General features: G+C 38.8%; 1 protein-coding gene and 1 pseudogene across 5 annotated transcripts; both read left to right on the plus strand.

The window, feature by feature from the left end:
- Positions 1–42101: 42101 nt before the first annotated feature.
- On the plus strand, positions 42102–213894 carry LOC149164329 (transcription factor TGA2.2-like). 5 transcript variants are annotated; one of them, XM_089432049.1, is made up of 10 exons: positions 42148–42299; positions 42718–42942; positions 60229–60422; positions 60537–60611; positions 113579–113638; positions 113764–113841; positions 113927–113990; positions 184802–185073; positions 209389–209625; positions 213251–213894. In XM_089432049.1, the coding sequence occupies exons 3-10, from the start codon at positions 60267–60269 to the stop codon at positions 213401–213403; spliced, it is 1095 nt and encodes a 364-aa protein (XP_089288175.1). In that variant the 5' UTR covers positions 42148–42299; positions 42718–42942; positions 60229–60266; the 3' UTR covers positions 213404–213894. The 5 variants fall into 5 exon arrangements, with proteins under 5 accessions (XP_089288177.1, XP_089288173.1, XP_089288174.1 ...); XM_089432050.1 differs by having other exon boundaries at positions 60234–60422; XM_089432047.1 differs by lacking the exon at positions 42718–42942 and having other exon boundaries at positions 42141–42299.
- LOC149164330 (putative ubiquitin conjugation factor E4) lies at positions 119322–175677 on the plus strand (annotated as a pseudogene).
- Positions 213895–288358: the final 74464 nt, after the last annotated feature.

A 288358-nucleotide genomic window follows, 5' to 3' on the forward strand; every position in this document is an offset into this window, starting at 1 on the left:
GAGGAAAGCGGGGAAAGAATATTTTCATGGAAGAAACAGAGACAACTGAAAGCAGGAGCGGAGGAGAATATAGGTTTAGGAAGGATTTAGAGGAGAATAGAAGCAGCAAGAGGTTAAGAGAATGTAAGGAAATCGAATGAAAGGAAGGTGAAAAGACTGTTGCGCGTTGCTTTCTCGGTACAAACCAGCCACCAAACTTGAATTTAACCTTTAAACACTGAAGCTGTAGCAAAGCTAACACTGGCTCCTTCTAGGGATGAGATCCTCCCTGTGAGGTCTCAAGAACCTACAGACCAATGCCTTCATGCAAAACCAGCTTTAAAAATTGTGCCTAGTATCCATTGGGCATGGAGTCAAGCTAAGCCTATACTAAAACTTTAAAAGAAATTGCTTACAATCATTAAGGCCAGAGGACCTTAGACAACATAATCATTCAAAAATTGGCCAACTGATGGGCCACCAAAACAGTTTCTTCTCCTCTTGACCGGTTCATCATAGAGCAGCAAAACTGGATTTATTTGATCCTTTACCTCAAAAAGTTTAGGACATTTGTGCTCTCCTCCTTGGATGTTCTTCATGGGAGCCTTTGTACACCTGCTGAATAGTCATGGTTGTTGTGTACTTTTCTATGTCATCCGTAGTCTGCATAACTAATGTGAATGATGAACCATCAATTTCTTGTGCAGGGGCCACACAGACATCAACTGCTCCTGCATCTTTCTTAGAACAGTCCTCATCCAAGGAGGGATTCCAATACTGTGCACCCTCTTCCTCTGTCATTTGAAAAGCTGCCTTTTCAATCTGAGTGGAGGCCACCTGAGCAGGTTTCAGAATATCAAGACTGAGATGATCAGTTTCAGCCTTGAGCATTGAATTTTGTTTTGCCTCAGTGTTCAAGTGGCAACTTTGAGGGACTGTCTTTTGAGCAGGTAGAGGAGCAAAAGATGATGGGGAGCATTCCTCTCCCTTTTTAATCACTGGACTGGGGATGATAGCAAGTTGGCTAATTTGCAAATCTGCATAGCCATGCGAAGATGGGCTGGCTTTGGGCACAAATTCTTGGAGGCTGGTAGGACCTGCTGCTGACTACTGCTGCTGATAAGCTTGTTGTTCTGCAGCTACAACAAACTCACAAGCAGTGCCTCTGGATATTGCTTTCTCATAAGCAGCCCTTGTTAGGAAAGGAGCGCCTTCCAAAACATGGACCTCCTCCTCATGCTGCACTTCTTCCATGACTATATTTTGGCAAAGGGTCTTCACCCTTTGATCTTTGCTTGCATCTCTGTTTCTTTGCAAAATCTGCAATTGCTCCTGTGTTTCTTTACATGGATATGGAGTTGGAAAAGAAAAGGAGCAATGAGCTCCTGCTTCATCAAAATGTTGCTCAGCCTTTAGCTTAGAAACTTCAGAGGCCAAAAACTCAATCATCCTAGCTAATTCATCTATCTCAGGCTTAGAGGATGATGAGGATTCACCTCCCTGTCTTCTCCATTCAACATCACCTTCGAGTCTTTCTACAGCAATGATGTTTGCTTCTGCTTCAAAGGCTGCATCTTGCATATCAGCCAAAGAAGCACATCTTCTTTCTCTTAACAACAGGAAGAACTGAGAGTCGAAGGCATTAGCATAAGTTATCATGGCAGAAGCAGGGGTTGGTCTTACTTCAGCTGGCATTCTGTTGTACATGTGATTGAATCTGATGTTGAAATCAGACAGCAGCTCACCATCTTCTCTCTGCAAGTTCCCAAATTCATCATGATAAAAGAGTAGATCATTATTATTTCCCCAGTGTTTTAGGAACACATCATCTAAGGCCTCAATGTATGCAATAGACCTAGGGGGTAATTCTCTAAACCATTTTCTAGCTTCCCCATCTAGGCTTTGGACAAAAACCCTCATCCAAACATCCTCTTCATTGATATCCAGGTTATGAGCATAGCTATAAAAGGTCTCTAAATGCTCTTCAGCTGTTACTACTTCTGCACCAGTAAACTTAGGCATAAATTCTTGATAATCTCCTGCAGGCATGGCATTCAAAGGGGTAGGTAAGACCAGGGGTCCATACCTAGCAACAACTATTCTTTCTATCTTTGTGACGGCTTGCAGGCTTGCCATGACTGAAGTATATGAAAAGATACTGGTGGATTGAGGGGTATCAATCAATGAAAAGAATGACAGAGACGGAGGAATATGATGGACAGCATGGATGCTTCTTTCAACTGAGGTCTGAAAGGGAAATGAATGACTAAGGAGCTAAATGAACCTCTGAAGGTGACCTTCACTAACAGAGATACATGGAGTTTTTAAGGCTTACCTGGTCCTAATGCTCCTTACTGCAATATTTTCTTCTGCTGAACGTTCTTCTCAGGATCAGGCACTGGTTCAACTGATGGTTTCTGAAGATATATCTGAACATACCTCACAAACTGAGCCAGAACTTCAATGTGGAGTCGCCAAAGGTTGGTCTTCCTCTAGTGGAGTCGCCAGATAGATGATTACAACCAAAATATGTGCCCAGACCTTGTCTATCATCAAAATCTGGAACTGTGTCGTTTTCCCAGGGAAGCTGAGCTTCAATTCTCCTCTCCCTAGCAACGGCGCCAATTAATGTTATCACCCCAAGAAACTCTCCTAGGTTGTATATCAGAGATGCCCGGGAACATTACAAACTCAACAAAAAGGTTGGAAAATGGTGGATGAATGAAAGAAATGCTGCATATTCAAGCCAGATAACCACTTCTATTATGCTTGACCCCAAACATGGGTGAACACCCCCAGACTACAAGGCTTTAGACCACCAATTACTCACAGTTTAAGGAAAATGTGATGATGGAGAATACTGATCACACCATCAGATGCACAAGACCCTGTGATGGCCAGCTGCAACTAGTTAAAAGGTCTGTAAATCTGTTTCCTAATACACAGAGAGGATGACAACTCTCTAGCATTAAAACAACAGAAACCTGCATACACAGTCAATAATACTAACTAGATTCTAACACAGAGGTGGAATGACAACCCCTCTAATGCTAAACATCAAGAGCAAATGAAAAATGCATAACAGGCATAGCCTGGAACAAAGAAGAAGTGGAAAGTGAGCAATTAACAGCAAAATAAGCTTATATTAGCTGAAAATGAAGACCAGACGCTGCAGGTATCACAATAGTTACTGTCTCCAGAAGTTGAACCTTACAACAAAATAACATTCATCAACCCTATTACATTCTGTCTTCTAGATATATATAGAAGTTGATTACAAAAACACTCTGCTATGTTATACGAGGAAGGATAATAATGGGCCAACAACCATATTAACTCTTTGGAATGGTCCTCTTCCATGATCTGCTAATTTAATGGACAAATCGACCTTTCTCTGGTGTTCTGTAGTCCTTCTATGAGCGGGTGGAGTGAACAATGGATGAAATTCCATGCCTGATAAATGCTCATCATTGCTTGAGGTCGTCATGTTTCCTTCTCAACCACGCTACTGGTTAATTGCGGTTGTTGAAGCTATATTGCGCAGGGTGCAGGTAGCTGGTGGCTTCGTCCTTTGGGAGCTCAAGATAAGGTATGAACAGAGACAGCATGGCGCAGGCATGACTGTGATGGGGACAAGGCTCGGCTGTTGGATCGCGTAGAGCAACGGCAAGGATTTGTCGAAGGGGAAAATCAGGTAGAACCAGGTCAAACAGGTGTGAGCCGTGAGATCCTGAAATTGAATGGCTTAGATTGCATCGGAGGAAGCTATCGTGAGGTGAAGTGGATGGAGAAACAAGGGTCGTCGGATCTGGATGCGACAAATCCGATGGTGATCGAGAGTGGAAGTCGCGCAGAGGTTAACGGCCGGAGGACAGGTGGTTTCGGGGTAGGCGGGCATCGCCTATTGGAGGCAGGCGATTTCCGTATATGGCTGCGCAATCCAGTCAAAATACAATGCGTGGCGGATGAAAACCACCGTCCTCGTAGGTTAACGAGTGGTCAAGTCACGGGCGCAGGACGAGCGATCACCGTCGAATCGTGCAACGGACGGTCGGATGGAGGGGAACATGCACGAGATTTAATCATGCGGTAGAAACGGTGGAGACCGTCGGATCAGGATGCGATCAACGGTGGAGATCAAGGTGGATGGTTAATTACAGAGGTTTCCCATTGTTATGACAGGGAAAAGGTTAACTCGAGGATTGAATGAAGGCACGAGGATTCGAAGAGATTTTTAAAAGGATGGAGGAAAGCGGGGAAAGAAGATTTTCATGGAAGAAACATAGACAGCTGAAAGCGGGAGCGGAGGAGAATATAGGTTTAGGAAGGATTTAGAGGAGAATAGAAGCAATAAGAGGTTAAGAGAATGTAAGGAAACCGAATGAGAGGAAGGTGAAAAGACTGCCGCGCGCTGCTTTCTCGGCACAAACCAGCCACCAAACCTGAATTTAACCTTTAAACACTGAAGTTGTAGCAGAGCTAACACACACCACAAACCATGGCCCTCTCCCAACAACTTATGCTTGGTATCCCTTGAAACAAACTCCAAAGTGAAGAAATCTTTGGCATTTTGGTGGATAACATTGTATCCTTTAGGAATGACCCCTGAGTTTGCTCTATACATGTTTATAGCATCTTCATCGACAACCATTGACCATTATACCTACAAATTCAGTCATGTGCCACAAAATACTCCACCTCTACATTGACCCACTTTAGATTAGAACTTAAAACTAGCATTATTGTTGAGTTTTATAGATGAATGGATTGATAAGGACCTTCTCAAGCACCTAGGAAGAGTTGCATGGAGTTGAAATGGGAATAAAATTATTATTGTTTTGATATTTTCTCAGTTGAGGAGGGTATATTTCAACAAGGATAATAAGCTTATGATAACCCCTTTACATTGAAATTATTTGATCGTCAAATGAGGAACCTGACTCTTTTTCCCTAGAACCTCATGGGAAATGAAGCATTGGCTAGTTGCCTCCCTCAAAGTGCTATAATAATCTTACCTGTAACATTTTTATAATTATTTATAGATGAAAAGTAGTTTTTATTGGATTTCATAAACTTCCTCTGTGATCTAAATCTCCTCCTTAAAAATGATAATAAAATTTAAATTCTCCACTCACAAGGTGGGAATTTTGTTGATCAAGGACTTCATAAAGATTCATAAATATTCCTTCTAATAAGAAATGACTTTCTAGAATATTTCCAAATAGTTTGTTGACAACCTTATGAAGTGAATCATTAATCTTGTTGAGTAAAAACCGTCATTTTTTTGGCTTCCCACAATGTTGTCCTAAATTTTGCCTTTAGCATTTGGATTTAGTGCTTGAAACCTCTCGCATAGACCAGGAAATCTTTCGTGGTGACAATAAGAATCTTGGCCTTAGAAGACAACAATGAGGACTTTGGAAGTTCTGTAAAGTTTGATGAAATATGTAGGGAGGGTCGAACCAACTTAGTGCCATGAAAGAAAGACAATGGCATAAGGAAACCAGCGTCCATCAAGGTAACATACTTGGTACTCCCCATAATTCTACTTTACAAGTAACAAAACACAACCATGTTCTTTACATCACACTCTCTCTTACTTGATTACATAATTACCCACTAAATGTTAAAGTTCAAGAAAGCAAATCAACCCAATAAATCTTCAAATACAACCTTATTCATATTTTGATATACCATTACCTTCAAGGCACACCATTCTCCACATTTATATATTTAAAATAAAAATGTGATTTGCACCTATAATTATAAATTCACACCCATTTTTTACCTCAATTTCAATAACTTAAAAATAACAATAATATTAATGTAAATAGGGCATGATTGGGTAGCATATTAAGCTAGGTTTATGTAACACCTCCTCCCACATTTACCAAATCTAACCGATCCACCGAGGTAAACATGTAACGAAGAGTTAATATGATATGATTAAACTCCCCAAGTACAGTTAAGGTAGTGGAATCGACAAACCAAAACCAAACTAACCTTCCTCAGAAGCTACAGGACCCCCAAGGGCTAACCAACCACTCCAGGTGCCAAACCCCTGAGTTAACCTACTTTCTGAGTGAACTAGACCCCCAATAACACCCATGACAAGCCCTCCGTGTGACTCGGGCCCTCCAGTCGCTCCCACAATAAGGCATCCATGCGACTGTGGCCTTTTTCAGGCATTTTTGTGTCATTGACCCTTAATTCTGAGCCACTTTTTCAGGGCTAGGACTCACGCTGCTGTCTAGAACGTCATGAAAATTCGAGAAATGATACATAACATTGAGACAAGGCTACTAACACAAAATCATGAACAAGGGCTTGACCTGACCCCTAACAACCAAGACAGGCATTTCGTCAAACACATCATGAACATGTAATCTACATGTCATAACAACAAATTTGAACATAGGGACCTCATACTTATCTAAGATTCGTCAAGAAGGTCTGATTCCCTCTCACAATAGTTGCATTATCATCTATTAGGTCATAGATTCATAAAAAAATCATTTATAAATCAAAACATGATGAGAGCCACAACTAAAGTCTGTCATAAACCATGCTTATAACCAACTGAATAACAATGATAGAACAACCATTAAAGCCATATAATAACAAGTACATTTATACATAAAACATAAAGTAAAAGAGATTTTATTGACATATGAAAAAGCCAAACAAGTTAGGGACTTCCACCTACCACCCGACCATAGATTGGGCTTAACCAAATCTCTCTTTCAACCAATCACCCTTGTGCCATATTCCAAGCATGAATGTGGGGCTCACAAAAAAACTGACAAGGGCTTCCTCATGCTTTATCATTGATCTGGATTGGATCATTATATTGTTTATCATCCATCTCGATGCATTTGGAGTGGAAAAAGTGGATGAATCATCTCACGGGACCGCTTTTACCAACGGGACCCAGTTTAGCGAAACAAGGTCTGAAACCCTTCAGGAGCATTTTGAGGCATCAAATGACGTTTCTTACCGGGTAAAACTTTGCCACTTTAGTGTAGCACCATTTCACATTTTTCTCCAAATAAATATCTTTCCAACGACACAAGAAGCGCGCCAATCAGAGTCGGTATGCAAAAGTTATGCCACTCAGAAGTTGACCTTCCTGTTTTCATACCTATAGTTCGGGAGGATTCGCATCAGCCCCCATATTTCATGGAAAGGAGGTTAGCCACATGATTATGATGTAAAATAATCTAGAGATTCTATGTTATAACCCTAGTTAAGAGTTGATGTAATCAAAATTAACCACTAGTAGGCTATCGGGTTGTGTTATAACTGGGCCACTAGGAGGAAGAGGTATTCCATTCTTTCAAGAGCATTTTATTCCATAGTTGAGCAAAGATAGCTAGGAGAGATATGAGGTAGAGCACACACAGAGGATATTTGCATTGTAGCAGCCCACGGCCCACATGCATTACTTCTTTGTACCTGCAGCCATATTTTTCCAGAAAAAGAAAGAGAGCGAAGCAGCCCCACCTTCGAGCTGGGTTTTCTCCTGAAAGGGTTTCCCATAGAGAATATCTTGTGTCTTATGTGTGTGTGTGAGCTTATTTTTTCATTCTTTACTTTTCTGCATAATTTCTATTTGCATGCATGCACTAATTGCAGTTAAGTTTACAGATTGTAAAGTTTAATAAAATTGTAATAGTGTAGAAATTCATAATTTTAATATATTATTATCATATATGTTGTGACAAATTGTCTCGTGGAATATCCATGACAATTTACAGACCATTTGGTATCAGAGCAAGTTTCTTTGGGTATTTGCAGATATTTGTAGGGTATCTAGGTCGGCGGGATCAAAAATCGTAAAACCCTAATGATGCCCAACGAATCTGTAAATGGACCTCATGATCCTGCAGAGGTGAGGTTTTCACATCTCGAACAACAAGTCGCAAATATAAACCGTAATGTAAACCTCCTCATACTATCCCTAAGAAATAAGCTGGGGATATTTGGAGAAGATGGGGGTTCAAATGTAGAGGAAAAACCATAAAGGGGATCGAGATATTAGGAAGACACATAGAACCAGCCGAAGAAAGAACCCAAAAAATATCAAACTAGTTCAAGTGTTGTGAATCAATCCCTATTTAAAATGGAATCAAAAGTCAATATCAAGCCATACCACAGTGATATTGACGCTCTGAAGCTGAACCACTGGCTACAACAGCTGGAAGTTTTTCTCAATGTCCATCATATCGAAGAAGGGCAAAATATCTCATTCAAACGATTGAAATTAGAGGGCCATGCATTGACTTGATGGGAGAGCCACACTGATACCCTGAGGTTGGAGGGAGAACCTCCAGTAACTAAATGGGAAGATTTCAAAACCCTCATTAAGTCACAAATTTATCCCATTGGGTATGTGGAGGGCCAATGGATCTAGTGGCATTACTTCAGGCAAAAGTTGGGCCAAAGCGTGCAGTAATACACCCAAAAATTCAGAAATATGGCTATAATGTTGGGTATCTCTCCAAAGAACCCAGATGTACTCCTCAAGTATTTGGAGGGTCTTCACCACCATCTACGTGAGCAAGTGATGTTGTTCAAGCCCAAATCGGTGGATGAGGCTTGTGTGCAAGCACAATACCTTGAAAACATAGGCCTGAAAAGAGTGCAATCAAGTGGATCGAAGCAAAAGGAGCAACAAGATGCTTCTAAGGAGGGGAAGAAGAAGAAAAAAGGGGGGAAAGATAAAAAGACGATGGCCACAACACACCAGCGCAAAGATCCTAGCAACAACTGCAACTAATGCAACATTGATGGCCATACAGAGGAGAAGTGTTGGAAGTTGCATCTAGAGTTAAACCCGAAGAAGAAGAAGAAATATAACAAGAAGAAGAATCTCATGGCCACGGATTCGAGCAATCGAGTTGAAATCGGCTCGGACGTGGATGAGAAGATCGTATGTACGTCAGTGCAAAAGGAGGTGAATCTGAGTAGCGTTCAACAACAGGAAGAGAAAGAAATTACCAAACTCTTCCATATAAAGATATAGGTCAAGAAGACAAAGATTGATGCTTCGTTCGACTCTGGATCGTAGGTGAATCTCATTTCATCAAAGTTGGTCAAGAAGTTGGGACTGGAAGTTTGTGATCATCCAAACCCATATCGATTGGGATGGGCAAATAAGGATGCAGAGCTAAAGGTAACTAAACAATGCAAAATTAGATTTGCTATCAGTGTTGATTTTATTGATAAAGTAGATCTAGATGTGGTTCCCCTTGATGTATGTGGAGTCGTGTATTGGAGTCCATACATGTACATGAGAGATGCAATATTCATGAGGAGAGCCAACCAATACCGGCTCATCAAGGATGAAAAATTGTTCATCATCAATGCGCATAAATTCAAGTAAAAAATTTCACTGATAAGTGCCAACCAAGCCAAGAAATTGATCAGTTCCAACAAGAAGTATGTTTTATTATTTTTAAGAGAAAGTCAGCCTACAGAGGAGTCAATAAGACGCAAGGCATCCCTCAAGGGGTGTACTAAGAAACATAAACAACAATTGTAGGAGTTGTTACAGACATACAAGGATATGTTACAAGAGCCTAAAGGGTTACCACCTAAGAGAGAAGTGGAGCGCGAGATCCAACTATTGCAAGACTCCCCATTGTGGAATATTCGGTTGTACAAGCAATCTGTTATAGAAGCAAGTGAGGTGAAGAAACAGTTGCAACAACTACTGGAATAAGGTGTCATTCGATCGAGTACATCACCATGTGGGTTATCCATCATCGTTGTGTCAAAGAACGATGGGACTTGGCGGATGTGTATAGATTACTGGGTGTGGAACAAAATCACACTCAAGAACAGATACCCCCTGCCCAGGATAGATGGTATGTTGGATCAATTGCAGCAAGCAAAATACTTCATCAAGCTGGACTTGAATTCTGGATATCACTAGGTTCAAGTCAAAGAATAAGATACCTAGAAGACCTCCTTCAAAACTAGGCAAGGTTTGTATGAGTGGTTAGTCATGCCATTTGGCCTATGTAATGCAATAGCTACATTTACAAGATTAATGAATGATGTATTGTGCCCTTTTATAGATTCAAATTTTATTTTCTATTTGGATGATATACTCGTATATAGTGCTACCAGGGAGGAGCATATTTCACATTTGACGCAGGTGTTGGAAACATTGAAGAAGCACCAACTGCTAGAAAATCTCAAGAAGTGCGAGTTTCCACAACAATCCTTGTTGTATCTAGGGTATGTAATTGGTGGAGGAGAAGTGAAGATAGATCCTTCCAAGATGGAGGCCATCATGAAATAATTGGTGCCTACTAATGTTTCTGAGGTCATGAGTTTACTTGGGGTAGCACAATACCTGAGTAAATTCATAGCCTCATTTTCAACGGTAGCAATACTAAAATAGAGGGTGGTAAGAGTTTCTAATGGGGAAAAGGTCAGCAGAGGGCTTTCAAGGAGTTAAAGAAGAAGATCAATCAAGCACCAATTCTGGAATTACCAAACTTGCAACAACCCTTTGAAGTGGAGATAGATGTGAGTGGGTATGTTATGGGAGTTGTCTTGATGCAGAGAGGAAGGCCTATATGCTACCATTCTAAAGTATTTCATGGGGCATTCCTTAACTACCCTACCTATGATAAGGAGCTCTACACCATGGTGAAAGTTGTGAAGAAGTAGAAGCACTATCTGATGGGAAAGGAGACAATAATCCACATAGATCACCAGTCGTTGCAATACTTACAGACCCAAAGCAAGCTACAACAAGCCAAGAATTACAAATGGATGGGTTTTAACAACAGCTTCATTTGGTGATCAAGTATAAGAAGGGAAGCACCAACAAGTTGGTTGACACGCTTTCAAGGCCACCCACATCAAATATTATAGCTTTGTGGACTCTTATGCACGTGGATCCATTCACCCATGATGCATACAGAGAAGGATATTCAAAGGATGAGGACTTCAAGGAGGTGTATCAACAGTGGCAGGGTTAGAGTCAACTGCATGACAGCGGCAACAAAGTAGACTACCATCTCTAGGATGGGTTACTTTATAGGTTGGATAAGTTATGTGTTCCTAAAGGTGAGTAACTGTTGCTGATCAAAGAGGCTCACACCTCCAAGGTTGCGGGGCACTTTAGTGTAGGGCAGACCGTGGCTAACTTGCAAAGGTATATGTATTGGTCCAAGATGTAAGAGCATGTAGCTGGGTTCATAAGATGATGCATGCTTTGTTGTACCAGCAAGCCTAGCAACAAGAAACAAGTTCTATATCATCCCTTACCTATACTTACTCGTCCTTGGGAAAGCATTTCCATGGACTTTGTGGGAGGTTTACCGACAACTAGGAACAGACATGATTACACATTCGTGGTAGTTGACAGGTTCAACAAGATGTGTGTCCTAATGCCCTATAAAAGGACCGTCAATGGTCAAGAAGCAACAAACTTATTCTTTGGACAGGTCTGGGTGCACTTTGGGATACCAAGGAGCATCATTTCAGACAAGGATACAAGATTTCTTAGTGCATCTGGACTACATTATGGGAGAAGATGGACACAAAGTTGAAGAGATTGACATCATTCCATCCACAAACAGATGGGCAGACAGAAGTAGTCAACGATACTTTGGTGCAACTTCTGAGGGGATACAACCAGAAGCATATGAAGACTTGGGATGAAAATCTGGTATATATACAACATTCTTACAACAGAGCAGTCCACACTTCTACAGGAAAGTCCCCATTTGAGACTTGTTTTTTATTTTTTCCACCTTCACCTTTGGATATTGCATATGGGCAACAAGGAGGAGTGAGGGAAGATCTTACATGAGATGCTTTGAGAGCTACAAAATTTATAGATAAGATCGGGCAAATCCATCTACAGGTACAAGAAACACTGCATAAGTCACAAGAGAAGTATAAGGCCAGGCATGATCAACATAGAATAGAGAATCATTCAATATGGGAGACAAAATATGGTTACAGTTGACCAAGGAGAGGTTGCAGGGGCTTGATAAGGCCTACTTGAGGTACTCAAAAAGGTGGGTAATAATTCCTATCGACTTAGTCTACCACCATATATGCACATTTACTCAGTTGTGAATGTGGAGAATTTGAAACTCTATGAGCCTTCCATGCTAGATCGGGAAAAGGAACAAGTCCTACATTCTGTGGAGGATTTGGCAACAGATGCTCAGGCAGAGTTGATAGAAGATACAGTTTTGCAAAAGAGGTCCAGAATTGCAAGACAGGGGCAACATGACCTTTGACAGATTGGGTTGTAGGGACAACTTCTAGGCATATCTAAATGGTACACTAGAAAGAAGGTGGAGGAAAAATTTCATCACCTCATTAAATATAAGATTTTGGGGGCCAAAAGCCTCCCAAAATTGGGAGGTGCGATCTGGATTGGATTAGTATATTGTTTTTCATCCATATCCATGCATTTGGAGTGGAGAAAAAGGAGAAATCAACTCATGGAACTGCTTTTACCGATGAGACCCAGTTTGGTAAAATGAGGTCATAAACCTTCCAAGAGAATTTTGAGGCATCAAACAACATTTTTTGGGGGGTAAAACTTTGTCTCTTTAGTGTAGCCCCATTTCACTTTGCTCTACCCAAAGATATTTCCAACGGTGCAAGAAGCGCGCCAATTGGAGTCTGTATGCAAAAGTTATGCCACTCATAAGTTGACCTTCCTATTTTCACACCTATAGTTCGAGAGGATGTCGCATCAGCCCCCATATTTCATGGAAAAGGGGTTAGCCATGTGATTATGATATAAAAGACTCTATAAGAGTCTATATTGTAACTCTAGTTAAAAGTTGATGTAGTCATTATAACCACTAGTAGGCTATTGGGTTGTTTATAACCGGACCACTAGGAGGAAGAGGCATTCCATTCTTTCGAGAGCATTTTGTTCTATATTTGAGCAAAGATAGCCAGGAGATATAGGAGGTAGAGTGCACAAAGAGGATTTGTGCACTGTAGTTGGCCACGGGCCGCATGCATTCCTTCTTTGTACCTGCAACCATATTTTTCCATACAGAGAAAGAGAGTGAAGCGACCTCACCTTCCAGCTGGGTTTTCTCCTGAAAGGGTTTCCCAGAGAGCATATCCTGTGTCTTATGTGTGTGTGAGAGGTTATTTTGTCATTCTCTACTTTTTTGCATAATTTATACTCACATGCATGCACTAATTATTGTTAAGTTTACAAATCTTGGAGTTTAATAAAATTATAACAGTGTAGAAATTCATAATTTTAATATATTATTATCAGATCTGTTGTTACGAACTGTCTAGTGGAATATCCACGAAAGTTTACAGATCAACTGTATATTTCGCCAATACCGATCAATGATTCTTAGGCCTAAAACCCTCATCTATACAACCAGGTTTTACCACAATCTCACTAAGAGATTCCTAGGCCCAAACAAGAAACATACACTACCAAGGTTTACCGAAATCCCACCATATACCGGTCTAGGAATCACTAGGCATATACAAGCATGGATGCCTCTGGATCTTTCCACCTAAATCGTGAGGAATTTGTTCGTCTCCACCCTCTAGGATTTACCGTATATCCCGCCATTTACCGGTCGAGGATTCTTAGGCCCAGCGAGGGTATAGACAATCAGGCTTTACCACAATCCCACCTTCACCAAACTAGGGATTCCTAAGCCTTATGTTTCTCCCTGAGACCACCCCACTTAGTTTAGAAACCATCTTGCAATCCAGCTCAGCCGAATAAAATAAATCCCATAACACCATGGCTATCTGGAAATGGCAAGGCAAGGCTAAAAACCACTGTCACACCTCGCAAAACCCGTGCCAATGAAAACAAGAAAACCAAATACACACATGCATGCCAAAATTAGCAAGTAAATCACACATGCAACTTGATACTTGCAAGCTTGCAAGTAATCCTGATGTAGTTGCTTGATCCAATTCTTCCTTGCTTGATCTTTACTTCTGGTTGCTTTCTTGTCCCTCCTTTGCATTCCTTCCTTCAATACTAAAGTGCTCCAAGAATACTCTAAGTGTATGAGAGTATGAGAGAGTAGAGAGAATAAAGAGAGAGATCCAAAACTAAACTGGAAAAAGGTTGTGAACTGATCCTCATAAGTTTTTTTTTTAATCAATGAGGCCTCTATTTTCTTCATTTTCCATTATTTTTCCTTCATTTTCCACCTCACATGCAACCTGTGACCTTTCACCTTCCTTTTATCCTAATTTCCATTATTTTCATAAATAAACTGCTAATTAATGCCGCTTACCTTTTCAAAACCTTTGTCATTGCCTTTGCCAATTTCCCCTTAGCCATATTAAACCAAATGAACACCCACTAAGATGTTTTGCCCAACATTCAGCTTGGAATACGTGTCCCATGACCTTGGTCATATTTTTCCTTTATTAATTTTATTACATAGATTTTTAACCTAGGGTTGTTACAAACCCCTCCCCCTTAGCGAAAGATCATCCTCGATGTTCAATGACACCTACAACTAGCAAGAATGTTGAAAAGCAAAACATACTGCCCAAGAAGCTTTATAACTTAGCTCGATGAAATGTTTACAATGATCAACCTGCTGAAAACCAAACCAACATGACAACATAAGAACATGACACCCATGTCGCTTATTGGAGCCTTATAACACAACTCATATGGTATTTACATCCATATACATATATACATATACCAAAACTGCTTTTCCTCAAACGACAAACAAGGAAGGATACATAGCCCGCATCTTATAAGGCATCTCCCATGTAGCTTCATTAGGCCCAAAGTGCTTCCACTCCACTTTAACCTGCTCGATTGCTCGGTTCCAGAGCATGAGCATCCTTCTCGGAAAAATACAATGAGGTTCTGACTGGAATTTTCCTTCTGGCTCTGCCTGCAATATAGACTAATCAATAACATGATAATAATCCTTTACATATCTTTTAAGCAATGAAACATGGAAAACATCATGGCATTTCACTGTCAGAGGTAGTGTAAGTTTGTAGGCCACTGGTATACTCCTCTCAAGGATCTCGAAAGGCCCACGATACCGAGGTGCTAACTTTTCACATGACCCAATCTTCAAGGAGTTGTTCTTGGGCTTGATGTGCAAGTACACATGTTCCCCAACCTAGAACTCCTTAAACAACTTGTGTTGATCTGCATAACTTTTTTGTTTTTCCTGTGTTGCCTTTAGATTCTTTTTAATAACCTGCATTTCCTGTTCCATCTCTGCCAACATGTCTGGTCCTATAAACACCTTATTCATTGGATCATTCCAACCAATGGTAGTATTACAGTTCTGCCCATAAAGTGCCTCAAACAGACTCATCCTCAGTGACTCCTAATACCCATTGTTCTAAGGAAACTCTACAGGTGGAATATACTCTTCCCACTTTCGTTGTTGATGCATGACATACATTCTCAACATGTCCTCCAAAATCTTGTTGACCCTCTCCATCTGTCCATCTGTTTGTGGATGATAAGATGTGCTAAAGGCCAACTCTGTAACCAAACCTGCAAATAACTCTTTCCATAATCTGGAAGTGAATTTAGCATCTTTGTCCTACACGATCTTCTTTAGAACACCTTGTAGCCTCACTATCTCCCTAATGAAGACTTGTGCTACATCACTAGCTGAATACGTAGACTTCACTAGAATGAATTGTGCTACCTTCTTCAACCTATGCACCACAACCATGATGGAATCATGTTGTCCAGATGTCCTCGGCAAACCTGATGAAATCCATAGCAATGACCTCCCATTTCCACCTTGGAATCAAACTCAACTGTATTAAACCACCTAGATGCTTACACTTTGCTTTTACCTATTGACAATCCAAGCATCTAGCCACAAACTTTGCAACTTCCTTCTTCAGATTCGGCCAATAATAGAACCTCTTCACCACTGTCAATATCTTCTGATATCTTGGGTGACCTAAATACAATTTAGCATGAAATTCCCTCGAGATAAGATTCTTGAGCTCATTTTTTTATGGCACGTAAATCATGTCCCTAAATCTAATCAAACCATATATTATAAGACGATAGTCCACATTCTGCTCACCTGTACCCTGTTGTAACATGTGCCCGAGCTCCATGTACCTGTCATCCTGTCGTCCTGCCTGTAAGATTTGATCCTGTAGATTTGTCTCGTATGAACTCATAGTTGCAATGTGATTTACCTGCACTCTTCTTCTAAAAGCATCTGCAACCCTGTTTTCCTTTCCCTTAATGTACCTAATCTCGGAATCGAACTCACTGATCGTGGCCAACAATCTAGCTTGCCTGACATTCAGATTCGGTGGGTTAAACAAGTATCTCAATCCACTGTGAGCACTCATCAGTACAAACCTCCTGCCAATAAGATAATGCCTCTACATCTTGAAAGCATGGATGGTCGTTGCCAACTCAAGATCATGTGTAACATAATTTTTCTCATGCTCATTCAGTTTCCTTGATTCATAACATACCAGCTGTCCCTCTTGCATCAAGACTCCACCAAGTCCTCTCTTGCAGGCATCTATACACACCACAAACTCTTTATCCAGATTTGCAATCTTGAGAACTGGAGCATTTGTCAACAGTTGCTTCAACTACTCAAAACTTGTTGCACATTCCTTTGTCCATTCAAATTTCTTACCTTTTCTTTGCAATGATGTAATAGGATATGCAATGCATGAGAAGTTCCTGATGAACCTCCTATAGTAACCTGCTAACCCCATGAATGACCTTACCTCATCCACATTCCTAGGAGCTTCCCATTCCATGATAGCTCTTATCTTTTCCAAATCCACTGTTATGCCTTCCTTGGAAACAACATGCCCTAAGTAATGTACCTCTGTTTGAAAGAAACTGCATTTGCTAAGCTTGGCATACAACTAATGCTCTCTTAGCAATCTCAACACTACTGCTAAGTGTTCGACATGCTCTTCCTCATTCTTATAATATATCAATATATCATCAATGAACACAATAACAAACTTATCCAGATAAGAACGCAATACTCTATTCATCAAGCACATAAAAATAAATGGAGCATTAGTCAAACCAAATGGAGCTACAACAAACTCATGATATCCATACTTGGTCCAGAAAAGCAGTCTCGTAAATATTCTCTTCTTTTATGCATACCTGATGGTATCCTTATCTCAGATCAATCTTCAAGAACACTGCTTCTCCCTTCAACCGATCAAACTAGTCATCAATCATCAGCAACGGAAGCATGTCTTGATGGTTACCTTGTCCAACTGCCTATAGTTAATGCATAACTTGAGAGTACCATCCTTCTTATTCATAAACAACATTGGTGCACCCCAAGGCGACACGCTTGACCTGTTGTATCCCTTGTCAAACATTTCTTTCAACTGCAACTTCAACTCTACTAACTATGGTGTGCTCATCCTATATGGTTCCTTTGATGTTAGTGTTGCCCCTAGTACCAACTCAATGGAAAAGTCCACTTCCTTGTGAGGTGACAAATCTGAAATCTCTACAGGAAATACATCCTAAAACTGTTGTAAAACTAGGTACCTACTCAATACCTCTGCATCCTACACATCCTTATCTTTATCACTAGAAATATGTATTGCAAATAACACACACTCTTTCCTGCGATTGTGCTTTTCCTGCATATTTGTAACCATCCTAATTGATGTTGCCTTCTTCTTACCCTGCAAAATCCTTTGTTCTCCATTGTCATCCAAGCATTCAATAGTCTTGTCACAACAATCCACTTTGGTCCTATGAAGATACAACCAGTCTATACCCAACAACATACTGTATGATCCCATGGAAGCACACTCAAATGCGCTGATGTAGGCATACCATTCAACTTAAATGCACAAGATCTTACCCAATGATGAACTCTTTTTTTGTACCTGTAGCCAACTGCACTAACCAAGATTCTGCATGCACTTCTTTATTCAAACCACACTTAGCCACCAGGTCAGGATTAACATAACTATAATTAGATTCAGGGTCAATCAAAATAGAACAACTTGATCACAAAGATTACCTTCCATCTCGATAATAGATGCCTAGTGATCCACCTCCTTGTTATCCAATGTTGCATAGATCCGTGGAATGCTTTTCCCAACATCCCCAACTATATGAGATTCCCATGCACTGTAGATTTGAGGCCTACCACCCTGATTCTGTGGACAATCCCTCTTGATATGCTCCTTACCACATGTCCAACACTGCAACTTCCCCTTACCATCACTTTTATTCTACTTCCCTGCAGGTTGAGGTCCATTAAACTTCTTGTAAGGTGCAACATTTTCTTTCTCACCTGCATCCTGGGGTCTTGTTCTTTTTGGCTACCATTTACCCTTAGCTTTGTCTTTCCCTTTCCAACCTTGTTGAGATTCTATCTTACGCTTTGATTGCTCATAAAAATTCTTCAACTTCCTAATGACTTCTTCAAGTGACCGAGTTTCATCATACTCAAATTCTAATGGTAATCCACTGACAAATCTCTAAACTTTGGCTTTCTCATCCTTAAGATACGATACATACCTCAAAAAATCCAAGAACTTAGTTGTATACTCTGCAACCGTCATCAATCCCATCCTTATCTCATAGAATTATTTGGCTTTGTTGTCATATTACCTCTCTGACAAATATTTCTTCCTTAAAAGTCTCTTGAATTCATTCCAAATCAACTCTTTTGTCATGATGTCTCTAACCCGCTTCACATCTTTCCACTAGATGTTTCCTTTCCTTTTGAGGCTGAAGATAACTATTTTTGCCTTCATGTTCTTTGTGTAATCATGCAACTCAAAGAACTTTTTCATCCTAACTAACCATGCCTTTGCATCTTCCGGTTTCTTAAAATCCCCATCAAAGGTAGGTGGCTTTGCTTTCTTGAACTCATCTGAAAAATATCCCCTATCATTCCTCCTGTAAGGATGATAACAATGATGACGATGGTACCTGTTGGAACCAAAACTATAATAGAACTTGTCCATCACCTCTTCTATTAGATGTATCCAAGAACCTACCATCTCTGATTGTGTCATCTCTATCTGACCTATGCCCACCATGAGATGAACTGCCATATGCCCTGTTAGTCCTATCCTCCTACCCATGAATGATCCTAAGTGGTCCCCGTTTCTGCAAGTCTAACAAACTCTGAAAGATAACTACATTAACCTTTGCTTGTTTCTCTTGTGTCTGAATGATTATGTCATTATCTGCTTTGCAACTTCTTATTTCTACCTTCAAACTTCTCAATGTGTTTGTTATGTCAGGAGAGTGCCCATCACCATGATGTTCATCTGATATATAGAGAGAATCTCGTTAACTGTAGTCTACCATCTTGCTAGTCATCTTTGATCTTATTCCTGCAAGTATACCATTTCATCTAAACCAAAATATAAACATAATCAACACACCTCAGTGTAGTTTAGGGGAGGATATATCATCTGCAAAATCAACTAGATTAGCACAATACATGTATAAACATAATCATAGAACTATATAAACATCATCTCAATCATCATCCAGTTACCATGCATGACCATACCAACCGCATACCATGACCACATGGATGATAACTATAACCATGATAATGCATGCATACATCCACACAGAGTATTGTCACACATAACAAATGCATATTCGACCGACATGCATTTACAACAACACATCCCAATAAAAACACCTTCAACTTCTACATGACAACACAACTGCAAAAATGACCATCACCATGCTCACACATCCAACACAAGCAGAACCTACATGCATGCGTGACAACCATATTCTGCCCATCCAGTCCAAGGGGTGAACCATGCTCTGATACCACTCTGATACACCCTTCTCCCACATTTACCCAAGCTAATCGGTCCACTAGGGTAAACATGTGACGAAGAGTTACTATGATATGACTCAATTCCCCAAGTACAGTTAAGGAAATGGAATCGATAAACCAAAACCAAACTAACCTTTCTCAGAAGCTACAAGACCCCAGGGGCTAACCAACCACTCCAGGTGCCAAACCCCTAAGATAACTTTCTTTCTTAGAGAATTAGACCCCCAGTCCTGCCCATGACAAACCCTCCATGCGACTGAGGCCATCCAGTCTCTCCCAGAGAAAAGCATCCATGTGACTGTGGCCTTTTTCAGGAAATTTTTTGCGAGCAACCTCAGATTCTAAGCCACTTTTTCGGGGCTAGGACTCAGGCCTCTGCCCAAAACTTCATGAAACTTCCAGAAATGATCAAAAAGATTGAGACAGGGCTACTAACACAAAAAAATGAATAAGGGCTTGACTTGACGCCTAATAGCCATGACATGCATTCCGTCAAATACATCATGAACATGTAATCTACATGTCATCACAATAGATTTGAACATAGGGACCTCATACTTATCTAAGATTCATCAAGATAATAGTTTCATTATCATCTATTAGGTCATACATTCATTAACATTTCATTTACTAAATAAAACATGATGAGAGCCACAACCAAAGTTTGTTATAAACCATGCTTATAACCATCATATAACCAATAGAATAAAAATTATAGAACAACCATTAAAGCCATATAATAACAAGTACATGTACACATAAACATAAGAGGAAAAGAGATCTTATTAACATATGCAAAATCCAACCAAGTAAAGGACTTCCACGTACCACCTGACCATAGATTGGGTTGAACCAAATCTTTCTTTCAGCTAATCACCCTCATGCCATATTCCAAGCATGAATGTGGGACTCACAACAAAACCAACCAGGGCTTCCTCAAGCTTTACTGTATATCCCACCAATACCAGTCAAGGATTCCTAGGCCCAAAACCCTCATGTATAAAACTAGGCTTTACCGCAATCCCGCCACAGTATTCCTCGGACCAAATAAGAAACATACACTACCAGGCTTTACCCTAAGCCCACCATATACCGGTACAGGGATCACTAGGCCTATACAAGCATGGATGCCTCTGGATCTCTCCACCTAAACTGTGAGGAATTTGTTTGTCTCCACCCTCTAGGATTTACCATATATCCTGCCATTTACCGGTCGAGGATTCCTAGGCCCAACAAGGGTATACACAACCAGGATTTACCCCAATCCCACCTTCACTGATCTAGGAATTCCTAGGCCTTGTGTTTCTCCCGGAGACTACCTCACTCAGTTTCGAAACCATCTAGAAATCCAACTCAATCGAATAAGAGAAATACCATCACACCATGGTTATCTGGAAATGGAAAGGAAAGGTTGAAAACCACTGTCACACCTGGAAAAACCAATGTCGATGACATCAAGAGAACCAAATACACACATGCATGTACCATGCATGCCAAAATTAGCAAGGAAATCACACATGCAACTCGATACCTACAAGTAATCTCGTTGTAGCTGCTTGATCCAACTCTTCCTTGCTTGATCTTTGCTTCTCGTTACTTTCTTGTCCTTCCTTTGCCTTCCTTTGCCTTCCTTCCTTCAATTCTAGAGTGCTCCAAGAATACTCCAAGTGTATGAGAGTATGAGAGAGTAGAGAGAATAAAGAGAGATCTCCAAAACTAAACAGACAAAAGCTTGTGAACTGATCCCCAAAAGCATTTGTATCAATGAGGCCTCTATTTTCTTCATTTTCCATTATTTTTCCTTCATTTTCCTCCTCACATGCAACCTGTGTCCTTTCACCTTCCTTTCCTCCTAATTTCCATTATCTTCATAAATAAAATGCTAATTAATGTATCTTCCCTTTTCAAAGCCTTTTCCATTGCCTTTGCTAATTTCCCCTTAGCCATTTTAAACCAAATGAACACCCACTATGATGTTTTTCCCTACATTCAGCTTGGAATACATGTCCCATGACCTTGGTCTTATTTTTCCTTTATTAACTTTATTACATGGATTTTTACTCGAGGTTGTTACAGTTTCAATCTCGGGAATGTAATTATAAACTGCAATTAATGGTAGTATTTGGTCACATATATGGGACTACGGATAAACATTATTAAAATGTATATGACCCACTAGAGGTAGCCTTAGGAATGGTAATAGGGGACATTGAATTTCTTGTAGATGCTCCGGAGTAAAACTATTTTTGTACCTGGACTATGACCTAAAATTGCTTTTGATTGGCTAAGAGCCTATCTTCCTTGGACACGAGGAAATAAGGTAATGACCCAAGACCTAGAGGCATTTGGCAAGAATGGAAGTCTGCCACCTTATGGACCACTAGTGAGTTATTTTAGGTGGCCAAGTTTTCTCTACACATGATGATTTAATTGAGCATAAGGTTGTTGAGACTGTATCAATAGAGACTAGTTTGGTAGGCTTAAGTATTGAAGGCATTTTTTTGCTTTGGGAAAAAAAACCATGTTCTATCTACACTCAACGATGCAACTACATGTCAAAGTCTTCAGATTGCATCAATAAAGACTAGTTGCTAGCCTTTAGTATTGTAAATTTTTTCGCGCTTTGAAGAAAACAAATGTCAAGCTACCCGTGATACTCAATTCTTCTGAATATACATTATGTGAGTGGTATTTATCATGCATGTTTTCTCACCTAAAGCTAGTCTTTTAAAGGTGGAAAAACTTATCATAACTAAATTGTCAATTGACAATTGAGATAATCATCATTGGCTGCGATCTATGAATGTGAGTTGACTTATCACCGTCATTCAAGGAAAATGACTCCACCTTAAATGACCCAATACTGAACCATAAGGTGGAAATTTTCCACTCCAACCAAATACCTTTGGGTCTCTGGGCACTAAACTGTTTCCTTACATTTGAGGAAGACTGTTGGAAATACTGAGAAGGGGGGTGAACCAATATTTCTTAACAATTAGCACTTTATCAATCTTTTTTCAGAGCATTAGTTAATCTTTAGTTATTATTATATTCAATAATAGCAGTAAAAAACAACGCAAAATATAGAGATAGTAGGCACAATATTTTTAGGTGGAAAACCCCCTTTGGGTCAAAAACCACTGAACGTTATTCTAATAAAATCTTTAATATTCAACCCCAACTTAAATGAAAGTTACAACTTCCTAGAATTATAGAAAATCATTCTTTTCCAACTCCCACTGGAAGGATGCCCCAATGCCTTAATTCTATCATCAGTCAACTGAAAGGATGCCCCAACACCCTAGTGAGCCACAACTCGCCCTAGCACCACTCTACCTCCCTGATGTGTTTATAGGCCCCAACTTGAAGGTGAATTCATTCACCTGTCTAGAACCACCCTGCCACCCTATAAAGACAAAATAAATAAAAGTTGTGGACTTTCATACCAGGGACAGCGATCTGTGTTATAATGATTTTCAATAAATGACATACAACACTAGGACCATACCCTTATCCCAATAGACATTGACAATAGAACTAACTCTCCCCAAAAATTCCTTTTACAACTCTTAGGCAACTTGACTCTTTACAATATGATCTCTCGTACCATGGATAATGGTCTGGTTACAATGATGTGACAAGGAGGAGTGCTCTGTCTTCAAGAAATGTCCTTGTTTCATCGAAGTGGCTCCAGAAATAGAAGTGGCCTTGAAAAAGATCAAAACGAAAAGTCATCATATTGAAGTGAAACTAGAACCATATCGTATTTTTCATCGTCCTTATTCCAACGATGCAAACCACACTCAAATTTGAGTTCATATGCTCAAGATATAGCCAGTCAAAGTTCTAGTCAAACTAGGTCAAGTGACAGTCACGAATAAGGCAACAATTTGGAGAAGGGATGACGCACATAAAATGACGGTCAAAAAGGACGAATTTGTTGCCTCTTTAATTTGCCCAGTGACCATTAAAAACCGCCACCAAATTTTTGTTATATATATATATATATATATATATGGTGGGCCGACCCCAAATACAAACCATTGTCATTATTTGAATCACCGTCGAACTTTATGCCATTTAGAAAAAAGGAATTCGAACCTTTAATTGGCGCACAACAGGTTTTGAACCTGACATTCCCTCACCATAGTTTCCTCTGCCTCTATCGAGCCAACGACTCATACGCTGGTAACTCCGCCATAAATTAATATAAAAACCCAATGTTTCATTCGACCAGAGGGAGGCATGGTGGAAAGTCGAGCAACAATGGGGTCATTTTGAAGGTGGAACCAAGAGCGCCCAGGCCAGAACCGTGCCCATGCAGGCACAAAAACCAAGAAAGATTTTGAAGGAATCTTGGGAGAATATTCTTGCAAGGAACCTTCGGAAAATATTCTTATAGGGAATCTTGGGGGAATCTAAAGATTCCTTGGGGCTCCAGAGGTCACTTGCTCATAATATGGTCAAGTTTATAGTCGTTTGACATAATTTCACGCCACGAATCCAATGGTGATGTTTGTTTCTACATTTGTGCTTTGCATTTTTCGTCTATGATAGAAAATGGAGGTATAAGGGTCATTTATGTAAAGTTGATTGTAATTCATTTTTGCCACCATTTAATGAAAGAGGCCTCCCCACTTTGAGCAGGGCCCAAAGACATAGCCCACATTGGGTGAACTTCATAATCAAATCATTTGTGTGCCTTTGATCTCATGGTTTCTTTATGATTTCCGCTTCTTTTTTCATGTGTCTAAGTTACTTGGTTACATGCTCTTTTATATGCAATTTTGTATGCGTCCTTGAAGTTAAAAGATCTGGATCAAGTTTGGTATCAAAGCAAGTCTTCTTGATGTGAGTTGCATGAGTAAATGCTAACCAGGAACAAGCTCCAAAGAGGAGAAGGAAGAATCAAATCCTTTGATCCCGAAGTGGGGTGTGCACCATGAAGACGGAACATGGAAGATGAGGAAGCTCGAATGGAGAAAGAGCGAAATTATCGCAATATCTTCTTCACCATGGCAAAGAAAGTTGACAAGTTATTTGCACAATATGAGAAGACAGTCAAGCCTAAAAAGAAAGAACCTGATGACCATGCATCGGTCAATCACGAAGGTGGAAGAGGAGATCCTCTTGAATCACCCTCTTCATCCTCTAGTGAAAATTCTTCTTCTTCTTCTTCTCATCACTCTAACAAGCATCATAGGAATACATCTAAGAAGCCATTTTTAAATTTAGATGCAAAGTTTTATTTGTCCACATATAGTGGAGAATGTAATGCAAAGAAACTAAACAATTGAATTAGACATATTTAGGTTTATTGTTGGATTCAGTAGATCAAGGAAGATGAGGCCAAGATCTAATTAGCATCTCTTCAGCTGAGTGGCACCGCTCTTGTCTGGTGGAAGAGAAACTTGCATAAAGGCAACAAAAAAATGGGTAATTTCCTTTCTTCTTGGTCCAACTTTGTTTTTGCATTAAAAGAGTAGTTTTATCCTTTGGGTTATCGACAAAAGGCTTTAATGGAATGGCAATATTTAAGACAAGGAAAGGGTCAAAATGTACAAAGCTTCACAAAAGAGTTTAGAAAACAAGCATTCAATTTGGGCATTTCACTTGATTCATTCGAAACTGTAACAAAGTATATTGGTGCTTTACATAGCTATACAAGGAATTCTTTGTTATTATTTGAGCCTACTACTATTGACATACCCAGTGTGAAGGCCATTCACCTTGAAAGCAGGGACATGAATGATAAATAAGAGAAACCAAAGAAATCATCTTTCAAAACTCATAATGGCAAGTTCAGAGGAAAAGGCAAGGGAAAGGACAAGAAGGCAACTACAAACAAGAAGAAGGAGCACAGCCATCTTGCACACATTGTGAGAAGGAAGGGCATGATGATGAACACTTTGGAAGTTGCATCCGGAGTTGAAAACAAAGAGATTTGGTGGGAAGAACAAGCAAAATACAGTGGCAACCATACAATAGGACCTTGGATCCGATTCCGGTGATGGGACATTGATCATAACAGTGGGCATACAAGGTACTCTTTCTCTTTAGGCTATTGAAAATTCTAAATTTCATGCAAGTACAAGTTTTTCAAATGAGTCTCTTGTTCATGAATGAAAGAGGATTGAATTGTTCCACATTAGGGTCGTAATGAAACATACTAAAGTGGGAACCTTTTTTGATCCGGGCTCACAAGCAAATTTGATTTCAAAATCCTTGGTTAAGAAGTTAGGATTAGAGACCAAGCCTCATCTGAAACCCTACCTTCTTGGTTGGGTGTGCGATAAAGTCAAATTAAGTGTAACCAAGCAGTGTATAGCTAGATTTGTGATTGCATCCAAACTAGTAGATGAGGTTGATCTTGATGTTGTACCCTTGGATATATGTGGTATTGTATTGGGGAGTCCATATTTGTATGACAAGAAAGTAGTTTTATTTCGCCTTGAAAACAAATATCATCTCACGAAAGATGAGGTGGAATACATTGTTAGAGCTCATCATGCCAAAATCAGTGCCAGACTTGTAAGTGCAGGTTAGATGAAGATATTGATCAATTCTAGCAAAGGGTGCATGCTCATGGTTGTGAGAGAAAAATATGTAGACACATCTGAAGATTTCCAAGGTTGTGATCCCACTCATAAAAAGGAATTGTATGAAATTCTTTCTGACTATAATGGGTTTCTTTAGGAACTAAGTGGGTTGCCTCCAAAGCATGAGATCCAACATGAGATTCACTTGCAGCAGGATTCTCCTTTACCCAACATTGGTATGTACAGGCTATCGACCATTGACATGGAGGAGATAAAGAAGAAGGTGCATGAATGGTTGAACCAAGGGGTCATAAGGCCAAGTTCTTCTCCATGTGGCTCACCCATTGTTTTGGTGCCAAAGAAGGATGGCACATGGAGGATGTTCATGGACTACAAAGCACTCAACAAAATAACGATGAAGAATCGATACCCTCTCATTCACATTAATGATTTATTAGATCAATTGAAAAATGTTGTCTATTTCACAAAATTGGAATTGCACAGTGGCTATCATCAGGTCAGAATTGCAGAACAGGATGTATCGAAGACTGCATTCAAGACAAAATAGGGGTTGTTTGAATGGTCAGTGATGCCATTAGGACTATGAAATGATTCGACCACATTCATGAGGGTGATGAATGATATTTTTAGACCTTTTCTTGGTGATTTTGCACTTGTGTATCTTGATGACATTCTTGTTTTCAGTAGGACATGCGAAGATCATGTGAGTCATATTAAAAAGGTGGTTGATGTTTTGCAAAAAGAAAAATTGTATGTCAAATGTCTAAGTGTGAATTTGGTAAGACCTCTTTCGTTTACTTGGTTCACATTGTCGGAGGTGGATAATTAAAAATAGATCTTTTTAAAATTGATGTTATTGTAAAGTGGCTTAAACCCACCAATGTTACAGAGGTTCGTAGCTTTTTGAGTGCAGTACAATACTGGAGAAGGTTCATTGCCAACTTCTCCGTCATTGCATCCCCCTTACATGAATTGACGAGTGTGAAGCAAACCTTTCAGTGGGGAGGAAAGCAATAAAAAACCTTTGATACACTTAAAGAGAAGATCAGTACCACACCAATTTTGGCCTTACCTGATCTCCAACAATCTTTTGAGACTAATACAGGTGCCAGTGGATATGCCATGGGAGTAGTGTTGATGCAGCAAAGAAACTTGTATGTTACTATTTAGAGACATTCTCCCAAGATGTTGTGAACTATCCCACATATGACAAGGAGTTGTATTCCTTGGTTCAAAGCATGAAGAAGTGGAAGCACTCTTTGATTTGCAAGGAGACCATCATTCACACACATCACTAGCCCTTGCAGTACCTCTAGTCATAGACCAAGCTTCAACAAGCATGTCATTTTAGGTGGATAGGATTCCTCTAATAATTTCACTTGGTAATAAGATACAATAAGGGCTCCAACAACAAAGTGGCAAATATGCTTTCTTGCCCTCCTATTTATGCATTTATAGTTTTGCAAAATGCTTCTTTATCTTTTGAAAGTTATGTTGAACAATATGTTGATGATGATGATTTTAAAGAGATTTCAGCAAAGCTAACTCACGGATCACAGGTGGACAATTACCATTTGCATGGAAAGTTGTTGTACCACCTTGGCAGACTTTGTATCCACACAAATGAAATAATACATGTAATCAGAGAGGCACATACTTCTCTTGTGTTAGGTTATTTTGGTGTAGGGAAAACTTTGCGTCATTTGCATAGGTTGTGTTATTGGCCTCACATAAAAAAATATTGTGACTCGATATGTAAAGGGATGTGTGTTGTGTTCAGTTAGTAAGCCCACTAATAGAAGATTGGGGCTCTACACACCACTCCCAGTTCTGAGTCGTCCATGGTAAAGTGTGTCAATGGATTTTGTAGGCGGTATGACTATTTGTATGTCGTTGTGGATTGATTTAGAAAATTGCGTGTCTTAATGCCTTGTAAAAAGAAGGTCACTACAAAGCAGACTGCTCATCTCTTCTTCCAATTTATATGGGTCCACTATGGGCTGGCCACATCCATTGTGTCTGATCGAGACTCTCACTTTCTTGGAGAGTTTTGGATCAGTTTGTGGAGAATCATGGACACCAAGTTGAATAGGAGCACGACATTTCATTTGCAGACCGACGAACAAACAAAGGTTGTCAACCGCACAATGATACACTTACTCCGAGGCTATTATGGCAAGCATCCCAAGTTGTGGGATGAGAAGCTTCCCTATGTACAACATGCATACAACCGGGCAGTGCATTCATCCACTCAGAGCTCACCGTTCAATACATGCTTTGGATATTTTCCAAAGGATCCCTTAGACATGGTCTTTGGGAGAGATGAAGATTCCAGTGGGCAAGATGACATGGACAAAGCGTGGAAGTTCATTCAGCGAATTCAGATGATTCACCAGGTAGTGCAGGAGCAGTTGGAGAAAAGTCAAGCTCAATACAAAGGCCGACATGACAAGCACTGAGTCAATCACCAATTCCAGGTTGGAGACAAAGTGTGGCTCCACATCAGCAAATACAAAATGAAAGGGGAAGGAAAGAAGTTGAGACCAATCTGATATGGCCCATTCACCATATTAGAGAAGATTGGAGACAATGCTTTTCGTCTCAATTTGCTAGCATACATGCAAATGTTTTAGTGGTGAACATTGAAAACTTGAAGCTTTATGAGCTTCGTCAATCATGGACACTGAAGAGGATAGAAAAGTTCCCACAATGGACAGTTTTTCACCTGAATACTTGGACAAGCTACCAGAGGATATCATCCTTGACAGGAAGACCATGACTTCATGACGGGGAGACGTGGAGTACCTTCATATTGGTTTCAATGGATGCATTCGAGTAAGGCCCGGTGGATTGAAAATGAGAAAGTGAGGGAGCAATTCCCTCACTTGCCAATTGACTGATAAAATTTGTGGTGGCCCATAACCTCATTAGTGGGGAGGAATGATATAGGTGGCTCTAGAAATATAAGTGGCATTTAAAAAGCTAAAAAAAAATAAAGTCATCATATTGAAGTGAAATGAGGACCAAATCGTAGTTCTCGTCGTCCTAATTCCAATGGTGTGAACAACACTCAAATCTGAGTTAGTATGCTCAAGATATAGTTGATCAAAGTTCTCGTCAAACTAGGCCAAGTGGCAGTCACTAACGAGGCAACAATTTGGTGAAGGGACAGCGTACAGAAAACGATGGTTGGAAAGGGTGAATTTATCGCCTCTTTGATTTTCCTAATGACCCTTAAAATCTGCCACTGATTTTTTGTCTATTTATATCATAAGAAAAAAAAAGTAAAAAAAATGAGGTGGCAGGCCGCCACCCCCCAACGACTAACAATATATGTTTAAAATAATGTGGTAGGCGAGCCACCCCTGGTAGACTTGCCTGACCCACTACACAACACAATGAAGCCACGTGTTAGGAGGCCGACAGGGTTCGAACCTACCCGCCCCATGTGGGCCTACCCACCAACGTGGAACCCTAAATACAAACCATTGTCATTATTTGAATCACTATCGTATGTTATGTCGTTTAGAAAAAAAAGAAAAAGAAAATTGAACCTTTAATTGGGGCGCGACGGGTTTTGAACCTGACCCGCCCCCGTCATAGTCGCCTCTGCCTCTAACGAACCAACAACTTGTACATTGGAAACTCCGCCACGAATGAATATAAAAACCCAATGTTTCATTCAACTAGAGGGAGGCGTGGCAAAACCGAGCAGCAGCAAGGATCATTTTGCAGGTGGAACCAAGAGCACCCAGTGTAGTAATTCTCACTGTAGATTAACCTGATTATGCAATGTACTGAAGCAAAATACTTAATCTACTTATACTATCAAACTTGCGAAAGCTTAATCGATTTGAGCAAGATCAAACAGAACACATATAACAGAGAAGAAGAATCAATCACACATGAAACACAAAAGAATACTCTGGGGAAAGCCTCAGCTAAAAACCCTGCTATTTGTATTATCATACAAGTGGAAATATCTCAGGATTACACAAAGCTTTAGCTCTCACAGCTATCCATCTCTCAGTACAATCCCTCACTGTTGCTCATAGACATAATAGACAACACATATGCCTTCTCCTCTGTCCTCCAAGTCTCCTATTTCCTTGTGCTGTTCCTCTAGGATGATTCACCTTCAACCAAGTGGAACACTGCTCTTCCACACTCTAAAACTGTGCAATCCTCAAGGAATGAATTCCTTCTGCATGCAAGAGATTTTCTCATCGGAATATTCTTTCAATTGATAGTACATTATCCCTGCCTTTAATCTCAATTGGGTCTTTGTCTAAACTGACATGCATGAGTTGTTTATGAGAGAATATTAAGTTATATGGAGAACACTAGTTGCATGCATGCATGCATTAATTGACTGAACTCACAATTAGTTCCACAAACTGTTTGGAACTAATTTAACTGGACTTAACTCAGTGAACTGAGCTAACTAATTACAACTCAAATACTACTCATCCTTATCTCCTTAATTAAGGGATAATTGTTGCATGACTTCACAAAGACTTCTAGCTTGAATTTATCCACCTAATTAACTCAAGATGAATTAATTAATTATTTTTCAAACAGCTGGTGAGACTAAATTTTAATTTTAATTCTCAATTTTATTCAAGGACAAATTAAAATTGGAATATATCCTGAAATGCTATCTTTAGCAATGCTATTTTTAGCATTTATTGTTGCTATTTTCAACACTCCCTCTCAACAAGAAAGGGATTATCTGCCACCTCGATCCTGTCTCTATGGAACTCGAATTTACACTTTGACAATGCCTTAGTCAAAATGTCAACATCTTGCTCCTCGGTCGAAATATACTGCAACAACATGATCCTCCTCGCCACACAGTCTCTAAGATGATGATACCGAATGTCGATATGCTTGGACCTGTCATGAAATACTGCATTCTTAGAGAGTTTGATACAACTCTGATTATCACAATAGATCACAGTTGGATCCATCCTCTGATCAAACAAACCAACTAGAATTTTTTGCATTCAAATGGCCTCACATGCTGCCTGACTTGCAGCCATGTATTCAGCCTCTGCTGAGCAACTGACCTCTGTTTCCTGTTATACCAAGAAACTGCAGCTGAACCAAGGTTGAAAATTCCTCTTGATGTGCTATTCCGATAAGATGGACTCCCTGCCCAATCTGCATCTGTGAAGCCTTGTAGTTTCACTCCCTTTGACCGTCTGTACCATAATCCATACTGAGATGTGCTTATGAGGTATCTCAAAACATGCTTAGTCGCCTTCCAAAACAGCTTGGTAGGCTGAACCATAGCTTGACTCAGTTGGTTCATTGCATAACACAAATCTGGTCGTGTGTTCACTAAGTACATCAGTGAACCCATAAGTTGCCGATACACAGTAGCTTCTACTACTTCTCCTGAAGTAGCATCTTCCTTCCTCCAGTTACCTGCTAGAGGAGTTTGCATGGGCTTGCACTTCTCCATGTGGAATCTCCTGAGTATCTCATTGGCATACTTGCCTTGAGCCATAAACAACTCCCCATCCTTTTGCCACACTTCCATGCCTATAAAGTAGTGCATGAGACCCATGTCTTTCATCTTGAACTCTCTTGTAAGGTCCTCCTTGCAAGACATGATCAACTGATCATCACCTATCAATATCAGATCATCAACATAAAGAACAATGATCAACTTCTTACCTTCCACCATGATGTGGTACAAGTTCGCATTCGCTTCACTCTTTGCGAAGCCCAACCCGGTGAAGTAGTTTTCGATCCTGGTGTACCAAGCGCGAGGTGATTGCTTCAGCCCGTACAAAGCTCTCTTCAGTCGGCACACATGCGACTCACAATCGAAGGTCTCAAAACCTTCTGGCTGCTCTATGTACACCTCTTCCTCAGTCTTGCCATTGAGGAATGTAGTCTTCACATCCATCTGATGGATCTTCCAACCCATCTGTGGTGATAGTGTCAACATCGATCTGATAGATGAGTACCTTGCTACAGGAGCAAAAGTCTCATCATAGTCGATCCCCTCGACTTATGAGAAACTGCGGGCAACAAATCTTGCCTTATGTTTCTCCACACTACCATCAATAGCTTGCTTTACCTTGTAAAGCCACTGGGAACTCACAACTGACTTGTTCTCTGGTCTTGGAACAACATCCCAAACACTGTTCCGAACTATGGAGTCAAACTCCTCCACCATAGCATCAACCCAAATCAGCTGTTGCACTGCTTCCTCAAAGGAAGATGGCTCGGTCTCAACACATTCCCCAACAAGGGCCATGTATCCAGTGTACCTATCAGGTGACCTCCTATGTCTGCGCTGAGAAGATGGTTCTCCCACATTCTATCTTGTATCTGACAACAATCTGTCAGCTTCTCTTGTGCGCTTCTGCCCATCTCTGGAAGACTCTGCTTGAGTGGATGTCTCCACTTCTGGAACCTTTGCATGCAGCTACTCCGCATCAGTCTGAGGCTCCTCCTCCTTAGGAACCAAAAGTTCCTCCATAGCCTGTAGTTGGAGCTCCCTCTCAAGGGAAACTCGCATGGCCTTCTGCTCATCAAACTTGTGAACCATTGTCTTCCGACTGGTAGGCAAATACACCCGATAGTTGTGGGGTGTATCAGTGTACCCCACAAGTATCCCCAATTCTGTTGTCGGCTCAAGTTTCTTCCAAGCATCCTTGGTCACATGGCAATAAACCGATGAGCCAAAGATCCTGAAGTGACCCACATCTGGTCTCTTCCCGGAGAAATCTTCCTTTGGTGTCTTCATCCCAAAAATGTGATGCAGGCTTCTATTATGCAAATAGACCGTTGTGTTGCATGCCTCAGCCCATAAATGAAGTGGTAGGCCTTGGTCATGCAACATCGCCTGAGCTGCCCCCACAATCGTTCGGTTCTTCCTCTCGGCCACCCCATTCTGTTGTGGGTTATGAGGTGCTGTCAACTCCCGTTTAATTCCTTCCACTGCATAAAATTCCTTAAACTCTTGAGAGACATACTCTCCACCACTATCGCTTCTCAAGGCCCTGATCTTCTTCCATGATTATTTCTCAACCAAAGCTTTGAACTCACAAAACTTTGAGAAGGTTTGATCCTTCTTCTGCATGAAATAGATCCAACATTTACGAGAAAAATCATCAATGAAAATCACATAGTACCTTTGTTTCGCGGTGGAGGCTGTCAATTATGGTCCACACACATCTGTATGAACTCACTCCAAGATTGCTTCAGCTCGACTGTCTCGATCATGAAAGGAAGATTTGGCGTACTTTCCCAAGGTACAACCTTTGCATGTGTACACTTTCTCAAGTTTACCTTTGGGAAGTCCGGTAGAAATCCGTTGCATTATCTTTAAGGCCCCATGATGCAAGTGGCCCAACCGTCTATGCCATAACTCACCAATATCTTGGCTTTGCACCAATTCTGCTTTGGAACTCAATGCAGCACAGTCATCTACCTCCAGCTTGTAGAGATTCTTCACTCGAATCCCAATCCTCTTGGTTTGACCTGTGGCTATGTGTCTTAGGAACGCCTTTCCTTTACTGAAGACTACATCATAGCCTTTGTCTTCCAACATCGCAACCGATACCAAGTTCTTCTTCAGTCCAGGCACATACTTTACATCAGTCAGGGTGAGAGGAGCTCCATGCTCCCTCTGAAAAACAACCGTACCTTCACCTAAAACACGGTACTTTCCATCATCGCCCATCTCTATGCGCATCTTGAGGTCTTTCTCCTCCAAGGTACTGAATAAACTCTTATCGCCGGTCATGTGGAATGAGGCTCCACTGTCTAGGTACCAAACACAACCCACCATCGATGAAACCATGCATGCGATGAGGGTAAAATCCAATTCGAACTGAGAGGCTAGTGCCTCACCTTCTGATCCTTTCGAGGATCCCTTCTTGGATTTCTTCAATGGACAATTAGTTGCATAATGGCCCACCTCATGACAATTAAAGCATCTCACTTTAGATTTTTCAATCTTCTTCCCACCATGGGAAGAACTCGATTTGGAATGGGAAGCCTTCCCTTTCCCTTTCCTTGCCTTACTTGCTAAGGCTAGATTTTCTTCATCATCATGCTTAGATGAAGAACCATCTCTGGTGCTCCTCCTGATCTCCTCCTGCATCAGATCCGACCACAGTCATTCCCAATCCAACAGTTTCTCTCTTCCATTCACTGAGTCCTAGTAGCTATTCCAGCTCTTTGGAAGACCGAGGAGAGTAAGGCTTACCATATCATCATTGGTTGTTGTTATTCCTGCACTTCCAAGCTCATATTTGTAGGTGGTGAGCTTGTTCAGATATGTAGAAATTGTGTCGTCCTTTTTACACTTGATTTTCTGAAGCTTGTCCTTCAATGCCAGTTTCCTCTGGTCGCTACTGTTTTGATATAGGTCCTTCATTGTCTTCCACATTGAGAACAGAGTTTCCTTCCCATGGAGACTCGAGACAATATGGTCTTGAACTCCCTCCATAAGAATCCTCCTCGCCTTCGCCACACATTTCTTCCATTCCGCCAATTCTTGGGCATTAGATGCTGCTGGCTTGGGGATTTCTTGATCAATGAAATCATTCAAACCATTGTCTTCTAATACCGCTTCCATGCTATGTAATTCGAGCTGCCATCTAGGGCATACTCGAGTCTCAAGCCATTGAATGCCATTGGTGAACTTTGAGATGTGATAAGAAATCGATTTTGTACCTGCAATCAAGAACATCAAACTTCGAACTTTTCCCTTCTCAATATGTTGTTCACATCTTTGATCACCTTTGCTCTGATACCATGTAGAAATTCTCACTGTAGATTAATATGATTATGCAATGTACTAAAGCAAAATACTTAATCTACTTCTACTATCAAACTTGCGGAAGCTTAATCGATTTGAGCAAGATCAAACAGAACACATATAACAGAGAAGAAGAATCAATCACACATGAAACATAGAAGAATACTCTAGGGAAAGCCTCAGCTAAAAACCCTGTTATCTGTATTATCATACAAGTGGAAATTTCTCAGGATTACACAAATCTTTAGCTCTCACAGCTATCCAGCTCTTAGTACAATCCCTCTGCTACTCATAGACATAATAGACAACACATATGCCTTCTCCTCTATCCTCCAAGCCTCCTATTTCCTTGCGCTGTTCCTCTGGGATGATTCACCTTCAACCAAGTGGAACACTGCTCTTCCACACTGTAAAACTGCGCAATCCTCAAGGAATGAATTCCTTTTGCATGCAAGAGATTTTCTCATAGGAATATTCTTGCAACTGATAGTACACTGTCCCTGCCTTTAATCTCAACTGGGTCTTTGTCTGAACTGACATGCATGAATTATTTATGAGAGAATATTCAATTATCTGGAGAACGTTAGTTGCATGCATGCATGCATTAATTGACTGAACTCACAATTAGTTCCACAAACTGTTTGGAACTAATTAACTGGACTTAACTCAGTGAACTGAGCTAACTAATTACAACTCAAATACAACTCATCCTTATCTCCTTAATTAAGGGATAACTGTTGCATGACTTCACAAAGACTTCTAGCTTGAATTTCTCCACCTAATTAACTCAAGCTGAATTAATTAATTATTTTCCAAACAGCTGGTGAGACTAAATTTGAATTTGAATTCTCAATTTTAATTCAAGGACAAATTAAAATTGGAATATATCTTGAAATGCTATCTTTAGCAATGCTATTTTTAGCATTTCTTATTGCTATTTTCAACACCCAGGGCGGGCACGGAAACAAAGAAAGACTATGAAGGAATCTTGGGAGAATATTCTTGCAGGAAATATTTAGAGAATATTCTTGCAAGGAATCTTGAGGGAATCTAAAGATTCCTTGGAGCTCTTGAGGTGACTTGCTCAAAATATGGTCAAGTTTATAGTCGTTTGACACGATTTGTGCCACGGATCCAATGGTGATGTCCGTTTCTGCATCTGAGCTTTGCATTTTTCATCCATGACAAAAAAATGCAGGTATAAGGGTCATTTATGTAAAGTCGATTGTAATTCATTTTTGTTGCCATTTAATGAAAGAGGCCTCCCCACTTTGAGCAGGGCTGAGAGACATAGCCCACACTGGGTAAACTCTGTAATCAAATCGTTTGTGTGCCTTTGATCTCATGGTTGCTTTATGATTTCCGCTTCTTTTTCATGTGTTTAAGTTACTTGGTTACATGCTTTTTTATATGCAATTTTGTATGCATCCTTGAAGTTGAAAGAACTGGATCATTATTGTAAGGATGCCTTCAAGAGATGATGATGAATGCTTATTGATTCACTTCAAGTTATTACATGCCCTTGAGTCTTCTTCCACCTACACACAAAGATTCCCAAGACGAGACCCAATCCAAAAGATAGAACAAAAATGACACTTACCTCTACCTGCAATACACTTGTTAGTATAACAAAACCATTCAAGCATTTGTAATAAATATGGAAGACATATTAATTAACAACAATGAAACATACCTGTAGTAGCTTGTGCCTTTTATGCTCTCCTTACACACTCTAGAAATTTATTCAAGGTTCCACATAAAGATGCTTGACTTGTTTACAACCTAGAACTAGACCATGCAAACTTCTTGACAGTCCTAATAATAGACTTAAAACAAGGTGTGTGACAGAACTTTAATGCAGGATATGTGACAAACTTTTAATGCATTTGGCTTATATTGACAGACCTACAAGACACCTTACTATCTAGACTAGAACTCCAAAACAAAACCACTAAAACTTTACAACAAGGGATTGATTGTGACAAACTTTATGTAGACCTTACACTAGTTAGTTATGAGCTACAAAATGCAAACAAATGTTGGTACACAATAGTCTTGGACTGACTATAATACATCAGTGTTCTAATATACTTGAAACATATTCACTCTGTATGTGCACTATTGTCCGCAAAGTCAATGATTGGGTTACTACCTTTAATTCTTGAAGTTGTTCAACTTACACACAATGAGATTGCGGCTTGAATCATTGTCATATATTGATAATCGTAGGATCACAAGATTCTCTATACATCCCTACAAAGGAACTTTAATAACAGACTTTAGTATACAACCTTGACAAGGCCACTTTACTTGCTCGCCTATTATAATCTACAAGACTCAATACACAAGACTTAATATCCTATACACAATAGTCTTAGACTAATTGATCAAAACCTTAAAGAACCTAAACAATACACATGTTTACCCTAAGAATACTTACATATCTATGTCTTCTACATACCTTGACTTGTGGATGACTCCTTAAGAGCTCAGATGGCCCTTCGCTGGTTGTTCAATGGATTCTTTATCACCTTAATACATCAAGCATCACACAAACATCCTAAAGATGCCACTCGCTGCCTTGGAAAAGGGGTGCATGTCTGCAGTCTTGGAAGTGGTCACTCTTGAATAGGTGTCTAGTCCTTTTGTTGGTACTTTAACCTCATCACTGCCCTACTAAACTATTCTTCAACCAAAAAACACCACAACTAGGCCTGTGGTGGAGTTGATTGTAGCCTTCACTGCCCTATTCCACTTCATGCAACAGGCTTGGATAAAAAATCACCTACGATGGGAATTCTTATCCTTCATTGCCCGAAACAAAGGTTTCAACAAGTCTTGATCAAAAGAGAAGGTTCAAACCAACACCAAACAATGATGAGAGGAACCCTCACATTACTTAGGGACTTCTGTAAATTTTTCGCACTTCCTTAGATGTTTGTGATTTAAGCCCAAATTCTAGAGCATATACTTTTTATTAATGTTAAACAAATTTAACCTTTTGTTGGGGGGTGGGGTAGTTTTATAGTGATGATAGGGTGTTATGGCTAGATATTTAGGTGAACGTTGAATTTTTAGGGAGTGTTTTAAGGATAGAATTATATTATAAAATTTAATTAAAGTTTAAATGTGTATTGTGTATTAGGGTATGTGTGTATGAGAAGGCCTATTCTAAAGCCTCAATAATAATAATATTACAATCTCAATCAATATAACCATTATTTCATCTTAATTAATTAATGCAATGACAAGTAATCTTTAATTTAATTAGTTGTTACTTTTAATGAGAATTAAATAGTCCTTAATAGTGTTGCGTGATGGGGTTTGAGCCCAGAGAAGTGATACACTAACTTTAAACCTTAATATCTCTCAATCCGGGAAGAACTGTGTGGGGTACCACATATCATCAAAAATATTTTTTCGAGGAGAATCTAGCTAGAGTGATTAGGAGACAAGAAACCACGAATTTCCACGACAAATTTGCCGTCAATGATTGGGGTAACTCCTGTGCTACTTGGGTTGACATCAATGACAACCACCTATCTACAAAAACAAGCTCTTACCCAACCAAAAGTAGTTATAGGTCTTAGTCCAAAACCAAAAAGTGATTCCAACCTAGATAATATCCATAAAAAAACCATCATACGTTGTGATAATCGCTAAAAAGTCATATACTTTCTCGTAGCATCTAACTTTGATCCCATATACAAAACTATATATTACCCTGGTTACATTCTAGCCTCTTATCAACAAAATTGACACTAAAATCACTTATAAAATAAACAATAATCCTAATATTTAAATTTTTTAAATAAAATACACATTAATATATATATATATATATATTTAAATAAAACACACATTAAAAATTAAAAAAAAATTAATGTTTTGATAGTATCCTTAAAAATTGAATAAATTATTAAAAATAAATTAAACCAATATCCACTCACACAAAACTAAACTAAACTAGTCAAATACCAACCGACATAAAACCAAAGCACATTAATAATAATAACCACCTATCAAACTAATCCCTTACAAAAATAAATTACATATTACAAAATTGAAAATAAAAAACTTACATCCTAACATTATCCATGCCTTACTTTAGTTTTACATAATCATTAAATTCAAAGTACTGTACTTACTCGCTCATGTGGGTCAAAATTGGAAGGGTATCATGGGATATGGACCGTGACAACCAACCTACTCCAAATTTCAAACCCATGCTCTATAGCACCCTTGTGGGTGGGGTGCAAATCCGACCCATTACGCGACTTGCCTCCGCGCAACACGAGGTGCACAGCCTTTACTTTTATTTATTTGTAAATTAAGTATTTCAAATAAGTGTGTATATATAGACACTTATTATAAACACATAATTTACAAATAAATAAGAGCAAAGACTTTGCATGCATGTGTATATAGCTTATATATATTTGTATTAAGACTTTGCATGCATGTGTATATAGCTTATATATATTTGTATTTGGTTTTAAAATATTTATTTTATGTATAAATAAAATAAAGACATGGATTGTTTAGGTATAAAAGTTTGTATATAGTTTTGTAAGTTGATTTAGTTTTAAATGTGTATTTAAGTAAAAGTGCATATTTTTAATTTTATTATATATTATGTATAGAGAGATAAGATGTATGTTTGTAAATTTTTATGTTATTGAGTTATTGATAGATTATGATTATCGAGTATTCATTTTATGAAATTCATTGAAGTTTTGTTGATTGAGATATACATTTATGTGTTGTTAAGGTTGACGTGGTTTTATGATTAACACGTGTCCATTTTGTTAGTCACCTATGACTTGTACCCAATCTCATTCATTAAGATACACATTTGGGCATTTTGAAAGTTGTTGGGACTTCACGACTGAGGGAAATACATTCCATGAAATTTGTCTATGATTTGTCTATTACGATACATATTATGCATCGTAAATATTATTGGGGTCTCATGATTGATGGATATTTGTTCCACTGAATTTGTTGAGGGTTTACACTTGGTCCATCACGATATGCCTCTATGTGTTGTCAAGGATCTTGGGACTTCGTGATCAAGGGGTGTCTATCTACGAAATGCACCTAAGACTTGTCCACTAAGATACTCCTTTGTGCGTCATTACAATCATTGGAACTTCATGGCCTAAGTGTATGTATTACTAAATTCCCATCTAACTTGCACTTGACATCATTCATTGAGATAGACATATGCGTGCCATCATTTTAGTTGGGTCTTCACAATCAAGGAGTATCTATAATCTAAATTCAACGATGATTTGTCCATTGAGATACACATTGATGTATCATCAATGTTACTGGGGTTTCATGACCAAAGGATTATTATTTTTCCAAATTTACCCAAGACTTGTGCTTGCCCTTGTGTGTTGAGAGAGACATCTATGTGTGATCACGACCATTGGAGCTTTACAACTGAGGTACTTCTATTACATGAAATTAACCTATAAGTCATAGATTTAGATATGCATTTGTGCATTGTTAAGGTCATTGTTTTTCCCCACTTTTCTCAAGTAACATATCCTAAAGAAAAACCTTAGGCATTTCCCTTCATTTTGAGGAAGGTAGTTAGGGTAAACTCTAGATTCTTTAGGATGCAAGGTCAAGTCAATAACATGGCTCAAAGTTGTCACAACGATACACTCGTTTAGAGCTCAACATGTCACTTATGTGAATATAACTTAGGTCGTGAGGATAACACCCCTCCTGTCAACCAATTATGTTGGACCCCATTGATAAATTCATTGGGGCTTTACAACTCAAGGGCATTTATTTTCCAAATTCACCAAGGCTACCATTTTATGTTGAAATATGTGCTCATGCATTATATAGGTCGCTGGGATTCACAACCAAGGGGTATCTATTCCATGAAATTTGCCTTGGTCTCGTTCATTAAGATATGCATTTCTATGTTGTCAAGGCCAATGGGGCTTCATAACTTAGGGCTATCAGTTTTTTTGAATTCACTGAGGATTTACACTTGGTCTTGTTTGTGTAAGTACACATTCATGCATCATTCGAACTTCACAATTGAGGGGTATAATTTTGTGAATTTTCCTAAGACACATCCATTAAGATACATAGTCATCCATTGTCAAAATTCTCATAACTTCACAACCGAGGGGTTTCTATTCCATAAAATTCACATAGACTTGAACATGACCTTGTAAATCAAAACACACTTATGTGCGTCATCAAAATATTTAAAATTTTATGATCTCACATTACTTATTTAATAAAATTTAACCATAACTTACATTTCACTTCATTATTTATATATATAAAATAAAATTTAACATTGTTTATATTTGTAAAATAAAATTTAAACTTCATCATAAAAGATATACATTTATTAAAACTTCACAAACCCAAATTTACATATTGCTAAATATACATATAAAGACATGGTTCAAATCATTAAAACATTTACAATAAAGAGATACATATTTTGCCAAATTGACTTACAAATTCACTTGCAAATTATCCACCATTAAAGTCATTCAAACTTCCACCAAACTTAAATGCACCTAGACTTTTCTTGATGACATGATGAGAAGAGAAAATGCATTTAAGATGTTTAAATGCAAACAACCACAACCATCTTGACCAAAAATAAATCATTAAATATGAAAAATATAAGTAAAGACAAGATAAAGGCCAACTAATAAAAATAATTAAAAATTAATAATGCTTAGCGATTTGTCCGAAATGACCCGCTAACCACACGAGACCACCAACGTTGACTATGACAAATAGCTTAGCTAAGCTTACCTTATCGATGAGCTCATCATCATATATCCATGTCATTATTTTTGGTCCTTAGATTCAGGCTCCTACTCTCACTAAATCTGGCAGACAAATGGCGGTACTCGCCGCCAAATTAGGGTGTCATCATTATTCTATATACAAAAGAATGTTAAAAGCGGCCTGCAAAAGTCCCGATCTCTTCTTTCGTATGCGCGGCGTTAGGGCTTCAGAGGATAGGAAAGGGGTTTTAGCGCGTATTTTTGGGGGAGGAAAGCTGTCTCCAGGTCTTCGAGATGTTGGACTGTACTCATGGCTTCGAACCGGGGGCATCCGACGGAATCATTGGCGTCATTTACAGCTGAACGCTGCTGTGACGTAAGGCTGATGCCATAGCATTTGTTGTTTTGTATTACCGTTGTTGATTCAAGTAATGGTCTTGTTAAGTCGATAGCTCTAAATTTTAGTTTGTAGATTACTTTTTGGTCAAATATCTCTCTCAGGAAATCGTGGCTTTATTGTTTTATGGCCGTAATTGGCTGTCTTTAGTTTAAATCATTTTGTTACGGTGAAAGCTCTCGAAATTATTCCTAATTTTCAGTCTATTTATCGTCAAGGAGTTTCAAAATGCCGTGGCGTTGGTCTCCTAGGGCTTTAGATTACTGTCTGAACATTTTATCTTCATATCAGTCTTTCAGCGGTTTTCTAAATCTTGAACATCCGGCTGTTCTTTGAAGCAATCTTTATGAAAAATTATGGTTAAACATCTTGAAAACATGCAGCTTTGCAAATGTAGGGCCTATAAACAATTTGTCTTCTGAAACCAGTGAGAGAAGTGCAAATATTATTGATGGATGCCGTTGGTCAACACGAACACAGGCACGTGGACTAGTTGAAGCAAGCCTTTGGCTTAGCTACCATAACTGGGTATCTATTCGGCCAAATTTGTTGGGGACTTGCACCAGAGCTGTCGCAAGTAATGTTTTTTAACAAACACGAGCACAAACAAAGCATGTCTTAGGTGAGACTTGTACCCTGGTGTAGATTTTAACAGTCCCCTGCTTTTACTAACCACAACACAGCGAGTCACAGCTGACAAACTGCAATTCTTTTGTTTTTCAATTATATATACGTTGAAGTCCCTTTTTTTTCTAATTGTTCTAGAAATAAAAATTAAGTACAAACATTACGAGCAGATATGACTAAAGATCGGTAGCACATAGGCACACTGTCTACAGCCCTTGCAAGAGGTTCTACAAACTGCTTGTTAGAAAACTAAAAGAGAAGCCAGGCGGCATCATTATCTCTATTTATTTAACCTAAGTGGTTTTGTACGAAGCTCATAAACATTTGCAAGTAGGTAGGCGTTACTGTTTGTCGACAGAATTGGACTAGATAAGCTTGGGAAAATACACAAGTTGGCTACTCTGGACTAAAATTTGGCATCAGCGTGGCATTAAAGCCATCACTCTGCTCGTCCTATTCTGTCTGCTAATGTTGGGCGGGTTGTGGGGGAGTTTCTTGTTGCTGGTTAAATTAAATTGGGTGACTAGCGAATATTGAAGTCAGTTACTCTGAACTAAAATTTTGTGGTTCTGTTCTGCTGTTGCTATTTTGTGTGCAAAACATAGGGTGGATTCTCTGAACTTTTTAAATTATCTTAAAACTTATTGACATATAGGTATAGCAAAGTTGGTTATCTTGACCTAAAATTTGGCATTAGTTGTGGTTTTAGAGTTATTGCATAATTGCTATTTTAGGATGGATTCTCAGATCTGGTTAAGCTTAATGAATTCTCAGCACCAGGGCGGTATCTGAGTTAGTTCATCCATGACTGCAAATACGGTTGTGAATTTTAATGGCTTTCAGTAAAACTGAAATTGAGCATTATTTTGTTGCTTTAGCTGTTTGGCACTTAATTCCATCTTGACTACAATGTTTCCTGTCTGATTGCTTTTTGCTAGTTTCCATGATAATGTGATGCTCCAGTAATTTCATTCATCTCTAATTTTCTGGTAGCACCAAATTCTTTGTGTACAATATCTAAGGTTTGCGGTTTTGAGTGGAAAACAGTAAATGCTATCAGGACTGGGATACATAAACATGTTAACTATTGATTGAAGCCAGTGTAGTTAGTCCCATTTGGATCATATTATTGCACATTACTGAAACAGCTCCTACTGCTCTGAATAACTTCAGTCGTAATGAAAGTTGGTTCTCAGGACCAAAACCCTCATCACTCACAAAACAAGTTTTTTAATTCTAAATTCAATTTGTAATTTCAGATTAATATTTGGGTTGTTGTTAAATTTACTCATTTTGTGGCCATAATGTTTTGTTTATTTTGGAAATGTGAAATTATAATATATATTGCAGTGTCTGGTTCCGGAAATGCGAGATTACATTGCACTATTTGGCATAACATTTGAACCCAGTTTGGGTTGCATTTATGGAACATAATGTCCATTTGCTGTGGTGTTTTGGGACAAGTAGGATTAAAGGAGGATATATATAAGGGCGTCAGCTTGATTATGCTTGTGAATAAATTGTATTTTTACTTGGACAAAATAGTTTCAAATATGTCCTCTGTTGAAGATGGTTAAGCACTCATCCATTCCAGAGGTGCTTTGATTTTGTGTCGTCTAGCATCTCTGGAAAATATTGTGCATGCACTTCTGTAGTTATTGATATGCCAATGATCCTTCTATCCTTTTTCTTTTAGTGCTGGCCATATACATTATGTAATTTTGCAGGTTACCTAGAGTAATTTCTATCTACATTGAAGATACACATTGTTTGTCTATTGTGGGTGGGTGGGTCCATCTATGCGGACCCAGTTTTTTTCCTCTTGCTTTTTTTCTCTGGGAACTATATTCTGTGCATCTGGCCTGTTAATTTTTTCTAGATTCCATCTGTTGTAGTAGTGAAACAAACTGGATTGTTTTTCAAGCATTTTTTACATATGGAGGATGAGCAGCTGAGTATGTCCATTTCCTTGCTTTTTTTTGGTAGGTTCTTTAACATTGACGCTTAGTTCTCAGTAAAATCTCGCATTTAGCTGCTCTTTCTTATAGTGAAAATTCTACGTGTTTGTATGGATCGAATGTGAAAAGAGTAGGAGAACTCGAGCTGTTTTATCTAACAAGTTTGAAAGCTGAAGTTTTAATACCGATTGAAATTAGGCATTCGTGTATTGGGAATCAATACTAGATTTGACTGGAAAAAGCAAAAATTGCAATCATAATAGCTGGCTATATCTGAAAAGCTAGTTCAACGATCTCAAAAGTTTAGAAATATATACATGAATTTGAAATGCACTCTGATTTGGACAGGAAAATATAGTAACATGGTATGAATGTCATGAGAGTGAAGGGAAAGTACAAGGGACAAATTTTTGCATGAGAGTCTATGGGAAGGTATGCTAATATAATCATGGTCCCATATACATGAATTTGAAATGCACTCTGATTTGGACAGGAAAATATAGTAACATGGTATGAATGTCATGAGAGTGAAGGGAAAGTACAAGGGACAAACTTTTGCATGAGAGTCTATGGGAAGGTATGCTAATATAATCATGGTCCCATATAACTGCACACTAGGGTTCTTTTCTGTAGGTTGTAGGATTCTCCCCTATTTACGCATTGAAAACAGAATTGACATGGAAATACTGAGCTAAATGACATGTCCAATTCGTAGCTGTAAAATAATCATTGGTGTCAACCCATTGAAATAGGAGCAACACTGGTATATACTATGTTATCAGTAGTGGAGAAGATGATCCAAGAACGTTGTTCAAAGTGTTTCAAAAGAATAGGCAAGTATTTGTCTATATGTGTTGGTACTGATGGTGCTTTTCATAGCAATGCTTAAACGAGTGTTGACCATGTTGGAGAACTGGGAAATGATTAACTGATGGTTGCTTGATGAACTGTGGGATAAGCATTTAAAAAAATTTGCACAGAGATCAGCAGGTGACATGGATTGGAACTCCATTCTTTTTTTCTTTCATAAGTATATGGTGCAATTGACAGCGAGACAAGTGGCTGAAGACAGCTGGAAGCCTGATGGGAAGGGATTTAATCACCATATTGCTGTTAAGAACAGGTTGGGTACCTTCCAAACACTAAAGCAATTGGGGTTGGTAATATATCTTGATCAGCCATTTCTTTTCATGTAGATTTGTGGCAGACAACATTGCAGCTTTTTATGCAGTTGCATAATTGTCTGGGATGTTCAATAGTACCATAGTTTTCCTGTGTATACACTATATAACCCTTTTGGTTCTTCAAGACAGTCATTTCAGTTAGTTAATTTCATTGAAATCATCCAGCGATTATTTAGTCCTAGTCCATCATGGAGATTTATGCCCATTTCACTTACTGTTAGGGAGGCACAGTGGTTTTAACTTTTGGGTGCCAGGTAGAAATTCCAAAATTCCTGTTAGTTGCATCATGTTTGCAGAAAACAATCATGTTCACAAATGTATTTCTGTAATCTAACTTCAGTACTGAGTATAATCATTGCAAATGCATGCAAGTAGGAGTGATTTTATTCAACCAAGTCTAATATAAAGGTGTAACTGTTAGGTCCTGTAAATTGTGAGTGGAATAGATGTTGGTACTGTATACTCTTCTTTTTGATGACTGCATACTAAGAAATTCATATGGAGGTCTCTTTGTGCTTCTTGCCATGTTTGCAGTTGCCATATATTCTGAGACCTTCACTATGTGCAGGCTGTCAGATACCAGTAGTAAGCCCCATGGCCAGATTCAATAAAAAGATTAATGACAATTTTATAAAATATAGTATCTATTAATTTATGAGGGAAAGAAACATATATTCAGTATTTCAAGAATAAAGTAAAATATATATAGAAAGGTGCCTTTCCGGCACTTGCAGAGGCCTAAGTCCCTTATGCCACTTTATCTGTAATAAACGTGATTGGTAGTGAACATCCCTCACCCTCTTCAGTTATATTGAGCACACTCTCCTGTAATAATAGAGCTTCCATCAGCTTTCTTTTTCAGTTTTCTGAATGTGTACTGGAAACAAACATATAAAAATTGAGTTCTTACCTGTCTAGTTCTGTCCATGATTTGGGTAGCATTAGTGAGTTTTTCATCTTATATTTTCTGTTTTCCCACTCTATAACAAGCTTGGAGTCCCCTATTATCCCAAGACTGCTAAGACCTCTTCCCGAAGCAATTTTTAACAGTGGTTGTAGAGGATATGGTTCAGCCCTATCATTTTTTCCTTCTCCAACAGCTGATTTAAAAGACATAGTGAACCTCCCTCACCCTCTTCAGTTATATTGAGCACACCCTCCAGTAATAATAGAGCTTCCATCAGCTTTCTTTTTCAGTTTTCTGATTATGTACTGGAAACAAACATATACAAATTGAGTTCTTAACTGTCTAGTTCTGTCCATGATTTGGGTAGCATTAGTGAGTTTTTCATCTTATATTTTCTGTTTTCCCACTCTATAATAAGCTTGGAGTCCCCCATTATCCCAAGACTGCTAAGACCTCTTCCCGAAGCAATTTTTAACAGTGGTCGTAGAGCATATGGTTCAGCCCTATCATTTTTTCCTTCTCCAACAGCTGATTTAAAAGACATACAATGGTTTTTCGTTTGTTTGTTATAAGTATAAAATTCCTCCCTCTCCACAAACACCTGGAGTCCCTTGGTATGTTCCGTTGAAAATTATCAAGATCAGGAGATTTCAGAATTCTGTTAGTTATTTTTAGGTTTCCATGTTCCTGCATATCTAATTCCATCACTGAGCTGCATAGATGAATCTCCTTGCTTTGGAAGGTCTTTTCATTTCTCACAACCATAGGACCCATGCAACTGTGTAAGGCAAAGCCTTGTGCTCTGACACTTCTTTGTCCTTATGCCATCCTCCATAACAATCAGAAACTGTCTCCCCTTCCCATTTGTGAGTGTCTGAGCATCATATCAGGCTTCTTTTGTGTAAGGACAATGTATTAAATTTTAATAGATAATATATTTGTTACATTTTGATTTTTAAACATAGAATACACCTTCTGGGACCTTGCCATGTCCTCTTTAACAATTGTCTCAGGTCAATACTTTTCTAGATAATGCAAGCCATATAAATATCCTGGTTATTAAAAGACCTTTTAACTTCTAGAAAAACATCCACCACCATTTCTTTTCCTCCTCTTAATTCTCTTCTAGCCTGACCTCATAGCCTAGGTTCATTGTGCATCTTCTAGAAGCTTTGTTTTTAAACTGAATGATTCATCTTCCTCTTCATTAATTTTGATAGCAGTGTGTTTATGGCAGGAAATAAATTGTTGGCAATCTTTTGCTTTCCCTTCTTGAAGATTGAGCTGATTTCCATCCTTGATAGTTGATTCCATATGGAGCTAAATCTTCAAACTGCTGCATCTTCTACACTAAAATCTCAAGGTTAGAGGGTGCATTTTTTAAAATTTCAGATAGCATGAAATTGTCTGTACAACCTGTTGCCCCAAAATGTAGTATGTCTTGTAAGGTGTAACCTCCAAGGCAAAAACTAGAGTAAGGAACAGCAATGAGGTATGGCCCACTGTCACCAATGCCACTACTTCCTGTTCTTTGTGGACTTTCACCACTGGGAGCCTTCCCTTTAGATTGATCACCTAAGGATATTTAAAAACGAGGATCAAGGTGACAAGAGTGGCTTATAGAGGATAACTCTTCTTAAGGACAGGGCTCAACAAGCCATGAAAGGCAACTCACATCCTCTAATAAGGCCTATTTAGGGCACAATTGATCTAGGGCTTGAAAGATAGCAAGTCAAATGGATTAACTGAGAATCAAGAGGGCAATAAAAGGTTTCCCAAAAATGAATACTAGCTATCAAATGGACCAAGAAACCTTCAACAAGCCCCCAAGTTGAAGCCTAGGGTAAACTAGGGTGTCCTAGGGCAAAATCTACCTAGGGAAAGAAAATTCAGCCTTAAAATGTATAGATTGACCACTAAAGGAAGTTGATTTTGAGGCAATCAAGGCTCCTTTCAATATTGAATCCTTCCACAAGGCAAAATTCCAACTCTTGGTTAATTTGCACCCTAGTCCTAGCTAGCAGCTTGACCTCAAGAGGGCCAAAAATCAGAAAAAGGAGAGCAAAAGTGAGTTTAGGGTTAAGTTTGTGAGTGATCACCAAAATGACAAGGCTAGTGCCTAATCCTTGGGATGATGGAGTCTATGGCATTGAAAAATTGGCTAAATTTTGGTAAGGAGTAAGGGGATTTTGAAGCCCTAGCTCAAAGAGGGGATCAAGGTCACTTGGGAGAGCTAGCTTAAATATTCACTAAGGGGATTGTCGTTCACATTTCATACAAGTGATGATCATGAGATACAATGATCATATCCTCTATTTCTATGAGTATGACTACTAATTAGCCTAATAACACCCCTATAACAAGTTTGATGCCACAATGTATCTCGGTTACAAGCTAACCCATTAACTTTATGAAATATGCCCTAATTAGCCCACACATGTGAGCCGTAAACTCTCTAGTGCCGACGTTATCTAATGAAAGTGCTTCAAATAGCATGTCCAAGGTGATAAGTGTCCAAGGTGATGTAGAAGCGTGTCCTGTCCATGATTTGAGGGTTGGCCCTCACATCCACCTCATTGGCTTTTGTGGGGTCCCAAGGTTTAGCCGGGGCACCATAAAGTGGTCTCCATGTGTCTCCAACTGCTAAAAGTGGCCTCCTTTGCTATAACGTTAAGGGATTTTCAAGTGCAACAAGCCCTCCCTAGTCTCTCATGGTGAGAGCATCCTCATTTGGGCTTTGAATCAATTGCCATCCATCAATTGGTGACAAGGATGACCTGGGGGCATGCTGGGTCCAACTCTGTCATCTTGAAGAATCATCAAGTTTGGTACAAAGTCGTCCAATGTCTTGGGTGCAGAAGATGCTTTGAGACGTGTGTCATCTGATGCTGCTGCTAGGAGGCCCAAGAGTCTCAAATTTTCACAGACCCTAGATATGGTCTTATGATTGATCTTAGCACATAAACACTCTAGGAACCCTTAACTAGCAACTTATCACAAGAATATTCACCCAAATTAGTCTTCTTACCAGTCTATTAACAAGAAAACACTAGGGCTCCTGTACCAGGGATCATGGCCCTTCAAATCTCTGACATAAATTAGTATACACAATATACGAAATTTAGGGCTTGAGGTCTAATCCTTTAGACCTTCAATCTGCCCATCACAACAAAGACAAAATAACTTGACTTACTTGTTGTAGCAGTCCTTTACCTCCAACCCTTTTTGTCCTCTTTGCCCTTGATGTACCTGGCTGTCATGGCCTCCAAAATTACACAATGATCAACTCCTTTGGTCATTGCCCTCTTGCTGTGCACCTGGCAGGTGTCTCAAACCACTCCTTGTGTCCGGGCTTGTGTCTTAAGCCTTCAGAGTCCTTTCTACCCACGTAAGACTCTTCCTTCAACCCTCTGTACAATTGTTCATCTTAGCCAACCCGATCCTTCCTCTTCTTAGGCCACGACTGCCATCTTCCACAGCGTACTATTGTACCAGATCTCTGGTCCTAATTGTGGTATCCCTCTTGGTGTTGAAAAATGTAACTAGGTTCGATCTTCATAAAATGTATTTGTCAAAATAATTTTTATTATTGTTACAGTGACTTATTAAAGCATGGCTTTCATGCTTCGGTCATCATTTTATTAGTCAAATTCCCCATTGTGGACTCCTAGGATTAATAAAGAGTCATTAGAGTCATTGTATATTTTATGAGACCCTTCTTGGGCTTTTGAACAATGTAAAATTAATTACTTTTGAGTCAAAAATGAATTATGTAACCTCCACACCAAGTCGACCTTAAGAAGATCAAGGCGGCTTCAAGGAAGGCAATTCAACCTCATTGGAAGGCTATATATACAAGGCAATTCGACTTCATTTGGAGCATCTCACTCTCACACAGTTCGATATCTGAAGTTGGACGCTGGAAGTTGGGAAAAGTGCGAAGGTGAAGAAGGAGGTTGAAAGGAGTGCGAGTTTGGTCAAGAAGGAAGGGAAGGACAAAATCGAAGTTTTGGTATCTCTTGCTCTCTCTCATGTGGGCCAGTTTAGGAGATCGAAGTCTCCTTGTCAAGGTTAAAGCTGCTATTGATGCCGGAAGCTGCCAAGTTGAAGTTGTTAGAAGTGTTGTTGCTACTAGGTCGAAGGTTGGATCAAATAAGGAGAGGCTAGCTTGGTGCGGAGGAGGTCCGTGTCTAGAAGAGTCTCAAGAAGAAAAACTATTGAAGGAAAATATTTTTGATTGGGTTTGCCCCTAGATAGGGGTTTTGCCTTGACGGAGTGGCTACTTCTTGTGTCTTGTGTTTTTGTGATCTTCATCCACACATAGTTTGGTAATTACTTGATGAAAGATAATATAACAAATAAGTAAAAGAGGCCAACATAATTCACAAGTAATTATCAAAAAAGAGGAATCTAATCCTAATCCTACTAGCATTGATTTCTCAACACTAGGAACTTTTGCCAGCGATTGTAGGCTCCTTTTTCCCTTTGATGCCCGATTGAAGGCCTCGGCTTATGCACCAACATCTCTAATTAGGCTGTTCATGTCTCCGTAATTGAATAGACTTCACTGAAACATCTCAACAATCCACCTACACCAATATAGCAACCTCCACATTGTCTTGTTGGCCTTCTCTTAGTCCGAGGTACCTCGACTTCCTGTTTTAGATCTAAGGACCTTTTCATCCTCCTTTAGGGCTTTGACCCTCCCACAGAGGCTCTTGCATAATATTGAAGCGTTGAGACTAAAGGTCACGAGTTCGATACACACCCAAATCACGTTGGGGGGGAGATTGTTGGACATTGGATAAACCAACGCTCCCTGTGTGTTTCGTGACATGGACTAACCGCCTCTCGTGGATCCTTATCTCTGGCAATGTGATCGTTGACTAATACCTACGGGTTTTGGTCTAACGACAATCGTGATTCCTTGGTAGCAAAAAAGTTTACACTAACGCCTTTTAGATGACTAAAGCCCCTACATATGCAGTCACTTCACTTCTAATCAATCCTCCATTGACCAAGGAGCTATATATGCTTTGCAGTGATTACCTTTTTCAATAAACCTTAGTGTCACTCACCCAAAGACTTTTTGTAGCTTATCTTTGCCCGAACAGATGGATATTCTTTAAACCTCATCCTCCTACAACTTTTGGATTTGCAAGATTTTTTGTTTTAACCAAGGGTGTGTCTTCTTTTTCTCTTTTCCCTACCCATAGGATGTTGAGAAATCTATAGGGCAATAGTTATGATGATTTCTCTTTACTTGATAACTGCTTGTGATATCTTTTTACTTTTTCTTACTTGTTAGCTTCTCTTATTACTGTGTTTGTTCTTATTATCAAACAACTACCAAAACAAGAAGAACAATAGTACACAAGAACACAGGATATAGGCTGCAAGCCAGGGTCAAAATCTCTCCACATGAGAGGAAAACCCGTAAATCTCCTCTTCTTATAGATTCTTCAATTGACGAATTCCAGGACCTTTAGACCAAGACCAATACCCTTCCAAGACCAAGTCCAGCCTCCTTGATGATGTGCTTCTTTTTGTCCAAGTCAAACCCAGTCAAATCTCTTCTAGTAGCACTGTAGCACAACTTCAACCCCAACAACAAAATTTCGGCCTCTACTGCAGGTTTGAAATTTTCGGCCCTACTAGTAGCAACAACTTCCACACGTGTGAGATTATTTAGGGCTTCCAAGACTTCTTCAGACCTTCACTTGAATTTCTCCTTCTTCTAGGGCTTGAGGACGACCTAATTCAACCTTCTCCTTGCTCCTTTTCCAAGTTTGATCCTATAGCAGCAAAACCCTAACCTAGCAGCAAAATCCCTAGTCTTCTTTCTGCGCACGTGTGAAGAGAGAGAGAAAATAGCCCAAACACTTGATCCTTGTCCTTTTCCTTCTTCGCTAGCCTCTTTCTTCTTTTCCTTCGCTTGCTTGATGAGAGAATGAATTTTCTCTCTAGGAGGCCGAGTTCCCTCTTATATATAAGCTTCCAAGGTGGACGAAGATCCTCAAAATAGGGGGACTTTTTAGCTGGCAGACTGACTTGGCCTTGAAGGGTATTTTGAACTTTTAAATGCAAAAATAATCCTTTTTACAAGTTACAATGTGCCTGATGGGGTCTTCAATATATGGCAATGACTCTTTTGACTTCTTGACCTAGGACAAACCCTAGAAGCACTTCATGGGTGCTTGACCTCTAAAATAAAAGACCTTGAGCATGAAATCCATGCTCCAAAAATAATAATAATAATTTTCTTTCATTTTACAATATACAAGAATCAAAAGTACATTTCATATTTATAAAGACCGAACCTAGTTACACATTTTCAACATAGGAAGCTAAAGTACCTTTTCCTAATTTCTTCCAATATTTGTTTCAGAGTGTAAGCTAAAGAATGTCAATAAACAGGGATCCACATTGTTGCTGCAAAATCTAGTAGGTCCGGTGAAAGGCCTCATCGGGCAAGGGGCCAAACCTTATGGCAACGAGGAGCAAGGGTTGCCGCTATCACCTCAACAACATTCCTTTTGCTCTTTAGTGGGATTTCAACTAGAAAGGAGGCTTCCTTATATCACCTATAAAGTATTCCAATTCTAGGGCTCAAGATAATATATTCTTGAAAGTATAAGGACAGATAGAGGGCTTGGCAAGGCCATAGATGACCAAGGTATTCAAAGCTTAGGGTTCCAGCTCTCTTAGGTTAGACCAATAACAAAGCTACTATAAGTTAAGATTTGAATGATCCTCAATATTAGGGCATGCATTGACATATAACAACCTAAGAAAAACCTCACAAATGATCTTGTTTTAGAATGTAAGCTAAAGAATGTCAATAAACAGGGATCCGCATTGTTGCTGCAAAATCTAGTAGGTCCGGTGAAAGGCCTCATCGGGCAAGGGGCCAAACCTTATGGCAACGAGGAGCAAGGGTTGCCACTATCACCTCAACAACCTTCCTTGTGCTCTTTAGTGGGATTTCAACTAGAAGGGAGGCTTCCCTATATCACCTATAAAGTATTCCAATTCTAGGGCTCAAGATGATATATTCTTGAAAGTATAAGGACAGATAGAGGGCTTGGCAAGGCCACAGATGACCAAGGTATTCAAAGCTTAGGGTTCCAGCTCTCTTAGGTTAGACCAATAACAAAGCTACTATAAGTTAAGATTTGAATGATCCTCAATATTAGGGCATGCATTGACATATAACAGCCTGAGAAAAACCTCACAAATGATCTTCATTAAGAAAAGATTAAGGGTTTCCAATAGACAATAGGGCGGAACTCAAGAAAATAGGTTAAGAGCTATTAGATGTGTATAAACAACAATAAGATAAGGTGACATCAGCCCTTCTAGGGCATGCAAGACAACATACAATGGTAGGTTTTGATTTTAGAGGGTTTATATACACAAACCTTCAATTTAGAGCTACTTTTGAGCAATAAAATAACATATTTACACACAATTCTGCTCCTAAAGCCTAATGATTGCCCAAATCGTCTAGGAGAGAGTTTTATTTAATTTTGAGGTGATCAACACACTCTTAGACAAATGCCTTAACCTACAAGGTGTAGTGGAGTCTTAATGGAGGCTTCACTATATCACCTATAAGATATTCCAATTCTAGGGCTCAAGGTGATTTATTTTTGAAAGTATAAGGACATATAGAGGGCTTGACAAGGCCAAAGATGACCAAGGTATTCAAGGCTAGGGTTCCAGCTCTCTTAGGTTTGACCAATAACAAAGCTGCTATAAGTTAAGGTTTGAATGATGCTCAATATTAGGGCATGCATTGACATATAGCAGCCTAAGAAAAACCTCACAAATGATCTTCAATAAGGAAAGATTAAGGGTTTCTAATAGACAATAGGGCCGAACTCAAGCAAATAGGTTAAGGGCTATTAGATTTTTATACATAACAATAAAATAAGGTGACATATCAGCCCTTCTAGGGCATGCAAGACAACATACAATGCTAGGTTTTGAGTTTAGAAGGTTTATATAGATTAACCTTCAATTTAGAGCGGCTTTTGAGCAATAAAATAACATCTTTACACACAATTCTGATCCTAAAGCCTAACGATTGCCCTACTCGTCTAGGAGAGAGTGTTTAGAGAATTTTTATTTAATTTTGAGGTGACCAACGCACTCTTAGACGAACGCCTTAACCTGCAAGGGCTAATGGAGTCTTAATGGAGCGTAAGGGGGGATGCTCTAGGGCATCCACTTTTAAAACCCTAGTTATTATTCTTGCGAGTGGAGAAATTAATTATAAGTTTTGCACATAAATTTTTCCCTTATAGGGTATGAAGAAAGCAATTTTACATGCAATTATGAAGCTAAATTTCATCAATGATAACCGTTTAGACATGGAACAAGAGAAACCCTGCATGAAAGCATGCAAAATATCAATAGTGTTTTGAAGACCCATGCCGAGAGAGTTGGCTAAATATGGCAGAGTGCTTGTATGGAGTTGAGAAGGTAGGATCAAGATGGTCAGAGGATTGAGATAACATTTGGAGATCCAAGTGAGAAACTTGGAGTGAAGGTCAAGCAAAGACCATGAGGGCCAAGATGGCCTGTAATTTGGAGTCAGAGGGATCCAGGCTTCAGATGGAGTGAGCATGCTCAATGGGGAGTTAGTTTTCAGAGGGAATTAGCAGCTTAGAGAAGACAACCTTCAGGTTCAGGAAGTCATGGTCCAAGATGGCCATGCAGGGTGCTCAGGAAGGGGAGGCTTCTAGGAGCAGGGTGCTTTGAAGAAGGGTCGTTGTCATACAATGAGAATTGCTTCTATGTCATATGGAGCTGTTGTGGTAGCAGATCAAGGGTGAAAATGTGTTCCAAATTTGAAGGCAGAGTCACTTCCAGGTGATGTTGTGAGAATACATCTCTCGCTAAGAGGGAGTGTTGATGTTTTATGTAGCATCAAGAGTATTCTCACGTGTGGGGTAAGTGGGGTAAGTGATTGTGCTTTGCACCCATGGACCCATGGTATTTTGATGACCCATTAGAAAAGTATAAGTACAATGGTGAGTGATTCATTCTCGTGGTCGACAAGAGAGCATCTTGTGGAGGAGGAGGCCAAGTAGGCCTTAGACTTGTGGAGGGACGAGAAGTCGTGGCAGGTTGGCAAGAGAGGATCTTGTGGAGGAGAAGGGCGAGTAGGCCTCAGATTTCTGGAGGATTGAGAAGATCTGTGGCAGGATGGCAAGAGAGCATTTTGTGGAGAACGCTGAGTAGGCCTTAGACCTATGGAGGGCTTGTGCCAGGTTGACAAAAGAGCAACTTGTGGAGGAGAAGGTTGAGTAGGCCTTAGACCTACGGAGGGCCTGTGCCAAGTTGACAAAAGAGCAGCTTGTGGAGGAGAAGGTTGAGTAGGCCTTAGACCTATGAAGGGCCAAGAGGGCCTATGGCAGGTTGGCAAGAGAGCATCTTGTGGAGGAGAAGGTAGAGCAGGCCTCAGATCTGTGGAGGGCCGAGAGGGTTTGTGGTAGATTTGAAAGAGGGCAAAGAGATGTGCAGGGGCACAAGATATTGAGAGACATTCTCTCAAGTAAACAAGAGATCTACATGAGTAATATTGCAGATTTGTTGCGAGTGAGATACTCAATTGTGCTGGGTCTGAGGAAAAGAGCACAGAGCAACAAAGGAGATCTAGATCTGCCATATTGAGGATGGATCTAGGGCTTGATCTGCTGGATCAGATCCAGGGTAATTGTTGTATATGTAATTTCCTCGAGGGCCATTATCCCATTAAGGAAGCCCAAATAGGTTCTGAGGAGAATTTAATGAAGAACTAATGAGTGGGCAAAACTTGTGTGTAATGTGTTCACTGTGTACATCTGATTGCTGGTTTTATAAGTTTTGCCATGCTAAATTTATTTATGGTTATACACATCAGTGTGTTCCAGTTCATTAGCTGTGTAAAGCTAATAGGAAGCTGTTACCAGATTTGGTGTGTGTGTGTGCACTGAGTCTTGTGGAGGAGAAGGTAGAGCAGGCCTCAAATCTGTGGAGGGTCGAGAGGGCTTGTGGCAGGTTGGCAAGAGAGCATAGAGATGTGCAGGGGCATAAGAGATTGGGAGAGATTCTCTCAAGTAAGCAAGAGATCTACCTGAGTAATATTGCAAATTTTCTGTGAGTGAGATAGTTGTGCTGGGTCTGAGAAAAATAGCACAGAGCAACAAAGGATATCCAGATCGAGGATGGATCTAGGGCTTGATTCGCTGGATCAGATCCAGGGTAGTTGTTGTATATGTAATTTCCTGGAGGGCCATTATCCCATTAAGGAAGACTGAGTAGGTTCTGAGAATAATATAATGAAGAACTGTTGATTGGGCAAAAATTGTGTGTAATGTATTTACTGTGCACATCTGATTGCTGGTTTTATAAGTTTCGCTGTGCTAAATTTGTTTATGGTTATAAACATCAGTGTGTTACAGTTCATTAGCTGTGTAAAGCTAATAGGAAACTGTTACCGGATTTGGTGTGTGTGCGTGTGTGTGCACTGAGTCTAGTGCCCACAAAAGTTAACAACTAGAAGTTATCTTGAAATACTTCTCATACGTTCACACCTAACCTGTGCAAGAAGCTCCTGCTCATGCTATATTTTTCTACATTTTTGTAAAGATACCTCCCTTCTTTTGAACAATAGCTTAATTTGTTCCTTGGTCTTAGTAAGTTCCTTTCGAGGCATTGGTGCTATTTTCTTTGCACAATTTGCTACTACCTTTTTCTCTTTATTCAGAATCTCCACAAATTGATACATAGTTGTCTCAAATTCCACCCAAAGCTGAATATGACCAGATTCTCAAAGCCTTCTTCTTCTACCTAAATATGGTTAAATTTGAAAGGCCCTGGAGGTTCTCTTCTTTTTCTATTTGTAGAAATATATGGAGGTGATCTGAGGATCCTCCTTCCCCTACCCATGATTTCAATCTTCCCACTTCTTTCAAAAATTTTCTGCTACCAAAAACCTATCCAATCCTTTGGAAACCCTGTTCTTATCATTTCTAAAATTTCTACATGGTGGAACAAAAGTGGCAGGTTCCACATCGTCGAGTTCTAATTCTTCAAACATTTGAGAGAAGTAATATGCTAGACGATCATGTCTAGAATGCCCCTTCCCATACTTCTCTTTTCTTCACTACCAAGTTTAAATCTCCCTATAGAATAGCACTGTCATTTATTGGCCATGCCCTGTACTAAAAGGTTGTCCTAGAAAGCTGTTCCATATTGGTCGTAGAGGTTGATGAAGGAGAAGTCTTTCCTCAATTTCTTAAACCCTAATTCAGTCAAGGGACTGACAATTATAGGTGACTAGTTAACGAGTTTCAAAGAGTTGATTCTACCCTGCGCTATACCTGTCGACCATTCTTTTAAATATAGAGGACACAAGTCCAATCTTTTAAAGAAGTTAGAATTGCAACTGTTTAGCCCCCTCAAACCTTGTCTCCTAAATCTGTATTACATCTGGCTTGTTATTGGCAAATAATATTTTGAGGGCTAGCTTCTTGTGTGCATGCCTACCCCTCTCATGTTTAGGGAAGTACTATAATCAATTCACCTTATCTAAGGCACACCTTGGTCCAAGGGCTCCCTTGATGGTCATTTGTTTTCCTTAACCTTCTAGTTTGGCCTTCTTTTTTGCTAATGACAAGTAATATTTCTTACCAATTGCAGAGGCTGTCCTGGATCTAAGGACAGACCTCCCTCTATCCCTGAATCCTTTTTCTAAATGATATCCTTCCTAGGACTTAGTTTATAACTTGCCAAGTTTCTTCCTTTTACGCAAGTTTTGTTTCTTCCACCTCTCGGGACAAACGACTCACTAAGAATGAAACCATAGAGCCCTAGATCCCGAGGACTTATTTAGCTTGGTTGATCCCTCGAGTACTTCTAATACAAAAGGGACTTGAGGGCTTCAATTTATTCTATGGAGCCCAAGTCCCTAGCTAAAGGAGAAATTGGAATTGGGGAGTCCTTTGAAAGGCTGTCATTTTACATATCCAACTTTGAAAATGACAGAGTGCAAGGATAGGGTATTACTAGGCATACCTTTTCCCTAAATCACACTTGGGTTATCATTCTTAGGGCCTGTTACTGTGCTCAATAGCTTTATGGCCTCAGTCTTGCTTGCTAATGTATTCTCTTTGCCTTTATTCTTATGATCATCATTTGTTCCCACATTTCCTATTAGATTGTTCTATTCAGAGGTATATTCCATAATTAAGGTTTCCAAGTTGCCTTTGGCTTCACCTATTATGACTTTGTTCTTCGAGTCTTTTGTATGCTCTACTGGTGTCCTTTCATTTTTCCTCGAGATCATGCTTCAATGCTCTGAAACTCCTTCTGCTCCTTGATGTTTTGGAAGGTTCCCACCTCCCCCTCTAGCAACAAAACTGGACACCCCTTCTTAAAGCTGTAGGAAGTGGTGTTATCCCTGATAGCTGATCCCTCTACCTCTGATTCTTTATGTACTGTATCTCCCTGACATCATCAGAGATTTTATACCATAACCTTTCACCCGGTTCAAAGTAAATGATTGGCACCTCACCTCCTCCTTCGGATACTCCACCAAACATTTAGAGTCTCCTAGGACCTAAGTCATTAGATAGATTTAGACACTGCCCTTTGCCTTTGTTTATGTGCTCACTGTAGGCCCTAGCTCCTTTCCATGTCTTGACTAACTTGTAAATTGAGTTGAAGATGGACTTTAGGAGTACCTCCTTCCCTTCTTCAGAGTAGTCCACCAACAGTTTCTCCATTTCAGCGTTCTTCCTCCTCTCATAAAATCATTATCCATCACAGGAGACAAAACTTTCCCTATCTTTCACTCTCCAAATGAATCCTTGAAGATCCCTGAATATAATAAACTTATGTACACCTGTGACCTAGTAACAATTGAAGTCTGCAACTCAGACTGTAGCTATCTGAGGTTTAGTGCCCACAACAAGAAGAATCCCCCTGGTCAGCTTAAAGAGGCATAAGCCTCAATCATGGCCTGCTCTGAACGTATTGTATCTTCATTATTTCCCATTAACTATCGAAAGTGGCTAGAAACCATAGAAGATATCAAACTCACCAAACAACACCACACTAATTATATCCAAGGAAGTGAGTGAAAGTTATCTTGATTTTGGGATTTGGTGTTCTTGCTTCACATTTGTATTTTTATTTTGATTTTTGATTTTTGACATTTTGTATATTCCCCTTTTTTGCAGTACAGTTATCTTAGGTTAGCCTGCTATTTGAAACGAGCATGGATCCTCAGTCAACTCAATACATCTCTTCAAGAAGGACAGGAGGTGCTTTTGATTCTTCATCAACTCGTCAACTTGACATGTGGGCAGATTCATTTAAGGCTGATAATAGTCCACGAACTGGAACATCTTCAAACATGGAGGGTGATGCAAAGGTTGATAAGGCATGTGATTGATTTCATTGTCCACTAATGTTTTTCATAAAAATGACTAGGACTGTCATCCTGCTATGGATCTGAGTTTATATTTATACCAATCATCTGTTTCAGTCAGAAGATGCCAACCGTGGAACAGTAGTAGTGTCAAGAAGTTCTGACCAAGAAGCAAACAAACCTAGTGATAAGGTATGGGGTTCCCATTTTAGCGTACATAGATGTCTAGTTATTTTCCATGGAATTTTTTTTGGACAATGGTTTTATCTCTTGCTTCAGAGATTAGTAGTGCTATTTTTCATCCTTTTACTAACTGCATTTGCTTATTGTCATTTCTATTTAATTTCTGATACAATTCTTGGCTGAAAGATGTTTTCCCATTACCTCTTTACTAAAGACGTTTCGATTATGGGTTAAAAAGCTTAATTGTTTTTGAATCTGGCTAAGTTTTGCAATCATCTGTGCAAGTGTACAATTTGTTTTCTAGTCTTGGTTGCGCACAATGTCTTTTAATGATGATGATTACTGCTCCCTAAGACTGGTCTACCAGAGAAATAAACGGAATCAGACTAAATATTCTTCAGATTACCATTTCTATATTTGAACAGAGTGGAAATGAAAGTAACCAAGATCATAATGGTTCAGGTTTTCTATAATTTTTGCTTTTCTGCAGCTATTGTGAGAGTGCATAAGAGCACTATTTATTTATTTTTTAATATCTGGCAGGTTAATTAGCCATTAGCCACTAAAGGAAACAGTTCTTTGCGATTTTTTCCATGATTCTTTCTCTAGAAAAGTACACAGTCTAAAGTAGCAATTAGAGCAATTGTTTTTGGAAATATTTTGCACTTTAGTAACAAAGACTCGATTATACCACTGCAGAAAACTCAAAACAAACCATTGAATAACAGGAGCCCTAATGAAAGGGTTCATAACTTGCCTACAGTGTGATAAAGCACTAATCATAGTCAGTATGGTAGGATATGCAAAGATCTAGGTGGCTGTTACAGTGAAAAACTTTAATACAATATTGTTTTTTTTTTTTTTTGTATTTTCAAGTTGGGCCATCACAAAGCATGGTGTTGCTGTATGACGGACTTGGAGGGGAATAGCCAAACTTTTTGGTGTTTCAGCATGTCTATGAATTATGTGATTATTCAGTCTAGACTTAAGAATTTCTCTAGTAATTTGAAATTGGTTATTGAAGGTACGGTAAATATTCTAATCCCCTCATAAAAGTCCTAAGTGCTAGGTCCTAGGTGATTTTTCCAAAGGCTAAGTTCGAGGATTCATTTAAAAATAAAAAAAATAAAAAAAAAAAAAAATAAAAAAATAAAAAAATAAAAAATAATAAAAATAATAATAAAACTTAAAAAAAAATTAAATAAAATAAAAACTTAAAAAATAATAAAATAATAATATTTTGAGTAAATAAATGCAGAATTTCAATTTTTAATGCATTAAAAATTCGACGGATGAGATTAAGAGATATCTTGATCCTCATCGACGGTCGAGATCATTTTGACGTGGATCACTCGAACTAGCTGTTGGGAATTTTTCCTTTAAATAGGGTGCTAGGGGTCATTTGAGATCAGATTGGATCTGTGAGTCTTGTGCTGAAGAAGCTCTCTTGTAAACCTTTTCTGGTGCTAATAAAGAAAGACTTTGGGGTTGAAATCTTGCTAGTGTTACTCTCTTGAAGTGCTGTGAGCTATTTTATTTTCTGCATATTTTAATTTTCAGCCATTAGTAACAGCTCATTGTAGAGTATTGTTGAACATAGGTATCTTGTTCACTTGCTAGGGTTTGAATGGTATTAGGATTTCTGAAATAATGGCAAGTATCCCCATTGCATCTGAGATCTAGTACTGTTTTTCTCTCTTTATTGATGGTTGAAGTGAGCTGTGCAGGAAACCCTTTTTGAAGGAGATCAGTGAGCGTTTGGGGAAGTTCTCGGCTGAACCAACCAACTCCCGCAAGCATTCTCTTGTAGAGCCCAGCCAGTTTTGATCCTGGGTTTATCATTTAAGTTTGTTTTTTCTGAATTGCATGAGAGATTTCTGAAGTTTTTCACAGTAAATCTGGAATTTTGATAATATTACCGTAGATTATTGACAAATCTGGCTGCTAAAGAGCCTTAGATCTGCAAATTCATAGCTGGTTTGTAGGGTTTCATTTTTAATCCTTGCATACATTTTTTGGGTTTTATTTTTCCATTTGCAGGTTGCAGGTTTGAGATAAAATCTTGTGGGAAAATTAGTTTTTGCAGGGTCTCTGTTTTGGCTGTTCAAGGGTTTTAAATTCTGTTACTTTCAGATCTGGAAATCTTTTGAGAGGGTTTCATCTACGAAAACTGAAGATAAGTGGATCAAATAATTTTATCAGAGTCCCTGGAAAGTATTTTATTGTTGGTTGCCTGGTGGGATTGCAAAGAAAACCCGCACCTCTTCAAGTCGTTTTTCCCTCAGCTGTCCAAACAAGTTACTCACTGCTCGCTGTCCATTTCATTCTGCTCCTCAGCAACCTGTCCACGTTGCAATTTTATCTTAACGCAACTTGTTCATCTGCTCCTTTACCACGCTGTTGCAGCGTCCCCCAGCTTTCTCGAGCTCCAAACTTGCATTTCAAGCAAAACAAATAAAAAAAAAGGGGAACGCTACCATAGTTTCCCTACGCCTTCATCCCTCTTTCCCACGCTGTTACCTCTTGCTGAACGCTGCCCACGCATCCATAAACCAGCTCATCATTGCACCTTCTAAATCCACAGCGGTTTAGCTATTCGCCATCGTTCAGCTATCCTCAAACCCGCAGATCAGTTGACTGTCAGCTTCCAAGCTTCTGCAGCTTTCTTTGCGTGGCTGCTCTTTTCGAATACTATCGTCACCAATCGTTCTTCAAATCTGCGCAGCAAAAGACAAGAAAAAAACGAAAAGTCGAAATTTGTTTTGCGTGGTTGGTATGATCGGTTTCTGATCTTAGCGTATCGTATTTTTTTTTAAAATCGATTTTTCAGGCTTAGCGTAGGTCTTTTGTCTTAAGGCTAAAGTTTTAGTTCAGAGATCTGAAATTTCGTTTCATTTTTTTTTTTAGGTTTTGACTTTAGATTTTAGTTTTAACTTTAAACATTGGATATAAATGATGTTAGTTTAGTTTTGAATTTAGATTTAATTCCGTTTAAAGTTAGATTTTAATAGTTAAAAATAAAAAGTAAAAATCTAGAAAAAGTTAAAAAATAAAAAGAAATTAAATTTGGATTTTCATTTTCATTTTATTTTATTTTGTTTGTTTTGATTTTTATTTAAAAGAAAAATAAAAGTAAAAAATCTCATAAAAAATATAAAAAGGTTTAATCTTTAGTTTAGGTTTAGTTATATATATATATATATATATATATTTTTTTTTTAAATTTAGGTTTCATAAAATTTTTGTTTTCATTAAAAAAAAAAAATTATTAAAAAAATGCCATAAAAGGTTTTTTTTTAGATTTAAGTTTTAGACTTTATATTGTTTTATAGATTAGGTGTTAGATTAGAGTTAAGATTTAGGATTTAGATTTAATTTTTATTTTTGTTATAGTTTAGTTAAGTTTCATTTTATTTTATTAAAAAAAAAGTTAGTTTAGATTTAGATTAGATTTTAATAATTTCAAGTTTTGCTTTAGTTTTAGTTTAGTTTTTAATTTTAAGTTTTGTTTTAAAAAATATGAAAAATTCGTAAAAATTATAAAACTTTAAAAAAGCATATAGAAATTGTTTTCTTATAGTTTAGATTTTGATTTAATTTAGTATCATTTAGATTTTTTTTAGTTTTAAAATTTTATTTTATCTGAAAAATATAAAAATATTTTGGGAATTTTTTTGCCAATTTCAGTCTTGGCTCGGGAATTTCTTAGGTTTCATTTTTTCTGCTGAGGCTAAAATTTTGATGTGAGAATTACTGTTTAAACATGGTTTAATGTTCATTTGAAGATTAACTACATGAATGTGATCTCTGGTTAGCTTTTTACATGGTTGAAGCACTTTATCTTTCGAAATTTTAATTGCTGGAGTATCATTAAGTCATTAAGCATTTATTGATTATCTTGCATGTGGTTAAAGTTAATCTCTGTTGTTTGATGGTAAAACGATTGTTAATGAGTTCATATCTCTGGAGCATTTGATAAATAATCGTTTAATCATTTATTTTATAAGGCACTGGTCTTTTAACTTAACAAAATCAATTTAGTGCCTGTTTTTTCGTGTCTCCCATCCCAACTGGTCCACAGTTGGTCTTCATCATCTCATAGGGTCTACCCCCCTTAGCCGCGGGAGACAGGCTTAAACGGAGAGATCGGGGATCAGGGTGACAGCCCCCGGTCTAAGCGTTGTCGTGACAATCTGTGCGACAACAATCCCTTTTTGTGATAAGGGAAAGGACTAATGCCATGGATGTTGGAAAAGGTAACTATGTTTGGTCTTCAATAATGTTCTTGAGTCATTATGTAATGTACTTGTCAAAAGAATAAAGAAAATAATTTTATTATTATTATTGTGACTTATTAAAGCATGGGTTTCATGCTTGGGTCACCATGTTTTAGGTCAAAGTCCCCATTGAGGACTTCTAGGATTTATTCTGAGTATATAGAATTATTGTACATTTAAAGAGACCCTTCTTGGGCTTTTGAATCATGTAAAAATGTTAAGTATTGAGTCAAATATGAATTATGTAACCTCCACACCATGTCGGCCTAAGGGAAGATCAAGTTGGCATAAGACCTTATTCAACGCCACAAGAAGCCTATAAAAGGAAGGACATCAAATTCATTTGGAGCATCACTTCTCATCAAGTTCGAATTCTCTTTATTGGGCAAAAGTGCGGAAATATTGTTGTTGGGCAGGAGTGCGAAGTAGGTGGCTGGGAAAGTCTATTGCCGGGAAGCCGAAGTGAATGCGAGTTTGGGTGAGTCTAAGGAGACAAAGAAAAATGAAATTTTGGTGGTGGTCTCTCTTTATTTCATGCTCTAGATTGGGAGAACGAAATCTTCCAAGTTGGATTGTTGCGGGAAGCTATTAGTTGCTGCAAGTTGTTGCATAGTCAAAGTTGCTGGGAAAAGGCCAATATTCTGGAGGCCGACTTGGTGTGGAGGGAAGGTCTGGTCTTGGTCTAGGGTGAAGAGTCTCAAAGAATACCATTGAAAGGAAGAATTACTTTGACTAGGTTTTCCCCCTGAGGGGGGTTTTGCCTTGGTATGTGCCTACATCTTGTGTCCATTGTTTTATGTGTTGTTGCTTTTGGTAATTGCTTGATGAACAAAAGAAAGAAGATATAAAGAATCATAATAATAATAAACATCACAAATAATTATCAAGATCAAGAAAATCTTTACTGCCTTTTTGATTTTCCAACATGGTATCAAGAGCTTTGGTGGAGGAAGAAGAAAAAGGCAGATTCGTTCATAGGCACTATCTCAAGGAAGGAATCTACTATACTCAAGGAAGATGTGTAACTCAATCAAGGGTGAGAACAATCTTGAACGAGTATTAAACTTCAGATCCTGGAAGAAGAGGATTGACCTAATCCTCGAGAACAAGGTGCTGGATTTGGTAAAAGGAAATGTAAAGAAGCCTACAGAAGAAGCCAGTAATGCTGACAAAGCGAAATTTAGGGATTTAGAATTGTTGGCTATGACTCTAATGGTAGAAGGGATAAAAGACAATCTTGTCCCATTCATAGGTAACATCGATCATGCTCAAGAGATGTATGAAGCCTTGTCGAAGCTGTTCACTTTTAAGAACATTGGTCAAGTAGCAAGTTTGAAGAATGAGCTGAGGAATATGAAGATGACTAAAGAAGATACTGTGGCAACCTTCTTTGTGAAGATAACTAGACTTAGGGATGATCTCTTGGCCATCAATGAGATTGTTCCAGACAAAGAATTGGTGATCACTGCTATATTAGGATTGCCACCCTCTTGGAGTGCATTTGCTTCAGGTCTCAATAGTTGGAAGGTATCCCCCACGTTTGAAGAATTATGGACCGCATGTTGTGAAGAAGAATTAAGGATATCAATGGTTGCCAATCCTGAAGGAGTATCAAATGCTTATGTTGCTCATCATAAAGGAAAGAGATCGAAGGGACCGAGGAAGAAAGTTGACATGTCTAAGATAGAATGCTATCAATGTCATAAAAAGGGTCACTACAAAAATGACTGTCTCGAGAATCTAAGGAATAAGAAGAGAGGAAGAGATGAAGCCAACTTTGCTGATGAAGGAGACTCAAAGAAAGTCAAGCTTGAAGAATCTGACATTAGGGACTTACACTATTAGGTCATTTGCTTTACATAACTTGTTTTATATGTTTTAGAATTTATAGGTTTTAACATATTTTGGAAAAGACATTTCTTTCTTTAAGTTTGTAGGTTTCTCTCAAGCTTTGGAGGGAACTCCCAACAACGTCCAAAGATAAGTATTTCATTTCTTTTCAGTTTTGGATTCATGTACTCATTTAGTTTTGATTATGTGAAATACTAATCACTTCTCTCCCTCTATTGTCTTGACTAGGGAAAAAATATGAAAGGAGGATCTCTCAAGACAAGGTTAGTCAAGAAATAAAGGTATGTTTTGAATTCATTGATTGAAAGTATTATTCATTTGATGATACATTACTAACTTTGCTATGACTAATTGTATTGAATCTTAGTGATTTTTGTTTGGGTGATTCATCTCTTGATAAATCTAGCCACCCCACTCATATTCTTGAATGACTATGTAGAACCCAAGATAGGTTTTGGAAAACCCTAATCGAAGGGTATGCTAATATGAATATCTGAAATCCTAAGTTGATTAGGGATATTGTGAAATGCTAGTTGAAGTTTTTACTGATAATGTCATGTTTGGGATTTTGGTATGATCGAGAAATCCTAATTTGTTAGGATGGAATGATAAGGTCTAAAATCACAAAACCTTTGAAGTTTTGGTAATATAGGGTTTGCTATGTCTCTACATTGGAACCCTAGCTCATTGGGGTTTGGTGGAATATGTGTGCAAGACCCTTATATTATATTAGAAATGTTTTCCTTGGTATGTGTGTGTTTGTTTGAGCAAACCCTGGTATAATCAAAATGATTGCGTGTCTAACTCTTATTTGATTTTGTTGAGAAGTTGGGTTTGACTAACACATGATATGATATATATTTGCATGATGATAAAATCTAGGCATATATATGGATATGTCCTTTTGGTTGAAGTCGTAGGTTGGTCTAGGTCAAATGTATTTATGTTATTGGACATATGATATGCTTACAAATGTTTATGATTTCTTAGATATGTGTTGACCTAGTCATTTATGGTCATGAGTGTTAGGATTCAATGGAAGCCCTTGCCTGAGATTCTAGGATTTTAATGTTTGGAAATCTAGGGTGTTATAGCTAAACCCTAGTGAAGTTAAAATTGTCTAGTGTGTGTATAACGTAACAATCTGAGATCTATGTATTTGATGATTGTTGAGATTGTGGAATTCTAGGGTTTTGGAGATTAAACCTTAGACAAAGTAAAATCATTAGAATATGATAATTTGAGATTTGTGAAGAAATTGTTGAAATTTGAATTTTTGGTTGAGTATGATGATTGCTCGGAGATCTAGGGTTTGCAACTAACCTTAGTAGTAATTGGTCATGTTATTCACTAATTGATGATGATTGAAAATCTAGGAGTTGGAACTAACCTTAGTGGAAGCTGGTCATGCTAATGAATAAGCTGTGATTGACTTCGATTGATTTGTTTGTAATCTAGGATTTATATGAATCCCTAGTGAGAAGTCCAACATATGTATTTTGAAAGGTTGTAAGATACTTTGTAGATATATGTTTGTGTGAATTGTTTCTATGGTTTGCTATATGTTATTGAAACCCTAGATGAAGTGAAAGTTATTATGAAGTAGTCTAGTAGTATATGTTATTGACTTCGATTGATTTGTTTGTAATCTAGGATTTGTATGAATCCCTAGTGAGACGTCCAACATATGTATTTTGAAAGGTTGTAAGATACTTTGTAGATATATGTTTGTGTGAATTGTTTCTATGGTTTGCTATATGTTATTGAGACCCTAGATGAAGTGAAAGTTATTATGAAGTAGTGAAGTTCACTTCATTTTTCTATCATTGATCATCTTTGGTCTCAATAAAAGATTCTCATCTACTTTTTGCAAGTGGTATGGGGATTTATTGATAGGATGTTGAACAAAAATAATGTCTTCTATCCTTTGACAGATGGTTGGCCAAAACTAGTAATTCACATCAATAGTTCAATTGTTGTGAAGTTTCAATTGTAAATATATAAAGGCATGGGATGCCATTGTCTTGTGCGAGCAACACAATTCCAATGATGTAATATACAAATTGACAAGGTTAAACTTTTTGAAGCATGCCTTGAATTTAAATTGAAGAAGCCTTTAGCAATTTTTGTGCCTACCCCCGTGGTGACATGATGGAGGTTACTTCACGTTGTCAAGTTATAAGGTTTATTGGCCATACATGGAATAGTCATAATAAAGTTTGAGAATCATTGCACAAAAGTTAGTAGAGGTACAAGGGATATCATTAAATTTTGTGTAAGAGACAATCTGTGGGGTGTACCTTAAGAAGGGGTCCTCGAACGAGAAAAGAATTTCAACTTGCTTAAATGTGGTGGCCCTTATGCTTATAATTGAATGGATTGGATATTATATAAGATAGGGTAATATTATTAGTGTTCAAAAAATCACCAAAAGATAGGTCGATGGGACTAGGAAGTACAATCAGTGACATAAAGTTGTAGGAGGGCGCTAGGCTACTCCATAAACACAAAATAAAACAATGATGAAATACTTGCAATCCATGATACATGAAACAAAGAAAGAGTGCAAGAGTTTTTCTAAATGTCTATAAGATAGGATGAAGAGGATGTGGCATATGTTGTGTCATAAATCATAAAAATGGACCTAATGCACCATCTGATGAGAGAATGCATTCAAGTTGGACTTGTTACCACTCAAACCAGCAGGGAACCTAAAAGGGGTTCTTAAGAGGGCAAATACTAGGTTAAGGGCAACGATGGAGGCTTAGCCCATTGTCACCACAGCTAAGTCTCCCTGCTCTTTATAGAATTTCACCGATGGGAGGAGTCCTTGTAGTGTAGGGATCACTTGTAAAGTACATGTCAATGGATAGGTGGAAAGTGACTCTGGAAACCCTTTCCCAAGGATGGAGTGAAGAATGGAATTTGCTTGCTCTTTAAGCAAGGGACTTGGTCCTCCACGGGTAGGGGGTGAGGATTGGAGGGTTGAGGGAGAAGGAATAGGCTTATAGACGAGGTTCTCAATCCCTATAATCCTTGGGAAACTTGGATTCCCAAATGATCCTTGACAAATAATCTTTATTGAGAAGTGGGACCACATGGGGCTAAGTGGACCTAGTCTAGGTTCGGGGATGGAAGGTAGCAACCAATGATGTTCCTATCCTGGAGAAGGTGAAAGGAAATGACCAAACAAGAATATTTACTTCAAAAGGTTGAATTGATCCTGTTGAGGTCTAGCTTGGGATGCCTAGGCAAAATTTGGTCCTAGAGCTAGGGCTTGGGATTCTCGAAGATTCCACCGTTAGAATTGCCTCAAATTTGGAAGAGGGAGAGGACCCACCAGTGCAGTAGCCTGTAGGAGATCGAAATTTTTCCTTTGGTCAATCCCGGGAAATTGATGCCCTAGGTGACCTAAGGGGGTTAGACCTAGGGAAAAAGGGGAAAAGGGTAAAAAGAGGGTTAAAATGATCACCCTTTTTGAGGGATCAGTCCCTATTTCACTTGGAGATATGGAGTCAAGGATGATGATGAGTAAGGATTTGGTTTCTTGATCAAGGAGGCCCGAAAAGTCAGCTTCATCCAATGTTGAGAGAAAGAAAAGAAAAGTGAACTTCAAACATTTATACTTCAAAGCAAATGATGCAAGCTTATCGAGACAAATAATCTCTAGGACATTTAATTCATATAACATTGGCCTATACATTAAATTAGCTAAAACATGCTTAATTCCACATTTCAATTATGCAGCAATTAGTCCTAATTTTAGCAGTATGCAACAACAAGAATAACAACGCCAAAATTTACTTACAACGTTATAGAATATATCCAACCAACATTTCATTTGCAAGACAAAGCTCCAAGACAGGAAAAATAGCCCAAATCCATACATCAAAATTCATCCATCTCCAAAAAATATGCTCCCAAGGAAAAAATGCGAAGTTCTCTATGATTAAAGAGATCCCAAGTCAAGTGATGATCCAAATGAATGTATCTAACATCAATATATAGACTCGAGGAAGGGCCAACTTGGCACTAGGAGAGGGACGTGGTCTAGGGTTTGGGTACTTGTATCTCATTTGAAGCAGATTTTAAGAAGAGAAGAGATTTTGGGTTTTCCCCATGGAGGGGTTTGACCCTGGCCGAGAGCCTAATATATGTCTCCTCTATTGTTGCTTTTATTGCTCTTGATATTGCTTGATGAAAAGATCAACTAAAAAACATAAAGAAGATAAATACGATTCACAAGCAAATATCAAGGTAAAGGAAAATAAGATTAATAGCTGCCACTATCGATTTTCCAACATGGTATCAGAGCTAAGGTGGACAAGGAAGACAACTGGAAGGACACAAGAAGGAATCACTTGTCAAGGGGAAGGGAAAAGGAAACTCTCTTGGAAAGACTGAAGAAGAATAATTCAAGAAGGATTGAAGACTCATTGGTAGAAGACCTAGAAGGGTTTCTACTAAAGAAGATCAAGTCTACATCAAGCTCGCAAAAATCCTTCAAGAAGAATATTGATCTCTCTCTGGAAGCAGGTTCATTTGGAAGGCATCCTTTAAGGAAGCATCAAGAATCTTGGAAGCGGTTGCTGAAGCAAGCATATTTCAATGACATCATTAAGACTCTTCAAAGATCTTGAAGGCATCAAGAAGATTGGACACATCATCAAGTAAGTAACATATTATTACATCATGCCTAGATCTTCAAGTCATATGGGTTCTATCTGCAAAGAGAGCAACAAACTCATTAGGGCATCAAACTATGTAGCATAGAAGAAAAAAATTAACTTGATACTCATGGAACAAGAAGTAATGGAATATGTTCCTGGGGAAGTTTCTGAACTTGAGAAAGATAAGACACAAGAACTAGCGAAGTACAAGAAAGGGGAAGTAAGCGTATAAAGGATCATAGTTGAATCAATTAAGGATTCTCTTGTTCCATTCGTTGCAAACTTGAAGACTTCCAAGGCTATGTATGATAAGCTAGTGAATTTATATTTGGTAAGTACAACAGGTCAAAATATGTCGTTGAGGAACAAGTTGTGAAGAATGAAGAAATCAAAGGATGAGGATGTGGCATCCTTCCCCATGAGAGTCTCTCAACCAAGAGACCCCCTGCAAGGACTTGGGGAACCAATCACTTATTATGAAGTAACCATTTATGTACTAAATGCATTGCCACCAGAGTGGATCAACTTTGCAACAAGCTTCTACTCTAGGAAGGATTCAACTCCCTTTGATGAGTTGTGGGCGTGGTGCATATTGGAAGAATCAAGGACTAAGGTCAAGGATGATATTGGATTAGATGAGCAATCTCAAGCCTTTCTAGCCCAAGTCAAGAAGTTGAAGAAGGGAAAGTTTGGCAAGTTCAAGAAGAAAGACATGTCCAAAGTGCAATGTTTTGGATGTAATGAATTTGGACACTCTAAGAGGGACTGTCCAAACAACAGAACAATAAGAGAAAGGAAAGGAGTGAAGCTCATGTAGCCGAAGCAATGGGAGAACCCAAGAAGAATGCAAAGAAGGAAGAAGTGAAGGATCTTTACTACTAAAGAAGGTTCATTGACTGTTAGGTTCTTTGAGAAGACTAAGCATTTCTTTGAAAAGAGTGTGTTTTGCATAACATCATAAAAGGAAGCATATGATAGTAGCATGCATAGAATTTACACGATTAAGTTGCTTTGTAGAGATCATCTAGATAGATAGATAGCCAAACCATTTTGCATATTGATCATCCAAGCATTATCTAACATTATGTTAGAGGAAGTCATCTTGCTTAGATGGATCATCATGATCCTGGAAGAACCACAAGTATGAAAGGTTCTTGAAAGAAGCACTATGGCAAAGGTTAGTAGACATTCCGTGTAATGTGGAAGCAATACTCATAAAGTGATGAATGAATGCAATGGGTTAGGATGGAGGCCCTTTGTGAGATATATGAATAGCTAGATGATTGGATGAAAGAATAGGAACGCATGCTGGATATAAAACATTGGATAAGATTCATGTGTATAGAATCTTCTGAAAGAAAGTTGGTAATAAAATATGCTTAGGTATATGGATATGATATGATTTGACTTACTTAAGGATGTATAAAGATTAAGACTTTCTCTAAAACATGTAAAATAATGATTAACATCCAGTATAGTCTCGAGAAGAAAAGTTGTAACTTGGTAATCAAGTTCGATCCTTGGGCACTTTGATGCATGAAGGAATTTTCAAGTGGAGATGGTTGATAAGGATGTTGATGGAACAAGAAGGTCATCATGATGAGGTAAGTCTGATTTTCATTATTATTGGTTACCTGGTTAACATATTATTTTGCTACCTGGAAGATGTTGCAGGAATATATGATGACAGTTGAGGTAAGTTCAACTATATGGATAAAGGATATTGAGGGAAGCTCGATATCTGGAATCTGGCAACTATGAACTCAAGATATGTTTATCTTGGGAATGAAAGGTAGCTGTGCGAGAAGATAACCTGAAGGTCAAAGAAAGATCACTTTCAAGAAGAAGCCATGATCAAGCTTGAAGTTTAGAAAGGCTCTGTGCAATGCCTTCATGTTAAAGATTAAAGTGATAAGCAACAAAGGTGACTTGAAACATGTCACAAGAATTAAAGAGAGAAGGTGGCTCCATGATACTTGTTGTTGCCCAAATTGTACAGGTAAATGCGACAACGACTTAGGGTGGGGGCTGTAACTCTGATCCTCGCCCTCTCTGTTTTAGCTATCTACCTAAGGCAGGCTATGGGGGGTAGTCCCTATGAAATTTGAGGATGAAAGACTTGTCGGGGGCCAATAAGTTCGCGAGACACAACTTGATAGCCTAGCAAATTGGTTAATGATGATTGACAAGTTTAATTATTAGCACGATTTAATTAGATTATTGAGAGACCAGTGCCGTATGGAGTCAATTCACTTGTACAATATAGATGAATTTCCAAGTTACAGGAGGAACAGTTGCTGCTAGGATGAAAACTATCCTATATGAGATGCGACACCTAGATCTATGTGATATGCAAGATCTTGGTAGACTTTAGATTAAATGCCTATTTAAGTGAGTCTTCTATCTCGACTATTTTGAAGTTACTCTCAAATGTAGGCTGTGAAGAGAAGCCCCAGGGGAAGATGTTGATTTGGGGTAGCACCAGATGTGCTCTAGCCATGAAATTTGGTGGAGAGGTTGGGGCACATGAGATCTCCGATACCCAGAAAGGGTTTGGGAAGATTCTAAACAGATCAGGAGATATTAAAATAATTAATATTTTTAATGGAGTCCCTAAGTCTAAACTCAGGGAAAATAAAATATTAATGTGTATTAATATGAATCTGTGTTGGAATGGTCCAAAAGACATGGATCAAGCCAGATCTAATCTTAGCTGTTGATTAGGGACTTAATCTCAGCTGTTGAGATGTCAACAAGAAAAGTATAAGAGGAGGCTTGAGGGTCACTTGGAGAGCACACCAAATGATCAGTCATTCTATTCTCTAGAGCGGGGTTTGCTAAGAGAGATAGAATTAGTGATCGGGAGAGCAGCTGAGGGGCATTGAGTACAAAGAAACAGAGAAGGCAAAGATTGCGCCGGGAGAGCAGTGCAGCAGCCAAGGAGGGTGACGCAGAGCCAACAAAGGGCTCACGCAGGGCCACGTAGAGGCAGCCAAGTGCTGCGCAGAGCACTAGAGGGGCCAGTGCAGCTGACACAAAGGCTCCCAGAGCTGACGCAGGTCCTCCTGGGGTTGACGCAGAGGCTCCTAGAGCTGACGCAGGGCCTCCTGGGGCTGACACAAGTCCAGCATGAGACAGAGAGGGGTTGATGCAGTCCAGATTGGGCAGACGCTAGGGTTGTAGGAGCAGTTTTGTGCTGAGGAGCTGCCGAAAGGATTTTCCGGGGTTTCAGCCAGGAGATTTCTCTCAAACTGTGAGGTATATCTGCTAAGGAAATTCTCTGTTGGGTAGGCTAGTTTCGGCACCCAGATTGTACTCTGATATTGCTTAATAAGAAAACCTTCAGATAGCTGCACCAATTTTCTCGCATTGGGTTTTTCCGAGGACATTGGTCCAAAAATAATGGTGTCATGTGGTGTGGTTGTTCTTGTTTCTTTTAGTTGCTGATCTATAATGTGTTGAGCATGCACTGGTGTTTATTTTCAGTATTTACTTTGTAAATAACTTGTTAAAGAAAAATAACAAGTAGGTAGGAATAAATCAGAAAAAGTGCATGAAGGGTTTCTAAACTAAGTAAATTTAGAAACTTCAACATGGTATCAGAGCGTGATTGCAGGTCACAGGAGGACTAAGAGACATTAGTCGAGCGGAGCAATAGCAGCAGAAAACCGCTGTCCTGAGTTGACAGAAGCTGTTCCTAGCAGCGTAGAGGCCAAGAAGTGTGACGCAGAGCCAGCCAGAGCCACACAGAAGAAGCCGGGAACTGCACAAAGCCTTAGAGAGGCCAGTGTTGTTGATGCAGAGGGCCAGAGGGCTGACGCAGGGCATCCCAGGGTTGACAAAGACCCATTTGGGGTGACGTAGAGCCAGCGTGGGGCAGAGAGGCGCTGACACAGTTCACAGAGAGGCAGTTGTTGGGGTCTAGAAGGCTACAGGAATATTGCAGAGTGGAGTTGGTGAGGTACTGTAGTCAAAATAGTACTTGACAGAGCAGGGCCAGAGGAGTTGTTACCGAGGGTTTCTAGTCGAGGAACTCGGATCAACAGTGCAGTTGCACAAGACGATCAGAGTAAGGGGCATCTCGACAAGCGGCAGAAGGATTTCCAGGAGGGAAATCAGGACTCAGAGGGAGTCCAGAAGAGAACTTCTAGACGGGAAGTAGAGACTCAGAGGAGTCGAACAGAGAACTCCTAGGAGGGAAGTAGGGGAGCGTAATGGCACTACACAAGGTAAGAGACTAGGATAGATTGGATGGAGCATCAAACTTTGCAGTCTGGAAGGCCAGAGTCTTATCAGTGCTTGACAGGGATCGTGTCAAGAACTTCGCCTTGAGGGTTATAGCTATCCCAGTCGACCCCAATGATAATGACAAGCACGAAGAGGCGATGGCGAGGGCCAAGTGTATTATCCTTGATGGGGTCAATGGTCATGTGGTACCACATATAGCCGAGAAGGAAACGACAGTTGAGATGTGGGAGGCTCTCAAGAACCTGGTACTTCTGTGCAGAGAAGAATGTTGCTCGAGAACCAAATGAGGTCGTATCAGATGAAGAAGGGTCAAACGATTGACACCTTCCTCAGAGGACTGAATGAGATCCGAGATCAGTTTACTGCTATAGGAGCAACATCGGATCAGGAGCTTATGGTGAGGACAACCCTGAATGCTGTCTCAAAAGATTGGGAGGTGTTTGTCCAGAGTATCCTGGGCAGAGGGACTCTCCTACCTTGGGACGAGATGTGGGCAACGCTTCGCCAGGAAGAGATCAAACGACAGTCGAAGACAGATAGCAGCAGCAAAGGGATCAAGGTCAAGGAGAAGGAAGAGGATGTGGCCCTCGCATCTGAGGGAAAGCAGGAGAAGCGAAAGAAGAAAGATCTCTCCAAGCTCAAGTGCTTCCACTGTGGGGAGATGGGTCATTATGCGACCCAATGCCCAAGGAAGAAGAGTAAGGGAGAGTCTTCCGAGACTAAGGTAGCGTCAGCATGGGCAGAGAAGGAAGTTTTGACAGATGATGGTTGTGCCATGAGTGCACATGCGCCACTTGAGTGAAAGTGGGGAGACATCGAGCTGTAGTTAGGCGGACTACAGGCGATGAGGGGTAGGATCCTTGAGGTACCCAACCTCTTGGATTAGACCTTGCTACGAGAGCCCCAAAGAGGAGTGGCAGGATTAGTTGAGTTGGGTAGAGATGACTGCGTCTGGAGCGGCAGAGAGAGATACAGTGCAGGGGTTCCGAGACAGTGCAGAGCTAGCAGGCTGTAGTAGTGTGAGAGGCACAGGACTGTTGCACCAGTGCAGGAAGGCACAAAGAGGTGTGCAACGGTGCGAGATGCAAGGAGTTGTTGCAGCAGCACAAAGGTTAGAGAGGGAGCACTTGTCAGCGTCAGAGGGTGTTTCTATCCCAACCGATAGGTCAGTTGGGAGATCGGTTACTTACTTCTCACTAACTGAGTTGTAGTGCATCAGTGGGCAGCACGATGCAGCTTGATGAGAGGAGGTGCAGTGCGGATGCAGTGCTGGGAGAAAGGACTAGCAGTAGCACGGATGAAGAGGGAACTGGCGTACAAATGCAGTAGTGCAGTGGTAGAACCATGGGCAATAGTGCAGAGGATGTTGGGCAGGAAGGCCTAGCATCAGCACAAGTACCGATGCTGGATGATCAGAGTAATACTCAGTGAGGAGTATTGCTAGAGCACAGTCCTCGCTAAGAGAGAGCGTTGACTTGGGGTAGCATTGGATGTGCTCTAGCCACGAAATTTGGTGGAGGTTGGGGCACATGAGATCTCCAATACCCAGAAAGGGTTTGGGCAGATTCTAAATAGATCAGGAGATACTAAAATAATTAATATTTTTAATGGAGTCCCTAAGTCTAAACTTGGGAAAATAAAATATTAATGTGTATTAATATGAATCTGTGTTAGAATGGTCCAAAAGACATGGATCAAGCCAGATCTAATCTGAGCCGTTAATTAGGGACTTAATCTTAGCTGTTGAGATGTCAACAAGAAAAATATAAGAGGAGGCTTGAGGGTCACTTGGAGAGCACACCAGATGATCAGTCATTTTATTCTCTAGAGCAGGGTTTGCTAAGAGAGATAGAATCCGTGATCGGGAGAGCAGCTGAGGGGCATTGAGTACAGAGAAACGAAGAAGGCAAAGATTGTGCCGGGAGAGTAATGCAGTAGCCAAGGAGGGTGACGCAGAGCCAGCAAGGGCTCACGTAGGGCCACGTAGAGGCAGCCAAGTGTTGCGCAGAGCACTAGAGGGGACATCGCAGCTGCAAAGTTGACGCAGGGCCTCCTGGGGCAGACGTACGGCCAGCGTGAGACAAAGAGGGGCTGACGCAATCCAGATTGGGTAGATGCTGGGGTTGCAGGAGCAGTTTTGTGCTGAGGAGCTGCCGGAAGGATTTTCCGGGGTTTCAGCCAGGAGATTTCTCTCAAACTGTGAGGTATATCTGCTAAGGAAATTCTCTGTTGGGTAGGCCAGTTTCGATACCCAGATTGTACTTTGATATTGCTTAATAAGAAAACCCTCATATAGCTGCATCGGTTTTCCCGCATTGGGTTTTTTCTGGGGACATTGGTCCAAAAATAATGGTGTCATGTGGTGTGGTTGTTCTTGTTTCATTTAGTTGCTGATCTGTAATATCTTGAGCATGCACCGATGTTTATTTTTAAATGAGATTATTAGATGATCCTCTTAAGTACTATCAAGTTAAATTATATGCTTATGATGTTCAATTCAAGAGCACAAATAAGTACTTAAAGAGAGCAATTATATAAACAATCTCAACTAAGACAATGTGCTAATGGAACAAGATCACAAAATGCTCGAATATAAGCCACTTCAATATTTATTTGGAGATTAGCAATCCCAATGTAGCAAATGCTCAAAATAGATAACCAATGAGAAGCAAGGAGCACCAAATTAATGAATCCTTCAACAAAATGAGCAGTAGGATTATCCAATTAAGATCACAATATTACTCAAAGAAGATATAATATCACAAGATTAACTTTAAATCACAATGTCCTTAAACCATGAAACAAGATAATGCTCTTATCCGATTAGCCACCAATTCCTTATGCCACTTATCAATTAGAAGCAATAGGCTACTTCAAAGAGCAAGATACAACAAAGTGATATCAATAAAATGTCAATGACAAGTTAATCTTCTTGAGATGAGATTACTAACATTGACTTATAGAAGTGAAATGCACTATGCAATGTAACAAATGCAAGATGTGACTAGCAAGACAACAATGATTAGTTCAACCACTTATGTTGCTTTGCCAAACCAAACTTATTATGACTTAAGTGTATTAGGATTGTTTAGAGCCAAAATTTAGCACCAAAACTCTTAAATTTCACTGCTGCAACATTCATATCAGATTCAGAAGTATTCAGATCAGACTCAGAAATATTTACATCAACTGCCGAAAAGTAGCTAGAAAACCATCAAAATCATGAAATAAGCCTTTCTTATCAATTGAGATTAATTATGGAGTGAATGTAGACTTATGTTAATGATTTTTAGGGCTTATTAAGGGTGTGTATTCAGAGATTTTACTGCTGTTATTATGAAATATTAGATCTGATCATTAAACAAAAATGAGAAAATCAGGGACAGAGAGCAAACCCTTGGCCCTAAGGCCTTGCTAGTTGGCTAATTGACCTTCCAAAGTGCAGTAGAGCTCTTCTAAACACCTACAACACAAGTATTAGCCTTGAATCAAATGGATTAGTCCTCTTGTGACTGAACTAGGGCTTCTATAGCTGGTTGATGGCTTGTTTGGCAACTTTGGCCCTTGAAGCCCTTGCCCAAGAGGCTAGTTAATCTGCAAAACCAACTTTTAGCCCAACAAACTCAAAAATTATGATTCAAAACACCAGATATCAGTCCCATATAATTTCCAATAATGCCCTAAGCCCGCAACCACAAAACTTTAGTCAAAATCAATGCCAAAACCACACAACTATGCCAAAATGACCAATGATGGAAGGAAATGGCCCAATAGGGCTAGCTGCTATGGGAAAATGGCCTCCTAGGCCTACGAACTAGGGCTGTAAGCTCTATAAGGCTTGTGGCCTAGGGCTGTAAGATCTCTAAGGCCTACGACCTGTTAGTTTCTGTAGCATCGAATGTGTTCTAGCCATGAAATTTGGTGGAGAGGCCAAGACCCATAAATTGTTTTTAGAAATTCCACCTAGAAGTGTCTTAATTAGATTATTAGCCGTTTTTAAAATATTTCCTAAGTCTAAAGTTGGGGAATATGGTTAATTAATCAATATTAATTGAGATAAGGTGAGAATCATCTAGAAATTCACACGGATCGACTCCAAGATGATCCTAGCCATTGATTAAGTTTTAATCTTGGTAGTTGGTGCTCCAATAGTGGATTATAAGAGGAAGTCGATGGGCACTTGGAGAAGTCACTTCTGTAGTTCGATTTCCTTGGCAGATCGATTTCAAGAGAGCAACATTAGTTGTCGGAGAGCCAAAAATTGACGCAGGGTCAGTGAGGGGCAGAGACACTGATTTAGAGGAAGTTTGCCAGATCCGGGGAGGTAGCAGTAAGGAGGCCGAGTTATTCCTACTGAAGCAATGTAGAGGACTTCGTAGTTGCTTTAGAAGCAATTCAATTTTGCTGGAGAGAAATTCATTTTTGGTTCCAGAGGCAAGGCAGAGAGTCGAGAGTGTCGGAGGAGCGATTTCCTCAACAAAGACAGGAAGAACGACTTCTTCCGAGGAAGTTCAAAGGCTTGATGTCATAGGGTTTGCACAGAATAGCGCAGAGGCTGATGCAGAGGGTCTAGAAGGACGAGTTTCTGAAGAGAATTCGTGCCGGGGTTGCTTGAGGAAGAACATTAATTTCTCTTGAATAATTTTACCCAGTTTTTCTTGTTGTTTGGATTGTGAGTTGGGCATCCATAAATTGTACTCAGACTTCGCTCTTGCATAATAAAGTAAAACCCTCATCTGCGGCACCGATTTTCTCGCATTGGGTTTTTCTGGGGACTTTTGTCCAAAAATAACGGTGTCATTTTTATTGTGTGTGCTAGTATTTTCTCAGTTTCCAACGCTATTATTTCCGCAATATTTTATATGTGAAGGTTGTAAAAAAGTGCGAAAATACGCATATGGATTTTAAGGAATGAATTGATTGAATTAATTTACAATGAGCAGTGAAGCTCAATAAATAATACAACCGTATTTACAGAAACAATAAGTTTCTACTAAGAAAGTAGAAACAACAAGTTTCTACTAAGAATATAGAAACAACAAGTTTCTAACAAGAAACTGCTAATTACAATCACAGATGAGCATTAAACACTAAAATAGCATTATTCTAATACCCTCCCTTAATGCTCAATCTATTTACAACACCTATAGACCCTCTGAATTTTACAAACTTATCAGGACCAAGAGGCTTGGTGAAGATGTTTGCTGGCTGTTCTGTTGTGGGAACATAAAGCAACTGAATGGATCCGTCTTCAACAAGCTGTCGAATGTAGTGACAATGGGTTTCCACATGCTTTGTTCGTTCATGGAGGACTGGATTCTTGGCGAGTTTGAGCACTCCCTGCTTATCACAGAACAAGGGAGTAGGACCTGCCTGGGAAACATGCATATCCGCAAGCATACGTCGAAGCCAAACTGCCTCACAAGATGCCTTAATTGCTCTCCGATACTCTGCTTCTGTCGAGGAGAGAGCCACTGCCTGCTGCTTCTTACTAGTCCATGTGACAGCACCGGATCCCAGAGTAAACACATACCCAGCTGTAGATTTACGGTCATCAACCGAACCAGCCTAGTCTGAATCTGTGTAACCACTGAGTGTAGGACCTGAACTCCGAGTGTACAGAAGTCCATAATCAGGAGTGCCTCTTAAATAACGCAGCACACGCTTTGCTGCTATCCAATGATCAGCCTTAGGCGCTGACATGAAGCGTGAAATGTAGCTCACTGCAAAACTAATATCAGGTTGAGTGGCAGTAAGGTAGATGAGGCTGCCCACTAATTGCTTGAATAAAGTTTCATCCACAAGTGGCGAGGATGACTGAGCTAAAAGTTTGAGCCCTGGTTCCATAGGAGTTGTGGCAGGTTTGCAATCCTGCATTCTGAACTTGTCCACAAGATTTCTGGCATACTTGGACTGAGAGAGAAAGATGTTGTTCTCAGTCTGCCAGACTTCCGCCCCTAACCAGTAATGAAGAAGTCCCAAATCTATCATATCAAAAGTGCTGCACAAATCCTGTTTGATCCCATGGATCAAATGTGCTGAATTGCCAGTAATGATAAGATCATCCACATAGACAACCACAAACAGGATATCATCACCAGTATGTTTGATATACAGGTTTGCATCAAATGGACTCCGCTGAAAGCCATGATCTGTTAGGTACTGGTCAATTTTCATGTACCAAGCCTGAGGGGCTTGTTTCAGACCATAGAGTGCTTTGACTAATGTACAAACTTTCTGTGCTTGACCGACAACCTTGAATCCTGGAGGCTGCGTCATGTAGACATCTTCCTATAAATCACCATTCAAAAAAGCACTCTTTACATCCATCTGATGGACTTTCCAATTGAACTGAGCTGCTAAGGCAAGGACAAGCCGTATGGTACTCATCTTGGCTGTAGGAGCAAAGGTCTCCTCATAGTTTATGCCTTCCTTCTGTGAGAACCCTTGAGCAACAAGGCGAGCCTTATACTTGTCTAGGGTTCTGCCAACTTTGTATTTCACTTTATACACCCATTTGCAACTAATGGGCTTTTTCCCCACAAGAAGATCAGAAAGGGTCCAAGTGTGATTCTTCTGAAGACTCTGGCGAGGATGACTGAGCTAAAAGTTTGAGCCCTGGTTCCATAGGAGTTGTGGCAGGTTTGCAATCCTGCATTCTGAACTTGTCCACAAGATTTCTGGCATACTTGGACTGAGAGAGAAAGATGTTGTTCTCAGTCTGCCAGACTTCCGCCCCTAACCAGTAATGAAGAAGTCCCAAATCTATCATATCAAAAGTGCTGCACAAATCCTGTTTGATCCCATGGATCAAATGTGCTGAATTGCCAGTAATGATAAGATCATCCACATAGACAACCACAAACAGGATATCATCACCAGTATGTTTGATATACAGGTTTGCATCAAATGGACTCCGCTGAAAGCCATGATCTGTTAGGTACTGGTCAATTTTCATGTACCAAGCCTGAGGGGCTTGTTTCAGACCATAGAGTGCTTTGACTAATGTACAAACTTTCTGTGCTTGACCGACAACCTTGAATCCTGGAGGCTGCGTCATGTAGACATCTTCCTATAAGTCACCATTCAAAAAAGCACTCTTTACATCCATCTGATGGACTTTCCAATTGAACTGAGCTGCTAAGGCAAGGACAAGCCGTATGGTACTCATCTTGGCTGTAGGAGCAAAGGTCTCCTCATAGTTTATGCCTTCCTTCTGTGAGAACCCTTGAGCAACAAGGTGAGCCTTATACTTGTCTAGGGTTCTGTCAACTTTGTATTTCACTTTATACACCCATTTGCAGCTAATGGGCTTTTTCCCCACAAGAAGATCAGAAAGGGTCCAAGTGTGATTCTTCTGAAGACTCTGGAATTCAGCCTCCATAGCCTGTTCCCACTCAGGTGTACCCTTAGCCTCTGAATAGGTTTGAGACTCAAAAATACTTTGTAGGTTAGCCATAAGAGCAAAATTTACTGTAGACTGTTGTTTGCTCTTATTTCTAGAAGTTCTACCTTCAAGGAGCTCATTATCCCGGAGATCACCAATAGTTTTAGCCCAAAATTTGTTCGGAATACTCCTGTGTTTTAACATGGAACGAGCCATTTCAACAACCGTATGGTTGCGACGTTCAATAACACTGTTCTGCTGAGGAGTGTAGGGTGTAGTTAACTGGTGTTTGATGCCATGGGTATCATAGAAGTTGGAGAAAGTAGAAGAACAAAATTTCCCCCCGTTATCTGTCCTAAGAGTTATGATATTATAGCCAGATTCTTTTTCAACTAAGGACTTAAACTTCTAAAAGATACTAATTACATCAGATCTATGTTTTAGAAAGTACACCCACATCTTTCTACTGAAATCATCTACAATAAGCAAAAAATATTTGCAACCAGTAACTGAAGATGTATTCATAGGACCACAAATATCAGCATGAATTAACTGGAGTACCTTAGATGCGCGCCAAGATTCTCCATACTTGAATGAAGACCGATGTTGCTTGATAGCTTAACAGGCGCCGCACACTCCCAACTGCTGAGGCTGAATATTAGGTAACCCTGACACAAGTCCCTCCCGAGAGAGCTGAGAGAGATACTGAATGTTTAGATGCCCATATCGCTGATGCCACAGAGTGCTGATGGGAGAAACACGAGCTGCTAGAGCTACTTCTGGAGAATAACCAGTGTCAAGAAGCTTGTATAGACCATGATCCTCTAGGCCAACAGCAACCGTAAGACGAGTCTTCCCGTCAATAATGGAGCACTTGTGCGCACTGAACACTACATCAAGCTGAGGAGAGTTCTTCATAATCTGGCTGACAGATAGTAGATTAATTTCCATACTAGGAACATAGTATACATTCAGGAAGATGAATGTGCGCCCACTAGACTGGATCTGAGCTGTACCTCTGCCAACCACTGTGTACTCTTCACCTCCGCCGAATACCACGAAATCACTGAAAGGTGAGAAGTCAATAAACCAGTCACGTTTGTGAGAAAAATGACGTGATGCACCAGAGTCAATGTACCATGCAGAAGACGGGGCATGATCTGAGGACCTCTTAGCCATAAAGGCGTAAAAGACAGATTCTTTCTGCTTGGAATGTTCTGCAACATTCGCGTTCTGATGAGACCCTCCCTGCTTCTTCTGTTCAAAAGCAAAATCCTCTGTCGGCAATCTTTCTTCATGTGGCCGAACTTGTGACAGTAATTACACTGCACATTTTCTTCTTAGCAGGATCAAAAGGCTGAGAAGAAACTTTCTGCTGAAAGGACTGAGAGGACTGATATTTGGCAGCAAAAGCATTTTCTGAGGAGGCTGATGAAGGACCACTACCAAACCGCTGTTTCCAACGATCTTGCTGCAGGAGTTTGGTGCATAATTCCGGAAACTTCAGATCAACATTAGTGGAGGTAATGTTGAGTGTTTCTATGAAGTGCTCGTAAGGTTTTGGTAGACTTTTTAGAGTGATGACTACCATATCTTCTTCCTCCATGGTCCCGAATGTCTTTAATCTTGTTAAGATGTTCCTGTAAAGACATACGTTCGTCCATCATGATGGAGAACAACTGATTCTTTAGAAAGAAAGCTCTGCTCTTGTCGGATGCCAGAGTTCGGCAGCTGTCTTGCTGGAAGGAATCTATGGTAACTGATCATCAGTCACAGATAGTTTGAGAAGTATAACGACCTCTCGATTTCGATCATCAAACTTATCTTGATCGGCATAAGCTGTACCAAGACGGAGCTCTTTGCCCAAAACGAGCTGGTCAAGACGCCTATATTCAAAAATGGTCAACATTCTCTGTTTCCAGATGTTATAATTGGTGCCATTAAAGCGTTGATTGCCTTCCAACATCAGATTGGTTAGCGAGGCCATCTGCACGTTTCCTAAGACACATAAAGCAAATAAAGGAGTCTGACACGGATTTCAATGCAGATGCCCGCTGATCCAGACAAAATCTGACAGATGTTGGTGTAAATATGAAATAGAACCAGAAATCGTTCTGAGAGGCTTAGGCAGGAAGGAATGCCAAATGCTGATTCTTCCACGCAGGATTGAACACTGAGAAGCACGATTTACGTAAATAATCACTGGCCAGGAACAACTTTAATTTTAAATACAACAACAAATTGAGCCACTTTAGGAACACAGAACAACAACGTGCAATCTAACCCTTGAATCCACGATAACAAAAAAATCCTTCCACGCGAAAGATAAACGCGGATTTCACAAACACTGGCCGTTAAAACCTGTTACGCACTTACGCGGGGGCTCGCATGGCACCTTGTTTCCCGAATGACAGGAAACCCAATCCACGGGCACGGAAGACGATTTTGACGTTAAAGCTTGCAGGAGTTGATGGCGTTGAAATAAACGTGCCACAGGTGTGCGCTAGATTCCCTTTGCTCCCTTGACTGTAATGAACTCGGCTCAGCAGAACACGTCCCTTAGAATATTATGCGACGACCCCGGCTCAGAAATTGTGATGCCACGCGGAGAGAGAAGCTTGGCTGATAAATCCAGTAGGGACTAGTTTTCACATTAACGATTTGAGGAGGCTTCTCACAGTGCTTTGCGTCAATATTGCTTCCCGTTCAGAGACTTTAGTAGCACGACTGCGCATACATTACCCTCCACAGCCGTAGAGCACTGCAGAAGCACTTCTTCAAACTGCGACTCGAGGCCGGATACGACAAAGGAACGAATAGGGTAACGATGAAACCCCAAGCAGAGCCCGTCCTCGAATCAACAGGCGCCAACGACAGTTAAAATGAAGACTCGCTCTAAGTTCGTCTTCGCATCAGCAAAAAAAAATATTTTCAGACTCCTAGAGATCCATTTCGAAATGAAGCACGAAATTTTCCAAACAGTGAAAAATTATTTCGAAAAAAATACCCGAGCTCTGATACCATAAAACAGTGCGAAAACACACATATGGATTTTAAGGAATGAATTGATTGAATTAATTTACAATGAGCAGTGAAGCTCAATAAATCATACAATTGTATTTACAGAAACAACAAGTTTCTACTAAGAAAGTAGAAACAACAAGTTTCTACTAAGAATATAGAAACAACAAGTTTCTAACAAGAAACTGCTAATTACAATCACAGATGAGCATTAAATACTATAATAGCATTATTCTAATAGGTTGCAGTGTGATTTATTTGATATTTGCTGTAGCAGATAAATTGTTAAAATAAATAACAATTAGAAAAATAAATTCCAGTTGCTACCATAAGATTCCGGTTTTAGAATTTTCACAAGGTATCAGAGCGTTATTGATCAATTGGGAAGCTCAGAAGCGGAGAAAATAATTTCGCTGCTCAGAGGGAGCAGCAGGCCAAAATTCTTGAGGCAACGCAGTGCTCAGGTAGACAGGCCAAATTGCTGGGCTAGCAGTTTGATTTTTAGTTGCAGGAGTGTAGAAAATTCAATTTGCCCAGGAGAGTGATTCCAGCAGTTAGAGGGAGCAGTTGCAACTCAGATTTTCGCTGAGTAATTTTTTGGTTGGATGCAGAGGGTTTGTGTAGCAGCAGAACCAACGTCGGGTGGAAGAGAAAAACACACACAACAGAGGGAAAATTTATCTCAGGGAACTTTGAGTCTCAGAAGTTCGATTTTTTTTTTCCTTGCAGGTGGCAGTGGTTTTGAGCAGATCTTCCCACTCCAGACGGGAGTGCGAGTAGCAAAGAAGTAGCGAAGCAGAAGGAAAGGGTATTTTGACAGTTCTTGAGATGGCCACTGCAGGGCTTAGAGATCAGGATAGGTTGGATGGATCATACAACTATTTCATTTGGAAGGCTAGGATGTCCTTCCTTTTAGATGAATATGGCTTGAAAGCCTACATTGATAATGTAGTGGCAGTTCCTCAGGATGCAGATCAACTCAAGGAATATAGGAAGGAGATGGTGTGGGAAGAGCAGTTGATCTTGGATGGAGTCCAAGACCATATAGTCTCACATATAGTGGCCAAGGGAACGACCAAAGAAATGTGAGATGCTCTCTCCACGTTGTACCAGTGTACTTCCGAGTAGCAGAAGATGTTCTTAAAGGAGAAGTCAAGATGCATCATGATGCAGAAGGGGGAAGGCATAGATCCCTTCCTCACCAGGATTCAGGTAGTCCTTTAGAGCTAGTATGATTAACACTCAACAATGTCTTAGAGGCTTGGCAAGTCTTCATCCAAAGTATATTGGGTAGAGACACGCTATTAAGATGGGACAAAATGTGGGCCCATTTGCAACAGGAGGAATTGAGAGGAGCTCTGTTGGAGAGCTCAACAGAGCTCCATCAGTGGCATCAGTAGCAACAGACAGAAGGTGGTGAAGGAGGAGGAGAATGTAGCTGTCAGGCCAGGCAGTAACTCCATAAGGCAAAAATGATTCGACTGTTCTATTCCATCAGGTAGGTCTTCATTATATACATGAGGGAGACACTGTTCAGTTCATCTCCCGATGATTGTTCATATTTCCTATTTATCTATTTACATAAATTCACCCAATCACAAGGATTAGGTGTCAACATTCCCCCCCTTAATCTGAAGGGATGTTGGTGAGTCCAAGCATCATTCTGAATCGTTCAAGCTTTTCTCTTCCAAGCGCTTTGGTGAAGATATTTGCAATTTGCTCATTTGTGGAACAATGACGGAGCTGGATTGTTTTGGCCTCAACATGATGTCGAATCAGATGATATTTAGTATTGATGTGCTTCGTTCGATCATGGAACTTTGGGTTCTTGGCCAAATTTATTGCAGAGGTATTGTCAATCATGAGTGGAGTTGATTGTACTTGTTTTACCTGCAAATCTTCAAGAATTTTCCTGAGCCACACAATTTCTTTTGTTGCTTCAGTTGCTGCCACGTATTCTGCTTCTGTTGTGGAATCTGCTGGAACTGATTGTTTGCGTGATCTCCAGGAGACAGCTCCTGATCCAAGACTCATAGCATATTCTGAAGTTGATACCCCAGTTTCTTTGTCTCCATCGAAGTCTGAATCAGAGTATCCAATCAAACTGAAGTCGTCCACCTGTGTATACTTGATTCCAAAGTCTTGAGTTCCCTTCAAGTACCTTAGAACTCTTTTTGCAGCAGACCAATGCCCCTCACAAGGCTTTTGCATAAACCTGGAAAGGATTCCAACAGCAAACGAAATGTCTGGTCTGGTAGTAGTTAGGTAGTTGAGACTTCCTACAAGCTGTCTATACTTTGTTGCATCCTCAAATTCTTTTCTTTCAATAGATGTGAGCTTTAAGTTTTGTTCCATTGGAGTAGTAAGAGGATTGCACTCTGTCATGCCAAACCTATTCAACAGATCTCCAATGTATTTCTTTTGAGAAAGAAATATGGACTTTGGATGTTGGGTTACTTCAGTGCCAAGATAGTAATGAACATAGCCCAAATCAGTCATTTCAAAACTTTTCCCCAATTCCTTCTTTATGGGTGCAATGTAGCTTTCATTGTTCCCTGTCATCAAAAGATCATCTACATATACCACAAGATATACAACTGTTTTGCCAACTTTCTTGACAAATAAAGTTGCATCATCAAGATCAAAATGTTTGAAATTGAGTTTCAGAAGATGCTCAGTTAGTTTTTCATACCAGGCTCGCGGTGCTTGTTTGAGGCCATACAAGGACTTCACAAGTTTGCATACTTTATGTTCATGTCCTTTCACAACAAATCCTTCAGGCTGGGACATAAAAACATTCTCTTTTAGATCTCCATTCAAGAAAGCAGTTTTTACATCCATTTGATGGACTTTCCAATTGTTCTGAGCTGCTAGTGCAAAGAGTGTTCGGATGGTAGCCCATTTTGCTGTGGGGGCAAAAGTCTCCTCATAATCGACCCCTTCCTTCTGTGCAAAGCCTTTTGCCACAAGCCTAGCTTTGTGCTTGTCAAGTGAGCCATCAGCTTTATACTTGTTCTTGTAGACCCACTTGCATCCAATTGGTTTGGTTCCTAATGGTAGAAGATTCCTAATGGCAGTAGCCCTCGCATCTAAGGGTCCCAGTGAGGGGTAGGGGGAGTAGAGAAAGAAGAAGGACCTGTCAAAGGTCAAGTGCTTCAAATGTGGTAAGCTCGGTCACTACAACACGCAGTGTCCTCTCAAGAAGGAGGACAAGTCGGAGAAGCAGGACGAGCAGGACCAACAGGCAGCGTCAGCTGAGATCGACAAGTTGTCCTGCAGGTTGGCGAAAGACTTAGCGATGTTGGTAGCCATACCTCCAGGAGTGAGGTGGGGTGACTTGGAGTTGTAGCCCCAAATAACTACAGAGATTGGGCAGGATCCTTGAGGAGTCCACCTCATGGATCATTACCTTGCTACGGGGGCCCACAATATTCAGTAGCACGATAGATCAATGGAAGTTGATGCAGTGAGAACCAGAGAAATTGTTGCAAACTAGTAGCAGTCAAATATCGAGGAGCGCATTGCAAAGTGGCACAGTGCAGAGTTTGCATCAACACAGATACTTCAGTGACAAGGCAGAGGCTAGTAGCAGTGAGGACTCGGGAGACAGATGCATCATACTGAACACAGTTGATTCAGTAATTTGGATGTTTTTCAGTTGCAATTGTAGTAGCAACAAATGAGAGGAAGTTGCAGTGCAAATGCAGTGTTGGCAACAATGCAAATGCAGTGTTGGTAGCAGTATGGTAGTGTCAGCAGCAACACAGATGCAACATCAAAGTTGCACAGTTGTTGGTGGGTAGTATGGTCAGACATCAACAGCATGACAAAGGTGATACAAAAACAAGGTGTTGTAGCAGCGGGATGCAATAGATTGCAGCATGAGGTATTGTGCACTAGTTGGAGAAAACATAGTCCTCGCTAAGAGGGAGTGTTAGTTTCTGTAGCATCAGATGTGTTCTAACCATGGAATTTCTCTAGCTATGAGTTCTCTAAGACCCAAAAATCTTTTCTGGAAATTCCACCTAGAAGTGTCTCAATGAGATTATTAGCTGTTTTTTAAATATTTCCTAAGTCTAAACTTATGAATATGGTTAATTAATAAGTATTAATTGAGACAAGGTGAGAATCATCTATAAACTCACAGGATCGACTCCATGATGATCCCAACCATTAATTAAGTTTTAATCTCGGTCGTTGCTGCTCCAACAGTGGATTATAAGAGGAAGTCGATGGGTACTTGGAGAAGTCACTCCTGTAGTTCGATTTCCTTGGCAGATTTGTTGGAAATACTGAGAGCGGGGGGGTGAATCAGTATTCCTTTTCAATTGTTACTTCTACCAATTAGATCACTTATATTTAGAAAGCAAAATGAACAATAAGAATAAATGATTTTATTAATTTCTTTAATAAATCAAGTACAATATATGTAGGGCGCCAACCCTAGATGAAGACACTGATCTTCAATCTCCCAGGCTCCAACCTGTATTTTCCAAGCATTGACTTGGACTTGCAAGGCTCCAACCTTGTCAATTTTGAGGCACCAACCTTAAGGGCTACAACCCTATATTTGGTTCAAGCTTCGACCTGGTTTCTTTAGGACTCCTATCCTCTAGGGCTTCAACCCTATCCTCCAAGGCACCAACCTTGTCTTTTTCTAGGCTCCAACCTCTTGGGCTCCAACCCTTGCTTTACTTCGTCAGATATATTTAGTTGTACTTCATGACTCCCAATGAATTCTTCACCGAGCCATGTCAATTTTCAGCAATGCCTTCACCTAGTCTCCACGTCACTTCATCAATGATAACCTTGTCTTATCATGAAGGTGTCACCACTACTTTTCATGATACCCAAACAAGATCTCCAAGATCACCTCATGATAGTTTCAATGCATCATGATCTCCAAGGGTGTCTCCAAGACTTCAATTAATGCATGGTGATTCCTCAAGATGTCTTCAATCGGTTGTCCCAAGAAATGTCTTCAATAGTTTTCTCGAGTTTCCATCTATCAACAAGTCTTCCCAAAATCTACACACTAGATTTCAAGAGACCTCCAACAATAGTATAGATGCTCCAAGATTCTTAAGTCGTTAATGCTCTTAAGAAGTTGTTTCAACAAGACTTCAAGGATCCCTCAATAAAATATTTTCAATAAACCTTCAAGATACTTCATTAGAGCTACTCCATGGACCTCATCAAACAATGCTGCAATTCTGTTACAATGGTTATTATAAGGTTTATTCAATACTTCACCAAGACTTCTCTCTACTGTAACTCTGCTCCAGAGGTTCACAAGCTATCTTAATAATCTTCCTTTAATGGACATAAAACACTATCTTCAAAAGTCCCAAAACATTGTCACAAGGCTTCTCCAAAGGATGCCTAATAGAGTGCTCACAAGAGATGCCAAATTCCCAACCAAGTGCCACATGTTTGAATTATTAAGTGCCACAACTCACATGTCCGAGCTGGTAGGAGTCTACCCATAAGAAAAGCACAAATCCGATCCAAAGTTTCCACAAGTCTAAGCACAACAGATGTCACAGGTCCTAGTACTTAAGCCACAGGTCCTGAAGTCTTGAGCACAGGTTTGAACTTTAATGTTTCTATCACAGATCCGAGCTCTCCACTTGTCAATAAACGAGTTCACACAGGTTCGAGGAGTAAGGAATTGTTTTGAGGTCTTGTAACCCTTATCCAAGCTGCTGGAGACAGTCTACACGCCTTCTTTAAGTCTGAGGCACTGTAATCTGTGCTTGCCACAACATGTCCGAGACTGTAATTAATAAGTCTTAGCTGCAATTCTCCACAGATCCGAAGGTGTTTACTTCTCTTCACACAGTCAAGTATCGAATTGCTATCTGATCACTGTTCAACCTTCAAAAAAATCCGAGTTAGGTCTGTGTGAGGTCTTTCACATCTATAGGTGACTGTACATTTAGCTAGAATGATAACCCAATAACCCAAACAGAAATGACTATGCCCTCCTCGGCCTTTTTGTCTTGCTGTTCTGTATTTCTGAAGTAATCTTCACCAAGTACTGTGATTGTTCACCAAAATTTCTTGGTTAAATGAATAGTCTGAACCTCCTTTTTATATGATTTTGACGTTAGGATGAATGGACATGTCTTTCTGGAGGTAGGCCGACATGAATGTTCAAGTGTAAGTTGGCTCAATATCAGAAATATATATTTTTTTAACTTGAAAATTCGATATCTCACAAACTACTAGGAGTTTCGGGACAAATAAGGGCTCATTAGAAAGGGAAAAATATACTCTATAAGATGGTATAGGTCTCATTGTGGAAAGATGCCTCCAAGGTGTCAAAAAATATTTTTCTTTGTGACTGCGCTTGAATTTTTAGTGCAAAAGGTGATTAGGACAGCAAGGGCTTCTTCTTTGTCATTAACCATATATGTCATTAACCATATACAACATTCATCAATTTGTTAGAGCAAGGGCTAGATCATCACAAGGAGAGCTTCTTCATCAAGAGTCACTATGAGCATCAATAAGAAAGACTTCTTCATCAAGAGTAAGGACATCATCATGATTTCTAGGGCTTCTTCATCAAGAGCAAGGATACAAGAGGTTATAGTGTCTTCATGGTTAGTTCAAGGACATCTAGGACATTATGAACAATAGGCATCTAGGACAAGACTTCTTCACATCATAATGGCATCATTAATAGCTTGACATCTTCATTAATGGCATCCTTATCAAACAAGAGGGACTTGTCATCATGAGCAAGGACATCATCATAATATGCATGAGGTTATGATATCACAAGAATATTTGCCATCCCAATAGTACCATATTGACATCAATGACAACCTTGATTAACAAGATCGATTTCGAGAGAGCAACAATAGTTGTTGGAGAGCCAAAAATCAAAGCAGGGTCAGTGAGGGGTAGAGACAGTGATCCAGAGGAGGTTTTCCAGATCTGGAGAGGTAGCAGCAAGGAGGCCGAATTATTCCTAGTGAGGTAGCGCAGAGGATTGCGTAGTTGCTTTAGAAGTAATTCGATTTTGCTGGAGAGAAATTCGTTTTCAGCTCCAGAGGCCGGGCAGAGAGTTCAGATTGCCGGAGGAGTGATTTCCTCAGTAGAGACAGGAAGAATGACTTCATCAGAGGCAGTTCAGAGGCTTGACGTCATAGGGTCTACACAGAGCAGGGCATAGGCTGATGCAGAGGGTCCGGAAGGACGAGTATTTGAAGAGAATTTGTGCTAGGGTTGCGTGTGGCAGAAGGGTAATTTCCCTTGAATAGTTTGGATTGCCAGTTGGGCATCCATAGATTGTACTTAGATTTCACCGCTGCATAATAAAATAAAACCCTCATCTGCTGTGCAATGGTTTTCCTGCAATGGTTTTTTACGGGGATTTTTGTCCAAAAATAATGGTGTCATTTTAATTATGTGCGCGCTAGTATTTTCTCAGTTGCCAGTGCTATTATTTTCACAGTATTTTATTTGTGAAGGTCGCAGTGTGATTTATTTGATATGTGTCGTAGCAGATAAATTGTTAAAATAATTAACAATTAGAAAAATAAATTCCAGTTACTGCAATAGGATTTAAGTTTTTCGAATTTTCACACAGCCACCCAAAAAAGGCCCACAATGGCTGCGATTGCCTTGGGCAAGGCCGTCTAGGCCTGTGGCAAGAAGGACTAGGCTTGTGGCAAGGAGGACTAGGCCTTCCAAGGGGTTGACACAAACCCAACTTGGGCTGCGGCTAGGTGGGAAAGGCCCTAAGGCCTGTGGCCAAGGACCAAAAAGGTTGCTGCTTCGGGAAATAGCCCAAAAATGGGTTGTGGCTAGGTGAAGAAGGCCCATAGGGCTTGTGACCTAGGGAGAAAATGCCCTAAATGGCTACAACTAGCCTCTAGGAGGCTAAAAATGTACTTGGACCCCTGCAATCAAGAAGAAAATGCCTCAAAAATGATGAAACCCTCCTAAGGGCTGGAAAATTTCCCTTTTTTGCTGGAAGCTGGAAGGCTAAATCTTACCCTTTAGGGCCTAGACCAACCTTCTGCTCTTGAATGAATAGCCCATAAAATAATTGATGCTTCAATCCCTTGAGCTATCTCCTGCACAAATGAAAGAAGAAAACCCAAGAGCCTACTATAGACAAAAATTGAAATAAAAACGCAAAACCCCAATAATTATTTATAAAACTTAAAAAGTAAACAAGGGTTAGATTTATTTACAGATATTGAGAATATTTACAAAATTTTAAATAATTGCTCTTATTATCAGATTAAATATTTAAATCCCAATAATAAACATGAAATAATTTTTAGAAAAATAGAATTATTAAATTTTTTGTGAGATGACAAAACCCTCTTGCATAGAAAAATTCATTAGATTAAGACCTAGAGCCAAACACGGGTGTGATCCCTCATTGTCTATGAACTTGGAGGCCAAGGGCTGGAGCAACCTGTAATAATGCACTTCCAATGATAGATTATTAAACAAGAGGGGTTTGATTCATACAATAGACCTGTAAGCCTGGAGATACCTGCCAAACTTTGCTAGATCTAGAGTACTTACTCTCACCCAACACCTAAGGCAATATACTTGTACCAATAGATGTTCTGTTGTGAAGCAATTGAAGAATAGGCAACAATATTATAACCCAGAGCATATCAAATAAACATCCAGCACATACCATAAATTAGCAAATGAGAGATACCTTGAATTGAACCCCAAAGACTTTTTATTAAATGCAAAAAATATCCAGTAGAGCTTCGGTTAGTTACAAATGGTTTTCAAGACTATCTAGACTCAAAGATGACCAGAGGAGCTTAGTAGCTTCCTTATATAGAAAATGAGAGAAAAATAAACCCCTCCAAGTGGAAATAACAACTAGTTGGCTTGATTCTCGTCAAAATAATCTCATTTGTTGAAAATAGCATGATCTTTTTTTAATCTCCAACGTCGATTTTTTAATTTTGAGGAAAAAATCCAATTTATCTTAAAAACCATTTTTTATTAATCCAAAAATTAATGTTTTGGACTAATTTTTTCAAAAACTTGATTTTGACTTAACCACTAAGGTCCAAGGGGTCAAATGCTCTTGAAAAATCCATTTTTCCCTAGGTGGAGGACCCCCAAAAATTAATTCTTTTTGACCCACGAATTTTTGATTATTTTCCTTGGAGAGAATTTAATTATTCTCAAATAATTTTTTTGACTTTAAATTAATTAATTTCTGGCTTAGGATCTTTATTTAATTTTGGCAGAAAAATTGCTTAATTGACTCTAGAGGGATTAATTATTTTTCCATCCTCATATATTTTAATCATGGTGTCTAACTATGAGTAACCATGCACTAAAATTTTTTGTACATCAAATTATTAGAATATCAATCCTTAGAAGGGGAAATCAACATTAAAATATAGACCCTCAAAACATTACCCAATTCTGTGACACAATACGATCTTGTATGAAACCAAGTGTGTTTATAATAAAATAATTTAGCCGTGGTGTCTAACTATGAGTAACCATGCACTAAAATCCTAAGCACACTTACATAGACTTGATAAACACTAGAACTCACCTAAGACATTGCCAAGGAATTCCACCCTAGCTTTGGGGTTATAACTAGAAGAAAAACTCTGCCCATTATCCATGTTTACAAACACACATAATTCCGGGAGGTTAAAAAACTTTCTAGGATGAAATCTTTTGACAAAAATGATAGGTATACCTAGGTGTTGTTACATGACTTGATGGTCATACTAGCATCATTTACAATAAACTTTGCAGAAATTCAATTTACAATGATAATATTAACGCTGACTGATGACTTTGATCTCTGAAAAGTTTTTTCCACCTCCTAGTACTCTGCTTCTTGGATTGTTGACAAAGTGTGGTCAACACTACCTTGAAAGAAAGAAAGCTCGATGATGCAAAGGAGCCAGGCAACTATGATGAACTGGTAGCTGATATTCTTATGAAGACAAGGTGTAAGGCTTGTGATGATGACTTCCCAAATATAAAGAAAGTCTAGATCTCCTCTAATTTTGAAAAGGAGTAAAGGAGTCTCCTTGTATAGGAGCAAGTTTCTATTCTCAAGATTAATGGAGAATAGGGATAATCTCTCTGGTTGAGAGGGAGTGATGATGGACATCACATGTGCATTCTTCTCTTCAAGTGAGGAAGAGAGAATCACAGAGGATTGGATAAGCATCTGTGGTTTCCTTGAGGATAAAACATCCAAGAAAGGAAAGGTATCGATACTCTTTGAGGATATGAAAGGTATCTAAGAGAAGAGTGGTCGAAGAGGACTGATATTCTTTGAGTACTCAGGATTGGAGATCCAAGATAAGAATAGTCCTAAAAAGGACATACCTTGTAGACATCTGCATGGGGTATGTACCTTGTAGAGGTAGTGTGATATGACACATAAGGCCTCCCAACATAATGTTCTTGATTAAAAAAAGAGGTTGTCTAGTTAGGCCTCAAAGACAATGTTGGTTATGATGATGATGCTTACATTATGGCTTATAAATCCGACTCTTCTTGTGAGAACTCTTCAGTTTAAGATATGACATTGTACTGGTTGTGCAATTATGAATACCTCCATAGTTAAGAGGGAGTGCTGAAAATGTAATTAGTTTCGGTGTTCATAATTACTATACTCATTTCAATATGTATCCTATGTAACAAACAAGAAAAAAAAAGAAAAGTTATTATTATTAAAAGCATGGGTTTCATGTACATTATTGACGGTCTTCTAGGTAAAGGCATGTTCTTCGTGCTTCTAGGGTTTGTTAGGTCTCATGATTTATTGTCATGTGTCAAAGGGGTCAACATCATGTTTGTAAGACCCTTCTAGGCAAAAACGTATTTTTAAGGAGAATTATTTTTTAGTCTAGAAAGTCTTGGAAGCTCCAAAGTACAAGTCAACCCTGGGAACATCAAGTTGGCCTAAAGGAGGGAATTCAACCCCTTGAGAAGGCTATATAAAGAAGTAGTTCGACCTCATTTGGACACACTCACCACAAGTTCGATATCTCAAGAGGAAGTTTTATCTGTAGTTGGAAGAAGCAGAAAAAGGAGAGCGAAGGTCTGGGAGGCAAGGAAGGACGAAAATATCTTGTTTTTGGGCTTTTTCTCTCTTACACGTGCAAAATTATAAGGTTTCTGGGCTACAGGAAGATGCCAAAGTTGCAGATCTGAGTTGCAGGAAGACGATGTGCAGTAACTTGTAGTTGGAAGAGAGAATAATCTGTCTAGACCTCGTTGACCTTGGGAAGAGCTGTCTTGCTTTAGGAAGGTATCAGGAGGAGGTTGGATTAGGGATTCTAAGGAAGCGAGAAGGTCGAAATTGCACGGTCGAAGTTGCAGGACGAGTTGCAGTATTGAAGTTGACAGGTTGAAGTTGTAGGCTTGACGCTGGTTGGTGCAGATCGAAGAAAGCACTTGAGGAAGTGCCAACTTAGTACTATGAGAAGGACTTGGTCTAGGGTTTGGATCCTTGTACCTCATTTGAAGCAGATTCTAAGAAGAGAAGAGTTTCCGGGTTTTCCCCTTGGAGGGGGTTTTTCCTTGTTGAGAGCCTAATATCTATGTCCTCTATTGTTGCTATTATTGCTCTTGATATTATTTGATGAAAAGATCTAACTAAAGAACATAAAGAAGATAAATAAGATTCACAAGCAAATATCAAGGTAAAGGAAAATAAGATTAATAGCTGCCACTATCGTTTTTCCAATAAGTCCTAGTGTCTAGAGTCAATGTATATTACCATACTAGATCATCTCTAAAGTTTTGTGGAATTTGGTTAAGTTTAAGTGTCAAATCTTAATTGTTAAAGATTCCCCTCTGGACAAGGTTTTCTATGTAAATTTTGATGTAATATGTAATAAGTGTTGTCTAGAGAAGTTGTAGGGGGGGTATGAGTACTCAAAATTAGTCCTCTACACTTCAACTTTCTATTTGGACACACTTGGAGGGTCAAAAAATGTGTATTTACCCCTCAAAACCCATTTTTTTTTTTCATATTTTTGGAAAAAAACTAGCAAATAATTAGCCAGAAATTAAAAATGGGAATAAAATAAAAATTCTCTCCAAGAGGAGAATGATAAAAAAAACTGAAGTGGACCTTCCCAAGGAGTGAAGTCAAGTCAAAAAGTGATGGGACTCCATGAATCAACAAGAAATCCACCAAGAAAAATTCATTGGTCCTCATGCACAACAAATGGTCTAGAATTTCACACTCCTCCAGGGAGACAATTCGAGTTCCAAAGATTGAAGGGGACGTGGGTCAAGTTTTGGTCAAGAATAATTTGAGAAGGGTCACCTACCACTCTAGCAATTAATTGTCACTCCACCTAGACACTCTTCCAGTGCAAACGAGTACTCTTCTTGGAGATTTACGTAGGCTAATCAAGGGTTATGATTTTCTCCAAATAGATCTAGCTGTTTTCTCCATGGATCATGATGTCCTTGCTTGAGATCACTTGTAGCTCCTCATTTGAACATTGAAAAATCAAGCTACTTGGCTAAGCAAAGCTCTGTAGAATTTTTGTACCGGATTTTTTTGGGGTCTAATAAAAAAAGACTTTGGGGGCACATGCTTTGTGGTGTTATTTTTTTGCTTCTATGGTAATAATTGTTCAAATCTTTTTGTGCTTAATGTTCTACACCATCTGATCTATAATTTGTTAATTTCATTATGTCATTTTGGATTAACTTATACAAGGTATCTTGTGTAATTTTTTGGATTGGAGGACCACTCCAGATGTAGAAGCACTTATGGGTTTTTGGTTGAACCCCTAGCCTTCTTTTTCATTGTGTAGTCCAACCCCTTGTGGATCTAACAATATCCTTTGAAGTGTGTAGAGATCTATAATTTTTTGAATCAGATCTTGAGCATTGGGTAAGTTTTTGGTTGAACGAACCAACTCTCAAGGGATAGAAGTGGAAGAACCCACATTGATTTCTCTTTAAGGCCTATCAAATGATTTTTCAAGGAAGTTCCTTTGCATAGCTTGAAAACACCATCAATTTTAAGATCTATTTCTCTATTGATGTGCTTTTACTGAATAATCTGGCTATTTTAGAGCTTATTTCTTGCTTGCTCAAGAGCGGAGGTGTCCTCAAACTCTTGAGGCTTGCAAGTTGTATTATTAATTGTATATTCTTGTGATCCAATTTCTCTTGTTTTAGATCTAAATGTCCTCTTGGTGGTTTGCAAATATCCCTTGTTGAAGCTCAAGGACTTAATTGTTAAAAAAAAACCGATCTGAGGGGATTTCGATTTAAGGGCTTGAAAGTCTATAGATCTATATTTTTGAGGCCATCCATTCTTTTGCCCACTAGCAAAGAAGATGGCTTCTCTCCCTCTTGTGCTTAATTTTGTTGAAATCTTGGATGTCAAAGCTTGAGCGAAGATCCCTTGGAGGAAAACTAGTTACCTATAGGGGATATCTCCATTTTAAATTTTGGCATAATAATTGTAAATATTTTTCATTTTTCTCTTGCATCTTATGGAGGGGTATTTACTTTTTGAAGCTCCATTTTGTAAACCCTCCTCAATATCTAAAACCCTCATTTCTCTATAAGAGGCTTTTACTTGTAATAATAATAAAAGAGATTTTTTTCTTGGAGGGAGGTTGGGGTTTTTTTGCCTTGGTATCTCGTCTCCTCATTAGGTAAGAGGATCCTTTGGATAATTGCTTTTTGTTTTGCATTTAGCTAGTTTTACTGCTTACTTTGCATTGTTAGCTTAGTTTGCTTTCTTGCTCATTGCATAATCTAATTGCTAGATCTAATATATAATTTTCATTTTTGCAAGTAGTCTCCATCATTCTTGAAATAATTCATTTCTGTTTCATTGCGTAGCTTCAGTAACTGCTTGATCTAATTGGCATTATTCATTTAAGTAGTTTTATTAGCCTCTTGATCTAATTTACATTTGCTTCAATGGTCATAAACACATTCTAAATGCACTTTGTTATTTGCTTATTTGATCATTAAATTGGAATGGTATTTCTCTATTGATATTCTTAGGATATTTCACATTTGAAGCATCTAACTTTAATCGTGAATCTCATTTGAAGCAATTGTATTAACTTGGCATCTAAATTGCATTTTTAGGTCTCTAAAAATTTACCTCTAAGCATAAGCTTGGTTGATAGATATTTAGGAAATTTCCTCAACTATCATTCAATCTCCCTAAATTTGTGTTTGGATGAATGGTTGAAACACATGACCTCGCAGTTCTCTTGCATGGCTAGGCCCCTTGTAGGAACAAAGGCATGCGGGTTGTCTTGAGGTCCTAGGTGGGTATCATTAATGAAGCCATTGCTTCCTCATCCTAGCCTTCTTGCAACTACCTACTTTGTCCTTACCAAGTTGAAGGAATTGAGGGGAAGTCACACATTAGATTAGGCATTAATAAAATTTACCAAGACCACCTAACTTCACACACTTCACCATAACTTTGTTTCATCTTGAATCAATTGGTTATCATATAGCTTTGGATTGAGAGCATCTCATTTACCTACAAGCGTTTCACTTAATGCTCTTGTACTCTTCTATCTCATTTTCATGCTCATGTTAGTTGTCCTTTAATGTTATATCATACTTGAGCATCTCTCTTCAAATACAAGCTTTATTCTCTTGCAAGTTCTATTTCAATCTTGTTTCTCATATCTCAAAGTTGTTTATAATATATTGTGATTTTGATTCGCTAACATTTCTTTTGCAACTTTCCATTCTTGCAACTTGTTGTAACTTGGAATTCATTTTTCATTGCAGGTATTGTGATTTCATTTTGAGCATATATTTCTTCCAAATATATTATTGAAGGCACTAATCTACTCACAATCTTTCCTTGCAAGATATCTTGTTGAACAAAATTAATTTATCTACATTATTGATGTTTATATGCTCATAAACGCTTATACTTGCTAATCAATTTCTTTGCTTTTCAAGTTATATTTCACGTCTGCCTTAATTAATTCACTTATCTTCTAAACCTTGTTATCTTTATTAAGTTTTCCTTAGAAATCTTTCTTAGGGTCCACCCCATAGGAGAAAGTCTAAACAGAGAGAGTTGGGATCAACTGACAATCCCTTCACAGAGCGTTGCCACTAAGAGCACGCCTTGTGGGGTTGAGGATTTTTCCCACATTCCTAGGTGTCCAATTTCGTGGACATTAGGGGTTTTGGGTCTTTAGAAGGAGTTAGAGATCAACCAAGTCCATGACAAAATTTCACCAAAGAGGTTCATTTTAGTAATTCGTCAAGGAATGGGCATGTAGATTTGGTTGCAAATTCATCAATACAAGATGTTCATTGCAATGGTCCAAAATCACCAACACAAGATGTACGTTGCAATGGTTAGCTTTAATGTAGATCAAAGTAGCAATTGGTCACTCTCTCATTGTTCTCTCTACATAATTGCGGATGATGATATAATGTTATGGGGTGAATGTAATATACAATATTGAAAAATTTAAAATGCAATTATCTACAAGAGATCAATTTTTCCCTAAGAAAAATTAACATAGGTAAGTGGATTTCCCTTCCATTTTTTCTAGTTTTGATACAACAGTCTGCCAGTCCATTTTCTTACATGCACAACCTTACAACAATTCTTTTTTCTTTATTTTTACAATAGTCATGGCTCAATCGACGGCAACAGGAAAGGGGCAAAAGAAGGGGAGGAATGACCCCATTGGTAATGCCCCCACCTCTTTCAATTTCATTAGGGTCTGCTAGTCTTCCATTTGTTGGAAGTGAGGCCGCAACATCGACTTCAAATGTTGAGAGAAACATCAATTTAGCAAGATAACAAATCCAAGAATTGAAATATCCTTTGTGGAAGTATGCTACAAGACATCAAGGGCCAGAGATCAAGATAAAGGGGGAAAGCAATGTTCTTTGGACATGCAACTTTTGAAACCATCAAATCAAGAGCACCTATTTCCGTGTGAAAGGGCATTTGTTGGGCACACCATCTTGTGGAGTTGGAGCATGTGTAGGAATGTCTTCATATAAGAGTAAATAATTAGAAAGAAAGGCCAATGCTGGTGTGGCAATGGTGGTTGCAACATCTAAGAAAAACAAGAATGAGAATCCCCTTCAAGTCTTGAGGAAAAGCAATTATCCATTTGGGAGTTCTAGTGGGGGTGCACGTCAAGTAGCAAAAAGGAGGGCACATGGTCCATTGGACAAGATATTGCAGCAAGAGAGGTGAGAAGAGATTGATATTACCATTGTCTTCTTTTTGTATCTCAACTTCATATCATTTATTGTTGCATGATCACCTTTATTTATTGAGATGTGCTGAGCAGCTGAGCTCTAGCTCAAGGGGCTTCATTGGGGTATGTTCCTCTTGATTTAGAGAAGCTTAGAACCACATTGTTGATTAAGACAAAGAAGGAGGTGGATAAAATGCTTGAACCTATTAAATAAACATGACCAACATTTGGGTTTAGTATTGTTTTTTATGAATGGACAGATGTAGCACGCCATCCACTCATCAACTTCATGGTGTCTTCCTTGAAAGGACCATTTTTCTTGAAAGCAGTGGACGCTCTTGGAAAATACAAGGATGCACAATATACGTGTGAGTTGTTCATTAAAGTTATTGAAGATGAAGGTTTTGATTCTTGTGTGCAAATCATTACAAACAATGCACCTGTTTGCAAAGCTGCTGGCATGATTATGAAAGATGAATATCGAGAAATATTTTGGACACCTTGCATTGCCCATTCCTTGAATTTAGCACTTAGATCTATTGCTTATGATGTGCCATGGATTGGAAATTTTATTGAGGATGCATGACATATTTGCAACTTTATACAAAATCATACCAATGCCCTCACAATCTACAAAGAATACACACATCTATCATTGTTGAAGATTGCAAATACATGGTTTGCCTTTGCATTCATGATGCTGAAGAGGTTGAGGGAGGTCATAATTGCTCTTGGAGCTATGGTTATTTTAGAGTTTTGGTCTTTTTGGAAAAAGACAGATCAAGAAGCCTAAAAAAGAGTCAAGGACACAATGTTAGATGATGCTTGGTGGGAGAGGGTAGATCTTACTATTAAGATCACAGACCCTATCATTGCTTTGTTACAGTTTGCAGATATAGGCCTACCCATCGTAGGAGAGGTTTATGGGGGATGTGATTCCATGATCGAGTCCTTGAGAGTGCCTTGAGTGTGAGACATCAACAAAGGTCTTCTTCACCACCATATAGGATATTCTTGTTAGCCGGTGGGACAAGGATTGCACAACATTGCATTGCTTGGCTCAGTGATTGAATCCAAAACACTACAACCTGTTATCGCTCAAACTAGTAGGGGACCTAAAGGGGATCCCTAAAGGGTGAATGCTAGACCAAGGGCAACAAATGGAGACTTAGCCCATTGTCACCTCAACTAAGGCTCCCTTCTATTCACGGACTTTCACTGATGGGAGGAGACTTGGTATATTATGGAGTCATCGATGAAGGATAAATCAGTGAATGGATGTGGTGTGACCCAAATAATCCCTTTCCAGAAGAGGTTGAATGATAGAGCTTGCTTGCTTTCTAAGCAAGGTACAACTTCTTTTAGGAGAAGGAAGGGAGGATTTGAGGGTTAAGTTTATGGGATATGACTTGTGAAGGAGTTTCTCAATCCCCAAAATCCTTGTTGAAATTGGTACCCCAGATGGTTCTTAAAGAATTGCCCTTCCAAAGGAATAGGACCACACGGGACCAAGTGGACCCAGTCTAGGTTAGGAGGGAAGATTTTAGCAACAAATGACGTCCTTAGTCTAGACAAGGTGGGGGAAAGGATCAAAGAAAGGATTATCACTTAAAGGTGTTGAAAATATACAATAAGGTAATAACCTTGGGGATGCTAGGGCAAAGTTTGATCTCGGAGCTAGGGCTTTGCTTTCCTCACAACTCCATCGTCGGAATGGCCTTAAATTTGGAGGAGGTCTTGAGGAAACATCAACGCAAGAGGGGCTAGGAGATCAAACGTTTTGGAGGGGTAGTTCATCATGAAAATGATGCCCTAGGTGACCCAACTAGGCTAGACCTAGGAAAAGGTGAAATAAGTTTGTTTAAGGTGACGACCTTTTGGTAGATCAGTGGCTTAGTCTTGTGAGAATGGAGTCTATGATGAATATGAGTGAGAAATTTTGGTTCTTGGTCAAGGAGGCCTTAAGAATACTTTGCTAGCTTTCTAGGTCAAAGAGAAGCAATCTTACAACTTTTATACTTCGATGTGCAAAATGCGATGGCTTATCAAGATAAATTTGTTGATAGAATTACCCCTAGGAGATTTCATTCACATTACATGGCCCATACATTGAGAGATGCTCTAATAGAGACAAAATTCCATAATTCAAGCAGTGAATGCATGCAATAATTAGCCCTAAAAATAACAAAAATCCCAGTCCAATGTATATGACGGTGAAACAAGAATAACATTAAAAGCATGTACTTACATGTCATAGAATATATCCAACCGTCCAGAATTTGACAAGAGAGAAGCTCCAAGATAAGATAGACCAAATCCTCACATCAAAATTCATCCATAAAGCTCCAATTCATCCTCTAAGAAAAAGTGCGAAATTCTCAAGACAGAGAAGAGATCTAATCCAAAGTGATGATGAGCAAATGAACTCATCTCACTTGTAATTATACACTAATGAGGAGTTCGAATTAGCCTCCTTGGCCTACATAAGCCGCAAAAATAAAATAATGTTATAATAATTCAACTTTTGGTGATAAGCCCACCAAACTGGCTCATAAATGAAAGAATAAGCTTCTCGAGAGGTCAAATAATAATCTATGCATGTCATAGGGCCCTCTAATAGGCCTAATGAGGTCCATGGGTGCCACAATGAAGAGCAGGACCCTCAAAAACAATGGACATGGGGTTGGTCCCTTGTGGTGCTCCAAATGACATGTTGGGGCATACAAGTGTCCTCATGGGTCTCCAAACAAATTGAAGATGCCTGTAGATTCCCTGCAAGGGCTAGGATGATGGTGTAGGTGGTGTCACATCATCATGCAAGTCCTGGATCATCTGCCAAATGTATGGTGCAAATCTGGGGCCAATTGGGCATGATGGATTAGGTGCATCTTTCTCGTCCAATAAGTGAACCACGAGCAATCTCTGAATGGCTGTGGGGATCCATGGAGTGCCATCTGCTACTGTGGAGGCCCATGGTTCTCAACACACACCCTACATGTGCCAATGTAGCCCTCTGGAGGATTAGGACCCTGTATAGGGAGACCAAACCCAAGATGGAGACCATCTGCAATCCTGCATAAGATCCAATGCGTCCCCTAGCCTTCCAGTACAAAAAGTAATTAGAGAAATCGAGTAAATGAGCTTACCAATCATGGACCACAGGTGGGGACTTCATAATGGTATGCCCTTCCATAATGGGCTTCGGGATGTGCCAATATCTCCAAAACTCCAAATGGGGTTAACCAAGAATCCTATTAGGTGGTTTCAACTTCTAAAGAGGATAATATATTCAAGGTACATCCTTCAAAAGGTGGTGGCATGTGACAGATAGGTGAATGAAGTAGGGGATGAGAAGGGGCAGCCCTGGGTCACATGCTGGGGTACAAGGGTAGCTAATAAGAGGGAAGCCCACACTTGGGTTTATAATGTGTAGGAGGGAGCAATCGTGGTACATGAGGTGCCCTGACCTTGATTTTTCCACCCTTCTTTATATGCCTTTTGCCTTTTTATGATTTTCTTTGATTAACTACTCGGGGCTCAAAGGGTAAGAGCATGATGTATAAGATATAACAGTGAATACCCCCCTTAAAGGTAGGGCGGTTCATTGCCCACCAGGGGTTGGGACAATCATGGGTTCCTATATGATGAAGGAGGTTCATAGAACCTGTAGGAACCATTGTTTTAAAAAACGGCCGAGTTGACTCCGACTCAATCGAGTCAGACTGAGCCAATGCCTGGCCGAGTCGGCTCGGTGGCCGAAACAGAATGGCTGGCCGGGTTGCTATTGAGCCAATCATTGACTCGTTTTACTCGGTCGACTTGGTTGACTCGGCTCTTTGACAAAAATCCTTAAGCACATTTGTCAAAAGTTGTTCCCCCTCCTACATATCAATGGTTGGGTTGTTGTTTATTGCATATCACTGTGAGAAAGTTTTGAAAATTACAAGGTCGAAGTATGGTTATCCTAGTGGCATGAATTAGAAAACTGAAACAATGCATTGAGCCATACAATGTTTTTAAAAGGCAAACGTTCTCCGAATGGACTAATAAATACATATTTACCCCTGATTGTTCTGGAGCTTGACCAGAATTAAATCAAGGGTTTTGAGACTTCATTAGGTGTAGAGAATTGGTATTATTGTTGTTGTAGTCTAGTGATTGTCCTTAGGCTGAGGCAGAAAAGAATCTTGACATTGGTGGCTAAGTATGAACTTTGTATTGAACATTGCACTGGGTGCCATTTCGATATAATGGATATATTCATGAGCCTACTTTGATCATATGTTGTCTTCTCTCTATATTCTAAAGCTTTGTGTTTGGAAACATGAATGAAAATCTTTAAAATTATGTTTTTATAAAAAAATCAACATTTAATGTATTTTTACAATGACCGAGTCATTGAAATCAAACCGGCCAAGTCGATTCCGAGTCGGAGTCGGAGTTTTAAAACATTGGTAGGAACCAGGGTGATGGCCATGATGATGGGGGTAGAGCTCATGTATTGACTTTTGCCCACATGCTAAATGTGTTTCTCCCTGCCATCTTTTGCATTTTGCGGTACATTTTCCTGTTGAATGTGGCCAAATATGCTTTTATCTTTCTTTTTAGTTTCCTTCGGACTTTGAATGTGAATCATGCACAGTGTCGAAGTTTGTAAATATTTATGCAATCCTGTATAACTTTGCAATGACCCAAGAGTTTTATGATTCCTTGTTGGAGGATAAATATCGTACAAGTTGAGCATCATTTATGTTCCATAAGGATATAATTAACTACATGTCCTGTACATTCTAAAATTTGAAGGCATTTGGATTGGACATGATGATTGTGGATTTGCATATATATTTGTATTGGTTGAGGATGGTTCAAACATTGCAAACCTTTCTTTTGCATTTTGTGGGACATTTTCCTATTGAATGTGGCCAAATATGCTTTGATCTTTCTTTTTAGCTGCATTCGTTTTTCCTAGAAAAGGAGCTTTCTCTAATATCGTTTCACTTTCCATCAAGAATTCATGGATTATTACAGGCTTTGCAACTTTGCCAACATCCAAGGGTGTCCTCATGATCTTCTAGATGATTCTGCTATGAACAAGCTTCCAATCTTCCAGGGGAATAATGCCATCAATGCTGAAGCTCACTTAAAAAAATTCAACACTTTCGTACAAAGATATGCTCATTCGGTTGCATAAAACTATGAAGATGTCATATTGAAACTATTTGTCCTCTCATTGGATTGGTTTCATGACAAACTCGATGATTCTTTCAATTTTTTGCAAATTCTCATCAATGCCTTTAAAGATAAATTGCAAGGGTTAAAATAGAAGATGAAATTATCAGAGATTTGACTCAGATTGGAAATGAAGGCGCTAGAGAAAATTATAAGACTCATTGGATTTAAGCAAGAAAGATTGAGGATTAAAAAAACCATGGAAGAGAATCATGCCAAAGAAATCACTGCTATGAAAGTTGAGCATTCTAACCAGATGATTGCCATTCATGATCGACTAAACAAAGTAGAGGAGTTTCAACACAAGTCAGATAATGAAAAAAACAAAGAACTCGCAACGGGTAGCACGCTTGCTAATTCACTAGGACGATTCCCGTCGTGTTGCAAAGAGATCTCTTATCCTGTTGTAAGTAGTTTGACGGAAAGTGCTATGGTTGGAAAGGAAATTGAGAACTATCAAGTTAATTACTATGGTAATTATGTGTCCCCTTTGATAGAATATATTCAGAATAAGATTAATCATCAGGACACATTATTATCACAACTCACTGATAAGAAAGGTAGAAGGAAGAAGTCTGATGTATTTGGTATCCAGGAGCAACATGCTGATCAAATAAGTCAAAATCCTAATCTCTCTAGAATTCAGCATGGCACATCCAAGAAGCAACCCACAAACTTGTTGGAAAGTCAACAGATGCTCAGTATACACAGATGACATCTGATGCCATGGGGCATCTTTTGATTTTGGGATTCTCATGTTACTTCATCGAAGCAACGTGTCCCCATATGGAGCCAAATGTTCCACACATTTTGTCAAAGTTCAAGGAAGTAGTGGTGCCAAATTTTTTCAAAAGGTCTGAATTATCAACCAACAATTTTCTCAGTCATTGTAAACCCATTCTGCAAATTTGCAATGTAAATGATGCTAGTAAGACCGTGTATTTCTGTAACAACCTATGTAAGCCTATGATTTTGGTGACAAATTTCATTCTAGGAGATTTTTCGTCTCACTGATTATCTGTGTTTCTAAACCCGGATGATCGACAAAGTTTTTCTCTCCAACCTCAACCCAAAGCTAGGGTGGGATTTATCGTCAAAGTCTTAGTTGAGTCTTAGTGTTTTAGTCAAGTCTTTTGTAAAAGTGATTTGGGAATAATTTAAGCTATTTGGTTAAATTATTTTATTACAAATTACTTGGTCTACTAGATCATATTGTGTCCCAGAATTGGGTAATTATTTGAGGGTCTATAACGAATGAACGAACCCTCGTCCTCATAAATTTTCCATGAAGAGACCGAGGTTTGGGTATCTCAGTGCCTCAGAAAAAGTCTACTACAAGCTGCCTTGGATTAGTGTGCAATGGCCTCAAGAATCAAATAAATTTTGTTGGAGTACAACCTCAGAGATGCCCACGAAATATACAAGGGTGAATACCCACAAAAAGAGCTTAATACCCCAACGAAACACCATAACTAAAATCTTAAAAATTTAAACCCAAATGCTTCTTCAACTTTGGCCTGTTGCTCTAGATGATCGTGACTACTCAAGGCCTCAAAGAAAATTGCAAAAGTTGTATCAGATCAAATGCATAGGATGATACCCCAATGAAGAGCGAATGGCCTCTATTTATATTAATTTGAGGAGACATCAATAGGGAGGCCGACCTTGATCACTTGGAGGGAAAAATTCAAATTTCAATTTCAAATTCGAAATTATTTTGGAGCCAAAAATCGTTTTTCCCTTGAAGCCGACTTAGCCTCCTTTGGAAATCAAATTAATCTTCAACAAATTAGTTAATTTATTCCATAAAAATCTGACTTGTTCAACTGACTTGGATAAGAAATATTCTTAGTTTAGGAGCTGATAGGACCCCCATGATTTAATTAATCGTTTAGCCAATTATTTAGCTACCATCATCATTTCACATTGGGGACCTTGACCAGAAATTCGTGGCACAAACTTTGGACATACATATCTCCTCAATCGTGAGGAGTTATGAGGCATGCCACCTGCTGTTAGAATTTACATGGCGATGACCATTAAATGAAGGTGATCCTGGGCTAAAAAACCCTGGTCTCCCTTATCATTTTGTCATTGGAAGCAAAGATTCTTCTGCTGCTCCTTGGGTTGACATAAATGACAAACAATTGTCAATAGTGGTTGCTGTAGTTGTTTTTGTGGCCATGCTAATTTCATTAGTGCATGATTGAATCACCATAAATTTATTAGGAACACATTTTGGATTAAATGATTGTGTCGCCTCTTCTCATCTTATTTTGTGATTTACATTGATAAAATCAAAGAGTTCCTTTGAGCAAGCACAACATCTGGAAGATGGTTACTACTTTTATGGTTTTACCATGGTGATTGTAGTGGTTCTTTTTTTGATGATGTGGCTGTGAAATTTCCTTGAATGCAATTATTGGATATTATTCTCCTAACTGTGAGCAGTTTAATTGTTTACGACAATTAACGAATAATTCACAATTTCAATCTTCACCATACAAATATGTCATGGAAAATAAAATCATGAACTGAGAAATATACAATGTTCCACCAAGACTTCAAAACGGGGAGACGCACAAGGGGAATGTGTGGGAGTACCCTTAAATTTTAGGGAAATTTAGGGGGAACGGGGGATATCAGGGTATATAATATTTTCTTTTTCTTTTTTAATATATATATATATATATATATTATATATATATATATTGCAAATTCATATTCAATAATGAAGGCATAAATACAATGATACATGCATAATTCAATTAAATAATGAAATACATGGATCCATACTCATTATCCTTACTAATACATACATGATTCATTCATAGACCATGAGATTCATTAATGAAATACTCTGATCCATATTCATCATTCATTATTCACCATTCTAGAATCTACATTGATTTAAAAATTAAATTCATCATTCATCATTCTAGATTCTAAATTGATTTAAAATTAAAATTCATCATTCTAGAATCTAATTAGTACTAAGCAAAATAGACTATAGTAGATATTGAAATCTGAAGACTGGAATAGACTCAAAAACAGTGGAGTGATGAGTCAAAAAGTCACTCTAAAGTACATAGAGGGTTTGGTGATCTTAATTAAATACTAATTCCATACCCTTGTACATGACAAAATGTAATGGAAACATTGCAATCCATCGAATCCTGAATTCTTGAAAAACTGTTAAGTCTGTTGGATTTTGAGTGAGATCTAAAATTCTACTTTCTCCATATGAAATCCAGTGAGGTCGAAACCACTCTCAAACATCCTGAGTCATTTCATGGAAATGTTAAAAATGTAAGTAAATTGTGAAAATGGAAGATAAAGGAGAATGTCACTTTTACTTTAAGAATTTAACATTACCATGAATTGCATAACATTAGTAGGGGAATATGGTCAAATACTAGGTTTCCCTCTTTTATAAATCATTGTTTACAAGCAAAATTAAGGGGGGACAGATAGCTCATTTTGAAGGGGGACGACTAGGGTCACATCCCCCACACTGGGGAAATGCCCCCTACGTCTCACCAATCCCCAAAAAGGGGATGCGGCGAAATGTTTCCCCATATGTCTCCTTGTCCCAGGTGTATGGGGTGCGAGGGGTGCACGCACCCGACCTTGGGGGATGTGTCTCCATGGAACACTAGAAATAGATGCACACACATAAACATGACACCAATATTTTGGACTAAAAATTCCTCGGAAAAAACCCAAAGGGAAAACCGGTGCAACAAATGATGGTTTATTTTATTATGTAACAAATTCCGGGAGTAAAATAATTTGGATGCCAAACTGGCAATCCTTCGGCAATACAGTAGCAAAATATTTGGGAGATATTTTTCTCCCTTTTTGCAAGTCAACTGGGCTTCCCACTAAAAATGCTCATTGCTGGCCTGGAACAATTCACACTCCTGCTCGCTGGCTCCAGGTGAGCCGTCCTGCCTTCATCTGTTTTTGGAAAAATTCGCTCCAACTCTCGGATGATTTTCTGGCCAACTTAGAGCAATTCACATTGCTTGCTCACTGGCTCTAGATGAGCCATCTTGCCTCTCTCTACCTTTGGAAAAATTCACTCTGCCTCCCCGATGATTTTCTGGTCCCCGGCGATTGAAACAACCTCTCTCTTGGCACTCACACTGGGGTTTCTCGCTGCTCGCCTTGGTACACTTATGTGAATGCCTTTAGTTTGTGGTAAGCCCTAACAAGACTATGGTTATGGGTTTTAATACTTCCAAGGACACCGTCTCGAGGTTTGGTTTATTCCTCAAAGCGAAGTTAATAGATATTTCTATGATTGACACCTTGTTGGGGGTTTAGGTTAAAAATTTCACTCTCAGCATGAAGTTAACGTCTCGATCACAATTTGTTAAGGGATGGGCCGCTCTTTTTGTGCTCAAGCATTCACATTTTCATATACATTCCATAGTATTCCTTCTAAGATGCATCATTTTGATCTGATTTTAAACCTACTATGCTTCATGGCTCAAAGATTTTGTGCACCAATTTAGTTTGCTCTGGTGTATATTCCATTGTAAATGGGTTTCCCTCAAACTGTTGTTCTAAATTTGACACCCATTCTCTTTATCTTGAGAGTGTCTACACATTTATTTCTTACCTTCATAGGATATGGCCCTAGGTGACTTAGCCTTCGGTTTTCGGAGATATCCATATTTGGGTCTTCATTCCTTAAAGGAAGTTGTGTTCTAGAGCCCTTTTTGGATGAAAGCAATTCTGTTATTATGAGATGGGTTCATTTACTCTGTTTGTCTGGACGTGTCTTGACCATATCTCTCCTTAAATACACCCATGGAGGCTCCCACCATCTTCTTCACCCCAGTGGGGGAGATTAATAAGTCAACCAGAGAGAACATCTACCAACAATTCATAGAAATGACATGGGTCTGTCCCTACAGCCTCTCAGCCCTAAGCTAGCCTTTTATGCTGTGCAAGTCTTCTCGTCACTATTGACCTACTTTGGTAACTTGTGCACATTAAAATATAATTCATTTCATTTGGTGTTCCTCTTTTCTTCTCTTTCTATAAAGTTTCTCTTTTCCTGGTTCATTTCCTGGACAAGTGTGGTGTTCTTGTTAGTGTTCATAATGCAATGAACCATTTTTATGCTGGTTCCTGACTCCTAGCTATATATTGTATAGTAATATGTTCAGTAATGCAAAAATTTTTTGATTAAAATTTTTTGCCGATTTCGGGATTAAATGTCTGGACTTTTTCCAAAAAATCCTGATCTCCGGGATTTTATTAGCTATGAATATTGTAATGCCGACTTTTTGCCGTAACTACTTTGCCGAGAATTGGATGCCGAATTAATTTCGACTTTTTCCACATTGATTTTTATATATAGACTTATAGATGTCTTATTATATAGGCTTACATCTTTCACGAGTATTGAGAAAGTACACATTATTTCTGATGGTCAATAAAATGATATGTTGACGAGGGTCTACATTGTTAAGTTCTTTCCTAGGCTTTCATTTTATTTTATTTGGGTGTCATTTATCTCTGAACTAGCACCTTTAGGGTAAAGTTCTTCCTGCAGGACAAGAAATTCGGAAATCGGCCTATCCCATCAAGAAGGGGTTTGTCTATGCAGACTTTTTCACTGTTGACACTTATATGTTTTATTTCATAACATTGGTGGTGTATATTTCAGTGCACAGCTATAATTTTGATGTTACATCTTAATATTATGTGTTATTTTGAAAATTTCACTTTGGAATGCTTTAATTTTTTGCTGCTTTATCAATAGACATTGAACTTGAGAATATTTTTGATGAATATTACTTGTTTAAGACAAAACAGCCTCTACGTCACATTTCTTTAAGATAGCATGTCACAAGTCTAACTATTGGCCTCTTGGGAGTTGAATGTTTTAAATTCAGTCATAATGTATCAGTTATAGCTGTGGCAACATGGTTTGAAAAGTTTATTTAATATTCATCAGTTTAATTATTATGTAGTCTTTCCTTATTTTACATAGTAGCTTCAGTGTCAGTTTATGCTTATGGTCATGTTCACACGAGAAAATTTTGATTGCATTCAGGTCTTAAGACGGCTTGCACAGAACCGTGAGGCAGCTAGGAAAAGTCGTCTGCGGAAAAAGGTATATTGAAACTGAGACATGATTACCATAAGATAAATTCAGAGTATGGATTATATAAAATAAATTGTCTTGTGTCGGTAAACACTATTCCTTTTGCCCCTAATAGTGAAAAGTTTGAATGATAGGCTTATGTTCAACAACTTGAAACAAGTCGTGTGAAGTTGAGCCAACTAGAACAAGAGCTGGAGCGAGCTAGGCAACAGGTGATGCTGACAAGCTGCCCATGATATGCTTTTCACTGGCCGTTAGGAGGGTATTTGTGATGAATCTGGGTGTTTTTACGTGCAGGGAATTTATATTGGAGGAAGTTCTGGGGACCATATTTCATCTGCAAATGGAGCTGCTAATGCAGGTAGCCCCTTAAGTGTGGCTTTTGATTTTGAAATACTTAATGCTTTATATACAAGATTCATTGCACCCTCATGTATCTTGCAACAAATTCATTTCATCTTGCTGAGGTGCTGGAATTGATTAATTCCTGCTATGCTATTATTCAATATTGATGAAGAGTTCTTAGCTTTCCACTTAACTGCTTTATCCATCCACTTCTGATAATATAAAAATAATGCTTTTGAGATTAGGATATAAGTTTGATGCTACAAATAATAGGTAGATGTTGACATCATGAATTATTATCTAAAGAGGAGTTTGTATGATCAGAGTAATTGCTAGCAGATATGGAAGGCCTCACACCATGGAACCAATATACCGTAGTACAGTTTAATGGAGTAGCAGCAGCAGGAGAAAAGAGATTGTTATGTGCATTGAAGTGACATATAGATTCACCTTTAAGTGTGTGAGAGAGAGAGAGGTGGGAGGGGGGTGAGGTTACTTCTCATTGCAATGCTACTACAAATGAAAGAAAAAGATAAATGTGGAAGAGATGACATCTCATATTTGGGTATTTGCAGCATTCCAGCTCAGATTGGCAGGCTTCTGAGATTTAAACTCCAAAACACTACGAATTCATTTACTTTGCAGTCTCAAATGTCCAGATTATTTAACGCAACATGGATGAATTAACTTATGGTTCAACAGTTATCACCAATGTAACTTTGTCTTACTGGAGACACCACCAATTGTCCAAATTATCATAGATGGAACATCCTGTGAAAGGGAAATTTAACTGTGCAATGTCCTTTGCAAAAAAATCCCAATTAACCAATTCAAATGTCTGCTATGAAGGTCGTCCACACAATAGGATTTGAAAGTCAATCCCCAATATGACAAAAAAGCCAGCTGCAGATTCTGTGAGCATACGAATTCTTGAGAGATCTAGTCAGAAAATTATCCAAGAAGATATGATGTGAATAAAGCTGCAATATAACTGTTCTAAACATATGGTTTACTGAAGATGATAATAGGGATTTCGTGTATGTTTGGAGGTGGGGAAGGGGCCCAATCTCAGGGCAAGCCAATTAAATATTACCAAAATATGTGATCTTTTTTACCAAAGAATTTTTTTTGACTTTATATTGAGGTGAAAAAGGTTACATTTTGTATGTGTCATCATGCACAGGAGTACCAAGATCATACCATCCATAAAGATCCTAGTACAAAATGTATTTACCAACAAAAAACACCCCTGACAAACTGAATGCAAAAGAACCTATATAAGGCTGTATAAAGGTGTATAATTTCCAGCATGTCACAGTCCATAAGAAACACTATCTAGGAAATCAATCGATGTAAGGAAAAAGCCATATAGATTGTCATCAGAAGACAATCTGCTGGAATTGTAAACAGAGAGATCCTAATGTATAAAGAGTCTGGGATTGTGAGGGAAGGCTTCATCTGTGTGATTATGCAGATCCATAAGACTTTCAACGACATGAATTCCCTCTTTTGATAGGCTGTCTGCATCCATGCTATGGTCCTTGTAAATATGCCTGAAGGTGATGTTTGAAAAAATTATCTTTTGAAGAGTCACCTGCTCAAGAGCAGGCAGAAGATAGATGTTGTGCAAAGCAATTTTCAGAAGGGCTGCCAAAGCTCTGATGTCTGACCAGCTAAGTCACCTGACACGGGGATTCGGGATTCGTGGTGTCGGATTCGGACACGTTGACCCTCCGGAACAAGACACGTAGGATTCGTTATATATATATATATATATATATTAAAAATTAGATATTTCTTACACAAATTTTAATTAATGATACAAATTTATTGATTTCAAACATAAATCTTCATCTATAGCTATTAGCATGCATAGTACATACAAAATTCAAATACATGTCAGTGGTACTGGTCACATAAATCATGGTTCATAATTCATAACTGAAAGACAACTTACAACTACAAGATAGTAAGATAAACACACTGACAATTGTAGTTTTCTCATTAAGTCATCGAATCAAAATGTGTTACATAGGTAGTGCTGGTGCAATGCCAATGGCAAATAGAAATAGAAAATATAAAACAACTACAGGTATACAAGCCTCAAGGCATCAATTAGCATCAGAATCAGCATCAATGTCCTCCACATCATGGTCCCCACTGCTCTCCTCTGCATCCTCCTCCTCCCCTGTATCCATAGTCGCCTCTGCATCTACTGGTGTGGAGGATGACCCCTCTAAGTCATCAAATCTAACAGGCTCTAGCACTGGATAATTGAGATCCATGTTGGCCAATGCCAACTCAACACTGGTGTCCAGACCCATATCATCAGGAACAATGTTACTTGGGAGCGGGAGTGAAAGCGGGGAGTGGGAGCGACATTTTCAGAAGCTCTTGGTTTGGTGCTCTTGATTAAATACGAGTTCCATACCCTAATACATGACAAAATTCAATGGAAACATTGCAATTCCCCAATCCTAAAATCCTGAAAAACTGATAAGTCTGTTGGATTTTGAATGAAATCTAAAATTCTACTTTCTCCATATGAAATCCAATGAGGCCGGAACCACTCTCAAACATCCTGAGTCATTTCATGGTATTGTTAAAAATTTAAGTAAAAGGATGAAGATGAAGATTAAGGAGAATGTCACTTTTACTTTAAGAATTTAACATTACCAAGAATAGCATATCAATACTAGGGCCTAGACTTGATCATTAAGCTGCCAAAACGCTTGCCAAATGAAAATATGCATGGCTGTAATGACCAAATGCGGCCTTTTTATACCTACGCAGGGCACTTTTGCCGCCTAACGAGTCCTGGGAAATAGGACACGATTGCCAAAATCGTGACACGCTGGGGGATTCGACGTGTCAAAATAGGACACGACATGTCATGTTTTTTGGACACGAATTTCGAGAGAATCGTGTCAGACACGACGGATTCGGAATCGTGGGCCCTATAGAACGAATCCAGTTACGTAGTTGACCAGTTGTTAGAATCTCTCCCAAGACCCAGCTTAAAAGTAACACAATGAGAATCAGAAAAATATATTGCACCCACAGTGAAGCAAACAAAGTTCCTTCTATAAATTAATTACTCCAAAAGACTTGGAATATAAAGATATCCATGAGAACACAAATATTATATATTAAATTTGCGAATAAGAATGATTTACAATGAGAACGAGAGGCTTGCTTATATACCAAGCAAGTGTCTCTTCATGGAGAGTCATGTCCTATTTAGACATGCCTCTTCAACCTAACTAATAATTATTATTAACTAATCATTATTACAATTATTCTCGTTATTTATATTTATATTATTTATATATTTTATTCGTAACATTGCCTTCTTCCTCAAAAAGCTTTGTCCTCAAAGTTTGTCGATGAAAAAGGCTTGATCTCTTTTTCGGCTTCAAATGAATTTCTTTCTCGGAACAATCATCTTCGTCGATACAAGCTGATATGATCTTCTAAGTGATAAACAAAAATGTCGCACTGAAAAGAGATCAAACCATCCTAAATTAATCTTCTGTTGAATCTTGCGGTTACTGGAAACTTGTGATGAATTGTTATCACATGAGTGGATTGCACTGACATTAGTATTCTTCAGAACATCAGTTTGTTGTTTCTGTTCTAAATACGTAGCTTGATTGAGTTGTCTACTCTTGTGATTCGGATGTCGATAAGAAATTCTAATTATTTGATTTTCCCTTATCTTGTTTGTGTCGTTTTCTTGATTTATTTGAAGTACCTGATTTCCTTTAGTTATGGAAGTTGAATGGTTAATTTTTGGATCTTCACTTGAATCTTTTGTTGCTGGAACTGCAACTTCTGAGTACATCTTTACTTCAACTAGTTTGTCCTCTTCTTGAGTTGTGATATTGATTGGATCGATATTTGTTGTTTTTTCGTCAACTTGAATTTCTACATTTGATGCTTCCTTCTCGATAAGTTGTTGTACCTTGTTTTCTAATGACTTCTTGTCCTTCTTAAGCTTCTTAATTTGTGTCAATAATTTTTCACTATGGTCTTTAAGCCGAGAAACTTCTTCATTTTTGTCAGTGGTGATCTTGTCAATTTCTCTTTGCATATTTTGTAGTACTTTTTTACCTTCTTGAAAAATTATTTTTGAAATATCTTGTATGTCTTCTGGTGTTACTGAATTTGGCTTCAGTGTAACATCCTGGAGTGTTATTTTCTTCTTCTTGTAGGAAAATGTTAAAAACTTCTTTTTCGTATTTAAGATGAAGGATCCTAGAGTTTCCATCCAAGGTGAACCCAAAATAATGTCACCTTGATTGCTCCATAGGGTTTGAACTGAGAATTGCGATATAAATGTATAATCCTCAATGTTTAACTGTAAATTGGTTATGTCATATTTTTTGTTGCCAAAACAATCTAATTTTTTGATTATATTTGACTCCGGAATCACTAATTGGTTTGCAATTTTAGGCGTTATATAATTTTTATCTTCAGCGAGTGAGATAACAATAGTGACATATTTTCCCGCAATAGACCCTTTAATTCTAAATAGCACTAAAGCATAATTACGTGAAGTTTCCGGAAATCTTCTTTCCTTCAGTTTTGAATTAGATTCCATTTGCATTTATCGAGGTGAACTTAGGTTTATTTATTTATTTTTAAAGTAGCCCCTTTAAGTATATATGAACTTATATAAAAGTCTATGTTATGTATATCACCCTTTTTCAAAAGAAAAACTCTCTGAATTTTCCCCTTTAAAAAAACCTTCAAGTTCCTTTTCACCTTTTTATATAAAAGGTTTTATAATGGTCTCTTTTAACTGTAATCTTATAATAATAATACTTTATAGAAAATGTTGACCTTCTTTTTGGAATTGATCCTTTTACACCCTTTTTTTTCAATATATATATATATATATCAACTTTTTATTATTTTCTTCCTGTGCCTTTTTTTTCAAAACATTATTATATCTAGTTTTGCTTCTCCTTTATGAACATAGAGTTAACCTCTTTATAATTTTGAATTATGTTGGGACTTCCTTTCCTTCTTATAATTTTGATTTTAAAAGATATGTTTTTCCACGTCCTTTTTGTATTTAATATTAAGGTACTTTTCTCCACGTCCTTCTTGCAATTAACAATTAGTTTGATAAGCAACTTTAATTTGGGAGGCACGATTAAAATTTGGAAAGTTGTGACTATCGGTGTTTTCTCCTTTTGTTGCCAAAGAGCAGATAGCAGAACAAAAAGAAGGTTGTGAATAGACTTTACTAGTTCGAACCTGTAACCTTGGCGACACAAACGAATTTGATGTTTGACGTTTTGTAATGTTGGATTGATTGGCAGAAATGTTGTGGTTGTTGATGACGAAAAGCAACAACAGAATGTGCCTACAGCAGAAGGGTGGCTTGTCAGCGACGAAGGACGATTGTGGAAAGCGGCGGGCGACCGACGATGAGAGTAGTAGAAAGGGAACGAGACTGCAGTATTTAACGACAAGATGGATGGAAGTGCAGCGCGAGGAGCTACTGCAGGTCGTCGACAGTGTGAACAATCAGACGACTGGGCAGATTGTAGATACAACTAGTGGTAGCGGTGGCCTATCGGGTGGTCGGTCTGGTGGCTGCGGCGGTGAGCCGGTCGGTTGTTGGCTATGCCTTTTTATATTTTTTTAAAACCCTTATCTTGTCTGCTGTAGGTGGCTGGTCGATGGTTGAGACAGTAGAGGCAACGATGTTCAGTGGCGGGGCTAGAGCGTAAGTTTGTTGCGGCTATGTGCCAAGTTAGTCTGGTCGTTGAACGATGTAAGGGTTGGTTGTATTCGGCTGCGGTTGCGTTTTGATTGAAATACTTGTTTTATTATTGTTTATTTGTTTTTTCTTTTAAGAATATTTTTTCTATATGATTTTTTTAATATAATATTTGTTTTTATATGATTTCTTTTTTTGTTTATTTCTGATTTTATATGTAGCTCTCTCTTCTCCTTTTTTATATGATTTTTATTTTTTATTTTTTTTTAAATATCTATTTTTATTTTTTTCCAATAATATATATATATATATATATATATATATATATATATATATATATATATAATGGCCAAAAGCTTGAACGACGATTTGGAGAACTTCCAAAAGTTTGCGGCAAACGCTTCAACGACAACAAAGTTGATGAATTTCAACGGTCAAAGACCTGGATCGGAGAACGAAGCTCTTGTGCAGCGGTTGAGCGGCCAGAGGATCAAACGACTCTGATACCAAATGGAACGAACAAAGTTTGTTCTTGAGATTAATTACTCCAGAAGACTTGGAATATAAAGATATCCATGAGGACACAAATATTATATATTAAGTGTGTGAATAAGAATGATTTACAATGAGAACGAGAGGCTTGCTTATGTACCAAGCAAGTGTCTCTTCATGGAGAGTCATGTCCTATTTAGACATGTCTCTTCAACCTAACTACTAATTATTATTAACTAATCATTATTACAATTATCCTCGTTACTTATATTTATATTATTTATATATTTTATTCGTATAACACAGCTTCAGAGTCCGTTGAATTCTCCTTACTAGCTCCATTGAAAAGTCCCAAAGTGTATCTCTGTTAATCATCAGAGACCAACGCTGTTTTGATGGATTTTATGAAAGACTTAAATGGGAGAATAAGGCTCACCCTTAAAGATAATATTATTTCTAGTGATCAAAATACCCCTTGATCTGTGACCTGACACAAACAGGTCCTCCATTCAACAATTGAAACTGTCAACTAGTGAGGATCCTTCCTGTTTACCTTTTCTATCTATGAGAGATAGGGAGATCCTTCCAGACTTCTTTGATGAAAGTAGAATCCAAAAGGATATGCCAAATTGTTTTTTCATTGCATTTGCAAAGGGGACCAAATCTAGGTCTTTGCCAGGGCCTTCTTTGGAGAACATCCCATGTGAGGGTCTTGTTTGACAAGTGAAGCCAAAATAAGATTTTGACTTGGGAGGGGGCATTAATCTTCAAGATTGGTTTCCACAACTAGTTAACCAAAGGTTGTTCTTGTCGTTTTTCCACAATACTGGAGTCTAGGTTAGAATCTTACAATCATTGACGCTACCAATCCAATTATCACAACAACCTACTTTGCACTACGAAACAATATACAATAGTAAATCTACTAGTGCACAAATATAGACAACTTTATACAATTTTCAATAACCCAACTTCGTTATATTAACAAACTGATAATACAACAGTCTAGGGCTCCTGTACCGGTGATAATGGCCCTCATACATCCACTGATACAAGACTACAACTAGGACTGTGTGTCAACAACTATGACAACCAAACTACCCGAATAAAATACATTGACTGTCTTGCTGATGTAGCGTTCTCTCTCCACTCCTCTTGGTCGTATCATGAACACACTTGCCTGGTCCTTTGGCTCCAGATCTGCAACAATTCCAACCTGGCTCTATCAATGAACCAACTCCATTAGGTCATTGAACACGACTCCAACTGCGATGTAGCACGCTCTCTCAACTCCTCTTGGTCGTATCTTGAACACATCTTACCCGGTCCTTTGGCTCCTTATCTGCAACACTTCCAACTTGGCTATATTAATGAACCAACTCCATTAGAATTTTACAATCACTGACGCTACCAATCCAATTATCACAACAACCTACTCTGCACTACGTAACAATATACAACAATAAATCTACTAGTGCACAAATATAGACAACTTCATACAATTTTCAATAACCCATCTTCGTTATATTAACAAACTGATAATACAACAGTCTAGGGCTCCTGTACTAGTGATAATGGTCCTCATACATCCACTGATACAAGACTACAACTAGGACTTGGTGTCAACAACTATGACAACCAAACTGCCTGAATAAGATACACTGACCGTCTTGCTGATATAGCATGCTCTCTTCACTCTTGGTCGTATCATGAACACACCTGCCTGGTCCTTTGGCTCCAGATTTGCAGCGATTCCAACTTGGCTCTATCAATGAACCAACTCCATTAGGTCACTGAACACGACTCCAACTGCGATGTAGCGCGCTCTCTCAACTCCTCTTGGTCATATCCTGAACACACCTACCAGATCCTTTGGCTCCTTATCTGCAACAATTCCAACCTGGCTATATTAATGAACCAACTCCTTTAGGTCACTGAGCACGGATCCAACTGCTTTCTAGCTGATCATTAGTCCTTCAACACACCAACACATCGAGACAATTGTTGAGTTGTTCACAACTCTGTTTGTAAGCAACTCTCAACTGCCCATTGCTGCTCCTTAGCTCCTTTGGGACTTCTTTCCCACTAGTTTCTCCTTAGTCCTTCAAGAACACAACCCTTAGGGACTTTCTTCCCACTAGTGCCTTATTGTGCTGCCCGATGAAGACACACTTAGGGCATAGAGGGCTGCCACCTATCATTGTCAAACATCTGTCTCCAACAATGAACTTGGGCTGATGTAATCTGCTCCCTTTACCTCCTTCCTTTGTTCTTCAAGGATCAGTCCTGAGCTTACAAGTCTTCACCCTTCTTGCAGCTGCCAAAGTCATTGTCAGCTGACCTAGGGCCACTAAGACCATCCACTTGCCACCCTGCTTACGGCCTTAGGATGACCTTCCAATTTTGCCCTCTTCTAAGACTCATCCACTTAGCAAAGAACAACTTGTAATCTAAGTCACCGGGTTCGACGAATTTAATCCTTCGAATTCAAAATTCGTCGAACCTCAAAACAATTCGAGCAAATTCGTTTATGTTCGCCGAACTTTATGTCGAACACGAACACGAACAAATTCGATGGAATTCGCCAAAAATTCGTTGAAGTCCATTTTAGGGTTTTGTGGTTCGACATTTTTCCATCATTTATAATTAAAAAAAAATAAAATGGTATGTTTGGTAACCCTAATGAACTTGAGGCTAAAACTTGGCGAGACACGAAAATATACCTCACTCACAGTCACACTCACTCACTCCAACACCAATCGGTGAGATAATCGGGCTTTTGGGAGTTGGATAACTAGCCACCGGGAAGTTGGATAACTAGGCTATTGCGCCATTGGGGCATTTGGAATTATTGAAAAAATGAGAAAGGTTTTTGACCCGATTGACAGACTTTTTTAATGGGAACAATAATAAATCTTCTTCAAGTAATGTTTCTGTCAACCAACCCATTGAGAGGGTTGAATCATTGGGATGAATAATGAATTTTTGTCTAGTTCAGCTAATAGAATTCACTAACTAAAACAACACTTATATTTTTGTCGATTTATAGTTCTGTTAATCAGCATATAATTCCATTGTGATGCATTGTCGATGGAATAATTTGTAATTGTCTCTATGGATTTAGTGAAAGTTAATGGTGATTTTTTTCTTTTTATGGGGTAATCTACATGATTTATTTGTGAAGAACTGTGGCTAAATGTGTTTTTCAGCCTGCTTAAACTTAAATATAATATAATATTTAAAATTTATATGTTGACTTTTATGCCGAATTTTATCAGCAAAATTTTAGGTGCCGAACTTTATCCGAATTTCAAGGTTGCTGAACTCGAACACGAACACGAACGCAGTGACTTAGCTTGTAACACCATACTATATCTGAGATGCAACTCTGCTTTGCACCCTAGATTCTAAATTTTTCGGCCCATTGGTTAGGGCTTCTTGACTCACTGCAACAACCCTTAAGACTGCCTCAAAACTCCTCTAAGTTCTGCACTACACTGCCTTACTTCAAGCCCTGCCTTCCTTCTGTACTAGACCTTGTTCAAGACTGTCATGACTTGATTTGACTGCTACTATCTCTGAGGTGTAACTCTTATGCTCCCTGCACTTGGATGATCTGCTAATTGTCCTAAACTAGGACGCTACATCCTGTAGTGAAACATCACAGCAAGAAGACAAGCCATACCTTGTTTCTGCTGTCACTCTTGACTTAGGAATTTTGTCCTTGTTTTGCACACTCAACCCTCTGGTTAGGGCATGTGACCATTGTTACAGCCCCTAAAACCTAGTCGCCTATGCTTCCAGGATTGCGACTTCTCTTCATAAACAAGTCCTCCCTACTCGTTGTCAAATACAAACCTACAAACCTCCTGTCTAGGCTTTTGGTCCCTCCAAAATTCACCTATAGGTGTGCTGCTGGAACTAGGGCATGAACGGAGAATTCAGACCATAATTCTTGAGGAGAAAACCCTTCAAACTAAGCACAAAACCACCCTCCTTTCCTAGCAGCTCCTGCCCATACTCAGCCTAATCAATCAAAGAAAACAGACCCAAATAGCCCTCCTTTTCCACCTTCGCTAGGCCTCTTATCCCTGTGGCTGCCTCAAAGAAGATTTGTGATGTTTTCACATTTGGATGTGTGTTGAAATGAGGCCTAACTCTCCCATATTTATATGTTTCTTTTGGGTGTATGAACAACCTTTGAAAGGGCACCTCTAACACAAGGATGACCTGCTTTTGTGTCACCTTTTGCCCACCTAAACATATAGAAATTAATTTCTCTTTTTGTAGACCCTTGTTTCAAGTGCTCATCGCGCCCCCTAGCTCCTTTTAGGGTCCTCTATAATTTCCACAAGTCAAATAATCAAAGGTCAACATGGTTTTGACTCAACTCTTTTGGGTGCAAAACCCCAACCTTGGGTTCTAAGCCCACAAACCATATTTGTGAAGCCCATTCCTCCAAAACCCTCTAGCCTAGGGTTTGGAGTACCTCTTAGGCTACAAATCTCAACACTCCCTCTTATTGAGGGAGGTACTTCAACACAAGGAAGCGTCCATCATCATCATCACTGGCGACAAGAGCCCATCTGGCATCCATCACTGCCACATACTCTATAGAATGAACCAAGCTATATCGGTAGTGCCTTTGCCTCATCTCATCTGAACCTGAAGACCCCAACACTTCCATAGGGCTGCTCCCTCTAAAGCTAGACTCCCATATGAGTCTATACGATCTCCACGGGCTCAACTTGCTAGTGATCTCGTGTCCTACAAGGCCAGTCCAAGCTGCGGTCGAACACGGGCCATCATTACTGCAATCCAATCCTGCAACACCCATCCTCCTAGATCAAACACAACACATGCACATCCGTCCAATCTCGGATATGCAACATCACGATCCAATGAAGAAAATACCCTGCCAATATGCAGTCCATCACTTGAAGCAATCTCGATCATACCAATCTTGTCCATGCTAAAACAATCCTCGAGCTGTTCCAATGATCCATGGCAAATCATAGGAAGTCCATGATCAACAATCTGCCCTACAACAAATAGCTGTTCACTAGGCTCACCACCAATTCACCAGAACTCCCAACCAATCTCTCTTCCAAGCCAGTGAAGACCACATCTCTATGTCTTCAGCTGAACCCTCTGCTCCATGGTCTAGACAATCTCAGCTCCCTCTGAGTTGCTTTGTTGTGCACACTCTGATTCACTGGCCCTTCAAAGTAGCTCTAGTTCCATGTTGCTTTACCATGACATTGGAGTCTAGGTTAGAATCTTACAATCACTGATGATACCAATCCAAGCATCGCAACAAACTACTTTGCACATCGAAATAATATACAACAATAAATCTAGTGCACAAATATAGACAACTTTTTACAATTTTCAATAACCCAACTTCGTTATATTAACAAACTAATAATAAAATAGTTTAGGGCTCTGATACCAGGGATAATGGCTCTCATACATCCACTTATACAAGCCTACAACTTGGACTTAATGTCAACGACTATGACAACCAAACTGCCTGAACAAGATACACTGACCATCTTGCTGATGTAGCGTGCTCTCTCAACTCCTCTTGGTTGTATCCTAAACACACTTGCTTGGTCCTTTGGCTCCCGATCTGCCGGAATTCCAACCTGCCTCTATCAATGAACCAAATCCATTAGGTCATTGAACGATGGTCCAACTGCTCTCTAGCTGACCGTTAATCCTTCGACGCATCAACACATCGAGACTCCTGTCAAGTTGTTGACAACTCCGTTTGTGAACAACTCTCAACTGCCCATTGCTGCTCATCTACTCCTTTGGAATTTCTTGCCCACCAGCTGCTCCTTAGTCCTTCAAGGACACAACTCTTAGGGACTTTCTTCCCAATAGTGCCTTCTTGTGCTGCCCGATGAAGACACACTCGGGGCATGGAGGGCTGCCACCTATAACTGCCAAACACCCAACAATGAACTTGGGCTGATGTAATCTGCTCCCTTGACCTCCTTCCTTCGTCCTTCAAGGATTAGTCCTGAGCTTACAAGTCTTCACCCTTCTTGCAGCTGCCAAAGTCCTTCTTGTCAACTGACCTAGGGCTACTAAGACCATCCACTTGCTGCCCTCCTTACAGACTTAGGAGGACCTTCCAGTTCTGTCCTCATCTAGGACTTATCCACTTGGCAAAGAACAACTTGTAACACCATACTACATTTGAGATGCAACTCTGCTCTGTGCCCTAGAGTCTGAGTTTTTCGGGACTCACTGTAACAGCCCTCAAGACTGCCTCAAAACTCCTCTAAGTTCTGCACTACGCTGCCTTCCTTCAAGCCCTGCTTTCCTTCTGTACTAGACCTTCTTCAAGGCTGTCATGACTTGATTTGACTGCTGCTATCTCTGAGGTGTAACTCTTATGCTCCCTGCACTTGGATGATCTGCCAGTTGTCCTAAACTAGGACGCTGCATCCTCTAGTGAAACATCACAACAAGAAGACAAGCCATACCTTGTTTCTGCTGTCACTCTTGAACTAGGAATTTTGTCCTTGTTCTGCACTCTCGGCCCTCTGGTTAGGGCAGACTGCCACCACTGTTACAGCCCCTAAAACTTGGCCGTATATGCTTCCAGGACTGCGGCTTCTCTTCATAAACAAGTCCTCCCTACTCGCTGTCCAATACACCACCTTAGCTCTCCTGTCTAGGCTTTTGGTCTCAGCAAAAGTCACCTATAGGTGTGCTGCTGCAACTAGGGCATCAACAGAGAATTTGGACCAGGATTCTCGAGGAGAAAACCCTTCAAACAAAACACAGAACCCTTCCCTTCTTCGCTGGCAGCTCCTGCTCAAACTCGACCTAATCAATCAAAGAAAACAGATCCAAATAGCCCTCCTTTTCCTCCTTTGCTAGGCCTCTAGGCTCTTATCCCTGCGGCTGCCTCAGAGAAGACTTGTGATGTTTTCACACTTGGATGTGTGTTGAAATGAGGTCTAACTCTCCCATATTTATATGTTTCTTGTGGGTGCATGAACAACCCTTGAAAGGGCACCTCTAAACAAGGCCTACCTTCTTTTGTCTCACTTTTTGCCCACCTAAACATATAGAAATTAATTTCTTACTTTGTAGACTTCTGTTTCAAGTGCTCTTCGCGTCCCCTAGCTCCTTTTAGGGTCCTCTATCATTTCCACAAGTCAAATCATCAAAGGTCAACTTGGTTTTGACCCAACTCCTTTGGGTGCAAAACCCCAACCTTGGGTTCTAAGCCCACAAACCATATTTGTGAAGTCCATTCCTCCAAAACCCTCTAGCCTAGGGGTTGGAGTACCTCCCAAACTACAAATCTCAACAGCTCCTCAAGTAAACTTGTGATATAATCTGATTTTGCTGTGTATATATTGCCAACTGGATTCTTTGACTAAACCACAGTCTTTGTCCTTAGACAATCTAATAAAATTTCTTTGAAATTTCAGAGTAAAAGAGTCCCATTTCTAAGCTAGATGTGGATCCAAATGAAGAAAACTCCCATCCTTGTTGCCAAAGAAGTGTGTCCAGGGGTTGCTGCATCTTAAAGAGAGAAATGTCCTGTTATCTTAACCATAATAATAGCTCCTTGGAGAGTTTGTGCTGTCTTTCGAAACAGCCCAGGTGTCCATACCCAACATAACACTTCCTTTTACTAGTTTCCAGCAAAGGCAGTTTACCATATGAAGGAAAGCCAACACCAGTGCCTTCCATAGGAGGAAGAGTTTGTTGTGGACTTATGGGGAAATCTTATGCATTCTTCCAAGGAGGGGGGCTATATATTTAGCTTGCATAGCTTGCTGCCAGAGCCCAACAACTGTAAGCATTCTCTAGAGACTCTTTGCTGTGAGAGCACTTCCAAATTGATTGACATGCTTCAGTCCCCATCCACCTAGCTGCTTAGGTCTAGCAAACCTCTGCCATTTGACAAAGGGGATGACATCTTTTTATTTGTTACTCTGTCATAGATAATTGAAACATTTGCTTTTCTTCTCTTGGATTCCTACAGGGACATATGACAAAAAATACCAACACACTGGTGTGGTTTCAAAGATAGGTTCGATAAGGGTATGCCTGCCTCCTTTTGATGGCTACCTTGAGCACCATCCTGTGATCTTCATTTCAATTTTTTCATAAAGCCAGACTTAATAAAGAAAGTCATATTCATTGGGTTTGGGAACGAGCCCAAGATACTTCATACCAGAACGGAATTCAACTGCTTGGAAGGGTAATAGTGCCATTAGATCCTTTTATGAACTTTGGGATATACCATGAAAAACAATAGAAATTTGTGATGGTTTATATGATATATCCATTCCTGTGGTCGAGTAATAATGGTCCAGAACACCGTTTAATTCCTCTACTTCTCTTGTGCCATTTCCGAGAATAAGGACATCATCAACAATTAATGCACGAGTAATGGAAATTTCTCTTCCAATTGACACTCCCTTGATCCTTTCAGAAATTTTTAAAGAGCCCAACAACCTGCTGAGGCTGTCAGCAACTAACAAAAGAATAAAGGGGAAAGAGGTCTGTCCTGTCTCAGGCCTCTTGATGCTCTAAGGAAGAGGGAGCCTGAACTATTTATTAAGACGAATAAAGATAAATAAGAAATACAGCTTTTATTCCAGTTAACACAAGGCAGACGGAAGCTGGTGTGGGTAAGAATTAATCTCCAGTGTAACAAATCCACTCTCCCAAATGCCTTGGCAAGATCGTATCTTGATAGCCTTTGTTGCCAAATTCATTACCTTGATGGTGTGCAGGCTCACTTGTGTAATACCTACGACATTGTGGATTTTTCTATTTGATAATAAAGCAAACTGTTTAGGGGAAAGCACTTTTGATAGAGCAGGTTTCAGTCTGCTAGCAATCACTTCGGAGATGATTTTATATTTGCAAAGTTGCCATGACATGGATACGGATCTGGAATTGTCAGGTAACCAATGTTCCAAGAAGATTTTGGGGCGGGGGGACCGGGGAACAGGAAGATGCACTGAGGGGATGTGTGGGAGCACTGCCAATTTTAAGAAATTTCAGGGTATATGGGGGGATGTCAGGGTGTGTATGTGTGTGTAGACATGATCTCTAAACTGCCGTGGATATTCCACTAGACAGTTCGTCACAACAAATCTAATAATATTATATTAAAACTCTAAAATTCTACACTATTACAATTTATTCAACTTTAAGATCTGTGGATTTAACTGTAATTAGTGCATGCATGCTAATGGAAATTATGCAGAAAAATGGAGAACGACAAAATAAACACACACACCCACAAGACACAAGATATGCTCTCCGGGAAACTTTTTTCAGGAGAAAACCCAATTGGAAGGTGAGGCTGCTTCGTTCTCTTTTTCTGTTTGGAAATATGGCTGCGGGTACAAAGAAGTAATGCATGTGGCCTGTGCGCTACCTCACAGTGCACAAATCCTCTCTGTGTGCCCTACCTCCTATCTCCCCTGGCAATCTTTGCTCAACTATGGAAAAAAATGCTCTCAAAAGAATCAAATGCCTCTTCCTCTTTGTGGCCTACTTATAACAAAAGCCAAAGCCTACTAGTGGTTAATTTTGACTACATCAACTCTTAACTTGAGTTACAATATAGATTGATGCGACATCCTCTCGAACTATAGGTGTGAAAACAGGAAGGTCAACTTCTGAGCGGCATAACTTTTGCGTATGAATTCCGATTGAAGCACTTTTTGTGCCGTTGGAAAGATCTCTATGTGTAGAATAACATGAAATTATTCTGTGCTAAAGTGACAAATTTTTACCCCCAGAAAACGTCGTTTGATGCCTCAAAACGCTCCCAGAATATTTCAGACCCCATTTCGCCAAAATGGGTCCCACCAGTGAAAACGGTACCGTGAATTGATTCCTCCACTTTTTACGCCCCAAATGCATCGAGATGAATGATTAAACAATATAATGATCCAATTTGGACCAAAACATGATTCAAATTCAAATTCAATAATGAAATACGTTGATTCATTCATCATAAATTATTCAATGAAATATAAATAATAAAATATTGTATACATTGATTTAAATTTGTCATTTATTATTATATAATCTGATGAGTACTAAGGAAATAGTAGATACTAAAGTCTAAAGACTGGAATAGTAAATTGAGACTGCTCAAACTCAAAACTAGTAAAAAGTGACGAACGAAAGAGTTGGTCTAAGGTCATTAGTATCTAGAGTGAAGACTCAAAAGTTAAAACTAAAAATGAACAATGGACAATGAACCAATGTTAATAGAACTAGACCGATGATCAAACTAGTCTTCCCCAAAACTGGGAATTGGAAAAATAATTGGACCAAAAATCTGGTCGACCAAAAAATACATAAATATTCAAATTTTGAAATAAATAAACATGTAAATATTCATATGCATCCATATTAGTCCAAACCATTATACACAAAATACAGTTTCACATATGTCTAGCAAGGGTGCATATAACCAAAATAACACTTCCATATTAGTCCAAACCATTATACACAATATACAGTTTCTCATATGTCTAGTAAGGGTGCATATAACCAAATTACTAGCGAGTGCAATCTATATGAACCAAATATACAGAAGAGAATAGGCCCTAGATGGGATCTATAGTAAAAAAAAAATCATGCTACAACAAATACCTACATATAATCAAAATCATTGCGTATGTTGGGAACCTCATCATCTTTATCGTCCTCTAAGCATCAAAATATGATAGAAAATGCTTACCATCTCATGACAAAGGAGTTCAATAATCAATGCCACAAACATCGAGGTACATAGAGGGCTTGGTGCTCTTGATTAAATGCTAGTTCCATACCCTCAGACATGATAGAATCTAACGGAAATGTTGCAATCTCTTCAATCCTGAAATCTCGAAAATTGTTAAGTCTGTCGGGTTTTGAGTGGGATTTGAAATTCTACTTTCTCGATATCAAATCCAATGAGGTCATAACCACTCTCAAATATCCAGAGTCAATTAATTGTAATGTTAAGAATTTAATATTAACATTAGTTATATCGCATTAGTAGGGCCCTAAGATTGAATATTAGGCTTCCCAACTCATGAATTATTGGTTTTAAGCAAAATTCAGGGGGGATGCCCATTCCCTTTTGGGAAACACGCCCCTTACATTGGGGAAACGTTTCCCCTATGTTTCCTCAAGTTCCCCCAAAAGGGGAACGTGGGAAAATGTTTTGTTAGGCGTGTCCCCATCCATGGAGCATGGGAAATGTGGGGAGCATGCTCGCCACCCTATGGGATGCGTCCTTGTGGAACACTGGTTGTGACTAAGAAATAAAGATATTATTTGTCGGGTTGTGCTTTTAGTAATTGGGACAACACACCACCATACAAACAACCTAGGCCGAAATGATTAACGATGGAGAGTGTATAACGCCCTGTGTGTTCACGAGGGATGGTGCTTGACCTTCAAGAGTATGCTCCTCTCAATCATCAGGGAACCTAACATGTTTGACAAGCCAAATTGGTTTAATTGGACCTTAATAGGATTCCCAATCCTTTAGTGCAGGTTAACAGAATGCGTGAAGAGGAAATTGTTTGGAAAATAACAACACTTCCAATAAAATGGTATACACCCACGAATATGAATTAGAGATTAATATGGTTACTCATATTACTTACCATTTCTATTTGTATTACTAATTAATAATGTCATTAGTAAAATTTTGTTGGATACACTGTTACCAATATCTTGTTATTTATATTGGTAAGAAAATGTTAAGCATTAATTATTATAATAACTAAAAGCTTGGTTTTAGTAAGCATGACCATTCTACCATTGTTAATATGAATTTTATTAATCCTACTAAGAAACAATGTCTATACATTATGCTATTTAGAATGCATAGTAATAATATTTTAATATGATGAGGACCAACTTGCATTACCTAGTCATGATTTTAAAGAGTTGATGGCAATGTCATGATGCGACCCGCAATTGGAGTTTGAGGAGAAGAATGCAAAGATTGTACAACAAAAGCCACATGGAGGGAAAACCTGCCTTTTTAAGGAATTGATTGAGGCTCACACATGGCACAATTGCATACGCTGAGAGAAACATGCAATAACAGAATCACGATGGTCATAGTTGCAGAGTCCACATGGGAAACTTGAGGGAAAAATATTCAAGTCAAATTTCAAGGTTTTCTAGGAGTTATACCTATTACCACTTTGTTCCAATCAAAAGAGAGTGTCTCATACCACTCTTACTGACCCAAAGTCAGTTCCAATCAAAAGAGTGTCTCATACCATTATTATTGACCCAAAGTCAGTTCCCATTGATCCCAGATCAATAACATACATTCTAGCATAGGGAGTACGGTGGTACACTATGTGTCCATCGGTAGTACTGTGGTCCCTATCCTCATTCCCCTACTCATTGGCCAGCTGAGAGGTACTTCCCATGAGTCCCATACTGCATGGATAGGATGTCTCGCTAGGAGAAGGATGAACCACTCGGCTTGCTCACTTGTCGCCAAGGGGTATCACAGGGGAAGGATGAACCACTCACCCTGTACATAGCAAACCACTGGGAGAAGGCTGGACCACTCACCCTATGGTTGCTCACCGCTCTAAGAAGTACCCCAAGACCCCCAGAGCTCCCAGAGCTCAATGTCCATCTCATACAGGACCCTCATAAGAGTGTCTCTCCACTACTCCAAGTCGTTCTCGAAAGGCCAAGAAGTTGACCTTCCTCAAGGGCTTTGTTAGAATATCGATGACCTGCTCATTAGTCCCAATGTGATGGAGCTTTATTCCTCCTCGTTGTACCATATCCCGGATAAAGTGGTTCCTGATATCTATATTCTTGGAGTGATCATGAAATACGAGATTCTCTGATAATCGGATCTCACTCTGGTTGTCGCAAAGGATCACGGTGGTATCCAGCACATGTCCAAACAACTCACTGAAGAGCTTCCTCAACCAGACAACTTCACAGGAGGCCATACTAGCAGCTATGTATTCGGCCTCGGCGGTGCTCAAGACAACTGATTTCTGCTTTCTGCTCATCCAGGATATCGAAGCAGAACCCAAAGAGAAACAACATCCAGAAGTGCTCTTGCAATCCACCACACTGGCAACCCACTCAACATTAGAACAACCATGCAGCCTCACATTTCCGACAGTGTATCTCAGTACATGAGTGGTTGTGCCCCGAAGATATCTCAGAAGATTCTTGGTGGCAATCCAATGTATATGATGAGGCTCAACCATGTACTGGCTCAATGTGTTAATTGCAAAACATATGTCCAGACTGGAGTTCACCAAGAACATCAATGCTCCTATGAGTTGACGATACTCAGAAGCATTTCCCAATTCAGGTCCAGCAACACTACCACATAACTTCTTAAAGTTAAGTTCCATCGAAGTAGTCACAGGCTTGTAGTCCACCATCCCAAATCTTTCAATTATCTTCACAACATATTTTCCTTGAGAGAAGAAAATTTCACCTGGCTTTTGCTAGACCTCCAACGCTAGGAAATAACGCATCATCGGTCCTAGGTCCTTCATCTCAAATTCAAAAGCCAACTCCCTCTTACATTTGTGAATGAGAGGGTCTGCACCTGTCAGAAAGAGGTCGTCCACATAAAGTACTAGAATGAGAGGATTATCATCTTCAACCTTAAAGTAAAGGTTCAGATCAACTTCACTTCTAGTGAATCCCAACTTCATCAGATAACTATCGATCCCCTCATACCAAGCCTTGGGTGCTTGCTTCAGTCCATAGAGAGCTTCCTTCAACCTGCATACATGAGATTCCCGATCATGTACTTCAAACCCCTCGGGTTGTTCCACATAGACTTCCTCTTTGATTGAACCATGCAAGAAGGCAGTCTTGACATCCATCTGATGTAGGTTCCATTCTTGCGAGGCAGCAAGGGCTATGATTGAGTTGATGGTGGTGTATCGGGCAACAGGTGCAAATATCTCATCGTAATCTACACCTTCCTTTTGAGAGAAGCCTCGAGCAACAAAGCGAGCCTTGAACTTTTTTGCACTTCCATCAACTCCATACTTGATTTTGTAGAGCCACTTAGAAGTGACAACCGACTTGTCTTGGGGTCTAGGGACCACATCCCAGACATCATTCTTCATAAGTGACTCGTATTCTTGATTCATAACATCCTTCCATACTTGTTGCTTCATGATTTCTTCGAATGATGAAGGCTCATTTTGAATGATAGTGCTCATGGTGGTCAAATATCCTTGATACCTGTTCGGCTTTTTGCTTTCACGGAAAGTCCCCCTTGGTACAATGTGCCTCTCAGCATCTTCAAGAGTCTCCCTAAGCCATGAGGGTCTCCTCTTGGAGGAGGAAGGCTCATGAGGGAGTGGATCAATAGGATCCATAGGTTCATCAACATCAAGCATCGTTTCATCCTCTTTTACACCTTGATTTTCTGTGCCAGCTTCTTTTTCCTTCCTTAGGATGGGGAGGTTGTCGATCTTCCTGAGGTACATATCTTCGTCGAAGGTGACATCATTACTTATCTCAAATTCATTTTGACTAGCCACATAAATTTTGTATCCTTTAGAATTTTCACTAGAGCACACAAAGATTCCTTTCTTCCCAAATGCACCTAATTTGCTTCTTTTCTCTTTCGGCACATGAAAATATACGAGGGTTCCAAAAATTCTAAAATTAGAGACATCGAGATTCTTACCAGTGAACATTTCTTCGGGAGTCTTGGAGTCCAATGCTTGATGAGGGCATCGATTTTGAACATACACAACGGTATTTGCAGCTTCACCCCATAGAAACTTCGGAAGGCCTTGATCATGAAGCATGGCACAGACAACTTCTACAATAGAGCGATTCTTCCTTTTAGCCACACCATTCTGCTCGGGAGTGTATGGCGTTGTAGTCTCCCTCTTAATGCCAACTTCTCTGCAATAATCTTGGAATTCATTGGATTCGTACTCGGTCCCATTATCAGTCCTCAATATCTTGATTTTCTTCTCGAATTGGTTTTCGATGAAGGCTTTGAAATATCGGAACCAGGTGAACACTTCATCCTTCTTCCTCCAACTTGATACAAAGTGTCAACCTTGAACCCAAGAGTAAAAGCATCATTGAAATTTATTTTCCAAACACGTACCTTTCCATCGATAAAAGCCACCTTGAATCCTTTATCTTCCATTGCTGAAATGGACACCAAGTTCTTCTTGAGATCGGGTACATATAGTACTTCTTGCAAATGAATGGTGTTACCTTGATTCAATTGAAGGGTAACATTCCTTACTCCCTTCACGGGATAGGTGGCATCGTCTCCAAGGATGATCTCCAAGTTTGTCTCCTTTTTTATCAGACTCGAGAGGGATTCCTTATATTCGGTGAAGTGCCTTGAGGCACCACTATCAATCAACGAATTTCCCAAAGTGTCTAGAGGAGAGGTAGTGGAGAGGGCTGATATAAGATAGTACTCTTTTTTCTTATTGTTAACAACATTGGATTCATCATACTTGGAGTTCCTTGATTTCTTGGAGGGTCGATCATTTCCTTGATGCCCCGCATTCCTTTTTCCTTTGCCATTGGACCTGCCATTCCTTTGATTGTTGTTGTTGAAGTTGCCCCTGGAGGTGTTATGATAGTCATCATCTCGAGGTGTATCCCTTCTATTAGGACACTCCCTTGCATAGTGGCCAAAGTTATTGCAAACAAAGAATCTTCCCTACCTTCCATTTTGGAATCCCGGTCTTCTTTGACTTTGCTTCTTTGAACCTGCATTGTTCTTCCTCTTGACATGAATAGAGAATGTAGTGGGGTTGCTTCTATTAGAAGGCATTTCTTGCTCCACCATTCTTGTTTCTTCTTGAATGCATCTTGACATCAATTCTTCAAATCCTGGAATTCGATCATTGTTGAATATAGTGGTTCTAAATACATACCACTCAGGTCGGAGTCCTCCAAGGGTGGTGAGTGTAAGTTCCCTGTTAGGAATGACTTCTCCAATCGAGGTAATCCTCAAGAAATAGGATTGAATGTCCTAGTTCTTGGCATTCTTAATATCCTTCAACTTATTCTTGAGTAAGAGAATTTGATTAACATTACTAACCTTGAACATGTCGACCAACCTGTCGTATATCTCCTTGGAGCTCTTCAATTCTGAGATATAGGCCACCAGATGCTTGTTAATGGAATCCTTGATAATCTTCTTCGCTTTGAATTCAGCCTTATTGTGCTTGACCTTCGCAGCAGCCGGTGCATTTGAAGGAGGCTTAGGGATTTTACCCTGCACAAAATCCATCACTTCCTTCTCTTCCAAGGTCAAATCAAGAGAGATCTTCCATCCACGATAGTCAGATTTATCATGGAGCTTGTCTTCAACCGGGAAGTAGGATGAGGAACCCATTGAGTCTTTTGTCCTTGTCCCACTGTTTTTGGTGATTGCTCTTTCACTATTGATTGGGTTTTTTTCTTCACCTCAGCGCCGATGTTATGAATTTAAATTCATAAAAATTAATTAACATATTAAAATATTAAAATATTATTTAAATAAATAAATGATTAATTATAATCAATTAATTAGTTAAATGAAGAGGCATTAGTCCCAACGGACGTCTCTCTGATTAGGCATGGCCAGTCAACTCCTATTAAAGGAGCACCGCCTCAGCCTTGTAATCATTCAAATTTTATCAATTAATATATATATTACATTCAAAACTCATCTGGTGTATTTTTACAGTTAAATAGCAAATTAGAAATTTAAATTTCTAATAGTGGTATCAGAGCCAGAAATCGTCTGGCGACACCCAAGGCGTGCTACTCGCCGTCAGGCCCTACGCGCCTCCCATCACCGGCTTGTCTGCTGTTTCACTGCTGCAGGTCGACGGGCAGCATCCACTGGGTTCTTGGTTCCGTGGGTGAATAGGCTCCGGACGTGGATGCTATGGTTACGTTAAGCGCTGTAAACTGCGGGCGCAAGTCCACGCAACAACGAACTGTCAAATCGAAGTGAGAGCCACAGGGTTACAGGAAGAGCCACGATGATGTTGCTGGAGCCATAGTGTCGAAGAAACAAGGGGACAGGAGGAGCCACGGTGGATGTCGGGAAAAACACAGGTAGGGTCACGGTCAACGAACGTGACTCTAGAACGAAATGTTGGCGTCTTCTTCACTGCGTGAAGACCCCACTCACTATGCTGTTCGAGGAGTTCCGGGCGCCGTGCATTCCGGATAACAGTCTACGCCGCCGTTAAACACATATGTCTGGTCAGAAACGTCAACATTCGTGGCTATCCGAGCGGTGGGTTTTCAAAGGACGTGACACGTGGTTGGCAACAGACGAGTCCCAGTTATCGATTCGGAAACGGTGATTCGGTCGAGGCTTGGAAAAAATGAAATAGAATGGCAAGCAACAACAACAATGATGATATGAAAAAAATTCAAGTGGACATCAATAAGTTAAATAAACGCTTAGATAACGTTGAAAAGTCAGTTAGTAAGCAGGACCGGATGGACAACGATATCTCTTACTTAAAAAACTTGATGAGTCGACATTTTGGAGAGACCGATCCACCTTCAGCTACACAGAGTCCCAAGACTCTGGAAGGTGAGACTTCTATAGAGCATGAGTTCCTGAGGCATGAGAAGCAACAAATACCACAAATTCACTTTGAAGGAAGCCAATATTATACTAAATCTTCCGAAAGGAACCATCTTAAAATAAAAAATGAATTACTTAAGTATGATGGTAAGAAGTATAAGGGCATCGTCGTATGGGTAAATAAGATGGACGCCATTTTTTAGCGAACCCTCCACTCGGCAAGCAAGAAACAATTTCTCCAACGCAGATTTAAAAGTTATGGTAGCAAATGGAAAATGTATAGATGGAGTAGGCAAGTGCCATAAGGTTAAGTTGCAATTAAGCGACTACGCAATGGAGTCCAGTTTTTATACAGTTCCCCTAGGAGGAATAGATATTGTTTTAGGTGTACAATGGTTAAGAATACTAGGCACATATTCAACAAATCGTATAAAGCAATTCATTAAATTCAAATGGGATCGAAGGGAATATAAGTTGTTCAGGTTTCAGGCACCACCAACTCAAGTCATCTCTGCTCAACAGACGAAGAAACTTATTCGCAAGGGAGCACGAGCGTTTGTCACATAATGTCAGCAGTTGGAGTTATTATCGACATAATGGATTCATCAACCATCATAAATTTCATCCTTGATTCAGAAATACGAGAAGTTTTTTCAAGGTCTACCAATGAAGTTACCCCATGAGAGGCAAATTGAACACATTATCGAAGTCAAACCAGACTCAAAACTAGTAAATGTTAAGCCATATCGTTATCCCCATCACCACAAGACAGAAATAGAATGATTAATACAAGACCTGCTAAAGCATGGAATCATTGCGAAGAGTAGAAGTCCATATGCTGCACCCGTAGTAGGAAGAAGGATGGATCCTTCCGATTATGTATAGATTACAGAAGTTTAAACAAAATCACTATTAAACATAGGTTTCCGATTCCGTTCATTGATGAAATGCTAGAACACGGTGCATAATACTTTTCCAAATTAGATCTAAGATTAGGCTACTACCAAATACGAGTAAGGTTAGAAGATGTTGAAAAGACAACATTCAGGACTCATGAAGGGCATTATGAGTTCAAGGTCATGCCATTTGGATTAACACCTTCCAAGCAACCATGAATGAACTCTTTCACCCTTATCTATGGAAGTTTGTATTAGTTTTCTTTGATGATATTCTGGTCTGCAGTAAGACGCGGAAAGAACATCTCAAGCATTTGGAAGAAGCATTGTCTGTATTGGAGAAGAACCTGTTTTACGCCAAGCTTTCAAAGTGTATGTTTGGGCAAAAGGAAGTTGAATACCTAGGATATGTGATATCCAGGGAATCAAAGAATGGCCCAAACCCAAGAACGTATCCAAGTTAAGAGGATTTTTAGGTTTAACAGGTATTACAGAAGATTTATAAAAAACTATGCACATTTGACAACACCCCTGACCAATTTGTTAAAGAAGAATGCTTTTCAGCGGAATGACCAAGCAGACAGGTGTTTTGAGAAATTAAAGGAAGTAATGTCAACCACACCAGTACTAGCAACTCCTGACTTCTCAAAACCGATCATAGTCGAATGTGATGCTTTTGGGTTCGGAATTGGAGCTGTATTAGTGCAGGACAACCACCTTATAACATTTGAGAGCAGGTAACTTAATAAACGAGAAGGCTTAAAATCAACATACCAAAAGGGGATGCTCGCCATCATACACGCTTTAACGAAGTGGCGCCAATATTTGCTTGGGAGTAAATTTTCAATCCGAACCGACCACAACAGTCTTCAGTTCTTACTTCAGCAAAATACATTATCAACATAACAACAAAAGTGGATGGAGAAGTTGTCAGTGTTCGACTTAGAAATATTGCACAAGAAAGGAAAGGAGAACGTCATAGTTGATGCACTCTCACGTAAGGATGACAACCACACAACATGTGCTGCCATGATAGTTGTTCCGGAATGGTTGGACGAAATACAAACTGAATATGCCAAGGATGAGGATTGTGACTCTATGATTAAGAATATCAGTCAGTATACCAATTTCGTGTGGAAGAATGACATCTTATGGTACAAGGGTAGAATTTACCTAACACCCGCTTCCAAATTTAAGATGAAAATACTAAAAGAGTCCCACAATTCCCCTGCAGTCGGACATGTCAGATTCTATAAGACTTACTACAACATTCGACAATCATTCTATTGGAAGGGCATGAGCAAGGAAATTCAGAAATATGTTGTAGAATGTGATATTTGTCAAAGGAACAAGAGAAAATGTTCCAACTCCAGGATTGCTACATCCATTACACATTCCAAATCAGAAGTGGGAGGAGATTTCGATGGACTTTATTGAAGGACTACCTGCATCTGACGAAAAGGATAAAATATTTGTAGTAGTCGACAACCTCACTAAATATGCCCACTTTATGGCTATTAAAAAGACAGACACAACTAAACAAATCGCTGATGTGTTTTGTAAAAATATTTACAAGCTACACGGGTTTCCTAAGGTCATCGTCAGCGATAGAGATGTAAGGTTTAAGGGAAAATTTTGGAAGGAATTCTGCCACCAAGCAGGAATATCCCTCAACATGAGTTCGGCCTATCACCCCCAAACAGATGGGCAAACCGAAATCGTTAATAAATGCTTGGAAACATACCTTTGTTGTTTCGTTATAGATAAACAAAACAGATGGACCCAGTGGCTACACCTAGCAGAATGGTGGTATAATACCACGTACCACACGTCAACTAAGATGACACCTTTCCAAGCCTTATATGGTTACGAGCCACCCAGATGGAAGGACTTTGCACTTCTTGATTCCAGGGTACCAACAGCTAAAGACCACCTAAGAGAAAGTCAAAGGATCATCAACTTACTAAAGGAAAATCTAACCATGGCTTGTATTAGAATGAAACAACACCCTGACCAACACCACTCCAAAAGAGAGTTCAAGGAGGGAGATTGGGTCTTTGTTAGACTCCAACCTTATAAGCAACTATCACTAAAATAACAAGGGAAGAATAAATTATCACCTAAATATTATGGGCCGTATTAGATATTCAAGAAAATAAGTAGTGTAGCCTATGGATTAAAGTTACCAGACAACTGCCGAATCCATAATACCTTTCACGTATAAAGTCTCAAAAGAGTATTAGGGAAAAACCAAATAGCACAAACAGAAATACCAGAGACCGACGAAGAAGGAAGGATAGTGCTCGAACTTGAAGGTATACTTGCTACCCGAGAAAAGGTTTTATGATCCAAGACAATAAAGGAATACCTCATCAAATGGAAGAGGTTACCAGAAGAAGACACGTCTTGGGAATCAGAACATTTCCTTCATCAACACCCAAACCTACCTATGCTTTGAGGACAAAGTATCTTAAGGGGAAGGCAATGTTATGAATTTAAATTTATAAAATTTAATTAACATATTAAAATATTATTTAAATAAATAAATGATTAATTATAATTAATTAATTAACAATTAATTAGTTAAATGAAGAGGCATTAGTCCCAAGGGACATGTCTCTCTGATTAGGCATGGCCAGTTGAAGGAGCACCACCTCAGCTTGTAATCATCATTCGAATTTTATCAATTAATATATGTATTACATTCAGAACTCATCTGGTGTATTTTTAGAGTTAAATAGCAAATTAGAAATTTAGATTTCTAACATCAGATCCCATGTTAATTTTAGGCAACAATGGTATGTTCTATGCTTTAGAGAAATTTTACTTCAATTTCTTTATGAGCCCAATATCAATTTCAATATAGCAGTCACATAAACATGTAAGTAAAATTCTGATAGAACATAAACATAAACAGGAGAAGACAAGCCAAGACAAGAGGACACAAGATGTGGCACTAGCCAGGGACAAACCCCAATGTGGGATAACCCTTGATCAAATCTTCTTTTAGTCTTCATTAGTTCAACAGAGAGAGATAGTACAATTTACAAATTTTGATAATTTATAACAACAACAAAAGAGCCCTAACCAGAAAAGTTAATGCTAGCCAACAGGGTAGATTTGACACTCAAAGATTAGGTCAACTTCAATCAACTTCAGCCTCCAAATAGCAAGATGAAACAACCCTCAAAACAATTGAATTATGCCTAGTCAAAGTTTGGTCAAACAGTCAACCTGTGGTCAACCCTAACCACACTCAATGCTGGTCAAACAGTACGGATTGCCTCGATATCTGTGCCTAGAAATGCGGCTTGCCCAAATAGAAATAACCCTCACAAAAATGCAGTCAAACAGGTCAATGCTAGCTGGTCAACGTTGGTCAAATAGTACAGATTGCCTCGATTTCTATGCCTAGAAATGCAACCTGCCCAAACATAAATAACCCTCACAAAAACACAGTGAAATAGGTCAACGCTGGTCAATGTCCAAAACATAAAATTTGCTGTCCTTTCCTCCGCACGTGTGGATAGAGTCGCTGCCTAGAAATCCGTACCCAATCAGATGAGGAGAGAGAGAGATGTGTGAAGATGAGTGTGTCCAAATGAGGAGGAGGCATCATGTATTTATAGGCAAACTTTGGGGATGAATAGACGTGACCGTTGGGCTTTTGAGCCTACATGAGTTTGCTGGTCGACCTTGACAATTTGTCCATAGTCAAAATAAACTCATAACTTCATTTGTACATGTTAGAATAGGATGATGTTTAGATCAATCCTACACCTCCCGGAGAGAGGATTCCAAGAAAAATATCAGCTGTTATAAATAAGATGACCCATGTGAAGTTTGGCCCTAGTTGCCAATTTTAACAAAAATAAACTCAAAAAAACCATATATATATATATATATGTATTCTTCGGCCAAAACATAAATTTAAGCTATTCTCTTCAAAGGTTTTACTAGTTAGAAAATATGAAATATTCAACAAGCTAGTAGATAAACAAAAAGGAAAAGTATTTTGGATATTTTTTAATAAATACATGGTTGAAACTTGAAAGGCGAGGCTTTACCTTTGTTTTTTCTTATCACTTTGCCGGATTGCGATCATAACACTCCCTTTGTCATCTTTTTGTTGAGGAACAGGAGTGAATGAGGAGTTGGGGGTGAAGCTATCCCACTCAAATCAGTCTAGAATAACTTGCGAAAAATTTGATTCCACTGGGAAAATCTACTCCTTCGAGATACCCCATCTACTATAGCAATAATGCCACCGATATCCCATAAATCTGGTTGAATATTTGCCCTAAAGGGTTTGTCCTATAGTTAGATTGTGTCTTCTTGATGGTAGCTAAGGGTGAAATGGAAATCCCCCCTTCCATTTGGTTGTCTGTCCCTCAATGAATCACTATAGCAACTTTGTGAAACCAAACTATACCTGCATGTTGGTCTGTTAAGCATAAATTATAGGCAAAATCTAAGAAAATAAAGCATAGAAGAATCAATCCATTACACAAGTATTTTGAAAATGGTTTCTTATTGCACAACATAAAATAATCTTGCTATTAATAACCTCAAATGGAGGAGGCACTAGCAATTTATAAAACTTTTGCTCAAGGCTAGTTTCCTCCTTGGATTAAAATGATACTATTTTTCTTGTCATCCACAATAGATTTGGAGACTAAGTTGACTCATGAAGAAATAATATTTTATTACAATTGTTTGCCTACCTAAGTTGGCCGAATGGCCTCATTACCACCAAAGTAGTCCAAGTTTCCAATGAGAAAGTGCTCAGAAGTCACCAAGATGGAAAATAGGAGCAATTTCTCCTCCAATGTCCACCTAGATAACCTCCAACGTTCACCTTAAAGTTCGACTTGTCTTGGGAATATACTCGATCGTTCTTGTAACTCGCTCGACTTGACTTGCAACAACTATTTTCTTATCCTTATCCTTCTCGGAAATATACACCTCCAAAAACTAGCTTGAATTTTCTAAAAACTGCTTTCTATTTTACTTGAATTTTTCGTGCACAAGTCAAATTGATCACTTTCCTCATTTGCTCCAATGTCCTAGCCTAGGTGGCCAAGCATTCCATGCTTTCTTGCACGTTATACCACCTCATGCCACATCATATTCTCTGTCATCTCCAATCGTCACAACAAACTCATCTCCAACAAACTCATGAGAATTGGTGCTTACCAAGAACTTTCTATGATGCTTCAGACCATGCAAACTTGGACTTATCGAAATGGGGTGAAACTTGATTCACTTATTGTACACCATACTGGGTTTCTAGAAATACCATCAAATCCTAAACACGCACAATGCTAAAAGTATCCAAAAAATTGGTGGTCTCTGATTGCCACCAAACTTCAACCCCATGCTGTACTTGATATAGAGTCTCCCTAAGTGCCATCCTTCCAAAAACTAGACATTTTGTTATTTTAGGCCTTAGGGTTGGCCAAGTTTGACTAGTTTTGACAAAGACTAGAAACATGTCAAAATTTCAAAAGCATGGAACCCCATGCTTATATTTCAAATGGGTACCCAAATCAACTCCCAAATTTTAGGAAAGATAAAACTTCTAAGCATAGAAAGCTTTTGAGATTGTGAATCTTGAGAATTTGAAAGTGACCATTTGAAGAACTCCATATTGCGTGATTAAAACTGTCTCTATTGCTAAAAAGCTAGAATTTATAAGAATATCCAAATTAGGGATCTGAAATCGCCAAGCTAATTTTCCTCCATTCCCCATCCATGTTCCTCAATTTGGATGTGAAACTCACACAACACATTTCTAGATTATAAGGTAACACTGAAACAAAGTTGAGTTACTCATGAATTACTGATGTCGAATTGTGAACTCTATAACTGAACTCACCTCAAATGATATGTACAAACCTATATTGGAAACTAACACTTGGTTTTGCAAAACCACTGATAATATTGGCTCTCGCATGTGATGTTGAGAATCCTAGAAATTTGGGTGTACAAGACTTGTATGATAGGACCAAATCTCTCAAAGATATGTTGAACGAAGGGTAGACATGCTCAAAATAATTGCAACATGGAGCAACATCTTCACATGTACGAATTTCCAAGATACGAATATGAGTTGCTATCGACCATGGGAAAAACCTTCTAGCCAAGGCTTGTTGGTTTTAGCCATGTACGATTAATTGTTGTAGATAGATTCTTAAGAAAAAAAGCAAATATGTAATGGCACACACAATAAACACAAAGATTTTACGTTGAAAACCCAAATTAGGAAAACCAGAAAGATTTTCTATTATATTATATCTTTAAAATGTTAAATATGTATACCCAATAACCTCCTTAAACCCCGAATCCATTAACCTTGGATTAGAATACAAACGTAGTTCCTTAACCAGAATTACAAAACCATGGGTTGAACCACCATGTGCCACAAATCCTTTAAAAGCTAAAACGTGTCGAAAACTGCCAAAAATAGACATAGAAGCCACCCAATTTTCTTTTCGAGGGCTCCATTCTCGAACCTTCAGGTGTGAAGGTAATCATGCAAAGAATATAACACATACACAACAAGGACCACTCAGGTCAATCCTTGCTAAACATGAAGCAATCCATTAGTAATGCACCAAGATACAAGTGCAATCCTATTTGTATGAATGGATGATATAACAGAAAACAATGAAAAAATTATCTAGTCAAATCCCAATAATAGAAAGTTCTACTAGTGAAAATTCGAAAACCCGAATCCTATTGCGACAACTGGAAATTATTCTCCTAATTGTTAATTAAATTTAACATTTTATTTACTCTTTACTACAACAAATACTGAATAACTCACACTGCAACCTACACAAATAAAACTGTGAAAAAATAAACGCTGGAAGAAATGCTAGCGCACACATAAAATGACATAGTTATTTTTGGACAAATGTCCCTAGAAAAATCAAACTTGGGAAAATCGGTGCAGCGGTTGAGGGTTTTATTATTAAGCAATAGTGAAATAATTTGAGTACAATCTGGATGCCGAATGTTGGCAATCCTGCAGAGAAAATACTGGCAAAAATCTAGTGAGGAAATTTCCTCACTCCACAGGTAAATCCGGGCTCTAACCTCAACTCCAAGTGAACCGTCCAAACTGGCTCTGCGCAACTACTGCATCACCCTAGCGCAGTCCATTATGCACTCAGTATGGAACAACCTTTCTTCAAGCCATTTGGTCTGCTGTTGTCTGGGAAAATGTCTCTCTTGGCCTCCGGAACCTCTGTTTAGCTTCTGGCACTGAAACTCATCATTCCCCAGCAAAATCGAAACTGCCTCTAGAAGCTACTGCGCTGCCCCAGCTTCAGCCTCTCCATGGCTCTTCCGCCTCTCTGCAAATGCACTCACTGGATGTGGAAAACTTCCTCCGGCTTCACTGTCCCTGCCCCTCTCTGACTGCTTCGATCTATAGCTCTCCGACAATTGACAACTGCTACTCTAGAATTCTATCTGTTGAGAAATCGAACCTCTCATGTAATTTCTCCAAGCCCCATTGACTTCTTCTTATAATCCTTTGTTGAGACTTCAACGACCAAGATTAGATCTTAATTGATGGCTAGGATTAACTTAGAGTCAATCCCTGTGAGTTTCTAGAACATTCACACCTTGACTTAATTAATTATGATTAATTAGTCATATTCCCTAAGTTTAGACTTAGGAAATACTTAAAAACTGACTAATAATCTAATTAAGTCGCTTCTAAGAGGAATTTCTAGAAACAATTTCTAAGCGGAGATCTCATGCATTCTAGCCTCTTCACGAAATTTTGTGGCTAGAACACATTCAATGCTACAAAAACTAACACTCTCTCTTAGCGAGGAATGTGTTCTAGCGTTGTTGCTTCTTGTAGCAACACCCTGTCTTTGGATCATCTCTTGTCACGTTGCTGATGTGTGGTTGCTGCTACCCACCAACTACTGCACAACTCTGATATCTGCTGCATCTGTGCTACTGCCAACACTGCATCTACACCGCAAATCCCTCTCCATCTGTTGCTGCTGCAACTGAAAAGCATCCTAAATATTGAATCAACTGTGATCAATATAATGCATCTGTAACATGAGTCTCTCACTGCGACTAGTATCTCCGCTGTCACTGAGGAATCTGCGTTGCTGCTAACTCTCCATTGTGCCACCTGTACTATTGCCACTTTGCACTGCGCTCCCCAGCATCTGACTGTAACTAGACTCTGCATCCTGTCACTCTGGCATTTGACTGCATCTACTATCACTGATCCATCCTGCTACAAATTACTGTGGGCTCTTGTAGCAAGGTATTGATTCCAGAGGTGGACTTTCTCAAGAATCTTGCCCTTTTGTAGCACTCCGAGGCTACAAAACCAAGTCACCCCATTTCACTGCTAGGGGTATGTCTAGCTTGGAGGAAAGCCTATCGATCTCTGCTGATGCTGCCTGTTAGTCTTGCTTCTCCTCCTTGTCCTTCTTCCTGAGAGGACACTGGGTACTGTAGTGACCAAACTCAACACATCTGAAGCACTTGACCTTCGACAGGTCCTTCTTCTTCTTTCGTTGCTCCCCCTATCCCATATTAGGACCCTTTGATGCAAGGGCCACATTCTCCTCTTCCTTCACCTGCTTCGATTCGTCGCTGTTGCCACTGATGGAGTTCTTCACTAGGTCTCGTCTCAACTGCTCCTGCTGCAAATCGGTCGACATCTTGTCCCATCTTGGCAAGGCTTTTTCACCCAAGATACTTTGGACAAATACTTGCCACTCCTCTAAGACACTGTTGAGTGCTAATCGCACTAGCTCTATGGGTTGAAGTGCTGCCCCAACAACTAACAATTGGTCTTGTATCTGTTGAATCCTGGTGAGGAAGGGGTATATGTGTTCCCATTTTTGCATCCTGGTGCATCTCAACTTCTCCTCTAAGTACATCTTTCGCTGCTCGGAATTGCCCTGGTACAACGTGGAAAGTTTATCCCACATCTCTTTGGCCGTTCCCTTGGTCGCTATGTGTGATACAATGTGATCCCGGACACCATCTAGGATCAATCTCTTTGCCCGCGCCATCTCCTTTTTGTACTCCTTCGACGGATTTGCATCCTAGGGTACTGCTACCACTACATCAATATATGGTTTTAGGCCATATTCATCTAGAAGGAAGGACATCCTTGCCTTCCAGATGACATAGCTGGAAGCTCCATCCAACCTATCTTGATCACGAAGTCCAGCAGTGGCCAACTCAACAAATGTAAAAAATCTCCTCTTCCCTTCTGTTTAGCGATTCACACTCCCTTCTAGAGTGAGAAACTCTGCTCACAACGACTACTGATCTGCAAGGAAAAAACAAACTTCTTGAGACTAGAAGTTCCCTGAGGAAAATTTTCCCTCAGTGTGTGCTCTTCTTCCTTCCACTCGACGCTAGTTTTGCTCTAGCAAATTGCTGCAAAACTACAGCGTCCAACTAGTGATCTACTCTGCGAAAATATTGAGTTGCTCCCTGCTAAATTGGCAACTAGGGCCAAACTCCATGTGGATCAGCTTATTTATGACAGCTGATATTTTTATTGGATCCCTCTCGTCGAGAGGTGTAGGATTGATCCAAAGATCATCCGATTCCGATAAGTATTTATGGAGATATGAATTTATTTTGTTTATATAATTATTACCAAGCCGACCAGCAACTTGAGTAGGCTCAGAAGCCCAATAGACGTGTCTATTCATCATCTACGTTCTAGTATAAATTGGTGAGGATTTGAAGTCATTTTAACACACATTCTTGGTGTGTTCTCCTCCTCTCCACGTCTTGGGTTTTTGGAGAAGGAGGGACACCTAAAATATACAGTAGCTGATGCCCTAGCCGCAGTAGCTGATGCCCTAGCCACAGTTCAGTTGTGCCCTAGCCACAGTGCAGATGATGCCCTAGCCGCAGGCTTATAAGAAGATCTAAATGCAGATAAGAGGAGACTTATGTGCAGCATGAATAAGCCCCTATACTGCTGTCCTAAAAAGGCTCCTATCTGCGGTGCTAAAGAGCCCTATCCACTGTTCCAAAGTGCCCTAACCGCAGGTCAAGAGATGCCCTAAATCCGCAGTCTGTTGAGCCCTTATTCACAGCTAAACAGTGATCCTATTCCACAGCAACTGGAGCCTAATACGCAGCTAAGAGGAGGTTCTATGCACAGCCAATACGGAGGCCCTAATACGCTGCCTGTAGCAGCCTAAACGCAGTCTACACACAGCATATATATACGCACAGCCTGAAGCACTTGTACACTGTCCACGCTGGAATGAAGACGCAGTCCACCCTTGGTATGACAATCTTCGTATTACATGGATAAGGTATGACTATATGCTGTTGTGGTATGCCTGTAGAATACCTGGTATAAGGATGACCATATCATGGATCTATTCTATAGATCGCATGCCTATTTATAAGGAAAAGCTGTACCCAAGCTACTACAATCTAATAATCATTGTTGCAGTAATGATAAGGATATCAGAGATGGTCATCATGCTGTAGACCTCATTGGAGACCCGGTTGATATAATGAAATGACTGTCATAATAGAAATCTCTGTATAGCAATGAGAGCAGTAAACCAGTCATTGAGTACACATTAGATGGGTGCAGATCCTTGATGTTGAGATCAACACTGTGATATTTGGGTACAGCGTAACATGATGAATGGGCAGCGTGAAGATCATGAGCAGCATGTAGGATGCTGTGTGTTGGCGCTATACTGTAAGGTACAACAAATGAACGAGATGCAGAATGATGATAGGTGAAGGAGTCACCTTGAGAATCAGTTGAAGCAGAATGTCTTCAACTGATCTCATAATTATACGAAATGATCTATGCTAGATCTAGATAAGTCAAAGTATTGACTGCTGTTGTAAATGTACTCTCTCTCTCTCTTTCTCTGCTGAACTTTGAAGATAAAAGAAGATTTGATCAAAGGGTTTCCCCACACATTGTGGGGTTTGTCCCTGGCTCGCGCCATATCTTGTGTCCTCTTGTCTTGGCTTGTCTTCTGCGTTTTGTATTTATGTTCTATCTGCAGTTTATCGTAATGCTGATGTGATTGCTAACAGTGAAAATTTAAATAAATTGCTCAAGCATAGAACATACCTAAAATTTAACACTCCCTTTGCCTCTAGAGTCACACGATCTGGAGAGATTGAATATTTCTGTCCCTCACTTAGAAAAATCGAATCTCCTCTAGTAACTCGGCCTCTTGGCAAAGTAACTGCGTTGCCCTCTTGGGTTTCGATCTGCTGCGCCCACTGAACAACGAAACTCTTTCTGTCTTCGCTATTGAGCTCTTCGGGTGATCAACTATGCTTTGATACCACGTGAAAATTCGGAAACCCAAATCCTATTGCAACAACTGTAAATTATTCTCCTAATTATTAATTGAATTTAACAATTTATTTACTGTTTCCTACAACAAATATTGAATAACTCACACTGCAACCTACAAAAATAAAACTGTGGAAGAATAAACGTTGGAAGAAATGCTAGCACACACACATAAAATGACAGTTATTTTTGGACAAATGTCCCCGGAAGAACACAACTTGGGAAAATTGGTGCCACAACTGAGTGTTTTATTATTAAGCAACATTGAAATAATTAGAGTACAATCTGGATGCCGAATATTGGCAATCCTGCAGAGAAAATACTGGCAAAAATCTATTGAGGAAATTTCCTCACTCCACAGGGAAATTCGGGCTCTGACCTCAGCTCCAAGTGAGCCGTCCAAACTGGCTATGCGCAGCTATAACAACACCCTAGCGCAGTCCCTTATGCACTTAATATAGAACAAACTCTCCTCAAGCTGTTTGGTCTGTTGCTGTTTGGGAAAATGTCTCTCCTGGTCTCCGGAACCTCTATTTAGCATTTGGCACAAAAACTCGTCTTTCCCAAGAATAATCAAAACTGCCTCTAGAGGCTACTGCACTGCCCCAACGTTAGCCTCTTTGTGGCTCTTTTGTATCTCTGCAAATGCAGTCACTAGACCGAGAAAACTTTCTCCGGGTTCACTATCTTTGCCCTTCTCTCATTGCTTCGATCTCTAGCTCTCTCTCCGACAATTGACTGCTACTACTCTGGAAATCGATCAGCTCAGAAATCGAACCTCTCAAGTAATTTCTCCAAGCCTCATTGATTTCTTCTTAATCGATGGTTAGGATTAACTTGAAGTCGAGCTGTGTGAGTTTCTAGAACATTCACACCTTGACTTAATTAATTATGATTAATTAGTCATATTCCCTAAGTTTAGACTTAGAAATATTTAAAAAATGACTAATAATCTAATTAAGTCACTTCTAGGCGAAATTTCCAAAAACAATTTCTGGGTTTTGGAGATCTCATGCATTCTAGCCTCTCCATGAAATTTCGTGGCAAGAACACATCTGATGCTACAAAAACTAACACTACTAAACGCGAGGTCGATTGTCAATAAATTTGCGCCCATTAGGGTAGTTAGCCTCTAAATCAACACCTTGAGCAAATGTGTTGTAGTCGATGGGGGAAGATCATTGGGAAGAAAATAATAAGAGAAGATAAAATAATTGTAGTAATGTCTGAGAAATGACTACTAAAGTAGGTCAATGGGACTAGTAGGTACAATGATGTCCATACAAAGCAATACGATTAATTTGACTCCTATCTAAAAGCAAGATGCAAAAAGTAAAATAACAGTCTTGTTTATTTTTCTCAAGTTCTATGTTGTGATAATTACTTAATCAATGTAGCATTCAATTTCATTCACCCTAAAACAGTTAAGCAATTATAGATAAAACAATGAATAATAATGCACTATAGAAGATAGCCAAGCACAATGAAACAAAGATTTTTGGACAGAAACTAGGGAAAAACCCAAAAGGGGGAAAACCCAAATCAATTCTTCTTCTTCTTAAATATTCAATCAATGTTTAGTTGAGATACATAATCCAATTTGTACATCCATAAATAGGGAAAGTCAATTTTTGACTTATCCAAGTCAACCAAGTCAAATCTAGTCAAATGAGAGGGAAATATCAACAATCTATTACTAGTCAACATTTTGGTCAAAGGGCTGAATTTCAACCCCTTGTAGCTCGGCCAAAGGGCCAAAATTTGGCCTGCAACTCCATAGTAAAATCTCGGTCAAAGTCACGAGTCAACCCTACGGTCAAAGATAAAAAATCAATCCAAGTTTCAGTCAACACAGAGAGGCAAATATTTGGTCAACACAGCAGAATATTCAGCCTTCTTTCCTCGGTCAAAATCCGATCAAACAGAGTCAAAGTCTTGCAATTTTCAGCCTTCCAAGACAATCAATGCATATGCCAAATAGGTCAGGTCAACGCAAGTCAATAGAGAGAAAGATGCCGATAAGTGAAGAGAAGAAAATGCTCCTTTGACTCCTTTGCATGTGTGAGTAGGCTCCTGCAATTTCAGAGCTAATTGATGTGTGATGTGATGATCCAAATGAGGCTCATTGAAGTCATATTTATATGTGTTGGAGGAGGTGGCTTTTTCATGTGGGGCCGACTTAGTCAAAGTCAATAATATGAATTGTCTTGATCATTTTGTTGATGAAATTTTGATTGAAGCTGCCAATCTTCAACACTTCCTCTCAGCTAGGGAGGATTTTCTGGCTGCACCATAGATCTCAGCTCAGCTGAATAATGATGACTCGATCCATAGAGGAAGAAGAATGATTCACATTGACAATATGGGAGATCGATTTACTGCAACCAAGTCCATGGCAGTGATAAATGACCTTGGTAAATATCACACACACCTTATGTCCATTGACTGATTCTTACCCAGCTTGATCCTCAACGATCAAGTGGTAGAACACCTGCATCCAACACTTGGGGAGTTCAATTTACCTCAACCAAGCCCATGACAATTGCATCTGACCTTGTTAAAGATCAAACACACTAAGTCTCCTCACCCACTGGCCAGATGGGTGGCAATCCCGACAAGCCCGACAAGCTTAACCATCTTAATATGGCCCTTGGTCAATAATGACATGAAGATGACTTGTGGGTAGGATACATACTGGGGCATGTACTTAGCCAATTCCATGGCTCCAAGGAGTACCCTCACACCCAAGAGCCTAACTACTCATCTGCCCCACCAAGTCCATGGCTAGTCGAAACACTGGGGGAAGAGCATATGCTCAGTGTTCTTAATTGGCAGTTTTCCCTCCCAAAGAGGGATACATTCTCCCGCACTCCAAGCTGCTCGACAAAGGCTTGGTGAGAATGCCTGCAACCTGCTCATCTGCCGAGATGTGTTGGAGCCTCATCGCTCCTCTCTGTACCGCATCTATGATATAGTGGTACTTGATCTCGATGTGCTTTGACTTATCATGAAACACTGGATTCTATGAAAGTTTGATCCTGCTTTGATTGCCACAATCATGGTCATCTCTGGCAGATGATCAAACAGCTCTGCAAGGAGCTTCCACAACCACATTGCCTAACAACTAGCCATACTAACTACAATATACTTTGCCTTGGCTGTACTGAGAGCGACAGAGCTCTGCTTCCTGCTCATTTAGGAAATCATGGCAGATCCCAACCTAAAGCAACACCCTGATGTGCTCTTTCTATTGGTAACACTCCCAACCCAATTTGCATCTGCATATCAATCCAGTCTCAAATCATCACTGAAGGCATATCTCAGTCCATGATTGATTGTCCCAAGTAGATATCTAAACACATGTTTTGCGGCCATCCAGTGAGCATGCAAAGGTTCCACCATGAATTGGCTCAAGATGTTAATAGAAAAAAATATATCTGGTCTAGTGTTGACCAGAAACATCAAAGCCCCAATCGACAGACGATACATAGAAGGATCCACTAGATCTACTCCCGCAACTTCACCACATAACTTCTTGAAGTTTGCCTCCATTGGTGTTGCCATGGATTTGCAATCCGCCATCCCAAATCTCTCCACGAGTTTGACAACATATTTTCATTGTCTAAGGAAAATATCTCCAGGTTTTTGCCACGCTTGTAAGCCCAAGAAATAGTGCATCAACCCAAGATATTTCATCTCAAATTTGGAGGCAAGCTCCCTCTTACACTAGATGATCAGAGGCTCTATTCCTGTCATGAATAAATCATCAACGTATAAAACCAAAATCAAAGGCATAGCTTGAACAACCTTGAAGTAAAGGTTGAGATTGACATTGCTTCTGTTGATTCCAAGATTTATCAGATATCCATCAATTTGAGCATACCAAGCCCTTGGGGGTTGCTTCAGTCCATAGAGGGATTTCTTCAATCTGCAAACATGGGGCTCCCTGTCATGTTCCTCAAAGCCCTGAGGTTATTCCAGGTACACCTCTTCCTCAAGTATACCATGAAAAAAAGTTGTCATGACATCCATTTGATGAAGGCTCCAACCCTGGTTAGTAGCTAGAGTGATGATAGACCGAATGGTAATGTATTTGGCAATAGGAGCAAATATTTCATCTTAATCTTCTCCCATCCTTATGGGAGAGTCCTCTAGCCATGTACCTTGCTTTGAAATTTTCAATGCTACCATCAACTAGATGTTTGATTTTGTATATCCACTTGGAAGTTAGTATAGACTTCCCCTTAGGTCTCGGAACAACCTACCATACATCATTTTTCATGATGGACTGATATTCCTCTGTCATGGTACCTCTCCAAACTTGTTCCTTCACTGCATCATCATAACTGGTAGGTTCAGATTATATGATGTTGCTCATCAATGCAACATATCCATAATACCTGCAAGGTTTCTTGCTTTCTCTGAAGGTGCCTCTAGGAGCTTAATGTTTCTCTGCACCTTGTAATGTATCACTAAGCCATAAAGGTCTCTTCCTCGAATAAGAAGGATTACAAGGAGGAGGATCTAAAGGATCCAAAGGTGCTATAGGCTCATTTAGAAGGTCAGGCTCTGGCATGAATGCCTTTGCATCTACATCCATAGTATCATCTCTTCTCTTAGTGCTGGCAAGGACAGGAGAGTCCCTTGCTTTTCCAAGGGAAACATCTTCATCAAAGGTCACATCCTAGCTGAACTCAATGTTCCTCTGTCCAGGCACATATATCCTGTAAGCTTTAGAATTTTCACAATAACTAACAAATGTACATTTCTTTCTTGACACCTCTAGCTTTTACCTCCTCTTTGGGTACATGAATGTAGACAGGGAAACCGAATAGTCTCAAGTGTCCAACTTCTGGTTTCACACCTGTAAAAACTTCTTCAGGAGTCTCTTCCCCCAAGACTCTATGAGGGCTTCTATTTTGGACATATATTGCAATATTTGTTGCTTCTCTCCATAGAAACATGGGAAGCTTCTAATCATGAATCACGTCGTTGTCTGCTCCAAGATGGTTCTGTTCTTCCTCTTAAAAACTCCATTTTGTTGAGGGTTGTATGGAACAATAACCTCTCTTAATCCCTGCTTCCTTACATAATTCCTTGAAGTCATTTGAAGTGTATTCTCCTCCATTATCTGTCCTCAAGATCTTGATCTTCTTTCCAGTTTAATTTTCTAGTAGAGCTTTGATGTCCTTGAACATGCTGAGAACCTAATCCTTGGCCTTCAAGAAGAAGATCCAAGTTTTACAGGAGAAGTCATCAACAAAGATCACATAGTACAAATATCCTCCAAGAGATGTCAACGACGTGGGTCCACAAAGATCAAAATCAATAAGTTGAAGAATCTCATTAGATCTGCTGCTGCTAGATGGGACTGGTCCCTTGACATTCTTTCCACTAGCACATCCCTGAGATACACCTTCATGATCTACTTGAATCTCTGGAATGCCCAAAACCATTTTGATTAAACCAGGCAAGGACCTGTAATGAAGGTGACCAGTTCTTCGATGCCAAAGCTCACATTGATTTGTGCTATCATGGACAATTGCTTGAATTGGTCGACCACACATTTTGTATAGGCCTTCATTTTTGACACCAAGTGTGAAGGCTGCCTTTAAGCTAGATTTCCTTGGCTACGCAAGAACCTTTCCATTATTGAATCCAACCGTGAACCCTTTGTCTTCCATAGCAGAAATGGAGACAAGATTCTTCTTTAAGACTGACACATATAACACTTTCTACAAATGAATGGTTTGACTAGAATCCAGACGAAAAGAAACCAAGCCCATTCCTTTGGTAGGATGAATAGAACTATCACCAAGTATAATGTTCTCCCTCTCAACCAATTTTGAGAGGATTTCACGATACCCAGTCAAGTGTCTAGATGACCCACTATCCACCAGCGAACTATCAATGTTATCTGAAGATGAGCTTGAAAGAGCAAAAAGAAGAAAATATTCATATTGAGTATTAGCAACATTATCAACATACCTTGTGTTCTTGGACCTCGTTTCAGGGTGTTGAGTTGCTTTGACACTTGCATGGGCAGCAAGACCTCTTCCTCCTATTGTTGGAGTTGTCGTTGTCATTGTTGTTATTGGTATTGGGCCTCTGAGCACTTCTTCTTTTAGGACAATCTCGGGCTATGTGGCCAAATTTGTCGCATCTATAACATTGGACTTTGGACAAGTCCCTTCTATTATTGTTGAATGTTGGAGCTGGCTTCTTTGACTTCCATTTGGAAGGTCTTCCTTTCCCTTTTCCTTTCTTGGCATTGGCTGCAAATGTTGTAGGTTCTCCTTCTTCTTGTCTCTAAATTCTTCCTTTGGAAATGAGCCTGGATTCTTCTTGAGTGCAAGTGCCCAAGAGTTCATCAAATGAAGGGAGCTCCTTTCTGCTACTAATGCTTGTAATGAATGTTTCCCAAGACATGGGAAGCCCACCAAGGGTCATATGCACCAGCTCTTTATAAGGTATGATTTCTCCAATGGAGAGAGTTGATCTCTTATTTGAGAGATTCTCATGAATAAGGCTGTTATAGATTCACTTTGACATCTTGATGTCACAGAGTTGACTCTTCAAGGCAATAATGTGGCTGAGATTGTTGACCTCATATATCCCAATTAATTTGTCATACATCTCCTTTGACTTCTTCAGCTTGGACACATAAGTGATGAGATGATCTCTGAGAGAATCAATGATGATCTTCTTAGCCTTGATCTCATCTTTCTTGTACTTGGATTTGACATTGGCGTTGGAATTCTCAAGGGGTTCAACTACCTTGCCCTCCACACACTCCATCACATCATTCTCTTTAAGGGTAAGATCTAATCTAGCTCTTCGTGCTGCAAAGTTGGAGGCATCATTCAACTTCTCTTCAATCTTGAAGTAGGAAGAAGTCATCATGTCCAAGGGAGTTGATCACCAACCAACAAGAGAAATGTCTCAAAGGGGTGTATTCTCTATTCTCCAATGGATGATATTCACTTGAGCTCTAATACCATATTAATTTTTCTCAAGTTCTATGTTGTTATAATTACTTAAATAATGTAGCATTCAGTTTCATTCACCCAAAAACCGTTATGCAATTATAGATAGAACAATAAACAATAATGCACAATAGAAGATAGCCAAACACAATGAGACACAAAGATTTTTGGTTAGAGACCAGGGCAAAACCCCACAAGGAAGAAAACCCAAATCAATTCTTCTTCTTAGATATTCAATATATTCAATCAATGTTCAGCTGAGATACATAATCCAATTTGTACATCCATAAACAGTCAAAGTCAACCTTTGACTTTCCCAAGTCAAATCCAGTCAAATGAGAGAAATATCAACAATCCATTACTAGTAAATAGTCTGGTCAAAGGGCCAAATTTTGGCTTCCCGCAGCTTGGTCAAAGGGCCAAAATTCGGTCTACAATTCCATAGAAAAAGCTCGGTCAAAGTCAACATTCAACCCTACTGTCAATGCCCAGAAAACAATCCAAATTTTGGTCAAGGTAGAGAGTGAAAGATTCGGTCAACACAACAGAATATTCGACCTTCTTTCCTCAGCCCAAACTCTATCAAACAGAGTCAAAGTCTTGCAATTTTTGACCTTCCAAGATAGTCAAACCCTTGGTCAAACAGATGCCAAATATCCTAGGTCAACGCAAGTCAACAGAGAGAAAGATGCTGGTCAACGCGGATAAGAAAAGGATCCTTTGACTCCTTCGCACGTGTGAGTAGACTCCTGCAATTTCAAATTGAATTGATGTGTGATGTGATGATCCAAATGAGGCTCAACGAGGTCATATTTATGTGATGGAGGTGGCTTTTACACATGTGGGGCTGACTTGGTCAAAGTCAATAATATGAATTGTGTTCATCATTTTGCTAATGAAATTCATCTTCAACAAGTCTAATCTAGATCATGGAAATCTAACTCTGAATATGGCGAGATGATTTGGGAGAGAGATTTATAAGGTAAGTGGATCTAGAATCTATGATACCAATGGTGCAGATCCATCATGGTCCATGGGAATCATCTCTCCTAACATCATTGGTTGTATGGAGAAGCTCAAAATATATATCTATCTAGAAGAACTGGAAATAGAGCTAGATTGAGTGATGTGCTGCTGCTTGGAATGGAGAGCTTGTCACTATGGCGTAGAAGATATCATTTGGCTACAAATCTATCTGTTAATATGAAGTTTGGATTGGTAATGTCATTGGGGTCTCATGGAAGTAGAAATAGTACTTCGTGTTTGCATCGATCTGCAGTTTGGGACACATTGCTATCAATCTATCACTTGGTGCCTGCGATGTCTTAGGGTAATCTTTTGCCCTTAGGGTTTTTATGTTGGCTAGGATTTCTAATAAATCAGAAGGATTATGCAACAGTAGTGCATTTGCATTATTCATTCAATAGTAGCATAAAGCAAATAAATCATTCAACAACAATATGATTATTAACAAATAACATAAGTTAGGGCTGATTGCCCAATCCACCAATGTAATTCTGATTTGCAGAACCAATGTTTAGTAACTAGTGCTTTACTATTTATCCAATTCTACTGCTCTAATCATAACTCATTGTTTAACACCTAGCAACAATTTCAAATCATTGTCTAATGCTGAACGTCTAGATGCATCAGTCTCAATTTTCCAACTTCACTATTACAGGTTATCCGAAATGTCAGTCTCAGTTGTAAAACTTTGCTCTAAGTTTCCATTGTGACCGAAAAACCTTTGCTGCGCTGGCTTTCTGAGGAATAACAGTGGACAGTCCGTGCCAATACTTCAAAAGTTGACTGGCTGCTTCCCTAGATTGTCTTTGTATTGCTTCAGGGAGGAATCTAACACTCAATCCGTGCATTGGAACACCTTCGCTACTATTAAAAAAGTTAATCGGGCTTCAACTCCTTGACCTCTGTTAAAGTGATGAGTTGTGATGCTTAGTGTTTATGCGCCTTCCCTTATGTTATCACATTGTTTAGTCTGAAATTTTTTAAAAGCGTCGACAATGGGAGTGTCAGTGTGAATTTGAAATAAACAGGGTTAAAGTGCTGACAACGACAATGTCAATGTTATTGCAGTTTTGAAAATTTAAAATTGCACTGACAACCATAGTAGCAATGCGAATTTCTGAAGACAGACAATTAAACTCCGACAGCTGGAAAATCAGCGCCAAATGCAAAATTCAAACTTTTTCATGACCAAAGAAATGTGTTGATGGAATAGCATGTTTAATCTCAAGCGTTTCCGGATGGTGGAAGTACTTATATTATTATGAGTGAAAAGTTGTGCAGGTTTTTTCTTAAATAAATTTGGCCATAGGACTTTTTGCAACCCTTCTACCATTGTGACCTTAGGTAGCTGAGTTTAGGGAGAGATCCCTCTTTGGGTTGAGGGGCAAACTTTCAACCTTAAAGCGCTTTGATGTTACCTCAATTATTTCCTTCCACACCTAGGGAAATTTCTGAGTGATAACATTTTGGTGTCATTGTCGTGGAGCGAAGGTGAAATTTTCCCTGGAAGAATGACAAGATCCAAATCTGATTGCTGGTGGTGAACAATTTTCAGACATAAGCAAGTTGTGTATAATTCACCTGGTGATTCCAATCAAGCTTAAAATTAAATTCAAAGACTCCACTAGAGGACGAGCCTTATTAACAGAGGCATGAAAGGACAATATGGGAAAACCAGGTATCAAAGCTCGAGTTTTGTCAGTTCAGATTCACAACTATTAACTTACATGGATTTTGAAAATGATGGTTGTAAGGATGCTAATTCTCAAAAGCCACCAGAGATATTTTCTTTATCATAAAGTATTCCATTGCAACTGCCATATGAAGATTTTTAGCCTCGTTATGACAACCATCAGATTGAGATGAATGGAAACAAATATGTAGTCGAAGGGATTACACATCAAAGTGATAGTCTTTTACATTGTTGTGAGATCAATTTGTAGGCATTTGAGGATCCTTTTTTAGTCTCTTTTGAATCATTAAGCTAAGATTAAGAGAAGGAAATCTACTGATGTGGAGCAAGGAAAAGAGCACAATCAAGGAGCTACATTATTTGAGTAGCTGCTTGATTGGATTGGCATTTTTGTGTCACTTGATCTGATAGTTATTTAGCAGGTTAAAGTAGGATTGTGTGTAATAAGCTTGCTAGGGCAAGCATGAATTTCAGTTTGTTTTTTTAGCAGTGAGTTTTTCAATTTCAGTTTTCAATTTGCAGTAAGCACTGTGTGGTTTTCAATTATAGAATAAGTGCAGGTTGCAAGTTGCAGTTGTTGAGTTGGGATCAACGCAATGGATCAGGCCTTTGGTTTATGGGGTTCTTGCTGCCGTTCATGATCAACAACATCCCCGTGAAGCCAACGATTATCACATTGTTTAGTCTGTAATTTTTTAAAAGCGCTGACAACGAGAGTGTCAGCGCGAATTTGTAACAAATAGGGTTAAAGCACTGACAATGACAGTGTCAGTGTTATTGTAGTTTTGAAAATTTAAAATTGCGTTGACAACTAGAGTAGTAGCGCGAATTTTTGAAGACAGTCAATTAAACTCCGACAGCTGGAAAATCAACACCAAATGAAAAATTCAAACTTTTTCATGACCAAAGAAATGCGTTGATGGAATAGCATGTTTAATATCAAGTGTTTTCAGATGGTGGAAGTACTTATATTACCATGAGTTAAAAGTTGTGCAGAGTTAATCATTTGTATTGTTTTATCCGTCGAAGTAAAACAATTGCTGTCCCACATTCTTGTAATCAAATCCCACTCCCATCTCCGTTCCTTGTGTTTCTGAACTCTTCCTAGACTTCCTTTTCATTATTTGGAGTTGGCTTTCTAGGGTTGAGATTAGAATGCTCTTTCATTTCCTGCTTTTTGTATAAGAGCCACTTCAACACTCCTGTTTTGGAATCATTGTACTCAACACAATTTCATTGACCTACTTTTATGGTCATCTGTTGGACATTAATATCTTTATCTTTATCTTATCTGTTGATGCATTAGGGCCTCTTACAAGTATGGCAGACACCTGTTGCAACTTGGTGAATCCCATGGACTATTAACACTAAACGATCTCCCCTGCTTCTTGAAATCTCATTTCTTCATTTGTCTACGTTGCTGTTGAGGGGTGAGTTTACTGGATTATGTTTTTTTCAGTTAGCTCCTACTCCCTTTCATCCACCATTTCTTGGTGACTTCCATCACGTTCGCTGATCATGCTCTTCTATGTTTCTCTCTTTAGGCTAACACCCCCCTCTCTCGAATGCCCCCACTTCCCTCCTAGTCTATCTCAAATCACTTTTCTCCTTGATGAGGGTAATCTTGATATTTTACTTCCCATCTTTACCAGATACTGTCCCAATTCTCATATCTCGATTTTCCTATTGTCAAACACACTTGTCATTTATTCACTATTTGTAAAGTTACTTCTCAATCCTACCTCCACTACACTAGATCGACCTCATCTTACTAAAATTTAGATCCCGCCCCATGAACCAGTGGTATGACAATGAATGCAAACTCCTCCATAGTCAGTTTTGATATGCCTTCACTTACACTCACCCTTCATACCCCCTTATTAAGGCTTCCTATTGTTGTTGCCTTCACCACAACAAACATCTTGTTATCTCCTAGATGAGATATGAGTTAAGTGCTTCCTTCATTTGCTGGCCTAAAAACTTTAGGCACACCATCTTCCCTTGCCACTCCCTTCTCCTTGGGTAGCTACTAATCTAGGTCATTTCTCCCCCTACTTCATGATACATATTCTCCTACTAAGATGTGTGGGAGGTTGTCTGGATGATGAACACTAGCAAAGTTATGTATGAGTAAGGGTTCCAGGTAGAACTCTTCAAGCAATGTCTTAACGCTATGGATAATCATTTGGAGGCTTTATTTAACCATGTGGTTTGAATGGGTTTTCCATGATCTTGGTCACATAACACTATTCACTTGATCAACAAATCAAGCTCTATTGCCAATCTCAACAACTAAAAGACAATCATGGTAGGCCACACACTTTATAAACTCTATGCCAAGGTACACCATTTGAACCTCTCTAGGGAGCTAGAGTGAAGGCAACTTAAAGCTAGATGATAGATTGGAGTATGAATTTCACGTTGGACCATTGATCTGATCCTTACACTTCAAACCTTCATCAAGAAGTGCAACATCACCCTTGAAATTTTACCATTGTTTTGTGCACTTTTAGACCAAGTTACGGAAAACGCTTGAAGAATTTGCCCGAAATGTGGATCCCCGTTTTTGAAACAGAAATGGATATGATCCTTGTCCAAAATGCCTTGAAAACATTTTTGTGCCGTTTCAAAAAAGCAAAAAATTCTGATTTGGAATTGGATATGTTTCCAAGGGTTTTAATTTTTTTGGATCCGTTTTTGGATTTCCGGAAACAAATCTACAAAAATTGTGATCGGATTCCAGAATCCACCCTTAAAATGTTAAAAAGCGTGAAAATATGTATTGCCATAAATAAATAATAAAAATGAAGAAATCAAATTTGCAAATAAACTCACTATAAACATAGTTTCATAATGTCTCTTCTAAATCTTTTAGAAACAACAACACATCATATATTTATAAAGGATTCTTACTACTCAAAGAGATAGATGTTAAAAAAAGCAAACAGAAGGGCTTGATGAATGTCTTTGTAAATAGATTTATTTGAGTGATTAATTTTCAATTTGGTTAAGGTTTTGTTAATAGTCATTGATTTTGCTCTTGATTTCATAAATCCCTCCAATATTACAAATCTTCTCTAGCCAATCTTTTGCCTGCATATAGTCATATTCCGTCAAGAGCTATTTGAACATTTTAATCTTCTCAACGTCAGCTTGGTCTCAATGATTCCATGGGCCTTTTAATTGCCATGCAAGGAAGATAGATACCATCTGCCATGCATGACACATTCTTTGAAGGAGTTGGACTCGAAAGCACAAAGGCTGTGGCATTTCTGATCACTGTTTTACAAAACGGCCGAATCGACTCCGACTCGGTCGAGTCGAACCGAGTCAATGGCCTGGGGAGTGACTCGGCGAGCTAACCGGTCCGGTTGACCGAGTCACATATGACTCGGCCGAGTCATATGTGACTCGGTCAACCCGGCCGGGTCCGTTATGACTCGGCCGAGTCACTGTTGGGACGGCTGGGCAGCGTAAATGATAAAAAAAATTCACTTTTTTGGTAATTTTTGACAAAGTTAAATGCAGTTTATGGATTCCAAAGGGTAATAGTAATTTGTTAAATGCTTTTGGGGTCCATTTCCCCCTCCCAAACCCTATTTAAGACACCCAAATGCTCTCATTCACTCATAGCAGTCTTATGCATTTGAGTGAGAGTCTTCTTTGAGAATTAGTGAGCAGTTCTTGAGCTTGTTTTGGAGCAGCAGTGAGGAGTCTTGGAGGAGCATTGTAGCTGGAGTGAGGAGCTTCTTGGGCAGCCATTTGGAGCAGCATTGAGGAGCTGATTCTTGGAGCAAGCTTGAGGAGGCAGTTTGTGCCTGGAGGTATTTTTTTCCACCTCTATAAATCTGTTTTTGCTTAGTAAATTTTAGGTGCATATCAAGAAAGCTTAGAGAGTGTTTTTTGTCAAATAAATGAACATTGAATCAATTTTTTTTTTTTTTCATTTTCAGATTGTTTTCCTAGTCAAAAAATGGCACCTAGAGCAAAAGATCCTGCTTGAGCATATGTTGAAATGGTTGATAGTCAGATGCATTACAAATTTTGCCATAGGAAAATTAAGGAAGGTCCTGGGGGCATTAATAGGCTGAAACAACACTTGGCAGGGATTAGAGGCCAAATTACCCCATGTACCTCATCAGACATTGGGGAGATTAGAAAGAATTTGTTGGCCAGCTTTGAGAAATTTAAAGAAGATAAGGCTAGGCAAAAAGAGATACAGGCTGAAATTGGGAGGAAGAGGGAGATACAAAAATGATGGCTACCAACCCCCACTATGATTTTGCGGGTTCTTCCTCTATCCCTCAAACTGAGGCATCCAACCCTTTCCGTTATGTTCCTCCCTCTTTTGGTTCTGTTCAAGATAAGGGAAAGGGTAGAATGAATTTGACAAAGGGTGATGTGACTATCAAAAGTTATTTCACTCCCTCCTCTCCATCAGATGCACATGGTCCTGAAGTTAGTAAAGGTCAAATTCAGCCCACTTTAGATGACCATTGGAAGAAAGAATTGAGGGAGACTGCTTGTGACTACATAGCTAGATGGTGGTATGATGCTGATATCCCCTTTAATGCTGCTCGTTCACCATATTATGAGCCTATGTTTGATGCCATACATGCTGCTGGAAAAGGCTTCAAAGGCCCTACTATGCAAGAGCTAAGGGGGTTTCATTTGCAGCAAGAAATTCAATCCATTAATGAGTATTTGCAAGAGTTCAGGGACTCATGGGCAAGAACAGGGTGTACCATCATGTCAGATGGATGGACTGATCAAAGAAACCGTACCATCATAAACTTTCTTGTCTTCTGCCCACAGGGAACCATGTTTTTAAAATCAGTGGATGCATCTGATAAGGTAAAAGATGGCCACTTGTTGTTTCAGCTATTGGATCAGGTTATTGAGGAGGTGGGGGTGGCTAATGTTGTTCAAATCATCACAGATAATGCCTCTAACTATGTTCTTGCTGGTAAACTGTTAGAGGAAAAACACAAGACCATCTTTTGGACCCCATGCGCTGCACATTGCATAGACCTCATGCTTGAGGATATTGGAAAATTAGATTGGGTCAGAAACACTGTAGATCATGCCAAAAGCATAACAAAATTTATCTACAATCATACACTGGTTTTGAGTCTCATGAGGAAACACACTGGAGGCAAGGATATTATTAGGCCTGCCATCACTAGATTTGCTACACATTTTTTGACATTGCAATCTATGCTTTCCCAACATAGAAACTTGCAAAAGATGTTTTCCAGTGATGAATGGAATCAAAGCAATTGGTCTAACAAACCAAAAGGCAAAGAATTGAAAAGGAAAGTCCATGAAGAAACTTTTTGGAGAAAGGCAGTAGAGATTGTGAAGCTTGTTGAGCCACTAGTTAAGGTGTTGCGGTTGGTGGATGGGGAAAGGTTGGCTATGGGCTTCATTTATGAGGCTATGGATCAAGCAAAGGAGCAAATAAAGACAACATACAAGGATAGAGTGGCAAAGTATGGGCCCATTTGGGCAATCATTGATGAAAGATGGAACAATCAACTCCATCGCCCTATACATGCAGCTGGGTATTTTTTGAACCCACGGTATCATTATAAAGCTAAGGAGTCAGGAGCTTTGAGGGGGGAGGTCAGAGATGGACTGGTTGATTGCATTGAACGCATGATCCCATCGAAGTCTGATCAGCTGGAGATACATCAACAGGTCACATCCTTCAGCAATGCAACAGGTACCTTTGGGAAGAACCTAGCAAAGATTGCAAGAGAAGCAGATGAGCCAGGTAAACAAAAATTTCAATTTTCAATTTCTTAATGGTTTTACAGTTTTACTTTTTTTATTAAAGTTTGTAAAATCATTTATAATTTGAAAGTTAGATATAATTTGTAATTTTGTTGAGCTTCAGCCTTCATCTAACTCATAATTCATTACACTCCTATGTTTTTTGCAACACAATGGTGGGAGGCCTTTGGTGGCCAGTGCCCTCAATTGCAAAGGTTTGCAATTCGTATTTTGAGTCAAACTTGCAGTGCATCTGGGTGTGAGCGCAATTGGTCTGTCTTTGAGAGGATTCACACAAAGAAGAGAAACCGTTTGGATAAAAAACGGTTGAATGATCTAGTTTTTGTCCAATACAACCTTCGGCTCAGACGAAACCAATTGCTGAACAAAAGACCTGATTCAGATCCCATTGTGTTGGAAGACATTGATCCAACATCAGATTGGGTAGTGGAGAGTCGTCCACCAGAGTTTGATCCTGATGAGGATCTTGATGAACTTGAACATGTTGTTCAACTTCAACCTGTTCAGTTGAATGCAGATCCCAATCCACCAGCCTCAGTCTCACAACCAGCAAGGACTCCAGTTGTAGGTGCTTCCTCTGCTCAGCCACGACAGAAGCGCAGCCGCATATCTACTCTATCTCAGCTTGCATCTGCTGCACAGCCTGCTAGTGGTACTGGTACCACTTCTACAGTTGCATTTGGAGACGATGATGATGATGAGGAGCCATGGGGCCCCTTGTCTGACTCTGATGATGATGATCCAGAGATTGGTCGAGATGATCTTGGCTCCTCTGGCAGTAGCTACTAGCCAGTAGAACTAGTATTGCAGTCTGGTCACCATCACAATTTACTTTTGTTGTAGAGGCCATTTCTAGCCTCCTTGGTTATTTGTATTTTGTTTTGAGTCTTTGATCATGTATGACAGTTGACTATGTATTGCCATTGGGTACCATTTTGATATAGTGGATTGGTTCATGAGCCTACTTTGATCATATGTTGTCTTCCATCTATATTATAATGCTGTGTGTTTGGAAACATGAATAAAAATCAATAAAATTATGTTTAAAATATTTAAAATTATGTTTTTTAATAAAAAAAATAAATATTTAATGTATTTTTTACAACGACCGAGTCATTGAAATCGAGCCGGCCGAGTCATTACCGTTTCGGAGTCGGAGTCAGAGTCGATCCTCGGCCGAGTTGGAGTTGGAGTCGGAGTCTTAAAACATTGTTTCTGATTACATTACGAATGATGATGATAATATGTTAAATGTTATAATATGATTATGCTAAATAGTCATCAAGTTATGTGAAAAGGCATGTCTAAAAGACATGCCCAATTGTGAAGGGACACCTGCCTAGTATATATGCGGGTCCTCATTGTAACATTCTACATCACTATATATTTTTACATATAATAAATTATTATTACAAAATACCTCTTATGTATTTTTACATTAAAGCCAACAAGCTATAAGATTGGTTGCTTCAGTGATATCAGAGCCATGCAAGACTTTGAAAGTTATTCGCCTCACAATATAACCATGCGAGTCTTTGAACATTGTTTGCCACACAATATGCCATTACGTTTACGTCTTGAATTCATTGAGCAATTTAGTAAAATTCAAGAAAAACTCCAACAATGGGAAAAATCATATGCAGAAGTTAAAGCATGTCTAAAGGAAATCAATAATAAGAAAGATGATTGTGACAATGAAGAAAAGAAACAAGGTGAAGCAGGAAAAAAAGATTTTGATCAGAATGATGATAATGAACATGAAGATGTGAAGATCACTGATTCTGATGCTAAAAGGGAAGTGAAAATGGTTTATTCTGATTATGGTGATGAAGAGGAAAATGAAATGAATGAAGAGATAAGAAGTGGAGGAAATGAATTTGAGGATGTAAATGCAGTTGTTGATGATGAAGATGCAAAGATTACTCGTTATGATGATGAAAATGAAGTGGAAATGGCTACTTTTGATAATGGAGAGAATGAGATGAATTCACACAGTAAAAGTGGAAGAAACAATGCCATTTATGGTGAAGGGGATGATATTACACTACGTCATATATTTCATGTAAAGTTGGGAACTGGAAGAAACCAAGTTCCCCAATGGTATATTTGGAACAGAGAGCAGCTGAATTACTGAGTGAAGGTAGACCCTTAATTTTGTACATGGACATAATGGAGAGAGTTTTGATAGACAGGTTATCCACTCCTGGCCTTGAGCCCTCTTTCCAGTATCTAGTCCAATGCTATAGAAGAGCACAAGAAGAGTTGTAGTGACTGCCTTCAATGAAGGATAAAGCATTAATCTTGAAAATGGAAGAAATTGTAAACCATGCAAGACAGTTGTCTCTTTCATACAGTGGAATTGTTTTGGGAAACCCAGATATGTTTCCTCAACCTGCAGAGCAGAAGTCACCTCTCTTGGATCTGTTCCTTTTTGAAGCCTCCATAGATTTTGCTACATTTGGTGGGAGCAGTGTTCCCATAATTACAACCCCTCCTGGGTTTCTAGATGACTTTTTTGAGGGATTTTGTAGAAGATAGTTTGGATCCTATATTAAATCAACTTTTTGAAGATTTGAAACTAACCACGAGGGATATGGCTTCACCCCTTCAAGACTTTCAGAAGCCCTTGAGAGCCCTATAAACACTGATTGATATTCCTGTTTGTGCAAAATATCTGGACAATCATCCATCTTGGATATGCAAAGGCAATGTTATGGACGGTCGACTCATTGAAGTTGAAAGTATACTGGGGCCTTTTTTCCATGTCAGTGCTTTATGTTGAAATTTAGTACCGGAGGACAGGTGGTTCCCTTAGGCTTTGATCTTTGGCCTAGGGAAAAGTGTCCAAAAGAATTTAATTTTTCTCCTAAAGTGACTTTATAATTTTATAAAGTTAAATCTAATTTAAAAGTGACTTTAAGTGATAAAGTTATTAAGTCTAATTTTAAAGTGACTTTTATAAAGTCAATGAAAAATTAGAAAGGAAAAGTGACTTTGGAAATAAATGACTAAGTGGGTCTTTATTAAAGTGGGGTGAATTAAAAAATAGAAAGTGAGATTTAAATGAGCATTTAATCTCAACCATTGATCTAAATCTATTTCAGCCATTGGATTTAGAGATCACCCAAAAGTCACTTGGAGTTATATTAAAGGAGGAAAAGGAGGAAAAGGTCATTCATTCTTTCATGAGCAGATTGGGAGAAGGAGAGCAAGAGAGCAAGAGAGATTTCTGAGCAGGAAGGAGAAGGAGACAACAGCTTGGCACACATTCCAAGGCAGCAGTTGAGCAGATTTGTACAGCTGATTCAGCACATAGTGAAAGGCAGATTTTTGCACAAAAATCGAGGAGCAGTTTGCTGATTTTTCTGCACACAAAACGGAGGTCGTACAGCATTTATTGCTGTCCTGTTTGCTGTAATTTCCAGATTGCTGTGAGGCACGGGAAAGGAGATAAGTTGTAAATTTGCTTGCTGATTTTTTGCTGAATAATTCTCACTGTAAAAAGACAATTTTCAGAAATAAAGAAGAGCTCTCAAACTAGTTTTCCCCAAGAATTGTAGGGGGTTTTTCCAGGGTCAAGTTGACCAAAAATATCAGTGTTTTAATGTGTTTTAATGGCTGTTTTTAATTGCTGATTTTTAATTCTGCAATTTCCAGCATTCTGAAAAATTTCCAGAATTTGTGTTTTCAACAATATTTATTTTTTTCAGTCTGTTAAATGTATGGTTATGGGAATGGGCATTTAACTACATGGGAGAAATAAGGAGAAACTGAAAACCGGGGTGGGAAAACAGAAATTTTTACATGGTATCAGAGCTTGAGTGCTGAAGGGCAGTTTGGGACAGCAAAAAGGAAAAATTACAGTTGCTGATTTTTCACTCAGAAAATTCCAGCAAGCTGATTTTTTCATAAACAGCAGTTTTATCTTTACTACAGCAGTGCTATTTTTCAGTTTTAGGACAGCAGGATGTCATTGGGATTGAGGGTGGAGGATAGGCTGGATGGGCATATAAATTACAGCGTTTGGAAGGAGAGAATGCAGAGTATCTTTGAGGAGGCAGAAGTCTGGGATATCATGGTGCATACCGCACAGAACCCTGTTGTTGTGCCTACTGATGTTACTCAGTTGGCTGAGTATAAAAAGAAGAACAATAAGGGTAAGAGGCTGATTCTAGACGGAATCAAAGACCATTGCATTCCTCATGTGAGAGGAAAGAGCAATGCCTATGAGATGTGGACAGCATTGTCCAATCTCTACCAGAGTACCAATGAGAACCGGAAGATGGTCCTGAAGGAAAAGCTGAAGAACATTAAGATGGGTAATGATAGTGCAGCTGGATATCTCACAAAGATTACCAATGTGAGAGATGAGTTGGCAGCGATTGGAGAGGCCATTCCATCCACTGAGTTGGTGCGTATTGCAGTGAATGGCCTCCCCCGTTCATGGTTGAACTTTGCTGATGGGGTTTGTGCACGTGAGACCCTTCCCACATGGGAGAGGTTTTGGGATGATTGTATTCAGACAGAGATCAGGAAAGGACAGCTTGGGGCAGCCAAGCCAGTTGAGCAGGATGAGGACGTAGCACTGGTGGCAGGAGGCAAGAAAGGCAAAGGGAAGAAGCAGGCTTCCACAAGCAGTGGTGAGGGCAAAGGCAAAGGTAAAGGTAAACAGGGGAACACACAGAAGGACTATTCCAAGGTGAAGTGTTGGAATTGTCAAAAGATGGGACACTATGCAGTTGTGTGTCCGGAGAAGAAGAAGAAGAAGGGGAAGAACCAGGACGTGGCAGCTTCAGCAGAGATTGAGGACTTTGCTGGTCGTTTTGACCGAGAGTTTGCGTTCACTACGTGTGAGTCCTCTAGTGCAGGATCACCTGCTACACAGGTTCAGAGGGAGCATGCTTTTCCCTCGATTAGCGGAGCATCTACAGGTATTTGGTATGTGGACAGTGGGGCTTCACGTCACATGACAGGAGTCCGTGAGTACTTCTCAGAGCTTTCAGAGAGTGGCACTGATATTGAGGTAGTACTCGGTGATGATAGAGTTGTTAGAGCAGTCGGGGTGGGGACAGTGACATTTCAGAGGGAGTCCAAACCTCCCTTGAAGGTGTCAGAGGTTCTTTATGTGCCAGGGATGAGGAAGAACCTCATATCCGTCTCAGCTTTGGAGGACAGAGGATATGACGTACTGTTCAGGGGAGGACAGGTGTTGATGTATCCCAGGGACACTCCAGCTGATTCAGCTAGAGTGATAGGTGTACGCCATGCAAAGGTGTACAAGTTTGCATTTCAGCCCCTTTTGGCATTGAGCAGTAGTACCGACAGCAGAGCTAGCAGTTCTGAGCTGTGTGAGATTTGGCACCGCAGGATGGGACATATGTATCATGGAGCCTTGAGGACATTGCGGGAGATCACTACAGGTGTGCCAGATTTCAGTACTGATCACTTTGATACTTGCAGAGGTTGTGCGATGGGCAAATTTGCCAAATCCCCTTTTCCCAGCAGTGACAGCAGAGCGACGGGGATACTTGATTTGATTCATTCCGATGTGAGCGGTCGGATGTCTCATGTTTCCTTGAGTGGGTATGAGTACTATGTTTTATTCATTGATGATCACTCCAGGAGGACCTGGATTTATTTCTTGAAGACCAAGAGTGAGGTCTTCAAGCGGTTTCAGGAGTTCAGAGCTCTTGTGGAGACACAGACAGGCCGAAAGATCAAGTCCTTGAGGTCGGACAATGGAGGAGAGTACACCCTTGGAGAGTTTGTTGACTATTGTGCGGAGGCAGGCATTAGGAGGGAGTTCACTGTTCCTTACAACCCCCAGCAGAACGGGGTTGCGGAGAGGAAGAACAGATCCATCATAGAGGTTGCCAAAGCTATGTTACATGATCAGGGGTTGCCATTGTTCTTGTGGGCAGAGGCCTGCAACACAACTGTTTACTTGCAGAACAGGAGTCCGCATCGTGCCTTGGGGCACATGACTCCGGAGGAGGCTTTCTCTGGGAAGAAGCCTGATCTTGGTCATCTTCATATCTTTGGATGCATCACATACTCCTATATACCCAAGGAGAAGAGGACCAAACTAGAGCCCACCGCAGAGAAGGGTATCTTTGTGGGCTACAGTGAGACCTCAAAGGCCTTTCGGATTTACATTCCTGCACAGAGGAGAGTTGTTGTCAGACGGGATGTGAAGTTCGAGGAGGACAGGGCCTTTAGGAGGTCACGGGAGTTAGAGTATCTGGATCAGCCAGACCCTCAGCAGCAGTTGAGTCAGTCGCAGGGATCCAGTGGGCAGGGATCAGGAGGATCCGGAGGTACATCTATGAGGATGTCAGGTCCGTCAGTGAGCAGTGGCTCATCGAGCCAGAGGGGTGGTGCTCCGGGCAGCATGCAGAGCAGTTCACAGAGCAGTTCACTAGGGAGTCCACTGATGGACAGTTCACACGGTACCTCAACTTCTACAGGTTCAGGTGCAGGCAGGAGGACAACAGACAGACAGTCAGGAGTTCAGGCTACTGATGATGATGAGGAGGAGGAGTTTCATTCTCCGGTGGAAGAAGTGCGCTCAGGGAAGAGGAAGCCCAAGTGGCTTCAGGACACCTTGAGAGATGCCACATCTGTTGCTGAGCCGAAGAGGCCGGTCAGAGAGAGTAGACCACCTGAGAGGTTTTGTAGTTATATGGCGATGGTTACCAGCATCCTTGACTCTGAGCCTTCTAGCTATGAGGAGGCAGCTAGCCAGCAGGTCTGGAGAGAGGCCATGCAGGAGGAGTATTCTTCTATCATGAAGAATGATGTTTGGGAGGTGGTGCCGAGGCCTGAGGGCAAATCCGTGGTTACTTCCAGATGGCTTTACAAGGCAAAGCATGCTGCAGATGGCAGCATTGAGAAATTCAAAGCGAGGTTTGTGGCTAGAGGGTTCTCCCAGGTAGAGGGAGTTGATTATGAGGAGACCTTCGCTCCCGTGGCTCGATATACTTCGATCCGCTCCATTATATCGATAGCAGCAGAGATGGGTTGGAAGATCCACCAGATGGATGTGAAGACCGCATTTCTCAATGGCTTCATACAGGAGGAGGTGTACATTGAGCAGCCACAGTGCTTTGAGGTGCATGGGAAGGAGTCCCATGTGTGCAGATTGAAGAAGGCCCTTTATGGCCTGAAGCAAGCTCCCAGAGCTTGGTACTCCAGGATAGATGCATACTTGCAGGGGATGGGTTTCACAAAGAGTGAGGCAGATCCGAACCTTTACTTTATTGTGATTGGTGAGGAGCCTCTCATTCTGGTGCTGTATGTGGATGACTTGATCATTACGGGTGCAGAGAGACTCATAGAGCACTGCAAGAGAGATCTTGCGGCGAAGTTTGAGATGAAAGACATCGGCTTGATGCATTACTTTTTGGGTTTGGAGGTGTGGCAGGAGGAGGGGCATTTCTTCCTGGGGCAGGGGAAGTATATTGTGGACATCCTTAGCAGATTCCACATGGAGGATTGTAGACCCATGTCGACACCGATGATCACCAACTGGAAGAAGCTTCATGCTTCGGATTCCGAGTTGGTGGATCCCACATTGTACAGGCAGCTGATTGGTTCCTTGATGTATTTGGTCAACACTAGACCAGATATCTGTTTTGCAGTCAACACGATGAGTCAGTTTATGTGTGAGCCTAGGAAGGTTCACTGGGTGGCTGCAAAACACATTTTGCGGTACTTGCAGGGGACAGTGGATTATGGTATGGACTACAGGCAGGGAGATGGAGTGAGATGGCAGGATACACTGATTCTGATTGGGCAGGTTGTGCTTCTGATAGGAAGAGCACTTCAGGGTGTTGTTTTGGGTTGGGTTCAGCAGTAGTGTCATGGTTCAGCCGGAAGCAGCAGTCAGTAGCACTGAGTTCAGCGGAAACAGAGTATATGGCAGCCAGTCTAGCTAGTTGTGAGGCCATCTGGCTTCGCAAGATGTTGTTTGGCTTATTTGGTCAGCCGTTGAGACCTTCAGTGATTTACTGTGATAATCAGAGTTGCATTAAACTCACGGAGAATCCAGTATTTCATGACAGGTCAAAGCATATCAGGATTAGATATCATTTCATCAGAGACTATGTTCAGAAGGGAGCTGTGAAGCTTGAGTATATTTCCACTGATGAGCAGGTTGCAGATATCCTTACCAAAGCCTTACCACGGGGCAAGCATGTCTACTTCAGAGACAAGATGGGTGTGGTGAGGAACACCTTCCTCGGTAAGAGGGAGTGTTGAAATTTGGTACCGGAGGACAGGTGGTTCCCTTAGGCTTTGATCTTTGGCCTAGGGAAAAGTGTCCAAAAGAATTTAATTTTTCTCCTAAAGTGACTTTATAATTTTATAAAGTTAAATCTAATTTAAAAGTGACTTTAAGTGATAAAGTTATTAAGTCTAATTTTAAGGTGACTTTTATAAAGTCAATGAAAAATTAGAAAGGAAAAGTGACTTTGGAAATAAATGACTAAGTGGGTCTTTATTAAAGTGGGGTGAATTAAAAAATAGAAAGTGAGATTTAAATGAGCATTTAATCTCAACCATTGATCTAAATCTATTTCAGCCATTGGATTTAGAGATCACCCAAAAGTCACTTGGAGTTATATTAAAGGAGGAAAAGGAGGAAAAGGTCATTCATTCTTTCATGAGCAGATTGGGAGAAGGAGAGCAAGAGAGCAAGAGAGATTTCTGAGCAGGAAGGAGAAGGAGACAACAGCTTGGCACACATTCCAAGGCAGCAGTTGAGCAGATTTGTACAGCTGATTCAGCACATAGTGAAAGGCAGATTTTTGCACAAAAATCGAGGAGCAGTTTGCTGATTTTTCTGCACACAAAACGGAGGTCGTACAGCATTTATTGCTGTCCTGTTTGCTGTAATTTCCAGATTGCTGTGAGGCACGGGAAATGAGATAAGTTGTAAATTTGCTTGCTGATTTTTTGCTGAATAATTCTCACTGTAAAAAGACAATTTTCAGAAATAAAGAAGAGCTCTCAAACTGGTTTTCCCCAAGAATTGTAGGGGGTTTTTCCAGGGTCAAGTTGACCAAAAATATCAGTGTTTTAATGTGTTTTAATGGCTGTTTTTAATTGCTGATTTTTAATTCTGCAATTTCCAGCATTCTGAAAAATTTCCAGAATTTGTGTTTTCAGCAATATTTATTTTTTTCAGTCTGTTAAATGTATGGTTATGGGAATGGGCATTTAACTACATGGGAGAAATAAGGAGAAACTGAAAACCGGGGTGGGAAAACAGAAATTTTTACACTTTACTTGATGTGTTTACAAGAGAAGAACACAATGTTGGGCACCAATGCTTTTCTCAAGCAGAGATTCGCTGTTGGGCAGATTTGCAGTCGACATTCACTACGATAAAGACGCTTATGCATCAAGTTATATGAAGGCCTCCATAATGTTTTGTACCATCTCTTAAAGAATTCAAATAAGCATGAAAAGTTTCTTGACTACTTGGCGGAAGTCATTGATAAAAATGCAGCAAGGGTAGGAATCAATATAAATCTTCTTAAATGTGCCATTGCTAGCATGTTTGTGAATCTCAGTGCTGTTATGCTAAAGCCTTGTGAACCATTTCTAGAAGATTTAAAAAAAATGACCTTGTTTGATCCAAATTATATCCTGCACAGCTGTTGTCTTGATTTTCAGAGTTTGACAACACTTCATGCATCATCTGAAGAGAATGTAGCTTGGGTGGATAGAGGGAACTATTTACGTGCTGAAAGTTTCAGGCAATTTAAACGAGGACAAGAGGAACGACGTGTCTTGAGTTCCAACAGTAACCATGCTTCTGATTCTGTTATCTCTAATTCCACACATAATGAAAGACAAACCATATATTCTTTTGTTACTGAATGTTTTTTCATGACAGCGAGAATACCGAACTTAGGTCTTTTGAGAGCATTGTCTGATTACAAGAGCCTAATGCATTGTCTGAGCTATAAAATCGTGCATCAATGTATGCACACAGGTGGTTCCTCACTATTTCCTCCACCGTCAAAGCATCGTGGTCCCGACCAAATGGTGTGTTACAGTTGCATCGATACACCATGGACGTCTAATTGGATTGGTATACATATACTTGGTTCAAAGTATTGGGGCATATAATTGCATCGATATATGCAGATTACACCGGGTGGAGAATTTATATACAGCCGGTTCAATAATGAAACTGTAATTGATAATTTCCACTTTTGCTGTCGCTCAATAGTCTGCTGCCGACCGAACTCCATTTACAGTAAAGGATTCTCCACTCTGCTTTTTGCCAGCCGAATTCCATTTTTATGAGGAATCCTCAAGTCTTATCTCTGCAAAGCATATTACCCATTGTAGTGATGAACCACACACTAACCACTAAAAGGTAAAAGGGTAACAACTTATCCGTTATAATGAGAGAATGAACTATCAAGTTATCACTTACAGAGGAAATGGAGTCATGGTTGAAAAAGAGAAAGGTAGAAGAGAAGACACATAATAATATCCCCAGGGTCTTGGAACTATTCAACCGCGAAGCGCTGATAAGAGACAGTGCGAGAGGGAGCAAGAAAACATGAAGACAACCTTTCCGGCAATTGCTCGGCCGACGTGGCTATCTCGATTCTTCGTAACAACCCTAACCCTAGCCAAATGCAATTGCCCACCTTGAACTCATCGCCTCTTTTTCGGCGGTTTCTTTTCAACGTGTTTTACGGGAACAAAATATGGAGGCTGACGCTCTATCCAAGCGTGGCCTCACCCTTTGCCCTGGTTCTTGTTCTTTGAAAGTTTTTGCTTGGGGCATAGTCATGGAGTTAGTTTCTTTGAGTTTTAGCTCCTCTTTTCTGCTGCTAATAGACGGTCTCGATGTCGGTTCTTGGAGATCTTTGTTCCCCTTGGGTATGCACTATTCCCATATCTTTCATACAAGTTGGGATGTTTTTTTTTGGTTTTGACTCTTATTTACATCTGGATAGCAGATATTTTGGTTATTGTGATCTTCAGACAGAGAATGTTTATGTAATTGGAGCACAATAATATTTTGGCTATCTTGTTTCTTTTTTGCTAGAGACTTCCTCATGTTATTGTAAAACTTTGTCCATGGAATGAAAGTTTTGTTTTTTTTCATCTGAAAAAAATAAATGGGGGACTCGCTCCACATGCCAAGGGTAACGATGAGGAACAAGTAATGGAATGAGCATGGTCATCTCTTTGATTGATGCTATATTGTTTAGAGGAAATGCGTTATTCAAACTTTTTTATTTCATATATATATTTAATTTATAAAAATAAATAAATTTAAATTTAAATTATTATTATTATTATTATTTAATTAAAAAAAGATTAAAAAAAGGAGAATACCATTGACGAACTATACATACCAATGACGAATTACATATGTCGAGATAACAAGTGCAACATGAAGAAAAAGATCAGCAATAAGCTTGAGGACAAAGCAGGTTAGTAATAAGCTTTGAGGACAAAGCTTTTTGAAGAGGAAGGCAATGTTATGAATATAATTCATAACAAAATAAAATAAATATAAATAATGTAAATGATAAATAATCAAATAATGATTATGTTAAATAGTCATCAAGTTAAGTGAAAAGGCATGTCTAAAATACATGCCCAATCGTGGAGGGACACCTGTCTAGTATATATGCGGGTCGTCATTTTAACATTCTACATCACTTATACATTTTTATATATAATAAATTATTATTAGAAAATACCTCTTGTGTATTTTTACATTAAAACCAACAAGCTATAAGTTTTGTGGCTTCAATGATGACAATGTTTATGCTAAATTGATGATGATGATTTGTTTATGTTGAATTCATGATGATGATTATGTATTTTTATATATAGAATCTAGATTCTAAAAGATGAATGGCGATATGAAATTCTTATATATATATTCCGTTTCCTTGTCGTATCGTATTCGGAATTTTTGAAAATTTGCCGTATCCATTTCAAACCCCGTATCTGTTTCAGTGCAACTTAGTTTTTGGAAAGCATTCGACTCTATCCTTGAGAGGCTTTGTTCTAGAGGCTCAAAGATATTAGTATTTTAGAGACCTTATTGTCCGCCATCATGTGCCTATATGAGACAACCCTTCATGGGCTCTGCATGTTGGAAAATGCAACTAGCTTTGGTCTTCATTAATGTATTTGAATCATCATGAAACGTCCTTGTCAAAAGAATAAAGATATTTTTTATTATTATTGTATCAATGACTTATTAAAGCATGGGTTTCATGCTTGGGTCATCATTATATTAGTCAAAGTCCCCATTGTGGACTCCTAGGATTAATATTGAGTTTATAGAGTCATTGTACATTCAAAGAGACCCTTCTTGGGCTTTGGAATCATGTAAAAATGTTTACTATTGAGTCAAATATGTTTTATGTATCCTCCACACCAAGTTGGCCTAAGGACACTAATTCGACCTCATGTGAAGCCTATATATAGAAGCAAGTCGAATTCATTTGGAGCATCTCATTTCAAGCTAGTTCGATATCTCAAAAGAAGGTGGAGAAGTGTGAAGTGGGTCTAAGGAAGCAAAAGGAAGTGTGAGTTGGGTGGAGTATAAGGAGAAGAAGAAAATCAAACTTTTGGTGCCTCTCCCTCTCTGTTTCGTGCGCTACTTTGGGAGATTGAAGTCTTCCAAGTTCTGCTGCCTCCTGATGCCGAAAGTTGCTGCATAGTCGATGTAGCTAGGAAGGAAGTGTTGCTGGAAAGAGGTCAAAGAACTGGGAGGCTGACTTGGTGTGGAGGGAAGGTTTGGTCTTTGCCTAGGGTGAAGAGTCTCAAAAGAATGCTATTGAAAGGAAGAAAATTTTTGATTGGGATTTCCCCTCGAGGGGGGTTTTGCCCTGGCATAGTGCCTACATATTGTGTCCCTTGTTTTGTGATCTTCGTACACACATAATATGGTAATTGATTGATGCATGGTAAGATAATAAAGAAATAAAAGAAGCCAACACAACTCACAAGTAATTATCAAGTAAGGAGAATCAAACCCTAATTTATTTGTATTGATTTTCCAACATGGTTTCAGAGCTAAGGTCAAGAAAAGTCGAAGATCACTTTGTTGGCATGGATTCTCCCTCTTTGATGAACTACATAAATATGGGTATCAACACTACTGGAAGAATCTACTACTTATTCAACAAGTTCAAAAGTCAAGGATTCTTGGCTGCCCTTACAGGTTCTCTTAATGCTGACAATGCATGGATCATTAATAGTGGAGCATGAAGGCACATGACAGGAGAAAATAAACAACTTCATACACTATTGAAGGAACCATATTCTCATGCAGTGGAATTGGGTGACAACAAAAGCTATGCTGTTAGAGGCCTGGGATCAACATCGTTGAAGCTAGAAAATGGATCGAAGCCGCACCTCAACAACATTCTATATGTTCCAGGTTTGAAAAAGAATTTGCTTTCTATTTCTTGTTTAGAAGATAAAGGGGAAAGAGTTGCTTTTTTTAATGGAAAAGTATTGGTTTGGGGCAAAGACTCTAGCATTGATAAAGCGAGGGTTATTGGAGTTCGTGAAGGAAGCCTTATTAGAGTCATTACACCATCTCCTCAAGCTTTGGTTCATATGGAAATAAGTCCCATTGAGCTATGGCATATGAGGTATGGTCATCTACATTATTAGGTCATCCCTACTCTTAGTCAATTGCTTCTTGGTATTGTGAAGATCTCGAAACCCGAATTCTATTGCAGCAACTGGAAATAACTCTCCTAATTGTTAAATTAATTTTTAACAATTTATTTACTGTTTGCTACAGCAAATACTGAATCAATCACATTGCGGAAGAAATAAATTCACAAATACTGAATCAATTCACAAATAAATTGCGGAAGAAATAAACGCTGGAAGAAATACTAGCACACACACACACAAAATGATAGTTATTTTTGGACCAATGTCCCTGGAAAAACCCAACTTGGGAAAGCCGGTGCAACAACTGAGGGTTTTAATATTAAGCAATAGTGAAATAATCTGAGTACAACTGGATGCCGAAACTTGCAATTGTACAAAGAAGAACTGGCAAGAAAAATCTAGTGAGAAATTTCCTCACTCCACAGGCAAATCCAGACTCTGACCTCAGCTCAAATTGAGCTGTCCATACTGGCTCTGCGTAGCTACTGCGTCACTCTAACATAGCTACTGCGTCACCCTAGCGCAGCTACTGTGTCACCCTAACAGAGACACTTTTGCACTCCGCTCGAACCAGCTTCTCTTCAAGCTGTTTGGTATGTTGCTATCTGGGAAAATGTCTCCCTTGGCCTCTGGAACCTCTGCCCAACTTTTGGCATTGAAACTCGGCTCTCCCCAATAGATTCGAAATTGCCTCTAGAGGCTACATCGCTGCTCTGCGTCAACCTCACTATGGCTCACTTGCCTCTCTGCAAATGCACTCACTGGAACTGGAATCCTTCCTCCGGCCTCACTGCCCCCGCCCCTCTCTCATTACTTCGATCTCTGACTCATCTCCGACAACTGACTACTGCTAGTCAGGAAATTGATCTGCCAAGAAATCAAACTGCTCAAGTATATTCTCCAAGTGCCCATCGATTTCTTATAATCCTTTGTTGAGACTTTAACGAACAAGATTAGATCTTAATCGATGGCTAGGATTAACTCGAAGTCGATCCGTGTGAGTTTCTAGAACATCCATACCTTGACTTAATAAATTATGATTAATTAGTCATATTCCTTAAGTTTAGACGTAGGAAATATTTAAAACTTGAATAATAATCTAATTAAGTAATTTCTAGGCAGAATTTCCAGAAACGATTTCTAGGCTTTTGAGATCTCATGTATTCTAGCCTCTCCACAAAATTTCAAGGCTAGAATGTGAAAACTCCTACTCCAAGGAACCCCTACTGTAGAAAATCTGTATCTACTTCACCTACTTGGTTTTAATTACATTCATCAAGTTATTCTTCTGAATACTGAAGAAAATTACTTCTGCAACCTACACTACTTAAACTTGATTACATGAAACAGAAAACTGAGCAAAGAACAAGATACATAGGACACAGTTATTTTTGGACAAAATAGTCCCCGAAAAAACCCAGTGCGGGAAAACTAGTGCAACAACTGTGAGGGTTTATTATTATGCAGGAGAAAATTCTGAATACAAATCTAGGATGCTTCAACTAGCAATCCTTTACAGAGAAAATACCAGACAAAAGACCGGTGAAATAATCTCACCGTGTCATTGGAGAATTAGTGACTGATCCTTAGCTCTGGGAGGCTTCGCGTCACCTTTTGATGGCCTCTGCGTCAAACTGCGTCACCTGGGCAGCTTCTGTGTCACCCCTCCTGGGTATTACGCTATCTCTCTGCTCTGGATCTTTTGCTGGCTGAGGATTCGACTTTCCTGCCTCCAATCTCACACCCTGGCTTCTGGGACCTAAACTTCGAATTCCCTCTGCAGAAAACTGACTTCCCCTCACTGACTGCACTGCCTCTGCGTCAACACTCCGTAGGCCAGCGTCAGCCCTCCTTTGGACGTCTTCTGTCCTTTCTCTGCCTTGTATTCTTCAGAAAGTCCTCCTCTTGGAATCTCACTTCCCCTCTGCTGCAAGATCTTCCCAATCGATTTTCCTCCTGAGAACTTCTCACCTCAGAAAATCGATTTCCTCAATCTCTTAGTGCGTCTCTAAATGAACCCCTAGCCTCCTTCTTATACTTTTCCTATTGAGTCTCTAAACAACGACTAAGATCTGCCTTCTAGATCATTCTCACCCATGTTTTGATTAATACCCATTAATATTTTAATTTTCCTAAGTTTAGACTTAAGAACCCCATTAAAAATATTAATTATTTTAATAAAATACAATCCAGGTGGAATTTCATCAAACGGTTTATGGGTTCTTTAGAACTCATGTGCCTTAGCCTCTCCACCAATTTTCAAGGGTGGAGCACCTCCGATGCTACCAAAAACTAACGTAGAACACACCCGATGCTACAAAAAATAACACTTCCTCTTAGCTAGGAATGTTTTCTAGTGCTTTACTGCACATCCTGTGACAACACCCTGTCTATGCATCATCTCTTATCACACTGTTGATGTCTGGCCATACTGCCCACCAACCATTGCGCAACTTTGATATACACTGCATTTGTGCTGTTGCTGACACTGCCATACTGCTGCCAACACTGCATCTGCATTGCAATGTTCTCTCATCTGTTGCTTCTGCAACTGCAACATCTGCAATTGAAAAGCATCCTAAATACCGAATCAACTATGATTAGTATGATGCATCTGTCACTTGAGTCTCTGACTGTTGCTAGTATTTTCACTTCACTGAAGGAATGTGTGTTGCTACTGATGCTGCATTGTGCCAACTTTGCACTATGCTCCCCAACATCTGACTTCTACTAATCTCTGCAACTATCACTCTGGCATCGGACTACATCAACTGGCACTGATCCATCCTACAACTGAATACTGATGGCCCTCGTAGCAAGGTATTAATCCATGAGGTGGACTCCTCAAGGACCCTGCCCAATTCAGCACACTGGAGTCTCATACTCCTCGACCTCCTGGATCTGGTGCCCCACTATCTCCTTTCAAGCCTAGTCCCACTATGCTTCCATTATATTGACATAACTTTGATATAGTTAACTTATGCTTCTATATATGTATTTGGTTGTACTTGTTATTAAAGTTTTGCAGGTACACAATATTCAAGATAATGAAGATGTCTGTATGAGCATGATGAAGGAAGCTCTAAGGATAATGATGATCAAGATGCACTTGATACTGTAAGAAGTAGTTGATCTCTCTAAGTTGAGAGGGAGCATGGTTAGAAGAAAATAATACATCTACCCAATTGAGAGGGAGGGCATATTATGATAATCATGATGGATACCCTATAGAAGAAATCGAAGAATGAATAGAGGATGTCTTGGTGCTACTAAAGAAATGAATGAAGAAAAACTTCTGAATATTTGAATATAAATAAGTGGCACAAGATGATTAAGATCCTCGAAGGTTTGTGTTTACTTGTATAAGTATATTTGAAAGTTTATTGCTGATTGGGGTTTGTGGTTGAACAGGTAAATCTCTCCATAAAGAAGGATGAACACTTGGGAAGCATGCTTGGACAAATGGATATATCTAGTTTATTAGGGAGAAATGAAGCATCTAATGGTGGATGCTTGGGAGGACACCAGGCCTACCTATGTGTTGATGTCTAGATCCTGAAGAGGGAGGGTGGCGTTGGTCTTGGAGCTGTGACCTTGGATACACACCTAGATCCCTGGGTTGATGGTTAGTAAGTAAGCCTATTGGTACCTAGATTGGCTGAAAGATTTTATCCATATTAATCCCACCTGGATACAATACCTTGGTCAGGTTTCTAGTCCGCAACATTGAATGTGCTAAAACTCTTCGTAGTTCATTTTGGAGATCTTCCATGTACCTCTATATATATGTAATTATGAATACCTCCCTAGTTAAGAGGGAGTGTTGAAAAATGTAACTAGTGTCGGTCTTCATAATTGTACTTGAGTCATAATAAAATGTATTTATCAAAAGAAAGAAAAAGAAATTTTATTATTAAATAAATTGACTTATTAAAGCATGGGTTTCATGCTTGGGTCAATTGTTTTTAGGTCAAAGCCTCCATTGAAGTCTCCTAGGGTTTATGTCAAGTGTCCTTGTCCATGTCATATTGTAATAGACCCTTCTTGGGATTTATTTGTCAAAGAAGAAATTTATTTGATTGTATTTTGGGTCTTCTAGGCCTCCACCAAATCGGCCACAAGGAAGGACAAGTCGGCCTCAAACAGGGGAATTTGACCTCACAAGAAGCCTATATATTGGAGCAACTCGACCTCATTTGTCACTCACACACAAGAAGTTCGATTTGCAACACTCTAGTACCCAGAAAGTTGCATAGCAAGACCCAAAAATTTCGTGCAATACTGGTCTGACTGCTCGAAAATGGTGGAATGCTTTGAAAAAAATGTATGCTGCTATAGGGTAGTTGGCACAGAGTGGTCAACAGGTGCTAACCAACCCACTTTGAGGGGGAAACCTTCAATACAATGTGAACTGGCAAGAGATAGATCGATGATACCAATGGAAGGCTTCATTCCTTATTCGTGAAGTAATATGTCTTGTTATGCAAGTCACTTTAGCTTGTTACCCAAGCCACCCTATCTTGTCATCCAATCATCTTAACTTAATACCAAACAGTGATATCCATCCACTAGATTCTATTAAGGAAAACCTTAGAAACACTCAACTGCCAATCTTTCCACAAATTCCTAGGGGACCAAAGTCCATGTTTAATTAAGAGAGAGTCAAGGGACAGTCTTGACAATGTGCCAACATCACGTCATCTGCGTTATTTAGCCAGAACCTTTTCTTTAGCTTTGACTAAAGGGTCTAATACTTGGTTCGAGCATCAAGATGTCTTGGATGGTCTTAATACCTCTCTTGAATTTTGAGCAGTATTGGCTATTGATGTGTGGAATATTCATAATATTGTTGACCTTGGCATTGCATATTCCCAGCCCCTGGGGATATATCAAAATAAAATGACTGGTAGTTTGAGAGTGCGGTGTTGCTTTGTCTAACACTTACACAGGCTGAGATTCCAGAAAAGAAGGCATTTTGTTGCCAGAACATGGCTTGATCCAGTTGCTTAAGGACCTGCTAATTGTCCTTGAAATTTAACCTGGTGAACTATAGGCTGGGGAGTTGTCTGTTCTGAACTTCTTGTGGTAGACTGGCCCAGGCTTCCTTCTCTCTACTAATCAACTTCATTAGGAGCAACCCTTCTTTATCTTCTGCATTGTCTACCATATTAAAGTTACCATGAAGCCAATCAGCTTCCTGGAGCTCATTAGTTGTCTGTCTCTAAATTTTTTCTCTCCCCTGCATCATTAGAGATAGGGTAGTTGGATATTCTACCTTCATTTCTTCCATTTCTTCACCTAGTCCTACGAGGGTGTCAAAAGAATTGAATGTAAAACCCTTTGTTGTTATAGCATGTTCCAATTAGATTCTCTTGTTTCTCAGATTTTGGATTTCTGTAGTAAATCTAAATTTGTGGATGTCAATTGCAAATTGAATGATCAGTGCATAATTTGTTTTGTGACTATCTACATCAGAGATTTTTTTTACTCAGAATAAACATGGACCAATAAGCAATTTTGCAATAGCGTATGTATTCTAATTTCTTTCTGACATAAATTTGTTCCTGATATCTATTAGGGGCAGCTGCATTTGATCTGGAGTATGCACATTGGGTTGAAGAACAAAACCGACAAATTTCCGATCTGAGGGCTGCTTTGACAGCCCATGTAACAGATATTGAACTCCGTATTCTTGTTGAGGGTGGCATGGCTCATTATGATGCGCTTTTCCGTATGAAGAGTGTTGCTGCAAAAGCTGATGTTTTTCATCTTGTTTCTGGCATGTGGAAAACACCTGCTGAGCGTTGTTTTATGTGGATGGGAGGCTTTCGTCCATCAGAACTGTTAAAGGTGAGTTGAAAATCTTAGCACAAATTCTTAGCAATACTGATTCATGAAATGATAAAGAGCAGCTGCACACAGCTGCTGGGTAGGCATTAATGATTAATATGATTATCTTCTATTTTCAAGAACAAGCCTCGATACTACATTGGTAGAACATAATATACTTGCCATTTTCTCATCTGGCCCAATGTTATCTTGCATCATAGGTTTTTTTCTGCATTATTTGTCCAGTACTGATATACTTGGGCCTTTTCGCACTTCCTTTTCTCATCCTATGGCATTCACTTGAAAAAGATTGCATAGCAAATCTGCTATTTATGCACTAGGTATCGTTAAGGGATGTTGAAGGATAAATTCAGGCATCTGCTTTAGTTTGTTGTTTATAGTGTGTACATGTGTGTGTGAGAGAGAGAGAGCAACCTTCTGTTTTTCCAGATTCTACCCAAGTATTATTGAAAGACATTGACAGTTATTTAAATACATAGTAAGTTGCTAGAATTAGCAATTTATATGCCAATTCTCTCTCTCTCTCTCTCTCTCTCTCTCTCTCTCTCTATATATATATATATATATATCTGCAACCTTCTGTTTTTTGAGTTTTCTACCCAAGCATTATTGAAGGAATTTGATAGTTATTTAAAGACATAGCAAGGTGCTAGAAGTAGCGTTTAACACTTTTTAAGCATACCAACTCTTAAGTTTCCTTCTTACAGGCAACATGCTGCTCTGCTTTGAACCCCCCTTTTACAAATTGACATCAATGTGACTACTGCTCCCTTTTTGTCCGTTCAGTTTATTCCAGCAACTGTGTTGATTTAATGGTATGATTTACATGGTTGATATTAGGTTGAACACTGGAATATGTGATGTAAACAAGATAAGTATTAGAGGCAGAATTTCCAAGGGTGAATATGGGAATAATAGGAGTGCTTTCTGTCAGAAGACAACTCCATGCTGCCAAAGCAATTTATGTGGAAACTGTACGATGATGTTTTTTCAAACATAATTTGGGTTTTTGAAGTGAAAATTGTATTCCTCCTGCATGAATAAGGTGAAGACACTTTTTTGATACGTAATATGGCAAGAAATAGCTTGATGACTGGTTTGATTTAGCATAGATCCATCTTAACCCAAATCTATTAAAGCACTGAGAGGGTAAAAAGAAAAAAAAGTCTAGGTGCAAACCTCTTAGAACTTGAAGTTTTGGGTTTTTGGAAATACTTTAGGTTTACTTATTTGTTTATTTATTCTGCGTCGGTTCTTTATTTTAATTTTGGACATTACATGTTGGACGTTTCTTTCAATTTATTTTATTAGTGGGACCCACCTGACATTGTCCCCAAGCTGTAAGAGCACCTTGCTTCTCATGATGCAATTAATTGTTTTTATTATTATTAGATTTTGGACAAGAAGCTGATATCCTTTTAGCTTCTCAGACGGTTTATTCCAAAGCAAAATTGTTTGTTTACCACATTTTTTTAAATGTGATCTACATCCCCATGTGCTCTTTATAGAGAATTCTACCATTGCTGTTGTGGGAATGCATTCCAGGCAGGCCATATCTAGGCCACTTGGGAGAGGGCGCGGAAGCGGGAGTGGGGAGCGACATTTTCAAAAGCGTTTGGGTCGGGAACGATTTTTATACAATATATATTTTTATATATTTTGATGCATTTATGTCAACAAAAGCATGTAAAATGACGAATTAGTGATAAAAAACATAAAAACATGGATTAAACCATATAACATCGTTCATCTAGTAGTTATAATCTTCATCAACCGTAGGTTCACAAATTACAAGTACTCATTTATATAGCACGTAAGGGTGCATATATCCAAAATAGCATCGAGTGCAATCCATCTCTGAACCGAAAATACATCAACAAATAGGCTCTAGATGGCCTCTAGCATCCAAAAAATTCATGCTACAATAAATACGTACATATCATCAAAATCATTGCCTATCTTGGGATCTTTGTCATTAATATCACCCTCTAAGCATTAACGTAAGATAAAAAACATAGCATGTCAAGTCAAAATTTTGTTTGAGTGATGGGTACATTTTTAGTAGGGTCATGATAGAGGAGTTCAACAACCAATGTCACTAACATCAAGGTACATAGAGGGCTTGGTGCTCTTGATTAAATACGAGTTCCATAGTACCATACCCTAGTACATGACAAAATCCAATGGAAATGTTGCAATCCCCCTAATCGTGAAATCCTGAAAAATTGATAAGTCTGCGAGATTTTGAGTGAGATCTAAAATTCTACTTTCTCCCATATGAAATCCAATGAGGTCGGAACCACTCTCAAATACCCCGAGTCATTTCAGGGTAATGTTAAACATCTTCGCCCCGCCTAGTAATTAATTAGAGATCACTAAATATTAGCATGTTACTACTGCATATTTGACTTCTCCCTAGACATAATCATGGAGTCAAACATGAGGTGCCTTTGATGATAAAGAAAATTAGGAGGCCACACACACTTGTCTTCAACCACAACCCCACCAAAGGGTCGTACTAGGGTAGGTCCAATAGGCAGATTTCACGGTTCCGATCCTCTCCATTGAGGACATTCTAAACTAAAATGGATCAGAAATAGAAGAAGTAAGCCATCTTATCATTTCCACCACATCCATCCCCGAAACATGATCAAGCATAATCCATCCATACCATACAATTGAAGTACCCCAGCTCTCTTATTAATGTTAACACTGTCCTTCATACTGGATAGATTGATTCTTTTGTTGTGAAGGAGAAGACTATAACCATTAAACCTAGCTTTTCGACTTAGCTTCCTAACTTCCAACCAAGCTTCTCGACCTAGAGACTATACAATTCACTATTGAAAGGCTATTTCATTATTGATCATTCTTTCCTTAATGTAGAACCTACTTGCGCATCCTTGGGATTCATTGAAAAAGCAGTGCCTCATTTCATTTCTTCATCTCCATTTCCGACCCTAGGGAGTGTGATATAGGTGGATATTGGTGGCCACCCACTTATTCCACCTAGACCTCCAGTCGGTTTCATCAGTTTCCTTAATTATAGCAGCATTCACTATTTTTAGCAGTTTTTCGGGTCTTGAACTTCCTAAGCTGTTTTGACCCCCTAAACGACGTTTTTTTTGAGGTCTGCAACAAGCCCATAACCGTAGGCAAGGGCTTTGCTGCAAATCCTGTAGCACTCGGAGAGATTTTTCCAACGAAGTATTGTATGCACCAAACAAATATCATATGACCAAGTTACGACCCCGAAAAGTTCGCTGCCCAACTAACCCCAATGGCGGCCCACAAGCTCTTGGTGTTCCATCTCCTGGGGTTAGGGTTTCCCTTTATTGTTCAATAATAAAAAGGCCCTTAAGCCTCATTGTAACATAGTTCAGAGGCATGTAGCCGCCACATCTCTTCTCAAAGATAAGCTACCATCGCCTGAGCTAGTTTATTTCCATTCTGCTTGTAAGCATCTTTCAGTTCTTTGATATTAATGAAATTAAGATTTATTTCTGTTGCATCTTTGTTTAGGTTTATATCTATATTCTGTTGCGTTCTTGCATAAGCTCGAATCAGTGGTATCAGAGTAGTCTGCTCGTTCTCTGTTTTTCTTTGCTTGTCCCCAACAAGGCTAGGGTATAAGGAGTTAGGGCTCAAACTGTTTGAACCTTTGTAAGGCCAACCTTGCAACCCCCTACGACCTCCCATGGCGGAAGAAAAGAAAGATGAGGGAGCAGGAGATCCTTTCAAAATATTGCTAAAGGAAGCCCTCGAGCGACAGAGGAACGTGATGATGGATAACTTTGCCCAGATCCTTCGGCGGCTACCCACAGGCGACACATCTTCATCTAGCAGCCACTCTGGAGGCACCACTCCCTTTAAGGTACAAGTCAACTTTGACATTCCCATATTTGAAGGCTAGATAGATGCAGACGTCGTAGATAGATGGTTAAATATGTTGGAAGGATATTTTTCGGTTCATGAATTTTCCAATTGGGAAAAGATTACTTTTGCACTCCTCAAAGCCACCCCCCATGTCAAGGACTAGTGGGAAACCTACTATGAATAGAAGGACGAGAGGGAACCCTCACTATTTTTAGCTGCACCCACTTGGAATTCCTTCCGAGATGCCTTTAAGGAAAAATATTACCTTGTTGGGAGATATGAAGATAAATAAATAAAGTGGACCACGTTGCGACAGGGAAGGGGCCAAGATGTGCTGAAGTTCACAAATATTTTTCATACCATTTGCACGAAGTTGGGTATCAAGGATTTTGAGCGGCATTTGGTACCCAAGTACCGCGGTTGTCTACATAAGTGCATCCAGGACGAGATGGAGTTCCTGGACATCTCCTCGCTTGGCGCCGCCTATCGATACACTGTCAAGATCGAACATAAATTTAAACAGAAGAAGCGAGGCTTTGGATATGTGAATCTGAAGCAAGTGAAAGGCGCCCCCAAACCGTAGAACAAAGGACAAAGCCAAGGTGGGGCAACCCAGGTCAACCCGTTGAAGCCACAAGCAAAGAACAACACCATGAAGACAAAGAAGGACACAGGGAAATGGTGTGAGTTCCATAAGAGCTCCACTCACAACACGAGTGTTGAGCCAAGCAGTCACTGTGGTCGCGCTAAAGGCTTCCGAATTAGATGCATGTTCCGACTCTAAGCTAGAACCCGACAAGGGGAATAACAAAGGGAAGCAGATTATTGATGCGGAGCCCAGTGCCACCATTGCCACCACTAAGATCCAGAAGATTGAGCCCGAAGATCCAGAGGAGGGGGAGTGGCTCTTCCACTCACAGATGTGGGTGAAGGGTTCTCTACTACAGTTCATTATTGACAGCGGAAGCCAAAAGAGCCTCATTTCAGTAGAGGTCGTGAAGCGGTTGGGCCTACCGACCACACCACACCCACAACCGTACACCATTAGGTAACTTCATTAAGAATGAGATCGCTGCATCAACCAACAGTGCAATGTTCCCTACAACATCAAGCCCTTCACAGATGAGGTACTGTGTGATGTTGCTCCTCTTGAAGTTTGTGATGTATTATTAGGCCAACCATACTTGTGGAAGCATCATGTTGTGTATGAGTCTAGGCCTCACATTGTTATTATTTCTTTGGGAAATAAGTTATATAGGATACCGGAGGTAGCACCGCCTACCGCCATCTCATTCATCTTTGCCAAGCAATGCAGTATGATCATTTCCCAGATCGGGAATTTGTCTTCCTTATGATTTGCCCCTTAGGACAAGAAAAAGACTATGGCCACATCCACAGACTCTAGACAGGTCTCCTCCACACGACAACAACAAATGGACAAGGTCGTGGAGGAGCACATGGACATCTTCACCTCACCCACATGGGTACCCCTGCACTGTCAGGTCAAACAATCCATCGATCTGACCCCAAGCACGCCACTACCCAACAGACCGATCTACCAATGCTTTGTTATGGAGAATGATGAAATTAAGAGGCAAATTCAAGAGCTATTGCAGAAAGGGCACATCAGGCCAAGTTCATCATCCTGTGGGAGCCCGATCGTGTTGGTACAAAAGAAAGACCATACTTGGAGAGTTTGTATTGACTATCGAGCGCTGAATAAGAAAACTGTTTGGAATAGGTATCCAATCCCACGAATTGATGACCTTCTGGACTAGCTCAAGGGGGCCAAATATTTCAACAAGATTGATTTGAAGTCTGATTATCACCAAGTGCTAATCAAACCATCCGATGTGTGGAAGACTGCCTTCAAATCCAAGGAGGGCCTTTTCGAATGGCTGGTCATGCCTTTCGGGACGACGAATGCCCTCACAACTTTCATGAGGCTGATGGATGGCATCTTGCGACCTTTCACCAACTCTTTCATGGTAGTGTATTTGGACGACATCCTGATCTTCAACTAGAGTTGGGAAGAGCATCTACACCATTTTCGGCAGGTCCTCCAAGTCCCACGGCAACACAAGATGTGTGCCAATGCCAATTTGGAGAAATGCACTTTTGGTATGACACAAGTTCAATGTTTGGGGTACATCATTGATGAGTGGGTGTGCAAGTGGACCCAACCAAGATACAAGTTATTCGAGATTGGCCTGACCCAACCACTCTAACAGAGCTACGCAACTTTCTGGGTCTTGCCAATTTGTACCGCAGGTTTGTGTTGGGTTTCTCTCATATCGCTTGGCTTTTGAGTCAAGTCACCAAGGGCGGAGCGAAATCAGTGTTCTTCTGGTTTGAATCCCAACAAAAGGCATTTGTTGAGTTGAAGCATCACCTCTGCTTTGCGCCAGTGCTCACATTACCAGACCTGTAGCAACCATTTGAGATTGAGACAGATGCCTCCGACTATGTTATCAGGGCAGTTCTTACTCAACAGGGGCATCCAGGGGTATCCCACCTATGACAAAGAGATATATTCCATTGTGCAGGGCTGCTGACAGTGGAATCATTACATTATGGGGAAGGAAACGAATCATCCACATAGACCACCGACCTCTGCAGGTTCATACAGACACAAGGAAAATTGCAGAACGATTGCCATCAGAAATGGTCCACATATCTACAACAGTTCCATTTGAACATCAAGTACAAGAAGGGTAGCACCAATAATGTTGCAGACTGTCTCAATCAACCATCGGTTATGGCGCTGACCACTATGCTCGACTCTTGTGGACACAGGACTTTGGGGTGGTCGCATATTTACAAGAGTGATCCAGAATTTGACAACATATACGAGAAGCCCCTCGAAGGCAAGCAAGTTCCAAATTTTCACCTCCAGGGCACACTATTATGCCACTTGGGACACCTTTGTGTTCTTTCAAGCGAGCGTGCCAAGATGATTTTGGAGGCACACTATAGTTAGGTCGCTAGACATTTAAGAGTAGAGAAAACAGTGGCAGTGCTGCAAAAATATTTTTATTGGTTGAACCTTCGACAAGATGTTGGGAAGTACATCAAATCCTGCACTGCCTGTGCCATTGCCAAATCGACAATCAAGAAGCAAGGCATATATACTCCTTTTCCTACTCCTAGTCGACCTTGGGAATCCATCTCCATGGATTACATGTTGGGCCTTCCTTCTACTAAGCATGGAAACGATTGTGTTTTTGTGGTTGTCGACAAATTCTCTAAGATGGCCATTCTGGCAGCCTACAAGAAGAGTATCACAACAAAAGCCACTGGTAAGCTCTTCTTTAAACGAGTGTGGGTACACTTTGGGATCCCACGTTCCATTATTTTAGATTGGGACAACAAGTTCCTGAGAACATTTTAATCAAGCCTCTGGTCGATGCTGGATACCAAGCTCACTAAGGCCACGACCTTTCACCTCCAAACTGATGGCCAAGCAGAGGTCGTCAACAGGATGATCATGCACATTCTGCGCATGTACAACTTGAAGCATCCACACACATGGGATGAAATCCTCCCCCATGTCTAGCACAGCTACAACAGAGCTCTCAATAGCTCAACCGACCACAACCCTTTTCAGGTGGGATTAGGATTTCAATCACTATGTCCCATTGATGTGGACATACCATTTGCAGCTACTTAGGCAGATTCGGCTCATTTCCAGTCCGAAGTTGACATGCCTAACAACTTCATTGAGCGCATTCAACACATTCGCTAACAGGTCCATGACATATTGGGCAGAGCCAATGCTAAGTACACACAACATCATTATCAACATCGGGTGCAACAAAAGTTCCAGTTGGGTGACAAAGTTTCGTTACATTTGCAGAAGGAGTGCCTCGCTTGGCCTCACTGCAAGCTTCGCCTGCTTCTGTTGGCATTATGTTTCAAGTGTTGTCCTTGATGGCAACTCACTCAGAGGTTGGTACAGGTGCTCAGAGGTTGGTACAGGTGATGGCAACTTGATCAGAGGACAGATCTCAGTACAACAGGACAAGAAAGATATATACGCAGGTTCAGCAAGGAGAATCCGCGTGTACACGCAGGTTGGCTTCAGTAAAAGCGCGTACATGTGAAAAGTACCTTTGGTCTGTGGTAGTTAGACCTTGGAAGTTGTGCCTATGGTTTTTGGACCATAATGTCTCGACGGACGTGTTGATCCCTAGTTTCGAGGTTGATGGTATTGTGTTTCTATGGTTTTGGCTCTTGGTATTGAACAAGGCCTAAGGCTATATAAGGAGAAGATCACTAGGCAAAGAAGCATGGATTGTGAGTGGCTGACGCAGTGAGAGGATCTGGTATTGCTGGTTATCTGTTCGGGACGCTTGGTAAGGGTCGGATCTGACAGCAAAGGCAGAAGTAATCATTTCTAGATCTGCACGCGGGTTGCCTTTGGAGAAAGCGCGTATACACGCGGTTTTGGTACAGTGAAGTAGCGTATGCATGATAAGGGTTGATATTTCAGGTTGTTGCTGATTCTGGTGGTTGTTGCAGAGTTCTAGATTCTGGTTTGGGTTCTGTGTTCTTGATGACAGGGTTTCAGTGATTCGGTATTGGGTTGTTTAATGAATTATGATGCAAGTATAAGTTGATAATTGTATTGCGGTAATGTTTGCTTTGTACTCTTGGATCCAGTCTGAAAATTTATGAAACGTGGTCCCTGAAGGTTGTAGGGTCAGCACCTACGTACTAGTAAAATGGATCAGCTAGTACAAGAGCTGAGGGGGTTGTAGCTCCCTTCCAAAAGTAGTTGGAAAACGAGAGAGAGGGTTGTAGCCCTCTGCAGGTTGTAGCCTGCATACTGGTAAAGGACTGCACCAGTATATTGTAAAAGAAGTTTCTCATTAAAGAAGAAAGAGACGAATTGCAGCAGGTGGTTTTCACCCACATTGGGTTTCCACCTTATATCATGGTGTTCATGTGTGTGGCTCTTGTGTGATGATCTGTTCTGTTATACTGCACCTGTTTACTGTTAATATGCTTAATAATGTTCTGATGCATTTACTGAAGATAAAGATTAACTGAATCATAAGATCTCTGGATATACGCTAGTTGCATTAGACACAGTCGCGTGTACACGCGGGTTCACTTAACGGAAGTCGCGTATATGTTTCTGAGTATGAAATTTAAAAGTTTTGTCTGATCTGATAATACTGATTCACCCCCCCTCTCAGTATTATTTCCAACAATTGGTATCAGAGCCGGTCCTTCAGAGGAAGCTTGATCGCTTGAAGGAAAAGATCCATCAAAATGGCTAATCCAGAAAGAGAGGCACACATCAGGCCACCAGTCTTTGACGGGAACAATTTTACTCACTGGAAGATAAGAACCACTGCATATCTACAGTCTCTTGGAGCAGAAGTTTGGGGACTCATAGAAGGAGGATACAAATTCCCATCAGCAACTCCTACAGATCCAGCAGAGAAAAAGCAATATGAGCTCAATGCCAAAGTAGTTAATGTCCTATTGGGTACTTTGACTCAATCAGAATTTATGAAGATCATGCATCTCAAATCAGCTAAGGAAATATGGGACAAAATCGTTACAAGCTACGAAGGAGATGATCTGGTAAAAATAGCGAAGCTTCAAACTCTCAGAATCCGGTATGAAACTCTTAAGATGCGAAGTAATGAAAGCGTAGCTAATTATTTCCTGCGTATGGATGAGATTGTGAATTGTATGAGGGATCTGGGTGAAGAATTTGAGGAAGTTGTCTTAGTTCAAAAGGTTTTGAGATCTCTGTCTACTAAATTTGATTCTAAAGTATCTGCCGTAGAAGAAAAGGAGAATGTGCGAAAAATTACCATGTCACAGCTTCACGGGATCTTAACTGCTTTTGAAATGCGACTAGAGGTACCACCAGAGGCTGCATTCGAAGTGTCAGAGGAAGAAGATGAGGTAAATTTTGTCAAGAATCTTGAACGGGGAACTGGACGGTTCAAAGATAAGTTGCCTTTCAAATGTTTTCTATGTGGTAGAGTTGGTCACTATGCTGCTAGATGTCCTCATAACAAAGAAAGGATATATGAAGAAGATGGTAGAAGCTATTATTCCCATATTAAAAGTTCATTTAATGATAGTGAAGATATTAGAAGTCTCATGGCGCACAAGAAGAAGAATGCTTCATCCAATGATAGCGAGGATATTAAAAGTCTCATGGCACATGAAGAGAAGAATGCAGAAACTGAAGAAGCTGCCAAATTAAAAGAACTATTGGAAACAGAAACCAGGGTAAGGGAGAAATTGCAGGATATAGCAAAAGATCAGAGCACAACTATTCAGAGACTTGAATCAAAGATCCTCTCTCTAAAAGAAGATCTTGAAGATCAAGAACATGAAGTGATCAAACTAAAGCGACAAGTAGAAGAAGGGAGAAAAGTTGAAGAAGACCTAAGGAAGCAGTATCTGAAAAAGGAAGAACAACATCAAGTTGAGGTAAATATCTTGAGAGGTAAACTAGAAGAAAAGGATAAGCTTTTACGATTTCAAGATAGTTCTAAAGTCTTGGATGATATTCTTAATAGTCAAAGATCTCCTGCTATCAAGACTGGTCTTGGTTTTCATGAATATGTTGAAGGTGAATCTAGTTCACAAGGTGAGACAAGAAACTCTAATGAGAAATCTGAAATGCTCAAGGAACAACCAAGGAAAGAAATTCCTCAAGGAAGATCCTTTACTCCTAACTATGGACGTGATAGACGATTATTTCCTCCGCTGAATAAAGTTGAATGTTATGTATGTCATAATCTTGGACATGTTGCAGCCAGATGCAGAAGTAGAATGGTTCAAGAAAGATCATCTCATCCCAGGTATTTCAGAGGGTATTGCTTTGCCTGTAATGCATATGGACACAAAGCAATTGATTGTGATAGAAGGAACATGAAAAATATAAGGTGTTATACATGCAACAACTATGGGCATAAAGCAAGGGAATGCAGAAGCAGATTTCAAAATTCAAGACAAGGGGACCATACATCATCACAGTTGCAGGAATTGAAGAAGACAGAGACAGAAAGGTGTGGGATAACTCAGACAGCTGACATAACAGACACAGGGGAATCTGAAAGTGATGAAATTCAGTATTCCATCCTGCATACGCTGATATAATGAAGACAAGTCGCGTATATACGCGAGTTACAGGCTGCAAAGTCGCGTATATGGAGAAAGGGCAGCAGAACAGACCCAGGTTCAGTCATGGTTGGCTCAGGCTCAGGGGGAGCAGAACAGACTCAGGAAATGGTTCAGACATGGTTGGCTTACACTCAGGGGGAGAATATTCTTCAAATAATTCATTGTTGGCACTATGGTTAAGAAGTTGATGATACATCTTGTTGTTTGATCAAAGGAATGGTATTGCAGGCTGATGCTTATGATACAGATCTGAATGGCTGGTCTTAGAACTTGCATCTGCTCAGGGGGAGCGTGGATAGATTGGTACACTTTGGCATATACAAAGGGGGAGCCAAATCAGAAACTTCAGCATGTACTCAGGGGGAGTATGGACAGCAGTATGGACAGTAGAAGGTATACCAAAGAAGAGCATATCTTGGTACGCCCTTTGCCCTTGATGTCAAAGGGGGAGAATGACTTGGTGTGGTGGTTGCCATCAAGTCCAAAGGGGGAGATTGTTGGCATTATGTTTCAAGTGTTGTCCTTGATGGCAACTCACTCAGAGGTTGGTACAGGTGCTCAGAGGTTGGTACAGGTGATGGCAACTTGATCAGAGGACAGATCTCAGTACAGCAGGACAAGAAAGATATATACGCAGGTTCAGCAAGGAGAATCCGCGTGTACACGCAGGTTGGCTTCAGTAAAAGCGCGTACATGTGAAAAGTACCTTTGGTCTGTGGTAGTTAGACCTTGGAAGTTGTGCCTATGGTTTTTGGACCATAATGTCTCGACGGACGTGTTGATCCCTAGTTTCGAGGTTGATGGTATTGTGTTTCTATGGTTTTGGCTCTTGGTATTGAACAAGGCCTAAGGCTATATAAGGAGAAGATCACTAGGCAAAGAAGCATGGATTGTGAGTGGCTGACGCAGTGAGAGGATCTGGTATTGCTGGTTATCTGTTCGGGACGCTTGGTAAGGGTCGGATCTGACAGCAAAGGCAGAAGTAATCATTTCTAGATCTGCACGCGGGTTGCCTTTGGAGAAAGCGCGTATACACGCGGTTTTGGTACAGTGAAGTAGCGTATGCATGATAAGGGTTGATATTTCAGGTTGTTGCTGATTCTGGTGGTTGTTGCAGAGTTCTAGATTCTGGTTTGGGTTCTGTGTTCTTGATGACAGGGTTTCAGTGATTCGGTATTGGGTTGTTTAATGAATTATGATGCAAGTATAAGTTGATAATTGTATTGCGGTAATGTTTGCTTTGTACTCTTGGATCCAGTCTGAAAATTTATGAAACGTGGTCCCTGAAGGTTGTAGGGTCAGCACCTACGTACTAGTAAAATGGATCAGCTAGTACAAGAGCTGAGGGGGTTGTAGCTCCCTTCCAAAAGTAGTTGGAAAACGAGAGAGAGGGTTGTAGCCCTCTGCAGGTTGTAGCCTGCATACTGGTAAAGGACTGCACCAGTATATTGTAAAAGAAGTTTCTCATTAAAGAAGAAAGAGACGAATTGCAGCAGGTGGTTTTCACCCACATTGGGTTTCCACCTTATATCATGGTGTTCATGTGTGTGGCTCTTGTGTGATGATCTGTTCTGTTATACTGCACCTGTTTACTGTTAATATGCTTAATAATGTTCTGATGCATTTACTGAAGATAAAGATTAACTGAATCATAAGATCTCTGGATATACGCTAGTTGCATTAGACACAGTCGCGTGTACACGCGGGTTCACTTAACGGAAGTCGCGTATATGTTTCTGAGTATGAAATTTAAAAGTTTTGTCTGATCTGATAATACTGATTCACCCCCCCTCTCAGTATTATTTCCAACAGCTTCGATATGGGCCATACACCATCACCAAGGCTGTAGGGGACAATGCCTTTGAGCTCAACATTCCACCATTCCTTGGCCTGCACCCAGTATTTAATGTGGACTGACTATGACCATACTTTTCCCCATTGTTGGACACATCCGACGTTGCTGAGCAGCTGACACCAACAAAGCTCAACCCAAGCTTCATCAAATAGGCCACAACTAAAAAGATCATAGACACATAGATCAAGAACACTCACCAGTAGAGGATCCAACCATATCGAGTTGTCGAAGTAAGCCAACACTGTCACTAGGGACCAGGTTCAACAGAAATTTCCTCACTTCATGGAGGCTCTACACACAATGGTGACCATTGCTTCCTAAGGGGGGATGACTAGTCTAGGTGGATATTGGTGGCCACTTGCCTATTCTTCCTAGACCTCTAGTCGGTTTTATCAATTTCCTTGATTATAACAGAATTTACTATTTTTAGCAGTTTTTTCGGGCCCTAAACTTTCAGAGTTGTTTTGAACCCCTAAACCGCGTTTTTTTTAGGTATTGTACACGTCACAAATCTTGTAGTACTCAGAGATATATTTCCAACGAGGTATTGTATGCGCCAAACGAAGATCATATGACCAAGTTACGACTTCGGGAAGTTGGTTGCCCAACTAACCCCAACAAGGCCCACAAACTTTTGGCGTTCCATCTCTTGAGGTTAGGGTTTTGGTTGTTTAGGGTTTCCTCTTGTTCAATAATAAAAAGGCCCTTGCGCTTCATTGTAACACAGTTCAGAGGCATGTAGCTGCCACATCTTTTCTTAGGGATAATATACCATCGCCCGAGCTAGTTTATTTCCATTTGGTTTGTAAGCATCTTTTAGTTCTTTGATATTAATGGAATGAAGATTTTTTTTGCTGCGTCTCTGTGTTTATGTTTATATCAGTATTCTGTTGCATTCTTGCATAAGTTTGGATTAGAGCGAATTTCGGGAGCGCGCTCTCGGGGATTCTCCCGATGTGCTCTTGCTCAGAGCGTGCTCTCGGGGATGCTCCCGATGCGCTCCTGCTCGGAGCGTGCTTCAGGAGTGGATTGGTTTGCATCTTTTCCCCTCTAAGCATAGGCCTCTTGGTTTGCATCTTTTCCCCTCAATACAAATGGATTTGTGATTTGTACAAGAGGCACACAAATGATAAAATTTACTACAAATCATAGCAATACCCATGGGCTTTTTAGCAATCACTCAAGTTTGGAGTTGTTGAAGATTGCGAAGACTAGATTTTCTAGCTATTACCTTATCTTCAGGCGCCTTTTGAAGGTAAGAGAGTTAGTGGCTAGTATGGTATCAATTCAACGCTGGTAGGTATTAAAGGACAGGGCTCCAACCACAGTTGACAAGCAAGGTTTTGAACAGGTAGAGGACACTGCTCTTGATCAATATTTTTGAGCACGTGTGAGGGAGGTTTTGCAATTCACCAAGCCCATTTATAACATGATTCGTTTTGCAAATACAGATGCACCAGTGATTGGGGAGGTGTATGAGCTGATGGATAACATGTTGGGCCAAATAAAAGATATTTTTTAGGGAAAAGATCCCAACTTGTATGATATTATTCACAAATGTGTGTGCACGGTGGAATAAACTTAATGTTCCACTACATGCCTTGGCGTATATCCTTATGCCAAAATACTACTCTCTAGCTTGGTTGGGCAAACTTGCACCTGGGGGTGGGGTTAATGCCAAACCCCATATAGATCTAGAGGTACAACAGGGATATATGAAAGCATTAGACAAGCTGGTCCCTGACAGGGAGGAGTGTGCTAATCTGCGTCTTGAATTAGGCAAATACTTCACTAGCACTGGAGTGTTTGGTTCTTTGCATGCATTGGAAGATAGAAACAGATTTGATGCTATGACATGGTGGGATGCATATGGTGGGCATGGACTTTTGCCAAAATTGGCAAAAGAGGTGTTCTCACAAGTTGTAAATACTTCTTTTGTAGAGAGGTGTTGGAGCACCTACAACTTCATCCATAATGTGAGAAGAAATAGACTCAATGAAAACCAAGCAGAAAACTTGGTTTATGTGCACTACAACTTGAGGTTGTTGAGTCATTATTGTGATCGGGCTCGTGAGGATACATCATATAAAACTTGGGACAACAACCCAAAGGAAGATAATTTGGAGGATGGTGCTCTACATCTAGAAGAATTGCAAACAAAACTTCAAAGAGATGATGATGAAGCAACACCAACCATGCCACCCCCACCATCCAGTAGCAGTGCTCGAGTTCCAACATCTTTGCCTTTGCTGCCGCCACCTCCATCTACATCCTCACGTGGAGGGCATGTGGCTTTTGGTTTTGGTCATCCGACTATGCGGGAGGAGACTCCCAATAGTAGTAGACCACCACAACCTTCTCAGAAATTAGACATTTCTTGTGGCGGGAAGAGGAGGTTTCTAGTAGTTTTTATAACTGTTGACTCTTTCATATTTATTATGATATTTTTTGTAAACAATATATGATAATTTAAGTTTGAAGCTTGCAATTATAACTCATTGGTAATGAATTATGAATATGATGCTTCATGAAAGTTGAAAGTTGAAACATTTCAATGATAAATGTTACATATTGAATTTTGAAATCCTGAAACTTTAACATTGATGAATCATGAGACTCGATATGTTGTATGTTACTAACTTGTGGACGTGGTTGATGAGGATTATAACTTCTAGATGATTGATGTTATATGGTTCAATCCATGTTTTTATGTTTTTTATATCTAATTCATCATTCTACATGCTTTTGTTGACATAAATGCATCAAAATATATAAAAATATATTTTATATAAAAAATCGCTCTCGATTCGCTCCCAAACTGGGAACATTTGAAAATGTCACTCCCCGCTCCTGCTCCCCTCTTTTGCTCCCGCTCCAAGTAACCTTGTACCATCGCTGTAACCTGATGGTACCTATAGTGGCAAATGCCTAGATGACACCTTAGTCCTTGTTGGAAGGATACCTTGACATCGTATCTTAGGTGATCTGATTCACCATATGATCTAACAATTTTCTTGAGAAATATTATAGATATTTATAGGTATGCTAGCCCTTGGGCTCTAAGTTCACAGAATGTGGGGAAAGCTAACTATGTTTGGGATTTGAGATTTCTTTATGATATTTAATTTCGCAGCAGGGTTTCAACGAATATTTATTTTTCGAAAATATACTAATCCATTTTTATTTATCCAAACTTTTCAATTTTGGAAGTATTGTATATTTGTAAATTATTTGTAAATCATTTCTAACCCATTTGTTTTGCAGCACATGGGGTTTTATTATTTTTAGGGTTTTATATTCTGTATATATATTTGGGGTTTTGGCATTCTTTGATTCATTTGTGCAGGTGAACTTCAAGTTGATCAAAAGTTTTTGTTGGGGTTTTGGGGCAGATCTAGGCCTAGGAAGGCAAAATCTAGCTTCCATAATAAACGTCCAGTCTGAAGAAGCTGTGCAACAAATTTTGCAGTGATTTGTGCTAAATTTTGGCATTTGCAGGGTTTGGAATTTTGATTTAAGGCCTAGGGCCTAGCCATCCTCCAATTTCGGCCTAGCCGCGAGGCCTAGGAGCCTCCTAGGGCTCTCAACCCTCCTCTTTCCCCTTGGCCGCAACCCTTTAGGGTTGGCTGTGGCCTCTTAAGGCCCTTGACCCCCCTTTAGAGGAGCCGTCTAGCCCTCAAAGGGCCTCGACCCTTGTCCTTGCCCCTTTCCGTGGCCTCCATGAAGCCTTCCTCCCTCTCGGCCTCCCTTTTGCACCTAGCCACAGCCCTTTAAGGGCCGTTCCCTTGGCCTCCCTTTCACCCCCAGCGTCAGCCTTTCTATGCCTGACATCAGCCTTTGTGGGCTTATCCCCTCTTGCCGTGACCTTTTCTGGGCCTCTTTGGGCCTTCCTTGCCCTTGTTTTCCCTTCTAGCCTCTCATTTGTCATTTCTAGCCCTAGTCTTGGGGTTTTCTAGCCTTATAACCCTTGCCCTAGCCTTGTATTCAATCATCTGTGATTTTGATATTATTTGAGTGGGCTAACATTGTGGTTTTGCAGCAATATTAGAGCTAATTTGATGGTTGCAGGTACCCAAGTGCATTGGAGGTCAAACTAGCCCTCAACTAGTCCTCTAGGCCTCTTGGTTTGCATCTTTTCCACTCCTCATTTTCTCTGTTTTGTTACAGCCATCTTGTGTAGTCATATAACTCTAATAAATTCATTAAAATTGACTAAAAATTATCTACAAATAACTCAGCTTGATTAGCTAATCATTGGAACCTCTTAGGCATTGATAATTTAGCATCTTGTTAGACTGAATCACTAAATTTCTGAGTTGTTTCAAGTCTGATATATGCTTTTCTGAGGTCTGATTTGAACGTTAAAAATCTGATCTACAGGTGTCTAAGCAGTCTTATAATCGAGTGAATATCATTGAAAGTTGAATGCATTGATTTTCTCTAGCTTATCTTTGGCAGCTTGCATTGTTTCTTGACTGCTGATATAAAATTGCAGACCTTTGAAAACAAGGTTGCAGCAGTAATAAATCATTCTTAAGTCTCTAAAATTGGGTAATGAATTCTTATAATTCATAATCATTCATGGTTGAAGTGGTTTAGACTTAATTTTGGTCATTGGTATCTAGTTGCACTCTTGCATCCACACACATAAGTGCTCTACTTGGGTTGATAATTGTTGATGAGATTTTCTCTAAGTAACATTGTGGATTAATGCTCTTAGTTTCTCATTGCCATTATTGTCATTGGATAAGTGGATTCATTGCTCATTGATAAATTGGATATTTCTTGTGAATGCTGTATTTTAAGACATCTAATTTTCTCTCCTGTATATCTAATTGGCATATTGGTAATTTGTTGATCATAATCTTGAAGATTGCTAATTGTCTTAATAAGCTTTGATCTTGTATTGTTTATCACTTGAGCAATTGTCTATTGGCACCATTTTTCTAGCACTATTTAATTCGAGCACTTTATCTTGTGGTTGAGATTGTTTACTGTTTAAGTATTTCGTTGTTTATAATTGAAGATCATTGTAGTTGGGTACTTAAATAGCCAAATAATCTCACTTTAAGAGCATTCAAAATTTGCATTTGCATCATAGGGGTAACCTCTTACATTAATTTTGGTCATTGGTATCTAGTTGCACTCTTGCATCCACACACATAAGTGCTCTACTTGGGTTGATAATTGTTGATGAGATTTTCTCTAAGTAACATTGTGGATTAATGCTCTTAGTTTCTCATTGCCATTATTGTCATTGGATAAGTGGATTCATTGCTCATTGTTAAATCGGATATTTCTTGTGAATGCTATTTTTTAAGACATCTAATTTTCTCTCCTGTATATCTAATTGGCATATTGGTAATTTGTGGATCATAATCTTGAAGATTGCTAATTGTCTTAATAAGCATTTATCTTGTATTGTTTATCACTCGAGCAATTGTCTATTGGCAACATTTTTCTGGCACTATTTAATTCGAGCACTTTATCTTGTGGTTGAGATTGTTTACTGTTTAAGTATTTCGTTATTTATAATTGAAGATCACTGTAATTGGGTACTTAAATAGCCAAATAATCTCACCTTAAGAGCATTCAAATTTTGCATTTGCATCATAGGGGTAACCTCTTACATTAATTAATTAACTTCCAAGCATAAGTTGGGTCGATAGAAATATAGTCCCACCTTTCTCATCTAGCTTGAGGAGTCTAGCACCTCTTTAGTAGTTAACACAGTGACCTTGCAGTTGTCAGAGCCACAGACTCTGTAGCACAGGAGGCATCGAGTGGTTAGAACCACAGGTGAGGTATTGTTAACCAAGCCTCAACTTGCTTCCCCCCAATTTCTCTCTCACTACTTTAGAGACTAGTTTCAAAACAATTAAGATACACCTAGAATAGACATATAACTTAAAATAAACCAAGACCTTGCATCTCACCTAGATTGTAGGATTTGTGTTAAAATTGGCAACTAGGGCCAAACTCCATGTGGGTTACCTCATTTATGGCAGTTGATATTTTTCCTAGATTCCTATTGTCGAGAGGTGTAGGATTGATTTAAAGATCATCCGATTCCGACAAGTATTTATGGAGATATGAGTTTATTTGTAATTACTTGACAAATTGTCAAGGTCGGCCAACAACTAGATGTGTGGCACAAATCATATAAATACAAGTGAGATTGATTCATTTCAAATCATCTCTCATTCTTCTCTCTCTCCTTGTATGATTGGGTATACAGTAAGGAAGAGGATCTCTCACATGTGGGAAGCAAGAAGACGCAGGCTGAAAGAGGATGCAGAAATTGTTGACTGTGTTGACCGAGTTTGACTGAGGCAGCTGAAGGCATCTTTGACCTGCGTTGACCAAGCGGTGACTCATCAAGGGTGCGGTTTTGGTGTCGCTGCCTCTCCCAGGCAGGCTGCAGATTTTGGCACAAAAATCGAGGCAATTCGTCCACAGGTTTGACTAGTGTTGACTGCCTTAGTTTGGGGCAGCAGGTTGACTTCAGTCAACAGCAGTTTGACTGTGTTTTTGGGGCCGTTCAAGGTCTGTTTCTTCAGGTTGTTCACAGGCTAGTTGACCGGAAATTGAGCAAGCATATTGGAGGTCAATTTCGACTTGTTTGACCAAGTTTGACTTAGCTGATCTAGGGTTTGCTGCTGCTGATATAAAATTACAGAATTCTGATTTTGTACTATTTCTCTCTGCTGAACTATTGAAGATAAAAGAAGATTTGATCAAAGGGTTTCCCCGCATTGGGGTTTGTCCCTGGCTAGCCACCCACATCTTGTGTCTCTTGTCTAGGCTTGTTTTTTGTTGATCATTTAATGTTCTATCTACACTTTACTTAATGTATATATGATTGCTAATCTGTGGCTAATAAGAAGAAAAGAGGTAAACTGCTCTAAGCATAAAACATACCATAATTTAACAATTTGCATCTCATTTAGGATAGTGAAGCATCTTTAAGCAACAACTGTTCATCCGGTAACTTGGTAAATAATTTGTCTCAAGCAAGTACTTGACTCCATTCCACGATTAATCTAATTAAATCATTTAACTTGCTGATTCAACCAAGTTGCTAGGCCATTCAGTTGTGTCTCCTAGACTTATTGATTGCCAACAAGTCTCCCATCTTCACATTTCATAGGGACTACCCCCAATAGCTTGCTGTAGGGATACAAATTGAACGAAGAGGGTTGGGTTTAGAGTGACAACCCCCGCCTTGAGCGTTGTCGCATCTTGCATGTACAGTTTGGGTGACAACACCTACCTAGTTAAGGAGTGTTGAAAATGTAACTATGGTCAGTCTTCATAATTTCTATTGTAATTTGTCATTATGTATTTATTGTAAAAATCGAAAAAGAAGAAAGGAAAAATTATTTTGAAGCTTGGGTTTCATGCTCTTATATTTATTCAATAGGTCAAAGCCTCCATTATAGTCTTCTAGAGTTTCTCTTGAGTCATAAGAGTCATTGCCATATTATTTTTGAATCAAAATAGTCATTTGTCACGTCCTCAACAAGTTGGCCCTGCCTGGGAGAAGTCGGCCCAGAATGGGGCAATTTAACCTTGTGGAAGCAGTGTAAATAGAAGAGGAACTAGACCTATTTGGCATTCATTCATCCACAAGTTTGATTTGCAATTATAGAGCAAGAAAAGGAGAGCGAAATCAAGGAGGAGGAAGAACAAAGCAAAGGAAGTCCAATTTGAAGTTTTTGGGCCTCTCTCTCTCAGGCATGCAAGTTTTTCTAGGGTTCCTGGGCAAGTTGTAGGGGCCGGAATTTCTGCAGTAACTGCAGGTTCAAAATTCTGAGTTTTAGGGGGCCGAAATTCCAGATTGATGCAGTTTCGAAGGAGTTGACTATTGTTGACTGGAGTATGTTTTGTCCACTTGAAAGGAAGGCTGACTTGGTGATTGGAGGAAGTCTTTTCTAGGTCAAAAGGTCTTGGATTGTCTCACTTTGACTTGATTCTATTATTGAAGAAGAGTTGATTGGGTTTCCCCTTGTAAAGGGTTTTGCCTTGATTGGGTGCCTACATCTTGTGTCTCTTGTTCTTGTGATCTTCATATATATTTGATTTGGTAATGCTTGATGAAAGATAACATAATAAAGAAGTAAAGAAGCCGACACATATCACAACTAATTATCAAGAAAAAGAGGAATCAAATCCTAATATCTACATGAATTGATTTCTCAACAGATTCTATGGTAACAATAACAATGTTCTTGAAATTGGTTGATGCATCTGATAAGGTGAAATGTGCAAACTGGTTATTTCAGCTTTTGGATGAGATTGTTGTTGAAAATTGTAACTAGTGTTGGTCTTCATAATGTAATAAAATATAATTTTTATCATTGATTATATTCATTATTATAATTTTATTTTTAGTCAAAGCATGTTCTTCATGCTTGTAGGGTTAGTTGAGTCAAAATAGAATTTATTCTGAGTCAAAAGAAATGTATTTGAGTCAAGTCCAATTTGAACTTTCTGTAAAAGAAAATAAAAATATTTTATTTAGAGTCAAAATGTCAAAATGTCAACCACAAGACTAAGTTGGCCCTCCTTGGACAAGTCAGCCCTAGGGGCAGTGATTCAACCCTCCTGGACAGTTATAAATACTAGATAGTTCGACCTCTTGGAAGCTCATTCTTATACACACATCAACACATCTATTTCTGTGCCAAACAAGAAGAAGACGATAACCAAAGTCAAAGGAGAGAAGACAGGCAAAGAAGAGAAAGAGGACAAGTTCTCTGCCCTAGCTCGATTTACACATGTGAATCTTTTTGAGATACTGCAGGCCCAAAATTTCAGGGGCTGAAATTTCAGGAGTTGACCTGATTTCGAAAGGTTGACCAATGTTGACTTTGACTTGATTGGAGGAAACTTAGAAGGTTGACTTGGATCATTGTGACAATGTTTGGTCTTGCTCTTGGGTTTTGGATATCTCACTTTGATTTGATTCTATAAGAAGAGGATTTTTGTGTTTTCCCCCTTGTGGTGTTTTTCCCTGGCTTGGAGCCTAATATCTGGTATTCTTTCTCTTTGTGATCCTTTAGTTTTGAACATTTGTATAATTGCTTGATGAAGAGAACATAATAAATAATAAGAAAGCAGATAACATTCACAAGTAATTATCAAGATAGAGAAATCAATTATTATCTACTAGTATCTTGGTTTCTCAACAATTGTTATGTTAGTGAAGGAGTAAAATGTTGTTCAGATCATCATAGATAATGTCTTTAACTATGTTCTTGCTGGTAAGATGTTAGAAACTAATTACAAAACCATATTTTGGACCACATGTGCTGCTAGAGTAGAGGTAGCACTAGATATGGCACATGCAAGCACTGGCTATGTAGCATGTGCTTCTACTAGTACAACTACTGCAGTTGGAGACATCCCTGAGGAGTTCGATGAGTCCAAGTACTTTAAGCTAGAGGTTGATCTTGTAGCTCATGTTGAGGATCCAATTTCTAGCAATGGTGATGAGCTTGATGATTGATCATGTTGATCAGTGATTTGTAGCATGCTAGTAGCTTGTAGAATGGTTTTTGGACTTTACAGGCCATTTAGAGCTTCATTGATTATGCATTTTGTTTATGATTTGTATTACACTCAATGCCATTTTGATTTATTCACCCTTACATGGTTATATGCAATGCAAACTTCACATAATTTTTCTATAACAGTTTGTAATCTTTAAAAATATGTTATCTCATTAAAAATTTAAATATTCTGTGTTTTTTAGTAGATCAAGTCATTAAATTCAAACTGATTCCAGTCATGGCCAAGTGTGAGTTGACCCTTCTCGGATTCCAAGGCCAAATCCAAGTTTTAAAACATTGTTCAGACAACTTGTAGAAGATGATGAAGTTGAACTTCAATATTGTACCACACGAGCACATTTATTTTTTCCAGGCCACTTGCACCAGATAAGTTTGTAAATTTAGAAATTTAAATTTTTTCTAGAATGACCGTTAAGGAGGATGTTACTGTAATTAATATTTATGGTCATTCTTTAGTAAAAGGATTTACTTTATATAAATAAATGCTTTTAGAATTAATAATAAATTAATGGAAAGAAGTTACATTATGTCTGTCCCTTTCCACTTGTATTGAAATAAGAAGACATAATGATTTAATGTAGAAAAACTTGATGTTTCTAAGCATACAGTTCCCTCTCTGTTCCTCTCAGTTCATTTTTCTTATAGAAGTGATGAGCACTGAAAACAATTTTTTGTCTACTTTTGGTAGTTTTTGTTAGCAATAAGCTAATTTTGTACTCGCGATTTTTTTCTTTTTCTTTCTAGGTTACTTTTATAAAAACTGTAGATCTATTTTTTATGTTTTGGGGTCTGGTTTGGTAAAATGTATATTATAAATGTGTTATTAAATTATACAAAGTGCATTCAAGTGTCACCTCTCCAAATTTCTTTTTTTCTTTGTATGATATTAACAGTCTGTCCTAATTTCCAAGCCAAAGAAGGTAGGAAATCTCGTCACATGCTTCCTCAAATACACAGTGCCAACTGCCAAGTAGTTTCCAAATAAAGTCTCTCTGTTGCAGTCATCCTCTCTAGCCAGGGTTTTATTACGCTTTTGATTTCGAACCAAGCTATCCATTTTGTTGTAAAAACTCTTTTACAATTGAAGCAACTGCAACAAGACCAAACCAACATACATTCCATGTCATAGTCACTGACTTGCACATACACTGCCATAATGAATGTGCATGTTGATTAAGAGAGCCTTAAAAGATGATCGACCTATCATAAAGCACCAATACCATTATACTTTGAGGAAAACCCTTTTATGAAAGGGGAGGATGCAAGGAACCATATTATAAATCAATATCGAGCTGCTAATATATCTTAATATATACTAAATAGACATGATAAAGATTTAGAATCCTTGTGAAAGGGTCTGCTGACACATGTTAATCCTTCCTAACAAATTTTTCCATCACAGTGAGGATGGTATTATTCTTTCCATCTACTTTGCTGTCCATTGTGAACAGCATAATTCTGTCCAAAGGAGTTGGACTATTATCCCTTATGTAGTAGCCTTCAACATCTGTAGGTTGTTTCTAAATTTGTGTTGGCAGTTTGTTCGACTCATAATTGGAAGGATGGCTTTTTTGGTCAGTTGTTCTCTTGCTTTCTTGTGTAATTTGATTCGTGTGACACAAGGTTGGATGTACAGATTCTCCTTATGCATCATAGAAAACTGGGCACTTTGCTGTTGATGGCAGATGGAATATGCTGGCCTCATCTACTACTAAGCAAAATTTGGCTTTTCAATTCTAGCTTTAAAGTTGCATTGCTTAGCTTAGGTTATTTTACAGTGTCCAATATGTCATATGTGTTAAGGTTCATGCATTATTTCTGATAGATTTAATGTTTCTTTCTGTTCAACAGATTCTTAAACCTCAACTTGAACCATTAACAGAGCAGCAGGTAATGTCAGTGGATAACTTGCAACATTCATCACAGCAGGCAGAGGATGCATTGTCACAAGGCATGGAGGCGCTTCAGCAGTCACTTGCAGAGACTTTGGCAGCAGGTTCACTGGGTGCATCGAATGTGGCTAATTATATGGGGCATATGGCAATGGCGATGGGCAAGCTAGGAATGCTCGAGAACTTTGTGCATCAGGTCATTGCCAATTTTTGTTGCTTTTGGCAGCAGATTTCCAAGTATCTTATCTTTCATTCAAGCATTGATTGAGAAATAATTTTACATGTCTTTTTTGTTAACAATTCATCTTAGCTGCGCATTAAATTTAGCACCATTGAATCAAGATATTTTGTAATTCATTTGTTCAGAATAATTCTTTTTTTCAAGGTTTAAATTTCTGCATTAGGCTAGAAGTCTGAGGTTGCTTGAGAGCATCTCAAGCTGATCTTGAAAGATATTAAATTTCTCCTATATATATTAGTTATGCTATCTTTTTAATAATTATCCAAAGAAAATTCCAGCAGATGATGCCACCTATATTATAATATAATGGGGAATTTTCTGAGTGAGGCTGGGAAACATTCTGTCCAAGGACAGTTTATAACAACATATGCCCTTGTTTGTGGATAATTTGGGGCAGCTAATTCAATGAGGGGAGACCTTATTATATTTATATTATCTTATATATCGAATTGGCTGGGATAGGCCTTTTCCCATGTGCGATGGTGTTAAGCAGCATCACCCTAAATGGCAAAAAAATGATCAATTAAAGCTTGGAATCTAGAGGCCTTAATAGCATTAGGATTGTTTTTAAATTGTTTTAATTCAGTTTATTTTGCAATCTATCTAGGTGCTCTTCAGTTAATCAAGGAGTTGCAATTTGCAAGTTCGGGGCTGGTCACTAACATAGAAGGGATGGAGAGTATTGGAGAGAAATGGCCAGGAGTGTTTTAATATTTAAGTAATCAACATCTCCGTTTAGACGATCCATGCATATGTGTAGTCTGTGTCATTTGGAATTTCATTACTGTGGTTGTGAATGATGTTATATGAAAAGAAAGGAGATATATATATATATATATATATATATATATATATATATATATATATTTCATATGAGGAATATGCATATTCTGGTCCTTAAGGGACTATTCATTCTCAACAACAAGGCTTGAAGCCATTACATGAAAGCTCATCATGTTACTTGTGGGAATTGAAACTGGGTGGGGAGGATCCCAATCATTCCTCCCAACCACCCAAGATGAACCCAATTGACAAATTTCAGAAAGTTAGTTATTTGAATAGAATAGAAATTTCTTAGACTGTCCAAGAGGCCAACTGGTCTATGGGACCAAGATGGTCATTATGGAGCCATCTATAGGCTAGTATCAAATTCCTCTATTTAAGTCCCGTGTATAGAAACGAGCAGATTTTTGTGAGCGAGGATTGTTTTTGGCAAAGATTGTTTTGTGTAGGTGTTTTAAGGTAACATTGCCTTTGAAAATTGCCAAATCCACGATCGATAACTTAGCTTTAGGTTCTTCATATGATGACATTATGGGGAAGCACAGCGAAGTACTGATTGCATCTAGAGGTGTACATGGCCTGTGAAAAAGTAGTTGCCTGAGAATTTGTTCTGCAAATAATGCAAGGCTGCATTCTATTCTTCTACAAAGAGCATGATCCTTGCATATTATATAGAACGTGTTGTGGAAAGAGAGTCGTGGAAGGGTCCTTCACTATGTTGTTTATACAACTTGAAAATGTCAGGGGCATTGCAAAACAAGTACTGTGTCCTGTGAACAAGCGAACCATGGGTTGTGTTCATGCAACTTTGCTAAGCAGTCAGCATCTTTACTCTTCTTCAGGAATTGTTCTCTCTTACGATTATCAATTAAGCATTCATGCATAACAGCCATATGCTTAATTCATAATTGTAAGAGAGAACAATTCCTGAAGAAGAGTAAAGATGCTGACTGCTTAGCAGAGTTGCATGAATACAAACCACGGTTCACTTGTTCACAGGAGGCAGTAGTTGTCACAGGAAAGTATGCTAGCAAAACTGTTTGTTGAAACCATCTGCAATAATAGTCGTACTAACAAGAGCAATGATTACTGCATGCATGAGAGGGAGGAAACCAATTACACAATACGGTTTATGATACTACCCATATAAGGTGCAGTACTTCCTCTGATGTGAGAGAATAATGGTGGGAAACAAGGGAGCACATGACAAACTGTCTGTTGAGCAAGCAGCATTTATCAGAAGATTTGAAAAATGGATCAAATTTTGGAAAATACAGATGTTCTTAAAAATTGCCAGAAAGATATGAAAATCTAAATTAGGGGTGTTTTAAAGAACTAAATTAAAACGTCCTTATATTAATCAGGCACTATATATGCAATAAATTTGTTGCGGAACCTGAATATTGATTTCGTAAGTGCATGAGACAATAAATTGTTTGTCCAATCTCACACTGAACATGTGTGTCAAGTTGTCAACTTGTTGACTGGTGCTTGGTGCTTGGCTCAATTATAGTGCATGGATTTCATATACACTATTCTTCATGACATTGTTATCATCTTTATCTTCGTTCAAACCAGGGGGTGTTGACTAGGAGTAATGAGAATTTTCCATTTCTTTATTGTTGGAGTGTGGTTGATTTTGACAAATCAAAAGTACATGCTTCCCTCCTCTAGCACATATAACATGATTAAACACGGAAAGTGTGATTTATGAAACTGTAGATAAAGAAGTTTTGCTTGGGAAGAATGTAAAGTTGCAATGTGTACTGTTGTGCAATTTAATACCCGTTAATACACAAATTATGCTTTTCTGCCCTCTGAGGCTGGAATTATAACTATATGCTGATGTCTGTGGGATTGCCTGAATGATGATTTCTGTGTTTTCTTCATCGTCATTGTCACATTATAGTTTGTCTTGAGAGTGTTTCTTTCCTTTCCTTAACATGAGTTAAATTATGTTTGACATGCTTCTTACATCTGCCAGTGTAATATTTTCTTTCATAATTTGCTGCATATATGTTTTGCAGGGATTGGAAGGTGGACATTCTATAAAATATAGGAAAAAATATAGTTCTAAATTTTGATCGATGAATTAGGGAAATAAACACTTGTCTTTGAGTTTAATATTTAATTTCAAGCAGTGCTAAGTGTTGCCAATCCTCCAGGATCCCATCGTTCTTTATTTTCAATTCAACAAAAGGACATTCTATAAATAAAACACCAAATAATCACCCTTGTGTACTTCAAAGGATATCTAAGTGAGCACTGTCTGTGACTTCTAGCATCCCAATTTCTACCAAGAACAAGGAAGCAAGGAGGTGAACCAAGACTTCAAAAGAAAGAAAAATCATAAAGGAAGACTTGCTTCAATTCCTTGTATATTGGGTATTTCTTCCAGATAATGATAGGTCTTTTTGGCTTTCTAGCCTTCATTACGAGACTTCTACTTTGTTCATTTTTTATATTGACTACTTAAAGATGACTATTTAAATACTAAGGAGAGGGTTTGGAGAGGGTATTTGCGTTGTTCCCTCTATGGATTTGTCCTCATCATCATGAATGATGATACTTCATATTGTTGGCAGTGCCTTGAAGCAATCCTACTTTTCTGTGACGTATCTGTTTCTCTTAGTCGTAATCAGTAATTATCAGATGATTTTGCATGATTTTTGAAACTAATTGGGTGCTTTCCACGAAGTCATGTGAGTATTAATTTCATTTAAACTATTTTAAATTGAATATAGACAACTAGCATGCTAAAATATACTGACCAGAGTTTAGTTTGTCTATACAACAGGCAGACAATCTACGCCAGCAGACGCTGCAGCAGATGTCTCGCATTCTTACAACTCGTCAAGCTGCAAGGGGTCTTCTTGCTATGGGGGATTATTTTAGCCGCCTTCGAGCGCTCAGTTCTCTCTGGGCAGCACGTCCTCGTGAGCCAGCGTAAAGTTATGATTATCTTTAATTGTTATTCTTCAGCTGATTCAGCAAGTGATTTGAACCTGCTGAACTTGGTTTGAAGGACACATGCTTGGCAAAAGCCGATGGTATATTTTCCAAATTACTTGCAGTTAAGACATGAAGACATTGACCTGTAAGGGTGAGGAAGAAAGAAGATGCGACAGATATCTTTATAGTAACATATTCAGCAGAAATGTGCAGAAAGTGACTTGCTGCTCTGAATTTTGAAGAGTTGCAACTCTGCTTCATTCAGTAATTTATTGTACACATGACCATCTGGACTTTACATGTAAAATTTAGGTGGCTGATTCAGTTTACGAGGGAGGTGCTGGTGGTCGGAATTGATAGAGAGCTGTGGATAGATTGACACTCTTCTCTAGGTTGTAACAGTAAGTTGATGATTATATGAATTATATGAGTGTAATTTCTTCAGAATTCTATGCATTGCAGCTATAATATAATTTATCATGGAAAACAGATGGAACTATGAGTTATAATTTTTTCCGAACAGAAAAAGATGATTGAAGATAGCAGGGGTTATGTTTACTAATGAATCAGGAAACTGGTAACTCGTATCAAATAAGTCAGACCCACTGATTGTAGAATTTAATGATCTAACTGTGTATAGTGCACTGTTATTTGAATTTTTCATTAAACATACATGGTAGAGTAGCAAAAGTTAGTATGGTTTGCAAACAAATTAGGAGGAACCTCAGCCATCATTACCACTTACGGATGGCTGTCTTGATTGAAAATTGGCACGTGAAACACACATTCATCAAATGGTTCAAAGTACCAGATGTATTTTGACTAGTGCAGTTTGTTTGAGATGAGTTGTTGAGGGTTGAAGACTATTAAATTATTGATGTCAATTAAAAGAAGATTACCCAGTTTATTAAACTGTCTTTGTAAATAACACACTGAGATTTTAAAATCCAACTTACCTTTTCTTTTGAAAAACATCTTTTATTTACGGAAAAATATTTACAGACAGAAGACCAAAATGTGGAAGGGTATATACAATGAACTTCATAACCTCTTCCGAAGAGCTACTACAGCAGAAATAGAAGCCTTAGTTCAGTCTGGAAGGATGAGGTTTGTTATAAATTATAGGCAAAAGGAGGTTCGTTGCTCTTTGGACCAGCTTACCTATTATGAGATGATAAAAGAACAATCACAAAAGGGTACAGAAAAACAATCAGCAGCAAATGCGTTCAGAGTATTGTCATTACAAGAACAAAGAAACTGTTGAATTATTATTCAAGGTACGTGGTACAGTGGAAATAGCCATGTTGTACAGATACTTAGAAATTCTGAAGTTTCCAATCTTGCCGTTGATATGTGTAGAACTGGAAAATCCTGCTGTCGGATTGCGAAGATGGAGACAACCACAAGCCTTTATGCAAGTGAGACAGCTATAAGAAATCCTTATCTAAGAGGAACATTTGTCTGAGTTTTCTCATTATTGAATTTTTCGCTTTCCTGTTCTAAAATGGTCTAACCCAATGTCCATTAGGTGGCACTGTGGTGAAAGGCACTGGGTTTATATGTGGAAAATAAGTCTCTTGAATAAATTGATAGGATTCAATATTGATATTGTATGCTTTATTGTGTCCTTATCTCATGGAGTTTGGTTCGTTTTCAAGATTTTGCACTCCGTGTCTTAATGTTCTTTGAGAAATAGTGCTTACGTTAATGCCCACTCAAAAAATTACAATTCATGTTTGTGCTATTTCCATTCTTTCTTATATATTTTTTTTTCAATTCCTGGTGAATTTCACAGGTTTATCTAACTTTGGATTTGCTAGAGTTGGATGTTGTTATACGCTGAGTATTTGTCTGAAGAAAGCCAGCAGTAAATACCTATGCAATTTCTGTGTTAGTATTTTAACTATAGTGTTTTTTCCCCTCGTGAGAAATATCTTCATATTCCATATGTGTAATATACATGTTTTGGTCCTTAAGAGACTTCTCAAGCAAGGCTCGAAGCCATCACAAGAAATACTCATTATGATCTCAACATGCGGGGATTGAACCCAGCTAGTTAGAATAACAATATTTATTTTAGCACCCAAGTTAAACCTAGTCGATGATTTTAACTATAGTCTGGTTATTAACCTCAATAATATTCAAGTAGCCATTATTAGATTCCAACAAAGGGTTACAAACCACAATTAGGTCATGATTTTGGGGACCAACATTGGATATTAACATACAAGGTAAACTAGAGAGAGGTACCTTGGCTGGCCATAGAATGTTGTAGTTGTTGCAAGACAAAGGAGTTAAAAGCTAAGATTGTGTCATTAGAGAGACCCCACCACTAGTGTTGGATCATATTACGAGTTGCTTAAAATATGTGTGGATGCAGAGACAATGTTGTATAGGCATCCCCTCTTCCCATTTGTTTATCTAATTTGAATCATTGTGATACAATTTTGCACAGATTCTGTAAAGAGGTGCAACATGCTAATCTATGGAAGTTTTTTTTGGGTCCCTTGTTTCACAGACAAGGGGGTCTCATACACCAAGTTAGTGTCTGGCTTTGTCGTGACCTTAAAATAAATTATTATTATTATCATCATCATGGTATGTAAATGTGCATTTGTGAAAATAAAGTACAATAGCTCAGCCATATAGACATTGGTGACTTAAATTAGAGTCCCATGTTGAGCTTTTGACACATTTATTGGCTAATTCGACGTTAGAAATACAAGTTTCATAATCCATTCCTAACCTAGGGCTTACGAGTTAGGTTAAAATTAAGTGCTATGCCTATAATACCTGTTATTGTTGTGAATTTATATGGTGGGAGTATGTTGGGTTTGAGTATGCATGGTTATAATTATTTGTGCATGCAGGCTAAATTCATCACCATTCAGCAATGAGCAGTAGTTGAAATGTTCTAGAGTGATGCATTGGGTGGGAGAATGTTGTGACAGATTAGTTATTATTCATTGTAGGCTATGTTGGTCATGTTGCACATATGAAAAATGATAGGATTTCGTAGACAGCTTCACTGATTCCACTATGCTTGGATTACCATGCAAGAGTATTTGGAATTTGAAACATGATTTGAATTAATGTTGTTACATGAACACTATTGTTTGTTGGTCAGCAATGAGCTTACCTCAAGCTGTATAGAAAAGGTGGAGTGAGACGAGAAGCATTAGTGAGGTAATCACTAAGTGATGTGTTAGTACCTTCGATGTTAGGAGTTTTGGAACTTGAACTTGACATTGCGTATATTAGTATTGTAGTAGGTTTCCTCCATGTTAATTTTTTGATGTGCTTGTCTTGGTTTGTTTTTACATGTGGAGTTTATGGAGAAATTTGAAGATCTATATCTAAAGTGTAGAAATCTTGGGGAATTAATGCCAACCATAATATTTGACAATGTTTAAAAATAGTAAATCATAAATGCTTGACAATGTTTGTTAAAATATGCAAATATCTAAATATTTTACTTATTTTTTACAAAATATAGGTGACTATTGGAGTATAATAGTTTTACTCTTCAGACTTTTGGCCAATCATTTTAAACAAAAAAATAAATTGGCCAATCTGTTTTTGGAAAAAAACATGGAAAAATAATCTATATGCAAAAAACTAACCACTTAATTTTTTTTTTTTAACACTTTACAATTATTCAAAAGTGTAGTTAACACTTTACAATTATTCAAAAGTGTGGTTAATTTTTTTTATGTGATTGGGAAATGGAGCTAGTAATGTGGTTCTTATAATGCAAGAAGGGAAAGAACAAATGGAGAAAAACTCTAGAGTCAATGATGAAGAAGCTATCGTTATTAATGAGCTTTAATAGAGTCCAGTATTAACAAAGCTTTAATAAAAGCGTTAATAAGCATGTGTTGACAATGATGAATTGTATTTAGGGTTATCGCTATACAATGCGAGTTCCAATATATATCGAAATCTTTGAAGACTTGCTTTAATAAAAGCGTTAATAAGCATGTGTTGACAATGACGAATTGTATTTAGGGTTATCGCTATACAATGCGAGTTCCAATATATATCGAAATCTTTGAAGACTTGTGTTCATTTAGTTTGTGGAAAAGTTAAAGTGACATACATATGTAGTAGTTGCAAATTTGTTGGAAGTTACAAACACAACCATTTATATCCCATTGAGAATCTAGGAAACTAGTGGAAAAAGGTTTGCAAAGCCCTTGAGGAATGAATTTTTTTTGGTATCATATCTAAAAATGAGTCTTTTTGTATCATATCCAAAATGTTTAAGCGGGAAAGGAATTTTAATTTATGTAATTGGAAGGCTATAGATTGGGGGTTGAGTGGCTACGTTGGGTGCTTTTGAGAAGCATGGATAGGAAAAATGCATATACATAGCGAGTCTCATATTAATTAGGGAGTATAAGATTAATATGGAGTATAAAATCTTATGGTGAATGGTTGTTATATTTGGTAAAGTTGTTATGATTTCATTGAAAGGATTTGATTTTAGACATGATAATTTTTATTGTAAGATACAAATCACTATTTTTACTAATATAACTGCTCAGCTATTTTGAGTAGAATTTTTGGCAACATGATTTGACCATATACTTATTATGCATTGCATGCTAATTAGGATAGACTTTGGTGTCATCTCCAAGATTCTCAAGGAGTGTAACTAATGAAATTGTAGTGACATGTTTAATGACATTTCTATTACAACTTGCATTTTAGGGGTTAGCCATAGGTTTCCTTTTAGATGCACCATTATAGAAATTTTGAGGCCTAAAATGGGCCTCGTAAGGAATATTATAAAAAAAATAGTGGAAATAATAAAATAAAATTAGATTACCTCATCAAGTTTTGGAGGGAGAAAAGAAAAAACTATTTTTCAACTCGTATTTTCAACTTATCTCCCTATGATTTTACTCAAATTTTGAGCGGGATCACTCGTTAGATTTTGCATCCAAGGAGTACCCATGTTGCACACTTTTGATGGGCCCTACTACCCAGAAAATTTGAAATGAATGAAAAAAGCGTAATTGCAATCACGCTTTTCATTTATTTTACATTGTTCATGTAGTAGAGTCCATCAAAAGTATGCAACATGAGTACTCCTTAGATGCAAAGTTAAATTCTGCGTCCAACAAGTACTCCCACTCGAAATTTGAGTAAAGTTGTAGAGAGATAAATTGAAAAAATAGTTGAGTTTTTTTTATTTATTTAAATTTTTTTATTCCAAAAATGGTTAATCATCCCCCATGATCGACATCATCATATTGAATCCTATTGGTTCTTATAGAGTTGATTTTTGTTGTACATTTTTGTTTTGAGGTCCATTTTTGACCTCAAAATTTCTCTAATGATTGTGTTTTGGATTAAAATTGTGTATTCAACTAGCTTACAAAAATTGCAATTTGATACCATATCCAATGGTAGATTTAAGATGGAGATTTCCATGGGAATGCATTATTCACGAACAATTAAGTGGCTATAGAACTAGGGTGGAATGGTAGCTCATGCTATGTGTGTGAAATAAAGGATACATATAAGTTTAGCTTCAACAAGCTAAGTAAGATCTATAGAAAGATCACTTCAACCTAAGACGCTGAATGTTGGAGTGCTAGATAAACAACTAAATCTTAAAGAATATATACATGAAGGACCTTACAATGGGTTTTATGGTTGACTAAGTAAATGGTGGTGGGCACTACAATGAATTTTATTCTTAACACTTCAAGCATAAAACTAAGAGAATTTAGCTCCCTCTTATCAAGATGGGCCATCGACAACCATTTAAGAAATTTTATGATAATTTTTAGAGGATCTTAACTTCTACCGCTGTAATAATAACATGGAAGATTCAAAGATGAACTATTTCAAGAAAAAAATATTGCACTTGAGAAAAACATATTTCCAATTTCTTATGTTTGTTAATTGTCTTTGATGGGAAATCATCTAAGATGGATGTTATGTAACAATAGCAACGAAAGAGGGAAAGATGAATATTTCAGGAAACGATAGTAGCACTTTAGGAAAAATATAATTTTCAAAATCCTCATGGATATGAATGGTATGTTCAATGAGAAATTTCTTAATATGAATGAATGATTTACTTTCTTTGTTTTATAAAAAAAATGTTTAGTAATCAGGAGTGATCTTTTGCAGAGTTTTGAGGATTTCTTCAAAGATGTAGCATGGATAGATAGGGAAATGCAAGAAATAAATTTATTCCAATTGGTATAAAAGGATCCATTCCAAGTACTCTCTTTAATATTACCAATAAGGTTCTAATAATGTCTCATATAAAGTTCTATCCAAGCCAATAGTAAAAAGAACCGAACTTGTTATAATAGAATTATTCAATGTAAAAAACTCATTTTCATCATAGGGATTTCCATCTAAACAAGCCTTATCATGTTATGGGACAACGACTTGGCAAAAGAAGAGTGAAATGAACCGTCTTCCTTAAGACTGACATTGATAAAACCCATGATAAAATAGAGGGCTGGAGTGTTAAAAGCACATTTTGTTGATGCATTAACTATAGTTCATGTGAACGATAATTTTGTTGGAAGAATCTCTTTTTTATAGACTAATCCATTATTGTTTCTTGGTCTGTACTTACATGCAATCAAAATAAATTCTATTGGTTATTTATTGGAGGCAACTTGAATTGAAATGCCAGAGTAGGAAAATTATGCTTATAGTGAAATCCAACTCTATGTTCTTTTTTTAGATGGTTCAATTGTGTTATGAATAAAATATAAATATATAAATAATAATAAGGAATAGTTAACTAAATAGTAATTAGTTAATCATGAGGCATGTCCTTAAGGACATGACCATTCATGAAAGGGTACCTGCCTAGGTATATAAGGCACACCCTCATTTGTAACTCAATCATCTCATATCAATTTTATATACATTACTTGTCATACAATGGATGTCTTTGTCTTCAAAGTATTCTAAAGATTCTTGCTGCATATACGAACTTTGTTTGCTACATTGGTACCAAAGTGTTCCCAGGAGTATATGAAATTTGTTCTTTACATGGGTATCAGAGCCATGTTGGTTGACCACTGGGCCTTTGGCCATCAAGTATTCGAGTTCGTTACCGAACGATTAAGGCTCTTAACCACACAAGTAACTGGGTGGTCTCCATTTCACTATCAGACCTTTGGCCATAAAATTATTAAAGAGACTTTAAAAAAATTATAAAGAAAAAAAAAGAATATAGATTATACATTAGGAAAAAAAATAGTAAAAAAAACGGAGTCAAAGATTTAAAAAATATATATATAGACGAAAAAAATTATTTAAATAAAAAAAGGTAATAAAAAAGAGAGAACAAAAGTATTGTAAAACTACAAAGAAAAAATTAGAAGAAGAAAATGAATGTCTAGAGAAGAAATTCAACGAGAACCTATTAGAAAAGTAAGAAGAAAATTTGCGTTTGAAAACCCTTAATCAAAGGTTAGTAGAACAAATCAAAAGTTTAAAAGATGAAGAGGATACGAAAAATAAGGTCAATGATTCAAAAAAGGACGAACTTTCATGTTTAAGGAATCATAATCAAAACCTTCTTACACAAATAAAGAAGCTTAAACGTGACAAGAAGACATTAAATGTCAAGTTATAACAACTTATTCAAAAAGAAATATTGGAGTCTCCATTCGTAGCAATTCAAGTTGAAGATAAAGGAACAAATACTGATCCAGTTAATATCATAACTCAAGAAGACAAGAAACCAATAGAAATTAAAACATATTCAATAACCAACTCAACAACTACAATACCTAAAGTAAATATGGAAATTACCAGACACATGACAAGGGAAAGTCAAACCGTAATAATTCCTTACCGACATCTGAATCACAAAAGCAGACAACTAAGTCAGTCTACTTATTTGAACCATTTAGAAAGGAAACAACAAATTTATGTTTCAAGGAATACCGAAGGTTGTAGAATCCAGTCCTAGGATAACAATTCATTACAAATTTACAGTGTTCGGAAAATTCCACATAAGATTAATCTAGGATGGTCAGATCCATTCTCAATCCAACAATTTTATTTGTCACTGAAAGGATCATATCATCTTGTATTGATGAAGATGACAGTTCCGAGACAAGAAGACAATCAAAACAAAAAAAAGATCAAGCTTTTTCATTCGTAAGCTTTGAGGACAACACTTTTTGAAGAGGAAAGCAATGTTATGAATACAATATAAATATAAATACATATAAGGAATAGTTAATTAAATAGTAATTAGTTAATCAAGAAGCATGTTCCTAAGGACATGACCATTCATGAAGGCTACCTGCCTAGGTATGTAAAGCCACTATAACGCAGACCCTCATTTGTAACTCAACCATGTAATATCAATTCTTTATATATTACTTAATATACATTACTTGTCCTACAATTTATGTCTTTATTTCCGAAGTATTCTGAAGATTCTTTCCGCGTATACAAACTTTGTTCGTTACATTGGTATCAGAACATTCCTTTGAGTATACGAACTTTGTTTATTACAATTTGTCACCCAAAACTCCCCTAATAGTCTATACAAGGGGCTTTGTGTCACGTCAACGCATTTTGTCCAAGTTGTTAAATCTATAGCCAATGAAGAAAATATATTATTAGGGTAGGAGTGATGCTCATTTTAGCTTTCAATGTTAGACTGTGAGTTCATAGAGAATCACAAATCTATGAACTCACAAATTTCAAGACCACATTGATATGAGTTGTAAACATTATCTTTAATGGAATGTTGTCATGATCCACGGATGAATTTTCATCTTTGATGAGCGGTTTTCATGATCCACAAATTAGTTATGAGGGAAATATAAATTTAAAATGGTAAAAATATTAAAGAATGTTGTCATGATCCACGGATGAATTTTCATCTTTGATGAGCAGTTTTCATGATCCACAAATTAGTTATGAGGGAAATATAAATTTAAAATGGTAAAAATCATATACTATAATTTCATATTTTGAGATGAATATAATTAATTAAATATGACAAAAACTCTTTTTCTCCCTATTTTATCTTTGTTGTGCTTGTTGCAATTTTTATTGCAATATCAAAGCCATCACTAACACAACTATAAAAGGTTGATATTTATCACGATATCAGAGCCATGACTAGCACAACTATAAAAGGTTGATATCATCAAAATCACCATAAAAGAAACAGTGACACCATGCCATGTGACAACCATTTGTCATTCCTCTGTATGTATAATTTTGTTGTTGTCGATCACTGTTGTTTTCAATTACATGTGACAAATCGTGGGCACGCTTGGATTTTGAGTAGAAGCAAAGCTGTTAGAAGAATATTGATTCGCTCTATGGTTGGCCCACAAAACTTTATTTTCAAAATTAGTGTGTTAGTTAATATTTTCACCTGGTTGGAATATTTTAATTCACTGAAGTTGGGCTTCCATGGATTTCCTTCCTGGTTCCATTAAGCATTTGTGTTACATTTGATCAAAAGATATGGTGATCCAGCCACTAGACGCGCTGGAAATACCAGTGGATTTACTAGATTGTAATGCATGAGTGCCTCATCATTGGGGATTGTAGGCATTGGATCTATAGGAAGGCTCCATTGTATGCTGTAATTTGTTAAACATGAATTCGAATTAAAAGAATTTCGGCACCGACCTCGCCGTCCTCAGCGATTCTCGGCCCACGCCACTGACGCCAAACTACTATGCCGTTCTAGTGACTCCACTGTGCAGTCATGTATTCCGCATGACAAAATTGAAGAATTCTAGAGCTTCCCTCATCTATAAATTTGTAATCTCTCCTCTGCTTGAGCAATCCAAGCCAAGACAAAGCCTTCCATGAATAATATAATTATGTGTTTTTCTTGTTCTCCATTTGTCTTGTTTTTTCTCTGTTTGTTAAATTCTGTTGTATGCATTTTTCTAATATAGAGTTGCTTTTCTTTGATCCCATCAATTGGTATCAGAGCTGGGAAATACCAAGTTTCCCACAATGGAATGATAATTGGTGTTGTGTGCAAGACAAAGCCTGGATCTCTGCTCTTCGAGGGTTCGATTCTCTTCACATGCAAGCTGCTCCTTTAACTGTCTTTGCTCAGAAGCCTCCTGTTGTTGCAACTATCTGTTGTGCCCTCATATTATGAGAACTTTCGGGCCCTGCATATCTGTGGGTGTCATTCTCTTTCATGATGTTAAGCTGTCCGGGGTCTGTTGCACATGAAAAAAATTAAAAATTAAAATTGTTGTTGCAACGTGTGATTGAGTGGCTGCCACACAACATCAATATCCTGTCGCAGCGAGTGCCGTGGATGACTCTGTAAGATGCACGTTGTCGTTAAAGAACAACATTAAAATAATTCCATGCTTTGTGTGGTGTTTTTGGGGTTGAATATTGAATTTGTGAACACAGGTGTGAAGTTATAGTTCACACTTTATTTATTTAAAGTTATATTTGATTTTTATTGTTAAAGAAGTTATATTATTATTTAAAGTTAAGTAATAGTTTATATTAAAAAAGGGGTAAGAAGTAATTAAAATATATGGATTGATTTTGGCAAAAAAGAGAAGAAGAATGTGTAACAAGATTTATTTTGTAAGTGGAGTTTTGTTTTTTGTGGCCGTGAATTTTATTGATTATGGAGATAGCAATAGTAACTGATATGGAGAAGTTGAGCAGGGCCAATTTTCTCTATGGAAATCACAAATGGAGGATACACTGATTTTAAATGATTGGTGTTTTCTAATTGTGAGTGTAACAAAGAAACTCTTATCGATGACAGATGAGGAATGAAATAAGCTAGATAAAAAGTTGATTGCAACAATCTGCGAATATCTAGCAAAGAATGTGTATTTCAATGTGTTCGGAGAAAAGATGGCACAAGGATTATGGAAGAAGTTCGATGATCGATATGAGAAGAACATGGCATCAAACAAAGTGTTCTTGATGAAGAAGCTTTATAATCTCAAGATGAAGGAGGGTGCTTTAGTTGCTGAGCATTTGAATGAGTTTAATATTATTACTAGTCATCTTGCCTCTGTTAAAATCATTCTAGATGATGAAATTAAAGCTCTGTTAATGTGTTATATGCCAGGAAACTAGGAAAATTTAATTGTAGTTATGACCACTTCAACAACTGCAGGGACCCTGAAGTTTGATGATGTTAGCAAGAATTTAATGAATGAGGAGTTGCGATGCAAATCAATTGCGGAAAACAAGGGAGAAGAAGCTCTAGCTCTAGTTGATTGTGGTAGGAGAACTGATCGAGGACGACAAGGGCGATCATGATTGAGAGGCCAATCAAAATAAAGGAGGGTTAGGATCATCTGCTTTCATAGTGGCAAACCCGGGCACATGAAGAAAGAACGCTGAGTCTGGAAGAAAGGAGAAAAGGATCAGAGACCGGCCAATACAAATCACAAGTCATCCAGCACAAATGAAGGTGAGACTACTACTGTAGTCACAGATGGTGATGTGTTATTTACTATTTCAGTAGAAGATGCATGTTTATATACATCTAGCAGTAGCTTTGATTGGATCCTTGACTTTGGGGCATCTCATCATGTAACGCCATGCAAAGATACTTTTGTTGCATATAATTATGGTGATTATGGTAGAATGCATTAGGGGAATAATTACTTTTGCAGTATTGTTGGAGTGGGAGATGTCCAGATCAATATGAAGGATGGCCAAGATATATTTTTGAAACAGGTCAGGCATGTACCAGAAATGCGCATGCATTTGATATGTATGGGACGATTGGATGATGAAGGATATTCCACAAGCTTTGGAAAAGGAGGTTGGAAAATTAGCAAAGGAGCATTGGTCGTGGCCAAAGGACCCAAGATGGGAACATTATATACATTGAAGGCAATGATAGGAAAACCAGATTTGGCTGCTATCACAAAAGAAGGAAATTCAGCAGCTCTATGGCATAAGCGCTTGGGTCACATGAGCGAGAAGGGCTTAAAAATCCTTGGTAAAAATTTAGTACCAGGTTTGAAATCCTATAATCTTGATATTTGTGAAAATTGTATATATGGTAGACAAATAAGGGTTTCATTCCTTAGAGGTGGCCATGACAGAAAGAAAAATGTGTTAGAATTGATACACTCATATGTGTTTGAGCTTGTTAACATCAAGTCAATAGGAGGAGCATCATATTTTGTAACATTTATAAATGATGCATCCAAGAAGGTTTGGGCCTACCTTATGAAAAGTGAAAGTGAAGTATTTGAAATATTTCAAAATTCCATGTTGCTTGAGAACATATAATGGTGGAGAATATTGCTCAAATGCATTCAAGGAATAGTGTAACAAGTTCGGCATAAAGCATAAGAAGACTGTGCTTGGTACTCCTCAACATAATGGTGTCGCATAAAGGATGAATCACACCATTATGGAAATGTGAGAAATATGTTGTCCAATTTTGGTTTAGAGAAGCATTTTTGGGCAGAATCTGTAAGGACAACTTGCTATCTTATAAATTGATCTCCAAGTATAGTCTTGGATGGCGGCATCCCTGAAGAAGTTTGGACTGGTAAGAAGTTGAATTATTCTCACTTCAAAATCTTTGGATGTGAAACATTTGTACATATTCCCAAAGAAAATAGAACTAAGCTAGATGATATATATATGAAATGAATTTTTCTGGGATATGCAGATGAAGAATTTGGTTATCGTCTATGGGATCCAGTCAAACATAAAAAAATTAGAAGCGAGGATGTTATATTTAATGAGTTAGAAATGTTTAATAGGATTGTAGTTGAGTTAGAGGTCATGAAAGTTATTAACAGTTTTAAAGAGCAACATGAAGACATCCCACCAATGCAAGAAAATGAAAAACAAATTCAGGAGCAAGAATGACAACAAGTGGAAAATGGTGAACACCAAGAAGAAGCCATATTATAGGAACCTTTATAGGAGATTCAACCTGATAATGCACCACCACAGTTGGTTTGTAGATCTTCTAGGCCTCATAAGCCTTCACAAAATTATCCTCCTTCAAACTATATATTATTGACTAATGAAGGTGAGCCTGATTGTTTTCAAGAAGCTTGTAAAGTTGAGCACAGTAAAGAATGGAAGAAGAAATGAACTCTTTGCTGGAAAATAAAACTTGGGAGTTGGTAAATCTCCCAAAAGGTAGAAAGGCTCTACAAAAAAAATGTGTTTGAAGGATTAAGCATGAAGGTGATTAAAAGGAGAGATATAAAGCAAGGCTGGTGGTGAGGGATTTTCCCAAAAATAAGGTATTGACTTCACTGAAATTTTCTCACCTTTTGTTACGATGTCATCCATTAGATTCATTCTTGGTATTGTTGTTGATTTAGACTTAGAATGTGAACAGTTAGATGTAAAAACTGCTTTCCTTCATGGTGAATTGGAGGAAGAAATTTATATGGAGCAGCCAGAAGGCTTCATGGAGAAAGGAAAAGAAGACCTAGTTTGAAAGTTGAAGAAGAGTCTCTATAGGTTGAAACAAACACCTCAATAATGGTACAAGAAATTTGATTCATTCATGTTGGAACATGGTTTTCACAGGTTGGAAGTTGACCATAATGTCTATATTAAGAGGTATGATCAAGGAAAGTATCTCATATTATTGTTATACGTGGATGACATGTTGAAATTGGGCATGATAATACTATGATCAATAGGTTGAAGAAAGATTTGGGCAACAAATTTGAAATAAAGGATTTGGGTCTAGCACAACAGAGATTGGGCATGAGGATCATGCATGACAGGAAAAACAAAGGGTTGTGGTTGTCACAAGAAAAATATATCAAGAAGGTGCTTGACAAGTTTAATATGAAGGATGCCAAACTAGTTGGTACACCCCTTGCATTTCACTTCAAGTTGAGTATTGATTTATGTCCTAGTGATGACAAGGATAAGGAAGAAATGAGCAAGATTCCTTATGCTTCAACATGTGGAAGCTTGATGTATTCCATGCTATGTACAAGACCATATATTGCATATTTAATGGGAGTTGTGAGAAAGTTCCTTGCCAATCCAGTGAAACAACATTGGAAAGCAGTAAAATGGATTTTGAAGTATCTCAAGGGTACTAGTCATTATTGTTTATGTTTTAGTCATAATGAGAATGTGCTTGAAGGATTCATAGATGCAGATATGGATGGAGATATGGACACCAGAAAGTCCACTACAGGTTATTTGTATACATTTGCAAGTGTAGCAGTATCTTGGGTGTCAAGGCTTCAAAGAATAGTATCTCTCTCTACAATAGAGGAAAATTACATAGCTGCAATAGAGGCTTGTAAAGAGATGTTGTGGATGCAACAATTCCTAGGAAAGATAGGAATAAAGAAGGACAAGTAAGTGCTATATTGTGATAGTTAGAGTGCCATTCACTTGGTGAAAAACCAAACATTTCACTAAAAAACCAAGCACATTGACTTAAGGTACCATTGGATCCAGCATGTGTTGGAGGAAGGACAATTATCCTTGGAAAAGATCCATAAAGATAAGAACCCTGCTGATATGCTCACAAAGATTCTACCAAGAAATAAACATGAGATATGTAGAGGCATGGTAGGACTTGGTGTGACTTGATTCAAGATTCTTCATTCGACTTCAAGTGGGAGAACATTAAACGTGAAGCTGAATTAAAAGAATTTTTGCGCCAACCTCATCGTCCTTATCCGTCCATCGCCCACGCCAATGATGCCAACCTACTACGTCGTCCCAGTGACTCCACTGTGCAGTCATGTATTCCACATGACAGAATTGGAGAATTCTAGAGCTTCCTTCATCTATAAATTTGTAATCTCTCCTCTGCCTGAGCAGTCCAAGCCAAGGCAAGGCCTTCCATGAACAATATAAGTATGTGTTTTTCTTATTCTCCATTTGTATTGTTTTTTCTATGTTTGTTAAATTTTGCTGTCTACATTTTTCTGATATAGAGTTTCTCTCCTATGATCCCATTATAATTTTGGTTATTGGACTGACTATGGTAATTCTGGTGTTTCAACTGGAAAACCCCCTTGCATCTCTACACATTTTTGATACCCACAAAATATTGGTAGCTCTGGATCCAGACAAACTCTATTTGGAAGCACCAAGTCGTTGTTGTTGAAGGAATCCACTTCCTTCCACCTTGTAGAATCTCTTTCTCTTCAGACGACTCATGAAAGTATTCACCATTATTATACTCAAAGTCTGACGTATCGTTAATCAAATGACTGAAACCCTTCCAAATTCTCCATCTAAACATTTCACTCATTTTCATATCGTCTGCAGTGTGGAGATTGACTGAGTTCTCCACCTCATCGATTCCAATCAAAACACCATCTTATTGTCTATTGTTTACCGAAGGGGATGACCTAGAGATTAATTGTGAGGAGATCTTCTAGGCTTTGATTCGAAGATGTTTATGGTCTGACATCTCAAATCCCATTTTCTAAAGACTACTCTTCCAATTAGTTTTGACCTTGGGATTGTTGATGATGTCTGAAATTTTAGCATACGAGTTTTGCAGTTATGTTTGCTGGGCTACACAAAGTTAACTGCAGAGGGAGGTCAATGTCTATAGTACGACATGAGGATTGAAGCAGTAGAGATTGATGGATTTTTTTTGGTAACAAACTACTAATCGTGGTCTCTACGATGTGACTACTATTCAAGGGGTACCATGTAGTGTATAACCTTTACGTCGGACATAAATTCATGTTATTTCATAGATTTATGGGTATGGGCATTCTTATTTGGATTGTAGATTTTGAGAATATCTTGAAATCTGATTTAGATTTGGTACCATGTAGTGTATAACCCTTATGGAAACCATAAATTCATGTTATTTCATAGATTTATGGGTATGGGCATTCTTATCTGGATTGCAGATTTTGAGAATATCCCAAAATCTGATTTAGATTTTGACACAAATTTTGAGAATATCTTGAAATATGATTTAGATTTGGACAATATCCCAAAATCTGATAGACAACAAGGAAGTTAATTATTTGAATTTATTGCTAGGATTCCAGAATATTCCAAATTCGATTCCAGAATATTACTGAATGCACAATAAAATAAGTTCAACAATTCTATAATAAGAAACTTTAGTGTCAACCATGAGAAAAAGCCAGGTGCACTTTTTTTATCTCAAGACACAACAAAAAACTAGGGAAAAAGGCTTTATACCATATATGCCATATTCAACCCATTGTATTAATCTCATAATCACTAGCACTATGATTGATCTACACCAAGAAAGCAACTCTAATGCCTATGATGAGAAAGAGCCATGCCCATATTTCTTATCTCAACTGCACCATTCAAACACAAAAAAGAGTGGACATTGATTTTTCTTAACATGCTCAAGGTACAATGATTATGAGATATTACAAGATATGAATGTTCTCCATAAACAAAAGCTTCCAAGGGTTGTCTATGCCTCTCGTAATCATGGGTTGGCCATTCATTTGTGTTTTCAATCATTTCTATGCACTTTGAACGCAGCTAACAATGACTGATGAAGAATTTGTAGGTTGGATCTATGTCCATTCCAAACCCTAATTTGCCATACACAGAAGAAAATTTTTATTTGAGAAATTGCAGTGCAGATCTCTTCTCTCAACACATGGACACTAAGATCGAAGGAGATCATCCATGAAACACTGGAAAGTGAGATTTCCCATTATATTAAGTGGCTAACAGACTATTCACCTATGCATCGTTTTTATTTTTTTTATATGGATGTATCATCGTTTGTTCCCTAGATGGAAGAATGGTCTGCCTATTGGTGGGATGCTATCACAAGGATTGTGCAAAACTCCGTCGAGCTTGGACAACCCTTGCGATAGTTTAATTCCATCAAAGGTGGTTCCCATCGTCAACCCTTCCCCATGAGATTTGAACATGTGACCTGATGGGAACTAAACCCCACAAAAACCAATTGGTCCACATCTCATGGGAATCTAAATTTGAAATTTATTCTTAAAAGAAATAAAATGGATTTCTTGGAAAAAGTTAAAAAGTGGATCAGTTCCTTGTGAAATATTAAAAAAATAAAAATAAAATTTGGTTGTGATTGTCTTAGATCCACCCAAAATTGAATAAATGGATTTAAGAACAATTGTACAAAGTGTTATTGTATAAGAGAGGAATTACAAAAAAACTGTTATAAAGGGACCAACTTGAAATACAACAAGGAGTTCTAATGAGTTATAAAAAAAAATACATTGTAATCACACTTCAAGTGTGCATGATTGGTCGTACTCAACATTGGTGATATAAAATCAATCCAGCGTGATATAAAAGAAGCAAGTGCAAGTGAGTGTGACATATAAGCACATAATCAAGTGAGTAAATTAAAACATAACAAATAGGTAACATAGGAAAACATTTTCAAAATGTGTCTTAAAATATCAAAGATTTGCAAGAGTATAACCATGAATTGCAAAATAAAATTAAATCACTTCAAAAGAACTTACACCATAAACAAAACATAAATGATCAAATGGTTGATACATTACAATTAGTGAATGATCTTCCAAAGACAAATATATGTGAAGGATCAATCGATTAATTCATTTCAAATAAAATTAAGAGAAAAACAATATCGAATTGATGACATGCTTGATGCAACATCTATAGCTAAGATTGATGCAATTTGTGACACAAAGTACCTCATACAAAAGACTAATACAACCTGTGATACGATGAACTGATCTAGAAGGTTGATGTAAGTTGTGACACAAAGGAGCCAATAGAGAAGATTGATGCAAATGTAATATAAAGGATCTTATCCAAAATTTGATGCGACTTAGGATATATATGAAATCATTCAAAAGGTTGTAGCAGAGGAACACCGATATACAAATATAATTATGTGTAGACTACATATGAAGTATAATAAGTAATTGTATTGTTGAATAAGAAATGAATGGTGATTACAAGCCTTCATGGCGGTGTGCCTATGATAGGCATTGACTAGCCACAAAGGTAAATGGTCACATTGTTTGATCTTAACCCTTCATAATTAATTGTGTCATTAATTGCTTAATTAATTATTATTATTATTTATTTAATTAATGTTTTTATGATTTTTTTATTCATAACATTTCCACCCCCTTTATAGATGCTTTGTATTCAAAGCATAAGAAGAAGAGTTTTCTCCAGTTGAACACACTATTATGAACCAACATCTATTATCTTGGACTTTGTTTATGCCTTGTGAGTTGATGAAGTTCTCAAATGTATTTGCACCTTGTTTGAAGTTGGGAGCGTTAACACCATATAATTTATATTGTCATCCTTGCCAAGTAAACTCCATGAAATGTTCTTCAAGGTTTGTAGTATAACTTCCTAATTGTATTAACCATTCTGCACCTAGCACTATATCCATTTCTCTGAGCAGTAGGGAAAATAAATCTTTCTGTAGTTCTAGTTCTTGTATCTGGATTGAAACCTTATGACATTCTCCTATCTCTTCAAACTTTTGTCTAGTAGCGAAAATCATGATTAGGTCCTTAATTGGGCATACACAAAGACCAAGTTTTTTAGCTAGATCAATGTTTATAAAATTATGAGTACTACCAAAATTTACAAGTATATTGACATTTATGCCTCTTATGATCCCTTTAAGATTAAATGTTTTATGATGTAATATCCTTGTCATGTTTTTTGGTGGTGTAGTAAGCTTAGTGTTCTTTCTTCTTGGAGATTGGGTTCTCCACTTCTGAAGATGTGGTGGAATGTATTTTACAGTTGCTTGTTATTTTTAATTTTTTGAAGAATTTCTTTCTTCATTATGATTTTGTTGGACATATGAGATTGCGACTAATGATGCTTTTTGTGATGGTTCCTTACGGTCTGAATCTTCATTGTGTGTGATAATGATTTCTTCATCAGGTTCTTGTACTTCAACTTGCCTTCCATCTACTATTTTGTAGTAGTGTAAGGACATGTCTTCACATTTATGTCCTAGTGTCCAATTTTCTCCACACTTGCGACAATTATTTTTCTTCTTTATCCATTTTTCTGACTCACTACTTGAAGTGTCTGACTCTTTCTCAACTTCACAAGTATATAATTTTTTGTTAAGAAATTTGTGTTGTGACCTCCATTTGTCACCACAATATCAACATTTTTTGTTTCCTTTCTACCTCAGTATTGTTGTTTGTTTTTGTCTTCTTTGAATGATGGCATGTTGAACTTATGTTTTTGTTCAATAAGACTTGCCACATGTCTATCTTCTTCAATAGTTTGTGGTTTGTACAATTTCATTTATGCATGAATATAGTCTTTAAGTCCACATATGTACATTTTAAGTAGTTGTTCATCAATAAATCCTCTTTGTTGTGTGGCTAATACTTCTTGTTCGTGGATATATTCGCTTACAGAATCCCTTTTCTTGAGATGAACAAATTTGTTATAATAATAATATTCTTCTTCGTCGTAGAATATTTTTAGCAAGGCATCCATGAAGTTCTTCCAATGAAAAGAACGAGTGCCACATTTTCTAGACCACCATAAGAACCAATCATATGATTCTTCTTCCAAATTGTTGGATTCCCTCATGATTTTCTCACGTTCACCTAATTATGGGTTTGATTCGAAAATTGCTTCCATTTTATGAACCCAAACAATAACGCCTCTATGGTTTTTACCATCATATTTGGGTAACTCCTTTTTAATTCGTTGATAGCCATTCTCTGGAAATTTAGTGTAATACCGACAACTTGAAAATCATATCTCAGGCAGGTTAGTAGGTTCATGCACATTCATGTTTTGTGGGCTAGATTTTGGTCCTTGAAAAGTTTAGACTGTTAGCATGTCCACTATCTCCATTAATTGATTTAGTTGTTGGTTATGGTCGTCATGTCTTTTGGTGGTTTCATCAAATTTGTCGTCTCTTTGTAGTATCTTTTCTATTATCAGTGTTAACTTCTTTTGGAATTTGTTAAATTCTGTTTGTGTTTTTTGTAAATTACCAAGACAATATCACGCGCCATTGACACCATCTCTACAATGGCTAATATGGACTTGTAATTCTTCTTTATTCACCATTTTGCTTTTTTCCTTGGTAGAACCCACTTTGTTTTTGAATTATATATATAAATAATAATAATAATAATAATAATATGTTTTTTTAAAATAATTAATATATATAACTCTACTATATATTATATAACCCTAATATAATTTTATAGTTGATATATAATTAATGGTAATATAATTGTATAATTGAATTAAAATTTATATAATTATACCAACCATGAGATTCAAATGGGAGTGATGGACCAAGTGATTCAAATGGAAGTAATTACACAATAAAATGAGGTGGTTTGGTAGATGAATTGCAGTAGAGCAGACATGGTGTTAGATTGTTGAGAAATGATAGAAGGGAGACAACAAATTGGTTAGGAAGCGACACAATCAGGAGGGAGCATGATAATGGCTCAAAGGAAGGGACGTGGCTGGGAAGGGTGATCACAACAGGGTAACAAGGATAGGCAGAGGGACCGAACTATGATAATGACAAGATCATTTCATTAAAAAGGAAAAAGAGATTGCAAGGTTTGAACAATGGAACAAAATATGGATGCGACTATGCATTTATGGAAATGGTGTGGGAGAGGGAAAAAGCATGAAGGATGAAATAATGTAGCAGGAAGGATGGTTGAATTGATAAGCAGGCGGGAGGATCAGAGGCTTTGGTACCACTATAGCAGAGAAGAATGCCGATATGCAAATATAATTGTGTGTAGACTATGTATGAAATATAGTAAGCAATTATATTATTGAATAAGAACTATATGGTGATTACAAGCCTTCGTGGTAGTGTGCCTATATAGGAATTGATTGGCGACGAAGGTGAATGGTCACATTGTTTAAACTTGACCCTTCATAATTAATGGTGTCATTTATTTCTTAATTATTATTTATTTAATTAATATATATTTTTTAAATTTTTGATTCATAACAAAGGTTGATGTAACTTGTGACACATGACATAATGCTGGTGGTTGATGCTCATTTTGATATAGAAGACCTGATGAATATGGAATGATGTTGTCAATTAAGGATGGAAATAATGCTTAAATATGACTTAGAAGGAGAATCATAGAATGACAATTATAGGAGTAGAAAAATAAAATGTGAAGAAGCAAAAGAAAAATCAAATGGATTTCCACGATGTTTTTTAGACCTTGGGAAGAATTATCATTCAACAAAAATCAACATGGATTAATATACGACAAAGGAAACATCGTGCATATCGCATATTACTCAAAACTATTTTAGTTTGTGAGCGCAATATTTTTTGAATATGTTCAGAATTTTGGTAATAAGTGCCAACATTGTTAAGGAGTTGAACACATGAAGAGTCAATGTTTTGATCTTCATCCTTGTCTTCATTGTCGGAAGACAAATCATCTGTCTGAAAAATTTTGAAAGAAAAAGAAGGTTAAGAAAACAATCCATTATGAATGGATAAATGCTTGGAGATGATGGAATCAAAAGGTAAAGAAACTACATAAGCCTTGCTGCCTAGTTAAGACAAGGTAAAGACACAGAGAAATGGAAAAATTAAAAAGCTATCAAGAAATTATTTCAAAGGATTGGTCTCCCCGCTGGGAGTGATTCCGGGTGGTAGTAGTGGCTCCTCGAAGGATAAAGGGTGGTAGATTCGACTCCCCTCCAATGTCAAATTCTTCTTCTTTTAGATTCAAGAATGTTCAACATATGAGTAGAGACAATCAAGAGATAAGTAGGGAAAAGAAGAGATGAGCCGAGATGCGCAATGACGACATTTGATAACGAGATACTTGAGATATGATATGATTTGATGATAGGATACTTGCGATGATTACGTGATGTAGTTGAAATTTATCCCTAGCTGAGAGGGAGTTATAATTTGGCAGCTCAGTGACAAATTCCAACCACGGGACAAGGTTCCTCTTTTCGAGAGGACCAATTTTGACTATTGAAGTGCTCAATTTGGACAAGGGAAAGTTTTGAAGAAAATCCCACATGTGCATAAAAGGTTAAGTCAAGCCAAAGAAAATTGGACACTCTTGGAAGTCTATAAATACAAGTGACATCAACCTCATTTGGACATCATTATGAAGCATTATTCTATTCTTTTCTTTGGTTTTGGCTTGCATAGGTATGACACATTTTGCGGTGATTGACTCGCAAAGGTACATAATTGCAGTGTTCGAAGCTCGCACGTGCGATCTAGGGGTTTTGTTCCCAACCACAGACATGCTATAGGGAAATATAGATTGTAATTGTAGGCATGTAGGCCTATGTAGACAGTTGAAGGGTTTCAGGTGCACACATGTCAGTCTCTCTATGCAGTTGAGACCTAGGGTTTGAATTTTTACAGTTGGCCGCAAATTTCATCAGTTGACCGCAGAGTTCGGTAGTTGAACGCAAACTATGACAGTTGACCACAAGCTTCTGAATCATGATTTTTATTATTAGCATTGTTGGGTTCATCTCATGGATGTTGTTTAGTTGATTTTGCTGGATAGGATTACGGTAGAAGATATGGATCATTGTACTCTCTTTTTCTAAATCATTCAATCACAATCTAATAAGAAGAAGATTTTGAAAGGGTTTTCCCTGTAGTGGGTTTTTCCCTCGTCTCCAACCAATCCTGATGTCTTTTTGTGTAAATGATTTTCTTCTATTTTTCCTTTATGTTCTGCTGCATTGATAATGATATTGTTAGTTCTATATAATTGCATATGTCGCTGAATAGTGTGGTAAATCTGAAGAATGTTATGATGTTATGGGGTGAATTCTATATGTAATTGATGAAATGAAATTATCTAAAGCGAAGAATAATATAGCTCTAAGAAAAATTAACATTATTCAAACTTATTGAACTGAGACTTCTGTTCTATATCAATTATATTGAAGAATCTTCGGCGAAAATCACATAGAAAAACTTATGTCGACGCGTTTCGAACCATCCAGTGTGGTTCATCGTCAGGACAAGTTGAATGAGCAGATCACATTTAGCACATTAAGTAGACATGGCAGAGAATCCATGAATCAACGGCTAAAAATAACAGCTATGATAACAGCTAGTTTGACCAAGAAAAAGGGAAATTATTATTATTATTATTATATATATATATATATATATATATATATATATATATATATATATATTTTAAGTAAATCAAAAACTAATAATTTCAAGTATGTTGAAAAATTAAAATGAATAAAAATAAAAATTATATAAAATGAATTACTTTTAAAATTTTAATAGTTAGTTATAAACGTCAAACATATTGTTATTATTAATAATATTTACTTTTAAACCTACAATTAATAATAAGAAAATCAAAAAATAAATAAATCAATAAATCAATAGATAAATAAATAAATATATAATAAATAATAAAATAATAATAATAGTAATAATAATAATATTATTATTATTATGTTGAAAAATTAAAATGAATTAAATAAAAAATTATATAAAATGAATTACTTTAAATAATTTTTAGTTATAAACGTTGAACATAGAGTAAATGTTCGTCAAAAAAGAAAGATATTACAATAAAAACAATTAATTTAAGGAACCCAAAAGTATATTAGTTTTAAATTAGATTAATTTAAAATTAATTTTTATAAAATAAAATAAAATTAATACACAAAGAGACTACAAAAATTAATACATAATTATAAATAAAACTAAATATATTAAGAACCATTAATAGTTTAAATTAAATAACTAATATGAAATTAATATTATAATTAAATAAAAATGAAACACAAAGCTTAAAAAAATGAAACACAAGTTTTAAAATAAATAATAATATTAATAATAGATAAAGTAATACTATTTTATATATATATAATAATAATAATAATAATAATAATAATAAATAGATAGTAATAATAATAATAATAATAAATAAATAAATTGATAGAAATCACAACTTAATAAAAAACAAAAAAATTTAAGGGAGAGAGAGAAAGAAGGCAAACAATTAGGAGGAGAGGGTTGGGACCCATCAACTACTAATCTTCCAGCCATCCTCTCTATTCAGATTGATCGGCCTTTTTTCAATCTCAAGGGCTTCCCTAAATTTCCGGTGATGGAATTGAGACACTCTAGCAATCACGCTAGCCTCCTCGATGCAGACATGATGATTGGTTTTCTCTACATGTTCTGCTAACGCGGAGGATTTAGTTCTCATATGCTTTAGGTCAGCCGCGTGCTCACTAATCCTTTGATTAATGGAGCGACCAGTCTCACCAATATAGGGGGTTCCACAAGAACAAGGAATAATATAAACCCCTTTCATGTCTTTGGGGTCGATGGGATCCTTTATAGATTTTAGGGATTTACGAATGGTGTTAGGGATTTATAATTATGTACTAATTTTTGTAGTCTCTTTGTGTATTAATTTTATTTTATTTTATAAAAATTAATTTTAAATTAATCTAATTTAAAACTAATATACTTTTGGGTTCCTTAAATTAATTATTTTTATTGTAATATCTTTCTTTTTTGACGAACATTTACTCTATGTTCAACGTTTATAACTAAAAATTATTTAAAGTAATTCATTTTATATAATTTTTAATTTAATTCATTTTAATTTTTCAACTTCTTATTATTATTATTATTATTATTATTTATTATCTATTTATTTATTGATTTTCTTATTATTAATTTTAGGTTTAAAAGTAAATATTATTAATAATAACAATATGTTTGACGTTTATAACTAACTATTAAAATTTTAAAAGTAATTCATTTTATATAATTTTTAATTTTATTCATTTTAATTTTTCAACATACTTGAAATTATTAGTTTTTGATTTACTTAAAAAAAAAAGAGAGAATATTATTAATAATAATAAATTTCCCTTTTTCTTGGTCAAACTAGCCGTTATCATAGCTGTTATTTTTAGCCGTTGAGTCATGGATTCTCTGCCATGTCTATTTAATGTGCTAAATGTGATCTGCTCATTCAACTTGTCCTGACGATGAACCACACTGGATGGTTCGAAACGCGTCGACATAAGTTTTTCTATGTGATTTTCGCCGAAGATTCTTCAATAAAATTATTCAAACTTGTGATTAAGGGGTTGGGAATGGGGTGGAATGTTAGAATGAGTCCCTAAACAATCACAAAGTTCGAGACCACATTGATATGAGTTGTAAACCTTGTATTTTTCGAGGTGTTCTCATGATCCACTAATAAGTTGTCAGTGAGATCTAGATCTAAAATGGTCAAATTCATGTATTATAGATTCATATTCTAAGATCAATACAGTGAGTTGAATATGGCATAAAGCCTTTTCTATTATATTTTATTTTGTCTATACTTGCTTCAATTCTTATCATCTAAAAGAGTTGAAAAATCAATTAGATAAAATATTAGATACTTATATGTTGATTCTGGCATTTCATTAAAATAACTAATGAAAGTGGATTTTAAACATGTTATAAATGCAACTTATGGAGATGGGATAATTAAGATCTCCCTCCAATAAAGACATTTAACACATGGACTAATCTTTCAGTGAATGTGAATGCATTTTATTCTTCACCTTCTAACCCCTTCATCTATAATGAAGTTGCAAAGAAAGGGTTGAATAAAATTATGGATGTATGAAGACAAGGTTTAGTTTTGGCATTGAAATGGTTGGTAGGGGTAGTGAGAAATATCACATGGTGGTAGATTAATATGAAATGAAGTGTGTTAACCACGTGTTAGGTATTAGGGGTACTTTTGGAATTAAAGTGTTGAATCCTTCGTGTTAAGGTCTAACCATGTTTTGGGGTAATTTGGAATAATGTGTGTATTATTTCAAATTCCTCTAAAAATGGTTGACCTTAACAGGAAGGATTCAAGCTTCATAAGTAATTTGTATATTATTTTAAAGTATTGGATCTTAACATGAAGGATTCAAGCTTCATAAGTAATTTGTATATTATTTTAAAGGATTGGCTGAGGAATTATTAGGCTTTTGTGGAATGTTATTTGACCTTTTTCTATTTTATAATTAACATGTTTTCTACGAGAGGTTTCCAGATACAGGGAACTTGTGGGATAAAGAGGGATGCTATGGATAAAGAATATAATTTTAATTCACATTATTTAAAAAAAAATGTTGTTGTTGAGTATTGTAAAAATGTTGTTTAGTGTAGCTTTTTAAGATGTTTTATATATAAAGACTAAATATGGAGTTATCACAGGGCCTATTTGCAAAGAATAAATATGGATTTATCACGTCCTTATTCTACTACAAGACAAAGAGGTTGTGAGAAAGTAAAGCTAATCTTGCACATTATAAAGATACTTAACATAAGGTGGGTGGTATGATGTAACATACAAATGGATCAAATATTAGGATAGAGAAACTAAGGGGAAAGTTTTAGTTTTGTATGCTCAATTGTAATCAATCAATGCCTAGCATTGAAAGTAACAACATAGCATTGAAAGTAACAATATGGAGTCTGGGAGTAACAAATATTATAAAATGATCTAGATCACTAATAAATGACAAGCCCTAGATTGGATTGAGTCACATAACACAAAGGAAGATACAATAACACAATGTTATAAAAATACTTGAGTGTTTATTACAATGAAGATCTCCTCATTATATAGGGTTACTCCATGAGCAAGTCATTTCCACTTATGAATGTGGGATAAGACTACTTTACACAAAATGTACAAAAGTCATAAATTGAAATTTTATAATGAAATGTGGGTCTTATATTATAACATCCCCTCTTAAATCTTACAATTACGAAAACATAATTAATTAAAAATAAACATAAACTTTCTAAACAGAAACACCACAAAAGTAACATGCTTCAGAAGCTTCTCTTTGAAAACAATTCTTGGACTAGGTAGAGCTTCTTCAAGTTGCCTTCTAACCCTTGAAAAGTTTAGCTCATGAGATGAATTCTCAGGTTCCTAGATTTTACCTCTCATAACTCTAGAGCTACAAATCTCTCAATTTATTGGAAAATTGTTAAGGTTTAGATACATCCACGATGCTTCCATCAAGTTGCTCCATGACTCTCATAATTGTGAAAATTTTAGTGCTACGAAATTATTTTGCAGTTGAGAAAAATTTCACTACGAAATATTATTTTAGTGACTAGAATTAATTCTCCTAATTGTAATTTAATTACACAGTTTATTGCTTATGACAACAACGAATTAATCACTACTGCAAACTTCACAAAAAACACTGTGAGGAAAATAATATTGGAAACTGAGAAAATCTAGCACACACACATAAAATATGACAATTATTTTTTGGAAAATTGTCCCCGGAAAAACCCACCTTTAGAATATCGGTGCAACAACTGAGGGTTTTTATTATTATGCAACAGTGAGAATGTTTTAGTAAACTAATATGTATGCCGAAATCTGGATATCTTGCAGAGAAAATACTGGCAAAAATATCTAGAGGGAAATTACCCTCACTCCAGGCAATTTCGACACTAGACTGCCTCTGAAAAGAAAGTTGTCCAACTAGGTCTGCATAGGCCCTGAGTTAACCTGAAGCTTACTGCTGCCCAAATCATCTGCTAATCAAGCTGTCCTGCCTGTTCCTGCTGAAAAAATTCTTCTTAGACACTTTGGGACTCCTTCCCAGCCACTGGAATTGAAGACGCCTTTTCCTCTCGATAAATCAAATTTCCTTCTGAGGCTTCTACGCTAGGAATACACAACTTCTTGGAGAAAATTCAGCCTATCTGCAAATGCACTCGCTAGATCTGGAAAAATTCCTCAAGCCTCATTGTCCCTGCCCCTCATTGTATCTGCTTCCCTACTGAAGCTCGAATTATTCCAGCCCTACTAGCTCTCTGAAAATTGAACCCTTTAAGGAAATCAAACTCGTTGTGGTTTTCACAAGTGTGTTCTCCAAGTGCACATCGACTTCTTATAATATTCTGTTGGAGCACCAACGACCAAGATTAAAATTAATCAAGGGACAAGATCATATTAGAGTCGATCCATGTGAATTTCTAGAGAATTCTCACCTTGACTTAATTAATTAACTAGTTTTCCTAAGTTTAGAATTAGGAAACATTAAAAAATAGGTTAATAATATAATTAAGTCATCTCTAGGTGGAATTTCCAGAAACGATTTATGGGTTATGGATATCTCATGTATTCTAGTCCCTCCAGCAAGTTTGATTACTAGAACACATCTAATGCTACAAAAAATAACACTCCCTCTTAGCGAGGAATGTGTTCTGGTGTTGCATACCCTGCTATAACACTCTGTCTCTGTATCATCCTCTGTTACGTTGCTGATGTCTGGCCATCACTGCCCACCAACTATTGCAAAAATATGATGCTACACCTATGTTATTGCTGACACTAACATACTGTTGTTAACTCTGTATCCACACTGCAACTCCCACTCATGTGTTGCTGCTGCAACTAAAACTACTGTAACTGAGAAGCATCCAAAATATTGAATCAATTGTGTTCAATATGATGCATCTACCTCCCAATTACTAACTGCTGCTAGCCTCTACATTTTCACTGAAGAATCTGCATTGTTTTTAACTCTTCACTGTGCCTCTCTGCATTGTTTCCAAACCTGCACTGTGCTCCCCAACACCTAACTTCTACTAGTCTGCAATTATCATCCTGGAATCTAATTGCATCTATTGTTGGGTTGTGTTATATTCTTTCCACAACTAGCCCACGTAGTTAACCGGGGGGTTAGAGGGGGGGGGGGGGGGGGGGGTGGAGCCCCCCGTTCGTTGCGCCGATTGCGTAGCGGGGGGGGTCATAGAGGGTTTGAGGGGTACAGGTAACCCCACTCTATGGGGTCTGGGGCAGTGCCCTAGAAAATTTTGGTTTTGGAACCTATGTTAGGTTGGGCGGACCCACCTATGGTTTTGTGCATGACTTTCGCACATGGTTTTGGACGCAATGGCTTTCAGTGCATGGTTTTGAACACGATGGTTTTCAGTCCATGGTATTGGATGCTTCAACATGTATAAATATGTATTATAACATTGAAAGGGACATAATGAAAAATCAAGCTAGTAGTCCCGATTTTGGGATCCAGGGGAAATTCTCTTTGTATATGTGTTTTATGTGTTATGCTCTCGCATTGTTTACTTTATTTGTTTTAGAATTCATATGCAGGTAATTTTTGTATGGGGTTAAAACCTACATTTGGTATCAGAGCTGTTTTGGCTTCAAGGGGACACCTTTGTTGCTAAGGGGTTTCGCTCGGGCCTGTGGTAGACCCTGTTCAGTGGAAGATCTGCAAGATCGATTCTTGTGGTGAAAGAAGATGGCGAGCAGCGGAAAGATAGAGATCGAGAAATTTAATGGTAAGAGTTTTGAGTTTTGGAAACTCAAGATGGAGGATCTGTTGGTGGATAAAGATCAGTGGATCGCGGTAGATCCGGGTACTAAACCAACGAGAGTGTTTGATGAAGAATGGAAGAAGTTGGATCGGAAGGCAAAGAGCACAATACGATTGTGTGTCTCAGATTCAATATTGCTAAATGTATCAGGGGAAGCTACGATGAAGGTTTTGTGGGAAAAGTTAGGCACTTTGTACCAATCTAAGTCTCTGGTGAATAAAATGTTCCTGTGGAAAAAGCTGTATAACCTGAGGATGAAAGATGGAGATTCGGTGACAAAGCATCTGAACGCATTTAATACTGTGGTAAGTCAGTTAGCATCTGTTGATATTAAACTTTCAGATGAAGATAAGTGCATCAGTTTGTTTTGTTCTCTACCAGATTCGTGGGATAGTCTCGTTATTGCAATAGGTAGCAATGCAACTGCCTTGCAGTTTGATGAAATAGTCTCATCCTTGCTGATGGAGGAGATGAGACAGAAAAATATGGAAAGCCAGAATGACGATGCCTTGTCTGTACGAGGACGGTCCCAGAACAGAAACAAAAATAAGTCATCGAGTGGCAGATCTAAATCTAGAGGGAGATCTAAATCTCCAGGAAAACATGTAAAGGTGGTGTGCTGGAAATGCGAAAAGGAAGGGCACTACAAAAGGGTCTGTAAATCTAAAGCTCCTGATAAAAGAAAGGGATCTGATGATGCTCCTTTTGCAGAGGCGAAAACCACTTTAGATGAAGGTGGGGATGTGTACTTGGCTTCTTCAAGTACACATGTAGATCATGAGGCATGGTTGATTGACTCAGGTGCATCCTTTCACTTCACTCCCCATAGAGAGTAATTCTGTGAGTATGAGAAATACGATGGTGGTGATGTCTTCTTAGGGGATGATAGGAAGGATAGAATCGTTTTGTCGCGGAAAAGTAAAGTGGAAGTTGCAAGGTGTAAGGGTTAGAACACTTCCGGGTGTTCTGCATATTCCTGCATTGGCTAGAAATCTGATTTCTGTAAACAAGTTAGGTGAAGTAGGTGTAAAAACAGTGTTCGAGAAGGATACCTGCAAGATGGTTCGAGGAGCACTGGTATTGATGTGGGGAGTTTGGATTGGAACTATGTAAAAGCTGAAAGGTAGCACGGTTTTTGATGGGTGCAACAGTTCTGTGGTTCTTGAAAGTGGAGAAGAAAATCTAGTGGTCTCTGGAGAGAAGACCATGTTGTGGCATCAAAGCCTTGGACATATTGGAGAGAAGGGCCTTTGGATACTTCATGGTAAAGGTATGGTAGAAATTATGAGTAATAGCTCTCTGAATTTTGATTTATGTGAAAATTGTGTATAGGGGAAGCAGAATCGGGTGAGTTTCCCCTCCGGTGGTAAGAAGGCGAAGCATATATTAGAGCTTGTGCATAGTGACATGTTTGGACCTATGAAGGTTCCATCATTGGGTAAGTTTGTGTACTATGTATCATTTATAGATGACTTCTCAAGGAATACATTGATATATTTCCTTAAGAATAAATCTGAAGTCTTTGACAGGTTTAAAGAATTCAAGGCTCTGGTGGAAAAACAGATAGAGAAGAAGATAAAGGTGCCGAGGATAGATAACGGTGGAGAGTTTTGCAGTAAGGAATTTGAAGAATTCTGTAAGAAGTGTGGTATAGCACGGCAAAAGACTACTCCATATATGCCTCAACAAAATGGAGTTGCAGAAAGAATGAACAAGACGTTGATGGAAAGGGCAAGAAGCATGCTCAGTGGTGCCAGGTTAGGATGGGAATTCTGGGTAGAGGCGGTAGAGACAACATGTTACCTGGTCAACAGATCACCTTCATCAACGTTGGAGGATAAAACTCCACAAGAGGTATGGACTGGTAAGAAACCCTCTCTTTCACATTTGAGGGTATTTGGATGTGATGCATATGTACATGTTCCAAAGGAGAAACGAACCAAGTTGGATTGTAAAATTTGAAAAGTGCATCTTTATTGGGTATAAGGATGGTTTAAAGGGTTATAAGCTTTGGAAACCACTAACAAGGAAGGTTGTGTACAATTGAGATGTGGTGTTCAGAGAGGTGAAAGATGTTATTAAACATGAATTCCAACCAAAGGAACTTGAGAAGATAGAGTTTGAGCTAAAGGAGGAAGAATTAGACTCTACAACAGAGGAGGAATCAGAAGATGAAGAGCCACAAACTCCAGGTGTGAGAAGAGCAGTTCAAGAAAGAAGGCAGCCAGAAAGGTATAATCCATCTGCTTTCTCTTCAAATTCTTCTTTATCTATTACTGATTATGATCCCAAAACTGTGAAGGAAGCAGTGGATTTAGAGGATGGAAAACTTTTGAAAGAGGCCATGGTTGATGAAATGACATCTTTGCACAAAAATGAGGTTTGGGATCTAGTGGAGTTGCCAATTAGAAGGAAACCCATTAGCAACAAATGGGTGTTCAAGAAGAAGACAAATGCAAAAGGAAAGGTGGAGAAATAAAAAGCCTGGTTGGTAGCAAAAGGTTATTCCCAGGTGCCGAGAACTGATTTTGGTGATATTTTTTCTCCTGTTGTCAAGGTAACTTCTATTAGATTACTTTTATCTGTTGCTGTTGCTTTTGATTTTGAGGTAGAACAGATGGATGTGAAGACAACATTTCTTCACGGGGATCTGGAAGAGGAAATCTACATGAAGCAACCTGAAGGCTTTGCGGTGAAGGGTAAGAAAGAACTAGTATGAAAGTTAAAGAAGTCTCTGTATGAGTTAAAACAATCACCAAGGATATGGTATCAGAAATTTGATACATTTATACTGGGACTTGGCTTCACCAGAAGCAAAGCAAATCACTGTGTGTATTTTAAATTAATTGGTGACCATGTTATTTATTTGGTCTTGTATGTGGATGATATGTTGCTGGATGGAAATGACAAAGAAATTATCCAGGATTTGAAGACCCAATTTTCCTCCAAATTCGACATGAAAGATCTTGGTGTTGCAAACTATATTTTGGGCATGGAAATTAAAAGAGATCGGGCAAAGATGAAGCTCTGGTTAAACCAGAGGAAGTATGTTGAGACAATATTGCAGAGATTTAATATGTAGGATAGGAAACCGATGAAGGTTCCTATTCCTGTAGGTGTAAAGTTATCTGCTGAACAGTGTCCCAAGCCACAAGAAGAGGAAGATGACATGTACCGTATTCCATATGCAAGTGCAGTTGGTAGCCTGATGTATGAAATGGTCTGTACTAGACCAGACATTGCACATGCAGTGGGAGTATTGAGTAGGTTTATGTCAAAACCAGGAAAGGAGCATTGGATAACAGTGAAGCGGGTTTTTAGATATTTGCATGGCACTAGTGATTATGGTTTGTGCTACCAAGGAAGATCATGATTGGATAGAGTGTAGGATATTCGTGGCTTTGTTGATGCAGATTGGGCTGGAGATTTGGATCAGTGAAGATCTACAAGTGGGTATGTGTTTAACCTATTTGGAGGTGTAGTCAGTTGGATGAGTAAGAAACAATCCGTAGTGACACTATCAACTACAGAGGTAGAATACATGGCAGCCACTCATGAAAGCAAGGAAGTAGTTTGGTTGAAGAGATTGTGTTCAAGTATGGGGTTAGTACAAGGAGCTATAAGGATAGACTGTGATAGCCAAAGTGCAATTTTCTTGGCAAAGAACCCTGCATATCATTCAAAGACAAAGCACATTGATGTTCAGTATCACTTTGTTAGGGATATGATAGAAGACAAATAGGTGTTGCTGGTAAAGGTGGACACCTTGAAGAATACTGCAGATGCATTGAAAAAATCTATGAGCTCTAAGAAGTTGTCTTGGTGTAGAGAAACAATGGGCATTACAGGGCTGGATAAATGACTAAGCTCTCTTGTGGCCCCCTGTGGAAAGAAAACAACAAGTGGGAGAACGTTGGGTTGTGTTATATTCTTTCCACGACTAGCCCACGTAGTTAACCAGGGGGTTAGAGGGGGGGCGGAGCCCCCCGTTCGTTGCGACGATTGCATAGCGGGGGCGGGTCACAGGGGGTTTGAAGGGTACTAGTGGCCCCACTCTATGGGGTTCGAGGCAGTGCCCCGGAAAATTTTGGTTTTGGAACCTATGTTAGGTTGGGCGGACCTACCTATGGTTTTGTACATGATTTTTGCACATGCTTTTGGATGCGATGGTTTTCGGTCCATGGTATTGGATGCTTCGACATGTATAAATATGTATTATAACATTGAAAGGAACATAATGAAAAATCAAGCTGGTAGTCCCGATTTTGGGATCTAGGGGAAAATCTCTGTGTATATGTGTTTTATGTGTTATGCTCTCGCATTATTTATTTTATGTGTTTTAGAATTCTTATGCAGATACTTTCTGTACGGGGTTAAAACCTACATCTATGACACTGATCCATCCTGCTATTGAATACTGTGGGTCCCCCGTAGCAAGGTAATGATCCGCGAGAGGGACATCTCAAGGATCCTGCCCAACCTATGTAGTTCTAGACTATAGCTCCATGTCACCCCACCTCACTCCTGGAGGTATGGATGTCATCATAGAGAAGTATTCCTCCAACCTAGAGGACAAATTGTCTATCTTGGCTGATGTTGCCGCCTGAACCTGCTTCTCCTGCTTTTCCTTCTTTCTGAGAGGACACTGAGTACTATAGTGACCGAGCTCACCACATCTGAAGCAATTGACCTTTGACATGTACTTCTTCTTCTTATTCTTCTATTCCCCTTGTCCCTATTTGGGACCCTTAGATGATAGGGCCACATTCTCCTCTCCCTTCTCTTCTTCACAACCTTGCTGCTGCTTCCGCTGATGGTACTCTCTAGTAGAGAACACCGCAACTTCTCTTGCTGCAGATCAACCCACATCCTGTCCCAAACAGGTAAAGTGTATTTTCCCAATATGCTTTGTTCAAATACTTTCCAGTCCTCTGAGACACCGTTTAGATCCAATCGTACAATCTTTGTGGGTTGGGGTGCCTCCCCAATGAAAACTAGCTAATCTCAGACCTCTTGAATCTAGGTGAGGAATGGATCTATGCCTTCACCCTTCTGCATCCTGATGGTTCTCCACTTCTCCCGAAGAAACATATTCCGCTGCTCGGAAGAACTATGATATATCGTGGAGAGAGCTACACACATTTCCCTGGCAACATTGTTGTAAGAAATATGTGAGACTATATGATCTCAGATTATATCCAAAATCATCCGCTTCGCCTTCGCCATTTCATTTTTGTACTCCTTCAGCTGATCCGCATCCTAGGGTACTGCTACAACATTGTGCACATAGGATTTTAGGTCATATTCATCTAGAAGGAAGGACATCTTTGCCTTCGAGATGACATAGTTGGAGGCTCCCTCCAACCTATCCTGATCTCTAAGCCCAACTATGGCCATCTTTGATCTAGTCAAAAACTCCCTCTTTTCCTTCGCTTGGCTACTGATTCTTATATACACACTCCCTTATGGAGTGAGGAAATTTTCACTCATCCACTGCCAATTTGCTTGGAAAAATCGAACTTCTGAAACTCAAAGTTCCCTGATAGAAATTTTCCCTCAGTTGTGTGTTCAATTTCTCTTCCATCCTACATTGATTTTGCTGCTGCAAACTAATATAAAACCCTCTGCATCCAACCAAGGAATATTCTCAACGAAAATCTAAGTTGCTGTTGCTCCCTCTGACTGCTGGAATCACTATCTTGGGCGAATCAAATTTTCTGCCAACCTGCAACTGAAAATCGAACTCCTACCCCAGCAATTCAAACTGCCAATCTGGGTATTGTGAAACCTCTGAGAATTTCAGCCCACTTCTCCTTTTGAACAATGAAATTCTCTTCTTTTTTCTTTTGAGCTTCCTGGTTGACCACTCATGCTCTTAACCATGTGAAAATTTTGGCGCTACAAAATTATTTTGTAGTCGAGAAAAATTTCACTTCGAAATATTATTATAGCAACTAGATTTAAATTTTCCTAACTGTAATTTAATTATGCAGTTTATTACTTACGGAAACAACGAATTAATCGCTACTGCAAACTTCACAAAAAATACTGTGGAAGAAAATAGCGCTAGAAACAAAGAAAATATAGCACACACACATAAAGTATGACAATTGTCCTTGGAAAAACCCAACTTGGGAAAACTAGTGCAGAAGCTGAGGGTTTTTATTACTATGCAACAATGAGAAATTATGAGTACAATAATCTGGATGCCGAAATCTAGCTATCCTGAAGAGAAAATATTGGCAAAACTATCTGGAGGAAAATTACCCTCACTTCGGGCAATTTTGGCACTAGACTACCTCTGAAAAGCAAGCCGTCCAACTGGGTCTGTGTAGGACCTGTGTCAACTTGAAGCTGCTTGTTGCAACTGCTGCTCGAATCGTCTGCTAATCAAGCTATCATGCCTGCTGTTGGTTGGGAAAATTCTTCTTTGACTCTCTGAGACTCCTTCCCGGCCTCTAGAACCGAATACATCTTCCCCTTTTAGTAAATTGAACTGCCTTCTAAGGTTTTTGCGTTAGAACTGTGCAGCTTCCTGGAGGAACTTTGGCCTCTCTGAAAATGCACTCACTGGATCTGGAAAACATCCTCTAGCCTCACTGTCCCTGCCTCTCATTATCTTTGTTTCCCTATCGAAGCTCAAATTCTTCCAACACTGTTGACTCTCTAAAAATAAAACCCTCTAAGGAAATCAAACTCTCTGTGGTTCTCACAAGTGTGTTCTCCAAGTGCCCATCAAATTCTCCTTATAATCTTATGTTGGAGCACCAATTACAAAGATTAAAACTTAATCAAGCGACATGATCATATCGGAGTTGACCCATGTGAGTTTCTAGAGAATTCTCACGTTGACTTAGTTAATTCTGATTAATTAACTAGTTTTCCTAAGTTTAGACTTAGGAAACATTAAAAAATAGGTTAATAATCTAATTAAGTCATATCTAGGTGGAATTTCCAGAAACAATCTCCGGGTTATTGAGATCTCTTGTATTCTAGTCCCTCCACCAAGTTTCGTGACTAAGATACATCCGATGCTACAAAAACTAACAATAATGATCCAAGAGCTAGAAACTTTTGAACTATCTATGTGACAATCCATGTTAAGCATCCTTTACATTATATACCTTATCTTCAAAGTGGGGGCTTATTAAAATATAAAAATGATTGTTCTTTAGTAAGGTCAACATCATTGTCAACATCTGTTGGATCTTCAAAAATGGCTACATTAGCAACATTTGGTTTATTTATGAGCTTTCTCTTGAGAACATCGTTGGCTCAAATCTACAGTTTTTTCTATGTGACCCATTTTCTTTTAATATTGACATTCAATCTTCTCTTTATCTTTATCTGATCTTCTATGATTGTGTCTCAAGTAGAATGAAATATCAAGTTAAAATCACCTTTTGTATCACTTGTAGTTGTTCACTTTTCTTCAATGAAGAGCATTAAAATCATATCTTCTAAAGTTTGAGAGGGTATTCTTCTAAGAGTAAAAATGACATTGCTACATTTAGAAGACATAATATTAAACAAAGTGGCTTTAACATCCTCTTCTTCTATCATAGCATTGAATTCTGCGAGCTATTAATAAGAGATATGTGAGTACTCTATATCTTTGAATTTAAAGTAACAACAATTTGGTCTCTAATCCAACAACTACAATGCTCAATTCACAACAATATGTATAGAAAATGGTAAATTGCACTCTTCTTGGAATTGTGTGCCCTGAAACTAAAGACTCAAAAACTACCATCACCTATGTCTAGCCTCAAATTAGATTAGGAAAAAAAATCCTTACTTTAAGTTGAGATCACATCAAGATCAAATCAGATTCTGATCTTCCTAATCTTATACCATACTATAAAATAGGATAAATCATTGAATGAAGAAACCCTAAATATGATTCATTCACATAACTTAGCACAAAGAAAGATGTTGACAGTAACATAATATGATATTAATAAAAACACTTGAGTAACTATTAGGATGAAATTCATCTCCTCATATAGAGTGTACATTCTGATCATCTTTGGTAAATTCAAGTCCACCACGAAGACATTCATAAACTGCTCCAACTCATCAAGTCGTTTCTACTACTTTATATAAAAATACAAAAGAGTAACTATTAGGATGAAATTCATCTCCTCATATATAGTGTACATTCTGATCATCTTTGGTAAATTCAAGTCCACCACGAAGACATTCATAAACTGCTCCAACTCATCAAGTCGTTTCTACTACTTTATATAAAAATACAAAAAAGTAACTTATTCAAAAGTCATAAAGTGACATTTTATTATAAATTGTAAACCTTGTATCGTAACAACAAATGGGTTCTACGTTAAATGATTAAAGGAGACAATTAAGCACTTCTTTAAGTGGAGCAACAAGGGTGTTGTGGAGATGGATATATTTAGATTATCCAACCCCTTTTTTTGGTTGGGCCTTATATATGGAAGTGGATGATTTTAGTATGTATGGATAAATACACAATATAGTTGAAGGATATAGAGCACCATCATAACACTATTATGTTGATAAGGGTTGTGTCTTTTTAATTAGAAAAGGTACAACAATCTTTACAATGTCCTTTTTGGCTTAAGCTTTAGAGAAATATGTGATTTTAGAATCTTAGCAATTTTCACTTGGTTGAACCTACACAAGAAATATTTTAAGCTTAGCAAAATTACTATAGTAACATACCCCTAATGCCATTGACAAGATGCGAGGAAGTAATGCCATTGACAAGATGCAAGGAAGTGTTTGGAGGGTTTTCCTAAGGTAATTTTTAATGGAAAAAAATATAAACAATATTCCAAAATCTAGGTATTAGTGCCAAGGAAACGATGTTGGCATTACTAGATTATTTTGGGGCAAGGTGTCATCTTGGTAAAGCTACCTTGATGGATGTTACTAAAAATAAAAAAATATAAGGTGGTTGTTTTAAAAAAAAGAAACAGAAAATAACTCAAGAAGTTTAAAGGCAAGGATGAAAACCACATAAAGTGTTACATATGAGAAAAGGAAAAACATTTGAGGTAAAATTGAGGGAAGTAAGAGCCATAAAAAATTATATTGTATTTATATTTGAATGATAATGATGAAATGCAATGTTACATGTGCAAATAATACATTTAGAGAAGGGTAAGAGGGTTTTATGTTAAATTAGATAGAAATGAGTGACAAAACAAACAAATAATTACATTGGTCATCTATATGGATAAAGTCAAGATTCTTTGAAATTGAAAATCACTATAAATTTAGTCATTAAATGGAATTTTAGTGACACAAAAGGTTCAAAAATTGCCTATTTGTTATATTAAGCATTTTTTAGTTTAAAAACAATTGTTTTAATAATTGCTTTAGATGCACTCTTGCGTTTATATAGATGGCATAGTTGAAAGAGTGAGAAAGTTAAATAAAAAAAACATTATTGAAAGAGTGGGAAAGATAAATAAAAAGTCTCTTGTAAGCATTTATTTTTTATCCCTCCAAATCTCTTGATGACACTTAGATCAATACTTAAAATAAAATATGGTTATGTGAGAATGTGTGTGGACAAACATTCAATACCTAAAGTTACTAGTGTTTTGTGGGATATTTGATTAGTAGAGTATTTCATTAGCAAAATGTTGGACTATATGACATTTCTATATCAATACTTAAAAGAATATGGTTATGTAGGAATGTGTATGGACAAACATGTAATATTTAAAGTAACTAGTGTTTTATGGGATATTTGATTACTAGAGTATTTTACTAGCAAAATGGTGGGCTATAAAGATCAAATGAAAGAAATCTCAGACCCAAAGAATCATAGTTGACAATAAAATTAATACAAAAAATTCATAAATAATTGTCCAATCATATATGAGTGGAAATAGGTAAAAAAATAATTTCAATGCAATTGAGAGTGATATTAACATTTTATTAGTTCCTCAATTTAGAAATGTTAAGCGGTTTTGGAAAGAAAGAAAGATTAAATAATTCTAGAGGTTCTAAAAACAGAGTGCCTAAGTATCGCAATCTATAATAAGATACAATTTCAATTTGTAAAGTTACTATGAGTTTTAAAAAATTTATATACATTTCAAATATGTTATTATTCTACATTTTTTTTGCATTATATCATTAGAATAGTTGATTGTTAATTCTTTCGTATTGTTAGGGTCCCACCCTAACCCCCTTACTTATGTCTTGGGATCACGTCATAGTCAAAGAGTCAATAAAGCCCATATATTTTGTAAGTGGTTAACCCGAAATTAATGACGGGACCACAGTTAGTTGCAAATGGGCCGTAGCTGTAGTATTAGATAGATGGTATTAATAAAACTCACGGTATTGACCCGTGGTATTGCATGTATGAGTCATATATAAAGGATAGAGACTCCTTGCGAGGAGCATCGTGTCTTATTTTGTAATCGAGCTCTGCTCTATTGGAGGTTGCCCCCTCGAAGAGGCATGTGAACATTGCTCTTTGAATAATAAAATCATTGCTATTATGTGTTCTGGGTATCGTTTCTTCGCATATTCTGTGTTCTGGGTACCTTTTCTTCGCATATTCTGTGTCTGGGTATTATTTTGCAGGTTAAGAGCATAACAAGTGGTATCAGAGCACTTTCCAGGGCTCGGTGGGATCTCCAATTTTTAGCAATTTTTTTTTTGGCTAGAGACGTGTTCCGGCGTCTTTAAACCACGGGATCTGTCGTTAAGCGCATAAACCTGCGGATTTGGGGAGGCATGCACGCAGGAAATACAAGAGGTGGTCACGTCTGTTGGACTCCCTTGTAACCCCTGTGGGTACCCCTTCGAGTAGTAGCACATTAGACAAAACCGTGCACGGACTGTCTTCCACGTACCCTCTGGGTATATAGGAAACCCCCTAGGCTCCCTTGAAACCTCGCCATAGATAAAACTTCGGCCGTCTTGTGGCTACAATACACCGAGAACAACACTCGGAGAGATTACTCGCCCGTACAATAGGGTAGTCGGGTTGTACGACTAAGGGTACGGTCGATCCTCCTTAGTTAGAGCCCTGAAACATTGGGTCGAGTACTACTGTCAGACCCTTATGTATATTGCGATCTGTAGCACCTGACACTCCTCTAGACCATAGTTCCTTTTTCTATCGGGGATCACACATCAGATCTGCAGCAGCAGTTGTTCCACCATTCAGATCCGCAGCAGCAGACATCAGATCCACAGCAGCAGTTGTTCCACCATCCAGATCTATCAGATCCACCAGATCGGAGTTGTTGTGAAGGGTTCTTGTACCGAGGTATACTTTTCGCAGGACTTTTGGCAGCATTGACATTTTGAGGATTTGGCGACTGCAGTATTGATGAAGAAGGAGTAAAACTCCGTTAGGAGTTTTCCAAATTTATTAGTACAAATTTTTTTGGCGGTCCCAATTTTTCATCCAGTTGGTGTATGGTAGAAACTAGAGCTCAAGCGATGGCCAATGAAAGGATAGACAAAATTGAAACAAATCTGAACACCCTCCAACGTATGATTGAAGGCCTAACTACCCAGGTACAGGAAGTACTCGATAAGGGCAAGGCGCCAGCCCACGAGGAAGCGTATGATGGCCATGAACACCATGAGGGTGAGTCTAGCCACTCTCCTCACGTCTGGCACACCAATCCACCACCCAGTCAGCGACCTCCCAAGTTGGATATGCATAAATTTGATGGTTCTCACACGTCCGCATGGCTAGCACAAATGGAGCAGTATTTCAGACTGAATCATATCCATGATGATTGGACTAAGCTTATGGTAGGGACCATGTACTTGGACAATGAACGATGGCAATGGGCGGAATGGCATCAGCGTTGCAATGGACCTTTTCCGACTTGGGCCCAATTTACCAAAGCTCTTCGAGCCCGCTTTGAACAGGAAGACTCTTTTTTGGGGCGTCTCACTAAGCTTAGACAAACGGGTACAATGGATGAATATATTACCGCTTTTGAAGCCTTAGCCTTCCGCACTAAAAGTCTCACAGATGAGTTCTACACGGAATGTTTTATCAGCGGTCTTAAAGAAGCCATCAAAGCTCAAGTTCTACTCCACCACCCTCCCACGTGGACGGAAGCTTGCCAGGTAGCTCGTAAGGTGGAACGTGCATTAGCAGCCCAATACAGCCGCCCCAGTTTCCCCACTAAAGGTCGTCCCCCACAAGCTCACAATACGACTCAGACACTTAAGATCCAAAAGGTGTCACTTGCAGAAATGGCCGAAAGAAGGAAGCAAGGACTATGTTACTACTGTGATGAAAAATATTCCCCTGGTCATAAATGCAAGGAGCCCAAGTTTTTTCAAATAGACGCCACTGACTACAGCTCAACAGAGGAAGATCCACCACTCGAGGAACCTGAGGCGATAGAAGAAGACAACCAAAAGGAGATTGTATCTGACGAACCAGTTATTTCGGTAAATGCATTGGCCGGAATTTCTTCCCCTCAAACTCTCAAAATCCGGGGTTTTATTAAACATCACCCAGTAGTAGTCTTGATTGATAGTGGAAGTACCCATAATTTCATCCATCAAAAAGTCGCCGACGCAGTGCATTGTTTTGTACACGCAGTTTCTAACTTCCAAGTCCAAATCGTGGATGGGGGCACAATGAAATGTGAAGGCCGATGTGAAAATGTCAAACTTCAAATGGGGGATTATCAGTTGAAAACACACATGTTTGCCATCCATATGGGGGGATGCGACATTGTCCTCGGCGCTGAATGGCTCCGCACTCTTGGGCCAATCACAATGGATTTCCAGGAGTTATATATGAGTTTTAAGCAAAACAACTTCACACATACCCTCCGGAGACTCCAGGCGGGACGCCCCTCGATCATCAGCTCGCATAGGATGGAAAAATTGTTAAAAAAGGGCAATCATGGAGTGGTAGCTCAATTTAATGCCATCCAGGTCGTTGAAACCCAGTCCCCGCAAATTCATCCTGAGATGCAAAAAATTTTAAATAAACATAGGCAGGTCTTTGACAAGCCTAAGGAGATTCCGCCATCATGAGGGGAACATGATCATAGCATCACATTGGTTCCAGGGGCCCAACCCTCAAATGTGCGGCCATACAGATATCCATTCACCCAAAAGAATGAAATAGAAAAGATAATCAAGGAACTTCTGGAAGCAGGTGCCATTCGTCCCAGCATTAGTCCTTATTCTTCCCCAGTGGTCATGGTGCTCAAGAAAGACGGAGAGTGGCGGATGTGTCCAGACTTTAGGGCCCTCAATAAGTTGACAGTCAAAGATAAATTTCCCATCCCGGTGGTTGACGATTTGCTGGACGAACTCAATGGGGCTCAATTCTTCACTAAGTTGGATCTTCGCTCAGGCTACCACCAAATTCGCATGAAGGAAGTCGACATTCCCAAGACGGCATTCCGAACTTATGAAGGCCATTATGAGTTCCTGGTCATGCCATTTGGTCTTTGTAATGCCCCTTCTACTTTTCAGAGCCTTATGAATCACCTTCTTAAACCATATCTTAGGAAATTTGTCCTGGTCTTCTTCGATGACGTCCTCATCTATAGTGGCACTTGGGCTGCACATCTTCACCATGTAGATCTACTCTTGCAACTGCTCCGCCAACATAAATTATTTGTCAAATTGTCCAAGTGTTCGTTTGGCATGGAAGAAGTTGAGTATTTGGGCCACATTGTGGGGCGGGAAGGTGTCAAGGTGGACCCCAAAAAGATCCAGGCAATGCAAGAATGGCCTCAACCTAAGACCTTGAAGAGCTTGAGAGGATTTTTGGGACTCACCGGCTATTATCGCAAATTTGTCCGCAACTATGGCCGCATAGAGAAGCCCCTCACTCAACTCCTAAAGAAAAATTCCTTCTTCTGGAATGAGGAAGCCCAACAGGCATTTACAGCCCTCAAAAATGCCATGTGTTCCACTCCAGTCTTAGCATTACCTGACTTCAACAAATCTTTTTTCATTGAATGTGATGCTTCAGGGACAGGTATTGGGGCAGTCTTAATACAGGAAGGGCGACCCTTGGCCTTCACAAGCCAACAACTAAGTGGGAAGAATCTGGGCCAATCTACATATGAAAAAGAAATGATGGCCATCTTACATGCAGTCGACACCTGGCGCCCTTACTTATTGGGGCGACGTTTCCAAATCCGCACAGATCATCACAGTCTTAAATATTTTCTAGAGCAACGCCTATCTTCCCCACAACAAAATAAATGGCTAGCTAAAATGTTGGGATATGATTATGAGATCATTTACAAGAAAGGGAAAGACAATAGGGTAGCAGATGCATTATCTCGCCAATTTGAGGAGGAAAGTACTCTGCTAGCAATTTCCCTCCCCATTCCAGAATGGATTGAAGAAGCTCGTAGAGAATGGTTTTCACACCCAGGGCTATCCCAAATCATTTCTCAATTGCAGGTCGATCCAAATTCCATCAAGGGCTACTCCTGGCAGGATGACATTCTTCGCTACCGGGACAGAGTAGTAATATCACCAACATCAACCCTCAAAAGTCGCATATTGGCCGAATTGCACTCATCCCCCATTGCAGGACATTCGGGCTTTCAGAAAACTTATGCTCGCACCAGAAGATCATTTTTTTGGACCGGCATGAAAAAGGACATCCTTACTTTTGTCGCAGAATGTGATGTTTGTCAACGCCACAAAGGAGAAACCGTCAACACACCAGGCACATTACAACCATTGCCCATTCCGACATCAATTTGGACGGAGGTTTCCATGGATTTCATTACAGGTCTTCCAAAATCAGGGAACAAGTCAATCATCATGGTGGTGGTGGACCGCTTGTCAAAGTATGCTCATTTTTGTGCCCTACCCCACCCATTTACACCAACTTTGGTTGCACAAACTTTCATGGATCAGATATTCAAACTACATGGCATGCCCACTTCTATTGTGTCTGATCGCGACCCGATCTTCACTAGTAATTTTTGGCAAGAACTCTTCAGGCTACAAGGCACTCAACTAAAACTCAGCACTTCCTATCATCCGTAAACGGATGGTCAAACCGAAGCAGTCAACAAATGTCTAGAAACCTACCTCAGGCGTTTCACTTCAGAAAAGCAACACCTTTGGGTACAGTGGTTACCTCTGGCGGAATGGTGGTATAACACCAACTATCATGCCTCTACTAAAATGACTCCTTATGAAGCAGTATATGGTCAACTTCCGCCTTCCCCTATTTCTTATCTCCAGGGATGCTCCAAAGTACAAGCCGTGGATCAACTCCTACAACACTGCGCCACCATGCTCGCCCATCTTAGAGAGAATCTTCATCAAGCTTAGAACCGCATGAAGCAACAGGTCGACCAGCATCGCTCAGAGCGCCAGTTTCAAGAAGGGGACCAAGTCTTTTTGAAGCTGCAACCATATAAGCAAACATCACTCAAAGACAAGGGATTTTAGAAGCTATCTCCAAAATTCTACGGACCCTACCAAGTACTTCAGCGCATTGGAGAAGTGGCTTACAAGTTGGCTTTGCCACCTACTACAAAAATCCATCCAGTTTTCCATGTATCATGCCTCAAGAAAGTAATTGGGAACAATTGCCGAGTTCAGACCAGTCTACCTGAACTGGACGACGAAGGGTCAATCTGGCTTCAACCCGAACAGGTCCTCGCCATAAGAGACAAGCACCTGCGAGGCCGCATGATTAAGGAAGTCCTCGTCAAATGGAAAGACACCTCTCCGGAAGATGCAACTTGGGAACCAGCTACTATTCTTCAGCAGTTTCCGCAGCTTCAGCCTTGAGGACAAGGCTATTCTTAAGGGGGAGGGCATGTTAGGGTCCCACCCTAACCCCCTTACTTATGTCTTGGGATCACGTCATAGTCAAAGAGTCAATAAAGCCCATATATTTTGTAAGTGGTTAACCCGAAATTAATGATGGGACCACAGTTAGTTGCAAATGGGCCGTAGCCGTAGTATTAGATAGATGGTATTAATAAAACTCACGGTATTGACCCGTGGTATTGCATGTATGAGTCATATATAAAGGATAGAGACTCCCTGCGAGGAGCATCGTGTCTTATTTTGTAATCGAGCTCTGCTCTATTGGAGGTTGCCCCCTCGAAGAGGCATGTGAACATTGCTCTTTGAATAATAAAATCATTGCTATTCTGTGTTCTGGGTATCTTTTTTTCGCATATTCTGTGTTCTGGGTACCTTTTCTTCGCATATTCTGTGTCTGGGTATTATTTTGCAGGTTAAGAGCATAACACGTATTATATATTATAATTCATTTTTTTTTTTAAATTTTAAATTGGCTTGTTTTATTTTAATTATTTTGCAGTATTGAAAAAACCATTTTATTTTAATATTTATTTTTTCTAAAAATTGTCAATTTACAAATATTTCTTAATGCCTAAAATAAAAAAGAAAAATATGTTTTATGATCATTGCAGATTTGGAGGAAAATCACAACTTAATAGCCTCTCATAAATCAAGGTTTGAAAAATATTCTACCTTTTAATGGAATAAAAAGGGGAAGTCACACAATCACATTGACAAAATCTAAGCGACTTAGGAAGGCATGAAAGTTTATGCTTTTGATAAAAAGGTATTGTTGTATGTGAAGACATGGGAAGTTTTTATTAGAATGATATTTGTGAAAGAAAATTATTAAAGCTAATACATAATTTTTCATTTTATAATAAATATAATTAAATTTTAAAAGTGATTTTTTAATTGTATATGATAAAGATATATTGTAAAGTGGTATATTTTTTAATGAGTGAATGGAAATGTTAAAGTGGATAAAGAGGTGGATGTATAAGACGAAAAAAATAAATATTAGAAATATTCATTTTTATGTTGTAAATTTTGAAGACAAATCAATTAAATCTATTTTGATGTTTGTTATTCCCCTAAATTCAATTCCCACAAATAACATTTTAAATTCGTATCAAATATATTATTATAATAACATTAAACTTTATTATATTTAAAACATTATTTATGATTTATAAATTAAATAATGAATATTTAAATATTTAATTTTCCAAATTTCCATAAAAATAAATATCATATACAAAATATTAATTCCAAATTTAATTTTAACTCTCTATTATTTATCACTAAATAAAAATATCACAATTAAGACTTGGCAAAAAAAACATAAAAACAACTCCAAATTATTGTTCACTGTGAACCAAATATATGATTGGTCTTTTAATTATAATCGATGATTATAAAACGTTAAAAATTAAAATTAAGCATTAATTTTTTTATTAAATAAAATATTAATTTTTAAATTATTTGATATTACTGTTATAACTTAAATTTAGTACTGTTTTATTGAGATTATTAAATTTGCAGTAATTGAAATTACGTCTACTATTCAGTCAAACTGATTTCTACGAGTAACCATAATAACAATTAAATTAAAATTATTAGGTTAAAGTTATAAATAAAATTTTATTAACAATTTTATATTTTTTTATTAAACTTATATTTCATGCTATTTCAGGCTTGAAAATATGTATCTTTTTAAATAAATCTTGTGTGGCAAAATTGTTTATCTGATCTTGATGATGAATCATTTTTTCAGAAGAAAAAAGCATAATATATTCATATAAAAAGAGATTACATGATGCAAAATGCAAGAAGCATATGCAATAACGTGGACCGAGCCACATACAAATCTGTATAAACAGATCACCAAATATAGCCCCGAAAGACCAAATATGCCCAGAAACATGGCAAACACATCTATAAGGTGCAGAAAAGGCACCAAAGCACAAAGCAGATAAGCAACGGAAGACAGCGCAAGATCTGACCGCCCAATACAATAAGGAGAGGCACGAAATGAGGAAGAGAGCAGCACAAGAAGCCACTCCTTCCCCGCCCCCTCAAACTCTCCACTCGAAATCAGACGAGAAACAAGATCACTGCCACAATCAACCGCATCTGCCGGCAGAAAAGACCAACGGAAAAATCCATAGAAGCGGCACGAAACAGAGCAAAGCCCATTGTTCCCTCAACGCTCCAAAGGATATTCCGCGGCCAGAACAACCCTAACTGCCGCCGAGAAGGTGAAGACCCACCGGAGCAGAGGCGAGAACCGGGGGCAGAGGCGGCATGGGAAGCCACCTCGCCCCCGCTCGGAGAAGACTAAGAGACCAGAAGAAGAAAAGAAGCCTGTAGGACGAAACCGCTCTGCTAGCCTCTCGCCGCCCTACTCAGGGGAGCCCGCTCCTCACGACCCGCTCCTGCTCCTCCCGGATCTCCTGCACCTCCCGGATCTCCTGCTCGCTGCACCTGCTCCTGCTCGCTGCTCCTGATCCTATTCCCTTTCGCTCCCCTGCGCCTGCCGGATCCCCTGTTCCTGTTCCTCTCAGTTCGCCCGCTCCAACTCCTGCTCCTGCTCCTGTTCCTCTCGCTCCTGCTCCCTTACACCTGCGCACAAAACCTCCCCTCCAAAAAATTCTCGAATGATCCCTCGCTCCGACCGCTCCTCCCTCGCTCCGTCCGCTCCTCCTGCTCCTGCCAAAAACCCCAAAGCCCTCAGATCTTACCGCAGATGCTCCTCCTCCTTCGCTCTGGATTCTCGAAACAGCGTCGAAGCACCGTCGCTCCTTCCGCTCCCCCCGCTCCTGCCAAAAGCCCCAGGTTCGATCCTCTATCAGCGCAGGCTCGTCCTCCCGCTCCTGCCAAAAAACCCAAAAGCCCTCAGACCGCAGGCTCCTCCTCCTTCGCACCTGCAAGCTCCTCCTCCCGCTCCTCCCTCGCTCCGTCCGCTTCTCCCTCGCTCCGTCCGCTCCTCCCGCTCTGGTCTGCCGACAGTCCGTCCGCTTCTCCCTCGCTCCGTCCGCTTCTCCCCTGATCTTGATGATGAATCATAGTCGGTAATTTTTTTTTTGTGATTTTTGGGAAAGATTTTGCTTAATAAAATATAAATGACTAATAAATATTTTGATATTATAGAAATGTAAACCATAGAATAATTTGTTAGTTGAATAATTTGTATTATTTAAATTGTAATTTTTATATTTAAATAAATTTAAAAATATTAAAAATTTATAGATGATAATCTTAAGTAATAAAATTACAATTTTAATATATATATATTTATTTATTTATTTATTTATTTATGGGAAGTATAATTTATTTTTATTTATTATTATTATTATTATTATTATTTATTTTTTATAATTTAGATTTGTTTCTCTTATTTTTTGTTTTTTTTTGTTTTTTTGTTGTTGAGTATGTTAAAGAAGATTATGACAAAATGCTCATTTAAATAAAGTTTTCGCTTTTATTTAGATGTTCATTTTAATAGAACATCTAATTTAGTATCGTAATATGTGATTATTTATGTTGTGAATGTTTGATCAACTTAATTCTTAGTGAATTTATAGTTACTTAGGTTATGGAGAATATCATGCAATATTTTTCTAACTAATAACAATCCAAAGAATATTTTTTAATTCATACATTATTTAAATTTGACCTCCCTTTAGATCGGGAGAGGGCCAAAATACATCATATAGATGGGGCCCCACCTTGAGCCTTGAGCCTTCGGCCCACCTTGATGGGGCCCCTCCTTGAACCTTGAACCTTGAGCCTTCGGCCTACCAAATCGAGCGTAGGGTGGGTATAGAAAAAGGAACAAAGCCCGCCCATTACACACTCCTCTAAAGGGATGGAACACCAGCTAAGGCACAAAGCCCAGTTTGGCTAACCCGGGCACCCAGCACATTGTCACTTAACTATGCAGCTGGGGGAGAGACCCTCATTAATGATAGCCCACCTTGACTCAGTGCCTTAGTGATTCCAGGGCAAGGCATAGGGGCGTTGAGGCCCTTTTTAAAGGTGTGGCATACTATTATTTTCACCCAATGGCTAATGGCTTAGTGTTGCTTCAAGCTCAATATTGCTTGCATTGAGTGAGTCGCATACGAGTATAACCAATTTCAAGTTGAGAATAATTAATATTATTTTGTTATTAATGGAGAAAATAGTTACGTTGTTGTAACTTTCTCCCTAGTTTAGGATTAGTTCCTATAATTATGGGGTTTGGGTGCAACTTCCTATTTCCTAGTATTGTATTTAATGATGTAATCTTTGATTGATTGTGAATAGAGTGGACGAGAGTGATCTCTCAAGTTTGATGAGTGTAGTCTCCAGGTGCAGGCCACACCTGAGAGCTACATCTCTTTCTTTTCAATTCTGTTCACATTTTATCTTGGTATCAAAGCAAGCCATGGTTGCAGGAGAGTCGACAGCTGAACAACTCTGGCATCAGAGGTTTGGTCATCTGAATCTGCAGGATCTCATGTTGTTACAGAAGAAAGGTATGGTCGAAGGTCTCCCCATCTTTCGTAACATTCAGTTAAAGTGTGAAGGTTGTGCCTTAGGAAAGATGCACAGCAGAGCTCAGAGTGAGTGAGCTTGATCTTTTGTCACCTGTGAGGCTGAAGTGCCTGTAGTAGCTAGCTTTCCTGTGTGGCTGGAATAGCCTGTGTGGCTTGAAGTGCCTTTGTGGCTGTGTGTACACGAGAGCTCTGTGCTCGATTGAGCAGGTGGACTGCAGAACACCTGGCTCGGACTCGAAAATTTTGGCGCGGATTTTGCACGGATTGGCGCGGATTTTGCGCTGACAGTCGCGCCAGAAGAGGAATTAGCGCGGATTTTGAGGAATAAACTGCGCCAGAGTGCCAAAAAGCCCGATTAGCGCGGGATTTTACCGAGAAAGTCGCGCCAATTAAAATACTCTAAGCGATTTTGAATTAGCGCGGATTTTTCGCTCGGGGTAGCGCCAAGGGATCTGCGAATAGATTGAACTTCGTTTGGCAGTTTGCCAGCGGTGCAGTGGCGGTTTGCAAGCGGTGCAGATCGACTGAGTTGTAGATCCGTCTAGAAGAGACAGATCAGGAAAGCGCCAGAGGAGATCCGCGAGAAACCTCGACTTCGTTTGGCGATTTGCAGGGAGAGCAGGATCGGCGAAGTGGCAGATCAATCCGGGAGAGGTGGATCGGATCAATTGTGATCAGATCATTTTTTCGGCTGTATTGAAAACGCCGAATTTGCTCATTGGAGCGTGAGTGCCAGATACTGTAGATCGGTGGCAGAGGTGACAGATCGATCTGACAGGTATTTTTTTTTTGTTGTTGTTGCTGTTAAGAAGATTCACAATGAGTAATACGATGGAATCTTATCTTAACGAGTCTGGTAAACTCAATAGGTCTAACTTCACGAATTGGAAGTTTAAGATCCAGACCCTGCTCGAAGGTGCGAACGCTTGGACTATAGTGACAGGCGATGAGCAGAAGCCGACTGCGAGCATGCAGAAGGAAGACTGGGAAAAACGAGAAAACAAGGCCAAAGTCCTGTTGAAGATGTCTGTGAAAGACAATGTCATTGCACACATCAGAGACTGTAAAACGTCCGCAGAGATTTGGACGAAAATCAAGAATCTGTATGAAACCCAGAATACAAACAGAGTTTTGGCTCTGAAAAGCAAGCTATTTTCAATGAGGATGGACGAAAGGGAGTCTGCTACTACATTTGTCGCGCGAATTAAGGATGTTAAAGACGGATTGGTGGCCATTGGAGTGGCGGTGGCTGATGAAGATCTTGTTGCAATTACAATGAATAGGATGTGTGATGATTTCCAAACCTTCATCACTGGAGTCTCGGCAAGGGAGAAAACACCCACGTTTGATGATCTCACTGTGATCTTGCAGCAAGAGGAAGAGCGACGACAGAATCTGAATCTGAACCCCCAAAGTGACGATCTCGCGCTGGTGGCAAAACAACGACTATCTAAAGGGAAGCAGTCACAACAGCAATCAGTCCAGAAAGGAGGAACAACACATAAACAACACTGTCATAAAGGTATGCTTGCAAATCATTCTGAAAAGAAATGTTTTTATTGTGGAAAGAAGGGTCATATACAGAGAGATTGTTATCATAAGAGGCAGGCTGATGAGGCAAGGAGGAGACAGGAAAATCCAAAACACAGAGGATATTTTGTTGAAGAAGAAGACTTCAGTCATGAATTTCGACTGTTCACAGTCGACTGTGCCCTTTCTGCATCAAATGAAGATGACATCTGGTATGTCGATTCTGGAGCATCCTCTCACATGACAGGTAATAAAGAATTTTTCGACAGTCTTGAAGAAATTATAAATGGATCAAAAATATATCTAGGGGATGACAATGGATATCAGATTAAAGGTCATGGGGTGATTTCAGTTAAGTTACCAAATGGAAAAATTAGTCACCTTTCAAATGTTTTATATGTACCTGGAATAAAGAAAAACTTGATATCTATATCCATGATGGCTGACCAAGATATGAATGTCGAATTCTTCAAGACTCACTGTGTGATAAAGGATTGCAGGAATGAAATTGTTGCAACATGCATGCGAGTCGGAAGCCTATACAGATTGGATGCAAAAAGTATATCAAAGCAAGCCATGGTTGCAGGAGAGTCGACAGCTGAACAACTCTGGCATCAGAGGTTTGGTCATCTGAATTTGTAGGATCTCATGTTGTTACAGAAGAAAGGTATGGTCGAAGGTCTCCCCATCTTTCGTAACATTCAGTTAAACTGTGAAGGTTGTGCCTTAGGAAAGATGCACAGAGAACAGTTCCCTGTGCATGATAGGAGGAGGCAAACAGAAATCTTAGAGCTAGTGCACACTGATGTATGTGGTCCCATGCAGACAAGGTCGCTAGGGGGAGCATACTATTTTTTGTTGTTTACTGATGACTGCACTAAGTATTCATGGGTTTATTTTTTAAACAAGAAAAGTCAGACTTTCCAATGTTTTATAGATTTCAAAACCCTGGTGGAAAGACAGTTTGGAAAAAGTATTAAAATTCTCTGATCTGATCAAGGAGGAGAATACAAATCAAAGGAATTCATGAAATACTGCAAATCTCACGGGATTGTTCAGCAGTATACAGTGCCGCACACACCACAGCAAAACGGTGTTGCAGAGCGTAAAAACAGAACCCTGGTAGAGTGCGCAAGGAGCATGTTGCAAGGTAAGGGTCTATCTAATACTTTTTGGGCAGAAGCGATAAATACTGCTGTATATTTGAAAAATAGAAGTCCTACTAGGTTTCTTGGCTTCAAAACTCCTTTTGAAGCCTTGTATGGATTTAAAACAGCAGCAAATCACTTAAGAGTCTTTGGGTCAAAGGCATTTGCACATGTACCCAAAGCTGATAGAAAGAAACTAGACCCTAAGGCAGTCAAATGCATCTTTGTTGGTTATGGCACAGAGTTTAAAGCATACAAACTGTTCAATCCCAAGTCTCGTAAGACATTTGCAAGTAGAGATGTAGTCTTTCATGAACAGGTACAGGAAAGGAAAGCTGATGTTGGAGATGATTGGCACATTCCATTGCTGTTGGAGGAAAGCAGCGAGGATGAAAGGGAGCAGGAACAGGAGCAGAAAGAAGAGAATGAAGAAGAACAACAAGAAGGTGAAAGAGAAGGCCCAGTTATTGCAGAAGAAAACAAATTTGAGGTAAGTCCCCTACCAAGAAGGTCAGGTAGGAAGACTCAATTACCATTGAAGTTGAGAAACTATGCGTTGATGTCAAAGTTTTTGAACATTATAGAGCCCTCTAATTATAAAGAAGCTAGTCAATTTGAGGAATGGAGAGCTGCAATGAATGAGGAGATGGAATCAATTCTTAGAAATAATACTTGGGAATCAGTAGAGCTGCCTAAAAATAAAACACCTATAGGAAGCAAGTGGCTGTTTAAACCAAAAATGAATGCAGACGGAAGTATAGATAAGTTAAAAGCTAGGTTGGTTGCAAAAGGATATTCACAGAAGGAAGGTATAGATTTTGATGATACTTTTGCACCTGTAGCAAAGCTAAATACAATTAGAATGCTTATTGCCTTAGCTACTAAATGTAATTGGGAATTACACCAGCTTGATGTTAAATCTGCATTTTTAAATGGTGATTTAAAAGAAGAAATTTACTTAGTACAACCAGAAGGATATGTAAAGCAGGGGCAGGAACATCTTGTTTGCAGATTGAAAAAGGCTTTATATGGTTTAAAGCAAGCACCCAGGTCTTGGTATGAAAAGGTTGATTCTTTCTTTGTAGAGTATGGTTTCCATAGAAGTTTAAATGACCCAAATTTGTATACCAAGTACAATAACCAGGGGCAGATTATTTTGATTTCTCTATATGTGGATGATATGATTTTAACAGGAAATGCAGAGGATTTAATTAGAGGAATCAAAAGGCTCATGGCACAAGTTTTTGAGATGAAAAATCTCGGAAGCCTTAACTATTGTCTGGGATTAGAAGTATTCAGAGATACTGGGCAAACTTTCCTTACTCAAGGGAAGTATGCGAGAAATCTGTTGGAAAAGTTTGGTATGGATCAGTGTAGAGCAGCAGCAACACCTTTGCAGCAGAATTTGAAATTGAGCAGTGACGATGGCACTAAGGAGGTAGATGCCACAATGTACAGACAACTGGTTGGCAGCCTTATATATCTTACAACAACCAGACCTGACTTGGCATACTCAGTTAGTTTATTAAGCCAATTCATGTCAAAACCGCGTGAAAGTCACTGGACAGCAGCAAAAAGCGTGTTGAGGTATCTTTGTGGTACTGTTCATTTTGGTATTTTATACACTGATGTATCTGATGTTACTCTAGCAGGTTTTTCAGACTCAGACTGGGTAGGTAACCTGGATGATCGGAGGTCCATCACAGGTTATGCATTTAACATAGGTTCTGGGGTAATTGCATGGAGCAGCAAGAAACAAAGTATTGTAGCTTTGTCGTCATGTGAAGCTGAATATCAAGCATTGTGTGCAACAACATGTGAAGCAATCTGGTTGAGGAGACTTCTTAACGATGCAGGAAAAGAACAGAAGCAACCCACTTCTATCAAAAGCGACAACCAGAGCGCTATCAAATTAGCATACAATCCAGTGTTTCATAAAAACACCAAACACATAGACACCCAGTTTCACTTTGTTAGAGAAAAAATACAGTCAAAAGAAATTGCTGTCGAATATTGTAAAACTTGTGACAATGTGGCTGATATTTTTACAAAGCCTCTTGCACGAGTGAAATTTGAATTGTTTAGAAAGATGCTAGGAGTTTAGGAGAACCCTTTCTCCATTAAGGGGGGGGAGTTGAGAATAATTAATATTATTTTGTTATTAATGGAGAAAATAGTTACGTTGTTGTAACTTTCTCCCTAGTTTAGGATTAGTTCCTATAATTATGGGGTTTGGGTGCAACTTCCTATTTCCTAGTATTGTATTTAATGATGTAATCTTTGATTGATTGTGAATAGAGTGGACGAGAGTGATCTCTCAAGTTTGATGAGTGTAGTCTCCAGGTGCAGGCCACACCTGAGAGCTACATCTCTTTCTTTTCAATTCTGTTCACATTTTATCTTTTCATTCCTGAGATGGCGTCAAACTCAGGAACACCATGCCTTGTTGGAACCAAGATGAACCATCCAGCTCATTTCCATTTCCATTTTCAGTACCCAGCCAAACACTCCTCCACGACCTTCTTTGAACGGGTGATGTTAGGCTATGCCCTCGTTGTATCATTTACAGGTTCTGAGTAAACAAGCTCATTACCATCTAGCTAATTTCCATTTCCCTTTTCAGGTCATCTGGCCCTAAGCTTAACAAATTTGGTTAGGGAGCAAGTCAACCTTGTTGGAGGTAAGGTTACCACCTGTCTGGTGACGAACGAGTGGGCCTTCAGGGGCTACCAGTCACGGTCTCCCAGCCCATATAGATGGGGTGTCCCATCTCTGATTGCTAGGATACCAACAAGTTTCCAGATTCACGGATGATGTTAGGGAGCCAGGGGACTACCTTGCCTCAATGGGAGGTTTACCACACGGTGGTAAATGAACGTGTGGGCCTGGAGGGGACAAACATGACTCTCAGCCCCATTGCGGAAGGTGTCCATCATGGTTAGGGCTGATGGAAGTAGGCTTGCTAGGTTCAAGGTGACTCCACAAGCTCCAACTTAAAGCATGTGGGTCGATGGGGCCTGCTCATCAACCCAACCCAGAAGGTTAGGGCAGAAGGCACTGGCTTGCCAAGTGATAGATGACTCCACAACTCTAATGAGGAGAAGAGCTGTGGGTCCATGGGGCCAACTCATCCACCTAGCCATTGACTGCCAATGACTGTCCCAACCGATTTTTAATACCTAAAGCCTGTTCTTTTAGGGGTAATGCATCTTTACTTAGAGATATCATTCTATGTAAACTTCAAACTCCATTACACTAAAATGAATCAAAATTTATCCCTTTATTGAAAATATATGCCTTTTTATATTTAATACTCAACTACAATCAAATGGTCATTCCATAAAATAAAAAAGAGCAGGCTACAACTATCATGGGAATGTGATGAATAATGGAAAATCTAAACAAATGCAATTTTATTGTGAAGCATATTTGTTTGAACTCGTGTTTCTTTCTCAAAAAAGGTATACATGAATTTTTTTTCTAAATTAATGTATCGAATTCGAACTAAATTGTGCTAAACCAGATTTACAAAAATGTAAATATTTACGCTGTTTAGTATGGAGAACAATTCAAAAAATGTCTTTTCTGGTATTAAAATTTGTATACATATTTATCTCGTTGACACAAGATTGATGCACAAGCTATACAATGATGAAGAATGATTACATTAATTACATGACATCAAGAAAAGGTCCTACAAAAGAAAAAACAATGATCCCAACATTAGAATTGTGATTTTTTTTATTATTATGTGGCAATCAACATCTACATCAAAGGTCTCATCACAACCATGTTTTTCGCGGATAACGACACATGCAACAATAGCCAAGATGGGATGTCTTCCCATACATATGACATGGAAGGATTGTGCCAAAATAAAGGTGGTTCTAAAAACCAAAGTCAAGTAGGAAGTAGAATTGGTTGACCAATATTAGAAGTCAACAGGTATTAGATAAAAGCTATTCCTAATAGATACCTACGTCATAATAAAAAAACTTTATATTTAGACTATATTTCACTATAAATGAGGAATTCCTTACTCATTAAAGAATTTCCAAATTAATTACTCCAACCTTTACATTGAATAGACCTAGAAACATATAAAAAGTTGAAAAGAAAGTTACCATTTTTATAAACACTTCGGTTGTGTAACACTCCTAGGATGACCCTTGTATGATGTAAATATCATGTTTAGGTTGGTGGGCCGAGGACTATTTTGAGACCATTGTTACCATGTACATATGTGTTTTAAGGTAAGTGTGTTTGTGTTATATCTTCTGGGGTTAGAGAGCCTAGTTTTGTAAATATGAAATTACATGCATATTAAAAAATACATCATTGTTGCAAACCAAGTTAGACAAGAGAAATTGGGGGCTAAAGGATAAGTGATGAAGGGATTAATGTTAGGTGACTAAGACGTTATTAAAAATAATCCTAAGACAAAAGTGACATGTTTTTATCTAACGTGGATAAAGTGACTTTAGAGGGTGTCATGTGTCAAGAGAGTGACATGCACAAAAAAGTAAGGGTGTTAGTGTTATTTGGGGGACACTAAATCATTTTGACTGGTTGCAGGTGTCTGGAATCCCAAGGAAGGGAAGCAACGACAACCCTCTGACATGATGGAACCTAGTAAAATCCAAGGATATTTGCAAAAAAGGGAATGAGCTTCCCTAATGTGAGGTCAATGAGGTACCTAGTAACCCTTGAGGGTAATAGGAGCTCCTGGGAAACCACATGGCTCTAAAAAATCCTTGGTCAGTTGTCTTGGATACCCTGGAAGGGTAGTAACATAGCCCAATGAACTACAGGTGTAGAAAAGGGATCAATATTGAAATATGGTTGTCATTGATTTCAACTCAAGCAACAACCAGTGGAGCCCTTCCTTTAAGGACAAAAAATATAAGGAGATTTAATGTCTTCCTTGTGAAGTCAAAGAGGTACCTAGTAACCCTTGAGGGTAATAGGAACTCCTAGGAAACCACATGGCTCTAAAACATCCTTGGTCGGCTGTCTTGGATACCCTGGAAGGGTAGTAGCATAGCCCAATGAACTGTAGGTGTAGAGAAGGGATATCACTACTGAAATATGTTTGTCATTGATTTCAACTCAAGCAACAACCAATGGAGCCCTTCATTTAAGGACAAAAATGATAAAGAGAGTTAAGGTATTTCTTATCAATGTCATCTTCATTGAATTCTCCTCATCATGGAAATCCGTTGGTATATGGCATGCCACAAGAAGTCTCATGATTTGAGAGATATCCTTCTTTGATGTTGAAGTCCACAACTTATGGGAAAAAAACCCTAAAGGCTGATGATGTGGAAGGTCTTCTTGGGTTAAGTCAAAGAGTCAAGTAATGAGTTTTTTTCTCCGACAGTTAAAATAATTGTGAAAAGTTGATTATAAATATTTTTCCAAGTCCAATATCATGAGAGAGTTTTGGCACCAAAATAAAAATTCAAAACCCTTTGAGGGGTTTTTCCCTCCATTATTGTTAAATTTCAAAAGTGATTTTCCTCACTAAATAGCAATTCAATGTGCCTCATAGGAGCCCCTCCAAAACTATTTAAAGGCATTAGTGAGTCCTCTCATGGTAAGCATTATTGATGCAAATATAATAAAGTTTGAACTCTAAAATCTCAGCCTTGAGGAGTCCCGAAGACATAACGAGGAGGTAGGATCAATTAAGCAGTTTTGGTTATGAATCTTGGGTTAAAGGGTTTCACTCTTGTATGAGTTTGTGTAGGACCAAAAAAGGATCTACAAGACCAAAATGCATGAAGGTCTATGTGCTTCCATCTTGAAGGTTTTGGGCCTCTCTTGGGCACTAACCATGTCTCAAAATCTCTTCTCTCTTGTAGATTGTTTAAGCCCCACTCAAAGTTGTTTGTGGCCTAGTATGAAGTTGTATCCCTATGGTCTCTAGACCAACAAAGAAGGAGATCTTTGAGTTTCGGTTATGAGCATAAGGGCTTGTTACCTGAAGAAATGAAGAAGCCTTTGATCAAAGACCTAAAACTTTATAATTGCAGACTTATTTTGTTGCATCTTGGCATGATTTTTGAGTTGTTTTATACGGTGATATGAAGTGGTGAATCAACCTCTGAATTTCCAAATTTTAGAAGATTCAAATCCTGAACTTGTTGAACATGATAATTGATCCATGTAAGACATATATGTCAAACCCATTCAACCTTTCTTTAAAGCAGATCAAGCAACATTGTAATAAGATTTTTGGGTATGCTTTAGAGTTTTCCACACAAATACCTATAGCCTAAAGTTGCAGCCTAATCATCTAAACTTCTGTGGCAGACTTGAGACAAGCACCAATGGTGACAGATACATTTAACTTGCTATGTGTGCTTCTCTGAAAGCTAAATTTTGTGCATTGTACTAAGAAATTCTCACACACACAGGTATGACCTATGGTGAAGTAATTTCACTAAAATTTTTGGCATAGATATTCTGTTCGTTCCTAAGCACAAAAGTGAATTTTTTTAAACATAAAGGTTGTAGGATATTCTTTTGCATGCATATCATAGTGATCAATGATTCATCATTCATAAATCAAAGGTTTGGTTACTATAGCACACATAAAGGTATGTTGTATTCTCACAATTATTGAAGTATTGCAACTGTTGGAAATATTGAGAGGGGGGTGAATCAATATTTCTTTTCAATTGTTACTTTGATTAGTTAGATCTTTTATATTTGGAACACAAAACGAATAATAAGAATAAATGATTTTATTAATTTCTTCAATAAATCAAGTACAATATATGTAGGGCTCCAACCCTAGGTAAAGACACCAATCTTTAATCTCCCAGGCTCCAACCTGTATTTTCCAAGCACCGAATTGGACTTCCAAGGCTCTAATATTGTCAATTTTGAGGCACCAACCTCAAGGGCTCCAACCCTATATCTGGTTCAGGCTCCGACCTGGTTTCTTGAGGACTCCGATCCTCTAGGGCTCCAACCCTATCTTCCAAGGCACCAATCTTGTCATTTTGAGGCTCCAATCTCTTGGGATCCAACCCTCACTTTACTTTGTCAAGATGTATTTGGTTATACTTCACGACTCCCAATGTCTTCTTCAACAAGCCATGTCAATCTTTTCTTAGTCTTCACTTTTGTCTCCACGTTACATCATCAATGACAACCTTGATCTCTTAGAAGGTGACACCACTACTCTTCATCTTACCCAAACTATTTTTACAAGGTCACCTCATGATGACTAATGCATCATGGTATTCAATAAGGCTTCTCAATAAGATGTCTTCAAAACGCTGTCCTAAGAATTCTCCAACCAAGGGTGTCTTGTAAGTCCTTCAACCAATTGCACAAGTTCTGCACAAGGTCTTCAAAACAACTTCAAGTACAAGGACTACTGCAAAATTTTCTTCAAGGCTTCAAATATGTTCAATAAGTCTACTCTAGAAAGGTTTAAGTCTCCACAAAAGATTTTACAAGAGCTATCCCAATAATGGCTTCCAAGACACTTCAACCAAGGTGCCTCAAGGTGTCTTCACAATGGTTGCTCCAAATGCTTCAAGATCTGGTCAATATCTCTTTGAATAGTCTTTAAGATGTTCCTTAAATTCTCTTCTAAGGATGCTCAATGCCCTTCTTTAATGGTCTCTTCAAATTCTGCAACCAAATGTTTCCAATTCTTCTCCACAATTCAGATCCAAGGATATCTTCAAGGTGTCTTCCAAATGAGCCCAAAAATACCTTCATTATGTTCTAGGATTTTCTTCAATCTAGCTGCAGTAAGTTCTTAACAAGCTTTCCTCCAATGGTATATTTCCACTGTTCTCTTCTTTTAGGCTTCAATAGATGACTGTCCTCCACAGTTCTGGCCTTAGGTGAGTAATATGTCTGGGTGCGAGTTCTGTGACAGCAGAAGTATAGGTCTCAAAAATCACCACACAAAACACTTGTCCAAGCCTTCTGCAACTGTTTTGAGCCCTCCACACAAGACTGTCATCCACAGGCAGAGTTACCAACACACTTGTCACAAAAACCAAGCCTCACAAACATAGTCACTGGTTTGCTATAATGTAGTCTGATTTAATGCATTCCTCCACATTTTCCTTAAAAAATTGCCCAAACAATAAAATTCAATGACTTCTCGGCCTCTTATTTGCCTCTGAGTTCTCCATCAAATTCTTTGTTTTCTTGACTGAAATTTCTGTATTAGAAATGAGGGTTTGTGGTCTCTATTTATACACATTTTGTTGCTTGGTTGAAGGGACACGTCTATGGAGGTAGGCTGACTTGTGTCTTTGAGCATAGGTCGCTCAACATTACTTATATTTTCATAGCTTAAAAAATCAATATCTCACAAACTACTAGGAGTTTTGGGTCAAATAAAGGCTCGTTAGGAAGAGGAAAAAATCCTCTTTAAGATGGTCTAGGATCCATTTTGAAAGGATGCCTCCAAAGTGTCCAAAATAATTTTTCTTTGTGACTGTCCTTAGATTTTTTATGTTCAGAAGGAGATTAGGACAACAAGGTCATTAGGGCTTCTTTATTGTTATGACTCCAAGATCTTCATCATAGTGTGTCATCATGTATGTCATCTTGACAGTGTAGCATCATGTATCCAATAATAGTGTAGTGATATGTCATCCATATGTCATAGTGGAGCATCCATAAATTTTCCATCAAGTGATTTCCAAGTTCTTCAAGTCATGTCTCCAATCATTGCCCATGTCATCAAATGTAATGTGTTGTCATTGTTCTTCAATAGAGTTAGTTAGGGAAAGGGATTGTATATAAGGACTAGGGCTCCATACATTGTCACTAGGATTAGGCATCCTTATCAATCAAGAAGAGCTTGTCATCATGAGCAAGGATATCATAATATGCATGAGGTTATGGCATATTCATGGTTAGTTCAAGGACATCTAGGGCACTATGTTCAAAGGGCATCTAGGGTAACATCATAGCTCACAAGAATTTTCCATCACGAACAATTCCATATTGAAATCAATGACAACCTTGATTAACAATCTCCCCCTTTTTCATTGATGGAAATATTCTTTCCCTTCCAACATTCTCTCCCCCTTTGACTTCAATGGTAAACGGGGTGCCCAAGTACTCCCCCTGTCAGGCTACTTCTTTTCTTCATCAATAATAGTTATTCATAGGTATGTTACTCCCCCTGTCATGGTGCTCTTCCTTCTGGCAGCGTGATCCATGATAGATGTGTTTACTTGAACCAACTCCCCCTGCCTGCATAAACTCCTCTAGCTTCTGTAGACAAGAATGATCAAGAACTCCCTCTAACTTTATTCATGGTCTCTTTTTTTCAGAGTCTCATCATCAAACACTTGGGATATCACATCTTGATGTCTTCATCAAATCAACAACATGTGTTGTTGGCTAAAGTGTCCAAGAGACATTCGGATCCAATTTGATTCTTTCTCCATATTTGTGTAACTTTCTTTTCTGGCTTGGTTGTCATGGTTCTAGCTTGTGTAGGGACCCAAGTCAAGTTACAATCACGTGCCATATGTCCAATGTTATGGAAATTGAATCACTCCATCTTGTTTATGAATGAGTAATCATGACTTATTTTTGCAAAATTTCTTTTATGAGATTTATTGGGACCATTATATTTTACTTTTTGATATGCCCTACAATATTTTGCCATGTGCCCAAAGTTTGTACAAGAATAGCAATAACCAAGAAATATACTTTGGTACCTGGGAGATGAAGATTTACTTGATGTACTTCTGAAGTATTTTTGCCTTGGGATTCTTTGATGATATTCATTTCCTTTTGTATTCTTGACACCATCTGCAAGTCTCCTTGGAGTAGGATTTCTTCCATAGTTGTCTTGAATCTTCTCCTTGCCTTTGTTGGAACTGGGAGCATCAACATTTCTTTTTGGCTTCCTCACATCCTTGTTGTTTGAAGCATTATCATTCTTGATTGATGATTCACCTACATAGCCAAGACCTGATTTATCAAGGGGGGACCTTTGATGACTTATTATGTCATCTAGGGATTGAGAACTTTTCAAGTTCTTATTTAGCAAGTCAACTTCATTTTTAAGAAAGAAAATTTCTTCCTTAATTTTCTTACATTCTTCATCCTTATTTGATAGTATGATCTCCATTTCTACCTTCATCTTGGTTGCTTCACATGATTAGGCCCTAAGAAAAGTGATTTCTGATCTTAACTTGGTGATGTCATCACCCTTTTCTTCTAGTTGGCATGTCATGGTGTTTCTCTCCTTTTCTGCTTCATCAACTTGTCCTTCTATGGATTCCAAAGCTTCCATCACCTTCTCAGCTCCTTATGCTTGCTTCCTTGCTTATTCTAGTTGAGATCTAAGGGAGGAGACCCCTTCCTTATATTGACCAATATCTGCTTCAAGTTTGTTTAAACTCTTGAGTCTTTGTTCAAGGTGGCTTGACAAAGTTTCTTCCCTTTTCTTTGCCTTATCCAATTGATTTGTCATGGATATGACTTCTTCATGAAACTTTCTTTTGTTTTGAGGAAATTCCTTCTTAAGCTGGGTGAGCTCCTCATCTCTTTCTTGAAGCTTGAAAATGCCAACTTCCTTCCTTGTCTTGTCCTGGTCACCATCTTGCACTTTCTTCTTAAGTTCCTCATTTTTATTTTTCAAACTGTTAATCTCTTCCATGGCAACTATAAGTTTAGTCAAGAGATATTATTCAAAGTATTCTTTGCTTTCTTATTCTTCTAGGTCTTCTTTGGCCTTGATGTCATCATTCTTATTTTTAGCTTCCTTGATGGGTTCTGAATTTACTTCTTTTTTTCTGTCATCTTCTTGACTAGTGGTCATGGTGAATGCTCCTTTTGAGTGAAGGTCATAAAGTTTGTCCCATATACCCTTTGTTGACGAACATTTTTCCAAATTGGTCTTTATAGAATTTGGTAGCCCATTCAAGATTGCCTTCATTGCTTTTGCATTGTACTCCTTGGATTCTCCGTTCATCATGTTATCAATAATCACTGATTCCCATACTCAAATGCCTTGAGACATTAAGAAATTTCTCAATCTTACCTTCCATACATCAAAGTTTCCATTGAACATTGGAACTTTCTCAACTTGATTGTCAAGTTCAGTTTTTGTGGTTGAGGAATAGGCGTCTTTAGGAGGATTGGAGGCTTTCTTCCTTGGTTTTACCATTTGTGTTCTAAGGATCAACCTTCAAGCTATTAGGATTTGAGTGAAGATACTAGCTCCGATACCAATTGTTGGAAATACTGAGAGGGGGGTGAATCAATATTTATTTTTAATTGTTACTTTTACTAGTTAGATCACTCATATTTAGAAAAAAAATGAACAATAAGAATAAATGCTTTTATTAATTGTTCAATAAATTAAGTACAATATATGTAGGGCTCCAACCCTAGGTGAAGACACCGATATTCAATCTCCCAGGCTCCAACCTGTATTTTCCAAGCACCAACTTGGACTTCCAAGGCTCATATCTTGTCAATTTTGAGGCACCAACCTCAAGGGATCCAACCCTATATCTGGTTTAGGCTCCAACCTGGTTTCTTGAGGACTCCGATCCTCTAAGACTCGAACCCTATCTTACAAGGCACCAAACTTGTATTTTCGAGGCTCCAACCTCTTGGGCTCCAACCCTCACTTTAATTCGTCAAGATATATTTGGTTATAATTCACGGATCCCAATGTCTTCTTCAACAAGCCATGTCAATCTTCGCTTAGTCTTCACTTTGGTCTCCAAATTACATCATCAATGACAACCTTGATCTCTTAGAAAGTGTCACCACTACTCTTCATCTTACCCAAACAATTTTTCCAAGGTCACCTCATGATGACTAATGCATCATTATATTCAATAAGGCTTCTCAACAAGATGTTTGAAAAGTGATGTCCCAAGAATTATCCAACCAAGGGTGTCTTATAAGTCCTTCAATCAATTGCACAATTTCTATACAAGGTCTTCAAAACAACTTCAAGTACAAGGACCACTGCAAACTCTTCTTCAAGCCTTCAAATCTATTCAACAAGTATGCTCTAGCAAGGTTTAATTCTCCACAATTTTTTTTTCCAAGAGCTGTCCCAATAATGGCTTCCAAGACACTTCAACCAAGATGCCTCAAGGTGTCTTCACAATGGTTCCTCCAAATGCTTCAAGATCTGGTAAAATATCTCTTTGAATAGTCTTTAAGAGGTTCCTGAAATTCTCTTCTAAGGATGCTCAATGCCCTTCTTTAATGGCCTCTTCAATTTCTACAACCAAATGTTTCCAAGTCTTCTCCACACTTTAACTCCAAGGATATCTTCAAGGTGTCTTCCAAATGAGCCCAAAAATACCTTCAATCTGTTCCAGGATTGTCTTCAATCTAGCTTCAGTAAGTTCTTAACAAGCTTTCCTCCACTGGTAGCTTTCCACTGTTCTCTTTTTTCAGGCTTCAATAGATGACTGTCCTCCACAGTTCTGGCCTCAGGTCAGCAATCTGTCTGGGTGCGAGTTCTGTGACAACATAAGTATAGGTCTCAAAAATCACCACACAAAACACTTGTTTGAGCCTTCTGCAACTGTTTTGAGCCCTCCACACAAGATTTTCGTCCATAGGTAGAGTTACCAACACACTTGTCACAAAAACCAAGCCTCACAAACACAATCACTAGTTTTCTATAATGTAATATGCTGTAATGTATTCCTCCACGTTTTCCTTAAAAAATTGCCAAAACAATAAACTTCAATGCCTCCTCGGCCTCTTATTTGCCTCTCAGTTCTCCACCAAATTCTCTATTTTCTTGACCGAAATTTCTGTGTTAGAAATGAGGGTTTGCGGTCTCTATTTATACACATTTTGTTGCTTGATTGAAGGGACACATCTATGGAGGTAGGCTAACTTGTGTCTTTGAGCATAGGTCAGCTCAACATTAATTATATTTTTCATAGCTTAAAAATTCAATATCTCACAAACTAATGGGATTTTCGGGACAAATAAAGGCTCGTTAGAAAGAGGAAAAACTCCTCTTTAAGATGGTCTAGGATCCATTTTGAAAGGATGCCTCCAAGGTGTCCAAAATAATTTTTCTTTGTGACTGTCCTTATATTTTTTATGTTCAAAACAATATTAGGACAACAAGGTCATTAGGGCTTCTTTATTGTTATAACTCCAAGATATTCATCATAGTGTGTCATCATGTATGTCATCTTGATAGTGTAGCATCATGTGTCCAATAATAGTGTAGTGATATGCCATCCATATGTCATAGTGCAACATCCATAAATTTTCCATCAAGTGATTTCCAAGTCCTTCTTGTCATGTCTCCAATCATTGCCCATGTCATCAAATGTAATGTGTTGTTATTGTTCTTCAATAGAGTTAGTTAGGAAAAGGGCTTGTATATAAGGATTAGGGCTCCATACATTGTCATTAGGATTAGGCATCCTTATCAATCAAGAATAACTTGTCATCATGAGCAAGGATATCATAATATGCATGAGGTTATGGCATCTTCATGGTTAGTTCAAGGACATCTAGGGCACTATGATCAAAGGGAATCTAGGGCAACATCATAGCTCACAAGAATTTTCCATCACGAACAATGCCATATTGACATCAATGACAACCTTAATTAACAACAACAGTGAATATATAGCTCCTATTTGAACCTTCTGAAGATGCATTTCCCACAAGAAAGAAAAAAGGAACGAATATATAGTTCTAAGACTTTTCTTACAATATATTGAAGGTGGAACTTGTGCAAATAATTCTATTATTGTTGGCCATATTTGGTAATAAACTATCAACTATATGAGTTTCTTCTATTGCGACAATACTGTGTTGAAGAAGTCTGTGGTTAGGATTTTCAACAATTTGAGCTTCTTTGTCATATGTAGTAGGAAGTAAGGGTTTCATCTTCAATTGAGTTCTCATTATGCAGCAGTGAGGGTTTCTTCTAGACACGATCTTACAATAGTATAGCAGCAAGGATTACACTATCTGATAATTTCAGTAAGGGTCTTTGTCATTATTACAATAATATTTTTCTGTAAAAGGGGTTTGTTTTGGTTTGGTTTTAGCGTCATATCATTTGTATCAATATATCACTGTAAGTGGGTTATTATCCCTGGCAAAAGAGACCACAATATTTTGTGGAAGTATACTCATTGTAAGTGGGTTATTGTCCCTGGTACATAAGCCCACACTAGTGTGTCAAATTCATTATAATTTTTAGAGTGGTTGGGTGGTGCTAGGAGGGTAATTGAAGTCACCTTCAAGTTGGAGCTTGTTGTTGGGAAAAGTATCCATTCAGAATGCCCCTATACCACTCTAAGGTGTGATAGTGCCTTAGCAACAAACAAGGAAAACTAATTGAGTATTTCTTCTTTATGAAATGTAAATGAGTGGAAAGGATGTAACTAACCTGTGTCTTCCACTAGTTTGTTGATCCAATCACTCCTCTCTTCAGTGGCTCTCAGCTCTTTCTCCTTCACTGGCCCAGCTTCACCGAATTCCTGCAAGATCACAAGAGAGAGAAACTACACGAAGATATAGATATACATTCATAAAAAGCTCAAGATCAGATTAAGCTAAACATGTAAGCATAACAAAACATCATTGGTACATAGCATGTAGGAGAAACTCAAATAGTTTATTGATAGAATAAGAAAGTCCAAGAGGAGATACAACCAAGTGAGTTCCGATCCAAAATCTACCTCCCAGCAAAGGAATCCCTTCCTCTCCTCCAACAAAGCATAAATCACCCAATGTACTAATCTCAATCTCAAACCAACAACAATTCTATGCAAAGTACAAAATTCCAGCCTCTGGATCTCTGGGATGAGGGATCCATATATAGATGTAAGCAGAGAGGATGAGTCAGCTTATGTTTTGACTTGTGGCTTCTCTCTGTCAGTTCTTGCTTCCACTTGGAGGTTGAGAGCCTCTTACTCATCACTAGTCGAATTCATTGAGGCAAGTGTCACTGGAGAAGATTCTGGAAGCTTCCATGGTCTTTCCACCTCGTTGAATGAGCTTGCCATTTGTCATTTCCCACTCAGCGCACCCTGGTAGTGTATCCAAGTGCGTTGCAACACACCTAGGCAGTGCATTTGGGTGCTTTGCAATGCAGGCAGCTAGTAGAGCATCTGAATTGATCCTGAATTGACTGTTTATGAGTGGCTTTTGGTGGAGAACTTCTGGGAGAAGCTGTCATTGGTTGACCTTGTTCCTTTAGGAGCTGTAACAAAATCTTTAGGGACTTTGGATCCCTTGAATTATGGACATTTCATGCTTATAGCTGTAAGGCACAAAAATGTCTATAACAGTTGCCCCCTAAAGTATGAGGCCGTTTATCGGGTGAAATGCTTTATTAGGAGGATCCAAAGTTCATTCAATGCTGGGAGGAGACCTGTAATAAGATACAATACAATACATTATTTTTCATACTGCTTTCATGATCTAGCTGAGGCGGGCATTCCCATGCTCAACTTTATAAATTCGTTTTTATGTACATAGGACAGACAATCGTCTGATGGTAGACTGATGATCCTGCTGAAATCATCATCCTTTGGTAGGATGATTGCCTGTACTGCAATGCTGTACATGTCAATGTCTTTATTTTTCCTGAATATATATCGCAGCCCGGATGGATGAAACTAGATCCGGGGTCTTCAATCTCGTCCGATCTTCACTCTAAGTACAAGTCGATCCATGTGAGAAATGTTTTGAAGTCGAACATGGAAAGACATCGCTTGATTACCAGCCAATGATGTAAACTGTTAACAAGCGCGAGAGGAATCACCGATAATGATAATGATCCTCAAGGTACTGCAATACAATTCATGTGGTGTGAATAAAGGACTTGGCGTCGAACACCATGCAAAATCTTTCGGTCGAAGGTCATTGATGTATACCTGTCGCCGGAAGTGAGAAACTTGCCATTGAGGCATGCAAGCTTCAAAGTACTGAAGGGGGTGTTCCTAGATCAACTTCTTGGATAATGAGCTGATGTCGACAAGAAGCGATCCGTCAAAGGAGGGCCTTGATGTATCCCACATCAGTGACATGGAACAGAGCAAATGATTTTGATGGAGGTGAAAGCGATCTGATGATATATGGTTTAGGGTGGCGGTCATGAAAAAATGAAGGATAATGTATGGTAGTGGATGGGACACGGTTGACTTCTCTGGATGACTTCTCTTGAACATATCGGTGACACTTATGTGATGGATTGGTAGCATTTACCCCAAAGGTGGATGGTATGGCGAGACCATGGTGATGTGACCGGTGAATGAAACAACCCAACCCGACTCAGGTACGGAGCGGAAGTGTCATGTTCAAGAGCGACTTGCTACCAATAAAGGTTCTTTGAGTTTCTTCCCAAATTTTCCCCAGTCATTGCGACCAGTACCTCTTTGCTTTTGTCAAGCTTGAGGAGGATAACACATGCTTGTTCTATAATTTTCCCTTCGGGCAAACCCATCGCTATGTTTTAACGAGCCTAGCGATAGTGAAACTCGTTCTCGTCTAAAGACAAGTTTGTCGCTATTAATTTTTTTTAACGAGTCTAACGACAAAGATAACTCGATCCTTTTCATTTTTAGAGAGTCTGAAAAGGTACGTAAAGTTAACTCCAAAAGTCCTTTTTTGTCATCTAATCCCTTAAGTCCGAAAAAGTATAAAACAATACAGAAGGGATGAATTTTATATAGTTTTAACGAGCCGAACAAAACAAGCGCTCGATCTTTTTGTGCAATAATCCCTCAGGTCCAAAAAGATTAAAATCTAGAGGGATAGCTCTTCCGGTCGCTTTAACGAGCTGGAAGGCCAAAACTCGGCAATCTTTTCATATTTTACGAGTCAAATGAAAAGAGCTTAAAGAAGACTCGTCTTTTGAGGAACGAGTGATAAAATGGGTAGCAGCTGATTCCAGGTAAGGGTTGGAATTTTCCAAGCACGGCAGTGTCACAAGGATGGCTAGTGAAATCACTCTTCGCAGCTGTTCCTCAAAATGGGTAAACAATCAAATGGAGGTGAATGATTGGCCAATGGAAAAGTGGAGGTGACGGTGCAAACACGACCAAGGCTTTAATGGCTGATAATGTTACATTCACGGTGGTTATTTACCGGAGGATAGTTCATTTTTTAACGAGCTTAAACACGGGTTGAAACACTTGCTCGATCTTATGTTTATTTTTTAACGAGCATGAACTATGTGCTAAAACTGCTCGATCTTATGTTTATTTTTTAACGAGCATGAACTATGTGCTAAAACTGCTCGATTATCCAGTCATATGATAAGAATGTCTCATGTAAGATTCCATTTTTTATGGAGCTTGGGCCTTACAAAGCTATGCCCCGCATCCTTTCGTTATGCAAGTTTGGAAACGACTAACCCAAAAAAACAGATAAATAACCGCTCTTTGCTTGCACTCCAAAAGGTTTGCATGCCCCCAGGTATAAAGTATGGTTTCAAGGTTACCCCTTCTTAGTCCAATAAAACATTTGTTTTACCGAGAGAGGCCTACCTCTTTCAGGTTACCCAAATATTGTTCTGTTAATCTTTCAAACAAAACACTTCTTCGGCGATGTCTACCGAGATAGAAAAAGGTGAGTGACAATGAGCGCCAAACACATAACTTTGACAAAAGAATCTTATTCTAGAATAACCCCTCTTCCAAGACGGACGGGGTACAGACTAGTCATATTCTCCTGCGGAAACGTACCCTATACCCGAAGTTTTCCTGCCGAAGCAGACCAGGACGCATGCCCCCTGGGTTCCAGTCATATCCTTCCGAATCACTCGCGCTCATCGGGAGGACGGACCGTGGGTTGAGACATTTCTTGCGTGAAGAGACCATTTAGGGATGGTACATGACTATTTGCGATGCGTGATCTGGGAAATGAAAGCTGGTCCACGAGCTTGACCACTCTTCCTTCGTGCGGAAAACACATTACTCTAAAGAGTGAGGAGACGATGGCTCCCATGCAATATATATAGTCTCATCCAAGGAGTAGGTTATAATCCAAGGGTCCTTGAACGACCATCACGTTCATTTGAACGGTCTTCCCTTTCAATGTGATAGGCACATTGAGGAGGATCCCTAAAGGTTGACTGGTTCCTTTATCAAAGCCTGTCAGATTTTTCATTTCAAGCAAAAGCGCTGGCGAACCAAGTGCTTTCCAAGCAGTAGAGGAAAGGATACTCACAGATGCCCCCTCATCAATGATGGTGCCAGCCATGACCATTCTGTATATTTGGACGATAATTCTGAATGGTATGCTTGCTGGCAAACGGGGTCTACCTAGTTGGTTCCAGTCGAAGGAGACAACTAGGTTGCTTGGTGGTGGGACCGAGTAGATGGCCGGGTATTGCTCTGAAGAACTTCCTTCCCGCGATAAAGGAATGGGGGGATTGCCCCCGTGCTCGTCGGAGTCTGTGTTGATGAAGAGAATTTGGATGGTGTCATCTTTATCCTCTCCAGTGACTGTATCATTCGAAGACAAAACCTCTGAAGGCAAGACCGGGTCAACTGCCGCCTCAAAATTTTGAATTTCGTCGGGTACAGATTTAGCTGGTTCATCTTCAATGACCAGCGCTTCAGCTGACCACTTGAGCGGGCCAGCTGGATTTTCAACTAACGAAGGACTCGGCAAGAGTTTTTTATATCCAGGAGGAAGTCGTAACGGTGAAACCGGACGATCATCCAAAACTCTTTTTGCTTCGTCTAAGAAGGGACAACGGTGGATAGCATGATTGCCCTTGCACAGTCTACAGGGAGATCTAGCTCTCCCTTTTTGTCCAAGGACTTCACTTTCGCTAGTTGACGGTGTGCATTCAACATGGCCATCAGAGGCTGATGCCACCGGATTGTGCAAACGGGGAGACCAGTCCCTTAGTATCCGAGGGATGCAGGGACAATCTCTGTGGAAATGGTCTCCCTTGCATATGACACATGGCGATTTAGGCCTAGTCAGTGCTGTGTGTGGATTTTTGTTAGACGACACTTGTTTGCCCCCAGTTGCTTTTGGCTCCTTATTCTTCTTCTCTTTCTTCTTCTTTTCCTTCTTCTCCTTAGGAACTTGGTTTTTTGTTTTACCAGTTCCGTCAAGCGAAGAGGAAGGAGGAGAGGAAGAATTAGAGGAAGTAGAAGGCTGGTGCGTAACTCTGGACTGGTCTAACTGTTGATTCGACTGTTCATGAATAGTGGTGTTCTGAACGACATTGGTTGAGAAAAGCCAGACCGGCAAGCCAATTGTCAGTCCTGGAAGCGACAATGTGGCCATATGGGGCGCACCAACATCTCCCCAAGAGGAGAAGGGACTAGGATTTCCACCAAGGGGAATTCCTTGGTTGGTAGGTTCCATTTTCTCAACCCAAAGATCAACGTAGGAAAAAGGGTATGAATATTCCGTTTAAAATAAATTTTAACGACGCTTGGACACAACTTGCTTTTTCAATTTTAAAGAGTCGAGAAAAAGCAAAATATGACTCTAGTCTCCTTCGATGTTTTAACGAGCCCGAAGTGACAAATGCTCGGATGGACTTTTTACGTTATAGAGTCTGAAAAAGGCCAAAAGGAACTGCTCTGGAGTTCTAGGTAGAGGGTGTGCCAAACTTTTCGCAAAACCGCAGAATACTTTTTAAGGTACGGGCGGTCAATCTTCCCGAATGCTGTGTTCAGTGCATTGCGATCAGTAGGGCGGCCGACACGGCTTCCTAAGGATAAAGATTTTATGCCTATAGGGGTCTCCCAATATATACTCGATGGTACATGGGAGAACAATCCGTACTGGTGCTTATCGTCCCTCAGGAGGAATCACCCAACCATCAGCGAGATCGACAGTCACCAGGTTTTACGACGCCGGAACACGTCTCTAGCCTAGACCTCTATGTTGTGCGTTAAGTTACAAAGCGTTGTTAAGTTCATTCAATTTATTTTAGGTTGATATTTCTTAGAAGTTTGCCTTTTTGGATCACCACGAGATGTATGATACAACTCCTAAATGCAGTCTAAAGATGATAAGCAAGCATTTATCTCTTTTCAACAATGAAAATCCTAGCTACAAGGGGAAAAGGAAGACACAAACTTTTCTCAAAGAGCATAGAGCATACTGTAAATGCACTTTTCCTAAATCAAAGCATGCAAACTATCACTTTGCAAATGCACATATGCATGTATTTGTTTTCGCTTCCTTAATAATGATGCCTAAAAAGAAAGCTGTTGTACAAATTTGAATTCGATTTCAAGTGAAAACATAAACAAGTTTCTTTTTGAAAACAAAAAGACGATTACGACACTTTATGATTTTGAAGTAAACACTTGTTTCGACACTAGAAATGCATAAATTCAAACCAAAAGACAAAAGTAAAAGCGCAATCAACTGTCAACAGCAAACAAACTTACTCCTAAGATCAAAACGACACTTACGACAGGTCTAGATCTAAGGGCGACAATATGACTAGTTTACTTTTGTAATGGGAAACTGAAAATGATGTAACAAATACACAAAGAACAAATACAGTTTCTTTATAAAACTGAGGCGGAATTGAAGCAAAGAAAAGGGGTTTCAGATAGGTACACACACTGATAACAGGCTGCAAAAACAAAGACAAAACTGAGCAAAAGGAAGCAGGGAACCACAGCTGCACAAGGCAAGGGCTGATTAGCGCACCCCCAGCACAGAGAAACTGAACTTCAGCGCAGGTAGCCCTCTCGGGACCTGCGTTGAAATGCAGAACCTCTTCACAGAGCCTGCGCTGAAGCAGAAACGAGAATTGTCTCTGGGTTCTGGGTCACGGTTCGCAGTTTAATCTACAATTTTTGGCCGGATAAAAGCTATCAATTAGGTACAATTAGGAGGATGATTTAAAGGAGGACTAAGATCTATCACAAAGGGCTGTTAGAGCACTTGTGGATCAGCTGTTCAGATCATAAAAACAGGCCCAGTGAGTGGACTAGAGTGGCAGATCTCTACTTTGCATTTGTAAATGGCAAATGCATTTCGATTCGGCACTCCTGAGTTTATGAGAAGAAAAACAATAGAAACACAAATAAACTAACAAGATACGATCCCTAGCGGAGTCACCAATTTGTTGTTGGGAAAAGTATCCATTCGGAATGCCCCTATCCCACTCTAAGGTGTGATAGTGCCTTAGCAACAAACAGGGAAAACTAATTGAGTATTTCTTCTTTATGAAATGTAAATGAGGGGAAAGGATGTAACTAACCTGTGTCTTCCGCTAGTTTGTTGATCCAATCACTCCTCTCTTCAGTGGCTCTCAGCTCCTTGCTCCTTCACTGGCCCAGCTTCATCGAATTCCTGCAAGATCACAAGAGAGAGAAACTACACGAAGATATAGATATACATTCATAAAAAGCTCAAGATCAGATTAAGCTAAACATGTAAGCATAACAAAACATCATTGGTACACAGCATGTAGGAGAAACTCAAATAGTTTATTGATAGAATAAGAAAGTCCAAGAGGAGATACAACCAAGTGAGTTCGATCCAGCATCTACCTCCCAGCAAAGGAATCCCTTCCCCTCCTCCAACAAAGCATAAATCACCCAATGTACTAATCTCAATCTCAAACCAACAGCAATTCTCTGCAAAGTACAAAATTCCAGCCTCTGGATCTCTGGGATGAGGGATCCATATATAGATGTAAGCAAAGAGGATGAGTCAGCTTATGTTTTGACTTGTGGCTTCTCTCTATCAGTTCTTGCTTCCACTTGGAGGTCGAGAGCCTCTTACTCATCACTAGTCAAATTCATTGAGGCAAGTGTCACTCGAGAAGATTCTGGAAGCTTCCATGGTCTTTCCACCTCGTTGAATGAGCTTTCCATTTGTCATTTCCCGCTCAGCGCACCCTGGTAGTGTATCCAAGTGCGTTGCAACGCACCTAGCCAGTGCATTTGGGTGCTTTGCAACGCAAGCAGCTAGTAGAGCATCTGAATTGATCCTGAATTGACTGTTTCTGAGTGGTTTTTGGTGGAAAACGTCTGGGAGAAGCTGTCATTGGTTGACCTTGTTCCTTTAGGAGCTGTAACAACATCTTTAGGGACTTTGGATCCCTTGAATTATGGACATTTCATGCTTATAGCTGTAAGGCACAAAAATGTCTATAACAGAGCTTGAAAATACTTCAGGCTGTTAGGGTGGTGCTAGGGCAAGTTGGAGCTTGCAAGGGTGTTGTAATATCATTTTAGATATAACTAATAAATCTAGGGCATTGGAGCGTCCTTCTAGTTGGTGTTGGAAAATTGAACGCTTCTCTATAGTACTAGGGAGTTGGGGATTCCCTTTTTTAGTTGGAGCTGAAGCATTGATGTACTCATAAAATCATTAGAGAAGTGTTTAATGGTTTTTCTCATGGAAGGGTTTTCACCAAAAAATTTTGGTGTCTATTGTCAATTGATTTTGTGCACTACTAATTTATGGTTTTAATTGATTAATGCTTTGAAAGAAAATAAATTAACTAATTGTGAGAGAAATATATATTCACCCTCTCAATATTTTCAACAATTGGTACCAGAGTATGTCCTTGTATAATCAGTCTAACCACTTAAGGGAGATCATGGAGCACACTAAGAATGGAGTTCCTT

Source organism: Pinus tabuliformis, chromosome 5_1 (assembly GCF_031772625.1).
Source record: "Pinus tabuliformis cultivar Carrire ecotype Pingquan chromosome 5_1, CPIR1, whole genome shotgun sequence".
Classification (NCBI taxonomy): domain Eukaryota; kingdom Viridiplantae; phylum Streptophyta; class Pinopsida; order Pinales; family Pinaceae; genus Pinus; species Pinus tabuliformis.

Bases quoted from the DNA above. Each gene is read 5' to 3' on its own strand.
- LOC149164329 (XM_089432047.1), top strand. From the start codon at position 60,267: ATGGATCCTCAGTCAACTCAATACATCTCTTCAAGAAGGACAGGAGGT. The intron at 113,639-113,763 runs GTATATTGAAAC...TTTGAATGATAG, and splicing joins AAAGTCGTCTGCGGAAAAAG to GCTTATGTTCAACAACTTGA. The intron at 113,991-184,801 runs GTAGCCCCTTAA...GATATCTATTAG, and splicing joins AAATGGAGCTGCTAATGCAG to GGGCAGCTGCATTTGATCTG.